The sequence below is a fragment of the Poecilia reticulata genome, chromosome 8 (genome assembly GCF_904066995.2).
Source record: "Poecilia reticulata chromosome 8, P_reticulata-male-v2, whole genome shotgun sequence".
Taxonomy (NCBI): domain Eukaryota; kingdom Metazoa; phylum Chordata; class Actinopteri; order Cyprinodontiformes; family Poeciliidae; genus Poecilia; species Poecilia reticulata.
In genome coordinates this window covers 5569035-5820760 of record NC_088837.1, presented here as the reverse complement: position 1 = coordinate 5820760, position 251726 = coordinate 5569035, and the positions used below count along the sequence as shown (strand labels likewise).

At 40.4% G+C, this 251726-nt stretch overlaps 13 protein-coding genes and 2 long non-coding RNA genes across 36 annotated transcripts; 10 read left to right on the top strand and 5 right to left on the bottom strand.

Moving 5' to 3' along the window:
* Positions 1-17677: 17677 nt before the first annotated feature.
* On the bottom strand, positions 17678-24204 carry LOC103468396 (uncharacterized). The gene is made up of 2 exons (XR_014088825.1): positions 23801-24204; positions 17678-18166 (listed from the first exon to the last, which is right to left on the bottom strand). It is a non-coding gene; the product is annotated as an uncharacterized LOC103468396 (long non-coding RNA).
* Positions 24205-35146: 10942 nt separating this feature from the next.
* Positions 35147-97804, bottom strand: ntn1b (netrin 1b). Of its 3 annotated transcripts, none has more exons than XM_008415454.3 (7): positions 97522-97804; positions 96344-97452; positions 64898-65086; positions 56068-56217; positions 52884-52937; positions 47404-47478; positions 35147-38316 (listed from the first exon to the last, which is right to left on the bottom strand). In XM_008415454.3, exons 2-7 carry the CDS (start codon positions 97356-97358, stop codon positions 37997-37999), a joined length of 1803 nt encoding a protein of 600 aa, XP_008413676.1. In that variant the 5' UTR covers positions 97359-97452; positions 97522-97804; the 3' UTR covers positions 35147-37996. The 3 variants fall into 3 exon arrangements, with proteins under 3 accessions (XP_008413676.1, XP_008413675.1, XP_008413677.1); XM_008415453.3 differs by having other exon boundaries at positions 96344-97439; XM_008415455.3 differs by having other exon boundaries at positions 96344-97396.
* Positions 97805-98879: 1075 nt separating this feature from the next.
* On the top strand, positions 98880-114253 carry LOC103468393 (phosphoinositide 3-kinase regulatory subunit 5-like). 8 transcript variants are annotated; one of them, XM_017306046.2, is made up of 20 exons: positions 98880-99084; positions 101437-101500; positions 102737-103092; positions 105945-106135; positions 106530-106630; positions 106718-106786; positions 106900-107038; positions 108264-108333; positions 108420-108597; positions 108689-108857; positions 109588-109656; positions 109743-110557; positions 110640-110765; positions 111164-111298; positions 111388-111481; positions 111586-111662; positions 111755-111848; positions 112065-112144; positions 113067-113182; positions 113297-114253. In XM_017306046.2, the coding sequence occupies exons 3-20, from the start codon at positions 103067-103069 to the stop codon at positions 113442-113444; spliced, it is 2697 nt and encodes an 898-aa protein (XP_017161535.1). In that variant the 5' UTR covers positions 98880-99084; positions 101437-101500; positions 102737-103066; the 3' UTR covers positions 113445-114253. The 8 variants fall into 8 exon arrangements, with proteins under 8 accessions (XP_017161535.1, XP_081465827.1, XP_017161537.1 ...); XM_081609702.1 differs by lacking the exon at positions 101437-101500 and having other exon boundaries at positions 98882-99084; positions 109743-109875; positions 109963-110557; XM_081609701.1 differs by lacking the exon at positions 101437-101500 and having other exon boundaries at positions 103009-103092.
* A 1057-nt stretch (positions 114254-115310) lies between these two features.
* On the top strand, positions 115311-120443 carry mfsd6l (major facilitator superfamily domain containing 6-like). Of its 2 annotated transcripts, none has more exons than XM_008415446.3 (2): positions 115311-115548; positions 116991-120443. In XM_008415446.3, the coding sequence occupies exon 2, from the start codon at positions 117041-117043 to the stop codon at positions 118796-118798; it is 1758 nt and encodes a 585-aa protein (XP_008413668.1). In that variant the 5' UTR covers positions 115311-115548; positions 116991-117040; the 3' UTR covers positions 118799-120443. The 2 variants fall into 2 exon arrangements, with proteins under 2 accessions (XP_008413668.1, XP_008413667.1); XM_008415445.3 differs by having other exon boundaries at positions 115313-115559.
* Positions 120444-121405: 962 nt separating this feature from the next.
* Positions 121406-129076, top strand: LOC103468391 (bMERB domain-containing protein 1). 2 transcript variants are annotated; one of them, XM_081609700.1, is made up of 6 exons: positions 121406-121659; positions 123735-123855; positions 126099-126172; positions 126817-126931; positions 128333-128403; positions 128667-129076. In XM_081609700.1, exons 1-6 carry the CDS (start codon positions 121584-121586, stop codon positions 128783-128785), a joined length of 576 nt encoding a protein of 191 aa, XP_081465826.1. In that variant the 5' UTR covers positions 121406-121583; the 3' UTR covers positions 128786-129076. The 2 variants fall into 2 exon arrangements, with proteins under 2 accessions (XP_081465826.1, XP_008413666.2); XM_008415444.3 differs by lacking the exon at positions 121406-121659 and adding an exon at positions 122934-123214.
* Positions 129077-132774: 3698 nt separating this feature from the next.
* tom1 (target of myb1 membrane trafficking protein) lies at positions 132775-146690 on the top strand. Of its 5 annotated transcripts, none has more exons than XM_081609691.1 (16): positions 132778-133027; positions 135198-135282; positions 135425-135503; positions 135615-135764; positions 138405-138539; positions 138636-138770; positions 140421-140537; positions 140729-140859; positions 140975-141017; positions 141093-141222; positions 141774-141837; positions 143131-143200; positions 143510-143575; positions 143938-144000; positions 145222-145261; positions 146068-146690. In XM_081609691.1, the coding sequence occupies exons 1-16, from the start codon at positions 132976-132978 to the stop codon at positions 146160-146162; spliced, it is 1455 nt and encodes a 484-aa protein (XP_081465817.1). In that variant the 5' UTR covers positions 132778-132975; the 3' UTR covers positions 146163-146690. The 5 variants fall into 5 exon arrangements, with proteins under 5 accessions (XP_081465820.1, XP_081465817.1, XP_081465819.1 ...); XM_081609690.1 differs by having other exon boundaries at positions 132780-133027; positions 140726-140859; XM_081609694.1 differs by lacking the exon at positions 138636-138770 and having other exon boundaries at positions 132775-133027.
* A 1003-nt stretch (positions 146691-147693) lies between these two features.
* Positions 147694-154497, top strand: gcat (glycine C-acetyltransferase). Of its 2 annotated transcripts, none has more exons than XM_081609695.1 (9): positions 147694-147988; positions 149659-149789; positions 150929-151030; positions 151133-151279; positions 152225-152379; positions 152566-152648; positions 152944-153115; positions 153816-153937; positions 154034-154497. In XM_081609695.1, exons 1-9 carry the CDS (start codon positions 147769-147771, stop codon positions 154183-154185), a joined length of 1284 nt encoding a protein of 427 aa, XP_081465821.1. In that variant the 5' UTR covers positions 147694-147768; the 3' UTR covers positions 154186-154497. The 2 variants fall into 2 exon arrangements, with proteins under 2 accessions (XP_081465821.1, XP_081465822.1); XM_081609696.1 differs by lacking the exon at positions 147694-147988 and adding an exon at positions 148579-149534.
* A 1065-nt stretch (positions 154498-155562) lies between these two features.
* Positions 155563-163499, top strand: mcm5 (minichromosome maintenance complex component 5). Its single transcript, XM_081609687.1, has 16 exons — positions 155563-155948; positions 156985-157111; positions 157212-157340; positions 158122-158294; positions 158400-158555; positions 158666-158835; positions 159326-159497; positions 159589-159700; positions 159791-159934; positions 160637-160702; positions 160788-160964; positions 161793-161905; positions 162001-162129; positions 162226-162368; positions 162460-162587; positions 163233-163499. The coding sequence occupies exons 1-16, from the start codon at positions 155776-155778 to the stop codon at positions 163332-163334; spliced, it is 2214 nt and encodes a 737-aa protein (XP_081465813.1). The 5' UTR covers positions 155563-155775; the 3' UTR covers positions 163335-163499.
* Positions 163500-163866: 367 nt separating this feature from the next.
* On the bottom strand, positions 163867-168385 carry hmox1a (heme oxygenase 1a). The gene is made up of 7 exons (XM_081609699.1): positions 167960-168385; positions 166627-166747; positions 166492-166541; positions 166267-166378; positions 165949-166164; positions 164695-164967; positions 163867-164521 (listed from the first exon to the last, which is right to left on the bottom strand). Exons 3-7 carry the CDS (start codon positions 166539-166541, stop codon positions 164360-164362), a joined length of 813 nt encoding a protein of 270 aa, XP_081465825.1. The 5' UTR covers positions 166627-166747; positions 167960-168385; the 3' UTR covers positions 163867-164359.
* foxred2 (FAD-dependent oxidoreductase domain containing 2) lies at positions 167838-176356 on the top strand. 2 transcript variants are annotated; one of them, XM_081609689.1, is made up of 11 exons: positions 167838-167995; positions 169734-169951; positions 170068-170373; positions 170511-170762; positions 170970-171284; positions 171378-171544; positions 171769-171934; positions 172950-173176; positions 173257-173427; positions 174495-174565; positions 174714-176356. In XM_081609689.1, exons 2-10 carry the CDS (start codon positions 169737-169739, stop codon positions 174530-174532), a joined length of 1857 nt encoding a protein of 618 aa, XP_081465815.1. In that variant the 5' UTR covers positions 167838-167995; positions 169734-169736; the 3' UTR covers positions 174533-174565; positions 174714-176356. The 2 variants fall into 2 exon arrangements, with proteins under 2 accessions (XP_081465815.1, XP_081465814.1); XM_081609688.1 differs by lacking the exon at positions 174495-174565.
* A 249-nt stretch (positions 176357-176605) lies between these two features.
* ankrd54 (ankyrin repeat domain 54) lies at positions 176606-182510 on the top strand. Of its 2 annotated transcripts, none has more exons than XR_534213.3 (8): positions 176606-177309; positions 178171-178218; positions 178312-178410; positions 179071-179137; positions 179359-179406; positions 180601-180725; positions 180829-180936; positions 181026-182510. XR_534213.3 is itself a non-coding variant. In XM_008415440.3 (8 exons), exons 1-8 carry the CDS (start codon positions 176913-176915, stop codon positions 181098-181100), a joined length of 972 nt encoding a protein of 323 aa, XP_008413662.1. In that variant the 5' UTR covers positions 176614-176912; the 3' UTR covers positions 181101-182510. The 2 variants fall into 2 exon arrangements, 1 of the variants encoding a protein (XP_008413662.1); XM_008415440.3 differs by having other exon boundaries at positions 176614-177309; positions 179066-179137.
* Positions 182511-182636: 126 nt separating this feature from the next.
* On the top strand, positions 182637-191229 carry hmgxb4a (HMG box domain containing 4a). 3 transcript variants are annotated; one of them, XM_008415437.3, is made up of 13 exons: positions 182637-182774; positions 183321-183390; positions 183548-183678; positions 183763-183838; positions 184997-185593; positions 186079-186282; positions 186707-186882; positions 186973-187054; positions 187128-187192; positions 187431-187527; positions 189158-189321; positions 189420-189542; positions 190609-191229. In XM_008415437.3, exons 1-13 carry the CDS (start codon positions 182742-182744, stop codon positions 190651-190653), a joined length of 1863 nt encoding a protein of 620 aa, XP_008413659.1. In that variant the 5' UTR covers positions 182637-182741; the 3' UTR covers positions 190654-191229. The 3 variants fall into 3 exon arrangements, with proteins under 3 accessions (XP_008413659.1, XP_008413661.1, XP_008413660.1); XM_008415439.3 differs by having other exon boundaries at positions 182699-183225; XM_008415438.3 differs by having other exon boundaries at positions 182699-183225; positions 183302-183390.
* A 1137-nt stretch (positions 191230-192366) lies between these two features.
* Positions 192367-197284, top strand: LOC145552465 (GTPase IMAP family member 7). Of its 2 annotated transcripts, none has more exons than XM_081609697.1 (3): positions 192367-192511; positions 192979-193118; positions 194089-197284. In XM_081609697.1, the coding sequence occupies exons 1-3, from the start codon at positions 192487-192489 to the stop codon at positions 194944-194946; spliced, it is 1023 nt and encodes a 340-aa protein (XP_081465823.1). In that variant the 5' UTR covers positions 192367-192486; the 3' UTR covers positions 194947-197284. The 2 variants fall into 2 exon arrangements, with proteins under 2 accessions (XP_081465823.1, XP_081465824.1); XM_081609698.1 differs by lacking the exon at positions 192367-192511 and adding an exon at positions 192575-192879.
* A 12352-nt stretch (positions 197285-209636) lies between these two features.
* Positions 209637-216578, bottom strand: LOC103468384 (uncharacterized). Its single transcript, XR_534212.3, has 3 exons — positions 213881-216578; positions 211171-211395; positions 209637-210423 (listed from the first exon to the last, which is right to left on the bottom strand). It is a non-coding gene; the product is annotated as an uncharacterized LOC103468384 (long non-coding RNA).
* Positions 216579-226954: 10376 nt separating this feature from the next.
* On the bottom strand, positions 226955-228672 carry foxd7 (forkhead box D7). Its single transcript, XM_008415435.3, has one exon. It carries the CDS (start codon positions 228182-228184, stop codon positions 227222-227224), a length of 963 nt encoding a protein of 320 aa, XP_008413657.1. The 5' UTR covers positions 228185-228672; the 3' UTR covers positions 226955-227221.
* Positions 228673-251726: the final 23054 nt, after the last annotated feature.

Below are 251726 nucleotides of genomic sequence, written 5' to 3'. Positions count from 1 at the left end.
AGTGATTTTTAACATCAAACTGCACACAATAATATTTTGCACTTTATTAATGCTCTTGTGGAACTACCAGTGGAGAAAATGGTAAGAAAAATATTTTTATAACAGTGCCAGTTGTGTTTTTTTCATTTAATGTCATTATTTGACATGTAATGCCAGACAATGACATTATTTGATATTCTTATCACAATAAGAAGTTTTTCACGATAAATGATAAACAATATTCTGCTGCATGTTTTCATGTTTCCCTAACAGGCTGTAGTTAAATGTGAGAATTTGTTCTCAGTCAACTTAACTGGTAAAATAAAAATGTAATTAAAATAACAAATATGGGACTCAAAATGCAGGCAGGAGATGGGCAAGGACGTGACAAAAGCAGATGTGTATAATAACATATCAAGATGAAAAGTCTGGCAATGCACGGAGCCTATTGCAAGAAGATCTGACAAATGATTTTGGAAAAAGAGCAGGTCTGCATGTTGGGAAGGTGATTGAGAACTAAAACTTTAAAAGCAAAAGTGTCAAAGAATGCCGAAATATTTGAAGATGAGCCTTTATAGAGCCCCCAGCAGGTATTGAAAAAGTAGTTTATAACAGAATAAAGTGATAAGAAAAACACATTAGGCTTTAGGAAACCAAAAATAAGATTACATTTCAAATGCTTATTCTACATCGATCCAATTTTTGCACATTTTTAATTTAAAGGTAAAGTCAGACTGATTTCTATTATTCATCTCAGATCTGCCAATTGGAAAAAATCCGTCTGATTCAACTGGATTTTATTTAGTGAGAACAGAGTAAAAAGTGGCTGAACCCCCAGCACATAATTTGCTTTCTGCAGAATTAGATTTTTCCTTTTGCTGCTCCATCACATTAAAACCAGGAGCTTCTTTTGCGGCTTTAACGAGTCAAAAAGCGGCCGAGTTAAAAGGCTGCGACCACATTAGCAAAGCACAGTAAAGAGTGGCGACTTCTGCTGCACACACAATCTAAATAATTACAGCTTGATTTCTCCTCCGTGGCCTAAAAGTTTAGAAGTGTTTTATCTATAAATGGAACTTGAATGGTAATTTGCTCCTCTCTGCAAATAAGATGTCATCCGAAAAGATAAAGTAGGCATCAGAGACCATCTGGTAGCCTGAGTCATACCCCGCCTGCTTCGCGAACAAACACTCTGTTCATCAACAGAACAATGCCCCAACGCCGTAATGCTGGATGGCCGTGTTTTATACAGTGCGCAAAGAAAATGTGGAGATCAGACTGGAGATGTGCACAATAAATTAAATATCCGTAGCTCACCGAGTAGTTTGTTTTAATTTGCAGTGAAACCGATGTGCAGTAGAGCGTCAGCGCCGTCAAATCAACAGCAGAAAAGCAGTTTTACTAAAAAAAAAAAAAAAGAGTAACTCTGCTGTTTAATAAAATTGTGTAAACTGTTACAAATGAATCACTGGCACTGATGGTACAATTAAAGATTGTTTAATTACTGAAAAATATGGATTACTTAGTGTAAAAAGTAAAGACAGTCTTCAAAAAGGGATTATTTGAAAGTGCTAAGTGGCTAATCAAAAGTTCAACGAGGCTTTTGTGAAAGAACATCCTCCATGAAGAGAAATCACGACTACAGAAAATAATGACAGATTAATTAGCATAAGTACATATTTAAATAGTTAAATAAAACATCAGTCTGTTGCTTTTTGTGACTTTATGCACACCACAAACTAAAAGGACACCAAATAACGCCACAGAACGGTTGGCTACGACGACACAACCAACACAGGTTTTGCTAATTGTATTTCATAGCAGTTTCATAAAATGTGAAAACGTTGAGCACAGATTTAAGAGTCGTTTATAGAGTAAAACCTTTGGAATATTCCTTAGAATACATAAAAGATCAGCATAACACACATTTACAAACGAGAACATTACAAGTTAGAGAATGATGTTGGATATGTTGGTGGTAGTTTTGCAAAAGAGAATTAAAAAACCTAAACCAATCTTTGAAGAAGATTAACTTAAAATGACTATTGAAATGAGGTATTGAAAAAAAAATCTGCAGATAATCTGTGCATTTGGAACTACATTCCAACATTAATTTACCAAAGCTAATGCTAGCTTACTTGCTAACTTCCAGTAAGGTTTTAATTCCAGTAAGTGTTAACTCTTGGATGCGTAAAAACGCCCAAAGTTCCTCCCCTCAACAGATATACCAGGCTTTAAAGTGGTGCTTGAAGAAGAGAGATGACTCTCTCAAGTCTCTTCCTGTTCCTGTTCCGCGCTGTGGAGTTCAGTGCCAAATGTTACATTAAAAAACAGAACAGAAAAGCTGAATGGAAAAGCCCCCCAAAATCAGTCAGCAGCGGCAGCAGCCTATTTAATTTAAGATGGAGAACCGGGCGGTTTATTCCAGATGGTTAATATTACTGCAACTTTAATCACAGCAAATTTCCCAGAATACATTGCATGTCTACAGGAGCTTATAGATTATACAGGGCTGCTGAGCGTACAGGGAACGACTGATCATTGTTTATTTAGTGAATACTGAAATGTTTCTGTCAAAACAAGAGATTTTTTCTGTTTTTGGCACACTTGAATGTTTCAGATCATATGACAAATTTTGAAATAAAAAAAGGCCTGATAAAATGCTAAAATCTTAACTTATTATGAATTTATTAAGGTAAAAAAGAAAAAAAAGGGGGAACATTGTGAAAAATGTCCACTAAACTTAAAGTGGTTTGTCAAAATTGGTCGCCAGGACGATCATCTTGTGTCTGCAATGACTGGCAATGCTTCTTTTACATCCCACTCTCTGCAGAATTATAATAATTTAGGCACAATGGAGGGTTTTGGCACAATGGAGGGTTTTGGAACATGAACGAGCTTTTTAAGATGATCACATAGCAACATTTATAATTATGGCAAGTTGTCCCAGTCCTGAAGCAACAAAGCAGCCCCCAATAATCACACTCCCACCTGCATCATGGTATGATGTTCATGGGAAATTTTATTTGGGTTCACAGCTTCTAAAAAGAAACAACACTGAAGTCATTATCTTTGGACCAAAAGAGAAACAAGCTACAGTCAGCACACAGCGTCAGTTGGAAACTAGCAATCAGGCCAAAAATCTGGGAGTAGTGATGGACTCTGACTGAATCTCCAGAGACACATAAAGACAGTTACAAAGTCGGTCTTCTGTCACCTGAAGAACATTTCCAGGATTAAAGGACTAACGTCTCAGCAAGATCTAGAGAAACTCATCCATGCGCTAATCTTTAGTTGTATTGATTACTGCAACAATGTCTTCAAAGGTCTGGCTAAAAAAAAACCTGCAGCTGATCCACAACCATCCCTCGGTGTGACCAGTTTAACTTTAACAAGTAGTATAATAGTATAGTTAATCACTGTTAATTCTTGATTAAACAGGGGAGAAATTATGTTTCCTCATAAAGCAATTTCAGGTTAGCTTACATCTTCCAGCTAACCTGCAACCTAGCTTGGTTCTGGAACCAAGCTAACTGTTGTTCCAGGTTATCATTTTAGATAACATTTTATAGTGGTTCTCAACGTGGGCGGTACCGCCCCCAGGGGGCGTTCAGAGGACGGCAGGGGGCGCTGGTGGAAATTTTTACAAAAGGGGGGCGCTGGGATACCTTTGGGGGCATTTGGTCGAAGGTAAACTTTACACCTAATATGCACAACAATACCAGTTTAGACTTTGAGCAACTTGCTAAAACTGTATTGTGTAACATTAAAACATGCCAGGCTGCAACGGTATCGATGGCAGCTCTCCTCCTCTTCAGTGTTTGTAGCTTCTGCAGCTCCACTCCTGCTACTGGTAGCTTCACCGCATCAGTTCAGCGTTACACCGGCTGATGACATTGCTGTGATTCACTTAGTCTGGCATTTTTGTACATATGTTTTGGAAGTTCTATGATCATGTCAAAGCAGCAACTTATATTAAAAAGTGTTTTATTTCCGTTTGAAGGCTGCCTGCTTCCATGGAAGGCTAACAGAAAATTGCTCTTATAAACATGTAATTATTAAAATCACAATACCCTCACTTTGTGTCCCTCTGAAAAATGAACCCATTTAAATAAAGAAACCCCTCGATGGGTGATACCTCGATAGAGAGCGTTCATTTTATAGCGTTAACACTGGTTAACGTTATGAAATGGATGTGTGATAGAACAACGGTACCACCGCACTTTTAAATTTCAATAATCAGAATACCGAAATTGTTTCCGTTGTTTTAAAAGGTTTATGTCAGTCTGCCTTTTCCCCATCGATACGTTTCCCGAACGCTGCGCACCATATGGGGTTAAAAAGAAAAGAAAAAACAATGACGCGCACATTGCGCAAAACTCTGTAACAGGAGAAGCGGGATGTAAAACGGAGCGACGAACTAGATGTGAATTATGGCATAAAAACAGAGAAGCCAACGCTGAACAGTGAAAAATCAACACGTGATGTGAAACACTTGACGATTAGGCGGCGCAGCAGGTGATGAGTGAAGATTACTGATGGTCAGTAAACGATAAAATAAATCTAGCAACAGGAAAGAAAGTAAAGTGGACATAGCAATAAACCAAGAGAGGATAATACTAATCAAAGGAAACTAAATGGAAATTAATGAAGAAAAAAATGCAAGAATAAACTAAGAAACTAAAGTAAATACAGAGGAATAAACTTGTATGGCAAGACCTTTCGAGCAATAATTAATACAGCGGACTGTATGGCAAGAATAAACAGACACTATTTCCAGATAAAAGGTAAAATATTATTGAAGTGTCATGGGTTTGTTGAGACCACATCTAATACTGAGAATAAATATATCTTACAGACCATAACAGGAAATAACATCAATTATTTATGTTTTTAATTAGATTTGATATATTTATTTATTCAATATTATTTTTTATATCAGTGTTAATGTCATGAGGTTGATGACTCCATGACACTTTCAATTTGACTCATTAGGATTTGATTAAGAACCAGATTTGTTCTTTGTAATTTCTGTCCAGTAAAACTTTTAATCTATAAATCAATAGACAGGTCTATATAAAGATATAATCCATGTTTTTGTCTAATATTTGTATGGCATTAAAAGGGCCTGGAACTTTTGTTTTTCCACTAAAAGCTCTGGTTTGAACAATAAATGTCATGTGGGTAAAATTTTATGGTTGATGCTCTGATGTCCCATTCTCCTGAAGGCAGCACAGAGCTGCACCACCAGAAACCCACAGAAACACTGAAGAGAAGAAGAGTTAAGATGAATGTAGTTACAGTTCTATCCATGTTTTAATGTTGCAGAGCTCAGTCGTTTTGCAAATAGATAAAAGTTTAAACTGGCATGTTGTTCATCTTTTATCTGGTCATTTTGTGGAATATTTAACAACTAGAAAATGGCACAAAATAAGAAGATTTTTTCCACTCTGATTGGCTGCTGTTAGGCCTACCAATTTTAACTTGAATGTTCATTGCATTTTTTGTAGACACCTGTGAAAATAATTTCTATTCCCATGACTTTTTTGTTCTCTGGGAAATTATTTTTGATGATAGATACAGAAACAACCATAAAAACCAAAACATCTACAATAGTGATGGTAATATTAATAATAAAATAATAATCAGTGCAAAGTAGCCTGCAAATTCTTTGGTGGGGGGCGGTGAGGGACCTGGATAAGGGCTAAGGGGGCGTTGGCCCAAAAAATGTTGAGAAACACTGATCTACAATGTCACTTCAGATTAGCTTGGAACAGTAGTTAACTTGGAGCTGCTGTTCCAAGTTAACCGGGAACAGTTAGCTGTTCCGAGCTAACACGCTGTTAGCTTGTTCCAACACACTTTGTTAGCTTGTTAGCTGGCAAGCTAACAAACAGATAGAAATCGTTACTAACAACAGTTAGCTTGGATGCTAACAAGCTCACAAACAGAAATGGTTACATTTAAATGTAATAAATTACATTTAAAGAAATGTAATTTAGCTCTGTCCCATAAGTGAATTACATCATCACAAGAAAAATGTGCACTTTTTTCCCCCCTTTTTTGTTTATTGTCTTATATTAAGATTAGTTTGGTGACCTGAATCATTTAAGTGTGACAAAACAACAACGACAACATTAAAAAAGATCTATACGAAGGCCAAATACTTGACAGCCTTTGTTACGTTGCTGTAATTTGCGGCTTTTCATCTTGGGGGTAAAGTGGTCGGTGCTGATGACTGTTATTCAGAACCACCTGAGTCCTCACAAAATGCCGACACAGGCAGAGCGATGAAACAGCATGCCCCGGGAGGAAATCAATACTGCTTAATGTATTTTTACAGTGCTGACTAAATACAACGTTCCGCAAAAGTTCTTCAAGGTTTAACAAGACAATTACCTCCATCAGTAGGAAACAATTTAGCAGAAGGAATTCAGTCCAGCAAAAATAATAATGAAAAAAAAAAACTAAAAAAAAAAAAAGAGAGAAATATGGGTGTTGAGTGGGCGACTGCTGGCTTCCACCAGGTCCCAGATTATGTGGGCCCCATCTGACTTGGCAATAACACCTTCCTTGTCAGTGCCTATAATACTAATGCCTTCGACAGGGGCCTTCTGCTTCCTCATGGTTTCCAGGAGCTTGTGAGTTCCAGGCAGGAACACACACACACGCATACACACACGCACCTGGACGAGGAATAGACAGTTTTACAGCACACACCAGGCAACTGACACAGCAATCCCTCCAGAGACTGTGGAGCCAGGCTACTGAGCTATTTCTATTCATGCCCTATTTCATCCTCCACCAGTCCTATTTTCACTCTATCTGATCCGTGATCAGTTACAGTCGGGACACGCAAAGGCAGCAAAGACCCAAAGCTGCTCGTTTTAACACCTCTGCAGGAAGGTAGCCCATCTGATTTTACACAAGTCTGCACTCGTGACTATTGCAAATGTTTTTTTTTGGAAGACAAACTCATAGCTGATTAAGTTACCTCTGACCCTTTGTGGCTGTAAACACGGAAAGTTCCCAATTATTCTTGGCAGAGAACAAAAAGACGCTGGATGTTCAGATATTAGTTTGGATGGAAATCTGTTTTGGTGGAGAAGTTTTGACTGTTATCTTGAGAGAGCAGGGTAGATGTGGGGTGTAGGTTGAGACAAATAAGACTCATCCTCATTCTGCTGATGACGAGGCTTCAGCCGATGACAGAACGTTACAGGACAGAAGAGCCAGGAATAAGTCTCCGCCCAAATACACAGGAGGACAATAACAGGTTTTAACTCTTTTCCTTCAATAATTAAAGAGAATAGAGAAAGCACTGTCTTGTGCTCCGAGTGGATAACGTACTACGCTACGGAAATACAACTCTCCATCAACTGTGATGGAGCGCCCTCTGCTGGTTAGCTTAAGGTTGCACACCACACTCAGTTTTGAAAGAAGAATGGGCCACGGTGTTCAAGAGGTACCAGTACAGGGAACTGAATCCTACCGGAGTAGATAGGGGGGAAAAAAGGAGGAGGAAATTTCCACCAAAAAAAAAAACTAAACTCCCTAAAAGTTGAAAAGTTTTTCGACTTCTGAAACTCAAATTTCCACGTTTTTTTTTCTACCAGAAAATTGGATTCATCTAAAAAAATTCATTTTTGGGGGGGAATTTATTCCTCTTTTATCATAATTTGGGATCCAAATTAAATTAGAAATGAATATATCAAAAAAGTACATTATAAAATATGTTAAACTGACCTGTCTCACCCTACACCACTCCTGTCAAGTCTCCCGTTTTGGCCGGCAAATCACCGTATCTCACCCGTTTCCCACATCATCCAGAGGAGGTGTAGCACTCCGTGTCACATATTCAAAAACCACAAGCATCTTGGTGTCCCCCCACATGTAGATTGTGAAAACAGCCCAAATACGATTGCGGAATGTCTATGAATGAAGTACCAGCTTAAACATCTGTGACTGTTTTTGCTTCTGCCCAGCAAAGTCTTTTCATTATGAGGTTGTCAAGAAGAGATTCAGGAGTCTGAAACATGAAACACAACTTAGGAACATCGGGTTTCCTGAAGAAATCAGAATGTTTAACTCCTCCAAGAAACCTTAAGTTAAAACCCATAAAACTACCATCACACTTGGACTGATAACGTAAAGAACGTCAGAGATTTAAATGCAGGACGGTTTCTAAAGAGAGTGATCTGGAGTTGAGGGAGTGGAGGAAAACCACAGGTAAAAGAGGAAGACACTTTCTTTTAAATCTAAGCCTTCCAGAGTGGACAGTAGCTGCGTTTCCATTACAAACGTGCGCAAAGCTTTGTCGATATTACGCTAATGTCAATTTCGCAATTGCGGTGTTCTCATTAAATCAGAAATGCGATCAACACCACAGTGAATAGGTTTATTCACGTGATAAAGTAATTAAAAAAACATGCCATCACTTTCTGTCGTCGTCTTCACGTTTTCATCAGTAGTAACATCTGGTTGTTGATCTTGTGACTCATGTGAGGGGGAAAAAGGTTTTCCATTGCAGTTTTGCGAAATGCACAAACCGCCTCATCCTAGCACTAAAACTAATAACAAAAACTTGAGTTTTTTCGAAACTGGCTTATTTCCAATAAGCAAAATGTATTTTTGTCATTCCAATTTGCAATTATTTGGTAAATGCACACACAGCTACTGATATAGCGCCAATTTAGGCACAGTTTCACTGAAATAAAGAACTCGAACAGCATGTTGTGTTTTCATTTCCAAGAAGGAACAGAATCGCAACTCAACATATTTCAAATAAAAGTTGGGTCCACGTTTTATAGCTCCACAGTTTGTAATTATTTGTTTTGGAGTCTGATTTAGACACACGTCGATTTAAAACGAACTCATAAACTCAGAAATAATAAGCCGTCTGCTTTATTTCTTTGACAAAAAAAAAAAAAAAGAAAATCGCTGCCAATTTATATGATATCACTCTAAGCAGTGAGTGCCATTTTAGAGCGATTTCAATAGCAAACAGAGCCTTTTCTTGTTCCTTTATGTTTTGCAAATGCATTGTAAATCATTGTCCCTTGACAGTCCAACAAAAAGTGAGGTTCATGGTAGAGTGGGTGTCGTTCAGCACAAAGGTCTTTATTGGGGTCACGTTCAGAATAGCGGACCACCCGGCTGTGTGGGTGGAGACGCATTCAGGGCGAGGTACCATGGGAGGCAAAGAGAAGAAGAAGAAATAGCCATAATTCTCTTTTAGACATAATGTCCCTCTGCGACTTCAATTTAAAAAAAGAGTCTTCAGTCCTCTCTCTTCATCTGACCTCATGGGTGACAAGTTTGAGTTACACAAAACATGAAAGGCACATGAGCTTCATGTATGTGACTTTAGTCGTTAAATAGACAGCATGAACTGAAAAACACTGTCGGTCTTTATTCACCTAAAGTCAAAAGTGTGTTTGTTCCCGTTCACTTGTGACTCATTTTTGCCAGAAGAGGGCAGTGTTCAGCTGGACGTATTATCAGCTGGAAGGAGCGAGCGATTAAAAACTGCCTGACTTTAAAGTTGGATGTTTTATAGGATTTCTTAGCATTATGGTTTTAAATGGCCTAATGAGTTGATGTTAATTCTAAATTAGACTGAGATGAGAACAACTTAGTTTGGTCGAAGCTTTTTACGTGTAAGCTTCCTTTTTCTTGTTTGGATCTAAAGATAATATATCAATTTGTGGTCTTTCTAAAAAATAATAATAATAATAATAAAATGCTTTTTGCTGTAAGAATCATTGAACGGGGAGAAATGTACTGGAATTAGTTGGCATATTTTTGATGTTCAGGATTTTCTCTTTTCTGCGTTTGTGCTGATTTGTGTGGCGTCCTGGCTGGACTTCTGCGCGATCGGAGTGTCTGATTGGCTTAGCTATGTCTTAGTGCAAAGTGAAATTGGATAAACGATCAGGATCCTAGGAGCGGTACGAAGGTAGAATCATCTGTTTGCCTTAATCTGTATAATTAGCTTGCAGTCATTTTCCAGTCTTCAATTTTCCGATTTTTAGAAGTTTCATATTTATTTTTCAGGAACTATAAGGGCATTTAAGTTAAACCTGAAACTATTTCCAATTACAATGCTTCCATTAATAATAATAATAAAAAAAAGCAATTAAAATCACATAGGAATACATTTGTTCATGAGTTAAGTCATTAAGAAACATGCATCCTCCAACTACTTCCTTCCTGTCTCTTTTTCTTTGTGCCAACATCCGGTTGTTGATCATGTGACTCGTGTGATGCGGAAAAAAAGTGTTTCTATTGAAGTCTTTTTTTTTTATTATTGGCGTTTTTTTCTATTTATCAAATTTATTTTTGAAATATCAAATTGCACAATTATATGGACACTAGAAAGAGCTTCTGTCAGCCAGTTTTGACAACAATTTGAAACAAGCAGCCCTTGTGGAGTTGATGCTTTTAGCTTTCAGCGTTAGCAATTTGGTTGGTTGGCCTGGCAAGCAGTACGAGTAAAGCAATCTCCAAGTGTATAATCTAGACTATAATCCAAACGTAATCCTGAGATCTACTGTCCTTCAGGTGAGTTGTAACCCTGCTCCAACACACCTGAATCAATCGACTGATCTGTTCCGTCTGATTTCTCAGTGCAATTCCTTCATTAAAATGTTCACATTTTCTGCCGTTACCTTCTACTCTGGTTCAGCCGGGACAATTTTGGGCTGCAAAATTGGAGAACAAAGACGTTTTTGGGGGGGGGGGTTTGCGTTTGGGAACACAGAAGGAGCTGAACGTTAGACATTGTTGCAAAAAGCCTCTCTTATAAAACATGTCAAATCCAGATATTCAATTCTGTTTACAAAGACATTTGCTTGGGTTTTTGGCACCTCAAGTGCATGCTATTCCAAAACCACCAAAGAACATTTCCTTAAGTTCTCTTTGTTGGGTTGGTTTTATAGTCACATAAACAATTACCAACATTTCCAGAGAAGGCACAGCTTTATTTATGCAGTAAAACCCATTTATGTGATCCACAACCATAATTGGGTTTATGACCTGTTTAGCCATCATTACATGCTCCTTCTACTGCTCTAAATATTCATACAACTGCAGATCTGTTTGTTTTTACGTTGGATATTGTCCATCTTGTAAGCTGTCACTCATTGTGGGGCATTTACAGATGCTTAATACTTAATAATGAAGATTAAGCGTCATGTGGATGTGTTGAATCCCTGTGATTCATTACTATCATACAGAACAAGGCCAGAGGAGAATGTAAAAAAGTAATCAGCTGCAAAACGACCTGATTCTTCTTTAATGGTCCATTGATTACTTAATATGGAAGCCCAACAGTGCACAATTGTTGGGCTTCAATAAATAAAAAAGTTGCTTACTAAATTTTTGTGTGTGTCTTAATTTACATATACTATATGCAGCTCATTTATTTTAAAGACTCGTGTTTAAATACGAATAAAAATTTAATTTCTAAAAATATATATATATTTTTACAAAAAAAAAATCTAGATTTCTTTGAGTAGTTATTTATTGTTTTACAGTCTTGAGTTGCACCACATCATAAATGTATCTGAACTCTTCAATTACAAATCGGGGGCGGGGCTAATACAAAACCGTTATTATGCGTCTGCAGTTGAGTGGCTAATTGGATGAGAGCCTAATAAATACCAAAACAACTACATATGATCTTAAACTTTAGTAAATTAAATTGTTTTGATTGCTTTTACATAATTAAGAAATTACGTGAGAAATATATTTTGACATTTCTAAACCAATGTAATTTATTTCTTATCAATTATCATTTTAAATGCATACCTTACAATGTTAATTGTTTGTTGTTGTCCTATTGGACCTTCATTAATATGGTAAATATAAACTGTCCTGTGTCTTAAAATTACATCAACTAGATCTGATTTTACCCCAATAGTAAAACCATAAAAACTATTGTATAACCGGGATTGACATTGACAATATCATTCTAGGAGCTGCACTGGAGCTAGAGTGTGTTGGTGCTCCACTTTATTCTTTACTTTAGCTTCTCTGGTCACCAGAGAAGCTAAATGATAACTGAATAAGGCCCCAAATTCATAAAAGCAGGATGTTAAAGATTTGTTTCTGGTCCAGGGCTTTTGTAATGTCACTTATTCTTGTGTTGGTGTTGTGGTATAATTCTGCTGGAAAATGTGACGACAACTCTTGGTTTTTTTGGGGGGGGTTTTTGGGCAAAGAATAAATGTTTGGATTCGTCCATTAGAACACTGTATGAAGAGCTTTTCCTTAAGAGATTAAAGGGACTCAAAAATAAACTTTTTTGAGCTTTACCTCATGTTATGATGTTATTCTAATCAAAAACACACCTGAAGTGTTGTCTTGATTCTTTCATGTACGTTTAAGAAATCCTTTAATCTCCCCTGGCAACAATTCAGCTGTGCAAAACGCCTGGGTGGACATAGCTCCGCCTTCAGGGACGAAGCTCCTCAGAGCTGCAATCTCCGAGCTTCTGAGCTGCATATTCCTCCACTCAGCTCCTTCAGACTAGCCAGCAGCAATTAGCAAACACCTGGTGGAACTGTGCATCTGCTGAGCTCATTATAGGAGCTGCTTCTCAGTGAAACTTTGGTAAAAACGTTGTTAAAGGGTTAATAGAGGAGCCATGTTGTGACGACTTCCTGAAGGCGGAGATTCAGAAACAGCAGGAGTCTTTAAAGCGACAGAGGCAAAATTTCAAGGTGTTAAATATCAAAGTCAGATTTCTTTGAAGTCATATTTGATATATGCAGCATTTTTACAGCAACTGAAGGTGACATATTTACCTAATTGCGCTCTAAATTGGCAGCATGTGTCTGGAAAACACACAACATTGCACCTTTAATGGACACTGACAGCAATTCAACGCAGAAATCATCACAAAAGAATTCAAGACGCGAGTTCCAAGGTAATCGGCCGACCTACAACGTTTCCTGGCAATATCTGGGCCCACCACAGCGCCACAGCTCCCCCAGAGGACAGAGCAACAACAAGCTGCTATCTGGCCAAACGAGAGGGGTCTTGCTCTGGTCCAGAGCAGCGATGACATGATTAGTGTTTCTCCGGTTGGTCTTGGCCTCGTGAACGGCGCTGTGATGACAGACGCGGCCGCTTGCGGGGAGAAAAGGAAGGGAGGCCGGATTGTTCCTCAGCGCCTTTAAACACAACAACAAATACCACGGCGAAAACGTCCCGAGCTGAGCTGCGGTCGTAAGAGTTTGCGGACAAACAGCGGTCTGTTCATAGACGCTCATTACCAGACAGTTTATCACTTTGTGTCAGAAAGCACAGAGCGATAATGATGGATCGCTGGTGTTTGCTCAAAGAGACACTGTGCTGTGATTTGCTCTTGGCCATTTTCAAAAATGTGTTGCATATGATGTAGTATTCAGGCCTTATTGTAATACATTATGTTGAAGACATGAACTTGAATGTGGATTTTATGCTATAGAGCAACACAAAGTAGAGCATAGTTGAAACTTGTATCTATTAATTACATCAAACCCAGCCTAATGCTTGCTACTGGAGTGAGAGAAATATAAGATAAGCTACTATAAAGGTTAAATACAATTAATGTTTTTATTAGACTTTAAATGTAGAAATGTTGTATTTTGAGGACAAGGATTATAAGAATCCTTCAAAATGTTCAACCTGGAATTTTGACTGAAAACTAAACTAAACTGCATCTTTCATCTAATCACACACTATCAGTGGGTAACATACTGACTACTATAATCACAAAAATTATCAGTTGTGTTGTACTAATGTCTACTGTGCTACTAGGAAAACTTAGTATTTACTAGAGGTTATAAAAATTTGATAACCACTAATTTAACCTATTGGAAATAATTTTGATATACATTAGAGCGAGCGTATGTTTTCTATGCTCCTTCACCCTGCCGTACCTTCCTTCGGGGTAGTTGCGACCCTGCTCCTGGCGCCGATTGGTTGTTTTTGATCGAGAACGGTGCAGTTCTTCACATGGCAATAGCAACGCAACAACAATACATTGTTTATCTATGGTGACGGTTTTGAACATTTTTAATAAAGGTTAAATACTCCCGCTATAAGTTTGTGGTTGCCAGTTGACAAAAGGTTTGTGAATACTTTTATATAAAGCTACAAATCAGCTTTTTATGGAAAATCACTGTAACGATTTTTCCACAAAGGGAAGACCTCCTTGTAGCCTGACACCTGTGTTAATATTTTATGAAACTTTGCACAACATTAAACCTGAGGCCCGGGGAGGAAATGGACTGTTCTAAGATCAGGGAGAACCCTTGATGTGCAGCAAGGCCTTCAGCCAGGGAGGAGTCTGCCTCAGCGTGAAGCATAGCTGGCTCTTTCTTCAGACCTGCAGGTGCTGGTGGGAACCGCCGCGGCTACGGCGACCCCCGCAGGGAGCCAGCGGTTTTCCATCCAAACAGCATGTACGAAGAAGCCGTCATGAGGAAACGGCTTTTGGCCTGAGCAGCGACCGAGGCCGTTACCGGGTTCGTTCCGGCAACCTTTCCAGCACTGCTCGGAGAGTTTGTGTTCCTTTGCAAGCAGATTGCATCCGTGGGCCGAATCGACACCGCGTCGGAGTATTTTATGATCTGTGTATGCAGCATGGAGCGCCGCTACGATCTCCTCCGGGCTCTTGTGTACATATTTGGAAAAAGTGTGGAGTTAGCTAAGAGGAACTGTTGAGCTTAGCTGTGGGTCAAACTGCTGAAGCTCATAGCTGCAAAGTATGTAGCTGTGGAATGAGACAGCCAAACATAGCTACACACTGGAAAAAAAGAAAACTGGTTACAAGTAACAAACTAACTTTATCCAAGCAATTATTTTAATTTTATTAAGTTGACATGCTAACACAGCATCGGCTTCCTGTGTCTACATTTTGTTGTCCTGCCTCGAGCAATCATACCGGGTTTGTAGTGTCAGGTGTGGAAAACAAACCAAGCATCGTAAAAAGTTACAACTTAAACCCATCAACTGATTTGGACCAAAGCAAACGAGGTTTAATGTTTCAAAACGTCTTGAATCTCCATAGTGACAAAAGTACATTTATGTACCTGCGTGTTGTGAAGAATGTCTGCTTTGCCGTGTCTTAGCGACTAAAGAGGATGCTCATTTCCTGTCATGGAGGACTTTTTTTCCTGTGTGAATGTTTCAATTTTTTTTTCTGCACAAGTGTTTGTATTGGCCCAAGAGCTGATTTTCATCACAAAGCGCTCCGAGCTGCCAGCCATTGTTTTTCCTCAGCTGGTGGATAACCTCCTCGCCTCCCGCATCTTTCCCGCTGCCGTTCATTTCCTCGTCTGTCCCGTCTATCAGGCCATCTTTCACCGCTGGCGCGGGTGTTCAGTATGACACAAAGTTACCAACTGGGCCTTGATCCAAGTGAAACAGTCTCAAAAAGAAAAAAAAAGCCACATATGTACAATATACTGTTCAAAATGTTATGTTTTTAACTTGAGTGATTTCTCAATTACAGATCAGCAGGGAAATTTTTTGATTGCCTCCAATTTGTAATGGACTTCAGTCACACAAAGTAGTGTGATTTGTATCATTAAGCGGTTCAAAGTAGCCACATTTAATCAGATTTTTTTATTTATTGGTATTTCTTGATGCTTTCATTGGACAAACAGTGGAGGAAATAGTAAAACAATTCCGGCTATACGGAGTCTTAGAGGGGCTTGGGCTTGTTAATTTAAATTCATCATGACAACGGTAAATCTAAATTTTCACGATGTGTATCGTGATAGAAATGTATCACGATACATTTGTTAAATGCCAAGCCCTCATTGAATCATCAGTTGGGGTTTTCCATGACAACCAATAAATCAAAATTTGATCATGATAAGGAAAAATCACAATAAATGATACGATAAATGGCCACCCCTATTTGAGATCAAACTATATTTTACCTAGACCTAATTTCAATTGCTAAAGCTGTTTCATAAAGAGGAATCAGTGTGAAGTTGGTGACACGCCCTCAAAACTCGCCGCTGTAATGGAAACATAAAGATTAACTATGCTTCCAGCAACTATTTCTGGTCCAAATATGGTAAAATCAATCGGAAAAATCAACATGCTTTTGTACTTTCCTTCAGATACAGACACAGTTGGGACGACTCCAAATCCCCTGTTTTGCTTATCCAAGCACCCTCGGTGACCTCACCTGCTGTTGCCTAACTCTGGTCACGGCCAAGATTTCGACTCCGAAGACGCAAGGAAGCCAAGGATGAGAGCAGCGCTCCAAGCGTGAGACTTTGAAGTTTCTTGCGTGCTTTGGAAAGAGGGCAAAGAATCACCTGCCATAAAGAAGTGTGCGTAAGCTCTGAGCTATTTGCTCTGGTGCCTGGGTGGTTATGGGTCCCTCAGGAGGCCTGGCCCGGGCCCCTGTGAGATCACATCAGCGCCGATCGGGCAGGAGTCCACCCGGAGGTGGAACTAATGAGCCCATGTGTGCGCAGACACTTCTAAGAGCCAGATGCTGGGAAGAGAGACGTCCATTGAGCGTTTCACGGCACCTCCCCTGGAGAGAGGAAGGGGGCTTGAGGAAGGGTGGGGGGAGCGGTCAAGGCTTCACACGCAAATCACTGCGATCAGATACACATCTCATTCTCATGCTGACACACACACACAGAGAGAGAGAGAGACATCTCTAGCTGTTGAGTCTACGCCGAGGCTGTTTCCACTCTTCCTCCTGCTGATGCCTCACGCAAGGTGAAGCGGTGCAATAAAAAGGATTCAGGGCTCACGTCTATCTATTCCATATGATCTGCCTTCCCCAGTAAAAGTCACGTACAGAGAGCGGCCTCCGAGTTCACCATAATACCTGACGCGGTTCTGACCTCTGATCTGATGCCTCATTCAAAGGGTTTATGAATACAGCCCTTAAATGCAAGGCTAGTACGGTTAACTAATCTGGAAGAAATAACGAAAACTGAAACTGAGAGAACATTTTGTTAACTGAAATAAATACATTTACCTATAAAGCACTTTAAAACAACAGTAGCTGCGAGAAAGTGTTGAGAAAGATGAACAATAGAAACAACAAAACATGATAACAGAAGAGAAAACGACTCAACATGCTAAAAGCCAAAGAATACAAATGTGTCGTAAGACGAAAAGGTGGATAATAAAGGGGCACTTCTAATGAATTATAAGCCTGGCAGGCAGCCAGGCTTTATTGCCCCCCCCTGCCAGGCTAAGCGCTGCTTGTTTGTATTTTAAACACCACTCTACTTACTACATTTTTTTGTTTTCATTTTGCTACTCCTGCAAGGTTAAAATCAAAAGCTTTTAACCATTTGCCTATGACGTAAACTGATGACAAATGGTAGGCATGTTACACACCGAGTAGATTACGAATGATGAAGAATTTGGTGTTGGCATGTTGGTTTGGTTGCGGGGCACAAATGAAAACTTGCATATGGCTTCAAACATTCTTGGACCAGCTATGATAAAGGGGCTGACTCAAACTGGAACTGAGAGTAAAATATCAAATTATATAATTAAATGCCACAATTATTGAACACTCATTCCATTTCAATTTTTTTATTTTAAAGTGTGGGTGTTTATTAATTTTTATCAACTGAGCCGAGCAGGAGCAGCACACCGCTCCAGGCGGAAGGAAAAGTAGTTCCCCACCAATTAAAGAATTTAGACAATATCTCAATAGTTTGGTTTATTTTCTTTAATGGTATGCATTTCCTCAAATAACTGAAGCATCGAAAGTGTTAATATTTTTGATCTGAGAATGGATTTTAGAGAATAAAGATCTAGAATCGGAGGTATCGATATTTCAGTATCGATCACTAGCTCACTTTCCACGTAGACAGTTGTGGGAAAAGCCCTGTATCAAACTCGGCAACAGTAAGATGTTACAGTGCCAGGCTTTTGGAGTGGGAGGTTTGAGCCGCAGCCTGACACACTGGACGCATTGCGAAGCGGTGACGCTGTGAGAAACGGGAACGAGTCTGTCACTCATCCACTCCGAACCGGAAGACGGCCACAGTCCAGAGAGCGCGGACGAGTCCGCAACGCCCTCTTCCTTCCTCCGCCGCGACATCGAGCAGAGACGGATTTCACACATCCTCAGCAAACCCCAGAGAGGGAGAGTTTGAGGGCCGCCTCGTTGTCAGGGAGGACAGTCTCATCCAAGAAAATCCTGGAAGGAAACGTTTTTTTTGTTGTTTTTTTTATCTCACTGAAAAATTTAGAAAAATCCAACATTTGATTCAAATCATTGCTCCCATAATTATCAGTACCCCTGCTGCTAATACTATGCACAAACTAACTTTTGCCAATAGTGGCAGTACTTAGTCTTCTATAACTGTGGTCCTTGGACTCACATCAGTGGTTTTAATTTAGAGCAAACAAGCACAAACTGCCAATATAAATGAGCATATCGATCTGAACTTGAAAACAGAAGAACCGGGGAGAAAATATCTAGTTCCCGAGAAGAGAAGGGGACAACAGAGAACAAGTGTTTATGACTTCTTTGGCTGCATTTCATTTGCCGTTTGAAGTGAGACATTTGGGATAATAATTCATATGAGGGACATTTACACGCTTGCTGAGATCCCATAACAAATATGCACAAAACTTTGTCAATATTCCACTAGTGTCGAAATAACACGATTTTGCAATTGATGTGTTTCCATTAAATAAATAAGGCAATTAAAAATCACACTTGAATAAGTGTGTTTATGCGATAAAGTTATTAAAAAAACATGCCGTAACATCCTCCTCCTACCACTTCCCGTCGTCGTCTTCGTTGTTTCCGCCAGTAGAAACGTCCAGCTGTTGGTCACGTGACTCGTGTGATGTGCATAGTGTTTCTATTGTAGTTATGCAAAATACACCAATGCCAAAGCAGTAACTTTCAAGGTTCAAGTCGATGGCATAACCCGCACTATCCCAATTCTACAGTTTTTGTATACTTGCAACCTGCAAACTTGAACCCTTATGTCCATTTCGACTGAGTACACACTTCACACAGGGGCGTAGGATGTTTTGGGATAGGCCCTAAGAGAAATTATCCTCCGTGTCACACCACATTCATGCTCCGAAGAAACAGGTAGCCGTGGATTACTAATTACAGGTCCCTCTCAATTTTAAAAGGCAGAGTATAAATGTAAAAAAAAAGATCTCAACTGGAGCCTACATTTCTTTAAAAATCAAAACCACCAATGAAAGCTTAAATAAACGCGTCGGTGAGATTTGAATAAATAAACTCCAACCTGTCCAAACAATATTCTTCTATTCATCAAAACAGAGTAATATTCTCTCTTAATTCCATTTAGTGATAATTTATTAAGTGCACGTATTTTGCAAGAAAGGCATCTGGACACTTGTTGTCAGAGTGCTAACTGATTCCCATCTCCTCCTGAGTGATGGCCAAGCATTGAGATGCGCTGGCACACTCTGGTAATGGGTCCGTGTCATTAGAAGTGCTCATTCTATCAACGTCTCTCCCAGCAACATGAACAAAGCTCAGCTGTTAAATTAGTTTCACAGAGGAGTGTTTGTGTTCTCTCGCACAACAATTTTAGGACCTGTTGGGTTGCAGCCACGGTTTGTTACTTTGTGGTCATACATATGAGTCTCTCATTAGCCGTGGCTGCCCAGAGCTCTTGTAACTTGTAATCCCCGTAAATTTGTTGGGAGATCTGAGCTTCCCATACGGATTAACTACTTGCACTGCGTTACCATAAAGAAAACGGCATTTTACGATGGCTGAGATTCAGACATGATGCGATCGGTGGAAATTGGGCCTCAAAGGTCCATGGTAGCTGATCCATAACATGTGGTCTGCCACATGGCTTGGTCATTTGAAGGATCTGACTGGTGATCCTGGTCACAAATCAAAGGTACAACCCACATGCCTGCGTGGAATGCCAGCTCTTCTCTCGAAAATACAGGTTAAATCAGCCAAAAAATACTCCACGTCCTCAATGCAAACACAACATAAAAAAAAAGTACCATTCTCAATGGACATTGAGATCAATAAAGTCATTCTCTAAGGGCGTGGCTTTTCCCGGTTCTCCCTCCAACCAAGAACAGGTGAGATACGTGCGTTCAAAGTAGCGTTGTTCCGGTTTCGTTTAACTTTCTACAGCAGTGGTCCCCAAACTACGGCCCGCGGGCCTCCACATTTGGTCCGGCCCCCCTGAACAATACCAGAGAGAATTCAGATTTTTTTTTTTCAGATATTATATTTTCCAGTTTAGCAGGAAGAGTGTCCTGTAAACTGTGGGTGTTTTGTTTTGCATGGTGCATTGCTGCCATCTGTTGGACTTTTAGGGAACTGCTTGACTTTTATGTTATTTAATCAGTACGGTTGTTTGCTAGCAGCAAACGCCGCATTCCAGGTCGAATTCTTTGAAGCAATGCCTGTAAGTAGCAGCTTATACTTCAAAACGAGCCTATATGTTAACATATATTAAGTTACTTAAGTTTCTTTCCCTCAATGGAATATATACTACTCAGTCCCAGTGACCGTTTCACTAAGGGTTTTTGCCCATGTGCTTTCTGGGTAAAAATCAATCGAGTAACCGCGCGCGCATGCCAGCGCAGGTGATAAACGTGTCACACTTTTTCTGTTACAAACTGACTCCGGTCCCCCACCAGAGAAGGGAAAAGCTATGAGGCCCTCATAGGAAAAAGTTTGGGGACCCCTGTCCTATAGACTTGTGGGATCGCTAGGGGAAAACAGCGCACTCTGGTGGTAATAAACTAACACCCTTAATTTCCACTGGGACTACACACACAAAAATTTTTTTCCCGCAATGAATGAGTAAGGATGAAAATATATTTAGCAATAAGGAGATAGGAAAATGAGGACAAACCGAGAATTTAGATGGACAAACCGAGTTGTCCACCATAAAGTTTTGCAAAAAATGTTTAAAATAATTCTTGAAAACCAGTCTAAGTATTCAAAGCCTCAATCTATAGCGATCTGTGTTTTTGGATATTTTGTCCACGATTCCTTCTGATTGCCATCAGTTCTCCCAGAATGTTGTGTGATGTTCAAGCAGTGTAAGAGATCCTGAAGAACAAATCAGAATAAATCTAAAGTGAAAGGGGCCTTAGCTAAAAAAAGCGCTTCCTTCCTTTACTGCGTAAGGGGAGTAAATCAAAAGACTGGATGGTTTTCACTTAGGCTTAGTTGGGGATCATTGTGTTTAATGGTACTGTGGTTTTTGTTTTATTCTTTTGTTGTTCAGTGCAATAAAACTTTTTTTTTTCTAAATCTTTTCTCTGTTAGACTGTGGTCACGAGAGTAACACTTTCGGAAAAAATATTGGTCAGTGGATCATATTTATTATGTAATTAGTTCATTGGTGTACCTTTCTAGTCTGTAACTACGAGAATCCTAAATGTATTTAAATGTTTTTGTTCGCTTGTTACCTTTAACCCGCCTCTCTCCAACTTCTGTTTGGAGGGCATTTCCGTTTTTAAAATGACACAAATCGAAGTACGTAGCATTATTATTGTTTCCATGGTAACCATAAAACACCAGTGACAGACACCAAAATGTTGAGCGATTCCATTTTGTTGCCTTGTGGTATCCTGCCATGTTGCATAAGGAATAAAAAGTTATGTAACTTTTGCGTCCCTTTATTAAAGTGGGACCAGAACCTATGGGTGGTAGCTGGACTCTGAGGAGGAAAAAAGGAATAAAATCTGGACGCTGAAACGTCGGGATAATTGTTCCCAGACTGCTAGAAGCCACTTTGTTTTTATCTTAATGATATGTTGAGTCTGAGCCGCAGTCGGTTTGAACTTCCCGCCCGAATCAAAAGGAGAAATCACATTTATCCAACGGAGCTGATAAAAACACACTATTCCATCACTTTTTATCGTGTAAGGCAATACTTATCCTTCTTCCTTCATTCGCTCTGAATAATAACCGTCTGTATGATATTACCACAGTAGTAAACCCAAGGTTACAATGCTGAAGGTGAGTGTGTGTGTGTGTTTGGTTGGTTGTTAAACGTGAGATAATAGATTCCCTCCTGGCTGCCAGCATGACCCTGGCCGTCCTCCGGTGACCCTGCGGATGATTACTGAGGCTGAAACGTGTCTGATCCCGGGCTTCGAACGCCCACTTCAATTCGACTGAATCCCACCACATACTGAGACACACACACACGCAGGCTGCTGTTCACAAACACACACACACTCAAGTTCGACCTTAGGAGCACCATCATCCCTTAAATCAGAACAGGAGCTTAAATTTTCTTCTTTTCTCTTTGATCTCATTCGTCATTATTGCCGACTTTTTGCAGCCGACATTTAACCCTGAGCGATAAAGATTCCGGGTCGGAAAGCCCAAAACCCTGGGATATTTTACTACTCTTTTTTTTTATTTTTACCATTTTCAACCGCACAGATTTATACATTGTTCTAATAGAAACACGGAAGAGACAGAACCACGCAGTAAAAAGTTTCTTTATGCAACGGTTCTGCTTCCTGACCGTTTGATGTCTCCCTGCGTTAATCGGAGCAAGCAGGGAAGCTGATTTACAAGCAGCAAAGAGAGCGCCTTTACTTTTACTCTGCTTCTGTGCTCAGTTGTGGCTGGAAGCAGCAACATTTGAAATGATGGTAAAAACAGACCACAGAGCTTTAAAACACAAGGGATTGTGGCGAGATTTGATTATTCGGGGATTTCACAGAGACATCCTCTCGAATACGATTCGGTTTTCTGAAGAAACGTGGAAAAAAATAAAATAAGACATGAACACAAAACTCATGATCCGTTTTTACTGTGTTTTTCTGCTTGTGTAGTCAATCACTTATTAATGCTGGCATGTATTTGTGTCATAACTTTCTGTCACAAAACTCTCCATTGGCATATCATATATGTTTTTAATTATCAACACTTGTGTCTTATTCATGCTTAATTTATTATTAATTTTAGTCCTTTTGATTTTTGCCCTGATCAGTTTTTATTTTTATTGTTCTCATCTACATTCTAATGTCTTTAACGTTATTTTTAATGATTTTATTGCTATTTTTGTTGTTTTCTTGTCGTTCACTTGCATGTCTTTGCAGTATAAGAGTAAATGTAATATTGTTAGTAGAATTACTAAACTGAATTAATGAATCAGACTGAAGAAGCCTGAATTCATATCACCACCTTCCTAAAATAATACCTTAAGTAATGTTATTTATTAATTTTTTTTGCCGAAGATGATCCCTGTTTTTTGGCCTAAATCATATTTTGGTAATGAAAAGAGAGTGGGTTGTTTTGAGGACTCAAAATCACTTTTGGCAAAAAAGATGACTAGGTCTATTATTTTAGGATGGTGACAATATTCATGATTTTCCTTCTACTTAGCAATAACAATAGAATATGAAAACGTTTTTGACGCACCGTCACAAATCCATGGGTTGTGTTTTTGACTGTTGTTGCTTTGTGTTTTTGCTTTTTAATAACATAATTGATGGGTTTGATTATTTCTTCAAGCAATTTGTAATGGTGTGGGAAAACAAGACACATTCTTGGATAACTCGGTGCATTTATTTAACGTAGCACAGCAAGTACGAATGAGCACAATGCCGTCATAGTTTTTAAACATCGTGTCTTACTCTTCCTACAGTTTCTCATTTTTCTCTTGTCAACGGCGCCACCTAATGGCGCGGAGTGGTATTACACAACACAATATAAATTACGAAGCTCTCCGTGGACATGTTTTACCTTTTAGCCGCACTCGAAATTAAAACCTCCATGTCCTTATTTGTCATGTTTTTTTTTTCTGCGTAACTCATCAACAAGAGCGCTTCTACTCACAGGTCAGTGCTGCTTTCCTAAGTTTCTGTCCCACACTCGACCCAGAACTGTCTGGTGGCTTCCCAGAGCTCCAGCAGGCGACAAGAGGGGCGAAAAAGAAAAAAAAAAAAAAATGGCAATATAGAAAGCGATTGTGAAATGTGGGAGCGAGGAGTGTTTGGCACCGCTCGCCGTGTTTGCTCAGTAAACCCCCTAAAGCCAGTGTTTTTCTTTCTTACCGATGGAAATGCCGGCATTGTTGGAGCCGGAGGCCGTGGTTACCGGCCGGCCGTGGGCCCAGCCAGCCAGGTTGGGACAAACAACAAGATGAAGGTCAGCTAATATAGCGGTTAATTCCACTTCCTGGTCCCCATGACACCCAGGCCGGGTTTATTTGAAGATCCCAGACCCCGAAGTCACTCTGCACTTTGTTTAATCCAAGAGGTTTTTCATTCTTTTTTTTTTTTTGTTGCGAGCCAACACTTTCACGTATGAATGTAGGGAAGCAGGAAAAGGACGATGACAGAGTAAAAAAAATAAATAAAATCCATCCAAAGCAATTTTGTTGATTTTTATTCAGACCGATTTGTTTACGTCTTCGCACTAGGTCACTAACGCACTTTAAAAGGAGAAAAATACAAGTAAAAAAAAATTATTGCAAATAAATTAGCCCTTCATCCGCTCATGTCACGTAAAAGATGCTGTAAAAATATATTACGCATTATGATTAAAAATAAATAAAAAATAGCAAATATTAATGCATCTTCACAATTTCCACTATTAATCTTTATTTCTAGCACTCTCCCTCGGTAAGGAATGAACAAAAATCAAGAATTTTAATATTTCATCATCACATGTTCAACTTATTGCAAGTAGTGCTGCTGAAAAATGATCTCAGTGGTCTTAAACTCCAGTCCACCGGGGCCAGTATCCTGCAACTTTTATGCAACGTTCACATTGCAGTCAGAAGTGACAAATGTGATCCAGGCCGCTTGGACATGTGGCCCTAAATCTGATCTTTTCAAATGTGGCCCGAGTCTGAACGTCATTGATTCTCGACAAGCGCCACTGTTCTGCGTCGTGGTACGCAGACGCAGTAATAAAAACTGCAATCATGGCGGACGGTAATGAGGATTAAGTTGTTAATGCGTTTTGATTTGGAGTAAATGGCAAGAAAGCACTTAAAGAACATAGATTTTTCTACTTTGGCATACAAAAATCATGAAGATAAATCAAATCATGAAAATTAAGTTGAAAAAAATTGCGCCAACAAAGCCAAACATAAATTGTAAAAAAAAAAACAAACAAAAAAAAAACAAATAGGTGGAAGTAACCTAAGATGGTTAAATGAACCTTTATATGTTGGGAGAATTTATTAAGTTTGTTTAGGGCAGTTGAGTTTTATAGTGTATAGTCTGCTGTGAGGCAAACTGAAGGACTCTACTCTCAGCGTGTGCACACACACACACACACACACACACACACACACACACACACACTCTCCAGTCTGGCATCTTTAGGTCCCAGGCAGTGTGAGTGAAGAGGCGTTAAAAAGAGCCGGTTTATGACCCGATTGTCTTTCTGATCATTTAACTTGGAACTCCGAGGATGAGAGGGAGGGGCGACGGGTTGGGAAATATACGCCACATACTGTCCAAAAGCCAAGTGGCTTAACCCTGTGTGGGAATGGTAATGAGAATCAAAAGGATCAACTCCATCTGTGTGTGTCCTTCTGTCCCGGGCCCGACACTGGGATGGGATGGAGGCCTCTCTCCAATGAGACTTTCTCCTGATGTATAGGAAAGACCTTTGTGCTCTGGTGTAGTAGGCCAGAAATACAGCTTTTGAACCGGCGGACCTGGAAAAAGCAGAGCCCGCTTTGGTGAGACTGAAAGAAGTTAAAGAAATGGGGGTGAGGGGCGGCAATGAAGGTGTTGACATAAAAAAAAGACCCTGTCAAGTCATTTTCATGCAGTTTTGCGTGTGCAGGACAAAGTGTGTGCGCTTAGACACACATGTTGTTTATCGTAAATATACATATTTTTTCTTCCATTTAGTCATTAAAGAAAGAAAATTCCTAATTGATGTAAAAATGATTTTTGAAATTTTTAACTCCAGCTCTTAGCTTAGGTTTTACTGTTGTACTTTATTGTGTTTTATTAGGTTTTATGTATGTATTATTTATTACAATGATACTTTTTATTATTACATATTTGTTTTATTATTGGAGCCCTGCAATAAAATTTCGATCAATATATACATTTTAAATGTACAACTGAATGAAAATGAAGTCTGTCTATGACTAAGTCATTGATTATTCGAGTGTTATAGGTGTGATTATATGTTTGCATTCATGCTGCAAGTTAACTATTGACAAAACTACGATCACTACTGCTACTTTACTTATAAAGCACTTCAAAACAACAGTTGGTGTGACAAAGTGCTGTGCAGACAATCAATAAACATTAAAAGTGTGGAAATGATAAAAGACGATAGAAGCATTAAAACAATGAACGCAGCTGTGACATCCAAATAAACTGGGCCAAGGAGATCAAAGTTCCTGACCTTGTATATGAAGACCTCACATAATTACAGAACCCAGCTTATTTTAGCCGACACAAAACAAATTGGGGGACAAATCAGTTCAGATTAAACACACCTGCCTACAGGTGTAGAGGAGCAGTCTACGACAGATATAAAACACTCGCAAACTGGTTGGGCTTGGAAGAAAAGAGTTGTTTAAAAACCTAGATACTCTAGACCATCATTTTCTGGATCATTTGTCTGTTTGAAATCAACTATGGATCCCAGAAAGGTTAAAGAAATTTAGGATTTTAAAGTCCACAACAGGTACCCAGATGGGGCTAAAAACAAACAGTGCAGAAAGCCTTTTGTCCTGAGAGGTAAGTGCATAACAATCAGGCAACAAATATTGCGTGTCATTGTCTTGCAATGTGATTATTATCACAATACCATAAAGTCTAAAACAAAAGCATTATATATGCAGGTGGAGGAGAAAGAAGACAACACCTGGGCAAAGTTGTGTCTACAGCAGAGGAGACAAAAACTTTTTGTCAAGTTTCACAATAGTGATTTGAGAGGACACTGGATGGCAAAAAACCCACAGCGCCATCGCCAGGAAAATGATATCCAAATGGGTGAGTATTTCTTTATGCTCCATCTAGTTTCTCCATTTCAGGTTGCTCAGTGACCTTGTTGCCAGAGAACAAGGGCAAATCTTAAAGAAAAGACTTTGTACAATCCCACAGAGGTGGGAGGAAGCTGGCCTGAACCAGATCTGAGGGGATAACGGGAAGAACCAGCAAGGAGTGCGAGGTGAGCAGGAGAGGGGTTTAAATACTGCGAGTGTGAACAGAAGACCCGGGCTGATGAGTTAACGGGTTGCAGGTGTGAGGGGAGAGAGAAAGAGAGAAAATGGCACAGGGAGCGAGGGAGAGTACAAAAAAGACTATGAATCCAACACTAAAGAATAACCAGACCTAAGCAACATAATTAAACTAGAACAAGGAATAACTAGAGACATGAAACAGACAACTGGAAACAATAAGAAAGGCTGAGCTAAAGTAAAACAGAAACATGACGGATCTAATCGAAGAAAGACAAAGGAACATAGATCAATCAAACCTCAAAGCAGCCCAGGACAAAACACTGGTGGTAGTCAAGGTAAAGAACTGAAAAAATGTTTTCTCTGAAAGTAGACCTAGAAGTGCTGACTTGTCATTCTTTTAGGTGAGTTATGGTTTGTGCCAGAAGTTGAATATTCAAAGAAGCCTATGCTCACCGTGTCACCTCCAAAGCAACGGCCTTGGGGAGAACTTGAACGGTACAATTCAAAGGTTATTATCCAAGCCTGTGTTTAACAAACGTCTTGGAAATCTGGTTGCATTGCTAGATGCAAAGGTATGACTTATTGAATTCTCTTCTACTTGAACAAACTGGTTGTAGACCACCATGTTAACACTTTGGACAAAGAGCCACATAACTAAACACACACCGTACTTTTTGATGTTTGGAAGGGAGGCCAGACAAAGTTTTAGGTAAGGTGTTTTCACATCCTTCTTGCTTGGGCCATCAGAACATCACAACACAAATTGTGTTCGCTTACTTACAGATCACAGAGCAGAAGGTTGAGAGGCTCCTTTGTCAGGAGGCTTTAAGCAGAAGCTTAAGCGAGCAGGACACGACTTACAGTGTCAGCCAACGTCCTTAAAAACCAGGAAAAGGTCAGGCAGAGGAAGCAGCAATGGGGTAAGGAGGACCATTTTAAGGTGAGGGACCTGGGTCTCCTGAAGAACGTAAGACAGGAGCAAAGGAAGGGTGGGAAAATGGAGGGCGACATGTTGGATCCACTCATAGTATCCTCAGAGGGCAAGAGTGCAAACCTTCTTTCTAAGAAGGGTAAGAGGAAGTGCAAAATAAATATAGATCACTTTAAGCACTTTGGATTGCCCCAAGAGAGGATCCCTTCAAAGCTCAAGGTGTTTTGGCCTCCTCCATCCAGCAGCCTCTCCTAAAGAGCGAGTTTTTTCTGTAGTACTTTAGAAAGTTTCATTTGCATTAACACTACTGTTTTTGGAGTAATCTAAAGTATTTGGGCGGGGGGTGGAAAGGACACTGTGGTGTCCTACAAGCTCTTCTCAAAGAACCTTTTCGACCTGGCCTCTGGTAGGAAGTTGGAGAGTGAGGTACATTTGAACGCCTCTTCACTTTGTTGGTAGTACTGTTAAATGATCAGTATGTTAAAAGAATACTCGTCTGTTCCCAGGTGATCAATGCCTACCTTTCAATTCTGGGCAGGCTGACAGGGGTACTAACCTTGGACTCCTACTTCATGACTGCAACATGGCAGGAAACGGTCAAAGGTCGGAAAAAGGCATCAGATCACAAGCTAGATGCAAGTTTGTTAATGTCTCCCCATTTTGTGTAGATGGCTTAGATGTACCATAATGTGGTAGCACATTATGGTACTACCACTGGACACTCATTGTAAGTACAAAACAATCTTTTTTCAAAATTTGTACTACACTATTTTTGACCAGGTTCTACTGGAAAGTTGATGCGCCTGATGGAGAAAACGCCAGTATTCGTTGACCCGTTTGGGGCAACTGACACAAATTTAAAGTTGCCAGGAAACGACCAGGTGGGTAGGGCCAAATGGCCCGGGACTATTTAGAATTAGGTGGTTTGCTCTTTAACAAATGCCATAGTGTCATACAGTAGATCATTTGTACTCCGGCAGAGCGTGGTGATTGGGAGGTGGGGATGTATACATTCCTCACCCAAGACAGCAGGATGGAACGTCATGTGGAGTTCTTGTGTGCATGGTAAGTGCAGACATTGTACTAAAATGTAGCCCAACAAGGTTCACAGCGAACTTTTGAAAATCCTTAGATTACTGAATGTATATCGAGGGGCCAAGTGCTCACATTTCCCCGTCCATACTGAGGGGATTGCGAATTTAAGGATGGACTTTGATGGAATACACAGGTGAGCCAATGCAACAGATGTGTACTTGTAAAGTATGTATATACATACATACTATATGCTTATGTTTGCAGATGACCTTTTGCCATTGTATCGGGTAGGAGTGGACAGTATTGCAAAAAACAAAACAAAACTGACAATAAAATTTTTTTAAATACCTCTAATAATATCACATGCGACGTTCCACTTTTTCTGTTTTTGAAGGGGGGGATTACTTTACTTTATAAAATAACTACATAAAAGAAATTTATATATAAATCTGTACAAAATCATAAAATGTTCATATCAAGGAATATACAAAATAAATAGAAATAAAAACTAATTTACAAAAAACAGTCTCAAATCAGCTGTTGGAAATCCCAGAGACTCCCTGCGTTGGTGCCGACGTCGTTGGTCACCAGTCTTGTGTCAGGGGGTCGAGCGCCGAAGCCGCCTCCTGCTGGGCCTCCTGCTGGGCCTCCTGCGGGGTGGTCTCCCTTTTTTGTCAACCCCTGCTGGACTTCCCTCGGGAGGAGCGCCGAGTTCGGCACCCGCTTCAATTTGGTCAGTCACCGGACTTGTTGCGGCATGTGACACCCTGGCTGCATGGGCAGCTGCCCGATTCATTTTTCTTTTTGTTTGGACTCTGGTCCTCCACATACCCCAGTCGGCACCCAGCACCTCTCTGCCCACCCCAACTGTTTTTACGTCTGGTAGCCGCCCTTTGAAGGGAGGTAATGTCATGACCTTAGTTTTTGGTGTTTGTATTTTGGTTTATTACCAAAATAATTTGTGTCGTGGTGTTCCTTATTATCGGTTGCAGCTGATCTTTGTTTCTTGTTATCCATTGTCTGCATTTCATCCCACCTGTGTTTTTTTGTTCTTTGCTAGATCCTCCGTTTAGTTGGCTGTTGTTGCTGATCATAGCGCTTGCCTACCTGCATGTTGCTAGTGGCTTTTTGACAATATTCAATGACTCCTTTTTCACTTCATCCTGGGTCTTCACTGTGATGCCTCTTCATTATCTCCTGCATTACTTGACAGTGTTAGTTTTCCATCATAAGTTCAAACAGATCGTTTTGTGTCTCTGAACAACAGCTTTATTTTTTTCCACTTTTTTGTGACTCATGTCTACCGCCTGAACTGTGACCGTCTTCCAGCTCCTCAAGATTTACTATGGATCCTTTTTTTGTTTCTCTGCGTAATACCTTCCTTACCTGCCCTGCCTGTTTAGATGTTTTAGTAGAAAACTTTCCATTTCCAGATGATGAGTTGAACAGTGCTCCTTGAGATACTCAGACTAGAATATTATTTTGTAACCCAACCCTGCTTTAAACTTCTTTACACTTTAACCTGTCAGGTCTGCTGTGTTCCTTGGCTTTCATGATGCTGTTTGTTCTCTAGCAAATGTCTAAGACTGAATTAGTACCTACATTAAATTACACACAGGTAATAAGCGTACCTGCCAAAAGCAGTTGGCCGCACCAAATCTTGCATTGGTGTATTTGTGTAATGTAGATGAATGAGTGTGCAAAATGCTTTTATTGTTAAGGTTTTGGTTGTAAAGTGTCAAAATTTGTAAAAGCTCAAGCGGTACGAATACTTTTGCATGGTACTGTAGTACCTTGAAGGCTGCGTAGGTCTCCATGGAAATATAAAACTCAGCCACATGCGTGGAAGTCTCATAACTCACGATGTAATGTTGTTGAGGACCGCAGAGAGCCGCAGAGGCCTCGTAACACTCACCGGTTACCTTCAAGGGCAAAACAAGAGGGTAAAGAACAATAAGGAAAAGGCAGTAAATCTAAATCCCCCTGAATGTTTTCACAGGCCGAATCTGATAAAGAAATCAGGAGTTTTTCCAGCCTGACGCCACCATAGAGTGGAGGTCACAGGAGTTTGGGGTCGTTTGTCCAGCCGGTTTCCATTTCCAAGCGAGGCGCACCGCTGAAGGCCAAGGTCAGAGGGCCACCCCGTCATCAAAGCAACGACACCCTTAGTATGTCACCCTGCCTACCGTGCTATTTTACCCCCCCAACAAGGACAATTGTCCTACTTCATCTGGGAGCGCCAACCTCCGTGGAAAGTTCCAACGGGGTGGTGCAGCTGGAAACCCAAACGAAGTCCGCCTTATGGGAAACGAACAGCCAGAGCTGCGATTGTATCATGTTGAAGTTCTTGTTCCAGCTCCATCCTTGCGCACGTTGAGAGGAAAAGTTTGAGCACACCCAGACCCCCTTTTTCAACGCTCCCATTCCCTCCCACCTCTGCATCGTTGGAGCAACCGAAGTCCAAGCGAAACGTTGTGCAACGCTCAGACTTTGTTTCGTTTGACAGTAACCTCCTAACGTTACTGTCAAAGACGACTAGGGAGCTTTAAACAGGAAAATCAAACGTTTACAGCTAGAAACCCTTCTGGTTCCTTTTCACCAGCAGACTTTGAGTGATCCTAATAGATTTGTGTTATAAAACCCCTTAAGCTTTCAGCGCCGAACGCACAATTGCTGGGCCAGGCGTTTCCGAGAGCGTATCCATAATCCAACGCGCAATCCCCCAAAAAAAGACGAATTCTCGTTTGTAGCGGGTTCAGAACCGCATGTTTGTGTGTCAACCCCCGTCCCGATAGGAATAAGTTGAGGAGTTTCCACGGATTCCAAAGCCTCCCGGCTTCAACAAAAACATCTGTGGTTTGGATTAGACACGTCGGTGATATCATCTCTTCACTAACATGCCTGTGTTATAGCAATCTTACAGCCAGTCCTTATTGTCTGTGAAGTTTATGCAGGCGCACGATCCAACACAAATGATGATCAGCGCTGCAGGACAAGTTCTCTGGCAGCAGCCGTACGCTCCAATTCATTTGCTCCTGATGTTTTATTTGCTTCATATTTTCTGAGGTCACACTGGCAACTTCGGTTCAGCGTTTCTGAAAAGTCCCGCAAAATCCTCCACTTACGTAAATGTCAACATTCTAGACAAATAATGTTTGATTAGAAGAAGAGGAGGGTTTTTTTGTTTGTTTGTTTGTTTTTTTGCTGTGATGCTGGAGAGTTTGGTCGTTCCACAATCTTGTCAAAGGGCATAAATCAGATTTAATTTTTTTAGTTGTACTTTGGTTTGAATCTCAGAGGAGTGATGCTTAAAAGATAAAAATCAACGTAAAAGGAATTTTAAGACAACAAAAGTTGCCGAAGAGTGATAATATTTGGTAGGGTTACCCGAGTAACATTTTGGAAAATTAAAAAAAATTATCTGAGTATTTTTTACAATGGAGTTTTTTATTTTATTTTGCTTGAGTAATTTGTTATGACTACTCTTATTTGAGTAAAATCTTTAGACACTCAACCCACTGAGTAATTGAGTAATTTAACTGAATGAAGAACTTTTTGGTAAATAATAATAATTTTAAAAAAAAATAATTCCCTGGGCACATATCTGCAGTTTTTACTAAATATTTTATGTTGAAAAAAAAAATGATTTGGAAAAATGTTTATTTATCATCACCTTCCTAAAATAACGGCCCAAGTCATTTTTATCCAAAGTGAAAAAAAAAGATGTTTTTGTTCAGACCCTGAATTGTTTTTGAGGTTTGATTATTTTGTGTTCCTTGATCTCATTTTTTGATCAGCCTTATTTCTGTTTTGTTTTATTTCAGTCCTTCTCAGTGATTCTAGTTATGTTTTTTTTTGTGTGTCTAATTATTTGGTACTCTATTATAATCATGTCTCTTAGGCCTGGTTATTCTTTAGCTTTAGATTTATTTCTTATTCTAGCTCGCCCCCAGTGCTTCTTTCTCTCTCTCTCTCTCCCCTCACACCTGCAGCCTGCTCCCAATCAGCTTTCTGTTTCTTGTTTACTAATCAACCTCCCCAGTGAATCTACAACTCATTCTCAGCTCCTCCTTGCTGGCTCCTCCTATATCTCTCTGTAGGTTCTGTATTTCCTGGATTCCTGTGGTTTTTGTTCAGTGTTTTCTGTGTCTTCCATGGTTTTTAGTTGTAGGCTTTTTTTTTTATTTTTTTAGTAAATCCGTCAGCATGACCCATGCTCCAAGCTCCAGTCTGCATTTTGGACCACTTACAAACTCGCAATTTATGACAGCTTTATGCAAGAAAAGAAAAAAAAATGTCTCAGGCCATTATTTTTAAGAAGGTGACGTTATATGAATTATTCTTATTATGGTGCTTAAAGTGCTAACATTTTCACATAGCTTTATATTCTGATCCATCTGGTGTCATTTTTAAACATTAAATTATGGTTTTGATCAGTGACTCGGTACTTGAGTACCAAATACTTTTTATTCATGAATAATTTCCTACTTTTTACTTTTGAGTAAAAATATGTTGAACTCCTGCCGCTCTAACATGAGCACAATTATTGGACACTCTACCAACCTGTGGCTTTGTGACGAACATCAATCTTTGGGAACAAAGTACAACACAATGGTCACCCAAGAACAATTAAGAGAAATTGCAAGGAAATGTTGAGAGCAGCGTTTTGGATACCCGACATGCTGGCACACAACGTAGGGATTTAAAAGTAATGAAGTGTCAGACCTGGTTTACCCGTCGTTTCCCACGGTGGCAAAAGACCTCTCAGCTCAAAATGCAATAAAAAAAAAAAAAAAGTTAATGAAACTGAGAATATATAGGTTGTAATTTGTGCTCTAATGTGAGAAATATAACTCCAGTGAATGGAAACAGCTGAAAGTCTCATTTTGGCTTCTGAATACTGAAAAAAAGAATGTAGCTCCAACTTAAAAAAAAAAAAAAGAAGTGTGAATTGGTCAAAAAGATACTCAACCCACAGTTTGTCAAACTTTACCGTTTATGTGACCATTTAACAGTGTATTTAAATTAGATCAGCTCCTGTCTTTTCTTCAGTACGTTCCATGTTTGAATTGTTATGGCTTCACCCAATGACTCAACGCATGATTTGACTAAACCACATTAGAAGTGAAGTTAAAACACTTTTATACAATCAGACAGCAACGGACGAATGTTATTTCCATCTGACTCAGACTGAATTAAAAGATGTAGCCGCTGCGGACGATCACAGGATGCGACTTCCAGAGGAAATGTTTGCCGAGAGCAGTTATTGATTTATGGTGACCTGCAGACATTTAGCACCGACGGAGGACCTATAAAGAAGTAAATCCCATATTAAACAGGTTTGTGGGATTTCCTTCTTTCACCTCTGGATGGTTGCCAAAATGTGAAATATCCTGTCCAAGAGATGGAGAAACTCTAGTCATGTATTTGAAACTTCAGGGCTGGACTGTTTGCTTTCAGATTGTAGGTTTACTGCTTGTTCCTAGAACTTCTAAAAGTGTGAGGAAGATATTTTCTGACACCAGCTCTACTTTTAAGACTAAAACTTTATGAAACTTTCCAGGTTTGAACTTCTAGAGTATCTCAGGTTATCAGCAGCTGTAGTTTAGGTTTAGCTAGCTGGAGGACATACTGACCGCTCTTCCTCTGCCAATTTCTCCTGCGACTCTCCAATGTTTGCCGTCTGTGTCGTGGCAGACTGTTTTATTGAAGGTTTCTTTCTGTTGAGGTGAAGTTTTCCAATCTGAATAATAAACTGAAAGTGACTGAACAGTTTTAGAACTTGGATCAAATTACGTAATTGACTTGAAATGTGCTTATTCAGTTATGTACGTAAATTAATGACATCAACCTTTGCTCTGGATAGCTTCTAAATAATTGAACTACATTAAAATGAAGATTTATGGACTTTATGTTTGTGGTGGGAATCAAAACTGTTTAAATGGAGTCATTCAGCATTTTTTGTTTTTACTCCATAAAATCTGGTGCAGAAATGATTAAAAAGAAAAAAAAAAAGACGCTCAGGTCATCAATAAACAGACGAAAAGTCACATTATCTCATGTGTCATTAAATATATTCATTTATGATAAACATAATATATTAGTATTACAAGACATTACACAACCGTTTTGCATCGGACACTCCTAACAACATTTACAAGCCGGAATATAAACACAAGGAGAAAATAGTTGGGTTCTGTTTACGGAGAGCGAGCGGTCTGGTAGGAAAGTACCTTTCAGCAACAAAGCTCGAGAAAAAAACAACAACAAATAAAACAAGTGGGGAGGAAACGTTTCGGCCCAGTCCTGCTCGCAGAGTCTTTGTAATCAGATTTCCATCAAACACAAACGGTACGATGCGCAGAGGACAGAGGCGCATCGTACCGTGGAGGCGTAACTCCAAGTCACCGGAGTTACGCGGCACTTTGATCTCCAGGGTCCGTGTACACCGGCGGCCATTTTTTTTTCTTCTTAATTTCCGCTCGTTAAGCTTCTAATGTTGAAAACAAGGGTTAGGTTCACATATAGACACAGAATATCAGGTTAATGGTTTAACAACGAGAGGGGAGGAGAAAGGGAGTAATACTATACAGCTATTTCACACACAGACAGTCAGTCATGCCTTTATGTCGAGTACCGAGTACAGATGGAAGAATCTCTTCGAAATAAAATATAAAAAGACACTTTGAGGTGATGAATACTTGACACGCACTTACACAATAAACATCTGTGACATTTTATCACTCCACAGGGTTTTTTTTTTCTTCTTCTTTTCAACACTGAATGTTTCTGAAAATAAATGTGAATAATTCACAATAGTCATCAGGCTTGTCAGCAGCAGTAAAAGGTGAGCATGTGGCGTTTCTAAAAGATGTTACAAAGTTTAGTCCATTATTAGATTCTTCTTTGAGACACCAGTTGGTCTGAGAGGCAGGTCAGGTTTCAGACTAGCTAAGCGACTAGCGCGCGTCTTTTCCACGAATTTGGAACATTTTGCGGACGTATTCCAGAAGTTTGAAAACTTCAGACTAGTAAAAAAGACAACAACAAAACAAACAAAAAAAAACATAAGTGCATCGTTGACACGTCTACTCTACTCTCTAGGTAATAAAATCGGCATCTTCAAAAACCAACAGATAAAAACAATGACATATGCACACACACACACACACACAGTTACTTTACATTGCAGAGGTCACAACCATAAGTTATTTTGCAGGTGCATCGCAATAAATCGGAAAATCGTTGTAAAGTGAATTCGGTTCAGGAATTTATTTCAACAGTAAAAACTCGCATAGATTCTGTAAAATACTTATAAGTGAAATCTAAGATTCTCAGAAAGTGACATCACATAAGATTGAATAAGAAAAGGATTTTAAAGGGGCAGCATTTTGTGTTTTCCATGCACATATTGTCATTTTATAGCACAATAAAGTAACTGTTCAATTGTTATAAAAATGCTAAATTGAATACGACTTAAAACAAATTTGACTTTGTAATTTAATGCCGTGAAATTGGGCCTCTGTCTCTTTAAGAAGCTCTTGCTTTTTCTGAAACTCCGCCTTCAGGAAGTCATAACAACATGGCTCCTCTATTAATCCTTTAATGACGTTTTTACCAATGTTGCACTGAGCAGCAGCTCTTATAATCAGCTCAGCAGACGCTTAGTTCCACCAGGTGTTAGCTAATTGCTGCTGGCTAGTCTGAAGGGGCTGAGTGGGGGGGAGTCCTCTGGGAGACGGAAGCTTTGAAACGACATGCCTGAGGAGGAGCTTTGCCTCAAAGGCGGGGCTAGGTCCATCCAGGTGATTTTGGACAGCTGAATGGTTGCCATGGGAGATTAAAGGATTTCTCAAACATGAAAAAACAAAATCTAAAATGTGAGGGAGCAACATTTTAACATGTTAAAATAAAAAAAAGCTTATTTTGCACAATAATACCCCCTTAAACACCTTAGCATAGCCACAAAATCATCCTAGCTCAAGTACTGAGTGAAGGTATCTCACATTCCACGGACATGGCTTTCAGTAGGTCAACATTTCTGCATTAAAAACCTTGTTTTATTACTCTCATTATATTTTATTAAATTTTTTTTCTGAAGCACTTAAGCTTAGCTTTTTATTAGCTGTAATTTATGATAATCAAAATTAACACTTAGGTAATATTAGGCATTAAGCTTACTTAACAAGCGTTTCACTTTGGAACCGACGACTAAAACAATTTCACTTTTCAACGATGCCTCAATATATTCAGATGCACCTGAACTGCAGGTAGGAGCCGAGCAGAGAGTTGGATCTCTTTGTTCCCAGAACCCAGTGAGGTAACGCGCCTACGTGGTCAGGAAGTTCCCGGGAAACATGGCACACAAGAGACTGGCAGCTTGGAACGGGTTTAAACGTTTCGCAAAAGTAGACGACAGTTTGGCAGATCTGCAGGAACGACCTTCCATACTTGGGCGTGCGTGTGGTCCCATGATGCTCCAGAGCAGTTTTTTTTTTCCTCCCCAAGGAGCTTTGCGGCTCTGCGGGGAAGAGCGTTGTTGTACAGCAACACCATGGCGTAAGAAAGGGGGTTCGTATGAGTCGTGTCTGTGGAATTAGGTGCAAACTCTGCAATTACACGATAAAACACACCTCAAAGACGAAGAAACGGAACAACCGTAGAGCGAGCTCCTTCACACACAAAAAAAGTTCCTAAAAAAACATTATTCTCTTTTCCTCCAGCTCAGAGCAGCAGCACTCAGTCTCCACCAATTCTCCTACTCTTCACTTTTTTTTTGTCCCTTTTATTTATTACTATCAGTTAATCCATCATCCATCTCTTCTCCTTTCGATCCCAGCGGGAGGCGTCACAACGATCTCTCTCCTCTCCTCTCACCCACAAGCCGTTTTTACTCTTTATTTTAGCACTTCCCCCTCTTGCCGCGCTGTTGGAACTTCCTCAGCCGACGGCCCCACAGGTCCTTCCATGGGATGAGCAGGCTGCCTTTGTCGGCGACCACGCCGCTCTGTCCGGGGGCGTCGTCGTCCGAGCCCAGGAGCAGGTACTTCCTCCCGGGCTTGATCTTGGGACACTTGCAGGCCACGTCCTTGGCGCGCACCCACAGCAGCTGGTCCCCGCGGCGGATGCGGTGGCCGCCTTGCTTGTAGACGGAAATTATGTTGACGGTGAACTTCCACCACTCGCCTGCCTTGTCGCCTTTGAGGACGTGAACCTGGACGGCTGTGGGGAGAAGAAGAGGAAAAGCAGAGGGTCAGCTACCTTTGAACGATGAGTGAATGCTAGTAGACATCTTTTACTATACTGTGAAAACACAAAACCGTCTTAAGTATTCTTGGTCTAATTTAGAAGTAACTTTTCAGCAAGATGTAGGCTGACCTTGAAATCTGATTGGTTACCCTGCCTGGCCACGCCCACCAGATATGTCAGTTTGCCGACATTGACTGCCATTGGCTTTAGCTGTAAAGGTGTCAATATAATGTACTAAATCTTAAAATTTAGCCTGATATATAAAAGAAAAAGGACGCAGTGCTTTGCTTTTAATTGTCAACACAATGACAGCTAAAAAGAAAAACAAGTTCCAACGGCTTCACGTTCAACAGGTCAGAAACAAGTTTTTATGAAGAAAAGTGAGGGAGAGAGAAGTAGGTCATTTATGCCAGCTTAACTTAGACGATCTTAACATGTAGAATGTGGTGTGTGCAACATGTGGTGTGTGTAACATGTAGAATGTGGTGTGTGTAACATGTGGTGTGTGTAACATGTAGAATGTGGTGTGTGTAACATGTAGAATGTGGTGTGTGTAACATGTAGAATGTGGTGTGTGTTGGTTCAGTTAAAGAAAACGTCTGGATGTAAACATGCAACGTTTCTAGAGAGATTAGTGCTTTGCCCACACTGCAGAGTCGCAACAGAAATGTTGTGTTTTACAACTGCCAATATTTTTTTTGTTGTTGATTCAAGTTTTTTTGTTTTGTATTTTCAAAGTAGGACATTACACATTTAGCAACATTTACATGAGATCGTAGCCAAGTGGCTGATTTCCATCCCAGTTTGACGAATTTGACCTTTAATAAAAATAAGAAAAATTAGCCTCAGACTACTGCACACAAAAAAGAAAAGGGGGCTATTGAACAATTATTTGCAATACGTGAATAGAATTAATACAGCACTTAAAATAGTTAAGCTATGCTAAGCTAAACAGGCTAACTGTGTGACTTCTGCACAGATTTTATATGCTGAACTATCTCTTGTGTGTGTTGTTTGATTAAATAAATGGTTTTGCCATTCACCTTTTGTTCATTGTTCTCTAAAACTGGAGTTAATTTATTGAATTGCAATTTTAGTGTCACTTCTAGTTTGTGTCCCTGATTGGACCCGCTAATAATAAAGATTGTTCAGTTAATAATTCCTTGATATTGATGATAAAGTATTGGTTCCACAGCCAGATTACTTTATTTATGGTAAAAGTGTCTGGTCCTAAATAAAATACTCATTTTTCGTCAACATTAAGGAGTTATAGATTTACAAGCTTCTATATTTTGCTGAAAAGTTTTTTGAGTTGGCTACGCCTCATTTCATTTGTTCAAAGATATTTGCGATACGAAGCGCATGAAAAATACTTGGTAAGATTTTGTGTTTTTGCAGTGTAGATTGGTGACAAGTCTCACTGGACCAATGAAAACATAAGTGAGTTAAGACTTACAGCTTTCTGCGCAACTTCAATAATTCTCTGATTTATCTCCCCATTTATGAATCTTTGAATCAATTTTAAATACGTCAGACACGTTTGGCACCCTGATTTGAGAATAAATAAGAAGCCTTAAGAGTCACATTTTATTGCAGAAAAAAAAATCTGGCACTGAATATTTTAGAAAACCCCAAGCTTTTAGTAGAGTATGCTTATTGAGTGGGACGAAACGGCGTAAGCAACCATAAGTTGCTCTCTTATGCGTCAGCTGGTTGTTGGCAGAAAAAGACTTTTCTGTCCTACTGTCACAAACGTAAACATTCAGAGTTTGCTAAGAATTGTTGTAGTTTCCGCTTAATGAATTACTGAATTGATAAAAGATATTGGTACATTGTACCGATTATTCACTTAAGCGTTTAACAATATTTGAAATACATTAAAAAGATGCAAAAAAAAAACCTCTGAACAATTAGAGTCCATTATGAAACAAGAAAAATAAACATTTGATTGGCTATCTTCCAAAAAAAAAATTGATTAACTGGTTTGTTTGTTTTTAACAGAATTTGAACCAGGTGAAGCTAAAACTATGCCACTTGAGTTATATTTACAAAGAAGTTAATTTGTATCTTAAATGCAAAGTCATGTATTTTTGTACATATTTGGCTTCAGTACTTCTCTGAGTATGTTGTTCTTCCAGCAATTGGCTTTTTTCGAGTCTAAAGAAGGCCAGTTAAGTTAATTGATTACCAAATTAGCTGACAATTACTTCAATAATCATATTACTCACGATTAATTCAATTAATTGTTTCAGCCCTACAAAATAGCAGGTACACCGATATTTTCCGACTGATTAAATATGAACGTTTGTAATAATGCGGTTCTTTTCCACACCAAATGTATTAAATGTGAATTAAAAATCATTTTTTCCCAACATTTTCAGGGTGAAAATATGCAGGTGCAAAAAATATATAGTCCTTATAAAAGCTTTTTTCAAGTTGCCACTCCACCGTTTTTCCACAACCATTTAGAGAACATTGTATAAAAATGACGCAGCGTGTCACCGGCTCCTCCCTTAAATTCTGACCTCTGACCTTCTCCACAAAGCGAACACACTCGCCAATATGCACCAGTTTACACAGGAAACCCCAACGACAACTTTCCAACGAAGAGCACCCAGGTCACCGGTGGAGGAGCTGGATTTTTGACTTCTTTTGAACGGATTTAATGCGTACGACTCCACATCTGCAAATAATAGAACTTCGGAGTCAATTTATTTCCCCCATTTGATCCGTCAGGTGTGATGTTGGAGCGTTGAACATCTGAAAACTGACAAAATTATCCCCCCTCCCCCCCCTTCCCCCCGCTCCCAAAAACCTGTTACCTATCTGGGACTCTGCTTGTGGTAGATATTTTCATACCAGAGAAAGAGTCGAGCCCAAAGCAGAGTTAGTGATTACCATGTCACAGTGAATGCAACAATAAGGATAAACAGCTCAGCAGCTAATGTGTGCTTGAAGTGAAGGGCTTTGTTCTAAGAGTTTAGCCAGGAATGTCCAATTATGCCATGAGTGGATGGTGTTTTTTTTTTTTTAAACCTAAAACTGTGGGAGTGATTTCATCTGAGCCAAATTCAACAGAGTTCAAGAAGCAGCAAACTGATTTTATTCAACACCAAACTTTTGATGAGTCCAGGGTATTTATTTTTTTCTTCGTTTTTTTTACAGTACACTTCAATGCATTTTACTTGGGATTTAACGTGACGGAACAGTTGTGCATAATAATGACGCGAGAAAACAAATTACATTTGTAGCATAAAAATGGGTGGGAAACTGAGGGCATTTTCACACCTGGGAGTCCAGTAGACTTAATCCTGTTTTGATTGAAGACCAAAATGGCAACATTTGCTACATTTTCAGCCGGTGTGGTTTGCTTTCACACTGCACTGCGTCAAATAAACTACAGCAGCTGAAGATATAACACACACGCACACACACACACACAGTGCCTGTGGTGGCACTGCACCACGAACTGCTGAAGGAAACGACAAAAACTTTCCTTCTTCAAACAAAAATGGAGTTGCATCAGATTTTAGAGGTCGTCATTGGTAAAAGCCCACAAGTCATTTCTCAAACTAACACTAGACTCTTGCATTTGTTTCGGTTGCATTTACCCAGAATGCCCTGTAATATAGTCCACTTAACAATTAAGTGCCACCTTGTGTTAGGGTGCATTCACACCAGTCCTGTTTACTTCGCTTTGATCAAACTAGGTTAAAGCCTGGTTTGATGTGTGAACTCTCATGTGGACCAAAAACGTGAGCTCTGGTCTGCCTAAACACCTCTGTCTCTGTTCAGTTGAAGTGAACTCTGGTGCAGTTTAAATGTGAACACCAAGCGGACCAGAGACCGCTCCAAAAACAGGAAGAGGAATATAGTGCAAAGCATTCTGGGCAAATACAACCAAAAACAAACATGTGAGTCTAACGCTAGCAGAAGAAATGCCTCATGGTCTTTTACCAAAGAGAAATCTTACAATCACTAAAATCTGTTACTACATTTTTTTTAATATAGATCTATATATATATTTTGTGAAGGAAGAAGTTGCGCTCATCGTCTTCTTTGGAGGTTTTCATGTAGTTTCCCTTTGTGGTTCTTGGTGAACACAGGTGAAGTGAAGGCTCAGGTTTCTCTAAGCGTTTGGTTCGTTTGGCAGTGCAGTGTGAAAGTGAACCACAGCAGCTGAAAATGTAACAAACGTTGCAAATTTGGTGTCCGAGTCTATTGGACTATCAGATGTTAAAACACCATCAGGTCACAAATGACCCCAAAACCAAATTCACCAGGTTTGCAGCTGTAATGTAACCAAATAGAAAAAAGGGTTCAAGGGTGACGAAGGCAATGCAAAAACTAAAGTTACACATCTTTTTTTTTATTTTTTCAAAAGAAAGTTTTCCTTTTCATTGTCAGTCTTCATCAGTCAACCCCTGTCAATACCAGAAAATGAATCGGGGTGTTCAAGTGTGCGTCCCTCAATGCGCAGTGTGAGCAAATTGCACACAAATTCAGGAGAAAGAAGGCCTGTTGGGCCGAGGAGAGCGAACTCTCACAGCCCTGCCATTCACTGCAGCCCTCTCCTTCATCCTGACACATAAAGGGTGTGAGTGAGGGTGGAGGGGGTGGTTGATGGGGTAGAAGCCTGGGGCCACTATTTGTCTTCGCAGCCTCAGGGGAAAAAAAAAGGTCCGGGGGAGAATTAGGATGCGTTTCCGACCTCATGAGCTGTCCGGGGTTCTGCTCCCAGAACTCCATCCAACTCTGCAGCGTGAGAATCCGGCGGGGGGACGGGGATCGCCGATGGACTCGGCTGGAGGAGACCCGGCTGTGGCACAGGGGCCCAGGCTCCCTGTCAGTGTCTTGCCTCTCTTGCTTTCACTCTCAAGTGTGTTTTCAGACCTCAGGGCGCATTGAAGCGCACACAAACCCCCCTCCTCAGGCATGCACATACACACACACCTTGTGCCACTTGGTTTAAGTTAAATAGACACCAGTTAGAAAATGGAAGTGGCGTTGTCGAGGAGAGGAAGTGCAGGATGATCTCGAGCTCCAACAATGGCCGCTGACCGAGTCTCCCTTCTAGCCAGACTTCCCACAGAGTTGATCTTCTTTGGGTCTGCTGCTGCTGCCGCTTTTGACACGGGTGGTGGTGGGGAGGAGAGGCTAATGAAATTAGAGTTCGCCTAATTAGCGCGCAGAAGCCCTTGTCCCCTGCTGGTTATCAGCTGAGTGAATGATCAGGGACCCTCCATCCTTGGGTGACTGCGGAGAGATGGCCGGGTGGATCTTTTGATTCATTGTCCTCCGTCCAACAGCAAAGAGAGGGAGGGAGGGGTATACGTGTGTGTGTGTAGAGGAAGGGTCGTCGGGCGAGAATATAGTCCCTTTGTGTCTGCCGTCTCCGTAGCTACGGCGCTGATGAAAAACAAAAATTGAACAAACAAAACATATTTCTCTTTATCCGAGGGTGGCAATCCGTCACCGTTTGCTTAATTTACCACCTGTTTGTGCCCCGAGGAATGCTCTGCGCCGGCGAAGCGCACAACTGTGTTTAAACAGAGGGCCCCTTCCCGTGACCCCCAGGGGGCCTGCATCAGCACTCACACGCGGGGGGTTGCATCCCGTACTTCCCTCCCGAGGAAGAATAGAGAGGAGACTCTGAAGCCCCACAAAAGCGAGGCGACAAGCCTGAGAAATGAATTAGACCGTGGCAAAGGGAACGCACGCTGAGCGCCGACGTCGGCCTCGCCGACTCGACTCGGGATAGAATCATCTGCTTCCAAAACCTTGAGAGGAGTCCAACGGCAACACGCACGCCTTGCTTGAAGCGGGCCTGACTGATTTATAGGCGCGCCGCTGCTCCCAGCGCTGACGACTGAGATTCAAGTCAATGGAAATATGAAGAATGACTGCATATGGCTTCGTCTCCAAATGCTGCAAATGGACTGAATTAGCGTGGACTCAGCTGCGAGGGGGGGACTAAAATACATTTGGCCGGCGTTCATCTGGATGATATAAAAAGAAACCAAATCTGCCTCCCTGCTGAACCGACGCAATTTTGCCGATAATGATTTCGAAGTTCAGAAAGACCTACACAAGCGGGAATTGGGCGATTACTAAACTGTACGCCTTCCCCTAAAGCGGCTGCTGTACAATGCAACTCTGTTTAAAATTCTCTCACTTCGATTTGGAGTTTGATTGGGCCCTTCTTGCATATCTACGTTGATCTAGAGAGGTGGCCAGCTTCTGTAGACGGGCACCAGTAACCTGCAGGTTTTAGATTTTGTCTCGTCTCAACACACCTGCATCACATGAATGGCTCATTATGACGCCTCTGCAGAATCAGATGACTTGCTGAGTAAATCAGCTTAGCAATGTCGGAGCAGAAAAACATCAAAAGCATGCAGGACGTCACCTGTTGGGGATTAGACTTTACCAACCCTGATTGGTCTGCCCGTTTAGTGCTATTTGAGGTATTTCAGCTCATTCTTATGTTGCCTTCATGCGCAGACAGCGCTGTGTCACTGCTGTGTTCTCTATAAACCACAAATCTGGAACTGAATCAGAGAACTGCAAAACAGCTGAAACACCGAGTTCCTTTGAACCATGACTAAAACTTTTTTACAGTTGCTTTCGACCCATAATCACCGGAACGTCAACCAACATATTTGATGTGACGGCACTCGACAAAATGTAATGTTTGTTACTGGTGACTGTGTGACGCTTCAGTTACGTCTTAAAGCACTTTAAGTCGCCTTGTTGCTGAAATCTGCTACATAAATAAATCTGATTGAGATCTGATGTAAAACTCCTGAAAGTTTTCCCAAATTGCACAAGCAGACCAAGTTCTCTGAAGCATCCTGGCAAAGGCATCACTTGTTTCTTCAGTCTTTTGGAGGATCTGCCACAAGATTAACCCAATTTAAACATTGGCGCTCTGCAGTCAGACGAAGCAATAAATTACAATCTCTGTGCAGGCCTGAAATGCTTCAGTCACCGTCGACCAAGAAATCATCGGGCATGAGCATTAAATTATCACTGTATTTGCACATATACATTAGTTGATGAGCATTAAAGCTAACTTGACTTGTATAAAGTTGAGGAATCAACCATATATATATTTTTTTCTCCTTTTGTTTCTTGTGATGTCAGATGTACTGAAAAAATGTTAAAAGCCAGAAAAATAAGAAAAGATCGCAGAGAAAAAAAAAAAGTTTGAAACAAGTCAGTGAGTCTGAGAAGTTTCACATAAAGGATGGAAACAGAAATGTTTGTGTTTTATTTTACAATAACTTTGTTATGACGCGTGAACCAGCAGGACCAAAACGCAGACAGATGACGCGTCGCTTTGACAAAACTTTACAACAAACACAGGAGAACATGAAGTAAGCAACAGAGAAATCCAGCAGCAACTGAGTGGCAGCTGAGGACTTAAATACTGGTGAGTTTAATTAGTGGATAGAGAACAGGTGGCTGATTAGTAACGAGCTGCAGCTGTGAGAGGAGACAGAGAACCAACAGGGAAACTAAGAAATGAATCAAAATGTAACTAAAACACGAGGAAGATATAATAGATATAATCAAACTGAGTAAGAGTAAAACATGACTAGACTGACTGGTTGAAGATAGGAATATAACAGAGTATTTTGCGTATTTTAAGTTGAAGTTTCAAGTTTATTTCTGTGCACAGCACATTTCAGCACCAAGGTGCTTTACATCCTAACATCAGGCAGTCGCCCGTTTTCATTTCAATCCAGTGTCGACTAAAGAACATTCACAACAAAGCCAGGATGAATCTGTTTTTTATTTTACTAAAAATTCTTGTTTGCAAACACTTGTAGTGCAAATATTTCTTCCTGGAGAAAGAAGAGCGGAAGCACGTCATTGAAAATCTAAAATTGATGCGACATTTGTGCCAATGGCTGTGTTTCCATTACGAACGTGTAAAAAACTTCGTCAATATTCCACAAGTGTAAAAACAAAAAAAACAAAAAAAAACACCATTTTGCAATCACAGTGTTTCCATTAAATAAAATTTTTTAAATCACATGTGAATATGTTTGCTCACATAAGTCATTAAAAAACATGCAGCGCCATTACGACACAACTACTTCCTGTTGTCTTCTTTTTTGTGGTTTCCGCCAGTAGCAACATCCTGTTGTTGATCATGCGAGTTGTGTGATGCGTAAAAAATGTTTCTGATGCGGTTTTGCAAAATAAACCAATTTTTATATGGCAAAAAACACCATCCTGGTGCCAAAACATTTATCTCAAAAGGAGTTTGTTTTTCAAATTGACGTATTTCCATTCAGTGAATTTACTTTTGAAATGGATCAATTTAAACATAGATACTGATAACTAAACTGACTGGTATTGCACATTTAGAGTTGTTCAAATAAATGTAGACATTAAAAGATTTCCTTGTGGAAACTATGAAGTATTTTTGTTCTTTCTACATCCTGCAAGGTAGAAAAAACTATTTTTGTAGAAAACTACATTATTAGAAGCAGTGCTAGACATCGCTGATGTATAAAATCCTGGCAGTGCATTGCTGAATGCACTAAATGTCTTTCAAGAAATTCAAGTCAGTCCTTGAACATTTCCATTCAAACCTTCCCAGAAGCCCCCAGAGTATTATCACAAGAGATAAGACCTGGAAATAGGTCAAGGAAAACATCTCGGAAATGCAATCAGATTGAGCGAATCGGCACAGAAAATGAGCAATTACCAGTGCCAGAGCCTTGGCGAGCGTATGTGTATCTTGAAAAGCTCGGTTTTCGCTGTCCGTGTCTTCCACTTAAGATAGGATTTCTGAAAACACAACCACGCTCAAGGGCAGACCTCTCAACAGCCCACATCAGAGACTTTAAAATATGTCGGACTAATCAGCAGAAGCCGACGTGGCCCAGTTATGTTTTCAGTAAATCATCAATGGAGACACGAAGACGACGGTTCGGGGCACAGATTGAACGTCATTGGGCTGGGAATAATTGAGGCGTTTGACCTCACGAGTGCGGACTTTGGTGTGCAAAGCCCGCATTCCTGTCTGCGGCTGGACTCACTCACCAAAGTCTTTCTTGCAGTACTTCTTCATGGTGATCTTCATTTTTCCCTTGGAGGCTTTACAGTAGGACTCGCAATCTGCCAATTAGACAAAGGAAAAAAAGAGGAGGTACATGTTAGCGATGTTTATCCAGCTGTTTATTAAATGCTTTGTGTGATATTTAAAACTTTGCCCCTGTGAAATCCATCCAGATGCAATACTGGGTTAGCAAGAACAAGAAAAGATTTAAGCAATCTATTTGGAAAAACTCATTATTTCAAATAAACCAGTCACGCTATTGCATGATTCTAATTGGCTAATCATTATCTGACCACTTGGCAACACCAGTGGAGTCGCTGGTGATGTTCATTCTGTCCTTCAATTTGAAAGTAAAATATAACCTAAAATGACCCGACCTAATGGAAAAGTAAAGCACCCGGTTGCGTTGCGGTGGAATGCTGTGAATTCCAGCCTGTTAATCCCAGCAGGCACAAACTAATCGGGATGGGAGCGGAACAGAAAAACAGCATGCATACTTAAATGATGTGGCGGAACGTGATGTTCCAGAAAATAATTATTTCCTAACATTTAATCCTTTCAGTTTTCAGTTATTCTCAAAACTGAAACTATGTTTTTCAAAATCTATGCTCGGTGTCGAACACAGCGGATCATTAGGAGCCTTTGGTTTAGCAACAGTGACAATGCTAAAGAACACATGCTAACTTTAGCCACTTGCACTTAGAAATAATTTGCATCCATTGTCTTTGTAATTGTCTCTTTTCTTCTGCTGCGCACTCAAATTACTGCCAAAAAATAAGTACATTTCTAAGGGGCTGAGGCTTCTACAGTGCTTTAGTAAGGGAACATTGTTGGCAAGCCAGACAAGGAAATTTGGACAAATTTCCTGGTGAGTATAAGGTCAGAAGTTATCTTTCGGAGCTTGTCAATGAGGTAAAATGAGGCTTGTCTTAAGAGAAATGTAAAAAAAAAAAAAAACAGTTTGAGTTTGCTTTTCTTCAAGGGACCGGTCTGCGATCAGTAGCTCTGATTTAAATTTGAAAGATAAATGGACACATTGAGCAGTTTTCAGGTGTTCTGGATTCTCAACTATAATTTGAAAAACATAAATAAAGGGGAAAAAACTGAATACGATGAACTTTGAGAACTTTGTTCAATATTGCAACGTATCATACATTTTTAACCCTCGCATTCAGGAGTGCGCCGAATGTCACGATCGGACAGCTGAGAAGCGACTGGATTGTCCTATCAGACTGTCAGTTCCCAAAACCACAAACAGACACACACACACACAAAAAGTCTTGAGAAAGCGCACGCGGGGTCGATGCCACCACGCTTTACTGCACACAGAGTTAACATCTCATGGAGTCCAAATGACCCCGTCTCTTAAGACCATGGGAGGTTCAGGGTCCTCAGGTGTTTAGCGACCTTGTGGTTCCTCTTTGATCCGGAGGGTGCGTCCAGCGACAACTGCAAGGAACCTTTTTACAAAACCTCTTCAAGCAAACAGATTTTTTCCTGTGGGAGTTGATAATATGTGGAAATCCTTCCCTCAAGTCTTGATACCGATTCCAGGCTGGAAGATTTTTAGACTTAAGACTGGACCTAAGGAAGACCAGGGTTGTAGTCGTGGTTAACAACCCGTCCCATGATGGCACCATCATGGCACTTGTTTCATTACCGTCTGCATCAAGTTAATTTTAGGATTTATGTTATGTACAGCATTTTGTCCCGCTGTGTTGTTTAATTGTCTTTTAAGCTGTTTTATGTTGTTAAAGGGTCATCTGGAGGTGTTCACTGCAAATTAGCCAAGGCTATAAAGCGTTCTGTTTTGTCTGTACGTAATACGTGTCCTCAACTGAAACTGAACAATAAAGAACAGTGTACACCCAAGATTTTTGCTGAAATGCTTCGTTACTTTTCCAGAAAAAAAAAATTAAAAGGGTTTTGGACAATTTCATCTTCATTCTTCTAGCACCATATATGGATGAAGCATATAGGATCACTTTATTATATTAGTGAGACAATGATTGGCATTCCTGCCACAAAAGAAAACACAAATCACAACGGTGTATTTCCATTTATCCACCGCCCCTGAATGCAGCATGGACAGCATGTCGCCAGGACGTTACGCTCGCTCTCTGGCTAGAGGATGCAGTTATCAGTTGGGGGAAGAAGCTCTTCTGATTGATTTGATTGGCTGGATTATCAGCACGGGACTTGGCCCAAAACGAGAAGAACCTGATGTGAAAATTGCCATTATCTATGTAATTGTGTCTTTTATCTCTGCTTACCAGCAAAACATGGTAAGCAGAATCTTTTAATGTTTACCGTGCTGCATTCATGAGCCTGGGAATAAATGGAAGGGGGCAGAGCCATGTGCTTCCTTGTTTAATATAGTCAGTGGGATTGCTTAATATTTTCCCAAGGTTTTAGGCAGGAATGTTATGCCATACAGTGCCATGAGTTTTTCACAAATCACAAAATGTGTTTTAAAAAATGTATATAGGTGTGACTTGACTTATTCATAAATTATGTTTTCACTAATGTAAAGGCACTCCTAAAATGTTGAAATAAAAACATTTTTTACATTCTAATGTTAATTTTTGAGGTGATTTTCAGATGCTAATTCAGCATTGCTAGCTGTTAATTTAGCATTGTTAGCTGCTAACAACAGTTACCCAGTTGTGGTACGCTCCAAATGCTTATATGTCATTCCCATCTCTGTTAAAGTTTCTATTTTTAACCAAGTAAATAAAATGCTGGCAGATAAATGCTTTAAAACAATGGAGGCTTCTTTAACGTTTTCTTTAAAGTCTTTGCTAACTGACTGTTAACACAAAAGCGCAACTCAAAAACTAATTCCTATTTTACCTCGCCACTACTTTGAAAGTTTATCTAAACTGTTTTGAAATTGGACTTTATACTGTTTCATCAACAAAACAATTGTGGGAGAAGTGTTTTTTTTCTCCTTTCACAATCATGGCAACAAATATCGAAATATATAAATGCTAATTGCATGCTCACTTAGATCACTTAGCTAACTGCTAATTCAAGACCTGATAATTTGAAAGTTTATCTGATATTATTGAAAGTTTATCTGATATTAATAAACCATTTTCGATTAGGACTTCATCTTGTTTCGTCTACACTGCAGTCGTTACGTCTTTGGTGAAGTGTTTTTTCCCCTCTTTTGGCAGCAACATTGAAATATTTTAAAGATGCTAATCGCATGGCCACTAAGAATACATAATTGCTATTGCTGAGACTAACAAGGAGACAAAAGGTCTGAAAAGAAGATGTGCTAGTTCAAGCGGGTCTTTGAGGAAGTTACTAAAATGACTTCCTCAAGTCATTTTAGTAACTTGAGGAAGTCAAGTTACTATTGTATTGCCTTTAGTAACTTCCGCACTAAAGGCAATACAGCACTAAGTAAAATGAGAATTTAATGGGAGTGGTAGCGGACACTGTGGCTATTAAAGAAGCCAAAAGATACGGAGATGAAAGATACGGTGAACAGGCTTCAGGGATGGGGAAAAGATGGAAAAGTTACGGAACCGCGTTGAGATGCTTGAAAACGACAGTCAAAGAGCTTCAAACGTTGGTACAAGGTTTAAAGCCCATAAAGCTCAAAACATTAGCTCTCACCAACTTGACTGGATGAAGTAAAGCTGACAGCAAATGCGAAGAGCTTAGCAAGGCAGTCTTCTCTCAGGACAACAAATCAGAGTTTTTACATCGTCTCGTGCAACGATCTGGTTACACCCTTAGCACTGAGTGTCACACTACTTTTGTTCCCAGACACTCGAGGATGCCTTTGGAGAAAGTGTGAAACAGATTAAAGCTTACACACATCCTCCCGTGTCTGTCAGCACGCTCCTGCTCTACGCCTCCATGTTTCCCATTACGGCCCCGCGTTCTCGTCAGTGTCCTGCTGTTTATTGTGCGGGTTACCCCAAGGTCAGCCCCTCGTAAAAGAAGGTCACTTGGGGCGGGGCGGGGCGGAGGGAAGTGGGGGGTAGTGAACCCCGTCAGAAATTAGAACCCTTTAAAGCCAAAAGCTAGCAGAGAAGTAAAGCCTAGTGATATAGGGCGGGTAGCAATAAGCCTTGGGCATTTTTTGAGGGTGCGGATGGGAAAGCTGGGCAGGGCAATTTGAAGAGAGAAAGAAAGAGGGGGGAGGGCAATACAGAGAGAGAGAGAGGAGGGGGGGAGAGACCTTTCAGCTCGCCTGAATATGGACAAACTTCATTATTTCTTCCAGCCCTCTGTCCAGTCTTTCCCTTTCTTCCCCATTATGCTCTGTGTGAATGAGGTTGCCTAGGTAATGATAGAGCAAGAAAAAAACGCCCTCTCCTCCCTCTCACAAAAAAAAAAAAACGGGGGGAGAAAAAAGTGGCGAGATGAGGATCGAATTCATGTATGAGAAGTGAAGTCGGAGAATGCCCGGCTCCTTTCTGGGGAGAAAATGAGAAAAGAGGAAATCCCAAAGTAAATGAAAATTGACGAGTCCATATCGAGCATGCTTGATTTCCATGCAAATGAAGCGACGAGGGCAAAAGGAGGGGTGCTCTTTATCTAAGGGGGGGGGATTTCATCATGCTTCCCCCCTTTGATAGCCAAAGTTACACATTAGCCCAGCGGCGCACCAGCCGGTGCGTTCCATTGCGCCTGCAGTTCTCATTAAGGTCCGATCTCCCGCCGCGAGGACAAACGCCCCTTTTGTGCGCCCACGTTCATTCCAGCGGGGGTCCCCCCGGAGACCGGTGCTCCTCCTAATTTGGAGGGTGGTGTCCGTCTTTGGAGACGCCTGACAACAAATCCAAACTCTCTCGGCGGGTCGCTAAAGCCGGAGGAAGTGAAGGATCGCAACAAAGCTTGGTGAAGTCAGTGGCGCCTCATTTGGTCAGGAGGGTTTGGGGGGGAGGGGGAGTCGCTGATCGATGACCAGAGGTGACTCGGGTTGTTCAAACAAACCCAGATCACGCTCTCCTACTCTTTTAAAAAAATAAAAGAAATAAACTTTTAAAAGGTGGAAACGAATCATATTATGCTGGCGGTCCGACACGGAGACTCCTGTTGGAAGTGGGGGGGAAACATGAACAATGAGGTCCAGCAGGGCTTCTCTTCTGGCACAGCCAACCTTGATAGAAATACAAACTGGTGCAAATGAAGCATGTAATCAGATTAGAGCTGAAGCTCTGGGGAGGCTGCTGGGCAGGCTGGGAATACAGGCGACAAGGCCGCAGGGAGAGCTGGCAAAATATCTGGAGTTTACATCAGCAGCGGTCTGATCTCACCGAGTTCGGCTCATGTCGGCGCCTGCGCTTGAAATACGCCAACGTATCATTATATGCCCCAAAGAAACAGCTCGATTTGTTATTTCATCAAATCGCTCCCAAAAAAAGTACGTTTGGTGTGGCAGAGATAAAAATTAAAGCTCAGAAAAAGTGCTGCAGAAGTCAACAACGTTCTGGTCGCTCACCTGACGGCTCCTCATAGCTGCTGTAAGTCGATGTCGGAGATGCAACAGGGATTTCTGTAAGACAGAGATGAAAATGACACTTTTTTGTAGCAATAATTTTAAAAAACGATTAGGATTTTAAAATTATTTTAAGGACAGAATTTCACCACAGAGCATTGAAAAAAAAATGTAAAGAAATTCCTATGTAGTGCTTTGCAAAAGTATTCACACCCCTCGAACATTATAACATTTTATCTCATAATTGCTAAAAATTTTAATGAATTCTTTTGGGTGTCGTAAAGTCTAAAGATTTAGAAATCCAAATTGTGGTGCATGTCCCAAAAAACAAAGCAAACAAACATTCAACCCAGCATCATGCTGCCACCACCATGTTTCCCCTCTGGGATTTAGTTGAACATATCAAAATTAAATCACTTTGTACTTTTTAGGTGGCTTCTGAAGGCAGCATGTTCCGTCTGCCCAATAAAAACCTAAGGAGGGTTGAACGCAAATGCACGCCGCACTTTTCAGATTCTTTTTTATTTTTTTAAAAAGAAACAACTTATATAATTTTCTTAAATGCAGATTATACCAAATGTTTCCTTACACCGCGTAAAATTACTTGTATAACTTGTGAAATCTGAAGAAACATTTTCTGCTAAAGAACAGTCAGTATTATTTGAATCAGTTAAACAATTTTTTTTTTTTGACATAATTTCATGTTATTTTCTTTAAATCAAACTCAAATATACATATATTAAAATCACTACATCTATAAATAAGCTGGGGAAGCTACAACAATGAGCTAAAGATTTTTAAGCTTCTGCTACGATGTTAGATATTTGAATAAGCGCATGTGCACTCAACGCTGTGTTGCTCTGTCAAACAAAATTCCAATAAAATACGTCTTAAAGTTTATGGTTATAAGATAAAATGTGAAAAGTGAAGAAAAGAAGCATGAACCCATTTGCGAGTCTCTCTCTTTCTCTCTCTCTCTCTTTTATTTTATTGCATCTCTGCTGTAGGGTTTTCCATAAACGTTCCCCTCTCCCTGCACTGATTGTGCTGGTCTTGTTAAATTCGTAGCTGGCAGAAAGTTTGATATCGCAAAATTTTTTTACAACATACCATTAAAAAGGAAAAGACATTATCTGTAAAAGAAAATACATATACGCGAGAAACCAAATACATTCACAGTCTTGGGGAACCCTTTGACCCCCCTCTGGTTTATTAGACCCCGGCCCTTAGTTACCACACTACGTCCAGTCGTGTCCGCCTCGGCGACACGGGGGGGGGACAATAGCCGGCACGTCCACCTTGACATCGCCGTTATCTTATCCGTTGGTGGCAGCCAGCTACAGCAGGTACCAGCGGCCTATCTCTGCTCTGCGCGGCGTTTATTGCAGAAGGTCTGGAATCTGCAGATACGGCCAATGAACACGTCGGCCGCCGCTCCTTCCCTCGGAGTGGCCGAGGAGATTTATTGCGAGAGGGGACCGTTAGCGGGCGCTGAAGACAAACATGGCCGCCTCGCTCGAGTCCTAACGATCTGTTTGTCCAGGCTGCTGGTTTAAAAGGCTGAATATCTCTTGGGAAAGAAAAAAGATAATAATAATAACAACGGTGCTAAGATACGACGACAATGCGTAGTCGTGGTTTGGTAGACGATAAGCGTGTGAGAATTTTCTAATCTTTAGGCTTTGGCTTCAGAATTTATAGCTTTTATACACATGAAGTGTTTTTTCCCCTCCATTTTGCCTCGGTGGGTTTTACTGGGGTTTCATGTGATAGAACAACATAAAATAATGCAGAAATGTGAACCGGAAAGAAAAGTAAGCAAAAAAAAAAAAAAATTCATAAAAAATCTTTTTTTTTCTTGTACTTTTCATTAGTATTCACACCTCACTACCCCTCCCCCTGAAATGAGGCACTTTGTAGTATCATCTTTAACATATTTTAAATTGTCTCTAGAAGTGCTTCACATTAAAAAACTGGAAATTTTGTCCATTCTTCTTTGCAAAATAACTCAACCATAACCAGACTGGATGAGGGAGAAGCTGTGAAAACCAATTTTCTTTTTTCATTTTATTACTTCTTATTTATTTATTTATTTATTTATTTTGAAAGTATCCTCTCTGGTTGCATAGCAATCAGAGGCCAAACAGATTTACTTTAATAGTGGAGCGTTACAGCTTTGTTTTGTTTTTGTCTTCTTCTTTTTTTTACTATTAAGGAAAAAAAGAAAAGCATTTTTCACATTTCACAGATTCTCAATTGCAACTTAGATCTGGACTTTGACTAGGCCATTCTAATGAATGAATGTGTTTCAATGTAAACAATTTCATGTCAGCTCTGAAGGTGGACAATCACCAGCATTATGCTGCCACCACCATGTTTATCGTCCTCTTTTCCATTTTTAGACATTTGAGGAAGATGCTCAAAACTTGAGCTATGACCTCAAAGTGGTTCAAGTTTCTGCATGAACTGTCCTGTGTCTCGATGTCCAGGACACTGTTTGTTCGCTAATGTTTCTGAAAAGAACCTCAGAGGTCTTTATAGGATTTATGCTGAGATTAAATTACACTTTTTCGCCATTAATCTTATTTAGTAATTTCGGGATTTCTGAAGTCATTTGATTCCACAGGAAGTAAAGCAGGCGCAATACAAATGTGTGCCTTGTTTGGGATGATTTTATTCTTATTTACTCTTCATAGTTCACAGTTATGCTGAGTTTTGTTGGCCTGTTAAAAAACACATTAAAGTTTGTGGTTTAGATTAGTGTTAAGATGATTTAACTGGGATCAAATTCAGCAGAGTTCAGGGTGTCCATGTTGAAAACAAATACGTATTTATTTTTTCTGCGTAAAAATCGATTGGAGTTTTCTGACTGATCAACGATCTTTAAGAGGCCTGGCCTGCAGATTACATTTTCTTTTCCTGAAATGTTGCTAGATATGGCAACAGTGGGGTGGCTATTTTGAACTGAAAACAGATGCAGACATGACCCAATGGGCCGGTCTGTCAGTCGAACCTCTCTCATGGCAGAGCAAGAGAGGACAGTGGCTGATTTTTGGACCTTCAGGTCGATGAGATAGGTGGATAAGATCGGATTCACATGTAAGCATCGGCCGATCACCGATCTCCCAGAAATGAAGAGAATCTGCCTATTTATCGGCGCATTCCTGCTGAAAATGTGGCAGCTTACTTATGCACGGCGCGATGGGGGAGCGGCTCTGCTGGTAACCCTTGGCGCAGCGGTTGCAAGTGATCCCCGTCACTCCGTCCTTGCAGGGACACTGGCCTGTTGTCTGGTTGCACGTTTTCCCCGCTGCTCCGACCGGATGACAGTCGCAGGCTACGGTGGAGAGGAGGCGGCAAAACAAGAACAGAAATACAAACATTTATCTGTGAATAAACAGAAACAAGCTTTTATTTCAATCACAGCAATGAACGGTTTGTAGGAAATCGTTGACTCGAGCCGGGTTTTCCTTTCAGACATTCCCAGATTGGGGAAATAGGCCTTCCACCAGCGTGAAACCTCAGTCCAATTAGCCCGCTCCCCTCCACCGTCATGACCGTCGGATTCTTCATTAGCCCCGGCTCCTTAAGGCGCGCAGAAGAGTAAATAACTCTATAAATTACAGGGCTTCCGCTTTCACCGCTAACTGCGTCTGGGCGTGTTTGCGATCGCCAGCGTGTGAGCAGTCCGCCGTGATCAGACAGGCTGTCTGCCTTCTCGGATCGACTTTCCAATGCGAAGCGGGGCTTTTTTTGTTGTTGTTTTTTTTTCAAACACGCCGGCTGAATAACGTTCCCCATTAATAGACGAGTGGAACGCACTTCAAAGTCTGTTTGGGCTGTTAGCTGGAAGGATTGCACATTAAATGTGAGAAATTTGTTGTCGGGTTTGTGTGTGTGCGTGTACGTGCTGCGTGCAGGATTGCATGCCAAAGTTTTACCATAAACCCCGTGTTTGAAGTTGAAGCCCAGCCTCGCTATTAGTCCCGCATGTATTATAAGTACCAGCCGAGTCATCTCCAAGAACGGGGCTTGAAGTGGTCCGGCTGATGCTGGAGGTGCCTGGAGTTGGAACGTCTCCATCAGCGTCATCAGGTTCTGTTGAAATCTGTCTGTGGGAACGTCACACCGCCCGGCTGCTCAGTCGGGACTTGAGTTCTACGAGTTTCTGGCAGAACACGTCTGACAGAACCCGACCCAGAGGTGACATGTTTTAGATGCCGGGTTTAATTTTGTTTCACGAGGGAAAAGAAGTTATTTATTACAGACGAAGACATTTCTTTTTCAATTATGAGAATAAAGTCAGAATCTTATTAGGAAAAAAGTCATAATATTAGTGGAACAAAGACGCAATACTCCCAGATAAAAGTCGTACAATTACATATAAAAGTAAGCGGTCATTTTTTAAAATTATTTGTTGTTTAGGAGTTATCATAAAATTGCTTCTGCAGTCTACTAATATTACAACTGACTTTATTCTTCTGTCGTTACACGTCACATAATGTTATGACTTCTCGTGTGACTTTTCTTCTCCTAGTATCATGACTTTAATTAACTTCATTTTGTCCCTCGGCCTCGCCCTAATACTCCGTCATGTTTATTGACTTATGAGGAAAAACTGTAACTGCTCAACAAAGATTTGAATGAAAAGATGTGTTATTCTGATCCTTTTTTTTTAAACTAGTACATGTGCATAACTCTTATTTTAATATTATATTGCCATTTCTAAAGTTGTCACTCACCTTCTGTTTTTTTATGTTTTTATACTGGTTTAAACTCAGTCGTTGTACGTTTAGGTTTTAAAGGCGACTCTTGGAGAGACACTAGCAGTAGCTGATGGGTCTCTGTGTTTACTGGGTTTTTGTTCTAATCCTTACACACTATTACACGCCGTTTGTTTCCCTCCCTACGTGTCCCATTTGCAGCAGTTCGGCAGCAAGCGAGTGAAAAAGGAGCCAAAGTCAACACAGAGATTCAGAAAAGGCCTCGCAGGACGATAGATGAGAATCATTTTTAGCAGAATGCAAGAGTTTCTGGCTCCTTGGAAGTAAAATCTAAAGTAATTAGGTGTGGTTTAGGCTTTTACAAGCAGGCAATCATTTTAATGATCTGTTTTTACTGAAAGTCTCGCCTTTTTTTTTATGACGGACTAAATACAAACTGAGTATGACGTTCTTTTTTGAAGAGCTAAAATATATGTATACACATATATAAACATTGAAAACAAAAAATGTTTTTCACATTTCCTCCCTCTTTTCTGTTTGCTAAACACTGAACTTTTACGCCGTTCTTCTCAGCTAACAATCAGATTGGACGGAGAGTTTCAAGTCTTGCCACAGACACTCAAGTGGATTTGATCCTGGACTTTGACTGGGCCATTATAGCGTACGAACTTTTTGAATACACTCCACCTCAGTCTCACTCTCAAGTCTTCTGCTGTTTATTCGTCTTCCCATGCCTATGGGACCTATTTGACTATTTACACTGACATTATACTGCATGCTGGGATTTGTTTAAATTCAAGTTCAAAAGTTGATCCCAAAGGAAAACTACATAAATTGTTCAGGTGTAACAGAGTAAAGGGGGCTGGACACAAATGGACGCCATATTTTTCAGATTTTCCTTTGGACAAAACCGACAACCATTTATAATTTTCTTTCGTAATCATCAACTATGTTTTTTTAGTTTATTATAAAGAAAATAAAAAAAAACACTAAGTGGGTGTTAAAAGTTTGTTTATTAAATGTTGAAGTTTCTCCATTGTTTGCCTTTTTAAACACTTTCTTGCTTATTTCACCTCAAACTTAGTTCTTCTTTGTTTTCTGTCTGTCACTCGTTTTATATTTAGATCAGTTTAAACTCAGCTGCTTATTTACTTGTGTTTAGATTTTACTGTGTTAGATTATTCGCTGTATCCAGTTCTTTAAGATTTATTTTCCCCAGAGTGTTTATTCCTCCCTTGCTCTTCTTGTGCCATTGTTCTCTCTCTCTCTCTCAGCCTGCCTGCCTGGTCTCCCCTTCAGCTGCGCCGTTTCCAAACAGTCACTTGTCTTTTTATCTAGTAATCAAGACGCCTGGTATTTAAGATCCTCATTCTCCATGATTAACAGCTTCTAATTAAATACTCATATAATAATAATAATAATAATAATAATAATAATAATAATAATAATAATAATAATAATAATAATTCTGAGGCTGCACAGTGGCGCAGTTGGTAGAGCTGTTGCCTTGCAGCAAGAAGGTTCTGGGTTCGATTCCCGGCCTGGGGTCTTTCTGCATGGAGTTTGCATGTTATCCCTGTGCGTGCGTGGGTTTTCTCCGGGTACTCCGGTTTCCTCCCACAGTCCAAAAACATGACTGTCAGGTTAATTGGCCTTTCCAAATTGCCCCTAGGTGTGAGTGTGTGTGTGCATGGTTGTGTGTCCTGTGTGTCTCTGTGTTGCCCTGCGACAGACTGGCGACCTGTCCAGGGTGTACCCCGCCTCTCGCCCGAAACGTTGGCTGGAGATGGGCACCAGCACCCCTCCCGACCCCACTGAGGGAAAAAGGGTGCAAGAAAATGGATGGATGGATGGATAATAATAATTCATATATATAATCTAAATTATGACTGGACATATGCATCATGGACATTTTTAGAGTGCAGCCATCTTTTACCATATTACACTAAATTGATTTAAGAAGCACTTTAAACACCCACATGACCAAAGTGCTGTCATTTTTTTAGTAAGTTTTTGCCAAAGTTTTTTTTTTTTCTTTTTGCCTAAAACTTCTTTAGGAAAGGAAGAGTTTGTGATTTCCCCTCAAAAAAATTTGGCATTATTTTAGGAAGCTGACGATATACAATTATAAAAATAATAAAATATTTCCCATCAAACAAAATGCTTTAAAATGACAGTAGCAGCAATGGTGATCTGTTGTCTGAAGGAAAAAGAAGGAGAAATTGTTGGTTGAATTAGTAAAATTAGAGTCTTATTGTATAACTTCTGTAGCATTTGGACCCCACTTGGAAGCAGCTGCATAGTTTAGTTTTGTTAGACTCCCTTACTGTATCATGGCATGTAAAAGTACAACAGTAAAAACCAAAACACTAACAAAGCCTTTATATGTCAAAAACAGTCTTTTTTTACGTGTTGACCTCTTTTTCCAAACACTTTTTACTAGAAGTCGCCCATATATTTCAAAAGTCTTGATGCAAAACAATTTCTTTAAACTTTTTTTTTAGCAATTCTTCCCTTTTTTTGGTTATCAAAAGCACTTTTAAAAAAATGTTAAACATCGTGATTTTGAAGCCCCGGCGGACGGCTTGGAGAGCCGAATGGTTGCCGAGGGCTTTGGGGCCTGCAGCGCAGTGAACCGTGCACCACCCTCGTCTCTGTGGACTCACCCGAGGCTTAACTGCCAAATTTATGGACGGAAAAGGTTGGAAAAAAAAAAGTGGGGGAACTAAAGTGGTGGGAGGTAAGCAGTGCGATTCTCCAAGAGCCATGTTTACACTGCTCTTGATGAGGAGCGAAGCTGTTAATCTGGGAAATAGTGCATGGAGCTGTTCGACGCGATCCACTTTTCTTTTTTGACTCATAGGTTAAGGCTGCAGAGATGTGAGGTGTTGAGGGGGGAAGTGGGTAGTTGGGCAGGGACGGAAAGCAGGTTTCCTCCTGGCTTCGTTGGCACCGCGCTCCATCTCCTGTCCAACAACAGCAGAGCGAGACGGGCGGCTGATTCGAACAATAAATATGGCGGTTTTTAAACTGATGTCGCGACGGCTCGTTTTTGTCACCTGAGAAGAAAGGCAGCAATCAGAGTGTTTGGATTTGATCCCAGAGCAATGAGTCCGGGCTGGCGGGTGGGGTGGGAGGTGGGGGGTAAGACGTGTTCGGGTTACCATTCCAGCTGTTTGGGAAAAGGTTTCGCAGAGATGTATGGGTATCGCTGTATCATCAAGCAAAAGGGGGAACCTTGTGTTAAGCTAACCTGCTTTTAGATCCAACCCCTCCAAATGGAACCACTCCCAAGTATAACTTAGGGAAATGTTTAGGCTGGAAGTCAGGCTGTCATGTGCTACGCTAAGTGCAGACTATCTGTCAAGCTTGTGTTCACTACGACTACACCTCAACTGAACACCAAGTTCTTCTATGAACTCTAAGTGATGTAAGAAGATATGAACACTGCTTAGGCTAAATGTTGTGGCATGCAGCTGGAAATTAATGCTGCTGTTCCACCCAACAGAAGATAGGGGGTGCCAGAGGACAGACATCAACAGTCTAATTTAGCTTGACAGTTAGCGCAGCTTGACAGTTAGTACAGCTTGATGGTTAGCAGAACTAGATGGTTAGCGCAGCTTGACAGTTAGCATAGCTTGACGGTTAGCACAGTTAGACGGGTAGCACAGTTAGACGGTTGGCACAGCTAGACGGTTAGCACAGTTAGACGGTTAGCATAGTTAGATGGTTAGCAGAACTAGACGGTTAGCGCAGCTTGATGGTTAGCGCAGTTTGACAGATAACGCAGCTTGACAGTTAGCGCAACTTAATGTGGCAAACATGAATGTGAATAAAGCAGCTATTTTTGCTCAATTTTATGTGGTACACCATAAGACTGAAGATATATTTCATTATGGTAGCTTAATGCTTAAGGGATGTGTTTATCATCATTATTTTTTGTTTCATCTTATCCATAAATCGACCTCTGTTAACTATTTTACTTGAGAATATGCACTGAATGAATATGGTTTCTTTGAACCAACTTAAAAGAATGACTCAAACATTTTATGGCTAATTGTATTAGTTTTACTCGAGCTTTAACTCTGATTTCAATAAGTTAAAATCAGAATTACAGTTTGAGTAAAACTAATAAAATTTGCTTTTTAAAGTTTTGTTCAAAGAAAAAAAATTTTTAGTGTATGGTGGCTTGGAACAGTGAGATTTCTGTTTTTTACAATTTCTTCCATGACAACCACAAACCTCAGTGTATTTTACTGAGATTTTATGTGACAGACCAGCTCAAAACAATTAAGTGGATGAAATGTTTTCAACAGTGAAAAAAGAGAATAGTTAATCCAACTTAAATAACTTCCTTCAACACAATAAGCAATTGAATTAAGTTTATCCATATCAATTATATTGTGAATTTAAACAACAAACTTTATTAAATCTGATTAACGTAATTCAATTACTTATCAAGTAAAGCAGCTTATGTAAGTTGAATCAACCTCTACCTTTTTTCAATAAAAATAAAAAAATCAACTTGAAAAGTGGGGTAAGAATTTGCATTCAGCCCACCTGATTCAATCATTTGTACAATGAATATTTTTTCCCAGTCTACTTTGCAAAACAGCTGAAACTCAGTCTGAATGGAAATAGTCTGTGAACAAACTGTTAAAGTCTCGCCACAGATTCTCTTTCATTTAGGTTGATGGTCAATCACGATAAACATAAATTGCTAAAACAAATACATGAAAGTTTATTGCAACATGATGAAATTTAAAGAAGTTCAAGATGATTAATACTTCTGTGGAACGTGACTGAATTATTTTGTGGAAAATTCGGCAAGTTGCAAATTTTTTCATTGCGCACATCTAAAATATTCGAAAGAAAAGCAGCATGGGAAGCTAACGTAGCTACCCACAACGCTAATTGACGTTGGCTGGCATTTACAAAACGTCCAATCAAGAAGCTCCATCTATTTTCCTTGATGCTGATTGGCTGTACTCCAGTGTAGCTATTAACTTATGCCATAGCACCAAGATGGCTTCCACTGTGCATCATACTGCATATTAAAGTCTATTTTTTGTATGAAATAAACAGCTACAAGTGTTTTTAGAGGGAGTCTGAAGCATTAGCAGGTTTTAGCTACGGTCGCTAATCCATGTGAAAATTGTATTTCATCTTTATTTTCAGCTCATGGAGACACATGCACAAGCAGTTAGCGCACTGCTAAGACATCTTACCGGTTAGATTCCAGCCAGAGTGGCACTAGTCTGTTTGCATGGGGTCCGTCTTTACTCCCAGAGGTCCTTCCACACAGACGGAGCTCAGCTTTTGTCTCCCCCATTTTAATTCCTGCCAGCCTGGCCTCAAACCTAGTGAGTGCGCTCACATCTGTGCATCCGTGTGTGTGTAGGTGTGTGCAAGCGCGCGCGCGCGCGTGTGTGTGTGTGTGTCTTTTTTTTCTTTTCTTTCCCCGTACACGCATATGTGTACTCACCGAATGAACAGAGAATGCCGATTACCTGTTTGCTATGCTTGTCTTGTGAGGCGTTCATGGAGGACCTCAAGTAGTAAATTTTGGAATTGCACAGGTCAGTTTGCTGAAGATCACCTTAGTTCGCTTTTTCCAAAGGAATTTGATTATTATCTGAACCATGTCAGCAAATTGTTCTTCTCTCTCTCTTTTTTTTATAAAGTATCAGCTTGCCCGTCAAACTTAATATTTTCTACAAATATATATTAACCCATATAAAAAGTATTCGCTACCTTGGATGTTTTACCTTTTCATTGCTTTTTCAAATCAATCATGATCAACATAATTTGACAAAAAATTATGTCAAAAACATGGCTCCTCTATTCTCTCTTTAGCAAATTATGTTTAATGACAATTAAAAAAAAATTAACACAGATGATTGCATAAACATTCAGCAGTCGGGGTCGCACATCTATATGCCACAAATTTCAGCTAAATTTTCCAATTTAGCGATTAGCTGTGAACAGCTCTTTCCAAGTCTTGCCACAACCTCTGTGTCGGGTTGAGGTTTGTGCTTTGACTGGGCCATCTTAGAACATCCACCATGTCAACTTCTAACCAGTTCAGCTCAGTGTTTCTCTATTCCCTTGCAGGGCATGTAAAACGCTGCCCTGCGTGTTTTACATGTGTTTCGGCTGATTCAAATAGTTGCATGACCTCCCCTGCATGCCATCAAGTACTGCAGAAGCCTGTTAATCATCCGCTTATTCAAGTCAGGTGTGTGGATGAAGGGGAAACACCTAAAACATGCAGGGCAGTGGTCCCTGAGGACCCTGAGGATTTGAGAAACACAGATGTGGCTGGATGTCTGGCTGTCTCTTCAGCGTAGTCATGGTAACCTGGTGACCTCTCCATCTTGTACACTCTCTCGGGTTGTGAGGACAGCCTGATCCAGGTAGGTTTAAACCCAAGGCCATATTCCTTCTATTTCTTGATGACGGATTGAACTGAACTCCATGGGATGTTCAGTGCCTTAGAGATTGTTTTGTATCCATCTCCTGACTTGTACTTTTCAATAACATTTTCTCTGATTTGGTTATTTGCTTAAATTCTCTGATTTGCTTAAGCAAGTATTTTTGTCTTCATCCTGCACTGGTAGCCATGGATACATAGGCTACAATAATATACAATCATGTACTACACTCAGGCAATCTCCATTTTGTTGTGGGACTTCTAGCACCAACTGGCTGGACCTTTGATGAATTAGGTTTGTTACTTTGAATGAGCAGTATTATGTGTTTTCCAGTCACAGTGTCATTTTATAGTACAATCAAATTACTATGGCACCTTCAGTTGTTACAAAAAATGCTGCATGTATCAAATATGGCTTAAAAGAAATTTTGACTTTATAACTTACGCCTTGAAATTGGGACTCTATCTTTTTAAGAAACTCCTGCTCTTTCTGAAGGTCTGCCTTCAGGAAGTCATCACAACATGGCTCCTCTATTCTCTTTTTAGCAATGTTTTTACCAGCGTCGCTCTGAGAAGTAGCTCCTCTAAATCGGTTTTAATTTTAACATTAAGGTTTTTTTTTTAAGCTTTTTGTGTCGAACTTTGTTGATCATGAATGATTTGTGAAAGAAACAAGGGTAAAACATCATCTTCCATTCAGCCTCAACATGCATCTTTTCTGGGTCTCATGGTCCGGAAACAGGCTTCCACTGCTACGCTGACGACCGTCTGTTTTACGATTTGTGTCTGTATCTTTTTTCTGATCCTGTCATTCGACTCTGTCTCTTCCTTTCGGCTGTGTTGTGCAAAGCATCTGTTACCTTTGCAGGCTCTGCGGTGAGAGATGGACTTGGTCATGTCCCTGTAGTAGCCCTCCTTGCAGTAGTGACAGTGGCGCCCCGCTGTGTTGTGACGACAGTTGAGGCAGACGCCGCCACTCCTGCGGCCGGACAGCTTGTACAGCTCCATGTTGAAGCGGCAGCGGCGGGCGTGCAGGTTGCAGTGGCACGCTGGGCAAAAACAAAGGAGATGGCAAAAAACTCAATTCCCTGACATTTGTGGCACAAAGACTCTCCATCCTTTGCCATGAGTGAAAAAACGTGACTCAATGTGGCGTTTAAACTATTGATTTTTCAAAATGTCTATGAACTACACATGACATATTCTAGGTAAATCTTTTATTTTGAGCATTGAAACTGTCAGCAGTGACTTGGGCACCCAGCTAAAACCAACCAAAATCATTAGAAATTCAAATTTCATCCTAAAATTTCCCAAATATTCTCACATCACCATGTCTGTATGTGGAATAACACACAATTGCTTCATGAAATCTCTACACTCAATTGATTTTGTAAAAAAAAAAAAAAATTAACCTTCATGGTTGCAATATTAGTGATATTGAGAAATTTGTTAAAAATACATAATGCCTCCATAAAAAAATCTCAGAATATTCACAGCTGACTGTTTTTTGGTCAATCCTCCGTAGTCTAAAATGTTTTCAAAATAAAATTCAAAACCAGCCATGTCGCAAATGTTAGCAGAACAGACCGAGGTATCAATCTTAGCGATATTGCTTTTTATAATATAAACTCTGTGATGCTGTGAGAGCTCAGGTGGAACCAGCTGCACACTGTTCTAAAAAAACGAAAACAAACCATCATCCTCCTGCTACTTCCTGTCATGCTCTTTGTAGTTTCTGCCAGTAGTAACATCCGCCTGTTCATCACAGGCGGATGTTACCTGCAGAAAAAAGTTACAGTTTTGTGAAATGCATCTATTTTAAATTGATGTGTTCTAATTAAGCAAATTAATTTCTGGAATTTCAATTTGTTTTGGGAAATGCTCACCCTCGCATTAGACTTTTGGTATACTTGATGCCATCACACTGTCGAATTACAAAGTAAAGAGCAGCATTTTGCAGTTTTCAAGCTACAGCTCCTTCTAGAATCCTTTTATGTCTCGGTTTAGTTTTATGTGTAAGTTGATTGTTTTTTTTCATTCGACTTCGTCACAAAAACATTCTTAAGAAAAGCCCTCCACCCTCCCTCATAATACCTCACATTTCGGTAATCTCTCCATCGGTGCATCGGCCTTACTGGCATTACAAAGAGATGCGGGCGACAGGGACGTCACATATGCTGCGTACTTATCAGCGCGCTGAATCACGTAAAAATGGGCTAACACCTGCCATTGGAGACCAGGGCTGGCAGGTGGTTGGGATTCAGAAACCCTTCCTCTACATTGGGGGCCCTGATACACACACACACGCACACACGTGAACACGCACACCGACCACAGAGGTGTTTGGCAGCTGTCATGGGCTTATCTCTCTCACCTCCCTCCCCAAAGCTGATCCAACATGCTCTTTACCAGCTTTGAAGAACTCGCCCCTCCCGCCTCCTCTCAGTGTTTTCCTGGCTTCTTATCCCAGATGTTATCTCCACTTAAGGGAAGTGTGAGGAAAAACGCAACAGGGATCTTTTAGTGCTTTTTGTGAGTGGAATGCTGAATGAATCCACAGCGGGGACGCCTCAACAAAGAGATATCTACTGGAACGATGCTTCAAAATTCAGAGGACTTAGGTGATTTGCCTACAGCAGATCCCAGTGTCTCTTAGCACTGATAATGGAGGTGGAGTTTTTAACGAGCAGGAAAAAAATGAAGAAATTAATCTCGTCTTGCAAATCAGCACTTTCTCACCACCTACTAAGTAATTAAAAGCAGCATACTTTGTAATTTTAAAATATATATTATTTTTTACTACTGGCAGAAACGACAAAGAAGACAACAGAAAGTGGAAGGAGGATCATGGCGCAGAAACAAACTTATTCACATATGATTTTAATTGTGTTTATTACTTATAATGGGAACACCATAAAAGAAAAATTGCAGGGGAGGGTTTCAACATTAGCGGAATAACAACAAAGTTTTGCGCATATTTTTTAATGGAAACGGAGCCACCATTGATCATTTTGTCGCAATCTAACCCCTGGCTGAGGTCGACTCTGGTTGCTAATGAGGTGCTTTTTCTGAAGCCAGTTGGTTACACTGTATTTTATTATGGAGTTTATGAGTAAAAGGAGCCCAATACATGTCCGTGCTACATTTCTCAGATTTTTATTTGGAAAGGATTTGGAAAATCGTGTACGATTGCCATCTACTCTACATTGTGTTGGCCTGTCACAAAGAATTACAATAAAACCCTTTGAGTACATTGTTAGCACGGAGCATACACTTCATTTGGAACGAAGCAGGATATAAAATGAGGTTTCGTTGAGTTTTGTGAGTCTGTAGCAAAATGTAGCCGTGGAACAGCTGTGTGCTGGGATTGGACATCCACACACGCAATGTGCCTTTTCTGGATGTGAGTCTATTTGCTTTCGAGAGCCTACTTGGAGCTACGCCGCTCCAATCTATTTATGTTCAAGTGCCATTTTATCAGGCATCGTACGGGGAGACACGGTCACCTCACCGCCTGCTGGATTCGAGTGTTCACCGAGTCTGTACGAGAGAACGCAGTTTGGGAATGTTTGCAGATGATGAACCCTGACGAAGATTGTTTATTTCGGGCGCCTTCGAAGGAGACTTAAAGTAGTAGCGATATGGAAGGAAAACATCACTTCTTCCGAAGAATGAGAAGGACTCAATAGCAGCCACTCATGTCGGGATCAGATGACGTTTGAGAAATCAAACAGAGTTCGTGTCTCGTCTCGGTGAGATTGGAGTGACATATTTTAGTTGGTTTATGTGATCAGGACGAACAGAAGAACACATGCAGAAACTGCATTCACTGGGAGCGCGCTCTGAACAAACTGTAATACTTTTAAAGTGCTTGCATAACACTGTATGTGGGTGATACTGTGTTATGAGTTGATCAAAAACCATTAAGTGCCTTTGTACTTGCTATTCAGAGGTTTTTTTAGCACCTTGTTGAAGCACAGATTTTGTATGTATTACAATGATTTTTACAGCTCATATGTAGCTCAAGCATATTCACAGCATTTGAGTCACAACTAATAACTGTTATGTTTTTTATTATGACTTTATTGATGTGATAAACAAACATGTAGTCTAGCCTGACTGCTGCTGTCCAACGCAATTCCGCTCAATTCCCATCTCCCTTCAGTGCCCAGTATGGGATTCCTTCCATCGACTTGGATTCTCTCCCATGAAGTTTCGACCGGGCCAAACAGCAAACAGGAGAAGTTGTGAACGATGATGAGGATTTTCTGCACTGGAATTGTAGTCTGTCTGTAGTTTTAGCAATGGCAGCAAAGGAAGTGAAGGAAGCCATTCAGTCTGTGTTGGCCACGCCTCCAAATGTTGAGTTAACGCTAACAGTCGTGTCGTTGAACTCTGCACTTCTCTCTTTACAGTAGAGGATGGTTGTTTACACCATAGTCAACTTCCGGTAAGCTAATTACGTATGTAAACGTTAGCAACTGGGTAAAATTTTAAACTTCAACAGAGTCCACGCCTCCAGGAAATAATTGTTTATTAATAGCTGAGAGTCCAGAAGCTCTGTACGAAGTGATGTGTAGTACAAAGGACGGTTTTCACAATGCTAGGTTAGAGTTAAAGTGATGATGGATGGAGATAAAAACAGCGAGGAATAAAACCGTTTGAATGCAGTAAAAGACTTCAGACCGTCTATGGCTGTGGCTGATGCAGCTTAGATCAAATATTCGTCTTATGTGACCCAGTCAAAGTTAAAATGCACATCTAATTGCAAATTATTTGCAAGAATTAGCAAGGTTCTTCATCCATCTTAAGCAAGCTTTAACTATTTTTTTTTTAAATTGGTAAAAGCTGCAGTCTCAAGATGTTCAAAGCAAAGACTCCCTCCCTTTTAGGTGCAATTACAGCTGCAAAAACTAATGCATACATAAAATACATTTTGTTTGTGTTTGTAGCTTAAAATGTCTCAGAGGAATAAAGACTTTTGCGAGGTTCAACAACCCAGACTTCCACTATAGGGTAACTTTTCCCTCAATCTGACATTTAACAACTTCACCGCATAACTATAAATCCTGTTGTCAAACTTAAAATCTACCTAAAGTCGGTGATCTAAAATCACTTTCCGTAATTAGATAGATCCCAGGATTCCCAAAATGCTCTAATGTCCAAGAATTTATCATGAAAACATAAGCTACATGTAGCTATAAAGTTACACCCTTCTTTACAAGCTTGGCTTAACATTTTGTTCTTGAACAACCATAAAAATCTAAAAGAAAATATAAAACTGTATTCCTCATAAAAAAAAAATTTATTAATTTTGAGAACTTACAGTTTCTGTACGGATTTTATATCAGTGGCTCTTAACCGTTTTTTCTGAACAGCCTTCTCTTCTACCCCCCGGCTGTCTGCAAGGCCACGGCTCACAAACTTATGAACAAAGGTTAGAACAATAACCCTCTAATTTTATTTATTTATTTTTTATTTTTATTTTGTCGTACCAGAAAATTTCTCTTTGCTTTGGCAATATTTAGTCATTATGATTCAGCTTCAAACAAGGTGAGTTCGTAAGAGATTTTCCTGTGATGAATAGTACAAAAAAACCAGACTTAAAGACTTGTCATTTCACAAACATGCCTGATGCAGTTCTGTGTGTAAGTAGTGCAATTAAATCCTACACTTTGAGAAAAATGTGAATATGTTCTTACTTTATTGCCTTTTTCACAAACTCCAGGTTAGGAGTTTTGCTTTTGTACAGAGAAATCAAACTAAAAGCTCTATAAATAAAAGAGTACCTCCTCCACTGCCATTGTTAAAAGTACATTATTGTGTTAAAATGTCCTATTCAAAGTCCAGATTTAAATCCAGTTGCACTTTTGTCAAAACCAATCTCTGTCCAATTTGACAGACAATTTCAGTCGCTACGGAAACCTGTCACAGTTACAGCTCTCATTGCGATGAAGGCTGCTTCTGCAATGTTTTGCCTTACTGGAAGCAGAGGCACCTCTAATGTTATCTTTTTTTTCTAGTAAAAAAAAAAGAAAGGAAGCCTTTTCTCCAATTATTCCCTGCTATGTTTTTCGGTAACCGGCCAAAAATGTGAAAAAGTTCAAAGGGTGTGAATATTTTTGCACATATGCTAACCATTTTTACAGTCTCTTCGCCATAATGGCCCACCCAGGAGATTGCTGTTTGGCGCAGAAACCCACTGCCCAGGAATCAAAGCTGGATATAATAATCATCAGCTGATAAACTCGCAGCGTTATTAACGGTTTGTCTTCATTTTCCATGTTGTATTTCTCTGTAAACCCGTATCTTAACATCTGCATACAAATGACATAAGAATGCTGAATCACTCTAAATGTACGTTCTTGTTTTGTCGTGCCTCTCAAATTAGAGTGACTAATTGTTATGGCTTTCACAGAAACAGGCAGTTTTGTCGCAAAGCAGTGCGTTTTTTTTTTTTTTCATTATTATTTTCTGGCTTAACGTTAAGAACAAGTTTTCTGATTCTTCGCCCTGAGCTGCCGCCTGACGCGTGAATCCCCCACAGTAAATATTTCAATCGTACATCACTGCAGCAGCTGTGATTTTCATGAGGACAAAGGCAACAAAGGGGTCCGGGTAACAAGTTCTCCAGATGATGATGACTCACTTTACAGGTTTGCGGACTGCTTTTGATGATTCCAGAAGAAAACGTAAACAGTGGAGGAAAAGCAACTGTAGCTGAACAGAGAGATTTCTATCTCTCACATAACTGATAGCATTTGTGCGAGGGCCTCCTGCCCGCCACCTGCGGCGTCACTTAAATATGTAAGCTATGAAAACATCGAGCAAATACACGCTCCGTGTGTATAAAATGTGGTGGGAACAATAACTGTGCTGGGGATTTTCGTAAACTGGAATTCCTGGCGACGTCAATGAAGAAATTTCTTAAAGAGGAAGTCAAAGACATGAAGTCCTCTCCTGTCTTTGAACTGTGTCACTAATGAGCCGATCTCACTAGTGACACAGTGAGATCGGCTCACATTGAGATTTACATTGAGATCAATAGGGCCGAGTTTACAGTGTCCTGCTGCGTTGTGACAGGGTATGTCACTGTTTCATCCCGTTTCATATTAGTCTTTGTATTAGCTGTAGTGGTCAGCTATTCAAAAGACATTTTCTTCTAAATGTCAGTTCATTGTAACCTCAGGTACATTTCCTCTGAATCCAAGATGGCTGACAAACAGCCACATTTGTCAAACACTTGAGGAAGATCCCGTCAGTCCTTCTGTTCTACATGAACCTTAGAGCTAATAAAAATATGATGAAAAGCGCCAACTTGTAATTAATACTTTCATTTGTCTAGTTTTTAAAAAAAGTCTATTGTGAATAAGTAGTAATTGTATAATGCATGAAGTGGACATCATGCATCGTCAAGTATATTTATGGCTTCGGTCAGACAATTGGTTAATCTCTTCTAGGGACTGTTTTTGGTAGAAGAACCACTGCATTTTTGCTACATTATATATGAGAATTATTTACAGATAAACAGTGTTGTGTAGTATGGCTGTATTTATCATTTATCGTGATAAATTTCTTATCACGATTCAAATTTAGATTTATCATTGTCACAATCCATTCCAATTAACGATGCTTACAACTCCCCGAAACTGTTTGTATTGTCAGGATTGGATCCGCTGTTGGTTCAACGAAAGCATCAATGAATAAGGATAAAAGTGAAAACAAAGTTACTGTGCACCGTTTAGTGATGCAAATCAAGTTTCTTCTGTTGTGATGTTCTATGTTCTATTTTATTTACTTCTTTTTTATTATTATTATTACCACTATTTATTTTTTTCTCTCTTTTCATCAATGTATTCTATTGTGTTATCGTGTTGTTCAACACTTTGGTGCAGTCTTCACCTGTTTTTGAAAGTGCTTTATAAATAAATTTGACATTGAGACATTGGTGTCGTAAAGAAGCAGATTACAAATGAGAAAGTTTTTCCAAAGCACTGTTTGTGTTTGTGGGGCTGTGATTGCTTTGACCCACAGTCGTCGTCATGCAGTCACCTAAAACAAAAGATGTAATAAATAGAACTTATCGTCATTTTTAATCATTATCGCAACAGTAGATAAAACTTTAAGCCCTTATCACCCACGCCTTCCTACATGTGGAGCAGCTTGTCAGCACAACACCTCAGCCTCATGCAAACCCAAACCACACTTGTACTAAATTCCTTCTAAAGTCTGACTAGCAGGTTTACATGGTGACTTCAATGTTTTTTCTCAGGACTCTTTCTCATTGTTTTGTCTGACTGCAGGACGCTTGGGCAATAGCCTACAACAATTTTAGTGACTCCACCACTTCTACCCTGCGGTGACTCTCTACATGCATATAATGGCTGTGCATGTGTTCCAAATTACGTCCAATCCAACCATTCCTTCTGCTTTTTTTTTTTTTTGTGTACAGTGCACCGCAATCTACATTTACACACACTTTCTGGGAGACCTCTGAATTAAGAACCTGGCGTAATTGAAAATCTGTAGTAGAAAATCGTTTCAAAAGGTTAAAATCAATAACCCTGTAATTAACAGTGCTGCTGTTGTCACCAAAGTTGTACGATAAGACTCTCTTAGCTGGAAATCAAGATTGCCGTGTTCCGCTGTACACTATTTTGAGAGAGTATATGTTTTCCCCCTGTGATGTGGTAATATCAGGAAGCACCTCCTTAATATTTCTGCAGGAGCCTAAGGCAACATCAATAATCACAGTAATCTGCTGCTTCAGTCTGTGTGGGCCTTGGGATTAAAGGAGCATTCTTAATAATTTAGTGCTGTGTTGTAAATGCATGTCAGGAGAACAAATTTATAGCAAAACTAGAAGCAGGAATGTCTTTTTTAATTCCCCCAGGAAGCGTGTTTGACTGGCTGTTCTCTTAAGTTATCATATACATTTTTCCACGTTTGGTGTCACAGAGAGCATCAAGTGCTGCATCAGCAACTTGTTTAAGAAGCTATTTAATAGGACTATTGAGATATATCAGTGTTTCATTCAGACTGAGATATGGGATGCCCTTTGTAAAGTAAGAGTAGCGTCAAAATAAGAGAAAGTAATGAGGATTCATTTTTCAAAGTAAAAATTTCACCAGGTTACTCATTTATAAATTATACAGTTTCAAAGTAAACTTTAGTTAGCTAGCTAAATATTTAGCTAGCTAATTAAGAAGAGGCATTTTACAAGTTAATACTTAGCTAGCTAAATATTTAGCTAAATTTATAAATGAATGACCCAGGACACGCTGGAGGGATTACGTCTCTCGGCTGGCCTGGGAACGCCTTGGGATTCCCCCGGAGGAGCTGGAAGAAGTGGCTGGGGAGAGGGAAGTCTGGGCCTCCCTTCTGAAGCTGCTGCCCCCGCGACCCGACCCCGGATAAGCGGAAGAAAATGGATGGATGGATGGAATATGATTTTGAAAAATGAAACCCCTTTTCTTTCCTCTTATGACAGGCTAATTGACACCAAAAATTTTTTTTGTTAATTTTTGACTGTGTAACTTTGCAACATGCACCCCAAAGTAAGAGGGAGTGGGACTTTTAGTAGATACCAGAAAGGTTAAATGGAGCACAGCAAAGTTGCTCTGTTTTAATGTTTTGACCTCTAGTAGAACAGGGATTACAAATGTTGAGAGCTTTTTGAAAAGCTCAGATTTAAAGCAGGTTTAAAGCATTCTATATTTTCAAAGGGGACATTGTTATAATGTCCCCTGAGAGACATCTCAAATTCACAAAATTGTTATAGAAAGTTAAAAAGTTTACCAAAAACAGATATCTGAAATTAGTAACAATATTCTAGTCGGTACATCTCTAGCTGGATATATATTATGATGTTACTCGTGAGGACTCAGCATTTTATTTCAAGTCCGGTCGAGACCACAACTGTAGAAATAATACCAGATTACCAGCATATTGCCCAGTTTATGTGTTTACTTACCGATTCAAATCCAAGCAATAACGCTACTTAGTAATTACGTGTTTCTGTTACCGCTGTCACGCATCGCCTTCCCCGTTTCACTTGCACGCCGCGCTCCAAGACATGCGCAGTAGTTTTCTCTGAGCAGCAGAAAATGTATGTCTAATCGTCAGTTATAGAAACATGTAAATTCAGCAGCGCTTCGCTTTCACAGACGGTGGGAACAATGTCCAACTTTTATCGTCACTTAGAAAAGAAGCTCAAAGAAAGGTAAGCTATGTTGACGCGATGTTAGCAAAGCTAGCTTTACAGGGACAAATTGTGTTTAATATGAAAACAAGTTGTCACTCATTGCTCGAATTATTGTGCGGAGGTGTTGACTGACCTGTTGCATATATGGAACAACGCTGTGACCAAAAGTCTCCTATATAGTGACCAGGCATTCACAAATGATCTGATACTTCTTAACGGCTCTTTACTAAGAATGATAGGAGTGGAGACTCACTGAGAGCTGTTCTTTGTTTTTGTGATGCTCTTTGTACACTGCAGTAGCTATTATTATTTGTATTTAAATATCATTGAAAATATTACTAAAATCGTATGAGTGCGATACTGTATGTTGCCACTTTTTGTGAGCTGGATATTTTATTATCCCTGTGGTATAAACTGATCCAATAAGCTTTAGCCATTTGTGGTGCTAAAAGCCAGAAGGTAACCCTGAACCTGGTTTGTATCATGCTGAACATTTGGATTATCAGCAGCTTACTTAAAAGAAGAGGCCTTTTTTTTACGCTGAGGTCCATTAAGAAGAGACATTTCACAGGTAAACAATCCAGGTGTAAAGTGTCATGGTGATGTCATCGCTATTTCCTGTTGACAAAGGCTCCAAAAACAACCTCTGATTTCAGACTTTCCAGGACCTTCTTGTGGTGAAATAATCAAACTTTTGCTACATTTTCCATTTACGAGTTGATGTTAGTACAATTGTCCTGCTGTGAGGTCTAATAAAGACGTCTTCAAGCCGGCAACCCTCCTAGTCTAATTGCATGCTGCTCACATGTTGATTATTAGATATAAAATGGGTGCCATGCCTCTCAGTCATGACAGTTTGCCTCTGGTCTGTCTGCAAACAGCCTCCCCACTGTGTGCGAATTAGTCTCGTCGCAAACTTGCAGGCTGAGTCCCGCCGTGCAGAGGGGGCTAATGTCATGGTGGTGGTGGTGGGGGGGTGGAGTTCCCTTTCTTTATGAGCGCTGCTCTGTGATCTCTGATGGGGATCAATTAGTTGAGCAATCAGCCCGCCCTGAGCTTTTGTGTGAGCAACTGCTTGTAAACAGTTTGGTTGCCTGGAGAACAGGGAATGCACTGGCTGAACATAAACAGCCACCCAAGTCAGGATTGGCTGAGGTAGCTCTCTGGGCTCTTTCTCAGCCCCATGGATGTCATTAGGTAATGCGAAGTGACATCAGCCCATGCGCGGGGCAATTAGCAAAAGATTAGCTTTGCAATCATCGGTGTGGGTTAAGTTGTTAGAGGGATTTCTGACAGGAACAGCAGTTTTCATTACCAGGCTTTAAAGTAGATCTCCAATCACTCCACCGGTTGAGCAGGCAAATAAATCTTGTTGGCTCTGACGATTGTACTTTATACGTGATAGTTTCCGTCAAAAAAAATAAAAATACCCCCTTGTCTACATTGTCTGAGTCCAATCTGCTCTGAATTATGACTTGTTCTACTTGCAGAAACGAAAGCCCTGACGATTTCTAGAGGCTAGAGCTTGTAATTGTGCAATCTGTAATGACTGGAGCTATTCACTTTCCTCTCTAAGCAGCCACTGATAGACGCTGCCAAAGATAACACGCCTTCTTTTATGAATAATAATGCATAGTGGCCAGCATATCAGCCCATTTATCCTGTTGTTTAAGGCCAGGGGAGTGGGCGTATACTCCTCGTCCAGTTGCTGGAATGGACGCAACAAGCTCCCCTGAGATCTTTGCTGCATGTCAGCCATGTTCTACCACACATTTGTCTTATTTTGATACAATACAGTAATTCATTAAAGCTGCTGTGTATAGCAGAAAGAGACTCAGCATTTACAGTAACTTGAAGAAGTCTAAACCATCCTCAAAATGTTACTTTTTTAAGTCAATCCACAAACTTGGATGTATTTGTATTGTGATTTTAATGCATGTGCCAAAAACTGTCTCTAGCAGCTCTACATATCTAGAAATTGAAACCTAAAACAACCCAACAGAATAGCTGAAGAACATATTTTTCAAATTCTGACAAAAATTCTCAGATGGATTAAGGTCTTCATTCTGACTGGGCCATTCTCTGACACCACTAAATAAAGTCCAAGCAACTGGAATCTGTAAAAAATGAACTGATTCACAAACAGAGTCAAGCCATGTTTAACTTAGTTGTGGTTTTAATATAGCTGCTCTGTTTGTCAAAGAACATTAGTAAGCTGTCTGGGCAAGCAGACTATTAATCAGAGCAGCAGCCAAGAGGCCAATGGTCACTCTAGAAGACAAGCTTGATAAGCTAGAAATAAAGCATTCCGAGGACTTTTTAAGAGTCTGTAAAACACAACACTGGGTGGGGATCATCTCTGGCATGACATGAAAACTGGCATTATCAAGCGCTCACTATCCAATCTTGACACTTGAAAGAAGAAGGATGAAAAGTTGCTCTCTGGGCAAAAATGTTGGAGACATGCCCCCAAAAGACTTCTAGCTGCAACTCCTGTGAGACATCATCTCAATAAAGTATTGACTCAGGAGGCTGAAAACGAATCATGAATTCCCATCACAGACCATCAACTGTAACATCTGCTAACTTCTTCTTTCTTGCCATCTTTCCTGGACGACGAGGTTTTGTCCCCGTCTCCAGCCAGCTTTTTGAAGGACTATCCCTCGCAAAACTGCAGGACCTGACAACATCACTGATTGTGTGCTTAAGGACTGTGCCCCCCATTATCATGAAGTGCTTTGTCCCGTCATCTAGTACATCAAATCTGCCCTCCCTTGTTCGACTGACCCATACCAGTTTGCATACCAGGCAAATAGGCCTAGTCAAGACGGGATCTCCACTGCCCAACATTTAGCCTTCACTCACCTAAACACTAAACACTCCTACTTGAGGATGAATTTATTGGACTTTAGTTCAACTTTTAACACTAAACTGAACAGTTGAGGAATGAAAACCTCTCTGTGCAACTAGTTGCTCGACTTCTTGGCCAGGAGACCACGGTCAAGAAGTCCGAGGCATTCTGAACACGGCGGTGCATCAAAGATGCCTTCTGAGCCCCTACTTTTACTTGCACACCAACATACAACAGCAACCTCTGACATCAGATGAAATAACGAGTCAAACTACAGGTTTGTGGTGAGTCAACTGGCCGTGCGGTGCACAGACCACAATCACAATAATCTTTCAAGATTTCCTGGGCCAGAAAAGATCATCAATGCCACTTCCTTCACAGACTGAGAAGAGCCAGAGCACCAGTCCTTATCATGACCCAAAATCCTGACTAAAATACATTGAAGATCCTTCTTCTAAAAGTCTAAAAAAAATGCCCAAAAAGTTCAAGGTGCGCAAAAAAGGATGTTGTTACTATTTTAGTAGTAAAAACTAGTACTTTTTTCTATGTTTCCACTTTTTGTTTGATGACTTGTGCGTTTTCTCTTGAGAACTGAAATGCTTTCACATTAAAGGTGTGGAACCAGGTTTCCTTCCTCCCCTAAAGCTTAATCAAGTGTTAGCGAGAGTCTATGAAAAGGGATTGTTAGCAGGCACATGCTGGTGTTCCCTGAGTGTGCTGAAAAGGAAGCTTTTAACCAATACAGGCAATTTGTCCAAACTTTGTGTGTGTCCACATCATTTACCCATTCATTAATAAAATGTTTATTGCCCTGTGTTTCTACTAGAACTGATCTGAAAAGGGTATTTCTATCTTCTCTTTGCTTAATAAATGAGAGTAGAAATATGTCAGTGATTTAATCATCAATATCTTCAAAATAAGAAGCTCACATCCATTTCCTCTGTAGTTGGTACTATTACCTTTGAACCTTATGACAAGGGTCAATCGTTTTTGGGTTTCCTACTAATTCAAGAGCTGTATCTTCTGGTCTGACGTCTTTAGGTGTTGCTTCAGTATTTCCACATGATGTTCTTTCCTCACAGTATGAGGTGCACCAGTCCCTCCTGCAGCAAAACAGCCCCACAACCTGTTGCCACTAAACCCGTAGTTCACAGATGGGACGGTGTTCCCAGTCTAACAAGTGTCCCTCTTTCTCCTTCAAATGTAACTTGCCCAAACAGTTCCACCTTAGTTTCATCAAATCACAGAACATGTATCCAAAAATGAAGGTCTTTGTCCCTCTCGTGTCATTGTTTGGAGTAATTAATTCCCCTTCACTGACTGGCCTTTCAGCCCATGTGGAGAGACATTGTGGATAATGACACTGTTTTACTTCCTTCAGCTAGCATCAAGGCATTTTACCTTTTATTCTGGGACTGAAACCTGTCTCAAAACTTCCAAGCACATCCAGGTTGAGGCAGCGGGTAAAAGTCCAAATCCCCCTCCCGCAGAAAGGAGGTTGTTTTAACACTTTGGCACGCGGCAGCTCCCCGGTGTTCACCTCAGCAAAGGGAGTGAGGGAGGGTGAAGCAGGAAGCCACCAGGCTGTAAATCCCGAAGCAAAGGTGACGCTCCGTCTTAGCCGCGGCATGTTTATTGTGGTTTTCTCCCTTTTTCTCCGAAGGCCTATTTGGAACTGTCCACATTCCCAGCTCAAAAATGATCTCTCCCCTGTGCTTTGAACTGCAACAACATTTTTAACCTTTTACCCCAGGTCTTCACAGAAGGCATTGGAGTTGCGCCGTTTTTGATTTAATAACTGGTGTTTTAATCAAGTCAGATCGTGATATGAAGGAAGTCTGTGCAGGGCCTCGCTTCAACACCTGTAGTCGCAGCATTTTCTGCAGAAAGGCAGCACCGGTGGATAATTTTTGCTTTCTTTAAGCAAAGGAAACTACTTTTTACAGCTTATGACTAAAGCAATCATCATGTCCTCCACACCAAGCTTCCTCTGGTTGCTAGATGGCTTCCAGGACGCGGCGCTGAGTTGAAGAGGAAAAGGCTGGGTTCTTCCTGGAGCACTCAAGAGTTGCATGCAGGAACTATATGAATGTTAAGGCCAAGTACTTATGATTGAAATAAATAATGCAAAGAGCCAAATATTAACTAATCTTATGGCAGCCTCTATAAGAGCTCTCTGTTAAATCCCTGGATTTAACTATTAAAATATGTCAAAAAAGAAAAGTCTAAGAGTTTTTCACCCTTCATAAAGATACTAAAAGTGAAAGAGAGACTTTTTTGGATGCTGCAGTAAACAATCTGTCGTGTAACCTGCACAAGCCTAGGATATCTTCAAACAGCTTTCTGTTTAGGGGTGAACAGCTTGAGTTTTCATTCCTTATTTATCTGTTTAAATGCAATATGAAAAGAATTGACACCTTAATTGCCAAATGTATCATTTTTGATACAACTATTTCTCTTTCTCTTTTTTTCTTTTCCTTTTTAAAAAAAAATCTGCTGCATCCAGTAAATGTGTTGCATAAATATGCAATACACTTCTTAAATTAGTAAAAGCAGTGAATGGTTTTTGAATGTCATAAAAAGTTATTTTTATAGTGCTTAAAAAAATAGATGTTTTTAGTCATAACTGTTAAGTGAATGTAAAAGCCTGATGTATTAATTATGCTGCAAACAAATTTAGAATACAAGCCAATGAGTCAAAAATGGTTTCTTTTGTATGAAACACATCCAATACTTCATTTAAAATATATATATATTGGAATTTTTCACTAATTGCTTATATTATCATGCTTTAAATTGTTAAAGGTTTTTTTTTTTTTCAATAAAAATTTCATAAAACATGTCTATGCTAATGCTAAGAGCCTAATCAAAATAAATTTATAAAATCTTGTCACTTTTGTACCACACAAATTTGAATATAATCTCAAGCTCCATTAGCCGTTGATACAATAACAAAGACTTCCTATTCGGCCCGCAATGAATCTTGGACTGCAGAAGAAACACCAGACACTACCTTCAAGAAAAAGGGGGAAATATTTGTGGGTCGTATTTTTAGGGGCCTTCAAAATTGGACGGCCTTCGTCACTTTGCATTTCGAATGCGGCCTTCAAAGAATGCAACCCCTGAATTTGGACACACCCCCAAATTTAACCTCTGACTGTAGGGAAAAGTCTAGCAAAACATTAATGTTTAGGTTATATCAGCATGGTTTTATTTGGTTTTCACACACTTAGACAACACTGCGCTGCGTGTTGGAGGTGTTTCCCTTCTGCCACACACCTGACTTGAATAAGTGGGTGATTAAGAGGCTTGTGCCGCGCATGATGACTTGCAGAGGAGGTCATGCAGTCATTTGAAATGAGATGTTCTGGAACAGAGAAACGACTACAATGTGTAAGGCAGTGGTTCAAGTGAAACAATGGTTTAGATTAGTCAATAAACAATAAATCAATTAAATCATGTTTCTCTCTCTCTTTCCAAAAACTGGATGACAAACGTCTTCAGTCTGGTGTTTTGGTCTCAACCAGCCGTGTTTTGACAGACAGTTTTGTTTGATTCAGAATTTGTTTTATTATTTTATTCCATTGTTTTGTTTTATCTATTTTGGATATTTAAAATGTCTTCCAGTTCCAGTGTTAAATGTTCATTAGAATTTAAAGTTCATTCATATCTCACAATGTGTTCTTACATCATTATGGCATTACCATTAGGTTACTTGAAAATGGTCTCAAAACAACAATATTATCGTTTATCGCTATAACTTCAGGGGCAAATGATCATCTAGCAAAATCTGTTATGGTGACAGGTCTACCTTAGATGCATTTTTTTTTAAATGGAAAAACTAAAATTGTTTGAAGAAATTTCCCGAGTAGTGTCACTGAGGCCTGATCTGTGCACCAGTGCTAACAGACTGGAGAAGAGCCAGAAGGGTTTGAGATGCTGACTTTAAATTTGTCCTATCATCAAATTACACAAATTCTCATTTATTTGCCTGGATTCACTAAAGCCTATGTGCGCTGATGTTTTTGTGCCTCCAGCGTTTTCATCACGTTGCCTGCAGAAGCCTGCAGATCAGAGGTTGCTGCTCTCAGTGTAAGCTAACATGGTCTCCGTGCTCTAAGGTCATTCATTTCCCTGGCTGGCAGCCTAAACGGGAAGCAGATACTACATGTTATCACAGGCTCATTTTCCGGTGAAATTGACCTTCCCTCTCTGTGTAAACACACTCCACAAAACACACACACACGCGCGCCTGCGGATGCCTGGACGCTGAGGACAGCTTGACGTTGCCCGACTTTTACGACACATTTATGCGTCACCCCTGGGCTTTTTCGTCGTCTCAAATCTGTCCCGATCAGCAAGAGGAAGAAGGAAACTGCTTCCCACTGTTTCGGAAAGGGTTCACGTGAAGGAACCGCGAGCCATCTGCCCCACGGTAGCCATGGCGACCCGGGAAAGCGACGAGAGGAGGATGGAAACTGTCTACGCGGAGAGCAGGGATGAGAAGAGTTACAGCGGACCGGATGACATCTCGATACCTCATCTGAGGATGAGTCTGTCCTCCCGGTCAGACGTAGACGTCCACACACACACGCACACACGCAGAGAGAGAGAGAGTCAGGAAGGTGATGAATTCCCAACTCTTCCCGATTTCGAGCAGATGTGGAACCCCTAGGATATTTATTGTCGTTTTGGGAGCAATATGTGGTAGCCGGTGAGTTTTCCCCTCTGCTGTATCTATCCTGCTGGATATCCCCTCAAATCCAATAAGTGGTCTGTTGCTCGCTCGCTCTCTCTCCGAGAAAAATTGCACACTGGGGTGTGTGAGCGATGGAGACAGAGAACAGGAGGATGTAGAAATCCATTACGGGGAAACAGATCCACTTGGAGACACCCACGCAGACGTTATGTGGAGAAATAAATATGAAACGAGATCCAGCAACGCCATTTCCTACTTAAGGCTGTTGTCTTTGGTTTGAGTAAAAGTGCTCTGGAAAAGTTGCTTCTAATAAAAGGGTGAAGTTTGGCAACTGGACGTTGACAATATTGATATTTGCTGGAAAGTGAAGCAGCGGTCACATTTAATTTACATACAGTTTTGTTTTTTTGTGAGATAATGTTGGAACGCTTTTGGAAAAGAACAGTAAATTCCCCCTGCAAACTTAAGTTATTTTTGTTTTCCAGCACTTTGCAATAATACTCATAACCAGTGAGATTTTTCACATTTTGTTACTTTGCGACCACTATTTTTCATATGCTTGAGTGGGATATTATGTTCTGTGAAGAAAAAGGAAAAGCACTGATTAAAAAATGAAATGATTTTTAACATTTTCACAAGACAAAATTTAAGCGTTCCGTGGTTAGGAAGCGGACAATAGCACGAGGCATTCTGGGTAAATACAACTGAAACAAACACAAGAGTCTAGCGCTAGCAGGAAAAATGGATCACGATTTTTTTTTTTTTACCAAAATAATTCTACAACTGCTAAAATTTGACGCCACTCCATTTTTGTCTAAATTTCTGTGAAGAAGGAAGTTGCACTCACGTCTTGTTTTTGTGTTTTTTCCTCCAGTGTTTCTTGGTATGGCGCCACCACAGGCGAGGAGTGGAACAGGAGGGGGGAGGGTAGATTTTTTTGTGTGAAAATGTAACAAATGTTGCAATTTTGGTCCCCAATCGAACCAAGTCTACCAGACCATCAGGTCTGAAAACATCGTAAAAGTGTGAAGTCTTGCCAGTGAAACTCAATTGAATTTCTGGACTTTCCCCTGTAGTTAAGCTACTAAAAGGTTTACACTGCTTGAGGAGAAATTAACTCCTTCTAGTCTCTCTACTAATTTTTTTCTTCTACTGCTCTCCAATTATTTGTTGTCATTTCAACTGTCAACTTGATGTTTTCTCTTCGTATTTTTCTCTCCATTGAAGCTGATCTGGCGTTCTGTTGGTTGAGATGCCTTCCTGCAGGAAGACATCACAGATAATGCTGCCAATAACTAGACATTATCCCTCTTATTAACATTTTACTTTCACCTACATCAGCAGGAACACTGTGCATCTCCCCCGTCTTCTCAAACCACCCAGTCGGTCGCAGCAGATGGCCACTTGTACTGAGCCAGGTTCTGGTTCTGCTGGAGGTTTCTTCCTGTTGAAGGGGAGTTTTTTCTCTCCGCTGTCGCTACATGCATGCTCCGTATGAGGGATTGCTGTAAAGTCAGCAAATTTCTCCTGTCGCCACATGCTTGTTCCGGAGGAAGGAACAAGATGCAATCTGCTGGGTTTCTTTAAAGCTTTTTAAGCTAATTTGAATAATAAACTGAACTCAATGCGCAGTTTGGAAACTAGGATATAATAGAATGTATGTGCGATTGAAGTGAAGTTGCTTGTTTTTATAAAAGTGTTAGGAAAAAAAATCTGTTTGTGTGTTTCATATAAAAGAAATTAAGTTTTATTTGACCACAGCACCTTCCTTCACATGTCTGCTGCCTGTCAATTGACTATTTTTTTAAAATGTTTTTTTATAAAAATAGGTGATGCCAAAAAGCGATTTATTAAAAGTTATCAGAGTAAGCAGTGTCGAACACTACTGCATGCCACAATTTTCTGAATTTATTCATCTGGAATTCTGAAAACACTGGATAATTTGTCTACCAGTTATGTGACGGTTTGTGTTGTTCCACAGATTTCCAACCAAAACACATTACAGTTTCTGTTTGTAATGTGAGATCGTGCGAAATAACGGAAGGGACGTGAATAGCTTTGCGAGTCACTGTAACTGAATTGATTTCAGCACCGATCAGACCAGTTGTTGCCTTTGTTTTCTTGGTAAAAAAAAACAAAACCAAGGTGATTGTGTCGACAACTCAGCAGGAAAAGATGGCCCCTGCCAAAGCAGCTTAGCTTTGCTTCCACTGAAACACTTTTTACAGAGGGCTACGGAGGGGAAAGGGGGACACGGCGCTGCGGGTGAGTTGGGTAAGTGACACTGATGAAGCGTGTTGTGTGTGTGGGCGTGAAAGCGGTGTTGTCACTGAGACGGCTGTGTCGGGTGGCAGCACAGCAGGGGAGCTAGCCGGGGGTCTGAAGCTGAGCTGCGGAGCGTGTCACTCCCCTGATCCATTAATCATTCCCAGCCTGCCCTGCCTCAGTGGCTCAAAGAGGCCCCGAAAAGTGCACGCACTAGGTGGTCCCTATGCCACCCCTCGAGGCCCCAGTCGAGTCAGCCCCTTGTAGGCAGACGGTGGACACAAAGAGTCGAGCATCCACCCGTTCACGCCGACATGCGTTTGTTACAAGAGTGAGCAATTCTTCCCATTAGTGCAGCAGATAATTGAAATTTTTCTGGAAAATCTTTCGCATGCGGAAAAAGATCCTAACTGGACACAGATGTTCCTTGGAGCTTGCTTTAAAAAAAAAAAAAAAAAAGGTAGCTACTGAAAATTCAGAATTGGCACCATAGTCATCGAGGAATATTTATTTTTGCTCTGAAAGTGCACATATTTATCACAGTTGAATACCGAGCTAACGCTAAACCGCTAAACACATAAAACAAAACTGAAAGTTAACGCTAAAATGGCTAAAGACATTTTAAAAATTTGGTGGAACTGAACGTTAAATTATTAAACACATAAAAACATTTGCGGAAGCTAACGCGAAACCATTAAACATTAAAAAAATTTGTGAAAACTTATGCTAATCTCTAAACACAGAAAAAATATGTGCAGGAGCTAACGCCAAACTGCTAAATAAATTTTTAAAACTTGGAGAAGCTAACACTAAACTGCTAAACACGCAAATAAAGTTGCAGAAGCTAACGCTACGCCACTAAACATATAAAAATAATGCAGATGCTAACACTATACCACTTAACACGTCTAAAAAGATGGAGAAGCTAATGCTAAGCCGATAAACGCATTAAAAAAGGTATTTGAAGCTAAAGCTAAACTGCTAAACACATAACAAACTAGCGGAAGCTAATGCTCACCATTAAGACCACTGTGTCTAAGTCTGTCACACATCACCTTCTTCCAGTTGGCGACTGGTTTGAGACTCACAAACTACAGAGTACGCAGTGTCTGACTTTGCTACATATCATTACCTTACAGTCGTATGAATAGAATGACCAAAATCAAAAACACACAATGTGACATTCAAGCCATAGAAATGGGTAAAATTTTATGGCAGTGATTGGTTTAACGGGGGAGGTGTGCTGTGGTGGTGCAGGGATTAAGCACAACCCACATATGGAGGCCTTAGTCCTTGACGCAACCGTCGCAGGTTCGATTCTCGGCCTGGTGACCTATGCCGCATGTCTTCTCCTTCTCTTATTTCCTGTCAATTCACAATCAAATAAAGGCCACTAGAGCCAATAAAACCTTTGATCTGCAAGGCTCAAAAGGCTTGCAGATAGCAGCCATCTTGAAAAATGGCCATCATCATTAAGTAGCTAATGAGTAATATTAAAAACATACGACCTGATGAATGAGCATACAAACTTCTATGCTTGTATACAGACTTGAATAATTTCACAGCAATATGCTGCTGTACATGAACAAACAAAATAAAATGAAAAAAAAAAACTGAAGGGAAGTTATCCACTAATTGCACTGGAGAGGTTTTCTATTTAAACATTTAAAAATGGTTCTAATCTTTGCAAACCGGGTCTCACATCCCATGTTGGAGAATGTGTGGAAATGTAGAAGCAAATTATGCACATATATTCTCAGAGAGTCAAAAATTACACTTATTTTGGACAATGTACCTAAGACATTGTATCTTGGAAAACATAAAAAAATATGTTTTGAAGGAATATTTTAAACTTTTCGGCATTAAAACACTAAAATACATCAGAACCACAGTAGCGTGACACAAGCATTAAAACTGGAGCATGCTGATTGGTGACCTGATTTTTAATCAGTTTAAGGAAGCAAATAATGAAGTTCAGGATGTCACTGACAAATCACCAGTGCATACTTTATGCAGGCATAAATAACAAACTAATCAACAAAAATGTGCAAAAAGGATCTTCTCACAACACTCCAACAGCCCTCTAAATTGCCATCCTCCACTCAGCTGAACAAAAACGTTCAGTTTGCTCCATAAAGCCTGAACAAAACCTTTTTTTTTTGGCTCCAAACATCACGTCTGTCTTGAATTATGAGCTCAAGAAAACAAAATCCTCCAAACATGCAGCGTTTACCCAGAGGACACTGAACTACAGCGCAACATGGACTCCTTCTCCTCTTCCTCCCCCCTGCTTTCTTTCTCCTCATTTTTAGATGCCCCAAATGCATTTCTTTGTTTTATGGTCTGGGCCGTACACAGGAAAACCTCTTACCAAAGTCACCCGGGCTTATGTTGCAAGAAGCGTTGGAAGGGAACGCAACCAGAGCCAGATTCGGGAGCATTGTTCTCCTCTTGCAGTCGCTGGGGAGATCGTCGGTTTCAAAAGTGCAGCAGGTCCTGGTTTAACATGCGAACGGCATGCGTCACTGACATGCTATCAAAACTATGGAGGCTTTGCTTGAACTGATGACACAAGTGACGGAGAGACGAGCTGAAATGTGAGGCAGTAAAAGTAACGTCTGGCTTCACGCTGCGTTTCAACTGCAAAGCCCCGTCAGAGAACCGAAAAACAACTCCTGAAAAACTTTTACTTTCCGTGTTGGTATTCGGCGCGTTGCAGAGTCATTTGTAACCTTTGAACTTTTCCTGCGTTCTGCCTCACCGCGCTCCCAAACATCAGTGATTTCACTGGGATTCTGTGAGGAGGAAAAGGAAGTTGCACTAAAGTGTCAAGTGGAAGGAGAAGAGATCCAGGATTTTTGGGGGGTGTTTTTTTTTTTTTTTTGCGGCAATAAAAATCTAGAAAGTGTGGTGTGTTTTTATTCAGCGTGTTATCCTTAATAAAATTTAGTACAGCTAAGTCTGTCGCAATAAGTCAGTTAATCACATGATAAATTAAAATGAGCTCCGTAATTTCAGTTTGTACGACTGTTTATCTCTTGTCTCTCTTTTTCTACCAAAGGTAAGACAAAGGTCTTCAGTACAGTGATGTGGTCTCAACTAGACCATTTTTTGAAGGGTAATTTTGTTTAGAGAGACTAGAATTGTGTTTGTCACATAAAAGTCTAATAAAATATGTTTAATTTGTGACAGTGAATTGGTAAAATGTGAAAATGTTCATGTGAAAACTGAGTTTTCATTACAAATGGGCACAAAACTTTGCCAATATTCGGCTATTGTCAAAAAAGAAATGCAATTTCGCAATTACTGTGTCTCCATTAAATACAAAACTCAATTAAAACCCCTTTGTTTACACGTCAAGTTATTAAATAAGACGCCTCCAGCTACATCCTGTTGTCTTCTTCTCTGTGGTTTCTGCCAGTGGTAACATCCAGTTGTTGATCATGTGACTCGTGTTATGCGAAAAAAAGTGTTTCCTTTGCAGTTCTGAGAAATAAACCAATTTTGATTTTAAAAAACTACTTTTTATTGACAAGTTGTTTTTTTTAATCGGTGCATATCCATTAAGCAAATTTATTTTCAAAATGTCAAATTGCGTAATTCTTCAGTCAATGGAAACACTGGTAACTAATTTACTGCGCAGATCACTGTAAGTCAGACAAATCGCTTGCAAAAGGAGCGCGTTCCTATTTCCATTTCATATAGTTTTTTTTAATGAATTAACAATATAAAAAATCAAAACCTACCTGGAAACAGCTGACTACGTTTACCCAAAACCCACAACCATTTGTTGTTTTCTAAACTGAGCTGCAGCAAACCATGGCTCTGACGGCAAAGAAGAAGACACAAGAAGAGGAACCGAACCAAAACATGGCTTCTATTTCACGAACATCCATGAACTCACGCTATACGACGATCCCTCTCTTCCATCACACGGGCCGGTTGGTTCCGCTGAACCCTGAAACCAAACCCAGATGCGGAGAAGGGTCTCGCACGGCCCAACGTGGCGGGACGGAAAAGGCCTGGCGTGTGGTAGCGTTGTCACACGGTTGTCAGAGGCAAGAACAAGTTCGTAAACTACCGTGGCTTCCTCCTGCCCAACGTAATCAAGCTTTGACTGCTGAAGTTCTATTGTGAATCAAATGAAAGTTGAGTTTATGCAGTAACAGGATTTACGGATATGACATTGTTTTTAAAATACTTTCATAACAGAGTTTTACGTAACTGGTGCTGCAGGCTGGGGCGATTCTTCTACACCCTACACCAAACACAACCCAAAAACATTTCTGCAAAAAAAACAAAACAAAACAAAAAAACTGTACATCTGTGTTATATAACATATCAGAAACATTAAATGGGTTCTATTATGCGTCTTCCAGGCATGTAGTGCTGTTTCATAGCACGAGCAGGTCACTATGTTAACTTCAGTTGTTACAGAAATGTTATCTATATAAAATATGGCTTTAAAGAAATTTTACTTTTTGTAATTTGACGCCTTCCAATTGGGCATCTGTCTCTTTAAGAAGCTCCTGCTCTTTCTGAAACTCCACCTTCAGGAAGTCATCACAACATGGCTCCTCTATTAACCCTTTAGTACATGTTTTTACCAGCAATCCACTGAGAAGTAGCTCCTATAATGAGCTCAGTAGATGTGCTGTTCCACAAGGTGTTTGCTAATTGCTGCGGGCTAGTCTGGAGGCGACTGAGTGAGGGAGTTGCTGAGGAGAGGTCAGAAGCTTGGAAACTGCAATTCTGAGGAGCAGCTGCATCTCGAAGGCGATGCTGTTCAGCGTTTTGCGTATCTGAGTGACTGCTTCAGTTCCCTGACCTTTTGAGAAAACACACCTTATGATTTTATCAGAAATATCTCCTACAGGAAATGTGCTCTTATTGTTAAAGAACCTGCATTTTATGTCTAGTTTTAGGTTTTAAAATAAGAATAAAATGTTTTCTTCTTCTGTTAGGATTTTGATAACTGTGGAAAATGATGTATTTTATTTTTAAAAAGCCTAGTTTCCAACCTAATGACAAGAGAAATAGACTTAAAGAAATACCACTGGTACATTTGATATCGTTTTGTTGTGTAAATTCAAATCAATACAGCCGAAAACCACCTCATCACAGCCCAACAACTCTTTATGTAAAAACTGCCATGTTTCCATTAAGCAAATTTATTTTTCTTAACTTCAATTCCACAGTTAATGGAAACGCAGCAGACCTGCATTTCCTCCAACATTCGACAGTCGGAAAAGTCCGGAACGACTGGTTTAGAATTAAATTAATGTCAAAGTCTTCTGTTTTGAAAAAGCATTCCAGATCATTTATTATTTAAATTTCATGGTCTGTGTTTATATATTATGCAAGCAACAGTATTATAACAGGAAGCCTGACCTGGAGCCGAGCCCCAAACTGCATCTGATACAGTCTCACCCCACTGCAGCGGCCTCGCAGGTGGAATGGAAACGGAGATCTCTTAATAGATGCCAAAACATTTCTGTGCGTTTTTTTTTTGCCAGAGCACCAGATCTTTATGCTTCATCCGCCATTGTCTTAATGAAACTACAGAAGAATTAAAACTCACTTAGAACCAACAGCGAAGAGGAGACGCTTGTCAAGGTGGAGAAAGGAAAACGTCCTCGGAAACCGAACCAGCTGGAAACCGAACAAGTGCAAAATTACACGTGTGAGTGACTGAGGCTACCATTTTCATCTCGACTTAAAACCCCACTTGGCAGAACGAGGTTTCCCACAGTTTGCCTCACAGCCCATCAGTCATGCAGGGTGTGTGTGTGCGTGTGTGTTGGGGGTTTACTCTCAGGGGTCAGCGCTACACCAAGCATGGAGAGAATATGAAGCAGCTGCCAGGGACACGAGGGCCTGGCCTGTCACCATGTGGATGTTCTAGCTGCGCTCATGACTACAAATTATTATGAATCTCTGGCTGGATTTGATGTGAGCTCATTCATTTACATGTGTGCAGATACAAATTTGTGAATTTGTTGGCAAAGTGCACTGGGGCACGCAAGTTTGCAAAACGCAGACAGTCTTGAAAAGGGAGAACCTTAAAATAACAGAGAACATTACACTGGACGATTTTATATCGAGATCTATGGAGGGCCAGACGTGCCCAAATCAAATAAATAAATATTCATGGATGTCTTAATTTTAATTCAAATTGGAAGTAGATGTAATAAATCAATAAATTAGCAAATGAAAAATATTTTTACATAATTGATGTAAAATTCTAAAATTAAAACTTTCAGTATTTATTTACTTCATTGTTTCTTAATTTTAGTGATGTCTTTCAGTGAAATATTTTATTTACTCTTTGTGCCATTAAACAGGAATCTTATTGATTATACTCCACCAATAACCTCTAACAGTAAGGTTAGCCACATCTATTGGCTCACAGATACTGCAGAACTGGACTACTAAGAAATAGTAAAATATTAATTATAATTTTTTGTCATATTAAGGAATAAATATGTATTAGATGGATGTTAATGTACATTATTAGAGATTTATGTATCTATTGAAATATAGCACTTTTGGGCATAAAGATACAGAGCGTCAGGGAGTGTGCAGGACTAATTCTGCTACAGAGGTTCTCTTGAGTTGCTGCTTGAAGCAGCCAATCAGACGTGGATGGGGGTGACATTTTGAATTGATTCATCACGTGCTTCAGTCGAAGAACATTAATTAATTTATTAAATCATGAAATAATTATGTCTAATTTTTAAAATGAAATCAAGACATTTAGTTTAGGAACAAATAATTCAATATATATTTAACTAATTATTTCTATATTTATTTCCAGTTTTGATAAATTGCATTTACATTAACATAATTATTTCAAAAGTTATTTATTGTAAATTGGCACTAGTCACTCTCCATACAGATGTGTGTTTAATTTGGTACTCTTCACTCTCCATAATTTTTTTTTTTACTGACCTATTTATTGGATTGTGACAGAATCGTGGCCGTGTTGGTGTTTTACGTCTCTTTTTGTCTCCCCTTCCTGTCTTTCTGCTCTTCTTTATAGATGTCATAACTCTCTATGAAAGTTAACTTCATGCAGAATTTCCTCTCCAGATGCTTTGCAGCCTGCTGTCGCTTCAGGCACTTGAAAAATCTGTCCAAAACCAAATAGTTCCCCCATTTTACTTTCTGATTATAGTAATGTTATTCAGACACGTCGGCGGTGGGGAGACCTGTGCTGCCATTTGTCTTTATAGTCATGTTTTCTAGTCATGTGCCTCCAGCTGATAGGAATTCAAATATTCCTGCTGCCAACATAAATTTCTTTCTTTCTTTTCTTTCTCTTCTTTTTTTTTTTGGACGAAATAATGCCAGGCATGCACAGAGTCATGGGAACCTGACTTTGACTGACTTCCTCGATGCCTGCCACCAAGAAGTGAAACCAACTCTCCCATAACCAAAATCTTTTTCTTTCTCTTGCTCCAATATGACAATGGTCCAAAACAAAAGAAGACCAATTATTACTGCTGAGGAAGTCTGTAGAAACGACCCAAGGCACAAGTAAGCTAAGCTATCAGGGGGAACCCAAGGATTCTGTATTTGTTACACAGAAAATCGACCTCTAGATGTTGCATTTGTACTTAACCAAGAATGAGCCTGCTTTTAAATTTATTCAATAGTTTCTGAATTTGGAAGATTTTACTTTTTTAAATTATTTAAGATGTAAAATAATTAACAAAAGTACAAACTACATAACTATAAATCCTTTGATTTTCCAAGAACAGTCATAATTTATACAGCTGCAGTATGTAACTTTTATTTCAATTAAATAAAAAATGTTTTTTACATATTTGTTAAACTATCACCATGTCTTGACAGTATGAGACAGATAATCTGTGGAAAAAAAACGTATCCCCTCTACTTTCCTTCCTGTGCGACCAAAAACAACCAATCAGAGCCAAGAGGAGGGTCTTGGCGCATTCAATCAATGTCCTGTACATGCTGCTAATTGTGCTAATGAAGTAGAAACAACTTAACATTACAGGAAAACGGTTAATCCGCCTTCATTGGTGCTATGCTAACTAGCGTTAGCATTCACAGCAGGCTATGCAAAAAGGAGAGAAGTAGGAAGGGAGCGGTGCGCACATTGGCATGATTGACAGCGGTGAAACCCAGCCTGGCTCTGATTGGTTGTTTCCAGATAGCATTGGGAGAAAAGCTGGATTGTCTGTCTCACACCATACTGTCAAAATATACTGGCAGTTTGAACAAAAATAATACATACTGCAGCTTTAATGAAAGTCATTAAAGCTGGTTTTTGCTGCTTGTGTCTAATGTAGGCCCACATTTCATGCACAATATAACTGTTTGCAAATAAATCTACACTATAAAATTTGAGTTTTGGACGGTGTTAAGTATTGGCCATTAAAATTATTTGACATTAGTAGGCATAATGTTCAGTGATGGTTAACATTCCAGCAGAATTAGCTACGTTACTCTGTGAGTAGATCCAACCTAAACAGTTTGATTAGCTGTTGGTTCAGTTAAGAGCTGTTCTTGTTGGTTGTGTGCAGCTGATATATTCATATGCGATGTATTATGAATGAACTTATCATGTCAATAAAAGGTTAGGACTGTTGTGAGACTTGCAGTCGAGAAAGTTTAAGCTTTTGGGCAAAAATGTACATTTTTATAGTTGTAACTTGCTTAGCCGTTAGACCAAACTTGCTAGATGAGCTTCATTGGCAATGTAGCGTGGCTGCCAGAAGAAAAAAAAACAGGCTTATTAATGTTTCATGCTTTCATGAGGAAAAATATCTGGGTAATTAGTTTCAATTTAATTAATTTACCTGAGAAAGTAGCCTGCAGACAAAAATGTAATAAAACTTAAATGTTTATTTGGAAACACTGATTGAAATTTATATAGATGAAATGCATACAAGTGTTAGGTTCTAACAGTTTGTTTTAAACTATATACAATTAACTGACAACCAAATGAAGTTCGACTCTTCTTCTCAAATCTGTAAGGTTTTATTAAAGTGCTGCACGTATCCAAAATGACTGACCAATCTCATGTAACTGTTTACATACATCGCTCCCATGATTTTTAATGGCTTATCACATGAAGAAACATATTCTCATGTAATTTTGATTTAATTTCCTCTTTAATAGAAACACTGCAATTGCAAAATTGTGGCGGGGGAAGGGGGGGTTTTCAACGTTATCAGAATATAGACAAAGATTTGTGCACATTTGTCATGGAAGAGCAGTTTCTGCGAGTATAGATGGTACAGACGGTATAGACGACGTATGGATGGATGGAAGACATACAGAAAGAGTTGGTGAATTTCATTGCCTGCTTTAAAGGCTACTTTTTATTTTTTTGCTCTGGGCCCCATATAACCTTGCGCCGCCTCTGGTGTCGGAACACCCTTCCTATTATTTTCCCCCTGTCTGCCTCCTTTGCGGTTTTTATCTGATGACACCACTTGCACACACAGCGAGACGGCGAAGGGGAGGGGAAGCGGACGCCTCCCACCGACAGTGAGATGGATGCCGCAAGTGACACGCTTTTGTTTTTCTGAAATGCGCTCGCATGCGGGCGAAAGTCGGAGGCCAAAAAGGGAACAACTTGTTCACTTGTTCCGTTTGGTTGAGCAAACCATGGCAGTGGCAGGGGCTGGTTGCTTCTCCCCCGGCTCGCCCCACGGTGGCTCACAGAGGCCCGGGCCGTTGATGTAAGCCCCTGCTGCTCCGCTGGAAACAGGCATCACGGCGAAATAACACTCGGATTCAGATTACCTCACGCTTTGTTTCCCCTCTGTGAATAGTTTGCCACCTCTAAAGTGGCAGTTTGTGCTCTACGTGCCAGAAATGTCAATAAAACCGCCCTAATCGGCCCTGCGATCTGTAACAGCACCTGCTTATGGAAACACATCCCGCCCCAGCAGTTCATCTCTGCAGCTGCGACGTTTCCTTCCCATTAAAGTAGGAAATGTCGGCTGGTGCGCGTTTGGACAAGCCCGCTTCGCTGAAAACTCGTCCGGCCCTGTGCTTCCGGCTGAATCGTTCAGCTCGATTGTTGGCGATTGGGTTTTCACTGTTGGAAATATGTACTCTTTCAGGATGAAGTGGCTTTACACAGTTCTTTTCAACAAGCGTGAATTTATTTTTAAAACATTGATTCACTGGATATAAGGTACTTGAGCGTTCGATGAACAAAACTCGCCTATTTTCATTGCTTGTCTCAGTAAAGAGGAATTGTTTTTTTTATTTGTCTCACTACCATTTAAAGACCACAGCATATTAACATAATGGTAACACTTAAATATCCCACTGTACACAATGACAACTGGCTTTTAGTGGGGAAATGTTTGCCTTTAAGCTAACCGAAAGCATTAGCGGTAATGCTAAAGTTAAACTTGATAGCAAGCAAAGCTTCCAAACATTGGAGCCGTCTTCGCCGATTGTGTCTGATCTTAGTATTTTGTTGAAATGTAACTGATATCTACACCTGTCACAATAAGTAATAAATCAATTCACTGCGTGATAAATTAAATCAAGCTAAATAATTTCCATTTGTACAATTTATCGTTTTTCTCTTTTCTGTCTCTTTTTCTAAGTGGATGATAAAAGTCGTCAGTCTGGTGCTTCGGTCTCAACTAGTCCCTTTTTCTGAAGAGCAATTCATAATCGATTTTATTTGTTGCTTCTGTTGTTTAGTTTATTTATTTTTGATATTGAAAATGTCTTCCAGTTTCAGAGTCAAATGTTCAGTAGAATTTAAAACTTACTGATCGTTGACAATGTGTCCTTGCACTATTATGCCATTACTTGAAAATGGTCTCAAAACAACAATATCATTTATTGAAATAACATGTAGGACGATTTATCCTCCAGCAAAATTTTATATCATGACCGGCGTATTGTTAACATACATTTTTAAAACTGGTTGATATTTAGCATATTCATTGAAGTATCTTTTAATTGTCATATAGGAAGCCGTGAGCCAAAAAACTTGACTAAAACGAAACCTAAACAGGTTTCACTAATTTGGCTTTTAACTGCATGGTTTCATCCTTCCTTTTTCCCCGTTTTCTCAGGAAACTCCTCCACTTTTCCTGTCTTAAATCTTTGGAATTATTCAGCATAAATAAATATTAGTTGCTGCTATTTTAAAGTTGAGTTTGTGGTTATGAAAAAAAAAGTTTCAAACAATCACAGTCATGGTAAAAAAAAAGAAAGAAGAGTACACCATCTTTTAAGTGCAGGGTGTTAGATTTGGATGACCCCTACGGAAATCTGTTTCCATGCACAGCCTTTCCTGTTTTATGCACTGTGCTGAAGATAAGACGGCATTAAAAGGTACAATAAAATTTGAGAAATGTTGAATATACACTATCAAACTAAAGAGATATAGGATAGCAATACATTCGTCTATTTTTTTTTTATTAAAAAAAAGAACATTTATGACTGGAAAAGAATTGAAGTCACTAATTCAGCAAGAAAGCAGGGTTTTGTTCACTTTGATAACAAATCTCAGGCAAGATGGCGAAAAATATGCAAATATAAATACTGGGGGGCGGGATGGCCTTGGATTTCATTCATATTCTGATATTTTGCCCAGGAATGGCTTCAGGTTTAGCAACGCGCCTGACTCAGACATCGTTCAGATTTATCAGCAAGAAAATATCAATTAACAATAAAAAAAAACTTTTCTTTTTTTAACAACGGTCGATGAAACCGGAGGGCTTAATGAACGGAACAATAAAGATGCTGTCAATCGTGATTTTCCAGCCCATAAGGACGCAGCAGAGATTTCATGTTGTGACAGAGCGGATTCTCTGCATCCATTAAACTTGTGCGTAATCATGACAGCAGCAGTAGGGGGAGAAAAAAAAACAGAGAAACTGACAGCAACATGTAATAGGTTATCAAAGGTGATTTTAAATTAGGAAATGTCCCGATAAATACTCTCATCCGAGGGTAAATGTACTTAAATTAAATATAAGTCCGCATATACTCCCTCAAAGTTTACGTCAATGTTGTCAGAATTGAATTATTTAATTTGAGGAAAATTGTCGTAAAAAAAAAAATAACTCAAATTTAAACACATTTGTTCACGAAAACGATTTTTAAAGAAACTTTTTCTTTGGATACGGACACAGTTTCTACTCAGAAACAGTGATTCTTATCAACCAAAATTAATTGTGTCCAATTGTTTAATTGCTTAAATTCGAATAATGTAAATTTTTTTTATCGGTGTAAATTCCAGTCAGAATTAAAAAAAAAGAGAGGCTTTGACTTACCGACGCACTCGTTGGCCTCCCGGGCCGTGGCGCGCTGCCACGGCCGGTCGTAGTGGAACGGCTTGCACCTGTCGCACTCCGGCCCCGCCGTATTGTGCTTGCACTCGCACACCAGGTTCCCCTCGCGGTCTTTGACGCACTTCGACGCGTGCCCGTTGCACTTGCACCGTCCGCCGACCTGCAGGTCCGACACGGCGTAGAAGTAGGAGTCGCGCGCCAGCTCCGAGTCGTCCTCGTTCTCGTCGCCGAACGTGTGCAGGCGGCTGAAGATCACCTTGATGTCGGTGGCCGTCACCCAGTCCTGCAGCACCGGCGAGTTGTCGAAGTCGTGCGCCGACGGCCGTCCGTCCAGGGTGCTGAAGGCGATCAGGCCGCCGGTCAGCGGGTGCATGTCGGTGTGGGAGTCCGTGCAGATCGCCTCTTGCTCGTTCTGCTTGGTGATCGTCGCCTTGTTCTGCCGGTTGTACATCTTCTTGCACTGCGTGGAGTAAAACTGGAACGGAACCCACGACTTGCCGTAGTCCATTGACTTGTAGATCGCCATGGACTCGGGTCTGGGCGAGCAGAACTGCAGGCTCACGTAGGTGACCTCGAACTTTTTCCCAAGCGACAGCGTGAGGGTGACGTTCTGCGGGTACTGCGCGTAGTTCTCCGACTGCCAGCAGGTAAGGTTGTGCGGGTTGTTGAGGTCCGTCAGGTAGGCGGGCGGGTGGGACTTCTTGGGGTCCGCGGCGTCGCACGTGTGGCAGTCCCGCGTGCGCTCCTCGCCCTTCTCGGTCACCACGCAGTAGCGGGCCGCCGGCGCGCCGCAGGTGCTGGACACGCGCACGTCCTTCCCGAAAGCGGAGTTGACGAAGTCGGGGATGCACCTCCGCGGGTTCCCGTTCTCGTCGTAGCACGGGTCCGGCGGGGAGGACTGCGCGGCGAACATGCTCAGCCCGTATCCCGCGGAGGCGCGTCCGGCCAGCGCGCAAGCTGTCAGCACGGCGACCCACGTCTCCAAAAGCCGTCTCATGGTGGGACTTAATCTGAGCGCCGCGGGGGGCCGATGCGCTGCAAACACACGGGAAGGCACGGTTATCACCCCCAACAGCACCTGCGGCAAAACACTGAGAGAAAATGAATCAGGACGATTGGATGGAAAGGTTGCTGAATGTTTTTTTGAGAAATAACCTTACAAGGGGAAAGAAAAACTCCACCCAGACCACCACCTCTCAAATGGACAGCTCAGGCTGAAAGAGTTGGAGGTCCCCCCACAGAATTTGGAGGAGGAAAAGAAAAAAAACAGCCTTTATCCAGTTTACGCACGAAACAAAAAGGTGCAATAGACTCTCCCTCCTTTCTGGAAATAAGAGAGAGAAAAAATAGAAGAAGAGAGAAAATAAATGGCAAATGCCCAACTGGCTGCCTGCCTCTGCCTCAGTCGGTCCACTCTGTCACACCTCTGCCCACCTCTATCACTGTCTGTCCCATTCCCTCTCTATTCTGATGGGAGGGGGGAGAAAAGAGGAGTCCACCAGCGTCTGAACGCTGGAAACGGATCTCTGCTTGTGTAAAAGGAAACGGCGCCATCTTCTGGTAAAATATCGGAACTACGTGGATATTGTGTCTTTCATGTATCATCAATTCCTCAAAATAAGTATGTCGAAATGGGGTCCAACTGACCCCACACACGTAAAACCTGTATTATTTTCCATAGACCTCTACGTTTGCCTCAGTCCTCGCACGCACAAGGGTTAAGTCTTTTTTTTATCCCCCAGAAAGTTTTTTTTTTTTTTTTTTTTTTTGCAAAAAATAAGAGACTTATGTCATTATTTTAGGAAAGTGACAGTATTCACAACAATATAATAATATATAAAACATATTTGAACGTTGCATAAAAGTGCAATATTCTTTCCCAGTCATCTCAGGAAACATTCATTTTATAGAGCTTTGTGACACGTGGAAATAAAATATTCCAATCTTTTATTTTGTTCAAATTTAATTATTATGGAGTGTGCGACAAGAAACCCCAAAATTCAACGCCCCAGAAAATTAGAATATCACGTCAGACCAAATTAAAAAGAATGTTTTTAGCAAAAATGTCAGGATTGTGAAAAGTTCATGAATTTCTATGTGCTCAGTATTTGGTTGGGGCTCCTTTTGTATGAATTATGCTGTGGCCTTGAGGCGATCAACCTGTGGGATTGTGCAGGTGCAATGGAAGACCAAGTTGCTTTGACAGCTGCCTTCAGGTCATCTGCCTTGTTGGGTCTGGTGTCTTTCATCGTCCTCTTGACGATACTCCATAGATTCTCTAGCCAGGGGAGTTTGCTGGCCAATCAAGAACAGGAACACTATGGTCATTGAAGCATTGAAGACGATGTAAAGCTCAAAAAAGACAATTTTATGTAATAAAATTGTCACTTTAATATGCTTGGATATAGAACTCTGTGTATCCAAGCTTCTTTAGCAATGATCTTTTTGTGGCTTACTGTTCTGGTTGTGTAGCCGACTGACCCAGAGTGAGAGATAGTTCAAAGGCTCAGAAAACCTTTGCAGGTGTTTTGAGTTAATCAGCTGATTAGGTTGGGATATTATGCGTTTCCATTCATTACCTTTTGAACAACAGTCTAATTCACTGAGACACTGAAATTTTTGGTTTTCACTCTCTGTAAGCCATAACCATCAAAATTACAAAAAAACAAAAGCTTAGAACATGTCACTCTCTGTGTGATGAGTTTTACTTAATAAGATGGCAGGTAAGAAATATTACCCTTTTACTCAATTTTCTAATTTTTATTTATTTATTTTAGATGTACGAGTAGAATACAAGCGAACGCTTAAAATGTTGTGTCAGGCGGTTTCCATGCTTGCAGAAAATGTTTAAATGTAACTCTTCTTTGGCCGCACTGATGTTAGATTAGAGCTGCAACCATGCAGAACTTTCATTTTGTAGCAGCGGTGCTAGTTTCCTGCTCCTCCATTATCGATATGTTTTCTGTTTTCTCAGTTCTGTGTGGTTAAGTCTAATTTCTTTTCGCTGCACTGCTGCTAACAAAAACTGTTAGATCTGAATCTAACAATGGCTGTGGCCCATTTTATTCAAGTCGACTTTAATCGACTTGAATAAAATGTCAGTATTTCTGTGCTGAATTTATGTTGTCAGCTTATTTAATTGAATTCTTACTAATCGTGAAGATAATTTTGCTCATCGGTTAATCGGAAAACATTAATGAAATAAACTTTATATCAGATCTAACAAAGTGGCATGCAACGCTTTACTCTGAAACCACAGCTAAAAAAAAGAAAAAAAAAAAAAAAAGAAAAAAAGTAAAAGACAACCACATCTGAGAACATTGGCAACCACAGCTTCATCAACATGCTGTTTCTTTTCTAGCAGGGTGTTAGCATTAACATTGTTTTAAGCTAGCTCAAGCTGTTAAACTGCTAAAAAATATATTTTTCCAATGTAAAACGTTTCATAATTGGAAGTCTTATGATATTAATTTGTACAGTTAATACAAGTTTTTTGCCTTTAAAATAGCAATATATAACTTTTATGGAGAGAAACAAATGAGACGGACAGACTACAAGTACCGATCTCCTCCATATCCTCCCTCAATTAGCTCTACTGTCTGAAAAAATACCTGACTCCGGACCAACAACAACCAATCAGAACCAGGAGGAGGAGGGGCTTACATCTGTCAACCAATCTCCAATGCTTCCAGCTAAATATGATAATTGAGGAGAAACAATTTACCGTTACAGAAAACCCGTTTATCCGCCGCCATCGGTGGCCATGCTAACTAGCTTTAGCATTCACAACAGGATTTGCTAGGTAATGGAGAGACAGGGATGATTGACAACGATGAGGCCCGCCTCCTGGCTCTGATTGGTTGTTCCTAGTTAGAACTGGGAGCACTGGGAGGAGACGAAGGAATTAGATTTTTTTGTATGTTTTGTCTCATAACATACAATTGGAATCTATGTAAGTAACTTTCAATTTGTCTCTATTATTATTGGATTAAATGAAAAATGTTTTCTTCTTTGTTTTTGTAAAGTGCCTTTAGACTATATTTGTTCTTAATTGGTGCCATACATGTCCTGAATTTAACCAAATCATATTATTCTCACTGACACATGTTGTTTTTGTGGTAAGATTTAGAAAACAAACGTGTTGAATGTTACTTAAACACTTCAAAATATAACAAATTACATTTTTATGAGATTCTAAAAACATTTTAGCTTTCATATTTTAGCAATATGTGAGAATTTTTTATAAATAATCAAAAAGCCTGAAGCAATTTTTAGCATGTTACAGTTGTCATAGCAGGACAAAAATAGCAACTGAGAGCAGCTAAAAGAAGTACTGCTCATTTTAGATACACTCAACTACATCAGCATTTCATCTAAAAACCAACCTGACAACATTTTAAGTAAAAAGGAAAAAAAAAACTGGAATTGATTTTTTTTTTATTTTTTATTTTTTTTTTAATTATTGATCCAGATTTTCTGCTCACACATAAAATCAGGAACTTGTGTTTCCATTTTCATATCCTCCAGTGTGTGTGGGGTAACAATATTTATTATAAAATATATTTAACTTTAATTGTATGCTTCTGGGACAACATGTTTTTTCAAATAAAATTTTGGGGTCGATCGTGACTCATTTTTAAGAAACTAGTCCTTTAGCACGCTAACTATTGCTCACAGGTAGGTGGCGCCCTTGCATGATGTATGAAATCTAGTTTTTTATGTTGGTGTAAAAATACACTTCAAGACGTTGTCCGGGGCCCAATCACTAGGCGTCATTGAGCTGAAACTACTCTTGAAAAGGATATTGATATATAATGCTTTCTGGAAATAATGATGACATTTATAAACTTCTTTTAATGCAAACATGATATTTAAGCTTGCAGGAAAACCAAGATAAAATGCATAAATGAGCACTGAAAAAGAAATAAACAAAAGAAAAACTACACCTGAAATTTCACTGAAAAGCTTAAAAACAGAAATATGTCACTTAAAAATCAAAAGGAACTGACTGATGGTGAAAGAAAGTACTTTCAGTTCATGGCTCTTTTTAACAAAAATGATTTGGTATTTCCCAGTTGATGTGTGTGGAAACCAAAGTGCAGCCAGTGGAACAACCTTCATCAGCGATGATTTAAAATGGTCAGTTGATAAAAGTTGCTGTTTTTGTTGACGTCTTGTCGTTCACTCAGTCGCAACTTCTGCAAACTTAAGTCCTGATATCATGTTTTACTAAAAGGAATAGTTTTTTCCTTCTTTTTTTAATTTTGATGTCATGAACTTACACAAGACCTCTTAGCAACGCACCGTCTTTCCTGTTACGGACACTCTGGGGAAGATGGGTAACTTCCAGTAATGCATAATTATTTCCTGTTGTAGAATGGTTGAATTAAAAAAATTCAAAATGTATTAGAACTATTTGTTCTAGAAAACAAAAAGGAAATATTGTTTCAAAGGTTATTTGTCATCTCTTTCCATGGAAAGTGCTCTACAATGGTCTAGGTGAGAAAAAAAAATAACGGGTACCTGTTTTGACAAAACGTCTTTTTAACTTGGAAAACTGCTGAGGGCATCTTCCTATAGGACACTGGTTATTCAAAAATAAAACCTAAATTTCGGGTGTTTGGCTGAAATGTCCAGTCTGTTGCCTGTTCTGATCTCAATCTTCTCAAAGGTCAGTTGAAGGAACAAATGTTAACCAGTTTGTAGCATTGGTAACGCTTTATTTGAAGGGGAGACTGACATGACATGACACCTGGTATGAACACGAAGGAGACTTTATGAGTGTTTATGACTGTTGTCATGAAGTGTCATTCGATAAATGACATTCTTAATACAAAGTTGACACTTTGGATCGACTTTTAATACAAGCTTTAATGAAACTTTGTATTAAAAGTTTCATTATTTACTGAATAATGCGAAGTTGGCACTTTTAAGGAGCTTTTAATGCACTTTCAGGGCACATCTGCGTTAAAAGCGTCACTATTTACCGAATGACATTCATGACAACAGTCATAAACATTTCTGAAGAATCGCTCAGACGGTAGCTTTTTTGTTGTTGTTGCTTAAGCAAGTCAGATATTTTGAAGAGGTCCCAATTTTAGAAGGATAAAACAAAAAGCTGAGTGTCATCTGCATAGAAGTGATGACATTATAAAATCTATTAATAATCTGTCCATGAGGCTACAAAAGTGGGCCCAAAACAGGAGCCTTGTGGTGCCAAGACACAGTTTTTGAGGGTTTAGTCCCCCAAATCCTCTGAAATCCAGTCGAACCGGCAAAGCCTGCCTCATTTTGTCACGCGCTGCTTTTCCATTGTCATCTGATTTGTCTATTCCTAAACCTCAACGCTGTTGTGTGTTTCTTGGTACATTTGAGATCTACACTAAAACCTTAGACCAGAAGTGAGGTGAACTTTCTTTCCCCTTTGTCTGAACATGAGCAGAAGCTAGCAGGGGGTCAGGGCTGTACCTGATCCTGATTGGCTTAGATGACCGCTCGCTGTCAGACAGAAGGCCCCGCCTCCAGCAGCAGCTGTGCATAATGTAAAACCACTTCAGCAAAAAGACTCAGACAGTTCCTGTTTTGCTGCACTTGCCATCTTGAGTGTGCAGTTAAAGGGTCCGTAAAAAAAAAAAATGCACCAACAGGAGGATGTGGCGCTGGTATTTCCCCCTGCCGGCGCCTCTCAGCTGTAGTTGATAAAGGATGATCCAGGACGGCCATAATTATTGGTAAGTTTTGTTTTTCTCAAATAATTTAATTTCCTTTGGAGGGAAAAAAAAAAGATACTATTTGTGTTATACTCTGTCTTATTTAGGTGTTTGAAGTTGCATTTCTGATATATTTATACATATATATACATATATATATATATATATTTTAGTTTTTACTACACAGCCTCTCTACAGGAGAAGCGAGCCTATTTCATAAAGCTTACACAACAACTGCACACTGTTTTTCAAGCTCTACATGTTTCCTGTTCCCCTTCCTATTAAGTCTGTGCCAGTTTGATCAGGACGTCACACATTTGTGCGCGCATGAATTTTGATCCTTTTAGGCTCAATTAAGCAGCCTAAAGACTCGGTGAGTCTTCAAACCTGACGACATGAGGCCTCAGTTGGCGTTTTCGCTTCGTGACAGGTCAGGTTTTACACAGAAGTGCCGGACAATGCTGCCTGACTTACTTACAAACAGATCGCCACCTGCTTCCTCCGTGGACAATTCACCATCTGACTTTGTCGAAGTGGGACATTTCAGGCACTTTTGAGGAAGGAGAAGTTGAGAGTGGAAAATATATTTAAAAGTCACTCTGTACCTTGATGTCAAACTGCTGAAGGCTTGCGGCCATCTGCCACAACTAACTAGTGGTTTGAGAAGACAAGAGGAGAGGGGCACAAAAAAGAAACGGAGAAACTGATGTAAGAGTACTTTCTCTATTGTAGAGAAGTAAAAAAAAGTTTCAAGCAGTGAAAAGGCAACGTTTAGTGGTTGGTAGCTTTGTGTCAGCACCTCTTCCAGGAAGGCAGAACAGTCAAACAGATCGCCAGGCCAGATGCAGCTTCTGTGGAGAGAAAACGCACAAGAGACAACATCAAGTCGACTGTTAAAGCGGCAGCGAGTGATGCAAAAATGCACTGTACTAGGAGAAGAAAGAAGGTGAGCGAGAAGGCTAAAATAGAATAGAAAAACCTAGTGCAGAAATTCAGGTGTGAAAGTAACAACAAGCAAGTCAGAGCGTGTAGATTCACACGAGGTAAAAATATGACAACAGAAAATAGTCTAAGAACAAAACAATACAGTCATTCAAGAAATGACTGAGTAGGATCATTTGCGGTCAAAAGGAAGGTAAAGTGTACCCCAAGGTACAAAAAAGATGTTATTAAAGCTACAGAATGCAGCTTTTACAAAAATATGTTATTTGTTAAGACTGTCTTTGTTGTGACAGTATAATATGAGACAGATGATCTGTGAAAAGATCAGTCTGCACCTCCTCCCTGAACTACTACTGCCTTCTGAAGAAGTGCACCGCTCCAGACCAGAAACAACCAATCAGAGTCTGGGAGAGTGTCTCAGCGCTGTCAATCATCCTCGTGAATGTGCTGAACATGTGCTAATGGCGGAGAAACGACTTACCGTTCCAGGACAACTGTCAATCCACCGTCATCGGTGGCTATGCTAACTAGCCTTAGTATGATTGACGGCGCTAAGACCCACTTCCTGACTCTGATTGGTTGTTTCTGGTTAGCACTGGAAGCACTGGGAAAAAGCAGAGGAACTAACATTTATCTCATACCATACTGTCACGACATCTCAGTTTTATCAAATATGCAAAAAAAACCTATTTCTTAAAAATAAGTCATATCCTGTTGCTTTAAGGCAGCACTCATAAAAACTATACTCGGTAAGCTATATTTTTTGTTTGTTTGTTTCTTACAGCTGGATCATATTTTATTTAAATTGTTGTGTAAATACCCTTCTGGTTCCACTCACAAAGCACTTTAAGCTCAACAACAAAGCTGATTAAAGTCCTGTAGAAGAACACTCACTGTGACGTACAAACGGGTCAGGGAATGAATGATAAAAATTAAGCAAACAACCTATAAATACGAATACAAAATTAGCATAAGACAAGTCTACATTCACGGTGAAGGGAAACTCCATCAAGTTCCAAATTTCCATTGTCAGTAGAACCACTGAAAACATCTTGTCTGATGATCCGAGGGAAGAAATTGGACTAAAATCATTTTAAATTGATTTCATAGAAACCAACTGAAATGTTTGTCTTCTTTAACTGGACCAGTCATAAAAATCAAGTGGTGGCATCAGTAGAGTTGGGGAAGCTAATCCCAAAAAGCACAACGTCACTTTTTAATAGAAAATATTTCTCTTCATAACCAGAAAAGGCTGGATTTCACCCCCAAACTCTACTTGACTATGAATTTTTATCCCCAATCATGTCAAATTACTTCTTTAAGTCATCCACAGATTTATAGTCCTGCAGGCCGAATATTCTTTCTTGTTGACATCTGGTCAGTTTTTTTTTTTTTGAGTACAGTAGGCCCAGCCCTGGCTATTTAAAGCAGCAATAACTTTGTCAGTACCGAACTGGTATACTTAAACCACAACCTTCGAGTTACTGAGTCAAATATGTTCCTGAAGATTTACAGCTTGGTTACTTTTTTTATTGATTTTTGAGCTTTTAAGTGTAGCCTGATGGGAAAACGTTTCGTGGAGGATCTGAAAGGAAGTAGACCTGCAAGGTTTCCATCCCAGGTCTGAGTCATAAAAAAAAATCGGATGTGGACGACTAATTTTAAGCAGAAAAAGTAGAAGCTGTGGCGTCCGTTTTCCACCAGCTCATCTCCGGTCCACTCTGATGGTCTGTGACTCACTAATGGGAAGTGTCAGGCTGGTTTCAGTGCTGACATCTGCGTCCGAGCACTTGTTTTCTGCGTGAGCGAACCTTTCATGTCAAGCTCGGTCTGTTTTTGTCGCTGGGATGGAGCAAACAATGATTATTATTTACTGACACCGTCAGCAACAGGAAGTTGGGTCGACTGACGGGACCTTTTCGGTTCACCAGGAACAGAGGCAAACGGAAAGGACTTCCTCTTTGTTTGTCTTTTTTTCTTCTTCTTCTTACATCTGTGGATGTTGGGATGGTCTTGCAGACGATGGAGCAGAGCTCGTGCACGGAGGACCGCATCCAGCATAGTCTCGAGCGCTGCCTCTGTCACCTGGGAGTCGACTCTCCCGATAAGAAGCTCTGGAATGGTAAGATACGAAAAATATTTGCTTTCAGTGTTAATGTTATGAAACGAACGTCTGTAGGATGGAAAAAAATATACACATATAAATTATGAGACGACTAGCTAGCTAAAGCTAACTGCATGAAGACGTCTGGTTAGAGAAAGTGGGAAATGAAAGTGGTGACGCGCGCGCGGAATCATCCCACACCAGTTTTGAAATAATCTAGTTTCATTCATAAAGTCACAGAGAAGAGAAACCGGGGTGTGGATGATATGGGTGGCATTCACCACTTCTTTGTGTGTATGAATCGTCGGAACAACCTGTTAGCGGATTTACATCAGAGTGAACCCCCACGAACAAACAAAAGAGAACCGCGCCTCGGCTCACAGGTTGTGTCTGCTTTTGTCTTTCGAATAAGCTGGACTGTGCATAAGCCGCTGGTGTTTGGAGGAACTTGTGAAGAGGCATCCCCACAACTTCCTCATCCTTTTGCAGAAAATACTGCAAAAAACAAAGGAGGCGAGTTAAAAAAAAAAAAAAAAAAAAAGCGCAACCCGCATCCACGTCTGAAATCTGTTTCAGTTCATATTTTGAATTGTTCCGCAGGTTCTGGAGGAGTGCCAGTATGAACTGGTGGTTCCCCTGACTCTCCTCTTCTCTGCTGCTCTTCTCAAAGTGAGTTTTGTGTGTGTTGAGAAAATTAAGGAACAAGTGCGCTCTGTTCCTTTTTTCCCCCAGTTTTGTTATGCATTCTGTCAGCATTTTTTTTCTCCCTTTCTCTTTTATAGAGCCCATACTTAGGCGCAGGATGCGGTGTCCTCCAGGAGGCCTACCTGTTGTTCCACCGGTTCCTGGCCTGGCCCGAGCCTTGCAGCTCCGCCAGCAAACGTTTGCTCGTCGTCATCGAGCAGGAGATTCGAGCACCAGGTGGAACAAACGTTTATGTAAAAATGCTTAGAAAACGTATTTGAATCTTCAAAAAATTTCGTTTCGTTTCACCTTTTCACATTTTTATTTTTTTGCCAGGACAGTTCATATTAAAACTGCAGAAGGTAACTTTTACAAGAATATATGTTTATATATATATATATATATATATATATATATATATATAATTAATTAATCAAAACTATCACCATGTCATGACAGTATAATGTGAGACAGAAAATCTGTGAAAAGATCGATTTACTCCACCTCCTCCCTGACCTACTTTTGCCTTCTCAAGAAATCTACCGCTCCTGCCTAAAAACAACCAATCAGAGCCAGAAGGAGGGTCTTAGTGCTGTCAATTACACTTGTGAACACGCTGCTAAATGTACTAATGGCGGAGAAACAGCTCACCATTACAGGAAAACTGTTTATCCACCGTCATCATCGGCTACACTAACTTCAGCATTCACGACATGCTTTGTTGACTGGGAGAAGCTGTATAGTAGCAGAGAGCAAGTCTTGACAATGCCAAAAGCCTCTGGGCTCTGATTGGTTGCTTCCAGTTAGCACCTGGAGAAGGCAGAGGAGCTTGACTTTTTCACAGATTGTGTCTCAAACTACACTGTCAGGACTGGCAGTTTCAACTCATATGTATAAAAAATATATTTTATAAAAGTTACAAACTGCAGGTTTTTACCAATAGTAACGTAAGTGTCTCCCAGTTAGCCAAAATAAGCACATTTTCATCGGGAGGTCCTTAAGGTAACAGGGGCTGTATTTTGTATAACAAAATTCAGTTTTCAGATGATGGTTTCAGTAATTTATGAAATGACAAAAGTTATCCTAGTCAAAACAAAACAACAAAAAAAGGTTCCTGTGTTCCTAATACAGTGGTATCCAAATCTTTTGACCATGTGGACCAAACTCATTCGTTTAAAAGTACAGTTGATCCCCCATCTATATGCAGATTTTTCTATATTTTTTCTGTGGCACGCAACTCCAACTTATTTGCAGAAATTTTGACAAAAAAAAACAAACAGAATATTGATGCAAAATGTTGCTTGCACCATAAAACAAAGGGAATAATTGATTAACCTCACTGCTTTCTTGTGGATGTTTCTAGCATTTTGCTTTGAGAAGCTTTTAGTTGTGGAGTCTGAACTATTAAAACATTTACAGAGCTATCGGATCCTGTTCACACTTTATTGCCTTTTTATTGCAGGTATTTCATTTCAGCGACTAGTAAGGACAGAGCAGGCTATTTCCTTTGACATTAAATGCTCTAAAACCTTGTAAGTACATAGTTCAGCTTCACGGTAACGAAAACGAAAATACAGTTATTGGATACATCTTAAATATCTATAAATGTCTGTATCAGAGTGGTCCTGTTGGTGAGTCCAGATGCTGACGCCCCCCAGGAGGTCCAGCTGACCTCTGAGCAGCTCAGCACTATGCATTACTCCAGCAGGAACACCATAACAACTCTTATCCTGCATAGCTTTCAGGCTACTTTTGGTACCAGACTGGACCTGCGGGTTCTCCACACAGCCCTGCAGGTAAACACCCAAAAACACGGATGACATTTTAGTTGTCGTACCACTTTGTCCTTGTCTTTTTTAAAGAATGTCCTTCTTGATTTAACCTCAGGAGAAAGAGCTGTATGAGCTGGAGCAGATTTATGAGACGATAACCGGCAGCATGGAGGCGGCGACCTCTGTGGCGGATCACATGGCTGCCAGGGAGGGACTACTCCGAAGCTTGGAGAAGCTCAGAGAAAGTCTCTCTGTCCCTTCTGGTGATGGTTGCTCAGAGACTGGTGAGGCACAAAGACAAGCCCCATATACAGTGCCTTCCAAAACTATTCTCCTTTTCCAAATTTAGTTAAGATGCATCCTCAAGTTTCAAAGTATTTTATTGGGGTTTTGCATAGCTGCCCAAGACAAAGCAGTGCATAGGTTTGTGAAATGTTTTCTCCATATGTATATGCATTCAGGCTCCCTGAGACAGAACAGTAAGCCTTCTGTGATTTGTCTGCACCACCTTTACTCATCTATAGACTAATATGTCTGGGCTTTCCATTGTTTGTTGAGAAATAGCTCAAACTCCATCAGATTGGTTGGAAAGTACCTGTGGTTATGACGTCTTGCCACAGTTGCTCAATAGGACTGACTGGGCTGACTAAGTTTTGGATCTAAAGCATTCCATCATTTCTCTGGCTGTAAGTTTAGAGTTGTTATCCAGCTGGAAGATGAACCTCCAACCCCCTTTCAGGTCTTCTGTAGTCTGTTGAAGGTTTTCTTCCTGTATTGCCTTGAATTTAGCTCCTTCCATCTCCCCATCAACTCTGACCAGCTTTCCTGCCCTTGCTGAATAAAATGCAGTCAGACATCATGTTGCTTCTACCACCATGGTGGGATGGTGTTTACATAACAATGTGCATTAGCAGTCTTGTGCCACATGTTTTGTATTGAGCCCAAAAAGTTTAATTTATGACACATCTGATCAGAGCACCTTCTTCTACATGACTGGCTGGTTTCTCATTTTAGGGTCTTTAGAGAGCCTAACACTGCCCTACCCCAAATGCCACACATGCTTATGGGATGACGACAACTTCGGTAATTCAACACATTCCATCAACCCTTAGCTGCTGTGCATCAGTATCGTTTCCCCAACTCTTGTTCCTGTCTTCTCGTTCTTCCAGATGTTCTAAAAGACCTGCTTTCAGTCGACTCTGACCTGGACTCCCCTCCAGAATGTTTCCCCAAAATCGACGAGGATGACACTTTTGACACTAGCATCGACGAGGAAGACGAGCAGGACTCCTCAATCAAACGGTACGATCAGTTTCAAAGCCATCGGATCTCCACCACCTCGTCTTCCTCGAGGGACTCTACCTTCTCGGGATACTCTCTCTCCTCCAGTTGGTCCGTGCCGTCTGTTTCGTCGGGAGTGGAGAGCGACTTCAGCGAGGACACGGCGCACGAGGACACCGAGGAAGGGCAAGGCAGCCATCCGAGAGTCAGAAAGAAACCGAAGAAAAAGTCCAAATCCCTCTTGGGATTGGAGCGCTTCTCCTTGCTCTTCAAGACTCCGCACAGTCCGAGCACATCTCGCCGCGTCCAGAGCATGGGCTACAACGGAGACATCACCAAAGACTACCTGATGACAGGGGCACAGCTCAAACAGTCTGGGGCCCCCATGAGACATATTCGTCATCTCAATGTGTCCATGGCCCCCGTAGATACTTCCGCTCCGCAGAGGCACATCTGCGTCCGCAGGAGGCCAATTTTGAGCTGCGACGAGGGGAATGAGGCGGAAGCACTGACCGTTGTCAAGGTGGTCGCGTTCGGGGGTGACAGAGAGGCTGGGAGGCTCGCTCGGGCGTACAGCGACCTGCAGCAGAAAGAGAGAAGGTGTCCCCAGCTCACAAGGACGTGCAAACTGCAGTTTTTCTTTGTTCCCACCAAGAGAAAAACTGTGAGTCCAGGAACAGGACACATGCCTACAGAAGGGCAGGTACTGCTCCACAAGAGATTTGACGCTTTTACTTCAAAGAAATCATTCAGACGTCTTACTTAATTTTTCTTCATTGTGACAGGAGTCAAATTGCCAAGATGTGGATAACAGTACAACAGATATAGCCCAGATGTTGGGTATGATGGACCACTGGTATGAGCGCAACGTCTTCAGTCTGCTGAGCTTGTCCTCTGAAGTTCTCAGTGAGGTAAATGACTCCAGAATTATCATTGTTATGCAGAAGGAAATATAGGCTTGGAATGAATAACATGTGTTTTTGTAGAACCACCAGAAGCAAATCGTGGTTCTTTTTTAATTTGAATGCAGACTGAAGATGTAAGATTGAAGTTTACTGTGAAGAGCTAACTGGGGTGCCTCAATTATCTCACCAGTGAGGACGATGGTGAAGGATGGGAACTGTCTTTATTGGACGCAATATTTAATACATTAATTACTTTATCAAGTCATCTATTTATATCAGTATTTATTGCCAATTCTGGCAGGACCAGTCCAAAAGTGGCACTCCTTAGTTATGATATTTGTTTTTAAAAGCAAAATTTAGAGATCCCCTGCTGTTTCTTTTCCCCCTAATTTCCCACGACTCAGGCCCCTCCCAAGGAAGACGACATCTCTGGCGGCACCGGCGCCACGGAGCACCGTCTCCCCCTGCTGGCCGACTTGGTGCTCTATTACTGCAGACACGCCGATCAGCCTGTTCTGGTGCAGCTCTACCAGGCTGAGGTCAGAGGTCAACCTCAAGCAGCAACACGCATCGACCACATCGACCCCACCCCACTGTCTTAAATGTCCTGGTTCCTTCCTCTGCACAGCTGACCCTGGAAGGGGGAGAGAAGAGAAAGGAAGTGTTCATTCATTCCTTGGAGCTCGGACACACAGCTGGAGCCAGAGCTGTTAAATCCATGGGTTGGTCACACTCTGCAACACACACACACACACACACACATAAACAACAGCAACGAAAACACACCTGTTTGTGTAGATTCATACGTGTCGCATTGTTTCTGAAGGCGCTGCGAGCAAAAGGTTGGGAATAGATGAAGAGCGGGAGGCTGTTCCCCTCACCCTCAATGTGGCCTACAACAAGGTATTGTTCCTTTACGCTCGCTTCCTGCTTTGCAAACAAACGTTTCTATTTCCGCCAGCCCCAAACTAATCCCGACTGCGTCCTGTTTACAGGTGGCCGTCAGCGGGAGAAGCCACTGGATCCACAAAGAGGCGGTCTGCACCTCCATCAACCTTCAGAAGACATGTAGAGACTCCAAGCAGCTGGGTCAGTCTACACACCTATGGAGCTAAATTGGGGCCATAAAAGAAAGAATTTAAAATTGGGGGGGAAAACGGCTTGCCTATGAACAACCTTGATGGCCCTATTTTAGCTCCAGCCACACCCAATCTCTGCTGCTTCACCTTCTAAATGAAGTGCTTTAAGTTCATCTTCCAATTTTTTTTTCTTTGTTTGTTTGTGCTTTTTTTCTCCTCTATCCAGATTCTAAAGAAGGCCTGCAGCTGACAATGACAGAGGTTGTGAAGAAGCACAGCTCCAAATCTAAAAAGGGTTACAACCAGGTGAAGGCTGGTTTTATAGTTACACTCTCTACTTTGCAATCTTGTTTTAAAGCCACAACTCAGTAAAACCAGTCAATCTCACATCAGGAACAGTGAACCATCTACACAACATTGTGTCATGGTCAGCTTTTCTCTATTTTAGTGTAGATCATGATTTAATCGGGATAAAATCCACCCTCCTGAGAACAAACCTGCATGCACACTTTCCTCTAATGACATCACAGAAGGTATGAGGCAACAAGTCGGTTGGTTTGAGTAATTTTATGTGCAGGTTTTTTGTTTTTTCCTCCGTATTTGTATGTTTTAAACCAATTCTGCATTAAAAAGTGTTTACTTGCGCTCTGTGCAGCTGCAGCAAAACCGTAACTTGAGTTATGGTGACCGAGCAAACAGCGCAACGCGTCGCCAACTCCAAAACATGCCAATACAAAAACCAAAATGCGACAGAAAAACGTTGCAAATAATAAAAATGAAAAATGCCGCAATCACAAAAAAATGGAGGCAGAAATATGTTCATTCAACAAAACAAAAAATGCTGGAACTACAGACGAAAATAGAAGAAAAGGGGAAATGCAGCAAGTATGAAAAACTATGAAAAAGAAGCTGATAAGGCCACAAATTGGCAAAAACAACAGCAAGTATGAAAGTCACTACTCTGCCACAAAACTGGTTTCAGCTGTGCAGTTCAGCTCTTGTACCTCTTGTGATGTCATCAATAAAAATACAAACAGAGCCGAGTTTTCAGTGGGTTTTCTTATTCACTTCTGTTTAATATCCCTTTATTTTGTGTAATCCTGTGGAGAAAATCCATGCTTCTTTATCCACCTCCGTTTTTATTCTCGTTCATTCATCAGTAAAACTTGTGGATAGTTCCTTTAAAAAAATGAAAATAAAAATGGACTGACTCTTGTGTTCGGGGCAGATCTTGATATCAGAAGTGAAGGTGGACAAGATGCAAGTGACTGTTCAAGGGAATGGGAGCACGTTCGCCGTTTGCCTGGATCAAGACAAAAAGATGTTCATCCAAAGTGTGAAGAGGTAACGAAGTCCGTCGTTGGGTCGAGAGAAGTGGAACGTGTTATTTATTTTTTCCCTGCCCAAAGCAAGCTTTCTTGAAAATAAATGCGTTTTTAAACATTTGTTTGTCTTTAGGTGTGAGGTGTCGCTGTGCAGCAAACCAGGCAGCAGTTCAGACTGGAGGTCCTACAAAACACTACCGGGCCAAATCCAGCCCCTCCACCCGACGTTCTGCTCCCTGCTCTGCCTCCCCGTCACTGCCTTCTCCGCAGCGGGTCAGTGACCCCTGACCCCAGCTCCGTCTGACACATCCAGGACCCAAAGAACACACCACGGACAAAGAACGGGGTTTAACACTTAATTTCAAGAAGCCAATGTCTATTTATTAACAGTGTAACATTAAAAATACGTTTTGTGCTGTTGATATGTACATATCGTAATTTACAAAAGAAAAAAAAACAATTGACCGTTTTGTGTTAACACTTTGGTGTTAAAACTATTTTTTTACTGTCTTACGTCAGTAGTTTAAAAAAAATACAATTTGGTGCTCTGTTGGCGTCTTGGTTGATACCATAAACTGGTAAAGGTACATGTTGTAATATTTCCAAAGTTTTTTTTTCTGTGTGGTAGTTTTAGTCTACTCAACAAGTCAGATGAAGACGTCACTGTTTCCTCAGTTCCAGCCAGAAGTAGACACTCCTCATGGCTATGATCGCCGTAGTAATGTTTTGTTTTTTGTTGGGTTTTTTCTGAAATGACAACATACGACTTTAATGATGTTTAATAACACAAATCAGGTTCAACAAGTTCATATCTATTGTGATTTTTGTGGTAATTTTGATCAAGTTGAAGAGTTTAGAGGTAGTCCTTTATTTATCACTCTATCCACTTTGTACAGTTCAAAACTACGTGAATGGAAATTAAATGTGGTTCCACCACCGTACTAACTCATTAACACTGTTCTGATAGGTGAGAAATTTGTTTTGAACAAATAACTCCATCTTTGTACTTTGCAAAGTCTTTTTAGTTATTCAGAGTAAAAGGCAAATATTAAAGAATTGTAAGTCTGAGATTAAATTCTCTCACACATTATTCTGGCATTTAGAAAATAATAATTCTGATTATCCTAAGTGACCTAAAACAGAAACGTTGTATTTGATTTGACGTCAGACTAATGGAAAAAATTTTATTTGCAAATATTTGTCCGTCCGGTTCTTGTTTTTACGAATCACTGAAGCTGATTGGTATATAAGAAACGGTTAATTAAAAGCCCAGATTTAATATAGTATTTATGCGTATAAAGACTAAATTAAAACTTGCTGCCTACTGTGCGTCACTAATTTGGCGACATTCATAGAAAACTGACAAAGTGATGTTTTTGAATTTTGTTTTGAAGTCAATAACCAATATATGTGTATGATCATGTAAGCTATTTATTTCCATGTGAATCTAATCAAAGGTCGCAATCATATAATTTATATTTGATTAATTCCTAATTGATTCTCAACTCAAATAAAACCATTTTTTTTCTGTCACAAAAGATTTCTTTGTTTTTAGCCTCATGAGGACAAAAAAATAGACATGTGAATTATTTACAAAAGTCTTTAAATCAACACAAATTCAGTGAAACACATGGACATAAGCCTACAGCCAGAGCTTCAATGAAAACATTTAGATCAAAACAGGTTCATGTGTTTGAAAAATATGCACTTTACCTCAACTTTACAATCACGCTCTACTTTATATTGATTTATCACATAAAATTCTTAAGTATTGGGAGAAAAATAACTTCTTTTTTTTTAGTAGTTTTACTCTTTATGCTTGTATTATCACATAAAGTATCTTACCCTGGCCTAATATATTTACAGTACCTGATGTATATTGCTTTCATACGTTTCATGTTAAAAATTTGGATTTGGATTTAGATTTGTTTTGTAATTATGTTACAAAACAATTATGTTACAATTTTTATTTTATTTTATTTTATTTTTTTACATTTTTAAAATACCTGATTTTTCACGTAACTTTATATTTTGTCCATCTGATAACATCTTTAAATATTAAATTTGATCTTATAATCAGTTACTAAGCCTTTTTAACCAATGTTTTTTTTTTACTCGTATTAGTTGTGAACATTAATTTTCACACTAAAACGTTGGCGGCTTCTCTGGCGCACTGCAGCATCCGGACCACTAGGAGGAGCTGTAGCCATGAAAATATCTCGTCAGGTGTCTGCTTGTAGTTGCATTTACTAAGCATGACTGGCTACATGAACCGCCCCCCTGACTGCAGTCAGGTGTGTTTTGAACTAAACACGAAGGAGAAGAAACCCCTCTGGATGTCATGTCGCCACCAAAAGCGGAAAATGAAAAGTAAAGGAGTTCGAGGTAAAACATCGGTAAGACACACATTTCTAACTTTCTGTCACTCTTTCTCTTATCTTGCGGGCTTGGTGTGACGTGGACAAATGTACAGTACATCTGACGTCCTGCTGGGACAGGTGTATCCAGCCTGACAGGTGTTCCTCTCCGTTCTCTTCCTTGTTTCTACTAAACTAACATATTTCGGCTTCGATGTGCGATGCTCATGTATCTAAATGTAAATAAAAAGTAATTTTGTTGCTATAATGTTAAGCATAAACAGACATTTTATACGCTGCGCCTTTAAGTCGGCTTGTTCTATTATCTATACTATGATAACCCTGATCCACAAGATTCGTTGTTTCCTGTTACATACAGACTTACAGCAACAAATAAGACATAACATCTTTTAACATTTGAAGGGTCTGTTTGAGTTTTTTTTTTGTTTGTTTGTTTTTTTGATCGTTTATATTCCAAATAATAGATTATTGCAGATATTTGCATTATGACATTAAACAAGTCAGTTTTTTTTTTAACTTCCTTGTTGAATATAAGGATGGCAACGTGGTGATGAATCTACACAGGAAAACCACTGACACGTTACCACTTCAAAAGTCTTTGAGGTTTTTCACTTCCTACAGGTTTTTCACTTTCTTTTCACAAATTCTCACTTGGATTAAGGTCTTTGCTTTAACTAGGCCATTCCAACATGTCAAAATGGTTTGGTATTTTTACTTTCCAGTCAGCTAAATAAAACTCAGTTAGAGCTGCAATTGCCACGACTTAAAAAAATAAGTAAATATCTATGAAAGGAAATGTGTTGTAATTTTTTTTAAAGAAAAAATTTTATCTATATTTTGAGAATTTAAAATGAAGATAAAAAGGAACGGATCTTATTTTGAAAATAGATTATTGCAGGTGAGGATGGTAATGTGTAGATTGATCTAATCTAATAATTTGATCTTAATTTAGCTCCAATAAGAAAATCAGATCTAAAAGCATATTGATACTATTTTCAGTGTCATTCTCTGTGGGAATTCAGTGAAAATATTGTAGAGATCAACTAAAAAGCAACATGTATTTGTTAATATATCTAAATTTCAAAACATTGGTTGGTTCTCTTTTATTTTTAGCCAAATATATTAAGGGCCATTTTGCCATCTTTGGACTATAACAACGTTTTTACCGGCGTTACACTGAGAAGTAGCTCCTATAATGAGCTCAGCAGATGCTAGTCTGAAGGAGCTGAGTGGAGGAGTCGCGGGTAGAGCTGCTCTGTGAGGCAGAAGCTTGGAAACTGCAGCTCTGAGGAGGAGCTTAGTACTTGAAGGCGAATCTTGTTCCATTTAGGCATTTTGCACAGCTGAATGGTTGCCACAGGAGTTTAAAGGATTTCTCAAAGACTGTATTAAAAGAAACACCTCACTAAGTTATTTCCTGTTTGTGTCTGCTTTTCTGAACCCCACCAGTTGCTCCATGTGACATCATCTAAGAGACACTGTGCTGCTGGAGGACAACCATGAGGCGGACCACACAGGTCGACGTCAAGCGCGCCCTCGTTCTGACGGCCACCTTCAGCTTCCTCTGCTGCTGCTCTAAAGCCTGTCTGCTCCCCTTCCTCACCCTGTACTTCCGCCACCTGGGCCTGTCTCCATCCATGACTGGCATCATCATGGCCACCAAGCACTCCGTAACCCTGGTGTGGAGTCCAGCAGGCGGTCTCCTCTCCAAGCGCTACAACAAGAGACGGCTGGTGATAAACTGCTCGCTCGTGTTTTCTGCTGCAGTTGTTCTGCTGCTGCTGCTTCTCTCGTCTGTAGGGACGCCCGGCGCACAGAGCAGCACCTGTAACACCTCTGACCTGAGCTCTGGTTCAGGCCAAAGTGAGATGAATGTTACCCCTAGTCAGATGTTGCCAACACATACAAATTTAGTCATTCTGACGTCGCCTGTCAGTGAGTGGAAACTTGGTCCTGTAACAACTCCGCCTAATAGGAAGGATACAGATCACTCTGAAGTTCCTGTTTCACAAGGAAACTCATCTGAGGTGCCAATCATCAGTAAGACGAGTGTTCAGCATTCCACCGTCAGCTCCTTAGTGAATGCAGCAAGGAATAAGAGATCTGTGATCACATCGGACCGCTTTGAGGACAAACAGAAGGGGAGTTCGGAATTTCTCGAGACCATTAAGGAGATGGACATTCAGAACCAGCTCTTCTACTTGACGCTCATCATCGTGTTGGTGTGGGAATTTGCGTCGGCTCCTCTCGAGTGGACAGCCGACGACGGGCTTTATGAGTATCTGGACTACGCAGACGCCTCAGACCGCCATGGCAGTGCCGATGTATGGGGTCTGCTCGGGGCGGTATGCGGGGTCGGGGGAGCCGGGCTTGTGGTTGCCCAGCTCAGTTGTCATGCAGCAGCCACTCGCTCTTCCAGAAGCGCGGTGCATTTCTATTCCTACGCGGGCCTGGCGGCTCTAGCCCTGCCTGTAGGCGTCCACCTCCCTCTGTACCTGAACAGAAAGCGAGACCGGGCCAATGGGCTCCTTAAGGGTGTGCAGCTGGTCCATGGCTCCCCCCATGCTCTACTGTGCGCCTTCACCATCGTCCTGGTCGGGGTGGTGAATTCGGCTGTGGAGAACTTCCTGCTTTGGCAGATGGAGGATCACGGGAGCACTGAGCTGCACATGGGACTGTCCCTCGCTCTTTCTTTGCTCTCACAGGCGGTCTTCCCCCTCCTGGCTGGCAGAGTATCCAAACTCCTAAGACCTGGGAGGGTTCTCGTCATTGGGGCCGCTAGTCTCGGGTTGCAGTGCTTCTACTACTCCTTCCTCTGGGGACCCTGGGCGGCCTTGCCTGCACAGGTGCTGGGTACCTTGAGCAGCGGCGCCGTCTGGTGGGCTGTGAGGATCCAATGCGAGGACGTCGCAACACCAGGGGCCGAAAGAAGCGTCAGGAGGGTTTACAGTTCCTTGTGCCTATACCTTGGGAGTGGACTCGGGAGTTTTGCCGGCGGGTTCGTGGCACAGAGATTTGGGGTGACATGGTTGTTCAGAGGGGTTGCCATAGGAATTATGGCATGGTGTGCGTGTCTTCCTTTCCTGCAGTGGAAAGCCCCACGCCAGCGCAGGATTAACTACTCTCGCCTTTTGGCAGCCGACGCAAGCGAGGCCAGTGACTCCGAATCTGAGCCGGAGAGAGACTGGCTGGATAAGGCCATGGAGGATGACCGAGGCAATAACAACTACGAAAGGCGAATCAGACACCAAAACTGACAGAGGTTGGGTGATAAGAGATCAGAATTAGCTCTGATCAGTAATGAGCTGGTTAAATAAATCTGACTCTAAAAATGTCCATCATTTTCGTTGTTGCACCATCAACAACACTTCCCTTAATTGCCTTTTTGAGTTTCTTAAAGTCTTTTGGAATATGCCTGTACCATCTTTCTACATCTGCAGACTGAGACTTTTGCTCATTCTTCTTTGAATAAAGCCTCAAAGTCGGGCAGATTGGAAGGAGAGCATCTGTGAAAATCATATTTTAAGTCAAATTCACAGATTCTCAATTGGATTAAGGTTTTCACATTGACTGGGCCAATCTGACTCATGAACATGCATTAGTTGTAGGGTTGTTACTGCTGAAAGTTGATGATCTTTTGCAAAAAAGATTTTTCTTGGTACTGCTCCATCCCTGCGGAAGAAAATCATCCCCACACCATGATGCAGCTACCATCACATTTTGTTGTGGGAATGATGTGTTCAGTTTCATGTGCATTGTGTTCAATAAGGCATATTTTGATTTTAACAATTAGGGGCATGTGCTTTTGAGGCAGCAACTACTTCCTTTTTGAAATATGTGCGACACATATTTTCTTGACTGTTTTATAGTCGTTACAAAAAATAAAATTGTTCAAATTTAGAATCAGAGATCAAATGTTGGTGAGCAACAGCCTAGAAAAGCCCAGTGGGTGCATCTATAATCAAACTTGTCCAAAATATACTAATAAAGAAAGTTTACGTCGGCATTGGAATAGATATATTTCCCCATCAGATTTGCAACATTGCCTGACTTGTCACCCCTTATTACCACACGCCAGGTGACGATACTTGATTTTCTCCCGACAGGTTCCATTACCATCCAGAATTGCATTGCAATTTAATTTTAGCTGAACATCCCAGCATCCTGCAGCACTTCAAATTCTACCTAACGATTCTGCTATTCATCTCCGAGCCTCGTCAGAGTTTACATGTACATATTTGCAAAGGTAAGGGTTGCGTAGGCTCTGTCGTTTCTTTGAAAACAAAGCAGCAGGATTACAAGGACCAAAAATCTGACCTCAGTATGCAAGCTCAACAGCTTAGACCTCATGAGAGCAGAAACACAGCGGCCTCTTAGTGCAGAGTAAACTCTTAAGTGTGTGCAGAGGGCCAGGCCAAACTGAACTGGCATCTTGTTACAACCCCACCCAATCAGTGCTCTTGATCCTCCTCCACCTCTGACTGTGGCAGCCATCTTTTCTGTCCCTCACACTTGACACTAAACTGTGAGCATGTAGGATTAAATGGATGGAGATGCGCTCGTTCTTTGACTATATATTTAACTTGAGCACTATTTAAATGTCAGCTTCTGGGCATCTGTGGAGGACATTGCTGCCAAAGCTGTTTTTCAAAATTAGTTTGTGTGAGAGATACCTCGTGTTAGATGCTTTATTTTAATCTGTTAATTTTAACAGGCATGAACTTGAAGCTTGTCAGCAAGTTTTGGGATCTCTGTGAAGTCTAACGTTCCCCCTCTATAAATGCTGATCAATGTGCAAAGGTAGCTGTTGCGAAATGGAAATAAAGATTTCTGTTTATGCATTGATGTCAAATTAATGTCTTGTACTGTATTTGCAGTCTAATAAATATATTTGAACATAAACGCATTGTGACGAGATATTCTTGAGGCAGAAAGCCCTTAAAATTCTTCATAAACCTTAAATGTTTTCACATCGTGTTCATTTCAGTCACAAGCTTCATAGAGATTAAGGTTATGATGTATTTTTAGTTGAGTCAATACAACATAGTGCAAATTATTAAGAGAAAGGAAAGTAATCCATGATGCTAATTCATCAAAAACATACCAGGAGTGTTGCTTTTGATTCTTTAATCCATGTTTGAGAAATCCTTGAATCTCCCATGGCAACCATTCAGCAGTGCAAGACGTCTGGTTGGACCTAGCTCCGCCTCCTTGGAGCTGCAGTTTCCACATTTTGGAAACCTCTGCCTCACAGAGCACCCCCGCCCTGTGACTCCCCCACTCAGCTCCTTCAGACTAGCCAGCAGCAATTAGCAACCACCTGGTGGTCCACTTAGCTCATTATATAAGCTGCTTCTCACAGTGCAACGCTGGTAAAATCATTAAACGGATAATGGTTTCAGAAAGAGCAAGAGTTTCTTAAAGAAACATAGGCCCAGTTTCGAGGCAATAAATTACTAAGTCAAATTTCTTTTATATCATATTTGATATACAGTATACACCATTTTTATAACAGCTGAAGTCAACATACTTACTTGATTATGATATAAAATGGCCCTATGTGGCTGAAAAAGTCCCGATAAGCAGTTGGGCTTCTGCCTGTACAGGGTATACTGTATAAACTGTTGGTTCCACTTAATGCAGATTAATTTTTGTTTCGCTCCCCCTGGAGGACTGGTGATGCCATCTCCAGCATGCTGTTGAAAGCTGTATTCAGTCAGGTGATGATGTAAAACACAGAGTGGTACAAGAAGAAGATGGTTGCTGGTTTACAGCCCCTGGAAAACCTGTAAAGGTGAGTTGTGAAGCATTTTGGATTTTGGGAAAACTTCCGACATTGTACCAGTAGGTGGCGCCTCTGAGAACAGATAATTTCCCCGAGAGGCTGAGCGCTGACTGGATTCATCATCTGCTCTCCGCTCCGCGCTCATTTACTTCCAACACTGCATGGAGTCTGTTGATTTGTATTTTATAACACTACACGCACTTCACGCTTGAATCTACTCTGCAGCCTCGGGAAAAGACGCCATTTATTTTACAAACATGGAAAAAGAAAGAAGATCCTCTGAACAGTACAGAGTGCTGGACAAGCCTGAGCACGGAGAGACGGAGAAACAAAGTGAGTTTATCTGACTTGAATCATTTACATATATATATATATATATATATATATATATATATATATATATATATATATATATATATATATATATATATATATATATATATATAATTTTTTTATTTGTTTATTGTTTACATACTTAAATTAAGGGAGCAAGAGTTTTGAGTCACTTATTGTGCTATACTGTATAGGCTTATTGATTATTATTATTATTATTATTATTATTATTATTATTATTATTAATATAAAAGTAAATTCTGGAAAATCATTTTATCCTTATTGCATTATTTTTGAAAATTGCTAACATTTACCATGGCCAATATTATCCATCATATAATAATCATATTTAACTGGCAGCTTTAATTCTAAACATTGAGGGTTTTTTTTCTCCAATTCAGTTTTGTGCTGATTACAGGATTGGATCAATGGTACTACTCTCTTATGGCTTAGAATAACTGTTTATTTTAGCCTGCAGTAGATCATTAAAAAAACATGTTTGGTGGCTTTATAGCTTTTGAATTTCTTGAAGAAAGGGGGAGAAAGAAACAAATGGGGAGACTTGAGATGTTTTTGCTCTGAAGTGTTGTCTTTCCTTTATATGATACTAACTAAAATGTTGAGGTAAGACTTTCTTACCAAGTCGCAAATATCAGAAATTAACTATTATATTAAACATTACACATGCCGCTAATATCCTTTAATTGGTTGCTTGTTTTTGTTGTTTTGTCATGCCAAAAATTAGGATTTCTAAAGAATAAATAAATAAATAGAAGTTCCCCATTGTAAAATGAACGTTGACCACAATGTTGAAGGTAAAGTTTTTGAGTAAAGGAGGAAAAACACACAAGTTAAATTAAGCAATATGGTATCTAATGATTTGCTCGGCATATGTGTGTGTGTGTGTGTGTGTGTGTGTGTGTGTGTGTGTGTGTGTGTGTGTGTGTGTGTGTGTGTGTGTGTGTGTGTGTGTGTGTGTGTGTGTGTGTGTGTGTGTGTTATTCACAGCCTGTCAGTGTAATGGTTATGCCTTTTCACACAAGGTCATGTAATTAGAGGCCAAACCGAGCTCTGAAAGATGGATGACTCATCGCAGCCGGTGAGGAGTGGGAGGCTGCAGGAAGGGGCGGTGTTCTTCTTCAGTGATATTTACAAAAAATACATTTACTTTATCTATGGGTTTTTTTCTCCTACAAGAAAAGTACACAAAAACAAAAACCCACCAAAAAGTTGAGAGAAACGGATTCGAACGCAGGGCATTCTGGGTAAAAACAACCAAAAAGAAACGCGCGAGTCTACCGCTCGCGGGAGGAAAGGCTCGTTGTGTTTTTGCCAAAGGCAAAAAGAGAAATCTTACAGCCTCTAAAATTTGACGTCACTCCGTGTTTGTTTGGATTTTTTGAAAAAGGATGTTGCGCTCAGTCTTCTTCTGCTTCTTCTTCTTCGGAGGTTTTCGTGTCGATTCCTTCAGTGGTTCTTGGTGCAGCGCCCCCCACAGGCGTTTTGACAGTACGAAAGTGAAACGCAGCAGCTTTTCGAACCGGAGCAAGTTCGAGTTAGTATCAATAGACTTTTGGACTCAGCACAGTATCAATAATAATAACAACTGTTCAGTACTTGTGAGAATTATTTCCTGAAAATGTATGTTCATTATTAGAACTAACAGATGACGTTTAGAGATTGTTTTTCGACCTTCAAAGGTTGGTTTAAAGTTTTTCTCCTCATTGTTTTGTAAGCCACACCCACTTAAGCAAATCACTACACCACTGAAGAGATGATATCCAGGCACTGTCATGGTTATATTTATTAAGTTTTGTATCTAAAAAGGCACATTTATAACTGAAAAAGAAACTGTACGTTTTATTCATTCTCTTGTTGCAGTTGAGGGGTTTGAGCAACCGACACACAGAATAGCACTAGCATAAAATGATGTAATCTGAGAGAAATGCAGTCCGACCTGATTATTTCCAGCCCTCGAGACACTAACACATTTCTCAAAGTTTAAAACTCCTCATCTTTTGATTTTTCTTCTTGTTGATTAATTTCGTGTTGTGTTTTTTTTTCCCGCCTTTCAGCGGAAAATGTCATCTCGATGGCCGACTCTAAGGTCACGGTGGAGGACATCGAAGGGGAGCTGATCAAGATTGAGCGGATACGTGAGATCCTCGTACGACGAGAATCAGAGCTAAGATACATGTAAAATGTTTTCGTTTATGCTAAATAGATTAGCAAATATAGTTACAATTATTTTACTTTTCCTCCTAGATTGCCTTTTGAATCTTTATTGGTTTTATCTTTAGATCAGCAGTTATAAATGACAAAACTTTTTCATGTGTTTTACACACTTTACTTCCACTGTGAATTGTTTTTATGTAAACCCCCCCCCCCCCCCCCCAAAAAAAAAAAAAGCAGTGAAATTTGTTCCAACATGACAAAATATGAAAATTTTGTTTTGCATTCATGTCCCTCATCAATAAACACAAAATGATTTTATTTTTCATTCCGCATTTTTTAGTGACTCACTGCGTGAACAAACTTATTCACATGTGACTAAGTTTGTTCACAATTTGTCCCTAATTGTGAAGTTGAATTTTTTCAACATTAGCAAAAATATCAACAAAGTTTTGTGCACATTTGTAGTGGAAACTCAGCTACAGGCAAATAATTTAAGTAAAAATCGTCCTTAATCTCAATATTAATCTGAAAGAACACTTTAAGCTGTTCGAGCTCATATTGAGAGAAATGGAGGCAAAATCTGCTTTAACTTGACCCCTGTTAAAGATATCAGCTTGACGGACAAAACATGTCTTTGGTATCATTTCATTATCTACTTATTATTCCTTTGCTGCCTCAAGCACAGAAAAACCTTGTGTTACAATCCTCTGATTACCCCCAAGATGGTCCTTGCTGTCCTTCGGGAAGAAGTCGTGAAGCGCCACAAGCAGCCATGTGCACGACAGCAAAATAGACCACAGGCATTATTAAAACTGTAGCAAGCTGCCAGAATCCTCTCATTGTTTTTAATTATTTTGCTTGTTTTCTGCAGGGACCTCATTATTTTTGACACTTTGCAACAGGGAGAGGGGGTTGGAGGCGGTTAATGATGAGGAAGCATGTTGGAGTCGGTGTTATGGAGGCACAATGTGATTGAGACAAACTGGCAAAGCACCTCTCTTTGTTTTTTCCTCTATGATTTTGGTTTATGCAGGAACATTTCTGTGCTATGTAACTCACATGGTGACATGTGTTTGTGTAAAACAGTTGGTTGTCAGGCAAAAATCTTTCTACTTTGCTCGTCAAAGTTAAGTAACCGTCTCAAAATTGTTCCTTCTTATTGTTTCCTATGGTCAAACTGATACTAATGTTGATAGAAGGAGGGTTACTACCCTGTTTAAAAGCAATTTTAAACAGTTTAAAATTGCTTACCTAATAGGAAAATTTGGAGGTTTGGTAATATTCATCCTTCCATCCATCGTCTATTCCTGCTTCAAAATTTAATCACAATATTTAGTTGTATTTGTTGCAACTAGGGGCAGGAATTTATTGTATTGTTTATCATTTATTGTCAAAAATTTCTTGTCATTATAAGAATTTTGATTTATCATTGTTACAAAAAGTTTCAGCTAATGTTAAAAAAAAATTGACTAAAATGTTATTTTTGCTATGTTCTCCTCTGTATTCCACAAGTGCATGCATAAAAAAATATCAGTAAATTCAAAAATGATTAAATCTGTATGTGTAGCTTAGGGATACAAATAACACTTCTTTAAGTATGTGACGTCCTGAAGGAGCTTATATCAAAATACAAACGTTTTTCAAGAGCAGCATTCATGTTTGACTGTGGTGCCATGCAATTACATAAAAAAGAAGTAATTCAAGTTTTTTATTATCCTACACATCATGATAAAAGTCTAAGTCCATATCGCCCACTTCAAACTGCTATCTTGACAAAAGTGAATAAAAAGTATATAAAAATTGTTTGGCACTAAAACAATCTTGGAATAAAGTCTGACCGATGGCGTTATTTTACGTAAGCAGCATTAATCAAACTCAGCTTGTGTGTCTTGAAGCAGAGGTTAGCATTAGCCTGTGGCATCTTCTGAGCTGTTAGCAAAATGCTTTGATGCTACGCAACATTTAGCTTTACGTAGACGATGTTCCACCAGGGTAGCAATCATTTTAGAACAATAAGTTAGTGTCTTACAAAAACTAAAGGCAGTCTAAAAATAAAAGGAACAGACTAATAAAAGAAGCACTTCACTACAGCAGCTAGCTTATGTAGCTTAGCTGTAATGCTAAGCTATGTTTAGTTCTAAATCACATGTTGAAAACAGAATTTAACCAACAGCAGAAAAATATAGCAAGTAATACAGTAGTAGTAAACACTTTTCTGCTCATGTCTAACGTGGTTATCTTTTAATTTTTTGTTCTTGGCTCAGGATGGATGACATTCAGCTCTGTAAAGAAATTACAAGGCTGAAACAGGAGCTGCAGAAACTTGTCACAACTCCAGGTAAATTGAAAAATATGTTGTCTTTTTAAAAATCTCTTTTGTTGTGGAGTAATTTCACACATTCTCGCCAACCCACTCACATCTTTTTCACAAAAGGCTTCCAGCTAATAGTTTTTGATTTTCTAATCTCTTACGAATTTCTATGCCGCTGTAAGCAAAGTGAGTACACACTTTCCAAATGTGTACTCACACACACATTTGGAAAGTGTATGAGTGCTTAAGCGTGTTCCACAGACAGGATTGTTTTGAATTTGAACCAGATTTATTTTTTTCATTTCACTTGATTTCAGATTTTCTTACGTTTTGTGCCTCGAACGTTTCAGACCAGTAAAGAAATTCCTTACGTTTTGAGTTATGCCTTTTGATAAAAGTTTTTTTTTATGAAGAAAATCTCTGCTATTTCAACATTTCAGATCTACATCACTAATCGATGGAGCCCTTTGTGATCCGTTGTCAGTCTAACCAGATGATTTTAGTTCAATTTTGAAACAGGAACAGTAAACTATTTCAAATGGTAGTGGAAAATATAAATAATAAAACAAATCTCTTTATATTTACAAGCTAATCCCAAATCATCTGCAGTTTTCATTTGAATACCTGGAACTGTTTGCGATGATGAAGCCCGTCTTGTGACTGTTAATCAGACAAAGACAAGTCCACAGAAGACGGAGAGAAGGAAGAGGAACTGCTGAAGCAGATAAACAAGCTGGTGGAGACCAGAGACTTCCTGGTGGACGACGTGGAGTTTGAACGGCTCAGGTGAGGCTAATGAACCAACAGCACTTTGAGTTTACAGACAGGAAGCGTAAGATCACAGTTGACAGAGGAAGATGTTTAATTTAGATAGGTGATTTCACTAACTTTAAGTTTTTGGTATCTTGGCTCATTTTGGATCACTCTCGTGGTGACAGAATATCAGAAAATGTAGTGAAAAGTTTGATATAAATAACTTTTTCACTGTGTAAAATACCTACTTTACATTTTTTGTCCCCTCTCTTCAAAACTATTCTTTTGTATGATTTTCAGTCACTTCATTCTTTATTAGCCAGATTCTCTAACTGCTCTTGCTACAGTATTTTATGACCTACATTGTAAAAATGATAGGTGAAAATCTTCATTTTTACAAAAGAACATAAGATTTATTACTATTATTATTATTATTATTTGGTGCTGTGATAAATTGATATTTTGCAGAGTTGATCTATTTTCTATCACTTTGTATTAAATAAACATAGTATCTGAGAAAACAAAACGGCTCAAAGAGAGGAAAATCTGAGTGAGGGAAAACATGTTGACATTGAATAAAAGTGGCTCGAGAACAAAACCTTGAGGAACCCCACCAGTGAGTTTCAAATTCAAATATACTTAAAAACAAACAAACAAAAAACTTATTTTTGAAAATGACTTTGAAATTTAATTTGAATTGAATTTGAAATTCATATGTGGGGTTCCTCAAGGTTTCATTCTCGTGCCTTTTTTATTCAGCTTCAACATGTTTTGCCCAGCTCAAATTTCTTGTACTATGCTGATGACACACAATCTTACATGTCTAACAAGATAATAATGATGAGACTTAAGGCTCTTTGTTGGGGAAGAATTGTTCAAATGATCAATTTTTTTAAGAACGAGCCATTTTATCCCTAACTTAGTTTTATATTAATTGTTCTTGAGGACCGAATTTCATGTAAATAGGCTAAATTGTCTGCCTTAAGTAAAAATCTGCATTATGGTCTTGCAAAAAAAAAAAACTATTATGTTTTTTTTTTATCAAATCTAACATTTCAGAATACAAACGTCAAACATGTGCAATTTTGTGTTGTGTAAGTTTTGACCCTTTGATTGCCATTTGTTTATTTTGAGGGGTTAAATTAGCTGTCAGCCCCGATAAGCTTCCACCTGGTGTAAATAAATAACTCTGAGAGACATTTCAATTTTCACAAAGTGGAGTGTCAGCTGGGACGCTTCATAGGCTGCGTGGTGAGTATTTACAGCAGATATAAAAATGTGAGAATATAAAAATGAGGAAAGAGCTGTCCTGATTCAGCACTCACAGAATTGATTTGCCGGTCCGGTCTGCGGTCTTAGTTTACCAGTGCATGGAATAAAGCATTAAAACCATGTCGTAGAACAGTGAGGTCCAGAAAATATTGTCTTCTTCAGGGAAAGAGAGGAAGACAAGGAGATGGCAGCTTTCCTGGAGTCCAAATTTCCCAATTCTTTGGCCAAAAAAGGTGAGTTAAACAAGTCACCCAATACCACTGGCTTTAGAAGATGTGAATTTTACAACGTGACTTAACGGGATTCCATTAATACACCGAAAAAGTTGCAAAGTGAAAATAAAGTGAAAATAAACATTTTGACATAAAAACTTTGAATACATTGTTTTCCCACTCATTGCGTCTTTCTCTGATATCTACGGAAAGTTACATCCTATGAATATAGAAGTTCAGATTTTGTGGGTAATAACTACTTTACGTTGTTTTGCCTCGTTCAGGTTCTCCGCGAGATCGAAGGGTTGCATCACAATCCCAGCAGACATCCAGTCCGTTTCTCACGAAAGCCGGACTGACGCTGCTGAAGGACTGCTGCGGCTTCACCTGCTCCGTCATGTGAAGGAGTGAAAAGCTGCGTGTGTGTGTGTGTGTGTGTGTGTGTGTGTGTGTGTGTGTGTGTGTGTGTGTGTGTGTGTGTGTGTGTGTGTGTGAACACAAACAGGACTCCTCAGTGTTTTTACGTATCCGTTCTGTGGGTTTCCTTTAATAACAAATGATTCTTTAAGCGTTCAAGCCACTTGAGCGTTTACTGCATCACTGCCACATTGGAGTTTCATGGACAGAAAAAAAAACGTCGAACATGATTGTGACGTGACTTTTGAATGTTTGTACACATAAAATGTGAAAAGTGTGGTGTGCTTTTGTCTTCAGCAACTTTTTCCTGCAATTGGAGTTGACAAGCTAACACAAGTTCAGTCAAATTAGATGGAAATTGCACCAGATTTCAGAAAGTGCTCAAAGGGGGGACGGGGAGTAGCCCAGGGCGCCATTTTTGGGGGGAATTCGGGGGAGTCAAATTATTATTTTTTTTTATCAATGTGTATTTTGCAAACATTTTACTTTATATAAAACTCTTAGACCCTCATCAGGTGAGTTTTATTAATATTTTGGGGGGGATTTTTAGGAAAATCAACAACACTCAATTATTCAAAAAGTCAAGTTTAATTGTGTAGCACATTTCAGCAGCCAGTTGTGAAACAAGCAATACGCTCCCACAATGTAGCAATTAATGTTAGATTTTGTCAAATGCCATCATCAAAATCATCAAGCAAATACACACAAAATATGTTATTATGAATCTTTGGCAGCCGTGGGTTACACTTGCCAATCTACATGTTGCTGTCATCTGACAGCGTTGGCTTCTAATCACCTAAATCACTCAGAACAAACTGTCTATAGTATAAAATTCAATAAATTCAGTGGTTGTAACCTCACATGATGTGAAAAAGTTGAAGGGTTTGTTTTTAATAGCATTGAAAATTATTGTATATATGGTCTGCAGTTGGTTTCTATAAATTGCTTCCTTCACACAATCTCGTTAGCATAAGTGATGCTGATTGGCTTCATTACTAATCATCTCTCTTTCCAGTTAAAGTGATTGGATTTGATTATGGCTGTTCTGGCGGTTTAATTATGAAATCTGTGATGTGTCAGACGGAGTAAGTGTAGATCCCTTGAGGGAGGAAAACACTCTTGCCAATCTTAATTTCTGTCGAGTGAATATTAAATTATAAGGACAAATTCTGTAGCTGGTTATAATTTCATTTATTTGTGTAAATGCACACTAGTCTTTGTTTTTACAAAGATCAAGTGATGGTTTAAATGAAATTCAAGCATGGTGATGAACCCAAAATTAACATCTGCGCATCGTTTTTACAAGATGGGGGGTTTCCAGAGTGCGGCGCAGGGTCCGTTTGTTGCCCTACGATTGATTTATTGTGGTTCCGGATCCTGTTCTTGTTGCCAACAACACAAACAACAAAAATACCTGGATGGAAAAATTGGAATCACAACATGTCTCCTCTACTAACCCTTTAACAATGTTTTTACCAGCACTGCATTGAGAAGTGGTTCCTAAGCTCAGTTCCACCAGGTGTTTGCTAATTGCTGCTGGCTAGTCTGAAGGAGCTGAGTGGGTTGGCGTGGAGATTCAAGGATTTCTCAAACATGCATGAAAGAATCAAAGCAACACTCCAGGTATGCTTCTGATGAGGGAATAACATGATTATAACATGACGTGAAGCTCAAAAGTTGATGTTATGTAACATTGTGCCTTTAAAGAAGGAGATTAAATAAAACTAGAACTAAAGCTTTTGAGATTTTTATCTTAAAAGAATGAAAACTATCACTTCTGACAATTTGACAAATGTGCCACAGTTAGTGACTTATCATCCAAAAATCCAATTAAAATATATTGAATGTGTATGTAGAAAGATAAAAAGAAACAAGTAAAAACATCCTCTCTGGTCCTACATCTTTACTACCATGACGACAGGATGGGGAGGTGTTAGCTGGGAATAGAATAGAATAGAATAGAATAGAATAGAATAGAATAGAATAGAATAGAATAGAATAGAATAGAAATCTGTCAAAAGTTTGGTCTCCTCTACCTATTCCCTGAGCTACTACATCTCTCCGAATGATTAGCATAGCTTCTGATTCGACCTGACCAAAAACAACCAATCAGAACCAGGAGGAGTGTCTTAGCGCTGTCAATCAACCTCATGTACTCACTTCTAAATGTGCCAATGGCGGAGAAACAACTTACCATTACAGGAAAACCGTTCATCCACCGTCAATGGTGGACATGCTAACCAACCTTAGCATTCACACACTGCTATGAGGAAGAAGCTGCAGCATTGCAGAGAGCAAGGGGGAAGCTGTTTGTAAGCATGAGCATGATTGACAGCGCTAAGATCCAACTCTTGACCCTGACTGGTTGTTTCAAGTTAGCACTGGGAGAAGGCAAAGGAGCTAGAATTTTTTCAGAGATTTTCTGTCTCATACTAAATCGATACAAATCTATATTTTTTGTTACATACAGCAGCTTCAATACAGATTAGTCCGGCCCTGGTCCGTCACACATTAGTTTTTATCTGTAATTTTTCCACAATAATCTGACTAAAGATCCCAGAGTATTCTTTTTGCCACAATAAAATTACAATAATTTTCACTTAGTTGATTAGTAAGAAATGATGAATGTGTCATGAACACGTCTCCTAAACGTGGACAACTGCGTCACCTGCTGGTGATGTCAGTGAAGTGTATCGGCAGTAAGAGTGAGTCACCGTTTCTGAGTCACAGCTACACTGTAGGATGAAACACAACAAACCCAGCAGTTCTTCTCCGTAACGAAGCAGTCATTCTGACACCAGCGCCGTCCATGTTTGGGTTTTACAGACTGAACTGGTTTATGGCGTTAACCTGATGTTAAATATTCAAAAACATTTACATGTGGAATATTCTGCTCATTCATTTCTTGTTTGTCCCCCACTGGTTTGAGTGAGCGATAGTGGAAAACTTTGCCTCAGGTAAGTTTTCACTTTTTCATTTGGAAAATTCTTTATTTCTTTTTTTATTTGGGGCATATTTTACCAAACATCCCCCCAAAGTGAATGAATCCCCAAAACACACTAAAGTGAGACATTCCAGAAAATCACAATTCCTCTGATTAAAAATCAATTCTGTCCGGCCTGACGACTCAAAGTAAAACAGTTTCTTCAGCAGCTCCCTCCACGAGCGAACACTTACTAAATCACGATTCATTCAAAGTTGTCTAACACGTGAGAAGGTCAGAGTGTCACAATATGTGGCAACTTATTTTGCAAGAAAAAAAAAAAAACGTACAAAGTTTCCACCACAGGGATTGAATGAAAACACAGTTCACACTTTCTGAAAACCACTTCCACTTTACGATTATACGAGTTTTAGGGCCACAAAAGGAAAATACAAATTAAATAAAATTACGAGAATAAGGTCCTATATCCAACAATAAAATAGTATTACGAGAGAAAAGTAATAATGCATTTTTATTTTTACATTATGACTTTATGAATCTCGAAATGTTATTTTTGTGTTTCTTGTATTATTTCAATTTTATTATCGTAATGTTCTGAATTTAATCTCGTAATTATATATTTTTTAATTGTTTCGCGTGGCCCTAATACTCCGTCGACTGTAAAATGGGAGGTAGTTTTCAGAAAGTATGGATACATTTTTTAAGCATGATCCAATACGTCATTGTTCTATTACGCACTACAATATAATTTTTTTAAATAGTTTATTTTCTATTTTTTTCTTTCTTTCGGTTGTGAGGATCTGAAAATGATGCTCAGAATGGTTTTTTTATATATACAGTTAGAAAATAGTGTTAGCATACGGTATACAGTTATGTATGTAGCCTATACCGTATACACACATAACTGCATACTGTTAACATACAGTAAACTGTAAGCTCGGACAGTTACTATATGCTAATGTAAATGCAAATATTTTCTTCTGTCATTTCTTTTTTTTCTTTTCTTTTCTTTTATACAGCAGACATCCAAGCAGCCGCCGCGGGGCGCAGTAACAGCGTACCGACCTTGTAACAGCGAGCATCTGACGAGTAGCAGGCTGCTTTCCCTTTAAAGTCTGACGCACTCGGTGCTCCACTTTGGAGAAAGCAGCAGCAGCAGCAGCAGCAGCGGCAGCAGCAGCGGGGGCCCGGGGACGTCGGCGCTTCGCTGGACCGTCTCACCGTCCACCATCATGGAGTTTCTGCTGGGGAATCCGTTCAGCTCGCCGGTGGGCCAGCTAATCGGTGAGCTCTCAACGAACGCAAGGAAAGAGAGAGAGAGAAGGAAAATAGAAAATTAAAGCGCTTTAACGCGATCACTGGCTTTGCTCGAGCGTTCCGCCCAGGCTCCACCGAGCTGCCGTTTACTCCGTTCTGTAACCTGTTTTCTATTTATTTATTTAGTTATTTATTTATTTCTATTTTATTCCAAGACATGGCGCGTTTCACCGTGAAGGGGGAAAACAACAACTTAAACGCATGAAAACAGATGGAGGCGCAGCGGCTTACGGCGTGATTGACGCCCTGAGAAGACAATGATTAGGCGGGGGAGGTGTTGGGAGACCGATCGGTCCCCGTTGGCTCCGTTTTTAACCTGCACCGAGCTGAGCCGGACATCCCACCCCCATCACCACCCCATCTGACCCAAATGAGAGCAGGCTGCAGCACATTTACATCACACTGGCTTTTCTGTGCCACTCACTCACTAGTATAGGCAAACTGGCTGCTTCAAATATCTTTATTACTATTTTTATTTTTGCTCTAATATCAGGGATTAAGGAGCTCGTTTTCATTTATTAAAGAGACAGTGGTAACCTTGGGAACCAGGAAGCGCATACACCCATATTGACATTTTCTAATGTAACGCCTGTGAACAATGCTGAGGGTAAACAGTTGGGGGTTTTCTGTCTAAACATGCTAAAGCTTTATTAGTGGGCCTGTTTTCATCTTTCTGCAAAACGTGTCAACTTGGGCATTTTACGTTTCTTATATATCGTGGATTTCTTTCAATTGTTCATGAAAATTGTATTATTGTTGTTGTTCTTAGCGGGTGTACCAGTGTGCTTCTATTTGTGTAACTAATTGCTACTTTTTGACCAATTTCAACTTTTACCCTTGTAGCTATTTTTTTTACAATAAATAAATTAAAAAAAAATTCAATTTTACCTTCAGCTGTATTGGGATTAGCGATGCACCGATCTGCTTTTTTCACTTCTGATACCAGTACCGATGTTTGAGGTTTAGCCCGTCTGCTGAATTCACGTAAGACTTTTCTTTTTCTCAAACACAGACCTAAATGTACTGAATTACAAATTTATTTGATAACTCTGCGCCAGAACAGGACACTTAAATACACACGTAGCTTCAACAAGCTTGGTAAAACATGTAAAAATCAACACAAGTTTAATTTGTCCAGTCAGTTCAATCAGGAGTATAACAGCCAGAGTAAGATAAATAGTATTGAAACTGAAACTGATACAAAAATAAAAAAAACAATATTCTTTTGTTCCGTGCCCCAGTGAAGAAACGCTGGCCCCACCCTGAGACCCCCTCCTGGCAAAATTGGTCTAGAAACCCCCCACTCTCCATTTATCTATCAATCATGCTACAATACTGGGAATTTCCCGTCAGAGGGATAAACAAAGGACTGTTCTATTCTATTGTCACCCCAAAAAAAGGAAATTTACAAACTCATTTTTCCACATTATTTGTGGTAGTTTTTACTGGTTTTTTGTTTGTTTGTTTGTTTGTTTGTTTGTTTGTTTGTTTGTTTGTGTTAGGTATCTAGGAGTGTGCTGCTCTTAAAGTACCAAAGTGGAATGTATGCGTTCACATAGCTGCGCACATTTAGGTTTCCTGTGTTCATCAGACTTATCTGATCCAGCCCGTCTCTTCGGAGCTGTAAATGATTCTTCCAGGTTTTTTGGGTCAAACAGGAAATCGTTTATCCTTCATCCAGGCAACCAGGCTCTAAAAATATCCCCACATAATGAAGATGTGCGTTTCCACAATGGCGCTCGCCTCCTGAAGTAAACCACGCCCACCAGGCAGCTTATACGCAATATAAGCTAGCTGAATAGCTAGCTTGATGCTACTTTGCCGTTTTTTTTTTCCTTTTAGTTTTTTTATCCTTTCATTTCATTACGTTTCAGTGCATCCCCTTTGACGAGAATTAATTTTATGATAGAATTATAAAATGAAAGTATTTTCCCAAACTAATTTTCCTGTCGGTGCATCGCTAATTTCTAAATGTCCAGAACTGTAGCTAAATGTTTAAGCTAAAGAATAAAAAAAGACCAGCTGCTAATGGTATAATAAAAAATGTGATGCATAATTATGGATAAATGTCGTATTTGTTGTTATTAGCATTAGCAAGCTGTTTTACGTCTCTTGACTTTTTGGGTTTTTTTTACAGAACGTGCCACTAACTCCAGTTTACCATCTGAAGACTGGGAACTCAACATGGAAATCTGTGACATAATCAACAGCTCAGAGGAAGGGTGTGTATGTGTGTGTGTGTGTGTGTGCGTTTGCGTGCGTGCGTGTGTGCGTGTGTGTGTGTGTGCTATCTGTCATCATCAGAAACATGCCCTTCCCTCGAGCTTACATGCGTCTAACTGTTGCCACCTCCCTGACTTCCAGGCCCAGAGACGCAGTCAGAGCCATAAAGAAACGGATTGTGGCGAACAAGAACTTCAAGGAGATCATGCTGACTCTTACTGTGAGCGTCGGTTCTGCTTGTCGTCGTGTGAAATCTTGGAATTTGAAGCAGCTTGGTTTCCCTTGGCTTGTTTTCTGCTGGATTTCTTTTTCATCCTCTTTCCGACCGCAGGTCCTCGAGACGTGTGTGAAGAACTGCGGCTACAGATTTCACATCTTGGTGACGACACGCGACTTCATTGAGGGCGTCCTGGTGCGCGCCATCATCCCCAGGAACAACCCGCCGCAGATCGTTCATGACCGAGTCCTCGGCATCATACAGGTGCGCCGAGTTTGGTAGTAGCTGGTTACATTTACTTGGGTAACTTTTTGGGAAGTATGTTCTTTTAGAGCAGTGGTCCCCAACCCCCGGTCCGTGGACCAATTCGTACCGGGCCGCGCAAGAAATAGTGAAATATTTCCATTTTATGTTTTATTTGAGTCTGGAGGATCTTTTATTTTGAAAATCCTTTAACCTGATTCTCTGTTACTTGCACGCCAACACTGAGGCCACAAGCAGCAAAACGAGTAAGAAGCAGATCAGATGTCTTTGGAAAGTTTCTTTGCAAAGGGGAAAAGTCCCAGAGAAGAGACAGGAGAATGGATTTATCCCAAACCGGTAGGTGAGTCTCACGTTACAAGCGGCTCTGCGTAACATGTGGCGACCGGCTGCTAATGAGGCAATGAAGCTTCATGCTGCTTCGCCACGTAGAGACCAAGCAGGCTGTGGATATAAGCAACACTTCGGGTGTTATTGTCTCCCATCACTCCCTGATGGGACCGTCTCGTTGCAGAGAAACAAGCTCTGGGCTCCGTTAGTCATTATCGTGAGTTAAAATTTTCACGAAAGTAAAATGTTCGTTTTTTGTGGCGCTTCTGTATCTTATTTTGAAGGGATATATAAACGTTACCATAACGATCAGAGTTAAGTCTGGTTTAGACGGAAAGAATTAAGAATGTCGGCCGATTCTCCAGACCTCTGTGACCACACAGCTGATAAAAGTCCAACAGGTTGGATCGGTTCGTGTGTCCAAGGCAGGAGCAACACGAACCGATTCCAGACACGAACATCCCGATTCCAGATGATAATCCAGTAAAAACCCCAACATAGCATACGGGAATTTAGAATAACCAAACACGGATGGCGATGTAGAAGCAATAGTGATAGTTTGTGGAGTCATTTTAAGAGATAAAAGACGTAACAAAAAGAAAAGGCGTTAGATAAAAGGCGACGGCAGCAGCCACTCTATTTGCTGCACTATGATTTGGAGGTGAATATGTTTTTTCATAGTTAACATTTTTAACTGAATAAACATAATAATGACCTTTAGATTTAATAATAAACATTTCCACATATCATCTCCGATATCCACCGGACTCAGTTGCGGGATATGTCAGCTGTTGGGGATTCCCCTCTGTTCTGACGTCACCCCGCTTTTTGATTGGCTACCTGTCACATTCAGCAGGTCGTATTCTAGTTCACAGACAGGAAAAACCCCACAGGCTGCGATAAAAGGGCCAAGACAACCCAAATTGGGTATATTCAGGATTTAGCGGGAAACCGCCGTTTCAACTAAAGGTTTGCAATGAGCTTCCTAACCAAGGTGTCCATAACTCAACACGCGGTCAGCTCTCGGTGAGAAAGACGCATTTAGTTCAGTGTCCATGAGATGATATTCAGAAAGGATTTTTTTATTGATTGATTTTAGTTGCCTCTGTGATGAACTCTTTGCGTAAAGTTTGTCATGACTCCATGTGCACCAGTCAAAGGTGTTAATTATAACCTGTCAAATGACAGAAGGGCTTAAGAAAATAACCAAATATTCAGTTTGGTTATTTAAAATTTTTTATAAATATATATATATATATAAATATGTGTGTGTGTGTGTGTGTGTGTGTGTGTGTGTGTGTGTGTGTGTGTGTGTGTGTGTGTGCGCACACACATTTAAAATTTTGCCCCCCCCAGAGGTAGTCCCGGCCCCCCCTTGGCCCTCCCAACTTTAAAAGTCTGGCTCCGCCACTGGTCATTCAGTTTGTCAAAATATAAAATTATGAGCAGATTTTGGTGTTTTAAGGAATAAAAAAAGAAAATTATTCATCTAAATAAGAGAATTACAAAACAACAAAATCAGGGAAAAGAAAACAAATCCAAATCCATTTCTTTCAATGTAAAATTTTAACATTGTTGCGTATCTTTAGTTGCGTATCTGTGTCTGGTGAATTTGTGGTTTAAAAAAAAAAGAGATGACCTTGTAGTCATTTTTGTTTAAATTAATTATTTTCATTTTGGTCCTTAAAATGGCAAAATTTCCACACAACTTTATATTTTGATGTCTGACATTATTTGGTTTGTCAAAATATAAACTTACAGTATGTGAAAATTCAGTTGTTTTAATGACAAATATGAAAATCATTACAAAACAACAATTTTTTTTTTTTTTTTTACCAAAAATTTACCATCCGCACACCTTAAGTTTTATATTGAAAGAAACTGATTTGGATTCTTTTTTTCTTTTTTTTGGCCTGATTTTGCTACGTTGTTGATATGTTATTTAGATCCTTTTGGTCTTTAAAATATGAAAATTTCCACATAGCTTCAGATTGAAGCTATTAAACATGTTTAAACATGTTTATTGTTTCAATTTTAAACATTAAATGATTGATTTTTTTTCATCAGTTATTACTTGAGACGCCTGTTTACCAAATACTTTTTCACTCTCACTTGAGTAATTTCTTGGACAACTACTTTTTACTTTTACTTCAGTAAAATATGTTGAACTGGTGCCGCTGTTAGGGGAAAAAGCATTTTTAGGTGGCAGGCTTCGCAGGTGGGGCTGAGGTGAAACAAAGAGCCCCGCCTGCTGGACCCGGTCTTATTCACGTCATCGCCCGTGAGTAACTTGTGGTTTCTTCCCTCAACAAGGCGTGGGCCGACGCATTCCGCAGCTCGCCCGACCTGACTGGCGTGGTGTCGGTGTACGAAGACCTGCGGCGGAAGGGACTGGAGTTCCCGGCGGCTCAGCTCGACGGCTACCCGTCGGCTCAGCCTCAGAAGAAGGTGCAAGGCGCCGTTGCTGTGCTTTCTGATCCGCCACCTCTTGTCTTTTGCTCATTTCCTTCTCTCTTGTCTTCTCGCTGCCTCTGCGTGCGGCAGACTTTACCTGAGAACGGGCCTGCTGTCACTGCTCTGTCTGCTGTGCGCCTGTGCTCTAAACCTCCTCTCATCCCTGCTCACACCTCTGAGCTCAGACTGGCCCTGGAGGGAAACGGTGCCTTCACTCCCAGCCAGGTGATTCAGCCAGAAGTCGACAGCTGACTGTCACCGCGCTCTGACATTTTCAGCTTCTCTATCGTCACTTTTCTAAAATAATAGCCCAAGTAATTTTTTTTTACTTCTAAAATTTGGCTAAAAAAAGTTTGCCAAATAAAATTTGGCAACAAAAAAGACATTATTTTAGGAAGGTGACGCTATGGTGGTTTAACAATTGCTTATTATTTCTATTTCTTACTTTGGCTTTTAACCTTCATCCTTCCTTTCACTAAGAGTTGAGTCACTCAACCAGCAGGAGTGTTTGTGGCTGATGACCACTAGTTTTGTGAAGCTCTGACCTTTCAATAAGTTTTAGCTAATTAGCTCATTTCTATTTAGGGGTTTTAAACAAAAACACAGAAAACGTACCTTTTTAAATGGGAAGTATTTTGTGTTTTTCTGCCGTTTTCTATGTTAACTTCAGATGTTATAAAAATGTTATGCGTGTTAAATATGACTTGAAAGAAATTTGACTTCCTAATTTAACGCCTTGAAATTGGGCTTCTGTCTCTTTAAAAACTCCTGCTCCTTCTGAAACTCCACCTTGACAGATCATTATTGAATTACAGTAGGAGCAGAGGCGACGTCACACAGTGCGCATGAGTGAGCAGTCTGTGTTACACAGCTCTGCAGATAAGCACCATTCCTCTGCTGTTTCAAAACAAAGACAACATGATCACACACGTGACATTTTAATCTGCTGTAGGAAATTAGCATGATCAGCACAATTAGCACTAATATTTGTGGATTTACTTTACTTTCATATTAAGATTAGAGATTTCCAAAACTTCCAGCACGTCCTAGTCCAGCGTAATCTACGGTGGACAACGTTTTTGAAAAGGAAAACTTTGAAACGTTCAGCTTCCTGTTCACTCCTGAAATCTCACCCCAAGTTAAAAGCAGCAGCCTCACTTCCTGTTTAGTCACCTCGCTAACACTAGGAAAAAAAACTAACTCTGAGTCTTCTTCCTATAGTTTCTACTTCCACACTGGGAAGTGTGGCTGCAAACTAATGTAGTGCTTAGCTACTGTAGCTTCACTGCTCGGAAAAGAAATTTGTTGTTTTCAACCTTTTAGAGCAGAGATGCACCGATCCGATATTAATATCTGTATCGTCCTGTTATCAAAGCAAACATTTCTAGATTGGGGATTGTGGCAAAGTGGAAGATCAATTCAGTCTAATTTTATGCTTTGTGCTCTGAGTCACGTCAAGCTTTATTATTTATTTTACATCATATTTAGAATTCTAATTACACCTTCTGACCTGCTGGAAACAAAATTTGTCGGTTTATTTTCTTAATATGTTTTACCAGTCTATTGTTTTTCTCAGATCCAGTTTATTTCTTATTAATTTTACATTGGCTGTTCTATTCCTACCTTAACTGGCTGAACAAATCAAAGTTGTGTTATGTTTATACGTTGTATTGCTGCATTCAGTACATATATGTCTGCATTTTAAAAAAAGGAAATATTTTAAGTCATTGTTTCCCTGTGTGGGATCGAAATCGGCCAATATCAAACCTCCGATATCGGCATCGGAAGTGAAAAAAGCGGATCGGTGCGTCCCTCGTTCTCAGCGCACCTCGGCTTGTCGCTGTGCTCTTCGACTCACTCGCCGTGTCGCTGCAGGTGAAGATGCTGAAGACGGAGCTGGGCGTGGTGCGCAGCAACCTGTCCACCATGTCGGAGATGATGAGCCAGCTGGACCCGGTCACGGCGAAGCAGGCAGACATGGAGCTGCTGGAGGTAACAATGGATCCGTCTCGGAGCCGAATGCGCTCCTCGCCGCGTCACTGTGGATTTCCTACCTCTCCTGTCGCTTGACGACGCTGCGGTGCCCTTAACTGATCTAGCGCTTCATGCACTCCGTGCTGCATCCGGCCCTTCAATCCCCCCCCCCAACCCACACATGGTTTGTCTGGTTGTGTCATTAGCAGTTGTACACTGTATGTAAGGAAATGCAAGACAGGATCGTGAAGATCATCCCCAGACTCAGCGAGGACAACCTGATCGAGGAATTACTGGCCACCAATGATGAAATGAACTCTGCCTTCACTCGCTACCACAGGTTACTGCATTATTATTATTATTATTATTATTATTATTATTATTATTATTATTATTATTATTAAAACGCTTCAATAAGGTTGTTTGATCCCCATTGGTTGTTTTGCTACCTACAGGTTTGAAAGAAGATTAACAAACGGTCAAAGCACAGAGCAGAAGGTAAAGAGCAGCAATACGCTCCTATTGGTGTCGTGTATCAGTTGGATTTTACACTTTTCTTTTGATTCCTTGCAGAGCGACAACTACATGAACCTGTCGGACCTTTATTCACCCGTCAGCCAATCAGGGATGGCCTCAGTTAAAAGCGACAGCTCCCTCAGTCTGTCCAAGCCAGACAGTTTGTACAGTCTGATGGCCAAGCTGAGTGAGTGCTGCATTTCTCACTGCGCCTCTAACGCAGCTCGCTTTCTGTACCTCGCACATAGCCATAAATGGTACCAAGATGAGTCATAAAGGGATGAAACTGAAATATTGTGTTTTTTTATACATATATTATGGAGTGACGTTCATATTTCGCCTGCAGCACCTGCTAAAAATGTTGCCTGGTGTTTGATGTAGAGAGAATCATCTGGTTGTTTAAGTTTGTGTTACGTTTTTTAATTACACAAATCAATTAAGTACAAGTCAGTACAATTATTTCTTCATTTGAAAATATTGTTTCTCATTGAATTCATGTAACTGTTTAAGTGTGATATGTTGCTTTAATAAACACATAGATTTATGTGTTTTTCTTTAATATAGCGATATATATTTGTTTTACATTTTTAATGCGGCGTTTTTCTGTATAAATATGAAGCATGTTGTTTTTGTACCATTTTCAACTGAATATTTCATTTAAAGATTTTGCCAATAATTCTCTTTACATTGTTGTTCTACCCTTTTTACAACGCTTCCTGTTCTTTTTTTCATATTCAGGTACAAGCGAATCAGACGACATGTTATCGCAGAAAATAAACATCTCAAGTCAACAACTAACAAGGTAAACAAAAAAAATTAATGAATCCATTCTAAAAGCCTAAAATTGGAAACGCACTGAACAGTATTTCTTTTCTAATTTCTCGTTATTTTTTCATCTGCTTACTACTGATTTTAGCTGATTTGAATTTCTCTTATTTATATTGTATATGAGGAGACATCGTTTGAAAACAAAGGCAAAATGACCTCAGAATGAACAGTTTTTATTGTCTTTAGCATCTTACATTAGCAAAATGGGTTGTGTTAGCACGGCTAGTAGCATCAAAATAGCAGTGTTTGTGAGCATAAAGCAGACGTTCATCTTCTCTCTTAAGATTTTCAAGACGTTCCCAAATCTAGCAGTGAAAATGCCAATTACTTTGGTGGGCTAACAGTGGAGGGGGGAAAAAAATCTTTAACACGTTAGCACTTTTGCTGACTTTGAAAACATTTAACCCAATTATCTTGCCCTAAATTACTTTTTCCAGACCATGTTGGTCGTACCGCTTTGGTTTTAGCAGAAGCAGAACTAATTTATTATTAGTGCTATAAGATTAGCACAAGTAACTTTCTTGTTAGCGTGCTAACAGTGGTGGGCACAGGTGTGTTTATTCACTAAAAGCAGAGCAAGTTTTTTATGGTTTTGTGCTTTAATGTTTCTGCTAACTTTGAAAATGTTTAATTAGCCCACTGCTTTAGGGTTTAGCTAGCAGCACCCCCTCTGCATAGAAATAAATCCAAAAACTAAAACTAGGGACACGTGACATATCTGCATCAACATCTGTATTTGCCAATGGTGTTCATTTTTTAGCATATCAAATAAAAAATACTAGGTCAATAAAAATAAACAATATTAATTTCCATCTTGTTGCCGCTTTTGTATGCGTTTCTGGAGGGATGGAGTTAGCTGAAGCAGAGAGGCTTCTGCTAAACACTGGAAGTATAGGGAAATGTATATATACATATGCAGATATCAGTTAAAGCAACAATATTAATATCAAATATCAGATATTAATCATGTAAGTCATTTAGTCATCCTCCGGCAGCTTAGAGATGGAAACTTTATCGATTTGTTCGGCCAGAAGAATCCAAACGTGTCTTAATGCACATAATCACATCTCTACGACCATGTGAGAAAAATTTTGTAAGCACATGATGCAAGTCCATTCAGTTGCCGATAAAAACGAAGCAAATTCGGTAATTCTGCCTGTTTGCGGTAAGTTGCGTTTTCTGCTGAGAACGTTTCAGCCAGTTTGCCTTGTTCTTATGTAAATGACTTTAATGACAGTTAATTAATGTACAAAACTTATTTTTTCAGTGCTGCGAATGAAATGACAGCGGACAATGAGGCTCGAGTTCAGGACAGCAGTTTACAAAACTCCGGATTGGTAAGAAGAAAAACAACCACCGTGGCATTTGAGATTCCTACAGATTTGAGAGTCACAAGACTGAACTTGTTGTCTGTCATGGGACATTTGAGCACATGTGAACATTAAGGTGCTTAAAATGGTAAAAAGAAAAAAGTCAGGTTAGACTTAAAGTTAGGTTTTAAATGGGATGTTTATGAAGTCTGTGCTATGAACACAGTGGTGAGTTTTGGGGGAATAGCTATGCCTCTCTAAGCGTTTCCTTTTCAATGAACTCTCTCTCTCTGTGTGTGTGTGTGCGCGCGTGCGTGCGTGTGTGTGTGTGCGAAGGATGAGAGTCCAGCCTCGACCCACAGCTCTTCACCAAAGTTAGATTGGATGATTAAAAGGGGAATGGTGGGTCTGAACGCACAGCCAGTGTGCAAACGCTTGCTTTTTGTCCCTGTATTGCCATTCGAATGTGTTGTGGGTGACTTTTGATTCCATTTATGACGATTTTTTTTATTTATTTCATTTTTTTTTTAGGTCAGTCTCAATGGTCTGCATGTTGGTGTTTGAGCACAACCACATTGTTTGGGACGTGTCGACATTTTTTCCTCACTTCTTGAGTTTTTCTCTGTTCCTCGCTTCGTTTGGCGATGCAGTTTGAGTCTTCTGTCCTTTTCGCTTTTGATTTGTGCTCGGTGGTTTGGTGGCATGATGATTCTGCTGTATCACTTCCGGCTCCGCTCACCCTTTGCTCTACTTTTCCTCCTTAGATTCCCATCAACCAGTCCAATGTCATGGACGACGTCGAGAAATGGCTAGAGCTGGAAGACGAGGTCAGCGACCAGATCTTATGGAGCTGATTAGTTTATGTTTCGACTGACGTGTTACACCTATTTTACTTTAGTTTAAATATTAAACAAACACGGTCTTCTCTAAAAATTCTACATTTATAAAACTGCAGACACTGTTGAGTCAAGCCGAATTTTGGAGAAACTTTTATTTGGTTTTTCTGAGAAAGATTTTTCGGCCATGTTAGGAATCTATTTCGTTTCGCTCAGTTCTGTATAATAACATACGCAATTAGAAAACAGCAGGATATTGTACTTGCTGGTTTTAGTTTGGTTTTACTTACTTGGTTTTAGTTTGAGCACATTTCTTCAGGGTGAGGGAATAACAAACCCATGTTAGGATTTAATTTATTTTTAACAAAATCACTATTTGCACAATTGGTGGTTACTCATAACAATTACTCTGGTGTAAATACAGCTGGAGCTTTTTACATTAAATTTCCTGGAAATTAAAGTGTTTAGGAACTTCAGTTTAATAACCCATGACTTCTGTTTTTCTGCTGTGCCACTACCCAGGTGATGATGATTTGTCATCTTCATCTGGATGATGACCCAGATTTTATTTAATTTTCTCACCAATCTAACTCTCCAAGTTGGTTTGATATGAAGCAAACGATGAATATTCTCCACAGCCTCTGGCAACTAAAACATATGGCCAAACCAATTATATTTTAATGAGAGATCATTTTCGCCCCCCAAACTAAATAAATATGCTCAAATTAAAGGAGCAGTCTTCTGTATTTTCCAGGCACATAATGGTATTTTATAACACGATCAAGTGTCTATGTTACCTTCAGTCGTTATGAACATGCTGCGCAGATATCAAACTTGACTCAGAATAAATTTGACTTCACAATCTGACCATTTGAAATTGGGCCACTGTCTCTTTAAGAAGCTTCTGCTCTTTCTGACACTACTAATAACAGTATAATGTGATATAAAGGTCAATTTTATATAACACGCCCCTTTAAAGGTTGGAATTTTTTTCACTTTCATTGTATAGTAATGATGCTGCGATAAAAAAAAGGATTTGTTTGGAATCATTTTGCCAGCACTTTGACAAAACACAACAAAAATGTAGGTGAATGAAAATGTTTACTGTGTGTGTGTGTGTGTGTGTGTGTGTGTGTGTGTGTGTGTGTGTGTGTGTGTGTGTGTGTGTGTGTGTGTGTGTGTGTGTGTGTGTGTGTTTTTTCTGCAATGCAGTACGACGACTATGAAGACTCAGAGGGTGTGACCAGTGAAGGTGAGGATTAAAACATTTAATTCCTACTGGATGACTCACTGATTCTAACTTGCATTTTATTCGGCTGCCATGGTTACCAGTGGAACTGTTACACAGAAAAAAGAATTCTCTGATACTAATGTATAAAACTGTTATTTTTAAAGCAGTGGGCACAGTCTGGTTTGTTATCTGATTGATAGAAATACTGAATGTGCCTGGTCACAATAACAAACGTTGTTGGACGATAAACTCTCCCGGAAGTTATCGCGATAAACGATAATATTGTTTTGGACAATTTTACAGTAATATAATGGTACTAATGGCATAACACATTCTCAAAGATTTATAATTTTAAAATTCTACTGAACATTTAACACAGGAACAGGAAAATAAATAAACAAAACAACAGAAACTACTAATAAAATAAATGATGATGTCTCTGTAAACAAAATTGTCTTTCAAAAAAGGTCCAGTTGAGACCAAAGCACCAGACTGAAGACTTTGTCTAACAGTTTGTGGTAGAAAGAGAGAAAGAAAAGAGAAAAACAATAAATCATGCAAGTGGAAATTATCGATATTGTTTTAATTCATCATACAATTAATTTATTTCGACAGGCCTGGCACTAACGGTTCATTCATTCTGTTTCATGGATTTCACCAGCAGATGGCGCTGCTTTCTAGCAGGATTCAGAATTATTAATATCCAGTCAGGACGTGCCTTCTCTATATTTCATGTGTTCTTTTTTTATTTTCCTCTCCAGTTAACCTAGAGCTGTCAGCCATGACTCAAACTCATGAATCGTGCTTTTTTTTTTGGCTCTCGGCAGAGTTCGACAGGTTTCTGGCAGAAAGAGCAAAAGCGGCGGAGCGCCTGCCGTCCCTGCGAGGCTCCTCACAGGACGCCAGCTACTCCGAGTCCTAAAGCCATGCGGCGCCACCAGCCGGTGCGTCCCGACTTATGATTGAGTGGAGGGTCGTTACGTGGAAGCGACACTGGAGGAACAACGCTGGACCAGAAAATGAGCTCGGAACTGTATGAAAACCATGCTGGTGAAGGAATGTTTTTACTTGAGGGTTTGTATGCGAGCAAACTTTTGCACATTTTCTATATGGTTACATTCCTGGCATTCAGAGGGGAAAAAAAGATATTGTTACAAAGAAACACTTTCCAGGATACATTATGTATTATACTGCTGTGAAATGTATATATAAATATATATATATATATTAGTAACATGAAAGGTAAAAAGACACTTTAAAAAATAATTAAAAATACACTGTAAACTTGTAAGTGAAGCTCTGATGTAACATACTGTTATTGTTTAATGCTTCACTTTTTTTCTTGTTGGACGTGGAAAAATTCCAGATTTTGTACTTCCAGCTTTTCCGCATAATGTCAGAAATTCATGACAGATTGCTGCCAGATATTAAACTAAAGCTATTAACTGGATATCAGAACTGTCTTGTCTTCCTTTTTCTTCCTCCAAAAAGGAAGAAACAGTCACTGTTATTTTCATCTTACGATTTATTATTCTGTGGTTCACGTTGTTTACTTCAAAATAGTGGTTGTGAAATCTTGCACTCTGAGCAAACTTCAAAAGGGTAGAAGTTGGGTCAAGAAAAGAAAAGAAACATAGCATTACCTTGTATTTCAATTCAGTCCAATTCAATTTTCCCAAACAAAAAATGAATGGTTACATGTCATAGCAACGGTCCTAAAGCAAAAAAAAATAAAAAATTGTAGGATTGAGGATTCTTCCATCTGCACAGCATCCAAAACCAGAGGGAATAATTGTTAAATAATTTTTTTTGAACAAAGGTTTACACAAAGAGCAAACCAGAACTAAAATGACAAAGCACCATCATGCTGCCACCAAAAGCAGAATTCATAGATTTCTTTGATTTATTTCTCTTTGTGTTTTTTCCCAAAAAAATTATGAACCAGTTTTGTGTTATTTTGCCATTGGGTAGCATTTTTTCCCCCAAAAAATGAACAAGTAATTAGAAACTGCCATTTTCTGATACACTAAAAATTTATTTCACTGTTCTATCAGTCTTTTAAAAATAAAAGTATTACACAATGTGTTATATTTTAGGAATTATATATGTGATGTGGGAAAGAAAATTCTGTAAGCCTAATATTTTACACTCAAGGGTCACCGTGAGGTCATGTTTATGTTTGCGTGATAGGCTAATAAGGAAGATGTACCGAACATTGCTATTAGCTGCACCTCGCGCTAAAAGTTATTACTGTTAATGCGTTTTTATAGTAAAAAAACAAACAACAAAAACTCCGAATTACTTTCACGATAACGAATTGTTACTGCTGTAGTTTATCTCACAAACGCCCGGCTACCGTAGCATAATTTTCTCAAAAAGCTCTGAGTCTGATTGGACGAAAAGACCCACCTGCTAAGCTTCTGCGATATATGATTGGTCCAGAGCAGATACACCCATCAGCAGTAGGTGACGCAATCGCGCCGGCCTAGAATCTCAACAGTAGTGCAGCGTGACATCAAAGAAGCGACATGTCTCTCGGCAAAGCGGTTCGGAGTTTCATTAAACCGGCCCGGGGGCTCCTGGCGTCCTCGGAACCGGCTCTGAAACGGAGCTACGCGGCTGTCGCTGAGGCCAGAGCAGTCCTGGAGCACGAGCTGGACTCCATCCGAGCCGCAGGCACGTGGAAGGCGGAGAGGATCATTACCTCCAAGCAGGGACCACAAATCAACGTGGAAGGCAGCCGTGGCAGTGAGTGCTTTCTGCTTACTGTATCCACAAGTTATATAAAGTAGTAACCTGAAAACCCGTCTCAGTGAACGGGGCTGTGCTCAGTTTTAGTTTAGTCCAAGCAGTCCAGCAGTTATTTAAAAGTTCTGCTTCCGTCAAACGAGCCTTCTCGAAAAGTAGATTTACTTGAGCAAAGCACTCACGATTTCACAACACGAGCACTACTTCTGTTTTAGGAGTTTATTTTTATAGCTCTTTTCCCAAGGGACTTCACAAACTGTTCAAAGATTACATTGAATTATAATTTAGCCAAACATGACAAAGAGCAAATAAAACGACATCTAAAGTATCTAAAGAAGGTCCTACGAATTTGAATTTAACTTTTTGTATTTCCATGCAAGAAACTTTAAAAATCTGCAGCTGACGGCACAAAAAGCAGTGCACACATTTCTTTTCAGTTTTCTTATGACGTCTTTTGTGTAAACTGTAGACCGGTTTATTTATTTTTCTTGGGGAAAAATGTTAACTTTTTTGTAATAAAGAGTATAAAACTTAAAGATACTATCGATTTATGTACTTTCTTTTCAACAGATATACAAGGCTAATAAAACTATTAGATTGTGAAATGTGTATGTCTTAACATAAAATAAATAGCATTTTTCCAGCAGTGCTTCTTAAAAAAGACAAGTGCTTTGTTTGTATTATGAGTTGATGACATCACAAGAGGCACTACAATTAATGGGGTGGCCATTTTGCCATTTTACACCTTTTCATCTCCGTACCTGAGTTTTCCTGGTTTTGAAATAATTTTTTTTGTATATTTGATGTTTTATAATATGGATACATGTTGTTAATGACTAGCGTCTACCAGTAGGAGTTATTTTTATTTTAATGGTTATATTACGCTATATTTTCTAAGAGTAGACTGGTCCAGAATATCATCAGTACCAGAATACAATGTTTACACAATGTTTCTAGATCAAAACTATGTAACTACTGAATAAAATTGCATATCAGGTTTTAACATTTTTGACAATTTCGTTGTATGTATTAGATGTGAACATGCCTTTTGAGGGAGGAATGTGATGTAGAAACGTGGGCAAAAAAAGACAAAAGAATAAAGAGGAAAAAAAACTGATCAGTTGCCTTCTGTGATGTCATCAGCAGCATGTGTGTGAAAAAGCTTGTTTTTTAAGAAGTTATAATTTTATTTTGGACAAACATTTTAAAACAAAGCAAAATGAATAGAAAATCTGACAGCTGCGATGTCCTACAGATTATGTGTTTAATTGATATTTATGAAAATGTCTAGAATGTAGCTTTAAATAATCCCATTTTTTTGACTAATTAGTTGACACCACTGTCGTAGATTTTGTTTTGTTTGATGCAAAACCATCTTTAGCTCGTGCTCCGTTTCCATGGCAGCAGCTCTAATCTCTGCCTTGTTACCGTCCTGCTAGCGAAGCAGATCCTCTGTGGCGTTGTTGATGTTTCTGCTTTGACCTCTTCCCAGACATTGACCCCGCTTGTTTCAGGTCGTGACCCAACATGCGCGAAACTGTCACATGTGAGAAACGTCCAGTTTTTCACGCTCTCTCTCTTCGTTGTGTATCGATATGACGACTTGTTTGTGTCGTTTATTGTGAAATTACTTATTCCTCTTTTTTTTTTTTTTGAACATGGCATTTTAGGTATATTGAACTTCTGCGCTAACAACTACCTGGGCCTGTCCAGTCACCCGGAAGTGGTGCAGGCGGGAATAGAAGCGCTGAAGACGCACGGCGCTGGACTGAGCTCTGTGAGGTTCATCTGTGGGACGCAGGTAAGGAGGTGGTTAAAACCGATACATTCTTATATCGTTTCTGGGATTTATAGAGCAACAGAAAAACATGCAGCGGGAGGACATTGATGCATGATTTTGAGCATTTTCTTCTTATGAAGATGTGAAAAGTGCACTTTGCTCCATTTATCTTGGTATCCAGCTGAAAATGAAATTCATATATGGAGGACTAATCCTGCCAAAATTGGCAGGAAATAAATGGCTTGATAAAGTAATTAATGTGCCAAATATTGCATCCAAAAAAATACAAGGACACACTTTAGATGAGTTTTTTTTTTTTTTTATCTCAATGAGTTTTTCATTTCCTGGTTAAATAAAAGTTTCAAAAAATAAGATCATTCCCAACTTAATTTATTATTTGTTGTGACATAAAATAATGTCATTTTCAACATTATTTCATTTTCCATTTTCTTACCAATGTCATTTTTTTCCCTTTTTATTTTACATATTCCTAAGTGAACATAATAATAATAATAATATAATAATAATAATAATAATAATAATAATAATAATAACAAAATATGTAAATAAACAAAGGAGAAAATGCAAAGTGAAAATATTAAAGAAATTAAATCAATGTATGATTCATTTTTTTAAGTGAGTAAATAAAAAATTAAATACAGGATATGAAAAAAAATCTGAAATTAAATGTGACTGTAAATAAATTTTTTGGGATAAATTAATACAGAAGATGCAAATGAGGAAAAATATAAACTAATAAAACAAGATTGGAAATAAAATGGAAATTTATGACTATTAATACCGTTAGAAAAAATTCTAAATATTGATTCATGTTGCGCTGTATAATCAAAGTTTTCAGTTTTTGGATTCAAATTCAAAAATATTTTATTGATTTGACATAGAAATTACATTTTGTAACTAATTTTAATTCAAAATTCTTAGTTATTGCAGATGGTGATGCAATAATCACTGGAAGGGAACATCTTGTAGCAGTCTGTATTACAACGAATCTGAAGCAATTTATTTATTTAGTTATGTGTTGATTTATATTTTTACAGCAAATTTGGCAAATCCCTATGATGTGTTTAAGTTCGTGGTTATTATTTTGCCGTTTGTTTTCATAATTGTAAAACAGCTTTTTTTCTTTCTCTTCTTTAAAGAATCTGCATAAAAATCTGGAGCAGAAGCTGGCCGAGTTTCATGAGCGGGAGGACTGCATCCTGTACGCCAGCTGTTTCGACGCCAACGCTGGGCTGTTTGAAGTACGTCTAGCGACACGCGCCGCTGCCAGAAACAAAAACAAAACCCAAAAAAAAAGAAGCATCGTCCTCTGTGGTCAGTCAACGTGAACTAACCTCTCGCAGGTTCTGCTGGGCCCGGACGACGCCGTGCTGTCGGACGAGCTCAACCACGCCTCCATCATCGACGGAATCCGCCTGTGCCGGGCCAAGAGGCTGCGCTACAAACACATGGACCTCAGCGACCTGGAGGTCAAGCTCAAAGAGGCTCAGGTGTGTGTTTTGTTTTTTTTTGGTGTACTTGCCATTTAAATATGGTCTTAAGATGCCAGAATATATTGATAAAACCGTTTAAAGAACGGTTCAAATATGAATAAATGGCCGTCTCTAAATTCGATAAGTACTTCTTAAAGTATTGAACATCTTTCACACTGATCAGACCCTCCAGGATTGCACGATTGCTTATTTTAATTCTTTAAAAAAAATGTTTTTATTGTATGCTAATTTAGAAATATTCACGAGGAATTTTTGCACTTATTTTATGGCATTAGATGTGACTTTTTGTCAAACACCACGACTATAACTTGACATCAAGTGAGGTTGAGGCAGCAGTTTCATAAAAGAAATGCTGCCACCTGCAGGCGGGAGTTGGCATTACTTAAGCCCAATGTTTTTATAATTTTTGCCAAAAAAAGTGCAACATAGTTATGTTACCTTGGTAACTTCGATAAACTTGAACTAGAAACAAAAAGATAGATATCTACTTAGTGTACTATTGGTGGTGACAAAAACAGGTCATGACTCAAAAATGGTTCAAGATCGATTTGATATATTTTCATAAAGGAATGAATAACCTTTAGACTGAAGTCACAAGTGGTAGTTTTTGAAAACATTTTATGAAAATGGCTGAATTATGTCAGACCTGATCTGGTGTAATTATCTAATTTCAATTTTTGTGTTGTTTTTTTTTCCCACTGATATTGCAGCTTGTCAACTCAAGTTTGCTTGAGATGCATAAAAACTAAAAATCATTTAAACAAAACAAAAAAGAATCAGTTATGCATTAGCATGAAAAAATATGGAAGATTTCGCATGAATATCCACGGTCGCAGAATCGTGTAAATCCGAAGCGTAAAAGGCTGTGGCAGGCCGTATCTGGCCCTCCAGCCTCGACTCTGACGCGTGATCCCGAGGCTCTCGTGTGTTTTCCCTCCTCAGTCTTCTCGGATGCGCCTGGTGGTGACAGACGGCGTCTTCTCCATGGACGGAGACGTGGCTCCGCTGCGAGGAATCTGCGACCTCGCCGAGCAGTACGGGGCCATGGTGTTCATAGACGAATGCCACGCCACCGGCTTCCTGGGGCCCCGGGGCAGGTGAGGCACAAATACAATCAACTGAAGAAGTGCAGGCGTTGAAGATTCGGACACTTGGAATCATGCTTTGCTCTGTTTGGAAGTAAAAAAGAAAAAAGGAAATATTGAGAATTTTAGTCATTTTTTTGGGGGGGGGGGGGTTATCGTCACTGAAAGGCGACTAAACGTCCGTGTTTTGGTGTGCAGAGGGACAGACGAGCTCCTGGGAGTGATGGACAGAGTTCAGATTGTGAACTCTACTCTGGGAAAAGCTTTGGGAGGAGCAGCAGGTACGTCTGCTTCACTGTGGACATTTAAGTGGCTCCACTGCATGAAAATTATAAGCAGATTTTGTTTAAATATGTTGAAAAATGGGAAGAATGGAGACTGGAACCATAATTAAATGTAAACTCAAACATCAAGTGAGGCTGACTCAGCAGTGTTGTAAAAATAAGAACCGCTGCCTCCTCCTGGTGAGAGTTGGCATCACTTGAACCCGTTAGCGTAAAAAATACGTCAATCGGTTTTTTTTTTTTTTGTGAACAAATTCTAAATAAAACTCTTTTGCCATGTCTTCTCCCTCAGGTGGCTACACAGTCGGCCCCAAACCCCTCATTGACCTTCTCCGGCAGCGGTCCCGACCCTACCTGTTCTCCAACGCCCTCCCGCCTCCCGTGGTGGGCTCCGCCACCCGTGCCGTGGAGCTGCTGCTCGCCTCCAACGAGATCGCACAGAGCATGACGGCCAAAACCATGAGGTGCGTTTTGAACCTGCAGAGGTTATGACAACATCTCCTCTATTTTTAGCTGTGAGCAAAACTTTGTCAATATTCCGCTAATGTCGAAAAAACTCCGTTCAATAAGAAAATCTTTTTCTTGTTTGAGTTCTCATGAAACTCTAGTTTCTGACTTTGTTCTGGTATTATTTCGACTTTATTGTGATGTTAAATGTTCATAATAATTTAAAGTCAATTGATCTTTGAGAATGTGTTCTTGCATTATGCCACCAGCATAATGATACTTGAAAATTGTCTCAAAAGAACAATGTTATTGTTTATCGCGGTAACGTCTGGGCCAATTTAACGTCCAAAAAACTTTATTGTGACAGGCCTACACATCACTCTGAACTATGGAAATACAAGGAGAGCATTAATAAAAAAAAATCTAAATTTTCCCCCAAAAAATAAAAAAAGATTGAAACCCAAAAATGTGATTAATCGCTAAAATCGATTTATTGCCCAGTCCTACACTGATAATTCCAATTTTGGCAATACCAATTTTTTATTATATTTTCTTGACTGCCAACATTGGAAGTGAGTATTGACGACAAAAAGGGGACATTGGCTGATTTTCATGCCTGAAGGTAGACATGTTAGTATCAGCCCAATTAAGAAAATCGATCTCCCCAACATATTTATCTGTGTTTCTTTAAATCTCCTCTGAATGTCGTCCAATCAGGTTCCGGAACAAGATGACGCAGGCGGGCTTCACCATCGCAGGCTCCTCCCACCCCATCTGCCCCGTGATGCTGGGCGACGCCCGCCTGGCCTCTCTGATGGCCGACGACATGCTGAAGCACGGTGAGTGGAATCGCCCGAGGCGAAACCCATGGCAGGTGGGTGCTGACGCAGAACCTCGGCTGACGACCCGTCTTCCTCCTCTTCCTCCTCCCGCAGGGATCTACGTGATCGGCTTCTCCTACCCAGTGGTGCCGAAGGGCAAAGCCAGAATCCGGGTCCAGATTTCGGCGGCCCACACCGACGACGACATCGACCACTGCGTGGACGCTTTCATCCAGACGGGAAGGAAACACGGCGTCATCTCCTGAAATAGGAAGAGGAGCAAACCGCTCACGCTGCCTGTTACTGACGGAGACATTAGTTATGCCTGCAGGTCGATGAGAATGAATGTTACCTTTTTGTGTTTCTGCCGGAGCATAGGTGTTTATATTTGTAACAGTAAGGGCTGAAAATCCAATGTCTGCTGCATTACGTCTTATAAAAGAGAGAATGTTTCTCTGGGATCCGTGAGTCACTGTGATTTTTGAGTGATTGTTAGTCATGTTTGACAAATAATATAATAATGACTTAATAGGTTGTTTTATGCCAAAACAATAAACTTGTCTTTTGAATTTTAAAAATTTGTGTTTTTGTTAGCTGCTTCTGCTTAAGTACAGGAAAATGTATCATTGAATTATCAAGCAGAGGTTTGTGATTCTGCGTACTTTTGTATTGGTCTGATGTCAATACCACCAAATACCGATACCAATACTTTTTATTATGTATGTTTATGTCTCAAACTTCTGTAGTTTTAGGTGTTTCTTTGTTTTCAAACGTTCTGCACATCTTGTAAAAGTCTGCGAAATGACCCTTTAGCAGCAGCCGGAAGATTCAAATGAGACTGAAAATGGCAAAACAGCTGATCAGAACATCTGATTTAATTTAAAAAAAAAAAAATGTAATAAGTCGGGAAAACATAAAATTTTATGCAAAGTCAGTTTTTTAAAAACAAAAATAACAGAATAACCAGGCTCACTGTAACAAACTGGATCTGCTTCATTTTTGGTTAAAACGTGTCTGTTTTTCATTTAGTGAAGTAATAGGAATATAGCAGAGACATTACTCAAGAGTAGTAATATCACTCAAATGTAAAAAGTATGACCTTGAACTAAATCATCTGAAATAAAATTAACCTTAAAGAAGCTTGAGGAAAAAATGCACAACAGTACAATAAAATGCAGTACAATGGCCGCCACCAGGGGTTACAATACTTAATGGCTTAAGTATTTGGTGGAATATCTAATAGTTTTGATATATTTTGACCTCGTTTTAAAAAAAACGTAAACAAGTGATTTTTGATGAGTGAAACGGCATTTGTGATTATTTAATTTGGCTAAGTTTAAATAATTTAAAATAGATTTTCTGTTGTCGGTGAAATAATATAAGTTCAAAGCAAAGGGAGAGATGCGGTTCAATACAAGTAGAAGTCAAAAAGCAAAAAAAAAAATCATTTTCAAAATTGTGAAGAGAAAGAGCAAGACCAGAAATAAATACATCAACTAAAAGTTAACTCAGATCTTTTTCACCTTTATCTCCTTGAGCACGTGCTGGTCTGTAGCTCCGCCCCTTTCGTTGTCTATTTCGCGCCATTCTTGTTAAACCCCTCCTCCCGCCTGGTGACGCGCCTTCCTTTACACACTTTTTTTTTAACCAATAGAAGAAGGCGCCGCTTGTTTCCACCAATCAGCGGGCAGCGGAGGCGCGTTGGCGAAAGCGGTTCGCGGGAAAGTCGACAGGAAGTCACTCAGTTGTTTCCCGCGAAACTCCCCGTTCTGTCCAGCTTGGTCGCCGGCTTCGGTTCCTCTCTGCGGATTATTATTTCTTAACTCTATTTTGCTGTTCACCGAGCTCACCGCAGGATGTCTGGCTTCGACGACCCCGGGGTTTACTACAGCGACAACTTCGGAGGAGGAGAGGCTCCCGGCGGGGACGAAGGCGGACAGAAGCGCGTCCAGATCAAGAAGAGGTTCCGCGAGTTCCTGCGCCAGTTCCGAGTGGGAACCGACCGGACCGGCTTTACGTACAAATACAGGTGAATGTTGTGGCAAAGCAAATCATAAAAATAACAATAACGCAATCGCAAACTCTTGTTAGATTGACTTTTCTGAGGATATTTGTTGTAAACTTAGAAAGTTAGGCATTGTTGGATGTTTAGGTGAAGAAATGTGATTTAAGAAGGTGTTAGGAGGCATTCTTTGTGACAGATCTGTTCTGGATCAGGACAAAAGGGAGAGAGGAAAAAAAAAAGAATCTGTTTTTGATCCGCTTCAGCAGACGAAGCCGAAGTTAGCTTCCGATTGCAACTAAAAAGCCATTACACCTATTTTTCACTGCCTCGAGTGTCTTTAATCTGTTCTAGTTTAACAACTGAAATACTTCAGATTTGGTCTAGGTTATTTTTCACTCGGAGGGGAATAGGTAAAACGAAGTTTGTGACTTGTAAAGCTTTAACAAAAGTGCAATTTCAGCAGTTTTTATGCATCGCCCACATTAAAAACGCTCCAAAGCTACAACACCTCTGCAAACCGGGACTCAACTATCTAACACCTGTCGTGTGATTTGTGAAACCTTTATAATCTGATTTCAAGATGTTGCAGTTTTGGAGCTGGAGCGATTGTAAAGTGGTTCAGATGCATAAAATTAACTGAAATCGCCCTTTATTGACATTTCTCAAATCAAACAAAGGTGTCAAAAAGCACAAACTTTTTTTTAATTATTCTTCTGTTAGTTTAGAATAATTTAGACGAGGTTTGTTGTGTCTGAGTATTTTAGTTTTTAAACTAGAACACATTAAATCCACTCGAGATGGTGAAAAATTAGGTGGAATCGCCCTTTAGTGCAATCAGAAGCCAACTTCAGCTTCATTTTCAGCAGGGGGTAGTTTTTCCAAATACCCAAAGCCACTTTCAGAACCACTATTGAAGTAATTAAATCTGGACTTGTTTTAAAGGCAGAAACCATTTGTGGAAGCGTGGTAATGTCAGTCAGAATGCTTAGAGTGGTTATAGAAACAACTGCTTCACAACAGAAATAAATCCTGAGTGTTTTTAACGGACTTCATAAACCAGGGATGAGCTGAAGCGGCACTACACCCTGGGGGAGTTCTGGGTGGAGGTGGAGATGGAGGACCTCGCCAGCTTCGACGAAGATTTGTCCGACTGCCTTTACAAGCTGCCCACCGAGAACCTGCCCCTGGTCCGTTCACCTTCCTTATCTTTATTTTATTTTTTTTTACATCACAGTAATTTCTTTCTCTTCACATTGATTCAATTTTTTCTTCTTCTTTAAATTGCAGCTGGAGGAAGCTGCCAAGGAGGTAGCAGACGAGGTGACCCGTCCCCGGCCCGTTGGCGAGGAGACGGTGCAGGACATCCAGGTCATGCTGAAGAGCGACGCCCATCACGCTTCCATTCGCAGCCTTAAGGTTTTTATCAAAGATCATTTAACTTGATTTTTTTTTTTAAATAAAAATGTTTAAAAGTGACTTTAAAGGGTCAGTATCATGTAAAATCTACTTTTTTGAGCTTTACATCATGTTAAAATGTTATTCCCCCACCAAAAACATACCTGTAGTGTTGCTTTGATTCTTTCATGCGTGTTTGAGAAATCCTTTAATCTCCATGGCAACCATTCAGCTGTGCAAAACGCCTGCAAGGACTAAGCCCCGCCTTCAAAAAGGCTCTTCCTCAGAGAGTTGCCGTTTCCAAGCTTCTGTCTCAGAGCCTCCGTCCCCTGTAACGTCTCCACCCTGCTCCTTCAGACTAGCCAGTAGCAATTAGCAAACACTTCTGCCGAGCTCATTATAGGAGCTACTTCTTAGTGAAACGCTGGTAAAAACGCTGTTAAAGGGTTGAGAGAGGAGCCATGTTGTGATGACTTCCTGATGGTGGAGATTTAGAAAGAGCAGGAGCTTCTTAAAGAGACAGAGGCCCAATTTCAAGGCATTAAATTACAAATTCAATTTTCTTTTAAGTCATATTTGACATTTACAGCGTTTTTCTAACTACTGAATGTCACACAGTTACTCAATTGTGCTGGAAACTGATACGATGGAAAACACAAAATACTGTCCCCTTAAAGCTTTATAGAGACACCGTTTATTGAAACTAACAACATTCTTCTTAGCGAAATCGCATCAGCTCAGTTAGCTCGTACGAAAAATGCCTGTAAAACGCCCCTTTAATCATGAGATCCTCCCGTGTCAGTCGGAGCAGGTGTCCCGCCTGGTGAAGGTGCACGGCATTGTCATCTCGGCCACGGCCGTCAAGGCAAAGGCCACCAAGGTGTGCCTGCAGTGTCGCGGTTGCCGCGGCGTCCTGCCCAACATCCCGCTGCCACCGGGCCTGCAGGGCTACGCTCTGCCACGCAAGTGCAACAGGTGAGTTTAGGGTTGGGGGCGAGAGAGAGAGAGACGCCTTCCAGTTGCGCCTCTTGCTAAACGTCGCTAAGCTCTTTCTCTCTCTCTCTCTCTGTCTGCGCTCAGTGAGAACGCCGGCAGGGTGAAGTGCCCCGTGGACCCGTACTTCATCATCCCGGACCGCTGCGTCTGCGTGGACTTCCAGACGCTGCGCCTGCAGGAGTCGCCGGACGCCGTGCCGCACGGGGAGATGCCCCGTCACATGCAGCTGTACTGCGACCGGTAGGGGGCGCCGGCGGCTTTCCCGCTGCTGTTGCATCCGAGGCGACCTGTTCTGCAGACGTTGATTGAATGTCTTTCTTTTTTTTTTTTCTTTCCTCGTTTTCTCCCAGGTATCTGTGCGACCGCGTGGTGCCCGGCAACAGGGTGACCATCATGGGGATCTACTCCATCAAAAAGGTGGCCGCTGCCAAGAAAGCGGGCAAAGAGAAGGGCGTCGGTGTGGGGATTCGCTCGTCTTACCTGCGAGTGGTCGGCATTCAGATGGACACGGAGGGAGCAGGCGAGTACATCGCCACGGCAACCACCAGCAACACGTGTTTTATTCCCCAACATGAACTGAAATTTGTAGTTAAAAATTTTGAAAAAGTGAAAGTTGGAGGATTTTCAATTGGAGCGCACCGATTAAATCGGCCCAGATTTCCTTAACTTTTGGGCCATCGGCCGATATTTTGGCAAAAAAAACTATTTTATCAACCCCTGCAAAGGTGTGGAAATCAGCCACTGTCCCTTTGGAGCCCAGTGACAGAGCCCTCCCCCCTCACCCCACCAACCGTTGCCAACTTGGCAACATTGCAAAAAAAAAACAAACAAAAAAATCGGCATTGGCTACAGTCTGAATCGGTGCACCATCTAATTTACAAAACTTTTGAAATGCTTTGGATGAATTTCTGCATACCACATCATCTTCTTTTTTTTTGTTTTGGTTTGTTTGTTCTCTAAATTCCCTCTAAATGTAATTTTATCTTCGTCCGGCTCTCTGCCCGCTGCAGGCCGTGGCGCCACCGGCTCGGTGTCTCCGCAGGAGGAGGAGCAGCTCCGGTCGCTCGCTGCCTCTCCCGGCATCTACGGCTCCCTGGCGAGCTCCATGGCTCCGTCCATCTACGGCAGCGACGACCTGAAGAAGGCCATCACCTGCCTGCTGTTCGGCGGCTCCAGGAAGAGGTGGGAAGCCCGACCCCGTCCTCCCCCCCCCGCTTCGCCTCGGGGTCCGGTTTCTCTCCGCGTTTGACCGTCTCGTTGTCGTCTCCCCCAGGCTGCCCGACGGCCTGACTCGCAGGGGCGACATCAACCTGCTGATGCTGGGAGACCCCGGCACGGCCAAGTCACAGCTGCTGAAGTTCGTGGAGAGATGCGCGCCGATCGGGGTAGCCGTCGTTTCCGCGTCGTTTCCGCAACGGGACTGGGAAGGCGGAGCGATGCGAGACTGAGCCTCTGCGTCTCTGTGGCCCCCGCAGGTTTACACGTCCGGGAAAGGCAGCAGCGCCGCCGGGCTGACGGCCTCCGTGCTGAGGGACCCCGCCACCCGAGGATTCATCATGGAGGGCGGCGCCATGGTGCTGGCCGACGGGGGAGTCGTCTGCATCGACGAGTTCGACAAGGTAAGGCGGGAACGAGTTCTGGCGCGGTTCTTATGTTTAAGCCAGAATGGAGCAAAACAGGAAACTTACTTTCATCACTTTTCTTAGACTTTTGAGATTTTTTTTAAATTGAGAACGGTGGTTGATTATCAGCTGACTCAGTGAAGGTTTTGCTAGCGCTCAATAAAAGTAAGTCTAGTGGATGTTTGAGAGTAACGTAGCAATTTTAAGTTTAATAGAATAAAGTAAGTGGAGTCATACGGAAGAAGATTAGAGCCACTGGAAAAAAAACGACTTTAATCTCAGATTCTGACTTTCTTTTGCAATTCTGACGTTTTTTTACTTTAATTGTTGAAATTCTGACTTTAATTTTACAGTTCTGACTTGATCTCAGATTAAAGTCAGAGTTAATTTTTTTCTTCTTCTTCTTCTAGTGGCCCTAATCCTCTTCCGCAGATTTAAGATGTTTTTTGATAAGTAAATATTATTGGTGCTTAATTTAAATAAGTTACGTTTTTTGTTGTTTTTGTCTTATGTTTAATATTGAGTTAAAAGTGTTTGTGAAAAAGTCTCATGTCACGTTGGGGATCAGTCAGGAAATCATCCCACACTGCACATTGTATGCAGCCTTATTCCACAGCAGCAACCTTTGAATATTTCTATGAAGTCATTTTTATGACGTCCATGTTTTGGAAAAGTGAAAGTTGTGCTTTTGTCTCCCAGATGAGAGAAGATGACCGAGTGGCGATCCACGAGGCCATGGAGCAGCAGACCATCTCCATCGCTAAGGTGTTTAATCGGAGACTACGGGTTAAAATACAAAACCGCCGTTGAGAGGGTTGCCGTGGTAACCTGGCATCTGTGCTCCTCCCAGGCCGGCATCACCACCACCCTGAACTCGCGCTGCTCGGTGCTCGCCGCCGCCAACTCCGTGTTCGGTCGCTGGGACGACACGAAGGGCGAGGACAACATCGACTTCATGCCGACCATCTTGTCCCGCTTCGACATGATCTTCATAATCAAGGACCAGCACGACCAGCAGAGGGACATGGTGAGCACCAGGAACGCTATGTCATTTTAGGTTTCTATTCAGTTTTTTCTTCTTTTTTTTATGTGAGGTTTGATGTTGATGATTCAACAACTTTGGTGAAAATTCAGGAATTTGGTTCATTTCCCTGTTGCGGCACAGCGATTGCCGTTTTCTAGGCGATCAGCGATCTTTAAAGAAGCCTGACATTCCGATTCCAATTTTTTTAAATTCTTGTTTCCATTAAGCAAATTTATTTTCAGATTTTGCATTTGCGGAGTCATACTGTCAATTTTTTTTAGTTGAAAATCAAGGAAAAGAGAGCAGCGTAACCCATAAATGATTGTCCTGAGCTGCATTTCTGTTACAAATGTCCGATGTCCCATTAATGTGAAAACCCTCTTCCCCACAATTTTACAATTGCGTTGTTTCTGTTAAATAAGAAACGCAATTAAAACCTAACGTGAATAAGTTTGTTCACGCAATAAGTCATTAAAAAACATCATCTTCATTTCCTCCAGTAGTAACATCCGGCTCCAGACCTGTGTGATGCAAGAAAAGATTAGCAAAATAAATTTATTTTGATATGGCCAAAAAACATAAACACCTCGTCATATTGCAAAAACAAAATTGGCTTGATTCTGTTAAGCAAACTCATTTTTGTAATTTCAATTTATTCGATTCCACGGTTAATGGAGATGCAGCCATTTTTGCCAACAGTTGAGGTATTAGACCCTGAAAAGAGACCCGTTTCACTGCGTCATTGAAGACACTTAGACGATGGTCCTTCATGCCACAGTGAATGTCAACTTTTGACCATCACCATCAGTCTCACTCTGACTTCGACTGCAGACTCTGGCTCGCCACGTCATGAACGTCCACCTGAGCGCCCAGACGCAGACGGAAGGCGTGGAGGGCGAGATTCCTCTGGCCACGTTCAAGAAGTACATCGCCTACGCCAGAACGTGAGAGCTCCCTTCACCGCGTCTGTCTGAGTGAGTTACGCCCCCGCCAGCCACACGGAGAGCGTAAAGCGTTGGTGTCTGCGTGTGTTTGGCAGTAAATGCGGCCCTCGGCTGTCGGCGGCGGCTGCTGAGAAGCTGAAAAACCGATACGTGGTGATGAGGAGCGGCGCGAGGGACCACGAGAGGGAGTCGAGCAAGCGGCCCTCCATCCCCATCACCATCAGGTGCGTGACCTTTCTAGTGTCGCGCATTCTGGGGTTTTTTTTCTATTTCTTTTTTATATCTTTTGGTAACATTCTCCCGATTGTCTTATCCAACAGGCAGCTGGAGGCCATCATCCGCATCGCCGAGTCTCTGGCTAAGATGAAACTGCAGGCCGTGGCAGGAGAAGAAGAAGTGGACGAGGCCCTGAGGCTCTTCCAGGTGTCCACGCTGGACGCGGCGCTGTCCGGCAGTCTCTCCGGTGAGGCCTGCGCAGCCAGACGTTCGTGGCGTTCGGCCGCCGTTCTTCACCTGGATCGATTGTTTGAAATGTTTTCTCGCTGTTGAACCAGGAGTGGAGGGATTCACCTCGCAGGAAGACCAGGAAATGCTGTCCCGCGTCGAGAAACAGCTCAAGAGACGCTTCGCCATCGGCTCCCAGGTGTCCGAGCACAGCATCGTCCAGGACTTCACCAAGCAGGTCAGCTGGCGTTCAAAACGCACGCATTAACACAGAATACGACCCCCCACCAGAAAAGTTACGAAAAAGTTGAGATGCATGATAGGTCGGCTCTCATCAACTAATATTAATCACTTTTGTACAACAAAGCTGTTAAATGACAAAAATTCACAAATCAATACCCAATTTTATTTTTATAAACATTAGAAATGTACGATATATCGACACCAACATCGGTATCGGCTGATTTATTTTTTTTTATTTTTTTTTTGGGGGGGTAATTTTTTAATATATCCTTCCAATAAACAAAAGTAGGCCAATATTGCCAACCGATATTTATCACCTTCTTGATGCCGTTTGTTTCTGGATGGAGAAGGAAGGTTGGCTATGTGGTATTTGTTTGGTCATGTGACTTAAACTCCCCACAATCCTTTGCTGCATCAATAGATGCATCAATAGACTTAAACTCCCCACAATCCTTTGCTGCATCAATAGATGCAGCAAAGGATTGTGGGGAGTTTAAGTGAAGGATTGAAGTCAGCAGGAGAGCCATTTTTCTTTCTTCTTTTTTTTTTTTTTCCTATACTTTGTAAATATCGGTTATCGGTTATTTTGTCTTTTCCAAATCCCCCGCCGCTCATTCTCTTTTCTCTCTTACTTTTGCAGAAGTACCCGGAGCACACCATCTACAAGGTCCTCCACCTGATGCTGAGGAGGGGCGAGCTGCAGCACCGCATGCAGAGGAAGGTCCTCTACCGGGTCAAGTAGAGGAGCCTCTGCTCTGTTTGTTTATGTAAATAGTTGTTGTTCTGAGTAATTGAGGATGGATCCTGAAAATAACATTTATCACAGTTTAGTACCGAGATAATGGATTAAAGATGTCGCTGTTGAGATGAAGATTCTGTTTAAATAAATAAAGTTGAATGCACACGATCCAACGGCACAGATTTGTTTGTTGTTTGGGCAGTTATCAAATTAGAGTCTACATGGATTTCCATAGAAACATCTTTCATTGAGAATTTCACATTGAACCAGAAACATCAATGAATTTAATTGGATTTTCGTGTCTTTCAGTATCATTCATTCATTCCCATTGGATTTTTAAAAAAATTGCTTTTACAAAAGAATAATAATCAAAAATTTTCACAATTATTTCAAAAAACAGATTTGTGCAACATAATGAATAAAAAATATGTAGTGTAAAATAAGTGCAAAAATATTAATTTCTAATAAAACCTAATAAAATTTATTAGAGGTCCAGCCAACAAGTGCTAGTAGTCTGTCAATGAGTGCAGTAAAAAGTGCATGACACCATTTTTATTTTAACATTTTTATTTTAAACTAATTTCAAAACCATAAATCATTTATTACATTTCAGTTATACACTACTTTATTGATTAATTACATTAAATCCCAACAAAAAACATTAGTTTGTTTACAAGAAGACAAATTTAAAGTTTGAAAGACAATCACACCCTTTGTAAAGTACATTGTACATGGCAAGAAGTTTCTGTTCCGTTTAAGTTTCATAAAAACTTCCATCATTTTTTCACCTGCTTAACGATAAACAAAATTTGTATGAAATCTGTATATCTTTATAGATCCAAAACATAAAAAGGGCCTTAATAAAAGAGGAAAAAAAATCCAGATTTGTGGGCGTCAAATCTTTTGACTTGTGGTCAGGGCCCAAACAAAGTCATTTTAAGGGCCAAAAGTGGCCCCCCAGCCACACTTTGGACACCGTAACGTGTGTAAAGTGCTCTGTGTGCATACTGAGTATAAAATCCACATTTCTACTTCCCATACATTGCAGCCCCAACAGTTGCCAGGGCAACACACAGTCCCACTGCGAGCTGCAGGACGGGAGATGCTGTGAACCTGGCGGCTCCCACGCCGCTCTTTGATTGGTCCGTTTCTGCGGTGATGCTCAGCATTTTCTGCAAGTCATCAAAAACCTAATAGGGAAAAGGAAAAAAAAAAAAACATGTTTTGGTCAAATCACCAAGTTTCAACATGCTTGCTCTGCAAACATACAGTTTCAGTTCCCGTTTCGGCTGGACGCGGAGGGAGTTTATTGCGCTCTCACTGGGCGGTCACCGACCTCTGACCCAGAATCTTGTTCCCTCACCTGAATGTTCAGCTCGAAAGCTTCCACCGCCTCCTCCAGCACGGCCGCCTTCTCCTCCTCGGTCAGCTCCACGCTGTTCATGCGGCTCCTGTACAGCTGCTTGAAGCGATTGGGGCTGCTCACGCTGGGGAAGGAGAAGAACGACAGTCCCTCTGTGCTGCTCAGCCTCAGAGATTTCTGGGTGATTTTCCCCAACACCTGACCCCCAGACAGGTCGCCGAGGTAGCGGGTGTAGGCGTGGGCGATGAGCAGCTCAGGCTTCTCCTGGCCAATCTGAGAAATGACCCAAAGAAGAGCTTCTAAAGTCAGTTTGTTGAGAATGCAGATAATAATGGGGTTTTCTTTCTTCATATTGGTTGATGTGGTTCTCTGCAAGGGGCGGCACAGATTAGGGGGCAACACAAGGATGACTCATCCTTCATGGTTGAGTCATGGTGCTTAAGTTCGCTGTTTTGGTTAGCTAGTAGCAGGTTTTGATTTTGGAAAAACTGTTTGTTGACTTGGCTACTGAACAAAAAAAAAAAGAAAAGAAAAAAGTTTCATCATTCACTCCGTGAATACGCATGATTGTGAACTGTAGCTGCGTTTCCATTACAAATGTGTCCAAAACTTTTTCGATATTTTGTCAATAATGCTAATGCTGCTAATTTTTCAATTGCTGTTTTCCATTAAATAAGAAATGCAAATAAAATTGCTCTTGTATACGCTTGTTTCTGTGATGAGTTTTAAAAATCATGCTGGTGACGATCAAGGAGGTGAGTGGCTACAAATAAGCGGTTTGCTGCCATTTCTGCGTCAAGCAAAAAAAAAATGTTTCCATTGCCTTTTTTGCGAAATACACAAATTTTGATACGAAACTTTTCATAAAAAAAAAAAAAAAGTTTTATTCTAAGCTAGCATGTTTCCATTTAGCTACTTTGTTTTTCTAATTCCAATTCGTGCAATTTTATGGTGAAGGGAAACGCAGCTAATGTTAACATCGCGCTGTTAGGATCACAAACTGCTAACGATGCTGAGGTTGGTCTGTGTTTCAAGGAAGTTAAGGGCCGTTTGCTTTTTAAGGTTTATGAGCTTTAACATTTACGAAACCTTCATGGTATTAGTGAAACTCCTAAACATTATTTAAACATGAAAACAACAATTTATAGACTGCTCACCTCAGCACTACCATACTCAGATTGTGTTTGTAGAAATAAATATGGACAGGGGGGCTGAAGGGGGGCTGACCACTGACCACAGAACAGTTTCACCCACCTTTCTCAGTCTCTGTTTGTATCTTTGCGTGGCTGCGGGGACAATCACTCTCTTCTCCCAATCCTGGCCAAAAAAATACTCCAGATCGTTTTCCAGCGACTCCAAGCGAGCCAGTTCCTGAGGGAAGTAAATGGGCGCCACGGCGGGATGAGAGGAATTCCTGTCCAGCTCTTCTTCTAGAGCTTTGTAGATCTCGTAGAGGGAACACAGCAGGACCTGGTGTGGTACATTAGAGGGATACACACTTATTAAAGATAATATGGGGGAAAAAAATTTCATAGAAGAAAAAAAAAAATCTTTTGAGTATAATCACCACACCTTGTATTGTTGCAGAGTAATCTGTCCCTTCTGGTAGCTGAGCATCAGCTGTGTGTTTTCAGCTCTGATGTGGTTTTCCTTGGTGGCGGCTTTGATTTGCTCGGATAAGTCGCTGAAGACAGCCGGCACACAAAATGTCGTTTTTAAAAAAAATCTTTTTCATTACACCACTGGAAAAACGACGTTTTTAAAATCTCGTCAAGCAATCAACTCAAAGGTTCATACCTGCCGGCTTCACCCGAGTCGCCTTTCCTTGAGCTCTTCAGCGTCTCCATCTACGCAGATGACATTAAACTCTTTATGCGGCTTGTTCAAAGCATCATTAAAGCAACACCAATCGGTTGAACAGATTGTACTTACGTTTGGTAATTTGTAGTCCTCAGTCCTGCCTGTACAAGCGGAAGTTGTCTCTTCTTTGCGAAGGCTCCAGTCTGGCCTCTCGGTTCCCTGCCGCCTCTTTTATACCGTCCTGGTGTCGTAGCTGTGGAGTCAAACGGGAAGTGTGAGCGCTGTGTCATGGTTCTGAACCAGCAGCAGCTTAACGTGACAAGGCAAACTTAAATACAAGCCGGCAAAAACTGTGAAACATGATGAGGCAAAACTCAAAAGAGGGATGTTTGGAGTCACTCGTATTGCTCAAATCTACAAAAGTGCTTCGGTACAGTCGGTGTTCCAGAGGTGAGGTTCAAGTTTTTCTAGTTTTCTGTAATTTTTTAATTTCAGATTTCAACTTTAAAGTCTGATTTTTTGTTGTTGTTTTGTATAAACAACAACAAAAAAATTTCAAATTTTGTCTCATTACAGTCACAAACTCTAATGTATTTTGGGGGGATTTTATGAGACAGAGTAACACAGTTATGAAGTCGAAGTTTACTTTGCTTTAAACATTTTTCACAAGCAAGAATTGTAAAAAAAAAAAAAAAAAAAGGCATGGCTTGCATTTGTACTAAGTCTCTTTACTCTGAAACATCCAAATGAAAAAAATAAAGTCTGATGAAAAAATACATTGTTGAAAGAAAACCAAAAGTATTTGGGGTTCCATATTTTTAGCACAATTGCAGCTTCCATTACAAAAACACATGAACATACTTTTGAGACATATGGAACCCCATAAAAGACGTCCTATTTAAAATGTTATAATAATTCCCGTGACGGGCCTTAGCCGTCACGGGAGCTTCATAGCTAAACTTTTAACAAAACTATTTTACTTTATGTTGCTCAGCACAAATATCCATAATGAGCAGTGGACACTCTTCTCACTCTTCTTCTCTCTGTTAGTCACTAATCACAGTTTAACTATCACTACAGCTCTTATCAATTAACTTCACAAGACGTGGCTTAACAGAAAAGGGAGTCCATCAAAATGTAAAAGATTTCTTTAACATGCCATAGAGCGTGTCTGGAGTGTTGATGGAATAAAATCTGGAACGACAGTACTTTTATATAACTCCAACTTGCTTGTTACATGTCAGATACTCTGTATAAAGGGTCTCTTTAAGTGAATATGAAATATGACGCGCGCTCCACTGTTTTCTATGGTATTTCTCTGACCACGCCCCCTTCAGCAGGCAGCTCTCATTGGTTTCCTCCGGTTTTCATGGCCCCGGGTGGAAGACGGCTGCTGGTGGAAATTTACCGAGGACTGCACTCTCAAAGGCCTTATGATAGCAAACATGCTGCCGTTTCAACATACCTGATGTGGCGAGAGAGGCGCCAACCCATGTAGAAGGTGACGCTCTTTTCGTTAATCCTCCATCTTTGATTGATATGTGGCGCTAACAGCGGCGTCGCATCTGGCTGCATGCAGCAGCAGCGTCCGCATCCCCAGCAGGGAGACATAGCATCGGCTACGGGAGTGTTTCCCAACCCTGGTCCTCAAGGCACACTGCCCTGCTTGTTTTAGGCTTTTCCCTTGCTTCTGCACACATTAATTCAACTGTTGGCTGATTTTGTTGATTTGAAAACATCTGAATGCGGCATGTTGAAGCAGGGGAACATCTGAAAGGTGCAGGTCGGTGTGCCTTGAGGACCAGGGTTGGGGGAAACCAGGAGTTCATGGGCAGCTGGGGGATCCTGTCCACAGAAAGCTGCTGTTTGTTGAGCACTAAAAATATCACAGAAAACAAAACCAAACCAACCCCACTTGTATGAAAGCAGCTTTATATTGTCTGACTGTTTAGCCAGTGTCTAAAAAATACCCCACAAAATATGTCTAACATTTTTAAAACAAGTATCAGCATGTACAGTCATACTGAATAAATCAGAATATTATTGAAAAGTTTAAAAAAGTACAATTTTGTTTAATTACTTAGTTCCCTAATCGGATACTTTATAGATTAATTATTCACATCACTCATGTTTTCAAGTTTCATTATTTTTTGTGCATTCAGCTAATAAAGATGATAAAATCTCTATTTCAACCCTGTGCACAACAAATGTCAGCAACAAACAGGGAAAGAAAATAAAGACAGGAATAGTATTATTCCTGTTTATTATTGATTATTTAATCAAATGTATGAAAACATGTGATTTAAGATTGGAATATTACATCAGACTAATAAAAACGTTTTAAAAAATGTGAGCTTAATCAAAAAATGAGCTTAATATCTGCTTAAAGGTTGATATTTTTAAAAGGTGCTATTAATCTGACCAGATTTAGCATTTTTGTTCATTTTCCGATTAGCACTTTAGCCAACTTTGAAAACATTTAGCTTCTCCTAAATTAATGTTTATGGATACATTTTTTCTTTTATTTATCTGGCTGTTTTTGTTAACTGTCAATTGAATAAAGTCAAACGTGTGTTTTGAAGTTTTATCGACTGATTTTTTTCAAGTAGTTACATGTTTATATTCATAGTCTTATTTTGAAGTGAAGAGCATTTACACAGCATTTCTGTTTCCTCTCCTTATGTTCGCTCACTTTTCTCATTATCTTAAAGTAAGAAGCATACAGGAACAAAATAAACACCTAATAGTAGTGAAAAAGATATAAAATATATAAGGGCAGAGTAAAACATGTAAATTATAATATCAAAGTTAAAATTGATGCTGAAGGGTTATAGTCTTTCAAGGCCAGATATAATTTGAATTGAAGTTAGAGCCTTAGCTTTAGCACCCGCTTAATACCGTGTTGGTGTATCACTTTAGTGCTAGCAGAACTAGCACTAAAAGCAATAATCATAATGTTTATGATTATTGCTTTAAGGTTAGCAGCATAGCTAACTTTTTAGTTAGCGGAGCCCCGGTCTGTGCCTGGCAAACCAGCATTATGAGAATGCATATTCTAATTTATTGAATATGACTGGTGTCAAGTGAATTCTGTTAGCACTGTTAATATTGCATTAGTTCACAAATTAGTTTTTTGTATTTACCTCAGTTAAATGGAATTGCATTCAAGCCTTATCCTTTATCATACCCCACCCGCATCACACATTTTCCCAATGCCACTGTTCTTCCTGTCCCATCAGGTTATGGAGGCAAACCTTCTGCGTTTCATCCTTTTTACCCTGGTTGGCCTTGTCCTAACCTCCTTCAATGATCATCTCCACAATGCCTCCAGCCACTTCCAGTACTGTGTGCTCGGAGCCGGACCTGCTGGCCTGCAGATGGGGTTCTTCCTCTCCAAGGCAAAACGGGACTACATCATCCTGGAGAGGAACTCCGGTCCGGGCAGCTTCTTCAATAAGTGGGAAACCTTACAAGACTCTTACTTTGAACCAATCCATGAGAACGTGTCATATTCTAAAGCAAATCATTGTTTTTTTTTATTCTCTTTCTCTCTCTTGTTTTCTGTGTTTAAAGATATCCCAGGCACAGGAAGCTGATTAGCATTAACAAAATCCACACAGGAAGACACAACGCAGAGTTCAACCTGCGGCACGACTGGAACTCTCTGCTGAGCGACAAGCCGGACCTGCTGTTCAAAAGGGTGAGCGGGGAGTTCTACCCGCCGGCCGACGCCTTCCCTCTCTACCTGTTGGCGTTTGAGAGGGAGTTGGGGTTGAAGGTGAAATACGGCGTGGACGTCGGACGGATCAGGTCGGTGAGGTCAGCCACAGGAAGGAGCTACGTCCTCACCGATCAACATGCAGCGGATTACTCCTGCAGGTAACTTATAAGAAAAAGAGAAATTTTCTTATCGCGCTAAAGCCAAAATGTAGGGAATGTATTTTCTAAAAATATTGACACTGGAACTCAGTTTTCTTCTCAAATGAAAATCTTAAAGCCGTTCATTTCTGCTGCAGCATCCTCCTGGTGGCCACGGGCCTGTGGGTTCCTCAGGAGGTCGAGTTTTCCGGGTCGCACCTGGCCGAGGGCTACGAGTCCATCTCCACCAACCCTGACGACTACAAGGACCAGGCCGTGCTGATCCTGGGGAAAGGAAACTCCGCCTTCGAAACTGCCCAGAGCATCTTGGGGAGAGCGAGCCGGGTGCACATGCTCAGCTCCAGCACCGTCCGGCTGGCCTGGCAGACGCATTACGTTGGAGATCTTAGGTAAAGAAAGGTGTAAACACAGGAAAGGAGGGCTGCACCGATAGATCGGCTCAGATTTCAGGCGGGAGCGATGTGGGGTTAAAGTTTTATCGCGATACTTTGTGGTACTGTGGTGACAGCGATAAAAGTCACGACAAGGACTATTTACTATTGTGGTTGTTACATGACTGGAAAAAAACATACTTTTGCTTTGTTTAATCTTTCCAGGGCTGTTAATAACGAGGTATTAGACACATACCAGTTGAAATCCCTCGACGGTCTGGCAGAGGCTCGCTTGGAGGACGTAGTCATCACCAAACAGGAGGAAAGGGGAAGGAAGCAGTCAGGATTAAAGAATCCAGAGACGAGGGACAAGCTCTTTCTAAACTTAAGGCAGTTCAAGCAGAACGGTGACGAGGGGAAAGGATCCGACGAACCTCGGGACGAGCTTCCGGACCACATCGACAACTTTTCCCTGCGCAAACCCTATGACCGGGTGATCCGCTGCCTCGGTTTCAGGTTCAACTTCAGCATTTTCGACAGGTACAGATCCGGAGAACCTAGCTTCTTGGAGTACCCGTCGATTTATTCCTAAACAGCATCTTTTTTTCTTCTTCTTCTCATAAATCCCCTCAGGTCTGCACGGCCTCCGCCCAGCGAAAACGCGAAAGGGAGACTGCCGGGCGTGACAGCGTGGTATGAGGGGAAGAACACCCCCGGTTTGTTCCTGTTGGGAACCGCCTCTCACTCCAGAGACTACCGATCCTCCGCTGGGGGCTTCGTCCACGGATTCCGTTACACAGGTCAGAAAAAAGTTCAGAAACATTTTATCACAACCATTTGTGGTACTGTTGTTATAAGAAATTTCTAGGAATAAATGATAAACGATACGATAAAAGCCCAGTTCGGAACGTTTATTCCATTTTGCCGAAGCGAGCGGTTGTGATTGGTAGCGCCAAGCTGCAACAGTTCTGTCCCTTCACGACATTTAAATGCTCAAATAAGGCTCTTGACTTCGCCTTCTCAGCCCGAGCCGTTCACCGTGTGCTGGAATACCGTCACCATGGCAACAAGTGGCCGTCAACCAGACTTATGATGACGCAGCTGATGTCCTGGATCCTGAAGCGGGTCGGGGAGGCCTCCGGACCGTACCAAATGTTCGAGACGCTCGGGGATGTTATTCTTCTCCGAGGGTGAGGAGATGATTCCCTGATCGTTGTTTACTTGGCGGCCATTTTGCCATTAACCATGGAGCGGTTAACCTGCAAACATGGAAAAAGATGTCAGAATTGGCCAGAATAAACCAGTGAATTGAACAGTTCATGAGTTCATAGAAACGTTTGCTTGTATCTTGCTATTTGTACTACTGGGGGTTGAAACGATTAATCTGATTAATCATGATTAATCATGATTAGTCGACTACAGAAATAATCGCTATCTAATTTAGTAACCGATCTATCGCTAACTGGAGTATACAGACTCTAAAAAAGGCCATTTGCTGAAAGCAGAACCAAACTCAGAGAAGTTTATATATTTTACATTTAAGATGGGAAAAAAAAACATATTTGTCTGTAAATATGTTTCACCCAGGACTCCTCAAGTGGCAGTTTTAGTTCCACCAGGTTTGAAAATCTGTAAAAAAAAAAATAAAAAAATAAAATAAAATAAAATTCTCCTACTAAGGATCTTTTGCTATCTAATTATTAATCAGTTAATCCCAAAATTAATCAGCTTTAAATTTTCTGTTTATCACTTGTTCACTTATGAAAAACTTCCATTGCATTTTAGGCAGCAAAATGTTTATTTGCTTATTTAAAAAAGGAATTGAGTTCTTTATTTACAATTTTAATGTATTTCTAACATTAAAAAAAGATTAAATGAAAAATCGGCCAAATGTGGCAATTTTTTTTATCCGATTAATCTTCAGAAAAATTGACAGAATAATGTCACCTTCCTAACATAATGACCTAAATGTTTTTTTTTTCTTTTGCCTAAATCATCTTTGGTTAAAAAAAAAGACTCAGGCTACTGTTTTATAAAGCTGGTGATAATTAACTAAAATAATCATTACTTACAGCACTGCTTTCTACAAAAGTTCTTGTTTTAAATGTTCATACTCTTTATTTTTCAGACTAAAACGTATCGCGTGTCTTTAACGTGGCTCCTTTCTGCACTGTTGGCATGTCGCCTTGTTTCCTCGCCTTTTAGCTCCCACTGTGAGTACGTGGAAGAGTTTCTGCTCCAGGCCTTGCCCCGGTTCTCCTCTCTCTCTGGCCATGACATGTCCAGTCAGGGGCTGATAGTTCTGGTCATGCAGTACGGGAAGAGGAAGATAGACTACCTGGGGCTCGGCAGGTCAGAAACCGACTGGACCCAGGCTTGGAAATCCAACTTCCTCCACCCAGTTTTATACTACTACGACTCGCTCCCTACTGGTATGGATGCTGCCGTCGTGATGAGGCAGTGTAGTTCAAGAATTTGGGTTTATTTTGTCTTATTTTTGTCTCTTTCACAGAGCAGGACATGAAGACGCGTCCCCACGGCTGGCCTTTGCCGAGGCCGAAGGCGATTCATCACATGGTTGAGGACTTTCTCACAGAGTGGGACACTCCGCTGTCTCACATCCAGCCTCTGCGGCGCTTCCTGGAGCACTGCGTCCACTCCGACCTGAGGGCCTTCAGCACAGGTAGGTCTGTTCTTTAAACAGAGCGTATGATTTACCCCGAACTTTTCCTGGTATGATCAAAATCAACATTCCCACTATTTAGCTGAATGAAAATATTAGGGGCACACCGATTGTAGTTTTCCGGCCGATCGCTGATCTCTAAAAAGCCGATAAAGATTTTTTTTGGTGTAAAAAGTTGCTGAATGTAGCGACAAAGTTGCTAAATTAGCAGCAGTGAGGTGACTATTGTTTATTGCACATGTGCAGACATGTCAGAAGATAAGATCGCTAGACGAGAGGTTCCACGTCTAAGCTTTGGCTGATCACCAAGGAAATCTTTTACCAACGGCTGAGCGATATTTAAACTATTTTGGTTTTCGTCCTCCTCCGGCTGAAATGATTAATCGGATTAATCAATTATTGAATTAATTGCCAACTAATTTAATAACCAATTCATTTTTATGTGGACTCAAAAAAATGCCATTTACTGAAAGAACAAGACTCTCAGAAGTAATTAAGCCAAATATTTGGAAAAAAAATAAAAAATTAAAGAAATTTTACATTTAAGATCAAATGAAAAAAAACTTGTCTGTAAAAATGTTCTACCCAGAACTCCTCCCCCCTAGAAAATATTAAAATCACAACTTGTTGTGGTAGAATCACTCAAGTGGAAACCAAGATCTTTTCTATTAACTTAGAACAAAAATGTCCTCAATATGCTGAGTTCTTAAAAATTTCTAAGTGGGAATCTGGAAGACAAGAAAAGCAGTAACTATAAAAAAATGCACATGTTTCAAGGCTCAAATTATGAAAAGCAGAGCATGTATTGTTTCTTTATGTGCTTGTGTGCATTCAGTTTAATACAATTTAATGTAAGAGAGGATTCACAAAAAAATGTTAACTTAAGAAGACTACGACGGCATAGCAGGGCTGATGGGGGGGGGAAGGAGGAAAAAAACTCTGAAAATTTGAGATTAATTTCAGAACTTTTCTGGTGAACACAGACATGTTCTAGAATTTTCCCGATAGTTATAATAGAAGATTGTCACAGTTTTAGATGTCAACTGGTAAAGACTTTTTCCTCTAAGGAGCCTCAGCTGATGGCTGCAGCAACCCTTCTTCCTGAGGAAGTGTATAATACCTGAACTCCACCACAGAGGTTCACAGCACATCTTCCTGGCCTTGTGTAAACATTCAGTTAAGATTTCTGAGCCACACCTTCCAAAGGCAAACTCCTCAGCTCAGTTTCTCTTTAATCTTCTTTATAAGTTCCTCACCTTTGTTTGTTGTCTCCTCCTGCGTTCCAGAAAACTGTTTCCGCTCAGCTCTCACGCACCGTAAGCCGCCGCTGTTTTGTCAGCAGGGATATTTGACTCGGTAGGGCGTCGCACGGCGCAGCGTTCACCAGGTACCAGCCGGGCAAGTCACCACCGACGACGGGAGCAAACCCCGCTTTTCCAAGCCACCCGGCATCAGCTGGAGCGTCCGTGTCCTCTGGACGCTTGACCTCTGATTGTATTACCCACAAAATAATGTTTTGTACGTCGACGTATCATAGCCATTGTAGATGGAATATAAAAAATAAAGCAAAGGGTAAATTTCTGCCAAAAAAACTCTGAAATTTTGGGAGTAATCTCAGAAATTTTCTAGAAAAAATATTTGGAAATTTCTGTGTTTGAAGTTAAAAACTTGCGAGAACATTTTTTTAAATTTACAGTTTTCTTCTAGAAAATTTCTGAGTTTTTTTGGAGGAAATGTACTCTTCCCTTTCCTTTTCCATATCTACAACGGCTGAAATATGCCATAGTGCTTTTGCCATTTTCTCGGGAAGATCAAATATTTTATACTTATGCTAAAGTAATTTATCTTTACTGCAATCATGGGCATTTTTTTCAACTCAAAACTTAGTTTTTCTGAATTTTTGGGCAATGTTAGACTAAAACAAAAGTGGTTTTCCATTGAATCCTTGTTTTGCAAGGTGTTTTTTATGTCATAACCTGCTGGTTGTAAAGTTATTGCTGGTCACTGGAAGATGTTACTCGTTACTTGAAAGATTAGTTATGTTAAAATATTTGTTTTATACAATTGAGTTTCACAAATGTTGTTTTATTCATATTTTACCTGTGTTTAACATTCATAATATGGTATATAATGCTTTTTCAGTATTGACAAGCTATCATTGAGAGGCAGAATCACCTTTACAAACGCCAATTACCATGTTTTTTTTTTAATTAGTTTCATAATATTAAGAGCTGCACATACACATGCATGTGTTTCTTTTCTATTATGGCGGTTGGCAAGCAACTTTCAGGTGCATACCGCCACCTGCTGTACATGAGTGTGTAGCATCACTACATCGATTAAATTCTATTTTTTCATTAAATTACATTTTTTAGATAAATATTACAAATAAATAATAATAATAACAAATCTCTAAATATCCACTATGTTTCCTTCAATTCCCAGTATTCATTTAAGACTCCATTCCTGTCCTTACTATTTTCCTCAAGCTCTCCATTTCAGCCTCACACGTTTTTCAATTCATCATGTTCTACATTTTCTTTCTCCCACAACCATCACATTAATCATGAGTTTTTCTCCCAATTAGACATAAAATGTCATTTAAAATATATGACCTACTCTTAATCTCATCATTTCTTTCCTTCTACTTTTGACTAACATTGAGTTTTGTATTTTATATAAACTCCCTTCTTTCTTATCTTCATACACCTTCTTGTTGCCTTAGTTGTATTTCTTTAGTCTTAATTTCACTTCCCCTTTCCCAAACGGAATTGTAATTGCTATTGCCCCCTCTAAAGCCTTTTTAACTAAATTTATCTGCCTTTTTATTGCCTTTTTCACCTTCATCATGTGACGTACCAGACAGAACCAAATATCAGTGCCACCTTTGTATAACCTAAATAAATTGTGCTGGATTTCTAATACAAAATCTTTCCTATTATTTCCTTTTCCCTGAATTGTAAGAATGCTTTTTTATTGTACGTTTCAACTAAAACATCACCCATAATATGGCGGCGACGTTGACGTACAGACTTTTATCTCGCTACCATATTTTCAGCTTCTATTGGACGCTGATTGGTCCCCCACTGGTACCTTCTGATTGGCTGCTTTTGTGGGTTGACGCTAGTGGAGAGTAGCGTATAAATATCATGAACTCTGATTGGTTGTTAGATCTTTGAAGCTAATCATTGTCCAATAGCTGTCTCTGTAACTACTTTGACACAACGACATATAAATTGTAAAATAGCTGACATCTTGGTTGAAGGTTTTGTTTTAATAGTTGAACTTAAGATATGACGGGACTGCTTTTGTAAGACAGTTCATGACTATTCATGCAATGTCTCCCAGACTTATAATGGCTGCCTCCAAATTCTATTGAGAGCCGTGTTTCCTCCCGAGCGCTGGCTGGCAGAACTTGTAAGGATACACTATTATAAACTGAGCTACCTATGTAACAGGGGGGGGAAAAAACAACAACAAAAAACATGGACGGATGGAGGTCTGTCGTTGTTTCGGAAAATGACCGAGCCATCTCCGACGGGGAATGCATGCTTGGATACGGAGCCGGAGGTGAGACCCGGGAAGCGGCGGGTGCGGAGCCGCGGAGCTCCGCAGAAAGGATGGAGGACTTGGGCGCAGAAGCGGCAGCAGCATCTGTGGGGTTCGGGATCAGTGGGATAGGGGAAGGCAAAATGGTGCTGGGTCGAATCGGATCCAGAGACGACACAGAGCTCAGGTACCTGCACCTTTTGTGGGAGCCGGGGCGAGGTGAGTTCGACACGGTCGCCGAATCGAGCAGGCTGGGGAAGATAGCGGGGAGCAGGGCCAGGAGACACCAGCGAGCCGTGCGGAACCTGGGTCCCATTGGGAAAGACATTTACGGTAAGAGGGACCGTCCAGTCCGAAACGGACCTGAATTCAAAATTCTTAGCATCCACATAACAAAAATCTATAAATGATGCAATAAATACCAGACGACACATTCAGACTAAACAAATCCAATCATGTCTTCAGCTGTCACTTTGCAATATTCGTGTACAGGGACAAAAAAAATAAATAAACATTGTTGTTCATTTGAGAGCTTAAAAAAATTTCAGAAAATAGTCATATAATCAAAAAGAAGGAAGTAACAGAATAATAAATAATACTGGCAATAAGAAGGTACAATGTATAATTTAAGTATCAAAGTTGGTACTTAACTTTGGTACTTAAGTAAAAGTTAACCTTTACTTAAACTTAAAGGTTTAAGTGCCAATGTTTTGTGTCGCTCCATTTAGAATAAAAGTTTTCTTAATCTTAAATTGTTGCAGAATCTGGGCTTAGTGTTGAACTACCGGTACTTAGTTTAAGTTTAACCAGCGCATACATGTAAGATTTATGTCAAAATACATTCAAAAACATTGAAATAGCCCTTTACTGCTGTGAATCAGACACTAACTTCAGCCCCCTGCAAGTCAGTAACAGAAAACGTTGCCACGGGCAGAGAGCCACATTGACCATATCAAAAACTTACACTACATATTAGCATTAAAGCTGAGAAATATTACATTGGAGATAAAAGTAATTAGTATGTTATCTGTACAGAATACATTTTTAAAAAGTAAAATGTTGCTTGGAAATAATAAAAAAAATTTGTATGTCTTTATTATTGCATTAATTTACATGTAGATCTACATAAATAACACTACGTTTTGTAAATTAGGCTGTTGGTGAAATCATAATTCTGTCCATGTTTTTCCACAGCTGCTAAAAGACTGAGGGAAGCTGCCAACAGCAACGACATAGACACAGGTCTGTGTGACCAGGTGACACAGTTCAAAGGTTCGGAATCAAAAGAAATGATTCCGGGTTTTTCTCCTGTGTGTTTTATGTTTTTTTTTAAAGTGCGAAAGCTCCTGCAGGATGACATCGACCCATGTGCTGCAGACGACAAGGGCCGGACGGCGCTTCACTTCTCATCCTGCAATGGCAACGACAGCATCGGTATGTTACTGGCAGCTGGTAACCACGACGACATGTTAGGGCCATTGCAGATATATAAAAAAAAAGAAAAGTCAAAAATTTACTAGAAAAAACCCCAGAAAGTTTTGATATTAATCTCAGGAATTTACTAAAAAAAATAACTGGACATTTTTGAGTTTGAAAAGTTGGAGATTTGCTAGAAAAAACTCTGACATCTAAAAAAATCTTCTAGGAAAAAACTTGGAGATATGTGATTTTGAAAAGTCAAAAATTTGCTAAAAAAAACAAACTTTTTATTTTTTTCAATAAATCTTAGAAATTTTCTAGAAAAAAAAAACACTTGGGATTTTCTGAGTTTACAAAGCCAGAAACATGCGTGAAACAAAAAGAAATTTAGAGGTTAATCTCAATAATTTACTATAAAAAACCTGGAAGTTTTTGAGTTTACAAAGTCAAAAACTTGCTATGATAAACAAAAAAAAAAATGAGATCAAGTCAAACATTTCCGACTTTTCAAGCTCAGAAATTTTCTTCTTTTCCTCAAATATTTCTGAGATTAATCTCAAGTTTTTTAGTGGAAATTTTCTCTCCTTTATTTCCTACCTACATTAATTCTAACACGTCGTCCACCTTTCAAACATGACGTTGAATGTCAGATATTCTCGTCTTGCTTTAGTGCAGCTGTTGTTGAGTTATGGTGCCGACCCCAACCAGAGAGACAGCCTGGGAAATACCCCCCTGCACCTGGGTAAGACCAACTCCGCACCTCCTGACCTGTGAAAACTGGAGATAGTGTGGCTGAAAATGCTGGACTCTGGTTTTTACTAAGCTGCATTTCTGAAAGGTCAACCTGCACATAATAGCCCAAAGCTATGCTTCAGTTATATTGCTGTAAACCTTACGTATTTCGTAGCTTTTTTTTTTTTTTTCATTTTCAACTTCTGCCCATTTCATGGTGTGTCCCTGCAGCGGCCTGTACCAACCACGTGCCTGTAATCACCACCCTGCTGAGATCAGGTGAGACGTTTTGTAGAAAACTTACATGTTTGAGTTTTGACTTTATTATTATCACTGCTCACTGTTGTACAACAATACGTTTGGTTATGAATAACTATTTATAAACGCCACAGGCAATTATTAACAAAGATAGTAACTTGGATGAGTATTACTAAAGAATGAATACCTGCCTGATGAGGCTTAGGTATTGAATACAATAGATGAAGGATTCAAGTTCCGCACCGATGATTTTCGAACAGCTAGTTGTACGTGCAAAATATAAGAGCTTATTTTCTAAAATGATTCAGCCTTCCAGTTAAAGCACATTAATACATAAACTCACTAGGCTAGTAGCATTCAACTGAACTACTAGCTAAAATGAAAACTAATAAACCGCCAAAAACTAAAACAGCAAAAATGAACAAACAACAGTAAACAATAATCAATAATCATTTTCACAAACTTGGAAAACTCTATTTAAAGGGCCAGTGTTGTGTAAAATAAACTTTTTTTTTATTTTTTATTAGCTTTACATCAAGTTATTCCCTCATCAAAACCATACCTGGAATGTGGCCTTGACTTTTTTCTTTTTTTCATGAATGTTTAAGAAATCCTTTAACGTCTTGATGGATCTAGCCCCGCCTTCCAGGATGAAACTCCTCCTCCACTTGCCATCTTCTGCCTCAGAGCAGCCCTCCTCTGTTCAGCTCTTTCAGACTAGTCTGCAGGAATTGGCAAACACCTGGTGGAACTGCTGAGCTCATTATACCAGCTAGTTAAACGTTGTTAGGGGGTTAATAGAGGAGCCATGTTGTGATGACATCCTGAAGGTGGAGTTTCAGAAGGAGCAGGAGATCCTTAAAGAGATAGAGACCCAATTTCAAGGTGTTAAGTTATCAAGTGAAATTTATTTTACTTTACTTTATTTTATAATTTATTGCATTTTTATAACAACTGAAGTTACCACAGTTGTTTGATTGTGCTATAAAATAGCACAATCAACTTATAGCACAGATGCTATAAGTTTTGCTAAAGCTTGTTCTAAACTTGTTTTTCTTCAAACATGTAATCTCATCTTGCTAAAATGACATTTTAGGTAATTTAAAGACTGTAAAATGTTTGTCAGAATTTAGGTGGATTTTCAAAGTAAGTTGATAAACTTCTTTTTTATGCCTGAAATTATAAGGTTTTTCTTTCTTTGTCGTTTCTCTTCAGGAGCTCGCGTGGACGCCCTGGACCGCGCAGGCCGGACCCCGCTGCACCTGGCGCGCTCCAAGCTCAACATTCTGCAGGAAGGAGAATCGCGCAGCTTGGAGACCCTCCGAGGGGAAGTCACCCAGGTATGAAATCAGTTCGGGGCCTCGGCTCGGCTCGCTCGCATCGCTCCCAACGTGTCGCCGATAGCGACCGACGTGGTTTCACCTGCCGTTTTCCCCCCTGCAGATTATCCAGATGCTCAGAGAGTACCTGAACCTAATGGGCCAAAGTGAGGCGAAGGAAAGACTGGAGCACATTTCAACACAGCTGCAGCACACACGCACCAGAGAGCAGGTGAGCTAGACGGTCGTCAGGTGTTTTTCATTTAACTCTGTTCACAATGAAACTTTTAAACAGCTTTACTTTTCTGTTTTCTCTCTCAGGTGGACGAAGTGACTGATTTACTGGCCAGTTTTACATCGCTTAGTCTACAGAAGCAGAACCTGGATGCTAGGTAGAAGATTAACTGCACACAGAGCCGACATGCAGCTCCTTTTTAAATATGCAGAGCCTCAAATTGTCTGTATTCGGCTACGAGTACAGACAATACTCGTAGCCGAGTACGAGGCCACAGATCCAACCGTCGCACTGGGATTGGCTGTCAGTATTTATTGAAGGGACTGCTGCAGACATCAGATTTTATTTTAACCAGGACAAAAACAAAAGCGTTAACAACAATGTATCTTATGAAGTTTTCTAAATGGGTTTTGTCAAGTTGCTCACTTGATATAAAACCACTGATATTATGGGTAAAATACTCTGACCTTTAAATTCTAGAAAAAAAGTGTTAAGTATCAGATAAACATGTCAGGTTTGACCTACCTTTACAATATCTATTACTATCCAGTACTATATTTATTACAAGGTTTGAATAAATTAAAAATATATCTGTCTGCGTAAAATGTTTATTGTAAAGTAAAAAAAAAACACTGAATACAGCTGAATTTTCTGCATATGTGATAACTCACTTTTTTTTAAGCACACTTCAAAATGTATGTCAAAGTTTGCCATGAAAGATATAATTTTTTCCCGCAAGGAATCTGCATTCAGTATAAATATCAACTGTTTCCAACGTAGTGTTTGAATGAGAGAAAAAAACCTAACTTTAATTAAATGCCAGATATGTCAAATTATTAAATTATTTATACATTTACTGTAACTATGTACATGAATCTCAAGAAGTCACTCATTACGCAGTTCTGTTAGAACCAGAGCCAACAACGCATTGGGTCTGTGTGTAAAAGAAACGGAGAGAGCAGTGGAGTCACTCAGCTCCGCAGCTAAACAGGAAGCCATTATTGTTTAAAAAAAGACGTTTTAAGCCGTTTTCACGTCCTATGCCAGTAGTTAGTGCGGTTAGCATTACTAACATGATCAATGTCAGTGTGTATTTCTTGCGGATGATGCTTGCTGTAAGATTTTCTGAAGAGGGTTGATAGCATGACCTGTTGGCGTGGTCGGCTAACCTTGGGAAAAAAAAGGTTGAATTTTAAGTTTGGTCGTATTGCTTGGCTGGACACGTCTTGTTAATTCTGCTCACCAGTTTTTGGTGCATCTCTGATAAAATGTCGTTCAACTTTTAAACAACGGGGGAAAAAAACTCTAAAGTCTGGTGGAACTATGACTTTACTGTGTGGACTGATTTACGTGTTCTCTTTTTGCCTTCTACTCATTAAATATACTGTGATAATTACAGAATGCAATGGGTTGACAGTTTAACTGGTGTTATCTTATTTTCGTGTCAAAGTGTCTTTGTTTTATTGCCTTATTTCTTTTTTTTAAAGTGAGCATAATGACTCTTTGTGAACTGTGTTGTAAAGAATATTTGAAATTCATTATGAACCAATAAATCAGTACATTGACTATGATTGTTTCTATCTTTGACAGTTTTATTCAAACTAATATTCTTATGAAAATATTTTGTTACCTGGGTAATAAACGAAAATACTACGGTGTCATTCATTACTAACCAAAAGTAGCGAAGGAACATTAGCGGATGTAAATGTAAAAGTTTCACATTTCTCCCACGCTTATTGGCTGCGTCAGCAAAAGCCACGCCTCTTTCAGACGAATTGTTTTGCCGACAATAAAGATGGCGAATGGACCCGCGTAAATTGGAGGTCTCCGTTGAGGTAGTAAGACTGAACAAACGCGGGTTTTTTCACGTTTCAGTGCTTGTAATATACATGTGTTACTGAGCAATAGATGATAAAGGTATAAAAGGGGTGAATGCATGTCCGCCGCGTTTTGTAGTCCACTTTCCAGCGAGCGCGGCCTAGCTTTTAGGCAAAGCCTCAGTGTTTCCTGAGTCGCCGTCACCGGTCAGTTGACTGCGAACTGGCGTAGAGAGACACAAGACTGGAATGTGCTGGCTGTGGAGGGTCTAAGTGAAAAGGAAGGGGGTGTGTTTGTGTATATTAACGAAAGGAGGCGGGAATTAGTTTAGCTTACAGTTTGTTACCGGCTTAATGAATGACGGATTTTTCATTTATAATCCCAATGCTAATATTTTTCCTGAGTTAGTCGCACTTTGAGTTTGTTCCTTGATCTTCCTGGTTGGAGTCTGTCTGGAATTCACGCAAGGTAATGACAGAACCTTTTCCACTCTGAACTGGTTTCACTCTAAGTTGACTTTAGGTTCCTTTTTTTTATTTGACAGGTCCTTATGCTAATTTCAGGGCTGCCTACATCCCAAAACAAGAAAAAGAGCTGACCAAGAGGAAGCCATGGCATATGAGGAGTTAAAGGGTAAAGAAATTAGTTATATCACTCTCCATTGTGTTTCAGATGTGATGGCAGCACCATCATGCTGTAGGAGAATGTCTTAAGCAATGATGGGAAAATGAATACAAGGCATTTCTGCCTTTTCTAAAGCATTTTTAGACAAATAAATGTCATATTTTAGAGATGGGGGCAGACGGGGGCCTCGTTGCTGGGCGTAGTCAGAGGGAGAAGAGGAGATCCTACAAGGATCTGTTGCGAGAGGAAGAAGAGATCGCTGCAGAAGTACGAAAGTCCTCCAAGAAACGCCCAAAGGTAAGGGATTTGTCTTCACACACTGTAAGTTTATGCTAATGGTGATTACAGTAGTGTAAAATGTGTTGCATCTGTTCAAATTAGGATTCAGAGCTTTTCATGCTGGGAGGAGACCTGCACAAGAAGAAGAAGAAGCACAGTGACGACCACTATTACCGAGGTGAGAGGATAAAACTTTGATGAATGAAGATTTTTTTTTGTTTTTTGCATTCTGGTTTGCAAAATGATACAAGCTCATGCAAAATGAATTGAAGGCCTTTTTTGAACCTCACTTTTTATGTCTTGCTGTAGATTTTAATTGGATTTAGGGATTTAGGACTTTGACTGGGCCATTCCAGTCAAAGTGGAATGGCCAGGAATGGATGGTAATGGTCCAACACATGATCATTACCGTCTAAATCCTTTCATTGTAGCTTTGGCTGTGTGATTAGGGTGCTTGAGAATTTCTGCTGTTATTTTAATTCTAATTAAAATTACAGTATTTTCTGGACTGTAAGTCACATCCGTTAAAAATGCCTCATGAAGAGAAAAAAATCATGTAAGTCACAAGATCAGCCAAACTGTGGAAAAAAAGTGCGACTTATTGTATGTGTAGTTTTTCTTCTGTCAGCGTCCAAAAGTGTCCCCACAGCATGCTACTTCCACCTCCATAGTAACTTCAGAAGGGTGCAGCACTTTTTAGATTTTTATTGGTTAAAAAAAAGAAAGCTGTATGATTTTCATCAATCACTACATTTATGCACTGTTTTGTGTTAATATATCTATATATGAAATTCATAGTGTAGTGTGATAATGTGCCTTAAAGGGGCAGTATTGTGTAAAACCAACTTTTTTGCGCTTTACATCATGTTATGATGTCATTCCCCCACAAAAACACACCAAAGGGGGGTTACCTTGATTGAGAAATCCTTTAATTTTCCATGGCAACCATTCAGCTGGGTAAAACACCTGGGTGGATTTAGCTCCGCCTTCCAGGACGAAGTTTCTCTTGCCGTTTCCAGTCATACACTTCTTGGTCCAGCGCTGGTAAAAATGTTGTTAAAGGGTTAATAGAGGAGCCATGATGTGATGATTTCCTGAAGGCGGAGTTTGAGAAAGAGCAGGAGCTTCTTAAAGAGACAGAGGCCCAAATTCAAGGCATTTAAATTACAAAGTGAAATTTCTTTTAGGTCATATTTGATAAGAAATAGGTTTTTTTTTACAACTGAAGTTACCATAGTCACTTGATTATGCTGGAAAATGACACTATGTGGCTGGAAAACGCATAATAATGTTTCACTTTGGCAAATATCTTGAATAACTGTCATTTCTCCGTCAGATCACGACGGTTTAGGCCCGCCTCCTCATAAGAAGAAGCATAAGTCAGCAGAGCGCTCTCCACCTCTGTCCTCCCCTTCCTCGTCTCACCCGGCGGACACGGCGATGGGCCTCCTGCAGGCCATCACCTCCCCCATGGCGACGGGCTCCGACCCCAGCCCCCACCTGCACAAGAAGCCTTCCTACCCAACGTTCTCCTCGCATTCCTCCAAGGACCGCAAACGCGAGGGCAGCGGCGGCGGGAGCAAAGGGAGCCACTCTTCGTCGCACTCCCGCCCCATGTCTCTGTCGTCGTCGTCGTCGTCCTTCAAGAAGCACTCCTCTTCCTCCTCCTCGTCCAAGTCGTCCCTGTTCCACGGCGGCGCTCCCAAAGAGGAGCCGCTGACGCTACGCGAGGCCGACGGGCTGAAGATGAAGCTCATCATGTCGCCGGAGAAGGAGGAGCCCGAGAGCTTCCCGGTGACGCCGCACCCGTCCAAGGTCAGCGTGAAGAAGGAGAAGGACAGAGACAGGATGCAGCCGACCAAGTCGCCCAAGAAGAAGGCGGCGCAGAGCAGAGAGCCGCTGCCCGTGGTGGGGAAGGAGGTGGAGGTGGAAGGTAAAAAAAACAAAAAAAAAACGTAAATGTTTCCAGATTCGAGATGCACCGATCCCAGAGTAACACCTGCATCGGTCCACATGTTGGGAACAAATTCCCCAATGAGTCTGATTCATGGGTAGCTCCATCGAGTCGAGGTGCAAAAAAATAAAAAAATCACAATTCCTAATCTTGGAAATTCTGATTTGATTCAAAATGCTCCAGAATCGATTTTAAAATGTGTTTAAGCTGAACGACTTTGCTGCTGGTATTACAGGTCAGAACTTTATAGAATTGGCTTAAGTAAGTAAACTTTCTGTATTGTATCGAAATTGTCTGATACCAAACCTCAGATATCCTCAGGTATCGGTAGTGAAAAAATCTGATCGGTGCGTCCCTGTTCCAGATATGATATTAAATCAGATCTGCTCCTTCTAGTCTGCAGTATGCAGTCACTGCCATGTTTGGTTAGTTTTCTTCTAAATGCTGATTCCTCTCCTCATCAGGTCATTACGGAGGAGGCGTGGGAGACGATAGCTCATCATCTGGTGGAGAACTGGAGGCTGGGGAGCTGATCATAGACGATTCATATACGCACATGTCCAAAAAGAAGAAGAAGAGCAAGAAAAGCAAGAAGAAGAAAGACAAGGAGAAGGACAGAGACAAGGACAAAAGTGGAAAGGACAAGAAGCACAGCAAAAGTTTTGGAGGTGAGTTCACTGTTCACTCTCTCTGTTTTTGTGATTGTATCTCACTTTTCTCATGCTGGAATGCCTCCATTCCACCAATAAAAACAGCCATTTGACGTCATGTACAGCATTCCTGGGTTAAACATTAACCCGCAATGATAAGGAATGACAGCTGAAAGGAAAAAACTGACAGGTGAGCAAACTCTCAGTGCTGTGAAGGCACTTCCTGTCCTGGGATATCTTCTCAGTTCTGATGTAAATGGATGCAGCAGAGCAGCAAACCGCAATGCTTTCCTATCTGACTGCAGCCGCCTCGGTTACCGTTTGCTATGGAAACGCATGATAACCATTCATGCTTCATGGCTGACCAGAAGCAAAAACAGAGTGTGGGGTGTGCTCCGTCTAAAACCCTGTAATGTCTTCCTCTTTGTGCCATTTTCCCCAGAATCGTCGAGAAGCCACAGTCACTCCCATCCTACTGTCAGCCATAGTGCCGTCGGGCCGATGTACGCCATGAGCAAACCCATCACTCCCCACCACCAAGGCCATGACGGAACGACAGAGAAGAAGAAGAAGAAAGAGGATAAAGACAGAGACAAACACGAGAAGGATAAAGAAAAGGTTTCATTTCAGTTTTTGTTTCTTATGTTTTTTTTTCTACTTCCTGTCCTCTTATTGGGTGCTTTTTCTTTTTTTGTTTTGTTCTTGTAGACCAAGAAGAAGACAACGACAGCGTATCAGGTGTTTTGTAAAGAGTACAGGGTAAACATAAACGCAGAGCATCCAGGTTTAGGTGGGTAAATGGACATTATTCTCTCATGTTGACCTGAAAGCTCTCGTAGCAATGCTGTGTGTGTAATCTGCAGATTTTGGAGAGCTAAGCAAGAAGCTGGCCGAGGTGTGGAAGGCCATGCCTGAGAAAGACAAACTAGTGAGTTTTTGAACGCATTATGAGGAAACTGAAGTATTTTTTCTGGTCTGGATAAGTATTAATTTCCTATTTGGTTTAAATATTCAATCTGGGGTTGGATTTAGTTTTAAAGTCTCATTTAGATGCCATAAATGAATGATGTCTGTTTTTTAAAATGGGCCAGGGAGGAGTAAAATCTCTGAATGTGGGAAAGTTTTGAATTGTGACGGACTGTTTACCGGTTCTGCTTGAATCTCAGGTGTGGAGGCAGAAGGCCCAGTATCTGCAACACAAACAGAACAAAGCCGAGGCCACCACTGTGAAGCAGAAGTCCTCCAGCGACAGCAAAACCAAAGGTACCTGGGAGCTTTGCCTTGTAGCTAACAGGGGATGCTACTAAATATTCTGTAGCTTCTGTCATTTTTGGGATTGTTTTAACTATTCAAATAGTAAAACAAAGTGTCGGCGCAACCTTATCAAAGTTAAGGCCTTAAAATGTCTTAAATTCACGCAAGTTGGCCTTAAGTATGTAATTACAGGTCTTAAATTTAGTCGTAGCCGAACTATTTAGTCATGTTATTTTTTCTTCACCGGTCCGTCGTGGTGAAGAGAGAGCTGAGTCAAAAAGCGAAGCTCTCAATTTACCGGTCGATCTACGTTCCCACCATCATCTATGGTCATGAGCTTTGGGTCATGACCATAGATGAGATCACGGGTACAAGCAGCCGAAATGGTTTTCCTCCGCAGGGTGGCTGGGCTCTCCCTTAGAGATAGGGTGAGAAGCTCGGTCATCCGGGAGGGACTCAGAGTAGAGCCGCTGCTCCTCCACGTCGAGAGGAGCCAGTTGAGGTGGCTCAGGCACCTGGTCAGGATGCCTCCTGGACGCCTCCCTGGTGAGGTGTTCCGGGCACGTCCCACTGGGAGGAGGCCTCGGGGAAGACCCAAGACACACTGGAGGGACTATGTCTCTCGGCTGGCCTGGGAACGCCTTGGGATTCCCGAGGAGGAGCTGGAAGAGGTGGCTGTGGAGAGGGAAGTCTGGGCCTCCTTTCTGAAGCTGCTGCCCCACGACCCGACCCCGGATAAGCGGCAGAAAATGGATGGATGGATGGATGTTATTTTTTTCTAATGGGATTTTTCTGTCTGTAATAATAATGCGTAAAGATGATCATTCCTTTCTGTCACTCGAGGTAGTTGTGGCTACCGCTAACTAGCTGCAACCCTATATACCCTTGCTAGCTAGCTTTAGTGTGTCCGTCATGGGTAAAGTATATTTATCATCAGCTGACTGGACAGCGTTCATCTTCACTGTTGACTGCTATATAATGATATGGTTATCATTTATATATTTCTGGCTTAAATTTAATTCTTAATGGTCTTATAAAGTCTTAACTTGTGCTGGTGAAACCTGCAGAAATCCTGTAAAAGACTCTTTCATCCAGCTTTCATTTCTGCTATTTTCAACTTTTCTAATTTTGGAATATTTACATATTTGTTCTTAAGTTTTTTTTCTGTTTTTGTTTCAGTTGGAAACGCCGACTTAGTGTTTCCAACATAAGACACCTGGCTGTAAGACGTTACATTAGTTTGGTCAATGGAACAATGAGGAGAAAGTTGAAATGGGTCCAGAGACCTGGAACAATCATGCTTGACGGTTTAGAACAAGAATGATGAAAACAAGAAGTTGCCTCTTTGAGTGTTCAAACATCTTGTGGACACGCTTTTTAGTCAGTTTGATTAAAAAGTCTGCCGTACTGGGTTGATACTTAAACCTGTAAAACCAACCTACTTATGCTGTTTCTCAAGCAGATGTTTGCTTTTCTGGCATTTCCTTTTATTTTCACTCAACAGCTCTTTAGCATTTTCAGCAGAGACATCCAGCCTGTAGCATTCCCACTACATATATGCAGGAAATGCATTTCCTTTTTCCCTCCTTGCTGTGTGGTCTAGTTGTTTTCGTGTCTAAATTGCGGTTTTCCCCATCAGTCGTAGGAACGGCGGCGGGCCTGGTGTCGCCAACCAGAACGCCCGGCACCATGTCGCTGTCCCCGGCCCGGGTGCCGGACGTCGACCCCATCGACGCGGCGGCTCACCTGCAGCTGCTGGGGGAGTCCCTGTCGCTCATCGGCCACCGGCTGCAAGAAACAGAAGTGAGCTTCTGCGTCGCAAGTTATTAAACATAGAAGGAAAATCTAAACGTGCGATTGTAAATCAATAAAGCTCGTGAGTGACGGTGTGTTGTTCGTAGGGGATGGTGGCAGTGTCTGGGAGTTTGTCCGTTCTTCTGGACTCCATCTTGTGTGCGCTCGGCCCGTTGACGTGCCTCACAGCGCAGATACCGCAGCTAAACGGATGCCCTCGAAACGTCCTGGTAAGGATTTCTTTTTTTAAATAATGAAAATTTGTTTTATTTATTTAGTTCACGTACTGAGATTAATAATTTGATGATTTTAGTGATGTGACGTTTACGAACGAGCCGATTTACTATCAATTATGTTACTGGATCGCTAAATGGTAAATGGACTGAACTTGTATAGCGCTTTATCCAATCATTTTGACCACTCAAAACACTTTACACTAGAGTCACATTCATCCATTCGCACTCACAAACGCTCACACATTTATACACCGATACGCAGCTCGGTAGGCAATTTGGGGTTAAGTGCCTTGCCCCAGGGCACATCGACAAGTGGCAGGAGGAAGCTGGAATCGAACCTACAACCTTCTGATCGCAAGACGACTACTCTACCACACAGTCACAGTTGCCTACTGTAACCGCTACACAGCGGTTACAAACATCCGTCTTAGCAACGGTTATCGCCTAGCAAGCGATACCGCTCCCTATTGGCAACTATGTCAAACTGTGACTGGTGATGAATAATTTACTCCCTGTTTTTATAACCAAAATGATCAAATCTTTCTGATCTCACCCCAAAAACAGAGCGAGTAAATTACACATAAAACACAAAACAATATTAATTTATATATGTGCCACACCGGTCGGTTCTGTACAATCTTGTTTGCATTACTGCTAATGTGTTTTTGTTTATGTATTGACATTGTCATCAGGTGATTCCTCAGTCAATATATTGACATTTTTCAATTCATACCTGTCATTTTTGCCATTTATGTTTCCTCCCCATCTGCCTGCACTTTTACATGTTCGCTATAGTTCAACTTGGTGGGGTTCAGTTTTTCAGTCATACACTTTTTTTTCTGAACCCGTCATACTTGGGTCATGGAAAGTTATATCGAAGGTCATGGAGAGTCATGGAACACTTTTCCTTTTTTTTAAATTTTTTTTTTTATTAGTAAACGGTTTGAAAATGAAATCATAATTTTGCTTCTTCTTCTCCACAATCCTGAACTACTGTCTCTGCGTTTACATAAATGTTCTGCTTCCTAAAATCCTTTCTTCTTTTCTTCCCCCCTGTCAGTCAAACACCTTGGACAACATCGCCTACATCATGCCCGGACTGTGAGGATCCGGAACTGGAGCAACCAAACTCCGATGCTTTTACAAACCCTCAAAGTTTAACTTAAGCCACTGCTTGGCATCGGGAAATCTAGATATTTCTAGTTTTGACGTGTTTTTAAAGTGTATTTTTTTAGATGATGTCTCCTAACTTTGTAATTGCTGTTTTTAAATGAGACCTTTTTATTGTACATGTTTTGCTGTCTGTCTGTTTTATGAGCGCTTGAATGAAACGAGCTGTGTTGAATGAAAGGGAGTGTTTTCTCATAATAGGATTCCAATTGTATGATTGTGTTGGGTTTTTTTTTCTTCCTACTTATTCATGTAAAAATTCAATGCGTTTTTTCTGCTCATCACTCTAGGAAATATTTCCCACATGTGAATATTGACCGTGTTTAAAGTACTTGTTTTATACTGAAGTCATTTTAAAAGTGTGTGCAGCTTTTGAGTTCTCACTGTTCAGACATTGAGGAAATGTTGGACAAAAACGCAACTCTTGGTGCAACTTCATCCAAATGAAGAGCTTTTCCAGGGTTTTCAGTTTAAAACTGAGCAACAAGGCAACATTAAACCGTTTCAGAGACGTGGGTGTGTTTCTGAGTCACTTGCTTTTAAAATACTTTCCAGAGATCAAAATATTTACAAAAGAAAATTCTCAAAATATTCATATTTATTGTACAGAGTAATGCATATTGTTTATTGCTGTGCAATTTGATGATTATGACCTACAGCTGATAAAAACCCAAACTTTGATTTCTTAGAAAATTATATTAAATAAGTAATGAAAAATGTAGCTTTTAATACAGATTTGTCTATTTAAAAATATGTCCATACACCATACATTCAGAAAAATATTTTTTCTATAACGCGATATTTTCATTTGTTTAGATGACACGATGTTTCTCAAAATCAGTGATACGATTTCAATTCCGTATCAATTCTGCGACTGATGTCCAATATATGTTATTGAAATATATAGCTTACTCAAAATATGATTTGACTTTAATTTCTAAATTATTACAAGCATTAAAATAATTTAAAAAAAAAACATTTTTGTTCTTATGGTCTCATTTCTATGATGACATATTGGGGTTGCCAAGAGAGGAAAAACAAAAACCATAACTTTTTAACACTAATCCCAGAAATGTTCTATAAAAAAACAAGGATATTTCTGAGTTTGAAAAGTCCAAAATTTGAGAGGAGAAAACTAAAATTTTGAGATTAATCTGAGATGTAGTGACAGTTTCAGAAGTTAAAAATGTTGGACTTTTGAAACTCAAAAGTTTCTAAAAGTCGCACATTCTGTCGTTTTGAATCTCATCAATTTCCAAGTCTTCTAGAAATTTTCTGAGATTAATCAAAAAAAAAACAAACATTTCAAGCAGTTTCTTCTTTAAAAAAAATTCTAGCTCAGAAATTTCCCTTTTTTTTCTTGAACATTTCTTAAATTAATTTCTAAATTTGAGTTTTTTTGCCAGAATTGACATGTTCCCCTGATGTTTTATGGCTCCACTAGGCCGTCATACATTTATGTTTAATCCTGAGTAAAAGTTAGTTAAAACCCTGTTAGTGGTGTTGGTGTTGCAGAAAAAAGGGACCCACCCAGAACAAATTCCGCTCGCTTTTTCTATGCCTGGATATAATACACACATAGTTTCACATTTTGAACTGAATCGCTAAAATAACCCAACTTCGCAGTCATATTCAGGTTCATTTGAGCAGAGCTCTGGCGTCTCCTCTGGATGGAGCTGCTGTTCACCTCTGGAGTCCAGCCTGACTCAGCCGGCAGGAATGAGGAAGTGTGATCTAACGCTGACAACAGCGGCGAGGAGGAGCAGAGATGGCAGCATCCGGAACACAGTCCGGTAAGGCAGAGAGCCCTGCTGTTTCATACGGTGCTGCAGCAGTGAGATATATGAATGATGATCATAACAAGCGGAAGAGCGAGGGGGTGGGCGCGGCTTGCTGCGGCTCCGCTGCGTCTTTTCGGTTTTTCTTTTTTTTGCGATACTTGACGAGGCAAGACGGCAGCTTGCAAAGGGCGCTGCCACTTCTTGGAAAATTCAGCGTGATTCTGGGCAGACGAGTTGTTGACACACACACACACACACACACACACACACACACACACACACACACACACACACACACACACACACTCTATAGAAACACACCGAGCGCAAAGATAAACAAGATTATCTTGTGTTATTGTCCGCCTGCATGTGGGAATTCGGTTAGTGAGTCGAGAGAAACTTGATAAGTACTTCATGCTCAGCTGGAGACATAAACAACTGATTATAATAAAGCCTGGGTGTCGGCCATTTCTTTGCAGAGCTGAGGCTGGTGGTTCTGGGCCCGATCAAGCCGGGGAACAGAACCGCAGTCTGCTCCATCCTGGGCCTGGAGGAGAGCCAGCGGGACGCCGGAGCTCAGGAATGTACCAAACACAGAGGAGAGGCTGCGGGCAGGCAGGTAGGACTGGATGGAGACAAATCTGATCATATCACTGAAAGCAAAAGTAAATTTCATGTTTTAAAGACTTGTCTGTGAATAGTTTTAGTGGAGGTGTGCAGTAGCTACTCCATATTTGAAAATCAATCCGACACCAAGTATTTCCGGGGCCAGTATCGCGCAAACCGATACCAAACAAATACAGGGATGTTTTCGCCAATACCAATACTTATTATTTATGATCTATCATCAAACATTTGACCTGGTTTTTGTTGGGTTTTACTTGAATAATTTTGTCTAAACCTAGAACATAATTTAGATAAAGCTGATAGGTGTCTACAAAACACTTTAATAACATATATGCATTATAAACAGAATCAATAGAGAAAAAAGAAGCACATTTGTGTGCATTGTTTTCTAAATAAAAGGTAAAAATATATGTAAGATTTGAGGCCAAAACAAAGCAAAATTTTATTTATAGGAGTCTAGAAACTCTTACAAAACTCTTACAAAAATAAAACATTTCATGAGGGAATCTGAAGCTAAAGTATTGATCTTATCAGTATTGATCCGATACTAATACAGACTTGGTATCGATATTTTTGCCATAACCAACTCTTTCACTTTTAGTGCAATATGGTCTACTTTTTGTAGACCTCTGTTGTGTAACTTTTTTAATCAAGAACTATTGACTTAAAACAAGCTCCTGTATCTTGCTGAAAAGTTACTTTTACGTTATTTTTTGCCTAAAAAAATATTTGCACTAGAAACCAGACTGAAAATTCTTGGTAAAATATTGTTTTTGTAGTGTTTCCTAAAATCTATTTGTTTCCTAAAATCCCAATAAAACACTACATATTTTACTGGGATATTTTAATGTCCTGGTAATTTAGCTTATTGCCAGGACATATAACTCTGGCTCCCATATGGTGTTTAGCTCCAGAACCACCGTGCTGCCACTCTCTCTCTCTCTCTGTCTGCCTCCCTGTAGGTCGTTGTGGTCTCCAGTCCAGACTGGTACGCCTCCGCATGCAGCCCAGAAAAGCGCAGGACCCACATTTCCTCCCTCATCGCCTCGTCCAGCCCCGGGCCCCACGCCTTCCTGCTCTGCGTCCCGGTGAATGAGCCCGCAGGTGATGAGTTGATGGCGCTGGACGCCCTGGCGAAGCTGTTCGGCCCCGCCGCCGTCAGCCAGCACACCGTCATTCTCTTCACGCACACGGAGGAGCTGGGAGAGGACGAGACCCTGGAGCAGTACGTCGTCACGTGGCGCAAAGACCTCCGGCAGCTGGTGGAGAGGTGCGGCGACCGCTACCACACGCTGGAGAGCGGCGGCGGCGGCGCAGCGGCAGGGGAAGGCCGGGCTGTGGAGGAGCTGCTGGAGAAGGTGGAGCAGGTGGTGAAGGAGAGCGGAGGCAAACACCTGAGCTGCCCTCTGTACCGGGAGGCAGAGGACCGGGTGAGGCAGCGGCAGAAGGAGATCATCCGGCAGCGGAGCGCCAACTCTTCGCCGTCCGACTCGCAGCAGGAAGTGGCGGAGGAAGAAATGGAAGCGGTCAGAGAAGAGGCGGAGAGGAGCACCGGCGATTTCGATTTGAGTCTGAATGATGTTTTCCCCTCTGACGATAAGAGCGTCTCGCCCTCCTCTGCCCCTCCGTCGCTTCTGCGGGGCTTATGGGAGAAGCTGGTGGGCTGGGTCAGGTGGCTGCCCAGTCTGGTGAGAGTGGAGGCTCTGTTCGGGGCCCTGGTGGGCCTGTTCGTTGGGGGGTCCATGGGCGGCACGGTGGGGGCCACTGTGGGGTCTGTGGCTACCGAAGTGAGCAGAAGGAAAACGGAAAAAACTAAATGAGGGGCAATATTAAAACAAATATGCAAATTCACTGCTAACGGAGCTACAAATAGCTGAACTGCAAAATCACAAAATCTTACTTGAAATAAAACAAAACTAACTTACAAGTCACTTTTTTTATCAAGAGATAAAAGTTTGTTTTAAGTCAATCATTTCTCAATGGCGATGAAAACATCTAGTTCCACTGGCACATTATTTCACAAAAATTGTCTTATTAGTGAAATAATTTGCCAGTGGAACTAGAACTTTTCAGCAATATTAAGAAACTATTGGCTTAAAACAAACCGTATCTTGCCGATAATGTACTTGTAATTTAGTCTTCTCTTATTTTAAGTGTATTAAGATATCTGGACTAGAAACTAAACCAAACATACTTGGTTAGATTGATTCAGTTATATGTAGCTCTGTGTTACTCAACTATGCGCTTACTGGGCAACGTGTGTTAAAAGACTCAGCTTCACAGTTGAAAAGGGGTTTCTGCATAAATATGATCTAAAATCTATAGTTTCGCATCAGATTATGGTTGGAGGTGTCATGGTTTGGGTTTGGTGGCACAGGGGGCCTTTATGAATTAGTACCTGGACAGACGGGTGGCTTGGGGCTGGGAGTCAAACCGGGGACAACTGTGTTAAGGAATGTAGCTGCAAATCAGAAAAAAAAAAAAAATCTCTAAATCTGGAGACACTACTCACTAGAACAGCCATTTTTTTCAGCTTGATGACAGATCAGTAGAAAGTACAATTAACATCCTTAACTGTCTGTGGGTAATCAGTAGCGGTGCACTGATGGCAGTTTTCTGGCCGATCACCGATCTTTGGTCGCAACGTGACAACTTGGAAAAAGTTCTGGAGGTCTGAATACTTTCTATGCATCAATATCCTCAGAAAATACGTGAACCAAGTATCATCACTCTGGGTTATTTATAACTCAGCTCCTTTTGTGGAGATGTGATGAGATATTAGTTCATATTTAGGAAATGTTGAAGTATTTTTTTAACCCTGATCACTGTTGACCTAGAGAACACTTTAGGTTTAAACAAATCCTGCTGGCTGGAGTTTATTGTTTAAAATAACGACTTTGTTTGACGTACTGTTTCGATTGCTTGGTTAACTTACTCCATATTAAACTGGGAAAAATTCTCATTTCTATCTATAAAGCTGCCTTTCTCTGAGGGTTTTTCCCACTATGACCCAAAACCCTTCGACATACGCATCCTAAATTTATTTCTGTAAATACTGACTATCATAAATCGAATTTAAACAGAAAATATCTAGGAAAAAGAACCTCTTCTCCAGATACATTCCCAGCTACTAAAAGGTGTTTTTGAAGCATGCAGCAGTTTGTTTCTGCTCAGGATGTTTGCATTTATTAATGATGTCGTTTCATCTTTGCAGCTAAGCTAAGATGGGATCATATTTACTGTTTTGCCGTTGATTTAGGAATAATAAAGTATACATGCAGTGAAACTTGGCTGGACGAAAAGATCACATACTTGAAGATTTTTATTTTTTTTTTTCGCTATAATTTGCCCAAATATCACTAATTTTCCTTGACTGCTGTGCCTTAAACTGCCTTGTTTACTGCTATTTAAACACTTTATGTTTACTTGAGAAAAGTATTCACACCCCTGTGTTATTATTCTGACATTACTGCTTCAACTTTCAGTATGTTTTGATCTCCTTCCACTTATTCAAAGTGGAAAGAATAAATAGAATGTTTTACATGCTTTTGTGTTAAGCACCCATATGTGACATAGATCAGTCTAACACAAGAAAACCATTCCACTCTAGCTCTGGCAGATACCATTATCTTTCCTCTTTATAGTCGGAAAAAGTCGCTAATAATAGCGATAAAGTCGAAATCGTACGCCACTCGGCAGTGGTACAGTAGTTGAAGCATGAAAAAGTTCAAGGTAAATGAATACTTCGTAATACGACGGCACACTGGCGCTATTTTAGGGGGGAAAGTAGTAAATCTTCGCCAAAATAACTCGAAAACTTTTAAATTGGTCTCAGAAAATTTCAAGAAAAATTTACATCTCTGAGCTCCAAAAGTCGACAAGCTGAAGATGTTCGACATATGGACCTCAGAAATGTCCAAGGTTTTTTTTTTTTTTAATACATTTCTGAGAGTATCTTCCAAAATTTCAGAATTTTCTGGCGGAAATTGACTCCTTCTTTAACTACAGTGGCTCTAATACGCCGTCGTTACTTTTAAAACCTTCCTCAGGAGGCGATACCGAGAATTATCCACAAGATGGCGGCGGTGCTCTTTACGTGTGAGTTCACTGTGATTGTTTACTACTTACCAAGCAAATAAAAAGCTGCTGTTTTAACAACTCTTGACTATGACTCTGTGGTTACCTTTGATTTTTTTTATCAGGTTATATTTGTTAAGAAAAACCCATCATATATGTACCGACACCGCTAGCAGCACCGAACTAAAAGTGTCCCTGCTGCCTCCCAGACTCTCTCCCTCTTCCACCGCGATGACTTACAGCCTTGACACTGACGTAATTGATACTCTGCTAAAAACCCTCCGTCACAAGCCGTCCTTTACATCTCTCTTGTTCGCTCGGGGCCTCTGCGAGCTGCCGGGCGGCCTCCGCCTCAAGAACAGCTAGGCGTTTCCGAATGTGGGTGGTCCGGTCCGGGCGGGAGGGAGAGAATTAGCTCAGCTCTCATGTTCCCCCCCAGAAAAGCGAGCGGAGGCAGAGGGAGGGGAGGGGTGGGAGAAAGAGAGAGTGAGTGAGTGAGTGAGTGAATGGGAATACATCTGTCTTCCAGATGTGGCCTCCTCTTGTCTGCAGCGGGGCTGGGTGGCGGGAGGGAGAAAAGAGAATGTCTTAAAAGTAAAGGAAAATTGGTGCTAAACAGTTTTTTATTGTCAGGGATTACACGTGCAGCAGAGTCCAGACCCGTCAGGATCCGCCGCTTTGTTTCCCCCCATGCAAGTGAACCAAACCAGAACCCCTTGAAGTGAATGTATATGGGAGAACACCTGTCCAAATATTATTCAGTCTTAGTAGATGCACATCAGGCAGAAGATGGAGAGAGAAAGAGAGATGGAGTTGGGATCATTGGAGGGTTTTTTGTTGTTGTTGGGGTTTTTTTTTTTTTAAAGCGGGGAAAGTTTTGCCGGGGAAAGAAGCAGAAATGAAGGCCGACTGCCAGTGGCACCTCTGGGACACAGGAACCCACCAGGGATGAGGGCTGGGACTTAATTTGTGTTTGTGTACATTATCGGAGCCGAAATCTGCACAAACACTCGAGGGAGCGAGCATTAACTCACACCATATAACTTCCCCTGCTTTTCTTCCTCCTCACTCGCATCGCGGTTCCCCGCTTGTTCGGTTTTTCTGCGCGCGGGCTCGTCCGGCGGGAGAAGTCGGACACCGCGGTATTTTTTTATTTTATTTTATTTCATTTATTACTATTATTATTATTATTATTATCGCACACCATGGGCTGGAAAAAGACAGCATCGCGTAGGAAAAACAAACATGATGACACACTTTTTCCTGAGGCGCACCAGGCGGTTCTCAGTTGCTGCCGGCCGGTTTCCACAGAAATGTTACTGTATCACTGCGACGGGGATGATGGCGGCATGGAGGATGGCTGGAACACTTTTCTGATGTTTCTTCTTCTATCTGACTGAAATGTTGAGTTTGTATAGAGAAGCAACTAAAAACACACACACAAAAATACGAGATTTTTTGAAATAGAGCCACAAAAAATGCATTGAAAATATGAACATCTGCAGATACATTTAAAGGGAATCAGAAAGTAGTGCCTTTAAATTAAGGGGGCTCAGCCCTCTACTTTAATGCACTTTAATGTGCAGTGTGTAAAATCCAGTACACACTTACACTCTGAAATCATCTATTTAGAATGTTGCTTCTTATTGTTAAAGAAGCAACATTTGTAGCTAAGTTTGGGTTTTAGGGCAAAGAAAAATACTTTTACAAAGAGAGGTATGAATTTTCTTGTATGGAACATCAGATTAATGCAATATCGTTATGAAAAGAACGCATATAATTTGTGGCTGTATGACAAGAACAAAAAATGGCTGAACGATGTTTCTTCTTTAACACAAAATCAAAAACCAACAGTTCTATAACAGTCTAGGCCTAAATTATTAATTACTGAATTAAAAAAATGTAAAAACATTGACCAAAACTCGATGTTAATGCTGATATATCGCACATTTAAACTTTAAAAATCAATACCTAAATGCAACTAAGAATTTGTGGTAAGACTTAAAAAATGATATTAACAGACAGAAATCTGAATGAGCAAAAGTATATTTTTAGGGTGATAGTGGATACAAAATTTTATGTTTTGTACCCATGCAGTTGGGCCTTTATAAAAGCGAACGTCTCCTCTAGATTGTAAAAAAAAAAAAATATATATATATATATATATATATATATATAACATGCTGAACCCCATAGGGGGCAGTGTAGTGCAAAGCTAAAACCTACGTCAACCAATCATATTGCTTCAGAACAACCACAACTTCCTGTTATAAATTAAACATGGCGCCAGGAAGTTCACTTGTGTCCATGGATATAAAGGTTGAATTAGAATATTTAGAATATAAAGTTAATACAACACAAGACAATGTTGATTAAGAATCAAAGCAAGTATGTGGACAGACTGTTGCATTCTTTTGTCGCAGATTGTAATGTAAGGGATCATAAATCTCAATTTTTCCAGCTACACACGCAAACACAAATACAGAATTTTCTCAAACCTCCACTGTGGTTGGGATCGTTTTTAGCGATAATAAATAAAGGTTTTATGTTTTCCCAGATATCTGGCTACATGCCTCTGCCTCCATTCTTGTATGGACATTGCTTTTAAGAACAATTTGCTGCAGATAAAAAATATATAGTCTCCAAGTGACTGAACACAAATAGAAGTCACACTTTTCAGATTATCTTTAAGCCATTTATAAAACCATGTGTCATTTTCTCCACCACTTAAACTTTCTAAACTACATTTATTGCACACATTTCCATTAAAATAACTCTTAAAAGACTGTAAGGAGTGATCACTTTTGCAAGACACCATAAGTGTAAATTTAGTCAAAGTATTTTAAAAATCATACACATGAAAGAGGACAAAAATAAAACCGAGGATTGACAATAGACAGCTTTTGGGAAATTGTTTATCTGATCCTGGAGCTGTTGGTGTGAGCCGACATCGCTGCTGTCCTCCTCCTCCTCCTCCTCCTCCTCCTCCTCCTCCTCCTCCTCCTCCTCCTCCTCCTCCTCCTCCTCCTCCTCCTCCTCCCTTGGAGAGCTCGCTGCGATCCCTCTCATCTTTTTCCTATTAGTGCTGTTTTTAAGCGCCCTCCCAGTGTGAGCAGCGGTGTGTGTGTGTGTGTGTGAACACAGTTGTTTATGAAGCAGCTTATTCCCCCATCCTGTGTATCCAGCGCATACTTTGCAACAGATTTACCCAGGATGTGACATAAGATAAAGTCCGACATCTGAGAGTTTCCATTATTTCTGCTTTTCATGTGAACATTTCTAGCACGAAAAGGAGTGCAAAGTGTGCGAAAGGATCTAAATATTATGTTCAGAAACTTGGTCCAGCTGCAAACCGTATTTATCTCACATGTTGATGCTGATGGCTTCATGAATGCAGCATGTACCCGACGTCTACAGTTGAATGATTTTACTAGTTTATGCTTGTTTTTATACTTTTTACATGGAGTACCTGATCTAGACAGAAACTGTTCACTGCGCATGTGTACAGACATTAATCAGTAAGAAAAACAAGCCGCAAAAGAAAAGAAAAAAAGCTCCCCAAAACTAACATGGCTTTATGATTTGCTAATAAAATGCAAAGGTGAAGGAAAGGCTGTCATGATAAGATCCGAAGTATAAGATTGAGATCTAGATTTTGGTGTTTTTAACTAATCAGTATCAGGAGTCAAAGAATAAAATACCAACCTCTGGTTTTTCTGAGTTGCTTCACTGGCAAAATATGCAATTTGTGACATTTTTTCAAAACGCATCCTTTATTCATCTTGCACAGTAATCAAGTCATTCTTTTCAGTCAGTCTTTTTTATTATTATTATTAAAATCCTGTCTTTTTCATGTGACCTGCCCATAGAGAGCAGCTGAAACACAGCTCATCATATTCTAATGTTTAAAGCAGTTTCTTTGTTTATAAAGCAAGAGAGGAACATTGTGAGTTTTATTGGCAGAACATGACCATTTGCATTGATTTCTACTATTTGCTGAATTATCAGCAGATCGTATCAAAATAGAATTAACATTTTACGTTAGCTTAGCACCTCAGCTAGCAGTGCTGTTGAAGATGAAGAATTTATTGAAGACCGACACTAGATCTCAGATTTTGTGCTTTAGACTAGATAGGTTTTCCTAAATTGTTCCTGTTTGCTAAGTGTGAGAATATCGAGAGAAATTTTCTTTTTCCCTCATATATATTTCGGTTGCATTGCCTTTAAATTATCTGACTTTAGTCAAATGTTTTGTGCCTCCTTTCACTAGTTTGTTCCAGAACTTTATGCCCAACACCATGTCTTAAAATGTAGCTTTCATAGTTCAACATTATGTTGGTTTCCTCTTAACAACACCTGCTTTGTGAAGCGCACCAGACCCTCCTCCTGTAAAACACCCACAGAATGATGTTCCCACCACCGTACTTCACAGTTAGGACGGTGTTGCACAGCTAAGTTTATGCTTTCAAATATAACGAATCGTTTTGGAAACTTTAGTTTTAGTTTCGTCAGACTTCAGGACATATATCCAAAAATTTACATCTTTATATAAGTCATTTCAATTCAATCACATTTCCAGGAAATGTACCGTTTCTTGGCTAAGAAGCAGCACATTAAACTCAATTTATTATTCAAATTAGTTTGAATAATTTTCTAATATCCACGGATTGCAATCTTTCTCTTGCCTTTGGAGTAATGGCTTCTTCCAAACTGACAAGTTAAGGTTGAACACAATGAGCTTTTTAGTAAAGCTATTATCTGTTATTTTAACTCCTTCCATACGTAAATATATATTAATGAAGCATCAGGCTGGGACTTGGTATTGGCAGGATTAGAGTCTTATCTCCACTGACAAGGTGTAAACATAAACAGGAAAGAGTTGAAAATCCCTCCAGACAATATGGATGTGAAAACCCACAGAGCAGCTGAGGTTGTTGCTGCCTCGGACACGCTCGTCGTAAACACAGCGTCTTCTGTAACTGCAGCTGAAGAGCTTTAAGAAATGGGAGAGGCTCGACTCGAGCGCTGACCACGAACCTCCGTGACTTGCGCCTGAGGCAGATCCAGATGTTGGTGAGCACATCTCCTTCTGAATAGAGGCTGGCGAGAGAGAGAATAGGCTTGGATGATGTCGAGCGGTCTGGTTGTTGATGTTTGTACTCGCCGCCATCATATGTTTGTTTCAAAAGAAAGTATGGCCGCCACATCTTTGTCATTAATCTTCCCTTGAACGTACGTCCTGTCACTTGGATAATTGGGCTCCAATAATACACACATCATAGCAACATGCAAGAACTGGATGACAGTAAATAAATTCCAACTCTGACAAACAAGGAGGAGGACGAGGATTAGGTCACTAAATTAGATGATGCTGTGGAAAAGTACTTGCCCACGTTATGGATTTCTTCAACTTTTTCGCTTTTGGCACATCTAAATGTTTCAAACACATTTTAATATTAACCAGAATAGCTATAAAGAGAGGTTAAAATAATTATATTTTAAAACATTTTTATCACTGAACCTGATTTGATGTGGAAAGTCCTCTATGCCTAATAGCTGGTTCTGCCACCCTTGGTGAAAATAACTTGACGTAATCAATCATTTGACGTAACCTGACAGTCTTCTACATCACTGAGGAGAAACTCGGCTCCATTCTCTGCAGAATAGTTTTCAATTGTCCATAGCAACGGCTTGTTAAAGGTCACGCCACAGCGTCTTAATCAGATTTTTCTATAAGCCACCTGTAACACCTTGTTTTTTTTTTAAATATTGAACTATAGTACCAGAATCACTTTATTGCCATTAACACCAAATTTATTGCCGTCAGCTGCCACGAAAGCCATGGTGGCCACTGGAAACTTCCACTTTCCATCAAGTAAATGCAGTCAAAATATTACAGGTCTTATTTCAAAAATAGTTATTTACTAACAGGCAATATCACTGACGCGTTTACGCAAACCAGCATTGGCATTCCCCAAACAGCAGCAGCTGCTGGAAGCGGCCGCCAGCTGCCACTGAAAGTGCCATTACTAGCTGTCACGAAGTGAGCTTGTTGTCTCTCTGATTTCCTGTGCTGTTTTAGTCTGCCTTTTTGGCACTGGCCGTGGAGGACGTTAACAAAATCATTCTGACCATGATGGCCACATTAACAGACTCCTGGTTCAGCTGAACACTTCTCTCTTCACAGTGGAGGATGGTTGTTCCCAGTGCAGGCAATTTCCGGTGACCTACCTGGCATCGAAATGGTGCATTACGTATGTAGCACAGTAAATAACAGACCAGTGTCATTTTGTGGGTTTCTTTATTGAAGACAACTGTCTGCAGACAGTTATGAGAGCAACAATGAGCATCTTCATTGATCAACAGCCATTACACGCTGAATTGCTGAGTCAGGACTACTCACTTTGTTCGATGGCAAACTGCTACAACTACATGCTTACTGCCACTCTCTGTCTCAATGGGAGAAATGCAGCTTGATGAATAATTTTTATATAACACAGAACAGTCTTCAACTGAAATTAAATAAATTAAGAGAGGGAGTTGTAATTATGTCTAATGTCTATAATGTCACGGCCAAATGTTAGCGACTTGGTAAAATCTAAAACTTCAGTAGAGTGCACGGCTTCAGGAAGCAATCATTTCTCAATAGCCGAGAGTCCAGACACTCTGGATGAAGCACATAGCATAGATCAAGAAGTTGTTTTTTACCAGGCTACTTCAAAGCAATAGCATGGAAAAGTAGAGGGATGTGCATGATGCGCATAAGGGATGACAATCATATTAAGAGGGGACAAAGTGCACCATCATGCTACTTAATGCTCTCTGCAGGAGGCTATATTTAAAAAGAGGCCCAATCTTTTCTGAGTTGTGGTGAGATAACGCAGCATGAAAGAAGCAGGCAAAGCTTGAGCTCTATTACTGTGTCAGCTCAGAGGAGTTAGCTGCCTCATGGTGCACCTCCTGCGACAGATGGGCTTTGAGGTCTCCAGGAAAGGGGACGGGGAGAGGGGGCTTCAGTCAGAGTAGGAGACAACTCTCTCCTTGTGGAGCTGCGGTGTGGGCGCTGGACGGGCCCCTGAGCTCACCATAATTGATGAATAGCGTGGTCCACATTAAGTGACATGCGCCGTTGGCTGTAAGTGGGTGCGATGATTGGGGGCGCCTTTTGAAGCTGGGGGCCCTGAGCTGTGTTTGAACCATCAACAGAGACCCCTGCATCTCTGTAAAGGACACCAGACTGGCGGTTTGGTTTCACAAACAAACACACACATGCAGACACACTGCCCTCGGTAGTTTTATAGGGTTTTTTGGGGAGGGGGAGGTGGCTGTATTATTCCTGCTGCAACACAGGGCTTAACTCAAGACAGACCTGACCCGGGTCCCGCTCCTCGGCTGGATCAAGTCTTAATCCCACCCTCGCCACATGAATGAGCGAGGCATAGAGGAGTTCCACATACATCAGACGTCACTCAGGTCCATACGCCGTCACGCAGCTTCTGATGCGGATCGGCGTGCTTCTAATAGAGGCCCGTACCAGACCAGAGGCGGAGACAGACACACGGGAAGATTAGAGAAACATCTTGCACAAGAATACGGCGAACTTGCGCGCATGCAGTCAACCTGGAACTGATCTTCTACTACGCTCGCTTGTTTTCATGGATTCACAGTGCTGACACATCTTCTGCCAGGAGAGCTGGCGGAGCTGACCCGTGACACCACTTCTAAAAGTGACGGCGCACAAAAGCAGTTTCTAAATAGGAGCTAGACTTAGGGAGCCCTTTACGGTAAGTGGTGACTAACAAACCCCAAACAATGCTGGGAAGCAGCCAACACTCCATCCCTGCAACACGAGCTCCCACTCTCACCCAAGCACATAATAACTCCTGCTCAAGAGCCTGTTATTGTAGTATCTTTTTTAAGCGGTGCCAAACCCAAAACACTCTCCACTCGCACAAAACCTTGAGCAAACACGGGGTGCGGGCGATTCTTTCCAAAGACTGCGCCCACCATGCAGGCGAGAGGAACTCTCACTGGGTTCGCCTCAAGGTCCAGCTTCCACTGTAACAATCCTGGTGTGCCTTCCAGGCCCTGTTCATCCTTCTCTGGCGCCCCCCTCAAGTGGACACCCAGCTGTCTCCAACTAAAACCGGAGTAAAGGCCTTCAATCGAGCAGGGATGGGCCTCTGGTTTCTTTGAAAACATGCATCCTGCAGAAAGGAGGAGAAAAACATCCACTAACCATGACTTGCAGGATGAAGGCAAAAAACAATTTAGGCTTAGGATGTGCAGTGGCGGTGTTGCTTAAATTCTTTCCAGAGATGGAAGTGGCCTCAGTTTGCAGATCATAAGATGATGTGGTAAAGAAAACAACTCTTTACCTGTGCCTAGTTTGGGTGCTAGCTCTCTTTGCCACAGAAGACCTGCTGCAATTTTTTACAGTGCCATGAAAAACTGTTAATATCTCTTGAGCTTAGCCACGTTGTCACTTTACGACTAGAGGATGGGATTTTATGCGACAAGTGCATAATTGTGAAATGGATGGAAAACATTGTACCGTTTATAAATCTGTTCACCGAATATGAAAAGTGTGTCATGTGTCTTCTTAACTACCTTTCGCTGTAATTATAGCTGCAGGTGCGCCTTTAAATACTTGTGGCTATGTGTTACTGAGCTCAGCAGTTACTGACCTACCGCAATAATCAGTTTGGGGAGTACTTCTACTTACATATGTGTAACATGTGTCCACAAGTGAGGCATGAAGTGTCATGTAATTAGCAGAATTTGTTGGATCAGAACTGAGGGCTTGCCAGCCTGGTGTTGGAAAGATGGATGGATGGATGGATGGATGGATGGATGGATGGATGGATGGATGGATGGATGGATGGATGGATGGATGGATGGATGGATGGATGGGTGGGTGGGTGGATGGATGGATGGATGGATGGATGGATGGGAGCCCATCCAATCATCCATGAATGGATGGATGAATTTCAACGGTTGAAATGTATGCATGCTTTCTTCCTCTTGGTGTTGGTCTATCTCATAACGTACAAATGAAATACATTGAAGTCTGTGGCTGTACCTTATCAAAATGTTAAAACCTTCAAGAGGTACGAATACTTTTAACAAGGATGTGAGGGCATCAATATCAAAAATTTAATCTGTTGTCCTCTCTTGAGAGGGATTCGTTTTCCCCGATCAAAGAATGTGCTGAAGGCTTTTCCATAGCACACTTTCACATTATTGTGTTTAAATTTGTGTCCAGGCCAAAGCAAGGGGAGTGTGTGAGAGACAAATTCTGAGAGAAACAGACAGATTGCGGTAGCTTTGATGTGCACTCACGGCTCCATCCTCAGAAAGGATACAAGGAAGAGGGGAAAGCTGAATCCCGGCACAAACCACAACAGTGAAAGAGTGTGTGGGAATGTGTCGGAGCGTGCCGTCGCAGGAAAGAGGCTCACATACATTCATGCTTGTGTGCGGACTATCAGGATGTCAGTCAAGAGGAGTGATGAAGCAGAAAGAATTTTTTCACCCCCCACACTCTTCTCTCTCAAATAACCCTGGAGTGAAGGAGACAACTGAAACGCCTTTAAAGGGAGACAAACCAGCTCACACCACATCTGAACCTCGCTGTATTCTCCTGTTCTCCAACACCAATGTGCTCCCCACATGTCTGACTTCCTGCTTACGGTTGTTGGGGGAGTTTGGCTGTGTGCGTGTCCTGGATATTAGGAGAGGGCTGTCTCCGGGTGAGTGCTGACAGCCCGTCACTTAGCGCTGTAATGATGACTCGCTCCATCAAAAGCTTTGCACAGCTGCGTTAGGAAAATAGGCATAAATCAGTGATTCGCAACCCGTGTTTCTTGATTCACCCTCACACCCTGCTGCATCACCACCTGTCATGTTGGAAACGTCTTTATTTAGGTAGACGTCATTCATCATTGATTACTCAGTCTGTTGGTGTTTGACACCCAATTTATGATCTTTGTTGCATCTCTAAGTTTTAGTCTGCAACATTAGCTAAATGTTGGCTTGTTTTAACCCTGACCACATCCATCTGTCCGTCCATCCATCCATCCATCCATCCATCCATCCATCCATCCATCCATCCATCCATCCATCCATCCATCCATCCATCCGTCCGTTTATCCTGCCATTCATCCAATCTGTACCAATCTGTTTGTCCAGCCATCCTTCATTCTGTACATCCATTCACCATCCATCTGTTCATCCAACCATTTGTCCATTTGAGAGACGGATCTCTCTGTCCATCCCATTTGTCCTGTAATTCATCCATCTGTCTATCTGATCAACCACCAAACCATCCACCTATCCATCCATCCACTAACAATTTCAATCATCCATTAATATGTTCGTCCATCTGTCCATCAAGCCCCGGATGGACGAACTGCGTCACCTCTGGCTTGAATGGGTGCAAAAACTCACAGCTCTCTTAGTGCAAACAGATCATGCAGATATGGAGCAACATCAATGTTTTTCCAATCTAAATTCCAAGATTACTTCATGTTTCAGCACAACGCCAGACCCCAGTCACAGCCAACATCTGAATACACCATCACTCACTGCAGCGCGGCCAACCGACAGCACGCACTCAGCAGTCGGGGCCCTCGAATGAAAAACTATAGCCTGCATCGTTCACGTGGCCCACCTAATAATTAACGGATGCCATGACTCAACTCGGTCATGGCGCTGCAATTATCCAAGGAGGTTGTCATATTTATTTAACCAGGAAGCTAAGACGGCTGAAGTCCAGCCAGGTCGTGTGTTAGACGGTGTCAGATTAAAGCCAAGACACAGTGAGCCGATTCTCCTCCCGCATCAGGAGCAGGGTGGTCTTCGCTCCGCCTGTGCAAAACGTGTGTTTGGCTTGTTTGTGAGGGTGTCACAACAGCATGACCTGGGGAAAATTTCTTAACATCCACACTAATTCTGCTGAGATGTCCTGCAGGTCCAACATAAGTGGGAACAGAGCCAACAAGGACGCCATTGACGCCGACCCCTACCTCTGTGGCGTCTCTTCACCCTCCCACGTCGCTACGTCCCGGCAGTGGTGCTTCAGGTGCAGGGGCTCTGCTGTTTCCAATTAGCCGGGTATAAATTAGCATCGCTCTGCCTTGTCCTCTATCCAAACATTGCCGTCTCTTCATCCCTGTCGACCCCCGCACACTTCGCTCTGCCTCTGACCTCCCGCCTGTTTTCGCTCGTGACATAAATTTCCTCCTCCTTTATGGCTCTTGTCTTCAACCTCTTGCACCCCACTAACTCACGCTGTGTCGCCGTTGATGTGCAGTGCCTTCGGTGTAAAGAGCCTCCATTTTCCAGTCAATGAGAGCATAAATCCTGCTTCATATATCAAAACGTGAAGGGAAAATAACTTCTGGTTTTTACAGTACGGTCTGGTTAGCCATGATATTTCATAGCAGACAAGGACACAACCCGGCACGTGCGCTCTGATAAGGTTACATGAAGTTTCAATTACGCCAGAGGTGAGAAGACATGGCCGTATTCCTCGACTTACGGCCCATTTTTTGCTAGCCTTCTTCTCCTCCACAGGTCAGTCTGTTAAAGCCAGTGTTATTTTTTCCAGGGCGGAGAGATCAGTTGCGAGCAGGACCTGAGGTCAACGTGGCACAGAGGGTTCACATCTGTTCAAATAAATTCTCCGCTGTGCCATCAGCAGTAAAAACACACACACGTACTGTTCACAAGGAATCCACGCGCTGACGGAATGTGAGGCGGTGTGTTTACTCTGACTTTGAACATCCAGGGGCAATATCCCAAATGTTTCCTAAAATTCCTTCACAAGGACATTTAAATAATTAAAAATTATGCTTTAGAGCAAGGTTGCATAAACAGAAGATGTAAACAGATTTTGTGATGTAAATTATTCTCTGTCACATATTTTATGGCATTGAATCCATACAACAAAACACAAACAACTTTGTTAAAAGGAAAACACTACAAATGAGAAAAAGTGAAACAACATAGTTGTTCAAAATGTTTGACCCAAGTTATATAGTTTAAAAACAATTATCCCTTATTGCTATGTTTTCTGTCTTTTAACAAATAAAAATAATTTTAGTAATTCTTGCTAATCTAAAACGAGAATTTTGGTCTAACGTAACTTCAGACAGTGAGAAAAAAAGTGCATTTATTCAGAGTATCTGAATTCAGCTGAAAGTGTGAACACTTGCGACTTACTAACTTACAAGTAACTTTTCATCAAGATAAGGGAGTTTGTTTTCAGTCAATAATTCCTTAATGTTGCTGAAAAACTACAGGGCAGATTATTTAACTTTTGAAACGTGAACAATGTCTTGTCATATGTGAAGTAATCTGCCAGTGGAACTAGTACTTTTTACCAGAAGCTACACCAAAATTACTTAGTAAGATTTTTGTGTTTTTGCAGTGCAGTCCTGCTCCAGGTACCACCAGACAAGACTAAACGACTCCAGTTTCTTTGTTAATTGATAGATCAAACGTTTTACAATTAACATAATTTGCGCTATAATGTATAAAACGGTTTAATGCGCCACATCAATGTGGGGTTTTTTTTGTGACACCGCAACATAATAAAATGTGGTGGTCTTCATTTGCAATTGTGCACTCAGACTTAAACACAGACTCTTTCACAGAAAGGGTTACAACACCAAGCAGAAAAAAATAAATCTAAAAGCAAGCAACATAAAAATATCACATCATTAACTTTTCTCTGATTTTGGGCACCTGTCATGTGTAGGTTTTATTCTCCTCTCTCTCTTTTTTTTGTCTTTTTTTTTACAACCTCACACTCCCATCACAGAAAACACTGGAAGGAGGGAAATACGCTGCATGTCCTCTACGGGATGCGCAGCGTTCACAGGGATCAAATGCTTCTAAGGTGTAGGGCGTATGTGTGTGTGTGTGTGTGTGTGTGTGTGTACTCCAACCTCCCTGCCGTTACCAAGTCTTTTTTACGGAGCGAAGGACCTCCGTGTGCCCTCTGAGAATTTTTTTTTTATTTTTATGAGCTCCAGCTTATCCCATGAATTGCAGAGCAAACAGGAGTTGGCCGGGTTTTTACGGGACTCCTGGGGGAAACAACAAGAGTGAGGAAAACAAGAGAGCAAAAATAAATCGTAGCTGTCAGCTGGCGGTGGGAGGGGGGCTCTGGTCTCTGGTGGAGGTGGGTGGGGGTTGGGAGGTTTAAATGTTGTCTGAAGGATTAGAAAGAAAAATAACATATTGGAACGAGGTGACGACTGCGAGTTGAGTAGTAACTAGTTACTTTTATTCAGTTACTTTTACTTTTAGGAGTATCTTTAACTTTTACTTGAGTAATATGATATATTATGAAGCATCGCTACTCTTACACAGGTAAAACTTCTGGATGGATACCGTGAGTTACTTCACCAAATGAAGAACAATGTCTCCTTCCTAAAATAAAGGCCTGAGTCATTTTTACCAAAATGATTTAGGCAAAAAAGAAATAAATAAAAAAAGACACCACCTCTTTCTTTTCAAAAGATGATTTAGGCAAAAACAAAAGAAATCACTTTTTGCAAAACAACAACAAAAAAAGTTTATTATTTTAGAAAGGTGACAGCAAGTTCACGACACATCCCAGATATACCTGGAGTTTTTGTCACAGTTTCACGTTTTATATCAAAAGAAATTGATCTGAAAAAAAAAAGTCTTGATTTTGCTATTTTGCAATTGTTAATCATTTTCATTTTGGTCTTTAAGATACCAAAATTTCCACATAACTTTATATTTTGGTCCGTCTGATGATGTAGTTTTTAACTATCAAATGCTTTGATCAGTGCTTGAGTCGCCGTTTTGCCAAATTCTTATTTTACTCCAACTAGTTTCTTTGACGGCTACTTTTTACTTTTACTCAAGTAAAAATACGTTGAAGTAGAGCTACTCTTACTTTGAGTATGATTTTTGGCTGCTCCACCCACCTCTGATGAAGACAAAGCGGTGAGCGTGAACTCTCGTCCAGCGATACCGGCTCCCTCCTCCAAGATAAACATGGCTGCTTTCTTCCTCCTGACCTCACCTCATCCCTCCTTTTTTCACCCACTCTCGTCTTCTCTGCTCCTCTTTGTTACTTCCTTTCCTTCTCACCGTCCAGATGTTTGGCCCCGCAGGAACAGCAGCAGCAGCAGCAGCAAGGCGCTCTGCTCCTGAGAACGAGGAGAACCACGAAGCTGAACGATGGGAATCTCCAGCCTGGATCGGAATGCTTCTCTTCCCCCCCACCATCCATCTCCATCAGGGGAGATGCATTTGTTTGACTTGAGATGTGATTGTGTTTTCCCTTCCTCACACCTGCAGCTTCCTCTGACCCGTGTTCTCCCGCCCACCCGGTCCTTCGGATTTTCTCTGATCAATCGCTTTAACTTGGAAAAACAGCCGTCCAGCAGCTACTCCTTCCTTTTGTTTGATATTTCCCCCTCCCAGCAGATGCTGGTTCTCAAACTGTTTTAATCCTGAGCGGTCGTACGATGAATAAGGAAGTCCGCAGTGTAAAAATTCAACCACTAAAATTTGATCTCTTTTAATCAGATAAAACACTGATCGTTTTTCAGTGTTTCTACCCTGAAAAACGATGACAAACAGGTGATCCAACTGTTTTTAAAAATTGAGTTGTTACAAGTAATCAAATAAATTTTGTCCAAGTAAATATATCAAGTTTATGAAGTTGTCATGTTAAGCAAGCATAAATAAATTAAATTTGACAAACTTAATTTAATTACAGTTTTTTAAGTTTGGTCCCCATTTTTTTTCAGTGTAAGCTGAAACATTTTTTAAAATGTAGTTACCCAACTCAGCTGTTATTAATATTCATTTAATATGATAAATTAGTCAAGTTCTAATTGTTGTGCTTTATATTGGTTAAAGTGCAAAACACATACATAATCTACAGAATATAAACTGGATTTTGCATTGATTCTTACATTTTCAGACAACAATCATCTTACTGTGGAAGTCAGCAGAAAAAGACGAAAAAGATTTGAGTCTTGTTTAATTCTCAATGTCTTCCAACATAAAACCAAAAATGGAATGCACCACAACCGTTGGTCACTTCACACCTCACCTTCTCTCCTTCAAAATAAAAGCATACATTCTGGTGTGAAATATATACATTGTATCCGCCACATTACTAAATTTTTAAATTTACTCTCAAAAGTTGGAACACAAGCTGTTCTTTAGTCACAAACTAAGGAGTTGTTCATTTGCAAAAAAATAAGCTTCACTTAGCATTAGCGCTGTCCCTAAGCTAGCTCAAGCTGGGGATACCAACTTCAATTGTCGGTCAAACAGTTAAGAAATGTTCCCATCAATAAACCTTATGCTACTTCAGAATTTTCACTGAGTTGATAGATTCACATAAACACGTCCGCCTTCGTTCCCTGCTCCACGCCACAAAGGATGAATGAGTCAACGACGAACTGAACCAACATTTCTGTTTCATTCCAACCCAAAATTTGTATTTGTTGGCAAAAAATAGTCGGGCATGTGGTTAGAATTTAACGTCTATGTTGAATTATTTAATTCGTTATAAACTTTTTAACTCTATGAACAGTGGAACGTAAACTTTTCCCTTGTTAGCTAGTTTGACGTTAACATTAGTGCGGTGGCTAAGCTACTTAAAACTGGACACAAATTAAAGTTCTTACTTCAGCACAGAAACTTTCTCAACCACAAGTGTGATGACAGTTTTTTTTTTGAACCCATATAAACTTATTAGCCTTACTGCTCTCTGCCAGGTACCGCAAATGACGAATGAGAATAGCTAATTGCTAACTAAGCTAACTATCTTTTGTGTTCAGAATAAAGTGTCTACATCTAAAATGTAGCCGTTGTTGAACATTACATTTACAAACTACAATGCTCTATTTAAACGTGAGTAATTTTAATAGCCCATAATTAATACCCTCTGACATTCCTTTTCACAGCGCAGCGTTTGTTGTCAGTCTGATGGACTGCTGTAAAAGGAGACCCATGCGGGAGTAGCATCTTTGTCAGACATAGCTCATGTTGGATCAGCGTAAAAATAATAAACTTAATCTGTTGTGAGGGGAGCCAAGCGAGCGTTGTGACTTTCAACAAACTGTGGTTCAGTGCAGATCAAACATTCCTCTTGTTTTTGAATTTATCACGGTGCAAACCCACCCTCATTAGTCAAAGCCTTCTCAGCGAGTTGTAGCTGCTAATTCTTCCAAACTTATCGCCCCCCTCGGTCCCTCCCGCCGCTCCTTCTCGTCTCAATGCTACGGCTGCCCTCGTTGCTGAAATCCTCTCAAGCTGTTCCAGACGTCTGACAGCAGCCACATTTATTTATTGACTTCATTTCACTCTCAGGGCAGCTTTTACTGCTCCCCCGAGTGATACACAGTTAATGTGGAGCTGTTCATTGCTCGTGAGTGTTTTTTCGCTCCTCCTTTTTAAACTGTTCCTAAGTGTTTAAACACTCGGGTAATGACGCGCTGTTGTGGAAATGAAAGAGCGTGTGGGATAAAAAAAAAAAAAGGGAGAAAACATCCATGTGGGTTTCCACCACCAAGGAGAGCGCGGGCCACCAAGGAGGGGACGGGAGCGAAGACGGACCTGTTTGTCGAAATAACGGAGCACGTTTGGTCTGCGTGAAGAAAAACAAAAACTCACCTCCTCTTTGTTCTTCTTTATGTGACTACCAAGAGGTCAGAAAGTGCAGCTCTTTTTTTCCTCAGTATTGTTTCAGTCAGTATTAAAGTGACAGGTTAATTTCATACTTCCGTTAAATAAGAAACACAATTAATATACCTGAATAAGTTTCTTCACTGAAAGAGTCATTAAAAAACATGCTGCGCCTTTGTCGTCCTGTCACTTCCTGTCACTTTTCATGGTTTGCGCCAGCAGCGACATCCGGTTGTCGATCACGTGACTCGTGAGAGGCGAAAAAAGTGGTTTTTATTGCAGTTTGGCGGGAAAAAAAACGATTTTTATTTGGCGCTAACATCCTACAGTACCAAAAGACATTCTATAATTCTTTTTTTCAAAATTGGTGCATTTCCAATAAGCAAATTTATTTTCAAAATGTCAAATTGAGCAATTCTACAGTCAATGGAAACGCAGATAATGTGTTTGTGAAAACAGAACTTTTCCCAAAACACTTAGGACCAATCTGGGGTACTGCTACTACATCTACTATGGCTACAACAGATAATAATAATAATAATAATAATAATAATAATAATAATAATAATAATAATAATAAATATGTGTTGGAACTCTACGATTCTAACCAAAGGAGCTGGTCCTAACTCACTCTAATTTGCTTTTTATCTTCTGCGGCAGAGCCAAGACAGTTTCCACTGTGTATTAATATTTATTAAAATGTTTCTGGTGTTTGAATTATTAAAATATGAAGGTGTCAATGTTCTCAGAGGGGATCCACTGTAATATTTTCATACCAACTCACTCTCTTTTGCTGTTCAATTACTTTAAGGAACTGTTACATCTTTAAAATATGACAACATTTTACATATGAGACTCTGGTGGAAATGTCCATTGAGCAAATTTTACAGATTATTTCAGAAATATAAAGATTAAAGAGCTCCACTTGTAAATTAAATCATCATTAATGATTGCTTTGATTTATATTGGTGGCCGCATCATGATTTGGGGAATTGCTTTCCTCCCCATCAAGATGAGGAAGGTTAGTGTTGATGGGAAGATGGATGGACATCAATCCAAGTGTGGCAAAACTTGACAGCTTGAAAAAGAACATTAAACTTTAAAAAGTCTGATATCAGCTTTGCATATATATGTGCAAAGCTGATATCATAGTTTTCCGTCCATTTTACAATTACACACAACTTTTCATGAGTCCGACACAACACCTAACCTGAATGCACCATCTACAGTATGAAACAAAGTGGTGGCAGCATTATGGTGTGTGCATATTTTTGTCTTGAACACATAATTGCAGCAAAAGATGGCTCCACAAAGAATTAACTTATAGTGGCAAATTAATCTGTTCTGGCTTTGATATTTGCTCAGCAGTGAATCCAGTTGCATTTTTCTCCAGGGATGCACCGATCCACTTTTTTCACTTCCAGTATCAATATTTGATGTTTAGCTTTAGCATCAGACCAATATTTTCAACATCTTGGTCAAATATGTAAAAAAAAAAAAAAAAACACAACTTTACTTCATTCAGTCAGTGGAATTAGCTGTATGACAGCCAATAAAAACTTAATAATAAAGAAACAAACTGACAAAAACAACAGCTTGACAACTTTGGTCAAAAAATGTAGAAATAAACTGCAACAAACTTTCTCTCAAATGCTTCACGAAGTTCAACTATGAGTTATAAATATAATGCAAAATGATAAAATAAAAATGAAGTAGCATGAAGTCTCAGAGCACAAAGCAGAACCAGACTGAATAGATCTGCTCTGACGGATCAGGAAAAGTGTCACTGATAACGGATCTAGATTTATTTTTTTTTAAATATAGCGACATAGAGATATTATCGGATCGGTGCATCGTCACTTTTCCTCCAAGCAAATTCCCAGACCGACTCAGAAACATGAGTAAAAACGAACTCATTTGATCCGACATGTAGTCGGATCCAAACGCGGCGTCTTTATAGGCTAAACTGGGATCCAATTGACTTCAAGAGAGCGGCGCATTATCTCCATCATTTCATTAAAAGAGCCATAATTATTGGTGGCTTTGGCTCAGTCTCCCCACCACCAGTTATTATTGCATCGCAGTCCTCAGCCTTTAGAGGCTTATCATGTTTTTGTGTTTTTTCCTCCGCAGTCAGATGAATGAATTCAGGCCCCTCTCCCTGCATGCATGCATGCTGCTCCGACTGCGCCTCACAGAGCGCCTTCAAGCTCGGCAGCTTTTTCAAATTTGGGACTTGCAACACTCAGCCAAAAGCCGCAAATTACCCCCCTCTAGCAGCAGCGAATTAGGAACAATTTTGTGTTAGCTCTATAAAAAAAAGGGGAAAAAAAAGAAAAAAAAGCAAGGGAGAGAAGCAAAGAAAAAGGAGAGAGGGAGGGGGAGAAAATATAGCTTACAACACCAGGGACCACCAACAGAGGCGGCATGGGATGATGAGCGGGGCTCGACGGTCGACGGTTTGGGTGGCAGGGCGGTGCTAAAAAGTAGAAAAGAAAAAAAAAACTTCTTCGGAGCAATCAATCCTATCATATCACATCTACACGAAGCGGCATAACATCCATTAGCAGACACAAAAGCCTGAATTAGTGGATTTGTGTTGCTGTCGCAGGATGTTGAGCGAACGCAGGACCTGCAGCCAGGATGCTGACAGATCTCCAGCACCTTGCGCCATTAAGTCACTCCAAACTTGGAAGATGAGGTGACAATCCTGGAATTTTCATACTTTTTCTTTTTTTTACATTCCTTTCACGATGCGGTTGGTCTTTAACTCAGAGCATTAGTATAATAATGACATTTTTGAAGAAGAAAAAGAAAGGGGAGAGAGAAGGGGTCATTTTCTAGTTTCTTGCAAAGCGTGAGGTTTGGCACGCACGCTTAATCTGCTTCCCTTGAGCCAATCCATGTTTTTCCCATTCTGGCACCCCTCGTCTCTACTCCCTTTTAAAATCAGTTTCCAAGTAGTAATATGCCACTGCAGACGTTGCTGTGGTGGTGGTGGTGGTGGAAGGAGCGAGGGAGGGAAGAAGAAGAAGTAAGGGGAGAAAGTGCAGACAGAGGCAGGAGAGGTGCAGGGAAAGGCAGACCACTTTGTCTTCCTCGGAGATCAGACGAGGCGTTCGGGCCAGAGCCGGGCTGAGGTTACAGACTCTCATCAGGCTCCTGCGCCAATCGCCAAGGCCTTCGGGTTTGTGCAACTGTAACCAGAGCCCGCTCTCAACTTAAATCTGATGACTTCTGACACAGTTTGGCCCAGGAGTTAATTGTGTTGCCTGCTCCAGCTTTTTTCATTAAGCACCATCGAATTTGAAGCCTTTGTTTGTGCGGCTAATGGCTCTCATTTAGAGCAATAAGCGGTTCGGGGGCTGCTCCGGGTGATGTCACACACTTGATCCATTTTTTTTTTGTATAATGGTGGTTGGAGAACTTCTACCTGCAGTGCATACCGCACACTGACATATATGCAAGTCTGCGCTTCCACTCAAAAACTCATTGAGGAGGGATATTTGGAGGAGAGCCATCCTTCAAATACACAGCTGGCAAGTCGGAAAGCTGAAAAACTGATTTTTTTTGAGAGAGGGTTTAACAATTTTTCGTTGTATTTGGTGCTAATTTGGCTGCAGAACCCGTTAACCAGTGTCTCTAATATAGACATGTAATCCTGTAGCTGCCATATTCCAGATGCACTCATGTTTTTCTCATTCATTTTCATTGGCTTTATTAATTTTCTATTAGTAAAACCACCATGCTCACTGTTTTGGCCCTGCACTATCAGCATTTTTAGCGATTTCAGCATTGCTTTAGGCTTATAAATGTAAAAAAAAAAAAAACATACAGTTCCCCCATCAAAACAGACTTTTAAACCTGCTATGAGGGATCAGGCTGCTTCACTTCTGGGCATAATCCACTGTACTTTAAATATCTCACTTTGGGGAAACAGCCCAATTTTCAAATCAGAAGTTTCCATTTTCACAGTTCCTACAGTTAAATGGCAATGCAGAAACATTTCCTCAATGCTGTTTAAAAAACAAGAATTAGGTGCCCAGGTTTGAAATTATGGCGGATTTGCTCTAATCCACGGAGGGTCCAAATTATACATACAAACTGGAATATATACACACACGCCCCCACTAATATTTGGCTTAATGTCTCGTAGCAGGTGGCAGCTGCTTAGCCATCAACATAAGTCTGGCGTAACTATGGACGGATATTTAGCCGTTCTTCATGGGAGAATTGAATTGACTTTGATTTAAACTTTATTTTAAATGTAGTTTTGGTGTGATTTACATTTTTAGCCATCTAGCTGGTAAACCACCATTTTGGAGGGGGTTGTCCTTCTTCCTTGAGTCATCCACTTTGCGTTGTACCATTGCCACTCACAGAAAACCTGCCTCCGTTGTGCTTATGGCGTTTCAAAAAACAATTAAAATATTGGTTTCTGCATTGTTTTCGGTCAGTCATTGATGATGTAAAACTGTGGACAGAGACTCTGGAGCTCCAGCATCTGAGGGGGATAGTTTGGTTCAGAAACATTCAACTTGGACACAATTAGGTGTTTTAACAAGACCAGAGTCCCAAACAAACTCAAAAAGTGTTTTCTGGATGGACTAAGGGTGTTTTCACACCTGATAATCTGGTATAATCGGTTTAATTTGGGGTACAGAATTATATTTGTTATATTGTCAACTGGTGCTGTTTGCTTTCAAACCAAATAAAGCCTTTGAAAAACCAGTTCACCTCCTCACCTGTGGTGGCGTTGCATCAAGAAGCACCGAAGGAAGCAACACAGAAACCTCTGTAGAAGACACAAGTTCAACTTCCATCTTCAAAAAAAAAGTAAACAAAAATGGAGTATGATTAGATTTCAGTGGATGTAGGATTTCCCTTTTGTTGTTGGGAAAAGAACACAATCCATTTCACGAGCTAACGCTACACTCTCACGTTTGTTTTGGTTGTATTTACCCAGAGTGCCTTACGCTATAGTTCGTGCTTCATGCTTTTGGAGCGGTCTTTGGTAAACATTTGCATTCGAACAGCACCAGAGTTCACTTCAACCAAACCGAGATCTGGGTTTTTAAGAGAACCAGAGTTTGCGTACACATTTATTTCTCAAAAGAACCAAGCTTTCTAGGGAGACAAACTATTGTTTGATTAAAACGGACTAAACAGGGCTGCTGTGAACGCACCCTAAAGCAGGCAACAATCAAATTTTGAAAGCACTGCTCTGCTGAAAAGCTGGTGTCTAGTCAAAAACGTTTCAATGACATACAGAACGGATGAATACGACCCGGCCGTACAGACTAAGGTGACATTTGAAAAGGTCAGATAGGTATCAGATTTAAGACAACATATCCAAGTGGTCTGGGTTGCATTTGTAAAAAATTTGATCTGTGATGTTCGGATTGTCATGAATAGATCTGACAGAGAAAAAAAAAAATCACAAAAATTGGACTAGGGTCACTTCAAGCTTTATGGTCACTTCAGGCTGCAGTGTGAACATATCCTTAGATGACTGCAAAACTGTATGGTTATGGTGCAACTCGGTAAAGGACAAACTACATTTTAGTGCAAGTAGACATATAAATGGTAATACAATGTGTCACCTCTATGAGGAGCTACAATCTGCTTTATGAGTGTATATGTATGTATTTGAGCCTGAACTTGGCCCTTGTGTGAACATGTGCATGTCATTCCGCCCTGGAAAAGGATTGTTTCATCCATAAAAACCATTCTGCTCATGATGGGTGTTCATAAACTTCAGACAGGCGATAGGTGGGCCTCATGTCACAGCAGCATGCAAGAGCCAAGACTCCCAACGTATGCAAGCCAGCTGTATGTTAGTTTTTGCAATTTCACTATAATTATGTTGATAATCTCATTAGTTCACTAAAATGAGTGCAAAGGCAGTTTTAATCCGGCTTTCTCACAGTTAGTTATGTCTCGGCGGTATTCTGATTTCAGTGTTTCTTTGATTTATTCAGCTACTCCACAAGACACACCACAGAAGTCTCACAGTGTGATACCTCCAACATGTTTCATTTTACTTCAGATGTGCTTACGTAATTTAAAAAAATGTATAATTTAATAGAAGTTTTCATGCTGTTTGCTATGAAGTAGTTTTATAGAGGGTAGAATTTTCTTTTTTTGGTTTAACATCATGTTATAATGTTATTCCCTCATCAAAACATACAGGGAGTGTTGCTTTGATTCTTTCATGCATGTTTGAGAAATCATTTAATGTCATGGCAACCTTTCAGCTGTGCAAAACATGTGGGTGGACCTAGCTCCGCCTTCAATTACGAAGCTCCTCCTCAGAGCTGCAGCTTCTGGGCTTCCTAGCCTCAGCTTCACAGAGTCTCCTTCAGACTAGCCAGCATTAATTAGCAAACACCTGTTGGAACTGTGTGTCTGCTGAGCTCAATGTAGATACTACTTCTCAGTGCAACGCTGGTAAAAATATTGTTAAAGTGTTGATAAAGGAACCATATTGTCATGACTTCCTGAAGGCAGAGTTTCAGAAAGAGCAGTCGCTTCTTAAAGAGACACAGGCCCAATTTCAAGTTGCTAAATTATGAAGTCAAATTTCTTTTAAGCTATATTTGATATATATATATATATATATATATATATATATAGCATTTTTAAAAAACTGAAGTTAACATAGTTATTTGATTATGCTATGAAATGGTACCAGGTTCCTGGTAAACACATAATACTGCTCCTTTAAGGCTTCTCTTGTTCTGCGCCACAATCGAAATCAACCTCTAGACTTGTACCGCTATGGTTTCTTTCAGCAACATGGATTGGTGTCAAAGTGATGACATCACTAAAAACGTCTCTTCATAGATTAACTGTTTTAAAAGTTTAACGCTGGAAGTACCTTTAAATAATTTGGTATTTTGTTCCACGTTGGCATTTCTCATTTTGAGAATGGCCAAAAAAAATCCTCCTTTTCTCTATAGTGAAATCCTATTTTTTTGCTTCCAATGCTTGAGGAGTGATTTAAAATTGATCAGATGGTGCCAGTAGTTGCAATATGAAAGCCTGTGTGCTGTTTTTAAGATGACTGTACAAATCACTGAATATTTTAAAGTTGTTCAAAATCATTTCAAAAAGTGTTTAGTATATTCAAAAATAATAAATAAGTCTGAAGAATTGTTTTTGTACTTTTGAGACTTTAAAAAAAATATATATATATATATATATATTTACTCCAGTAATGATTTCTTCTCTTAATCTGTTTTATTGTTCCCTCTGCCCCCAGCTGTACTCCCGTCCCCACACCCCCCTACCCTTCTACTTTCTCCCACTCCCAGCCAGCGCGTGGCTGAGGTGTGAGATCATTCTCCTTCTGGGTGGCTTTCCTGCTATATGTCACTGTCATCTGTTGGCACAGAGTCTCGAGAGGGGGTCCCTTTTCCAAAAAAACACGCCGCGCTGTGCCTCGCCATCCTGAGCATAATAAAACGCTGGGCACGAGACCGAGGAGGGGCGTGCCGGCAGAGCAGCGGGTTTTACTGGGCTTGGCAGGGGAACGCATAGACCTGTGAGAAGAAAGAAGGAAGGAGGAGTGGGGCGGGGAGACTGCAGGAGAAGGGTGGAAGATTTATAATTGAATAACTCCCCAAAGCAGGGCAGCGTGGACCTGGTTCTGCCAGGAAAAGCAAACGCCAACAAGCGAGTGGGGCCCTTGGAAGTCAGCCATTAAAGCGAGAGGGGAGAAAACGTCAGCTTTGATATGTTTGCAGAGGAAGGTGTGAGATTTGCTAACGGGAGCTGAACAACATCGAGATCGACGGAAACCAGACTATCGTTATCGTTAGCACGGTGTATGGCTTCTACCATCATCAGGTAGCCAACGATGTTTAGTGATGATGTGGAGACTAACGGAGCAGCCAACATTCTTTAATAATGTTCTTAAATGTAGTTCTGCACAGCGGGCCAGGTAGCACTGTAACCGTTCAACAAGAAGAACGTCTTGGGTTCGAATCCCTGTCTGGGGCTTTAACTCCACCTTCCTCCCACAGTCCTAAAGCATGACTGTTAGTTCAACTGGTCTCGGAGATAGGCACCAGACACACACACCTACGCACGCACACCACGCACGCACGCACGCACACACACTCACTGAGGCCTGTGAGGATGACTGGGTATAAACAATGGATGGATGAATGCTCTGGTTCTGCTCTGCATCCCCACAACCAGAAACAAACATGGAGAAGCAGCATTCTATGCACCACAAATCTGGAACAAACTTCCAGAAAACTGCAAAACTGCCGAAACACTGAGCTTTATTAAACCAAGGCTACAACCCACCTGTTTAGAGCTGCCTTCCATTAGTAGTAACTGGAACAATGATCACTACATTTTATGTGAACTGATGATTTAGATGACGACCCTTGACACAATGTAGTGATTTTTGATTGTTTCACATTTGGTGACTGCAGGATGTTTTTAAAGTACTTTGAACTGCCTCGATGCTGAAATGTGCAAAACAAATAAACGTAACTTGACTCAGCAGTGTCTTTGGCTGGTTACCGGTATCATGGTAGTCCAAATTTTAAAAAAAGGTAAAGTTTTCAAAAAGCATCAGAATTTTCTGTCTTTTGTATGGAATCATGAAAGAAATAAATAAGCCCTCCCAGCTACTCCAATAGTTCAAATCAGTTTAATTCAGTTCACTTCAAGAGTTCAATAATTCTGGTCACTAAACGTGTGCACAATTATAGTGTGGGAACAACAACATCACTGTTTTAAAACTACAGCTAATGAGCTACAAGCATCAGACAACAGGCTAGTTGCAGCAGATAGCCTGACCAGCTAATATTAGCTTGTCGTTTTATTTTGTTGAACCCCCCTCCAAAAAAAACAAAAAACAAACAAAAAAAACCCCATAAATACAGTGAAACCAATGTTACTTTTACTAAGGGTCATCATGCCATCAACGTCTCGTTATTTAGTTTGAACTTGTTATGACACTATTTCCAATGTGATCCAGCACCTGTAGCTACACACAGCCAGACAGCTAGTGGAAGGAAGACTACGAGAAATGCTTAATTAATTTAATAAATATTTATAAATATTTTCATTTTAATTAAGGTAAAGCTGTTTTAAAGCTATACATCATATTTGCTGAGCAGCCGACTGCAGGGTCTATCGTAGCTATTAGTCAAACTTATTAGCCAGTCAGTATTAGCTTCGTATGCTAGTGTTACTCTATAAAGAGCAGTGCTGCAAAATGATAAATAGGCTATAACTCACGTAGTGAGTTTAATTTTTTTTCTAAGTATGTGCTTTAAAATTATGTTGAACAAATGACATATTTTGCATTTTTAAAGGAAAAAAATTGTGTTAATACAGTAAAAATGTACTGTAAGACGATTACATTTTTAAACAAAATTCTTCTCAGGAAGTTTTGAACAGTGTTTCTATGCATAGACTGACCCACGCAGTGTCTATTCTGGAGTATTATATTAATGAAAAGGCATCGACAGCCACAAGTAACAAACCGCACGAGACAAGGTGTCCTTTCGGTCCAGTTATGCAATTAGGCTACGTGGAAAGAAAAAAAAAAACCTCAACACACTGAACCTCTTATGAAAAAAAAAAATGAAAAAAAAGAATCACACCAAATTATTGCATTAGACGAATTAACTTCAGACGCGTTTCCAGCAACACGTGTTCTGACCTCTCAAGTGTTTGTCCCAGAATGAACCTTTCTCTCCGGGGCTCGCGCCTCGGTGAAGGCAGAAGGGCTGAAGGCAAGCGAGGCGGGGCGCTCCACCAAAACGTTTATCTTGCCTGTTTGGCTTGGCCGCGGTTCTCAGCGCTGGTACAGCCTTGCTGTCAGGCATGAATGGACTTCTGACTGAATCCACTCGCTTTCCTGCCAGCGCGCGCCGACCACCACAGGCAAGAAGCCACGAGCTGAAAACGCTGCGTGGGGGCTGGGGGCTTGGGGCTTGGGGAGGGGGGGAGGTGTCGCGAACACGACTGGAGATGCCGTCACACGTGTGCGTTCGTTCCCATGAATCATCTCTCGCGTGTACGTGACCGAGATCCGGGCGGAATATTGAGTGTGAAACTTCAGCGCTTTGTTGCCAATCTGAGCGGTTTTGCAGACAGCGTTAAATTTGACTCTTGAGGGCAAAGACCTCACAGGAGACCAAAGGGGGAAAAAATATGTCGCTGATTATTAAAACGGAGATTTCATTTGACTTCTACTAGGAAAAGACTCAATAAAGCCTTTAAACACTTAATGATGTACAGAAGGAAAAGAGAGGGGGGGGGGGGGAGGAGTGAAAAGAGCAGGGATGGAAAACTGATGTGCGGTCATGGCTACACACACACGCACACACGCACACACGCACACACACACACACACACACACACACACACACACACACACACACACACACACACACACAAGCTTAAAGAATTGCTTATTTTATCAGGTGCACTGACTAGCCCCCCTCCGCCCCCCATCCAGTAAAGAATGACCCCATCTCCTGTTCTGGGCTGCCAATCAGCTGCTCTACACAAAATGTTTCTTTTGTTTTCTTTTTCCTCTCCAGCAGAAAAGCCTCATAACTACGAGCTGGTACAAGATTCTCCTTTAATAACACTTTAATTTAACGGCAACACTATTTGCGCAACAATTAAAAGCTAATTATAAAGGTTTTTGCCCCTTTTTGCCTGCTGTAAGCTAGCTAATTAAGCTAAGCAGTCCGCTGGTTACAAGACAATAGGCACTGCTGCACACTGCTGGTCAGCAGTGCAAAGCGACACATGGGGGAGGGTGGGGATGCTACTGTACGTTCCAAATAGAGTTTTCATAAATTACTGCTAAAATATGGCAATAAATGAATGATCGTAGTTGTTTTCTATGGTGGTTATTTTTTGTTATTTTGATTCTGAGATATTGACTTAAGAACCTGCGTAGTTTGTAATCATTATAGTGCAGAATATGATCATTTTTCTTTATTTTTTTACCATTTTGTTTTTCCTTTTGGTTTTAAATAAATACGTTAGCTTCATAAGAGCGACTCCTTTAGTTTCCACACCATGAGCGTCTGTGGAAATATTTACACACAAAGAGAGACAAGTTTTGTCTCTCTTTCTAGCAGCGGAAAAGTCCAACAACAGCCAGCAGAATGATAGTGCGCAGCAACAAGTGGGGGCAGGGGGAGGACAATACCGCTGTACTGGATAAAACTCAGGTCAGCCTGCCATCGTTCTCTGACCTCTGCTCAAAAGAGCTCTAAAGTGGGCGATATGAGGGAAACTTCGAAGGGTTCTGAAACCGTAGTCAGTAAAGCATCGTGCCAGTTCGTTAGAATGGAAAGATTTTCTTTTCTTCTTTTTTTTTTTTTTTTTTTTGCTGCTCTTGGCGGATTTCTCCCACATCTGTGCCCTGATGTTCACGTCGATGCACTTCAAACATCCTGACGTTTGAGAGTCAAACTGACTTAATGTCGTTTCCACCCTGCATGAATCCCACACTGGAGAGAGAAGAGGAAAGGTCAAATCTGAAAGGCGAATCTGCCGGTTAAATACGGACTGCCTAACATGACGAACATAAATATTACAAAATCACTTACAGGAACAATACAAAAGCAAAACGATGCGATGCTTTGCAGTCTGTCACTAACTGAAAGCTGCTGAAGGTGCAGAGATTCAGTCAGATCCGTCCTGAAGATTCAACATGCCGATCCGCCTCACGGATGAAATGAAAGTGAATACAGCTCTGCTCTAAATCCTCATCTCACTGTAAGCTGTGGAATTAAGTGGAACTGAAAAGAATAATAAATCAATCAGACGCCCAAAACGAGCCGGGTGGAGAAATGAGCGGAAGACTGAGTCATGTGTCCTCTGATTAACTCAGTCTGGAAACTCAGCAGGTTTAACGGGTCAGGATTTGAGTTTTCTACTCATCCCCTTTGGATTGTTTCACAAATTAAAGAAAAAAAAAAGAAGTTTGTATCAGGATGGATAATAATATAATAATAGTAATAAAAGTTTTCCAATACAACCCGATGGTTTGGCATTTTGTTTATATATTTTGAATTTATTCTTGCTTCAAAACAAAAACTAACATTATTGTCGTTCACATCTATATGCATTTATGAAATACTCCTTTAAAAATGCCTCTTTTTAAATAGAATTTTGGCAAGAAAGGAGCAAAGAGCAGTGATTTTCCAGCAGGACTAAATGTGTCTGTGCGTGCGTGTGTGTGTGTGTGTGTGTGTGTGTGTGTGTGTGTGTGTGTGTGTGTGTGTGTGTGTGTGTGTGTGTGTGTGTGTGTGTCCGCAACATGAAACACAACAATTTGGCGTTGACTGCAGGTGTCTTTGTCCTCGACGGTGGAAAATAAATCACGTTGAACACAAAAAGAAAATGTCACATTGTTGTTTTGTAAGTATTTTGTTTGTATTTTACTATCTCTGTCATCAGTGTTGGATAGGAAGATAGTTTTGGACAGACTTAATTTTCGAACTGAACATTTTGCATAACTGACGTAGCTAAAAAGATTAAAAAAATTCAGAGACTTTTCTACATTGAATTAAAAAAGTGATCTTGTCTTAGATTCAGAGCCCGGTGGCCTGAATCTTCTACAGGCAGGAGCGACTGGTCTTTCTGCAAAAATGTAACATATTATTTTATCTGTATATTTTTGAATTGTTTACTGTCATGTTATGAACACCTGACAAAATATATTTCAGATTCTAATGCATAATGCTTTGACAGCATTTCATTACATTTTTTAAAAACACTTTCAAGGCCTGACATGACCAGTCCTGTTATTATATTTTCCTTCTTTTATTATTATTTTATTCTTACAGTTTCAAAACCTCTTCAGCATCTCACCAAAGAGTTTTATTATTATTACTTTTATCATTATCATCATCATTATTATTATTGTTATTAGATTACTTCGATTTTTATAAAAAATAATTATAAAAGCTGTTACTACAAGTGAAAAATAGAAGGAAATATTTTTGTTTCAAAAAGAACCTCAGATAAAAAAAAAAAGTCTGAACATAAATACGAGTTAAGTCGAGGTTTAAATCTCCAGCTTTTATTTTTTTCCAGAGAAAAAAAAGTTGAGGAAATTTGCCATTTAAATATTAAAACAAACGATAAGTCATGATCAAAAATAAAAAAGGAGAGAGCGCCTGCTGAGAGATTTGCCGTAAAGCAGGAGGAGTTTCATCCATTTCGCGCTGCAGCAATTGTGATATTGCTTTTTTTTTAATTATTATTATTATTTTGTTTTTTAAGTCTCTGTTACCTGAGAAAACACATGGTCAAAGTCTGGTTTTGGTGCGATTATTCGTTATTAGCGTTGATGTGTTTGGCTAACTCTGCGCCGCTCAGCTGAGTCTGTAGTTTCTGGTACTCCTGGTGCAAACCGAGGAGCTGCGGGGAGGCTGCCGGGCGGAAGAGGCCGGGGGCCGCGTAGTGAGCGCCGGGGGTCAGAGGAGGGGAGTAGGCGGCGCACTGCGCCGGGGAGAATGCGTCCAGTCCCGGCTGCGACTGCAGGAAGGCCTTGGCCGTGAGGGCGCTGCGAGAGAAGAAGGTGGAGAGAGCCGGCAGGATGCTGCTGACAGGTGGGATGGCGGCGGGGCCGCACGGAGACGGGGTGTGGTGGTGGTGCAGGAAGGGGTAGATCTCCAGACCGGGCAGCTGCAGCGCCGCCGCGCCGAGGCCGTACGCGCCGTGCGTAAAGCAGTGCAGCCCGCTCGGCTCCAGGTGCTGCTCCTTCAGCGGGTCGAAGCGAAAATGCTGCCGCTTGAAGCGCTTCCTCCGCCGCAGGAAGCTCCCGTTTTCAAACATGTCGGAGGAGTTGGGGTCCAGCGTCCAGTAGTTCCCTTTGCCCGGGTTCCCGGGCTCTCTGGGCATCTTGACGAAGCAATCGTTCAGCGACAGGTTGTGTCGGATAGAGTTCTGCCAGGCCGGGAATTTCTCCCGGTAGTAGACGAAGCGGTGGCTGATGAAGTCGCATATCTCGCTGAGGGTGAGGCGTTTCTTCGGGCTCTGCAGTATGGCCATGGTTATCAGCGCGATGTACGAGTACGGAGGCTTGACGGACGCGGGGGACTTGGTTTTAGCAGGAGGAGGACACGCCGGGTCTTCCGTCTGGCTGCTGGAAGTCTCCGCGCTGCGCTCCGGCTCGCTCCGAGACTCCTCTGAAAGCGAGAGCTGCTCCTCTCCGCCGTCCTTCAGTCCTTCCCCCACCACGTCGATAACGATATCCTCCATATCCACAAGACCTTCCAAACCTAATGTCATAGTAGATGTCCAGGAGTTTAAAAAAAAGTCCAAGACCCACCTGGCAACAGGTGGGGGGGTTGAGTGACAGCTCCGCTCCCGAAACGCACGCAGCCTTACGCAAGGTCCATTTCCAGTCCCAGTGTCGAACAAATCCGAGCTCGGCCGCAGTGCCGCTTCTCAACACGCACACTCTGCTGATCCCGAGGCATCAGGATCCAAGTCCGATTTTTTTTTTCTTTCTTTTTTTTACCTTTGCATGCGCGGAGGCTCTCCGCGAGCGGTCGTGCGTAAAGCGCAAAACTCCTGTGAGTACTTGGAGGTGTCCAGCATCATCTGCGCGCTTTGCAGCGGGTCGGCTGGATGTGATGTCACGAGCGAGAGGATTCTGACCAATGAAAAGAAGAGCAGAAGGAGACGGGTCTGTACCAGCCGTGCGCTCTCACCCGTCTCATCAACAGCGAGTCGGTGCCAAACGGACGCGGAAAGGAAATTAGGAAACTCTACACTCATAAAACACGCCGACTGAACTGAAGCAATTAAATCCCGTCCAAGAATTTCCATGCTTTCATTTGGGTAAATTTTAATTGATAATTTTTGTTGGAAATGATCTACATTCAGTATATCAAAGATAGGCGAATCAGGTTTAACAATTTTTTATATTTACTGTCAATTAATTAATTCTGACTAATTATTTTTGTTCATCCAAACTGTTGTCTAATATTCCAGCTCAATTTATGTTAACTAGCTGATGATCTTTAACTCAAAGCTTTACATCTTGAATTAAAAGGTTAGTTTGTGAAAGATAAACTCACTGTGTCAGTTCATTTGTTGAACTTTTGAGTTTAAGCAAAGACAATGTTCCTGCTTCACTTGCATTTCCAAGGCAGCAGGTGAATTTCCATTTTCAAGTTAAACCACTAGTCATTTTAATGACTACAGTGTCAGTGAAATGGCAGCATTAAAAAATATATTCCAACACGGGGGCTGTCAGCACTTTCCCTTGACGACCAGGAGTAAGAGTGTGTCTATTCTCATTTATGAGGTGTGGTGTCCAAAATTACTTTCTGGACACCACACCTCATAAATGAGAATAGCTAACGACTAGCTAAACCAACATCTTCAGCTAAATTCTAATCAAATTTGCTACATAAAGCAGTTAACGTCATTAAAATGTAACAATTATTGACAACTCGGTTTACAAATGACTACACCGGATAAAAATTTGAGTTGCTTACTTTTAATATCTTACAAAATTAGTTTCAATAGTGTAGCAAGTTTCACTTCAGCAAGACACATTAGCGCTTTTTGCTGAAGCTAGAAACAAACTTAAATTCTTGCTTCAGCACATACTCTCTCTCAGCCACAAGTTTGAGAGTTAAGGACTCAGTAAAAGTCCTTAACTTTTACTGAGTTGATAAAATTATTCTTGCTACCACCTATAAAAACATGAGCCATCTGGTTCTTTGCTGGACACAATAAAAGAGAATAGCTAACGGCTAACTAAAACCCACTTCTTGAGCTACATTTTTAACTAAGATGTTTATGTCATTAACAAAAAGAAGTAATTATTAAACACAGCATTTAGATTTTAACATGCTTGGTAAACGTGTAATTTATTTATCTTTTTAAATAAATGACAGTGCAGGCAGGTAATAAAGAGAGCATGATATCATTTTTTTTTCTCTCCCTTTCATATGTGAGGATGTGTCTTGTGTAAATCTAGTGAAAGGTGTTTTTATCCGGCGATTCCAGCCTGCAGGTAACCAATTGTTGTTTTCACACAGCAGCACAAAATCAGTCATTCCACTCCTATCCGCTGTTGGAGCATCTGAAAACATGCAATTGTGAGTCAAGCGTGCGAGTCAAGTGTGTGAATGAAGCGCGGCTGCATGCAGGAGCCCTGCTCGTCCGAGGAGGGATTAGGAGTTAAGACCCAGCCTCACGTTGGCGAGGTGTTTGGGGATTTCTCCTCAAAAACCTCTCATTTCGCAACGGCGCTCAAAAGCAAGCGAGGTAACCTTTAAGAGGTGTGTATATATATTTTCTGTAATTGCGAGTTTCCATCAGGGCGGAGCGTTTCATTTACTGTTGTGGTTTTATCTTAAACAAAGACTTCCCACATGTGTCATTCAAACAGCCGATAGATAAACCTGCTGTTGAGGTGGAGTTCCTCGAACTTCCCTTATGTCATGTAAGGTTAACAAAATAGTAGTAATGATATATATTTTTTTTAAAAACCCATCAGTTGAAGCTGATATATTTATATGGGTTGTATTATGAATAAATGCATCGTCTCAGTAAAAGTTCAGATGCAGGTTGAGAAGGTTTCTGTGGCGTTCTTTAACTCTGAGCCACTTGAGGCCAATGAATGGTGGTTGTCATGGAGATTTGAAAGGTTTATTTATATTTCTTTCATAACACATCGGTTAATACCAACCCAATTCTGGTAACTATTTCTATCACAGCTCAGTAGTAAGATTTAAATTAAAATGTTCTATTTTTTTTATCCTGTGGTTGCCAATATTATCACCATTTAGTACAGATATGTAAAATATAAGAAGGATGCTGTATTTATTTATTTTTGATAATTGATTGTGGTAAAGTGATAATATCTAATTACGTAATTATTTACAGTGTAATTAGCTAATCGTTATTTTCCTGTAGGAAAATTCCCCAGTGTACAAAATGTTGTAGTTTAGTAAACAAAAAATAAAACCAGTTGTTAAACTATTACTGCGATGCTCACCTGTCAGTTACATGACATTATGAAACTGTTATTTCTAAAATATTTCACCTTTGTGTTACCATTTCATGACCAAACTGTGATCTGATGTGCTTGATTAAGGCGTTTTTGTTTGCTTTTAAACAGGGGAGGAAAAAACTAATCAGCAAAATTATCTTGTGAATCTACTTTAGTTGAATAAATTCATTTCAAAATCTGTTGAAATGTAGCTCATTTATCAGCTTTTAAACTTTCATAATATCTAGTAAATCACAATAAAATACACCAAAAAAAAAAGCTACAATAACTTTTTAGGATTCAAAAAAGGGGATCTTAATTAGATAAACTGGGTGTGCACAATGTTCAAGCTGGATGGAATTTAATATTAATTTAAGTTTTTATTTAGCTGTTAAACTGCAAGTTCTACAAATAATCAAAATGTATCCCAATAAAACGTATGCAAAGTGTTTTAAATTACATTACCACAGTTTGTTTTATGAGTGTGTGAAAAGAGGAACAGATCATATTTGATCGTTTCTATTTATTTTGCGGCAGAAACAGCCTTTGTTCTCCATTTTAGCGCAAACCAAGACAGATTACTTTCATAAATAAGCGGCTGATTGAAGGCCGGGTCGTGACATTGGGATAAATAAGATTTTTATTCCTATTTTTCTTTTTTTTTTTTTCTTTTTTTTTGATGCCCTCTGGATGTTAGTGTTTCATGACGGAGCTGATTTGGTTGGGGATATCCCACATTTCCTGCCTCTATAATAGTATTGATACCCCGGAGAGGGGTGGGGGGCTCCGGAGGGGGCTTGGGACCGGACTGGGTGGGCTGTGCGGTACCGGCAGAGCTGCAGATGATTTCCCAAATTCATCACGCATGTCCTGAGATTGGAAACAGGCCCGCGTGCGCTGGATGTTTTCAATAAGGAGCGTCAAGTACCCACGCTTTAAAAAAAAAAAAAAAAAAAAAAAGGTATGATGATACCGAGGTTCTGGGGACAAGACGTTCCCTCCCAGACGAACCGACCCGTCTTGCGCATCCAAGCTGGCTGCTGAGTGTTTCCCGATGTGACACACTCACAAAAACGGCCTCGAGTTTTTTTTTCTTCTTCTTCTTTCTTAAATTAAGTTATTCCTGTAAGCCATAAAAGATACGCAACATTACAGTTTGGAACGAGGTCTATAGTTCTTTTCTTCTCTTTTTATGAATCGGCCAAAATATGGAAACGCTCAAACCAACCAACGCAGGGCCACACACACACACACACACACACACACACACACACACACACACACACACACACACACACACACACACACACACACACACACACACACGCGCGCGCGCGCGCGCGCATAGATTTGAACTGAAACAAATGACCTAAATTAACAAAAGCGAGTATTATTAGAGATTATTGTTCTGAGTCGCATGGAGAGTCATCAGTCACAGGAGATTTTTTTTGTTTGTTTTGTTTTCTGTGGTAATAAAAATGATAATAAAAAAAAAACATCGTTAGGCTGGATTGGATCCGGCCTCGGGGATCTCCGTAGATCACTGCGGATTAATAAAAACCTCACAAACATGAGCTTTTGCGGGCTACTCCAGTGAAATGATTTCCTATCTCAGTAAAAACCTGAAGCCACCCCACGCTGATTGAAAGATAGAACCAAGAATATATAGAGGAATATTATAATAATTATTATTATTATTATCAGCTGGATGAAGATGCCCGCTTCATCAACGTCGTTGTTCTTTTGAAACTTTCAAATTGAAACATGGCAGAAAAAAAAAACAACAAAAAACAAAAAAAAAACAAATTTATGGCGCCGTGAATCACAGCTGCACGAAATGCAGCCGAGCCAAACCCACGTCTGCAACAAACACGGAGTTTGGAGGGGAAGGACACGTGTGAATTTCACGAGCCGAAAGTTCTCGTTAACACGGTGTCTTTATAGGCTGACAAACAAAGCGATGCTGCCCGTCTCCTCTGCATCTCGACGCCGCCGTAAGAGCGTGTCCAGAAACTACGGGTTTTCCTCGCTCGTCTTGTTGATGCTGTGTGGGTCTGTTTGCAGAAAAAAAAAAAACAAAAAAAAAAAAAAAAACAACACACAAACCAAAATGGGAGGAGGGAAAAACTGACGCGTAATCAATCATCAATCATGGGCCAGTAGTGGTTTTATTTACTTACATGTGGCGCCATCTGGTGGCGTAAATGTGCGTCTGCAGTCAGAATAGAAGTTCTTTTTTAGTCATTTCAGTCCAAAAAGTAAAGCTATTGTATTACTTCTGTGATTAGGACTCAGTTTTAGAATATGAAAAGAGTCATTTAAATACAGAAATATTAGCACACCCAAAGGAATATCCTGCGCTGTAAAATGTATTCTGTAGAGCTACTTTTGCATGAATTGCTTCATCGATGCAGAATGGCATGGGGTTTGTTGCTGCTGTAGCAGATTTAGGATAGAGATATCATGGTCATTAAATCATTTTTAAAAAATACAAGTTTTTGGTACCTTTGGTAGAGTGAGCATGTACTAAGTCCTCGAAATTAGCATCTTCTTAAAGCTTAGTTCCTAGCTAGTTAGCATGGCTAGCCAAGTTATTTCTTTGACCAGAAGCAGTGCATTTCTTCAGAAGGCAGTAGTAGGTCAGGGAGGAGGAGGAGCTTGATTTTTTTTCCCACAGATTATATGTCTAATATTAGTTTGGATATGGTCTTTTTTAATTCTGCTTGATTCAAAGCTCCTTCACAGACAGTCTGAGATTTCTTCTGTTTACTTTGATTCCTCTGGTGGAATTTCAACTGGGCCAATCAGAGAACAGAAGGAGAACTTGTGAACGATGATGTCGATGTTCTGCTCTGTTTTACAATTGTAGTCTGTCTGTGGTTTTAGCAATGTCAGCAGAGGGAGTGAACAAAGCCCTTCACTTGTGTTGGTCTCGCTTCCAACTATTGAATTAACATTAACAGTCACCTCATTCGGCTCTGCACTTCTCTGGAGGATGGCTGTTTACAATGCAGGCAACTTCCGTTAAGCCTCATAAAGTTGAACTATTGCATTGCGTACATCATGACCAAACATCATGACGTTAGCGACTGGGTGCAATTTAAAACCTCAACAGAGTCCACGACTCCAGGAAGTAATCGTTTCTCAGTAGCCGGGAGCCCAGACCATCTGGATGAAGCAAATGGCGTCGACAAGGGGCTGGTTTTTCCCAGGCTAGTCTCATACCATGCTGTCACGACATGGTGACTGTTTTAACAAATATGGACAAAACATAAGATTTACAAAAATATGTTCTTCTGTAGACCTGCCCAAGATGTACCATGCGTGTTCACGAGTGACTGACAGCATTAAAACCCCCCTACTTGGCTATGATTGTTTCTGACTGGTTCATAACTTAGTCATAAGTTGACTGCTTGGCTGGTTGGGTGTCCTGTCTCAGTTGGAAATATTTGTTGGAAAAAATATGTCCAACATTTAATTTTTTCTGATTGGCCCTGACAGCAGTGGTTAGTTCCAGCAGTGTTGTGATACACAACGTGAAGACGGAGGTAATGCAGAGCAGAATCTCACAGGGGTAGATTTGTGTGTTTACCCCCACCCACCCATTGCATGCGATTACTTGGAGAAGGCAGAGGAGATTGATTATTGATAATGATTGATAGTTTTGACAAATAAGTAAAAGAAAAAAATCATTTAAAAAAAATAAAAGTTGTGTACGGCAACGTTAAGGCTAGAGGCTAGACCTATTCATCCTCCTAGCAGATTCATCTTTAAAATAATCCGGCAAGAGCATAGACTGGAATCTGACAGAGATTAGGGTGATGGAAAGGAGGCGTGTCAGTCTCAAAGACTTGGAACTCATCATGAAAGATCATGTATCAAAATGCCAGTGGAGGCGTAAAAAAAAAAAGAGAAGCTGGTCAGTAATTGTGAGATTCTTTTGATAACTTCAGCTACGGCTAGCCACGGCTGCACAGTTGGTAGCACTATTGCATTGCAGCAAGAAAGTCTTGGGTTTGATTCTCCCTGTGCATGCGTGGGGTCTCTCCAGATACTCTGGTTTCCTCCCACAGTACAAAAACCTGACTGTCGGGTTGCTTTATCTCTCTGATTTGTGAGCGTGTGCCTGCTTGTCTGGTCGGATGATGGATTTTAATAGATGTAAAGTGATTATTAGCAAAGATTTAAAGTTCAAAGAAGAACAGATAAGTCTCTTTTTTATACCACGTTACGTTTTGTTTATCTTTTTTTTCTACTTTGTTGAGAAAGACTGGTCTGATTGATTTCCTAAAAATGAATCAATGAACATCTTCTCATTGTACAGCAGAGGGCAGTATTGAACCAAAAAATATACATATTTTCTCTGCAGAACCCCTATTTTGCAAGTGAGCAGTGGTGGAGAAAGTACTCAAAAAATGTACTTAAGTAAAAGTACAAATACACAGACAAAAATGTACTCAAGTAAAAGTCAAAGTACCACATTAACATTTTACTTAAGTAAAAGTAAAAAAGTACTGGTTTTTGAAAATACTTAAGTATTAAAAGTAAAAGTACTTGCTGAATGCATTGCCTAATCACTAATATCATTAAGTGTACCGATCATATGATCATATGCCACAGATAAAACATGTTTTTATTGCGTTTATTCTGTAACATAGATTAGACTTAGATATATGATTTTATGCATCATAATTTCAGGGATGGAAACATCTCGTCTCCTGTCCTAACATAACATGAACTTCACTTTTTTTGCCACACATTTATTTTGAAAGAAATCCAACTGGCAGAGGAGGACATGGAACCAAGGAGCCACGTAGCAGAGTTGTAGTCTAGACCACTGAACCCAAGACCAAATCAAAACCAGCACCCCGTGCTACATGACAATAACATTTAGTGCACCTATCAAAACTGCTTCTCAAATTGATCTGAAAGATTCACTTTCCCACCTAGATATTAAATACTTAGAGCTGAAATAAATTTAACCAGTATCAATTCAAACTCTTCTTCATTCTGTTTTGCTTTCATCTCTGTGCCACAATACACAGAGGTCTCCTTCCATCTCTAAAGAAATAACACCCTGGGCGGTTGCCCATATTGCCAATGTCAGAAATAATAATTGTCTGCACCATTAAACAGCAATTAACAACGCTCAACTATGAACACTGTCCAAGGCCCAATAAGCAACAAGTAACCAAGCAGGAGGAGCACCGTGACTGTTCTCATCCTCCCTCCTGCTGCAATGTCTTCCACCACGACAGGTGACGAAAACAAAGAGCAATGAGCATGTTCTGTGTTCTTACGTTCTTGTTTTATTTATTCACCAATTAAATATAAAGATATTTTAATGAAATAAAATAGCTACTGCAGTCTACGCAGAGCATTACAAGAACAAAGAATGACTCTCAGTGAGGCTTCAGTCCTATAGGACTTAGTCAAGATCCGTCCAGAAGAATCGGATCGTCCATGAATGTCATATTGCACTTTGGTCACAGCATTGTCCCATATCTGCGACATGTCAGTCATCGCAGATGCAACATGTGTCTCAGTCAATACAGCTAGCTTTGCTAGCATCACGTCCACAGATCTTACCTTTCTTTAAGCTTTCCTTCCAAGTGACGTTAAAAATTGGACGAAGTCCCACCGTCTGTGAAAGCGAAGCGCTGCTGATTTTACATGTCGCCATATCTTATGATTTATGCAGCGCTATTATATTACTGACGCTCAGAGGAAACCACTGCGCATGTCTTGGAGCTCCGCGTGCGAGTAAAGGTGGAGCCGATGGGTGACAACAGACACGTAAGTCACGTTATTGCTCGGATTTTACGGCGCCACCTTAAGACCCTGAACTTCACATTTTAACGAAAAAAAAAAACACAATGCGACTTGGATGTAACGAGTAACGCGACAGTTTTGTAGAAATGTAGTGAAGTAGAAAGTACAGATACTTACTGTAAAATGTAGTGGAGTAAAAGTAGAAAGTATCCATTATTAAATCTACTTAAGTAAAGTACAGATACACGAAAATTGTACTTAAGTACAGTAACGACGTACTTGTACTTCGTTACTTCCCACCACTGCAAGTGAGTGAACAATTCCACAGACTCCAGATGAACTATTATACAAATGAATCACTTACACACCTCTTTCTACTCCGTCACAGTGCTTTTTAACTAAAAAAACAAAAACACATTATTAAATGACGTCCATAGCTCCAGACTTCATCAGCCGCATTCTGACCTCAGTTAACATTTTTATGCATTGACACAGAAAGTCCCCACTTGGAGCCAAATGCCTGTGGAGCAACAGCACCAATATTTCCAACATTTTTGTGATTTTTCTGATTGGCCCTGACAGCAGCGGTTAGTTCCTGCAGTGTTGTGATAGACGACCTGAGGACGGAGGTAATGCAGAGCAGAGTTTGCATGTTTGCCCCCCGCTGCATGCGAGCGCGGCTGCACGACCCCTCGTAGGAAGATGGAAAAACGATAAACACGCGCACATCGACACATAAAAGGCTGCAGTCAAACATTTTTCGCTTCCTGTTTTCTCTCTCCCCCCCATCGTCTTGGTAATCTATGCCGTTATCGTTGCGACTGAGATTGCTTTGATGGCAGGTTGCAGCTTGTGTCAGAAAGCATGTCGCAGAAAAATCTCATGGGCTTTATCTGCAGCAGAGTGTGTTGACATGTTAGACTCCTGGGTATATTTTGCAAGGCCTCCCAAAGTTTAGAAGTGAGAAGTCTTAGAGGTCACCGGCGTCGGGTGATGCATCATGATTTACGTAGATAATAAATTGGAGCAGTTGAGCTTGTGCAGTTCGCCAATGTGGGCGATTTTCTAAAAGGCTCAAACTGCTGAAGAAAAGTAGATTTTTCCCAAATGTTGTCATCTCTAAGTGCTCACACATTTAAATAACCCCTGAAATCACACATTAAAGAGACAGATCTTTTTAAGGTTCAGTGCACTTCAAATTTTATAAACTGTTAGATAGCTCTCGACTTCTCATCTTGAAATGGCTCCAGTCTGAAACACCTCAGACTGATTTGTTTGAATGCTGTTTTACTCTCTCCTATAAAACAATTATCATATTTGTCTTGGATGGTTATTTACACAACAGCCGATTGCTTACACAGGTGATGGAGATATGAGGAGACAGTCACTAGAAATTCCTAAATCATGTCATCACTCAAAGTGCCTTTAGATAACATTCACTCACAATGAATGCTGTCTCAAGGCTTTTACACAATACTTGCAGTATGTATACGTTCCAGTTTGACCCGAGCTATTGAACAATTCAATCAAGATCGGTTTGTTGTACAAATTGTTGAAAAAGTTTCATGTAAAAGGAAACCCATCAGATTTCATTGATTAACTTTGCAGCAATTCCTCATACTGAGAAAATGTCTCCTATGTTGGAAAAAGGTAGAGTTAAAGACAGCAGCAGCTCCCATAGAGGATTCATCTAGAAGAGAAACAGCTAAACAAGTAAGATCTGAGATAGTTTCAAAATAAAAACATTTCAAAATTCCTGACGTTTTTTTGTTTAGGAGAGAGACAAGATGAATCACAGTCATCAAGAGGTAAAACTGCGCTATGTAATTTTTATAAAAAAGACAAAAAAAGTGTTGTTTTTTTTTACATATTTATTAAAACTATCACCATGATGTCATGACAGTATGTTACGAGACAGATAATCTGTGAAAAATGTAACCCCCTTTACCACTTCTCAGTGCTGCTATTGCCATCTGAAGAAACAACCAAAAACGACCAATCAGAGCCAGGAGGAGGATCTTAGCGCTGTCAATCAACCTCATTAACGCGCTGCTAAATGTGCTACTGACGGAGAAACAACTCACCGTTACAGCAAAGCCGTTCATCTACACCATCGGTGGCCATGCTAACTAGCCTTAGCATTCCCGACAGGCTCTAGTACGAGCAGCATGCAAACGGGCATGATTGACAGTGCTAAGCCCCGCCTCCTGGCTCTGATTGGTTGTTTCTAAATAGCATGGGAGGAGTCAAATGACCTTGATCTTTTCACAGATGATCTGTCTCATTCCATACCGTCACAATATAATGACAGTTTCAAAAGATATGTAAAAAAATTAAAAAAATAATTTTATCATCAGTCATAACAATCTAAGTGAATTGTTATGAAGAGAAAACTATCAGTGTAAAAATCTATAAAATATTCTTTTGCACTCTAGTTTTCTATGAATTTCTCTAGCTGGAAACGCTTCCCATTTTTAGCTCTGAGTACGTGTTTGACACAGGAAGATCACTGGTGGTGCACAACCTCCAACCTCTGTTTCCTGCTTAAATAATCACCGGTTTCTGTGTAAGTAACCTTCAAATGCAAACATGATGAAGGTTTATGGGTTCAACAGCGGAGCATAAACTTTTAGTTTTTTATTGGAATCGGTGAAGATCGAAATCTTTTGTTCCTTTTAGTGAAAAATAGAGGGGAAAAAAACATCTTAAAATTGTCTAACAGAGACACCAATAGAGCTCCATATTAACCATTTTTAACCTTTTAAAGGAGCCGCCCCTTTAAGCGAGGAATGTATGTGTGTTCCCCCTTTAAATAGAGAAGTTTAACATTTGTCAGAGCTGCTAGTGTGGCATTAAAGGACCGCAGTAAATTACTCCCCGACATCTGAAGCAAGTGGTTGGATCTGAAGCACTTATCCTGCTGGTTTTTAGAAGAAGAGGGGCCCTACAAAGCAACTGGTCCTCGAACGCCCCGGGGTCAGGCCCCCTGGGGGGGCTCGGGTGTGTGTTTAGTGGTTAGTGTGCTACATTTAATGACCCGGCGTGCTTCAGGACTGGGGTCACAATCCCTCCAACAAAGAGACTCGGGGTGTGTACACTTGTACATGAATTTAATTTAATTTAATTTAGTTTAATTTGATTTAATTTAATAGAAATTATTTGGTTTCATAGTTTATGCTCTCAACAAATCTCCTGAGAAAAATTGTGTATTTTGTCATCCCCTGATTTAACCATGTAAATTAATAATGTGAAATGTTTCTTTTCGTTCTTTTCATTTCCTTTCAAAACACTGCATCATGGAAAAAAACCAAACTGAATTTCTCCTGTCATTCCAATAAAAAATGACACAATTTTGATTGAATTTCCTTCTTGTTTGGACGCTGACAAGCTTTTAGTTGTAATAATAACTTAAAAAAAACATCAACCGAAAACAAACTTGAGCTCCTCAGCTATAGCTGTGAAGCCGGGACATTCCAGGACTGATTCCCACCCGGCAGGTTCGGCGCTGACGCTTGCATTCCTTTACTGCAAACCCACCTGGTGTTTCTTTTTTTTTTTTTTTAGCCTTCACATGTTTTGTGACCTTTCTGACATCCCTGGACAGCAGGAGCACAGGTGTGGATGGGTTGGAATGAGACACGTAATAGTTTGGATTTCTCTTGTGTGGAAATTCTTTTTTTCTCTGCCAGTGTCCCAAACACTCATGATCCTGTCGGAATCAGTGGAAACACAGAAGGTAAAATAACAACAGATTGTCATTGGTTGATGTGTTTCTTGAATCTCCCTGGTGGAGTTGAATAATTTTCTAAAGTTACGTACATCAACGAAGCGTCTTTCATGGGGGAATCTTCACCACATGGTCAATGTCGCTAATGTTTAAAAATGTAGATCTGTATTCAATGCCTGTAAATATGCATCGCTACGACAGATTCTGCTGATTCAGTGGAAGAGTGTGATCGCCTCTAAAGTGTGAACTTACACCTCAGCCCTCCCTGGCGGTTTCCGCTAATAAATCACTTTAAAGTGTGTGTGATTTATTTATTTTTTTTGCATGTTACAGCAGATCATCAGTCGAGGACACGTACAGGACGCTGACGGCTGCTTCCTCGCCATGACCGACCAGTGACGGAAAGTCCAGGTCAACTTCTTTTTCACCTTTTGACACTTTGCAAACACAAACTAGATTTTTCTGTTGGGATTTCATGTAAGGAACCAAAACAATGTGGCGCATAATTGGAAAAGTACATTTTACAAATTCTACTTCGGACGTTGTGTGTGTTTGGCTACCTGGACAAACCAATTCAATTCAGTTTATTTATATTGACTCGTTGCATGTGACATCAGGCAATTCAGAAAGCGGTCCGCTCCGCCATGACGGATGTCATAAAACAGACAGTTGGTCGCCAACTATCGCTTTTATTTAGTTCATTTCACTATGAAAACGGTCATAAGGTGCTGCACAAACAGACGAGAACGTACAACAAGGATCGAGTGAAAAATTTAATTTCCTTTCCACTTGTCTATTACATAAAATTTGGCCTGAATACATTGAACTGTGTGGATGTAATGTAGCAAAATCCAAAAAGGTTCAAGGGATGTAACTGAGTTTGTTAACCTGTAAGCATTAACGCAAAGAGCAATCACAACTTGACTTGGGGTGAACTGCATGTATGAAGCGCTTTTCACTCAAACTGATCCATCTAAGTACTTTAGCTCTAGATCCATGTTCACCACCTCCACGTGAAAGCCCTTACATAATGCGTCCTAAACACCGCCATAAGATGACGACTCTTCCCCCTGAGCCACAGTCACACTTATAAAACAAAAGACCAAACAAAAAAGCAATATGCACTTAATGTTTCAGGTGGTTAGGGCTCTCCATCATCATAACTCACAGCGATCACAAAAAGACAATTCAGACAAAAACCGAACATGCCCAGGCACGTTGACTCAGTAATGTTCACAACAGTAAATAATTTATGACTAAGCGGCTGGAAGGGTCACAGATGGAATGAGTTTCGTTTTGTGTGTGTGTGAGTGCGTGTGTGTGTGTGCATGTGTGTGGGAAAATGGTGAACAGGGCTCTCATAAGGCTCAAAGATATGCCAGTTATGAAGAGGGGATCACTCACCAGCTTCAGTTTCCAGGCTGCTCCAGGAAGCTGAAGGCCAAGAAAAACAGAACTGGAAGGGGAAAATGTTTGTCCCTTGAGTTTTTTTTACACTTTTGTTTTTTAAGTTGTGATGAAGTGAAAGGGATTTGTTGCTTTAGCGATAAGGTCTTTGCTGAGATTGGCTTGACTTTTTGGCTAAAGTAAAGAAGTTGTATACTTGTGTGTTTTATTTTGTTGGCTCTGAACAGTCTCAGAGATCTTTGGGTGTTTTTTTTTTTCCCAGAGCGATTGCATGTAATGTTTTAAGACCTTTTGTGAACTTTAGCTACACCTACACCTTTCTTTCAACAACTGCTTGCTCGTTGCCATTTGCCCAACAGAGTTGTGCCGTGTTCATTGTGAAACACTTACACTGAAAGAAATTCAGATCAACTGAAAATTAAAGGTGAACATTTTGCCTCCATAGTTTCTCTGATTTCCTGTCCAGTTGCTCAAGTTTATTAGTTAGCCCAAGTAAACTCTTCAGCAAAAATATGTCTCAAACTATGAAACTAATCTCTAAAAAGCGATCTGCATCTCACATTCCAAACTATTCTCGCTTGGTTTGTTTACATAAAGCATCCTGGAATAACTTAGCTTTCTTATTGGACAAAATCATCTCTTAGCCTTCAAAAAGAAATGAATTTAGTTAAACCGCTAACCACTTGGTTGTAAAGTACAGCTTAACTGAGCTCAGTTACTCGTCAAAATAAACCACATCACTGTAGCTTCGGCTAACCTACCAGTAGCTTCAGTCCTGCAGCGACACCAGCAGGAATTGGGTGGATTCAAAAAATATAAATTAATGCTCCAACAAGAAGCTTTTATAAGTATGAGTATAATTTAGCATGACTAGTGGTTTTATGTGACGTTTATGCTTCTTGGTTGACCTTTCAACAGCTTTAAAAAGAGGACTGGGTATTGCCCCGCATGCTTCTGGACAATGAAGACATTAAGTGGACAGATCCTCCCCCCGGATCCCTGTCACCCATAAATATTTCCTTTGATTTATTGCAGAATTCATGCTGACAGTCTGCGGCCTCGCTCCGCTCCGCTCTGATCATATCAGGCTTAAACGGCGTCATCATCCTAATGTAGCTGTGTTTTTATTGCCGACATCTGACCGAACGGTGACCATAAAGTTGCCAGACAGAACCCGAGCTGCTGTAACTCTGCATGTAAGAGAATGGTGATGTTTTGTTTTTTTTGTAGCCACGCAGCTCTAAGCCGGGCCACGTGGAAACCAGGTTTACGCCGCCGCGGCTCAAACAAAGCTAACTTGACGGCACTGAGACTTTCTTTTTTTTTTAAAACGCACGCACCGCAGCAGCACTCACACACAGGGTCAGCACAATGTGAGCGTTCAGCCTCCTGCCCCTTTTCCTGCGCTTGGCAGCAAAGCCTCAATCACACGACGCCAAAATCCCTCACATGTTGCATCAGCTTTGTGAGATCGACATCCTTTCAACTGAATTCTTTCTTTTGTGTTTTTCTTTACCCTCCATCTTTCTCACTGCATGACTTGATGAAAGGAGTCACATGTATCGGACGTGAAACAGACTCCAAGTTCAAATAAAACAAATGTACTTGATGTCTGAGTGGCCATAAATCACACTTGTCATCAGTGAAACAGTAAAACATTTTCTCTGAGCAAGGTGAAATAATCCAGATTTAGCTTAGGAGGCTTCCAACATCGTGTGTTTACATTCATGTTAAGCATCAAGCCATGTTAAAGCAAAGGGGGAAAAAAAATTCAGGAAATACCTTCTTTTTAACATTACTGAATTATTGACGATTATTTCAGTTGGTCAAATCCGTTTTGCATCGGCCACAGGGACTTTCTAGGCTTCTTTCCACATTTTCTTACTCAATTTGTTTCCTTTAATGAACAATTTCTTGTATTCTGTCCTCTGAAACTCTGTATGGTTTCCTATAACCTAAGGTGTAGATGAGCGTGTAGCATTTTAACCTTATCCTGCGTCTGCGTCTGCGTCTGCGTCTGCGTTTGTGTACAGACAAAAAAATACTCACAACCCTTGAACATTTTTACATTTTCTCAAATTCCAGCCACATACCTTACCATCTTTAATTATGACATTAGGTGACAGACCACCAGAAAGTAGAACAGAAATGTCAAGTGGAAGGAAACCTTTCTGTGGTTTTTCAAAGAAGAAAAAAGAAAAAGAAAAAAAAAGAACAAATGAAAGAATTTAAAAAAAGTGTGACATTTTTAGATCCACCTCCTAAAGTTGAACATTGTCAAACTCTGTGGACAAATGTAATTGTCCACAATTACAATTGAAGGTATTTTAGGCTATGTTGCTTTCAATTTTGTCATGGCAACATAGCTTAAGCTCAATAAAACAGTAAAAGATGTCAGTGAACATCAATTTTTTTCTTCATGAAATTCCATGAAGGCAAGCTCTCAGGCAAATACGGCTAATTGTTGCCATGTCTGGGCAGTCGTGTCAAACTCTTCATTTTGAAAAGATCTACGTGAGACATTCAAGGCTTGAGGTATTATTTTAACCTAACTCTGGTTTAAACATTTTGTGAACTTTCTTCCTGACCCGTCTGATGGGCTCCTTAAGCTGAGGGGCAGTCACATGGTTGAGAACCGTTCGTATTCACGCACGCCTTTCACACAGCGGCGCAGACCACCTGTGGGACGCCGCTTCTGCTTCAGTGTACGTCACGCCACTACCTGCGGGAGTTCGCTCTCCCTCCCTGTGTCCTCCATTTTGTTTTTAGGAAACGGTCACGGAGCTAGCGCCACACTTTTCTGCAGAATGTTTTCTCCATGAACGACGTTACAATTTCCGTCCAGGAGTTTTTAACCATTTTCCAGTCTTGTTATTGCAGTAGTTATTTAGTGAAGAACCGTACAAATGCACATAATTTCTTACTGCATCACATAAACACTTCTCAAAAGTAGGGGTGCACTGATTGCAGTTTTCTGCCAATCTGGCAATTACCGATCTTTAAAAAAAACTGAACTTTTGTCTGAAATGTTACTAAATATATAAGAATACAGTTGCTGAGATGGTAGCAGTGGGATACATGTTGTTAACTGCAAACATGCAGACATGACCTGGTGAGCCGGTCTGTCAGTCAAACTTCTTTCATGGCACAGCAAAAGAGGACAGAGGCTGATTTTTTGACCCTTATAGATGAGATCAGTGGATAAGATCGGCTTCACATGTAGTTACTGGGCGTTCGTCGATAATCTCCCACAATAACAAAAGTATCCATGTCTTCTACAAAAACCTGATAGTTAAAGAGAAATATCAACACTGATGTCTGAGCACATCTCCGCATAAAACACGGCCACAAACTTCTGACCAATCACACAGCACTTCACAGAGAGCTCGGGCGAAATAGTTCAATCCGGGTCTGGAATCGAGTTCGACGGACAGAATCACGCTGCGGACAAAATGACGCGATTTTTACCACAAGTCTACGGCAATGAGAACCAAATTTGGCACTTTGGATGAAGTATGCGGGGGCCTTTAGTCTTCATGATGCTGTTTGTTCTATAATGTCCTCTGAGGCTCTTCACAGACCGCCTGGACAGCTTACTGCTTACGGGGCATCAAAGTATAAAATCTCAATGAAATATATTGAAATTTGTGCTTGTAGACAAAGTATGAATACATGGTGGTTAAAATGTCACAGAAAAACTGGCTGCCAGGTTTGCAGACGCACTACGTCTTCATTGTATGAATCCTTTACAGTAACCTCCTATTTTGCCCATATGTGAGTGAGGTAACTTTGATTAGAGGGTGGCTGTATAGGACTCCCTCAGGCTGGCTCACCCTGTTATTTCCCCCTCGTCCGTGTCAGGCTGGGCTCCCCACAGGGTGGGTGGGTCTGTGACCTCCCTCCCAAGAGCAACCACGAGTGAAGGAGGCACCAGTTACTCACAACCCACCCAGCTGCCTCTAGGTCCAGTTTGAGATGTTCTCGAGTGCACGGCGTTGGAGTCTCTGCAACCCCCGACAGAATGCCGGCATTTCTCCTGAAGTAGAGAAGACGGGAGCGTCTGGGCTGGCTCTCCTCACAGTGACAGAACTCACTGATCTTGTCACTGTTTTCCGTCTGGAATCATGTGAAGCATCGTAAGCGATAAGCCGGGCAATGAAGGGTTCCACGTCAGCTTTTTGAGGATGAAAGCGTAGCTTGTTGTAACTTTCTGAGCTGACAGCCCAAAAAACAAACCGGAGACAAACTGAGTCCAACTGGTGAAACGAACAACATGTCGTACAAACTTTCTTTGGAATTTATGTTTTCCTAATCCCACTTTTTCAAAACTTTCCCCCCCTCTCTTCCTCTGACTCTTATCCTCCTAAAACTCCCCCTCCTTGTTTCCCACCGTCTGTATTCAGAGGGCTTGAAAACAAACTGATTACGGCCTCTGGGTCGCGAAGCCCTGTGAAGGCAGACAACTCTTTACAGGAGTGAATAGAGAAACAACTTTAGAAGGAACAATGAAGTCGCACATAAATAATTCTGTCAGGTTGAAATTTGGAGAATAAACCAAACTTGATCCATGCCAGAGCTTGGTCGGCATTGCCAGCGGTAAATCAGACCCATTTCTGGTGAGAGTTGGACTCCGCCATGGTTGCCCTTTGGCATCGATTTTGTTCAGAATCTTTAAGGATAGAATTTATCAGAGCAGCCGATGTGTTGAGAGACTCCAGTTTGGTTCACTAGGGATATGTTCTCTGTTTTTTGCTTTTTTTTTTTTTGCAGATGCTGTGGTTCTGTAGACCGTGATCTCCTGCTTGCACTGGAACATTTTGTAACTAAGTGTGAATCAGCCAGGCCATGCAAATCCGACACCATGGCCTTGAGCCGGAAAGGGAAGAGCTTCTGCTCTGGTCGGGAATGAGGTCCTGCACCAACTGGAGGACCTGGAGTATCTCAGGTTATTGTTCATGAATGAGGCAAAAAGGGGGCAGGAAATCAATAGATGGACAGGCAATAAATATAAGACAGTCTTGGAAGAAAACTGAAGTAATTAATTTGGGCCTAGAGTTGAACAATTTAGAGTCAACACACAGCTTGAGTTACTACAGATCCAGTCCAAAGTACATTAAAGATCTGTATCAACCTTCCAGGCCTCTCAGGTCTCCTGGTTCTGGCCTGCTCTGCATCACCAGTCAGAACCAAACATGGATAAGCAGCATTTAGTTTCTAAGCTCCACTAAAATGCTGAAACACTGAGTTGGCGAATAACATCTGGGACATCTTTCACTTTGCCATTGCAATGTAGTTTGTTTTGTTTTTTTTTGCTTGTATGTTGTTTCGTTATCTTTCTTATTATTATACAGAGCATGTTGAATCGTCTTGTTGCTGAAAACGTGCTATGAATATATTATTGCTTTGCCTTATGTTATTAGCAGGACATAAGGACCACAACCTTAAATATAAAGCCATGCGTTAGGATGGTCCAGTCAAAGACCAGACCTAAATCCAGTCGAGAATTTTTATCAAGACTCTCACTTGTTTGTATTCCAAATCCCGGTCTAATAAGTTAGCGCTGTGCTAATAACTTAATAACTTGACAAACATGAAAAGGTTCAACAGGGATGAATACTTTCAAAGGCAGTTTCTCTAAATGGCTCCAGGAGGATCAAAGTAATACCTGAGACACGTCCAGACTAGCTGGCCATTTACAGGTAAATTAAAGAGACTTTATTGCTGTGTTAAAGACAGTTCAACACAAGCCAGGGGATGATGCATGTCCTTATCAGTGACTAAATTAAATGCTCACTTTAAAGGACATATGGTGCTTCATGTGAAGCACTGTTTCCAACCGTGAGAACCAGCCTACACATCAAATGCACACCAGGGTCGGTGGGTTTCTGTTTAGCTCAGAGCTAGTGATTCAGCCCCTGCAGCCAGGTTACATTACCATGAAAAATACAAGGGTTTTCACCTTCAGGCCGGTTGGCATCACCACAAGCCTACATGTCTAAACTCCTAACGGAGACCATCTGGATATGCGTATCAAGTTTTTTTTGTTTTTTTTTTAAAGCGGTGTTCTGTTGTTGTGCAAAACACATAATTACTAACTAATTCAGCTGCAGAAAATGACTTGTTACCAAATTGGAGCCACACTCGGGCCTCTACAGGGTCTGCTTTTCATTTTGCAGGACACAACACGACAGTTTGAACCCAGCTCGTCAATTCTGTGCCAGAAGAAAGAAAAAAAAGACCATTGCAAACTCATCTGTTGATTTACCAGCTTTAAACCCCTAACCACGGCAGTAGGTGAAGAAGCACAAACTGTTGAGCGTGAATGTATGGTTTGCATCAGAAACGTTGCTGAGAATTAAAGCCACACACCAGCAAGCCATACAGAAGGAGGAAAAAAAATGATCACAAAAATAATCACACTTACGCTTAGCTAATTCCATAGCTATCTATGGAGTTAGCTTCTAGCTATGTGCAAGACCTTCAGGCCTGTGTTGAAATCTATTCTATACCATTTAGAATATAAAACTGTTTAGAGGTGACAGTTTTATCTGTTATTTCCTTTAGCGTGCATCACCTATCCTTAAGCAGAACGGAACTTCGTTTCCCCCCTCGTCTCGCATTTCACGCTCAATCATTGCAAAGTGTGCAATTGCAAGGCCACTGAACGTTGTGTGAAAACAGACAGCAGATACAAGACAAAATGTCATTTTTCAATGCTGTAGTGTGAGATTTTACGTCAAACAGAGCAAAAAAATTGAATATTTGAAAGATTTTTTTTCTGATATATTTTATTTGGTTCAACCTGTTTTCACTTCTTGGAAAGCTCAACCAGATTTACATCTACACTGTAAAAACCTGCTTTTACTAATGGATGGTTTCAGGCTCATTCAGTTCTGTAGGTGTAAGTTCATAAACTCACTGAAAAGGAGGGGTGTGCTCTCCTCACTAGTAATACACCGACTGTGCATGGGATGATGTGCTACTTTCATTGTAAAACTTCATGATGATGTAAAACTTTCACTGGGAACTATTTTCACTTTATTATATGGTGAAACAAAAACCTAACCGAATTGTTTTTATTTTAAGCGTTTAAGTAACTGTTCCCACCTCTTTTAAGAAAAATACATAATTTTATCTAGCTAATGTTTTATTGCTATTTTGATTTTAATTCAACAAGCAAATAACAAATAATGTCTACATTTAGTGCTAGTTTTCAATAGCTTGTTGTCCAGTTTAGTTTTTAAAACACTAGGCTAATACCTGGAATCTTAAAGGCTGATAGTTGATAATCGATCAGATAAATGATCAGGTAAACTATCATCTGATAAACGATCAGATGATAGTTGACATCTGATCATGTAGCCTTTCTGCAGTGAGCTGCTTAACAGATCAGCTCATAATTAGCTAGGAGCTATCAGTCATATCATCTTCTGCTGGACACCAAACGGTAACACCTAACTATGACCAACACATAGTTAGCTCTTAGCATACAGTTAGAAGCTAACTATGTCCTCCTAGTTAATGGAGTTAGCGCGTAGCTAATTCCACAGCTATCTATGGAGTTAGCTTCTAGCTATGTGCAAGGAGCTAACTATATGCTGACCATAGTTAGCTTTTACAGTTTGGTGTCCAGCAGAATATGATATGACTGATATATATATGTTTCTTGTAGGTTTTTAAAATATGCCAGTTTACTTAAAGGTACAAAATGCTATAAAATTTGTGTTTTTGAAAATGTCTGTGTTGGAGCAGAATTTAAATTTGTTCCCAGCTTCAATTAGCTACTGCTAACCTCAAATGTGCTAGTAAGCTTAGCTTCTCAGCACTGAGGAAGCTGTAGATGTCAAGGAAAAGCTTTAGCTGCATGCTATTTTGTCAGAATAGAGTTAAAAAGTTTACTAGAATAGAACAACTTTTTAATTACTTAAAACATTTCAAAAATTAAGTTGCCTAAGTACTTAAAAAATTATATATTCCAGTATCTTTGTCTGTGTACAATTTCTTTTTAACTGAGAAGCATTATCTATTCAAATAAATTGCATGGAAATTGTTTAAACAAATAAATTTTGAATTTTTTTAACAGCCTCCTTTCTGGTATTGCATAGAAACATGTGGGGGAGGGACAGCTGAAGAAGTCACCTAACACTCTTAAACTTTTCTTCGTGTCTGGGATCAGAAGTTTGAAAAATTTGGAGCTTTTGAAAAAAAGATGACATACTGGGCAAAATACGTAAAGCACAACTAGAATTAAATTAAGTAATTAAGGAAAAAAAAACAATTCTCAGTAGATTTTGAATAGGAAAGGTTGGACATGCAAATAAATCAGATAGCTTTGTAGCTAACCAGCTAAAATAAATAAAGAAAAACAATAAAATTTGCTGTTAAAGGCTTGACTAGGAATACAGCCTACGATCCTGAAATAGCTAAGATATTCAAGACATCTTCCTGAATATTCAGGATATTCAGGATATGGATGCAATGGCCATCTTTGGTCACTATGGCACGTTGGCACACGCAAGCGAGCTCACACACACATACACAGGTTTAAGATTCAGGTGTTTTACAGATACTGTTGCCACTAAATACATCTTGTCTTTACTTGTACCTTAAGCTTTTCAGTGATGTTATGTCTTCCTATCAGAAGACATACAGAGCACAACCTTATTAGTGGAAGGGAAAATACAAATCACAAATGCAAATTAGGGCACAACCAAAACACCAGTAGAAATTCTCTCTATGAGCCAAAATGAAACAACTGTACAAGCCTTCAAAAATGTTTAGAAATGTCTTCAGTTCTTTTTATGTTAAACCCTCCCCGCCAAAACCCCCCCCCCAAAAAAACAGTGCTGATAGTTCTGAAAAACAATAACTTGCCAGGTAATGTTTCAAAGCATCTCGAGGCATAGAAAAACACCTCATGAGTACCTTAAAACAAGGTTCAAATATTAATACTTAAGCTGAGGGAGATGAAGCCCATTGACTGCCTCTTGGTGGTAATTTTATTGTCAATTGCCTACTTTTAGATCCAAAAAACTTAAATACTGCCGATACTTCAAGTCACGTGGAGTCCAGACAATCCTGGCACAGCGGAATAATAGCTGCAGAGATATAAAACAGATTAGGAAACAATAAAAAACCCTCCGAGGAACACCAACAAAGTGTCTGAGAGAGCCGCTAAGCAAACACAATGACAGAGCAGGGTGAGAATGGGTCGTTCATTAAGGGATCCCACGCCACTTTTTCTGCAAATTAGCCTTTATGTTCAGTCTTAGGCGTGTTCGTCTTGTGGGAATCCTGACTGTAAAGCCGTGCTGTTTTTAACTCTCACACGTTAACTGCCAGACAGCTCAAAGAGGGGGGGAAAAAAAACGATCCGAGAAGGTTGGCACTTCAGAGAGAGGGAAAAAAGAAACATGAAACAACAACAACAAAAAAGAAAAAAAAATCATTGGGCAATATTCTTAACACCTTCAGTTGCAAACCACAGACGCACAAGTGGCACGCCGTCTGTATTCTGACAGAATTGTGGCTGAAAGTCAGTGTCTGACTGAAGCAGAAATCTGGGTCAGACCCCACAGATCTGCTCGTGCCCCCACACTTTTCTGCAAGCCGGCTTGGTTGTTTTTCCTCTCAGTTTCACCAAGCAGCCTGACATTTGAGTGGTTCTCATGAGGACACGGCACAACCGAGGCCTGGTGCGTCACCTCGCCAATGCCAGTTATTAGTAAGCTCTGGGTTTCTAATGGTATTACACTTACACTGCCAGGTTTCCCATAGTCGGCTGCAATAACATAAGTTGACATAAAAAAAAAAAAGAAGTTGTTTATGAGGAAACGCGTGTGGAGTGTGATGGCAGGAATCCAATCAGGGTACGGTGTGGCGTCATGCAACATTTTCTCTTTATTCGACCTTTC

What these genes read in the sequence shown, in the direction of transcription:
- LOC103468391 (XM_081609700.1), top strand. Translation starts at nt 121,584, where the DNA reads ATGGAAAAAGAAAGAAGATCCTCTGAACAGTACAGAGTGCTGGACAAG. An exon ending in CGGAGAGACGGAGAAACAAA is followed by an intron (nt 121,660 to 123,734) that starts GTGAGTTTATCT and finishes CCCGCCTTTCAG; the next exon opens with CGGAAAATGTCATCTCGATG. An exon ending in GTGGAGTTTGAACGGCTCAG is followed by an intron (nt 126,932 to 128,332) that starts GTGAGGCTAATG and finishes TGTCTTCTTCAG; the next exon opens with GGAAAGAGAGGAAGACAAGG.
- mcm5 (XM_081609687.1), top strand. Translation starts at nt 155,776, where the DNA reads ATGTCTGGCTTCGACGACCCCGGGGTTTACTACAGCGACAACTTCGGA. An exon ending in TTCGGCGGCTCCAGGAAGAG is followed by an intron (nt 159,498 to 159,588) that starts GTGGGAAGCCCG and finishes CGTCTCCCCCAG; the next exon opens with GCTGCCCGACGGCCTGACTC. An exon ending in AGAGATGCGCGCCGATCGGG is followed by an intron (nt 159,701 to 159,790) that starts GTAGCCGTCGTT and finishes TGGCCCCCGCAG; the next exon opens with GTTTACACGTCCGGGAAAGG.
- ntn1b (XM_008415454.3), bottom strand. Translation starts at nt 97,358, where the DNA reads ATGAGACGGCTTTTGGAGACGTGGGTCGCCGTGCTGACAGCTTGCGCG. An exon ending in TCACCGCAGAGCCTGCAAAG is followed by an intron (nt 56,218 to 64,897) that starts GTAACAGATGCT and finishes TCTCCACCGTAG; the next exon opens with CCTGCGACTGTCATCCGGTC. An exon ending in CCCCATCGCGCCGTGCATAA is followed by an intron (nt 52,938 to 56,067) that starts GTAAGCTGCCAC and finishes TCTGTCTTACAG; the next exon opens with AAATCCCTGTTGCATCTCCG.
- foxd7 (XM_008415435.3), bottom strand. Translation starts at nt 228,184, where the DNA reads ATGACATTAGGTTTGGAAGGTCTTGTGGATATGGAGGATATCGTTATC.
- foxred2 (XM_081609688.1), top strand. Translation starts at nt 169,737, where the DNA reads ATGGAGGCAAACCTTCTGCGTTTCATCCTTTTTACCCTGGTTGGCCTT. An exon ending in CTACGACTCGCTCCCTACTG is followed by an intron (nt 173,177 to 173,256) that starts GTATGGATGCTG and finishes TCTCTTTCACAG; the next exon opens with AGCAGGACATGAAGACGCGT. An exon ending in CCTGAGGGCCTTCAGCACAG is followed by an intron (nt 173,428 to 174,713) that starts GTAGGTCTGTTC and finishes CCTGCGTTCCAG; the next exon opens with AAAACTGTTTCCGCTCAGCT.
- LOC103468393 (XM_081609701.1), top strand. Translation starts at nt 103,067, where the DNA reads ATGATCCAGGACGGCCATAATTATTG. An exon ending in ATGGGATGACGACAACTTCG is followed by an intron (nt 109,657 to 109,742) that starts GTAATTCAACAC and finishes TCGTTCTTCCAG; the next exon opens with ATGTTCTAAAAGACCTGCTT. An exon ending in TCAATGTGGCCTACAACAAG is followed by an intron (nt 111,663 to 111,754) that starts GTATTGTTCCTT and finishes TCCTGTTTACAG; the next exon opens with GTGGCCGTCAGCGGGAGAAG.
- gcat (XM_081609695.1), top strand. Translation starts at nt 147,769, where the DNA reads ATGTCTCTCGGCAAAGCGGTTCGGAGTTTCATTAAACCGGCCCGGGGG. An exon ending in TCAAGCTCAAAGAGGCTCAG is followed by an intron (nt 151,280 to 152,224) that starts GTGTGTGTTTTG and finishes TTCCCTCCTCAG; the next exon opens with TCTTCTCGGATGCGCCTGGT. An exon ending in AGCTTTGGGAGGAGCAGCAG is followed by an intron (nt 152,649 to 152,943) that starts GTACGTCTGCTT and finishes CTTCTCCCTCAG; the next exon opens with GTGGCTACACAGTCGGCCCC.
- mfsd6l (XM_008415446.3), top strand. Translation starts at nt 117,041, where the DNA reads ATGAGGCGGACCACACAGGTCGACGTCAAGCGCGCCCTCGTTCTGACG.
- ankrd54 (XM_008415440.3), top strand. Translation starts at nt 176,913, where the DNA reads ATGGACGGATGGAGGTCTGTCGTTGTTTCGGAAAATGACCGAGCCATC. An exon ending in CAATGGCAACGACAGCATCG is followed by an intron (nt 178,411 to 179,065) that starts GTATGTTACTGG and finishes GTCTTGCTTTAG; the next exon opens with TGCAGCTGTTGTTGAGTTAT. An exon ending in ACACACGCACCAGAGAGCAG is followed by an intron (nt 180,937 to 181,025) that starts GTGAGCTAGACG and finishes TTTCTCTCTCAG; the next exon opens with GTGGACGAAGTGACTGATTT.
- hmox1a (XM_081609699.1), bottom strand. Translation starts at nt 166,541, where the DNA reads ATGGAGACGCTGAAGAGCTCAAGGAAAGGCGACTCGGGTGAAGCCGGC. An exon ending in GACTCGGGTGAAGCCGGCAG is followed by an intron (nt 166,379 to 166,491) that starts GTATGAACCTTT and finishes GGCTGTCTTCAG; the next exon opens with CGACTTATCCGAGCAAATCA. An exon ending in ACAAACAGAGACTGAGAAAG is followed by an intron (nt 164,968 to 165,948) that starts GTGGGTGAAACT and finishes GTCATTTCTCAG; the next exon opens with ATTGGCCAGGAGAAGCCTGA.
- hmgxb4a (XM_008415437.3), top strand. Translation starts at nt 182,742, where the DNA reads ATGGACCCGCGTAAATTGGAGGTCTCCGTTGAG. An exon ending in CCTCCAAGAAACGCCCAAAG is followed by an intron (nt 183,679 to 183,762) that starts GTAAGGGATTTG and finishes TGTTCAAATTAG; the next exon opens with GATTCAGAGCTTTTCATGCT. An exon ending in GCACAGCAAAAGTTTTGGAG is followed by an intron (nt 186,283 to 186,706) that starts GTGAGTTCACTG and finishes CATTTTCCCCAG; the next exon opens with AATCGTCGAGAAGCCACAGT.
- LOC145552465 (XM_081609697.1), top strand. Translation starts at nt 192,487, where the DNA reads ATGGCAGCATCCGGAACACAGTCCG. An exon ending in AGCATCCGGAACACAGTCCG is followed by an intron (nt 192,512 to 192,978) that starts GTAAGGCAGAGA and finishes ATTTCTTTGCAG; the next exon opens with AGCTGAGGCTGGTGGTTCTG. An exon ending in GAGAGGCTGCGGGCAGGCAG is followed by an intron (nt 193,119 to 194,088) that starts GTAGGACTGGAT and finishes GCCTCCCTGTAG; the next exon opens with GTCGTTGTGGTCTCCAGTCC.
- tom1 (XM_081609690.1), top strand. Translation starts at nt 132,976, where the DNA reads ATGGAGTTTCTGCTGGGGAATCCGTTCAGCTCGCCGGTGGGCCAGCTA. An exon ending in CAGACATGGAGCTGCTGGAG is followed by an intron (nt 140,538 to 140,725) that starts GTAACAATGGAT and finishes TTGTGTCATTAG; the next exon opens with CAGTTGTACACTGTATGTAA. An exon ending in GGCTAGAGCTGGAAGACGAG is followed by an intron (nt 144,001 to 145,221) that starts GTCAGCGACCAG and finishes TCTGCAATGCAG; the next exon opens with TACGACGACTATGAAGACTC.